This window comes from Zosterops lateralis (assembly GCF_965231275.1).
Source record: "Zosterops lateralis genome assembly, chromosome: 28".
Classification (NCBI taxonomy): domain Eukaryota; kingdom Metazoa; phylum Chordata; class Aves; order Passeriformes; family Zosteropidae; genus Zosterops; species Zosterops lateralis.
In genome coordinates this window covers 4,464,021-4,736,616 of record NC_139788.1, presented here as the reverse complement: position 1 = coordinate 4,736,616, position 272,596 = coordinate 4,464,021, and the positions used below count along the sequence as shown (strand labels likewise).

Genomic DNA, 272,596 nt, shown 5'->3' with positions numbered 1-272,596 from the left:
TGTCCCTCAGCAGAGGCCCAGGATCCCTTTCCGACACTGGGACCCAATGCTGTCCTCTCCCCTCAGAGACTGGTTTTGGAAACACTCAGCAAACTCAGCATCCAGGACAACAACGTGGATTTGATCCTGGCCACGCCCCCGTTCAGCCGCTTGGAGAAGCTGTACAGCACCATGGTGCGTTTCCTCAGTGACAGAAAGAACCCAGTGTGCCGGGAGATGGCCGTGGTGCTGCTGGCCAACCTGGCCCAGGGGGACAGCCTGGCTGCCAGAGCCATTGCTGTGCAGAAGGGCAGCATTGGCAACCTGCTGGGCTTCCTGGAGGACAGCCTGGCCGCCACGCAGTTCCAGCAGAGCCAGGCGGGGCTGATGCACATGCAGAGCCCTCCCTTCGAGGCCACCAGCGTGGACATGATGCGCCGCGCCGCCCGCGCGCTGCTGGCCCTGGCCAAGGTGGACGAGAACCACTCGGAGTTCACCTTGTACGAGTCGCGGCTCTTGGACATCTCCGTGTCGCCTTTGATGAACTCTTTGGTTTCACAAGTTATTTGTGATGTACTGTTTTTAATTGGCCAGTCATGACAGCTGTGGGATCCGAGCCCCCGTGTGCGTGTGCGTGAGTGGAGAACTTAGAAACTGACTGTTGCCCTTTATTTATGCAAAACCACCTCAGAATCCACTGTCTGCCCTGCGCTGTCCTGCTTCTCCCTCGGGGAAAGATGTCCCCGGCCCCTCTCCCCCTTCCCTGCCCTTCAAATTTGTCCTGAATCCCTTATTAAAGGAGACAAAGTTCTGTCTACATAGAAGACTTTTTTTATTTTAACCAAAGTTACTGTCGTTTACAGTGAGTTTGGGGAAAGACGACTTGCCGTGTTATCCCATTGACAGGCACCACTTTCATAACTGTTTTTAATGGTAAACTCTGAAGGACAAAAAGTGACTGCTGAACTCTGTGTGGTTTATCGTTGTACATTCACAATCTTGCAGGAACCAAGAAGTTACCAGTTGTGAACAGACCTTGTCCAAGGGAGGCCTGTGCAGTAGCGTGTAGAACTCCATGTACTGTACACCTTAAACTGTAAACATACTGTAATAATGTCTCACATGGATAAAAAAAAAATGAAAAAAACGCTGGATCAGCAGCAAGCTGTAGTTTTTAAAAATGTTTTTAGTTAATGTTGAGGAGAAAAAAAGGCTTTTCCCCCAAAGTATAATGTGTGAACCTACAACACCCTGACCTCTTTCTCTCTTCCTCCTTGATTGTATGAATAACCCTGAGATCACCTCTTAGAACTGGTTTTAACCTTTAGCTGCAGCCCAGCGCTGCCACGTGTGTATATATATATGACGTTGTACATTGCACATACCCTGAGACTCCTGCAGTTTTGTCCCCTCCCACCCCTTTATAGTATGACGAGTTAACGAGTTGATGACCTGCAAAAGCGAGACACAATTATTTAATCTCTTGCCAGACATCCCTCCCTGGAGGATGCTGTACAGGTCTCTGTGTATAAAGTCATTGCTGTCTCAGCAGCCAATCAACTTATAGTTTATTTTTTCCTGTTTTTGTTTTCTTTCTAATCGAGGTGTGAAAAAGTTCTAGGTTCAGTTGAAGTTCCTGATGAAGAAACACAATTGAGATTTTTCAGTGATGAATTCTGCATATTTGTATTTCAGACGATGTAGCTAAAAACTTGATGTAAATTCCTCCCTTTTTTCCTTTTTTGGCTTAATGAATATCATTTATTCAGTATGAAATCTTTATACTATATGTTCCACGTGTTAAGAATAAATGTACATTAAATCTTGGTAAGATGTTTGTAAGGGTTTTTTTTATTGGCAGGACAGAGAGGGCAGTTCAGTGCTGCCAGGTGATGCCCAAGGCCTGCCCTGCTCAGGAGCGCTGATGCTGCTTCCTCTGACTTTGCTTTCCCTGCTGGAATTTTTCCTTAGGAGCTGCCCAGGCTTGGGATTTGCAGCGCGAAGTGAAGCTGTGGCTGCCAGGGAGGGAAGGGAGGCAGCTCCCTCCCAGCTCTGTAAAATGGAAAATTTTCCTTCCCCTTGCATTTTTCACATTTTCTTGGGAGTGTGGTGTGCACTCTTGTCCTCCTCCCGAGGCCGGGGCTTCCCAGCAGACAGAGCTCCCAGGCCAAGCTCAGGCTCTCTGGATGAGGAGCTGCACGTTTTCAGGGCTGTGGAAGTGGGTATTTCATTTAGCCCGAGGCTTTGTCCTCAGTGGATACTGGAAGTAGGGTAGCTACAACTGCTCCCAGCTCATTAAAGAAAAAGCAGCTTTTTTTAAAGGCAAACGTCATTTTTGTTCAAAAATTCCCCTTGTTTTATCTTCCCAGTCCTCTCCTCGGGAGCTCTCAGTTCCCAGAGCCTTCATTCCTCAAACTTCAGATTCCTGGGAGTGATTGTGCCAAAATCAAAGAGTCTTTTTCCTGAAAAGTCTTGTCAGTCAGCAGGAATTGTGGGAGCTCTTCCTGGCAGGAGAGTCCTTCAAATGGATTGCTCAAAAGGCAGGAATGGTGCTGGGCTTCCTTGGCTTTAGAAAACGCTGGGAACCAAGTGTGGGACCAGGATTGTGCTGGACTCTGCCACACTCTCCGTGCAAACCCAACTTCCCTGATAATTCAGTTCTGTGTTCCAGGAGTTATGTTTAACCTGATGAAATGGATGTGGAAGTTCTGCTTCGTTTCCTGAACGGGAAGGAGGCATCAAAAGAAGTGGAAGCAGGTAAAATCAGCAGCTTTTCTTGTGTGGATTTAATCTGGAGTGAATGGCATGTTTGGGAGGGAGGGGAGAGAGGCAAGAGTGCTCCTAATTTGAATTACACATCCAGGTGATCCAAGTGGAGTTATTCTGCTCCTCCATCATTGTGTGTGCACAGACACAGCCCCTGTGCTCTTGTAAAACAGTGAAAATAAAGGGCAGAGAAATGAGAAGTGTTCCCAGTGTGGCACAGGGAGTGTTGGGGACCCACACCTGACCTCTGACCTTGGCTGCTTTGGGCCTCATTTATTCTCAAATCCTTCCATTCAAGGAATTCCTTGAAACACCTTTTGGACCCAAATCCCTCTGCTGTTCCCCATTTTGTTTTTGCCAGCAAAGAAAACGTGAGTTCTTCCAAGCCCGATGCCCGATGAGAAGCACTCGGGGATTCTCCTTGAGGGCCGAGCAGCCCGCGGTGGTTTCTCCTCCATCCCGGGCACGGCCAGACCCGGAGAGTTTTTAATCCGGGATCCGGCCTGCGGTGAACTCAAGTTTTCTCCTTTGCTGGCAGCAATGGGAACGGCAGAGAGGTCTGGTCACAGAGAGGCGTTTAACGAACTCCTCAGGAATGGAAAGATCGGGGTGCAAAGCAGGAAGGATTTGCATTCTGGCCGCCCTGCCCGCCGGCGGTGGGGAACGAGGGATGTGCGGGGGCAGGAGACGGCCGGGTCTGTGCCCTCCCGGCACCCCCATAGGGTGCAGGACCCGCCTCATGCCCGTGTGCAGCCCCTGCCGGGGGGCACAGCCCCGGGCCTGCCCCGCTCCGGCCCGCCTCCCCCGCCCGCCCTCAACAAAGATGGCGCCGCCCGCCCCTTCCCCACACACGCGCGCCGCCGCCGCCACGTGACGCCGGAAAGGGCGTGGCCGGAAGCTGCGCCCGCAGTGGGGCAGTCAGGGCAGTGGGCGGAGCCAGAGAGAGGCGCGCGAGGGAGCCGCGCGGGCCGCGCGCTCAGGTGGGGCGGGGGAAGGGGGGAGGGGGAGCGCGAGGGGGGCGGGGCCTCCTCCCCCCGGCCCTCCGCAAGGGGGCGCTGCGGCACCGGGACCGGGACCGGGATGGGGACGGGGACGGGGAGCGGGATCGGAGCCGGGGTGTCGGCCCGGCCCCGGCAGGAGCCGAGAGGCCTCGCCCCGGGGTCCCGCCCGGCCCAGGCGCGGGGTTTGTGCCCTCAGGCAGAGCCGCGCGGCCTCGCTGGCGGCGGGGACGATACCGGAGGGCTCGGTGACAGCCCCAGGCCAGCCCGGTGAGCTCAGGGCCCGTGTGCCCTCCCGGGTGCGGCCGCTCCTCAGCACACGGGCCGCAGCTGTGCCCAGTCCGGGAACAGCCCCGCTGTGCCCTTCAGGCCCCCCAGCCCCGGCCCGGCCCGGCCCATCACCGCCTTGGGGGGGACAGCGCCGTGTCCCTTCCCGCGGCCGCTGCGGGTGTGGCTCATAGAGAACAGCGGCGGGACCGGCCCGGGGGCGGCGGAGGGCGCTCCCTGCAGGTGCCGGGCACGGGAGGAGCTGTCCCGGCCCTGGGCCGTGGTGGAGCTGCAGCCCAGCCTCAAACAGGGCGGGCACAGCTGGGTCTGGTCCAGAGCAGGTTTAGTTCACCCCCGTGAGCTGTCCTGAGGGATAAAAACACTCCCGTTCGCGTCCAGACACACGGGCGGCACTGCTGGAGCTGAGCCGGGCAGGAGGGATGGCCCAGAGCTGCCGGGCCCGCAGAAACAGCCCCGGGCAAACAGGATTTCCAAACCCCTGCTGCGTTCCTTTGGCATCCTGGTTAGAAGAGGGTTTAAAACGTGTCTGGAGCGCCCGTTGAGTCTCGCAGGAGGCTGGAGAGGGGCGCCCAGGCTGTGCTGGGCTGCGGGCTGGAGCGGGGCTGCTCACCGCGCCGGGAGTGGGGAAACAACACCGGGAAAGGCCGGGAAAGGCGCTGCGGCGAGCGGCTGCTGCCACCGGCTGGTCCCGGCCCCGCACTGCGGCTCCCGGCCCGGCCCCTGCCCTGCCCCATCCCGGGCCCATTCACCGCCGAGAGCCCAGCGCGGAACCCGGAGAGAAAAGCAGCTTTGGTTCAGGCTGAGCATCTTTTTCTGCTGCAGTATTTTTAACGCCCTTCTGCCTCTCCCTCTCCTTTTTTTGTGTTGGTGCAGGTGCTCTTTCCCGCAGGATTTTTGGGGCAGAGCCATTCCCGATGCTGCGTTCCGGATCCAAACGGGGCTGGTGGGCTGCAGCTCTTTTGAAGGCTTTGCTCTGTCACAAGGTGTGCTGCGTCGTGACAGGAACAGGCTTTTTAAAGCTGTTTGCTTTGAGCTCTCTTGGCACATTCAGGCGAGGCTTTTTCTCTGCTTTTTGAAAAAAAACTATATTTAAAGTGCCGGGACAATTTTTGCCGCTGTGCTTTAATAGGATTTGCAGCTGTGAATGTGCTTTAAAAGAGTTTACAGCTGGGTTGAAGTGTCCCCTCGCTTAAAATAACGTCACAGCTTTGTGATGCAGGAGAATGTGCCTCCCACCAGTTGCTTTGTGAGTGCTGGGGAGCACAAGGGGAACAGGAGCAACCCCAAAACTTTTATTTCTGGTTAAATAGGAAGCATAACCCTGTGGTTGGGGATTGGAGTTGTCAGTGAGCCAGTTTGGATCTTGGTTTTTGCCTTACTGATGATTTGCTCTCTGCCCTCTCATGCACTTTCAACCTGGCAGGGTTTTTTCTCCACAATGGCAACGGGGAAATCTCAGTGACATTAGGCTGTGGAGTGATCAATTTGGGGATCTCTGTGTGTTACAAAGTGCTGGAGCAGAGAGAAGGGCAGGATGTGGTGTCACTGGGACCCGGCAAGAGCTGTGGGCCGTGTGTTTCTCAAAGTGAAAAGCAGTTGGTGGCCGGGGAACCAACGGAAGAAATGTTTTATCTTAAAGAGCTGCACAGCAGATCCTGCCTGCCTCCCATGGCTCGGGGCCAGGGCTTCAGAGCTGAGCCCCCACGGCCCCCAGGACATGTAGACAGTGAGCTGGGGAGGCTCCACAAAGAGGGTTAAATCCCTCAGGCGAGGTTTGCAGGGAGGAGGTGGATGGATGGACTCAGCCTGTGCAGTGTGCCCGGCAGGCAGTGCCAGGAGCTTTGCCAAAGTAATGGAAAATTGCAGGTGGTGAGGGTGGAGTGGCACAGAGTTTGTGTCCTGCTGGTGCTGCCGGTGCTGGGGGAAGCTGTGTGCCTGAGTTACCCCTGCTCTGGCAGAGCCATGGAGCCAGCTGAGTAAATCCATCCTTGGCTTCCCAGGGGTAAACAGGGAGCAGGAGAGAGGAGAGAGCTCCTGGCAGCCCCACTCAGCAACTGCTTACACAGGGGTTACGCTCAGAGTCCACATGAATTCTGTCTCCATTCCAAGAAAAAGAGGCTTAAATCCCATTCACTGCATTGGAGCTGGATGTGTGTGAGGATGCTTGGTGCAGGCCTGGCTCCAGCTGCTGGAGTTCCTGCTGAGGCAGCCGAGCAGCCTGTCTGCTCCAGGGATTTACTCCAGCCCCGTGAGGAGTGGGGTCAGAGAACACACCATGACCTCTCTCCCTCGGTGTCTTGGCCAAGGTTAAGAAGTCAGGGATTTTTTTTTTTTTTTAATAGGAACAATATTAAAGAGGTCTCTGCATCATCTCCAGATCCATGGTCTCTTCCATAGGCGACTTTCTTGTTCACAGAGACTTGCACCCTTTCAAGTGCCTGACAGTAAATAAAGGCACAAAATTCACAAATGAGGCTGAAGCCAGAAATCCCTTTCTTTGTCCTCTGTGTTTACCACCCCAGGTTTCCCAAACTGGGAGGAGAATTCCGCTGGCATCGGTGACCTCCTGAGGCAACTCCTGCGCCCACACATGGAGCTGTGGGGCAGGGCAGACCCCCAGCTCCGAGAGGTGCTTTGGTTCTCCTTGCGCTGCCGGGCCCTGGCGCTGCTGCTGCAGGCAAGTCTGTCCTCCAGCCAGAGAGGCTCTGCTGGGCTTTGCTGCCCCCAGGCTCCTCCCTTCAGTGCCCCTGAGATCCGTGAGCTGGTGCTGCACAATGGGGAAATCATCTTCTCTGGAGGGCCAACAGGCCGTCTGCACACAGGGGGTTTACTTTCAGGTTGTTGTTAAGGAAAATTGCATAGATTTCCTTGTAACTTGCTGTGTTTTCACGCTGCTGCTGCTGCAAGAGGCTGGTTTGGCTCAAAATGTGTTTATCTCAAAGAAAAGGAACAATAATCTCCTCCTGTGCGTTCCTCCCAAGTCTTACTGCCAGAGACACCCTGCTCTGGGCATGGGGAGCCTGGCTGTGACAGCCAGCACAGCGCCCAGCCACTGCCGTGAGCAGCTCTCCCTGGCCAGTTCTGCCGGGATTCGTGCTGCATCTGTCCCAGAGCGTTATTCTGTCCAGATGTAAACACCCGAAAAGGTTCGCACCTTTTCAGCACCTCTTGGGCATCTTCACACCAGCCCTGAGGGGCTCTGCCCTCGGAGGCACCCTCACCCCTTGCCTGAGCCGCAGGAGCTGTCCTGCCCGGTGCTCTCAGCATCTCCATCGCTGTCGTTGCTTTGCAGGCCGTGTTTAACCTGCTGATCCCGGACCACGCCGCCGACGCCTTCTCCCCTCCCCGGCCGGCGCCGCGGGGCGCGGGGGACGCGCTGCTGGAGCGGCTGCTGGGCGGGCTGGGCCGCTGGGACGCCGAGCATTTCCTCTTCATCGCCGAGCGCGGGTACCTGCTGGAGCACAACTGCGCCTTCCTGCCGCTGTTCCCGCTCAGCCTGCGGGCGCTGTGCTGGCTGCTGCCGTGCCCGGGCTCCCTGCAGCCCCGGGGCCGCCTGCTGCTCTGCGCCGCGCTGCTCAACGCGCTGCTCTCGGCGCTGGCGGCCGCGGCTCTGCTGGGGCTGGGCCGGGCCGTGCTCCGCCGGCCCCGACAGGCTTTCCTGGCCGCGCTGCTCTTCTCGCTCAGCCCCGCCGGCGTGTTCATGGCAGCCGCCTACTCGGAGAGCCTGTTCGCGCTGCTGGCCTTCAGCGCCATGTGGCGGCTGGAGCGCGGGCAGAGCTGGCTCGGGGCGCTGCTCTTCTCGCTGGCCTCGGGGGCGCGGGCCAACGGGCTGGTCAATGCGGGCTTCCTCCTCTACTCCCGCGCCAGGAGCTTCGCCCTCCAGCTGCAGGCGGGATCGGCTCCCCGAAGGCAGCTCCCCTTGTTGTGGAAGCGGGTCCCGAGCCTGGCGTTTTCAGCGGCCCTGATGTGTGCCGGGGTTTTTCTGCCTTTTGCTTTGTTTCAGTACTTTGCCTACCTGAGGTTCTGCGGCCCCGGCACGGGCCCGGCTCGGGACATTCCCGAGGCTCTGCTGCAGCTGGCACGGGACAAGGGCTACCGTGTGGCAGGCGTGGGGGGGGATAAACCCCCGTGGTGCTCCCAGCGCTTCCCTGTGGTCTATTCCTATATCCAAGACACTTACTGGAACGTGGGCTTTCTAAGGTACTTTGAGCTCAGGCAGATCCCAAATTTCTTGCTTGCTCTGCCTGTCACCCTTCTGGGCTCGTGGGCTGCCTGGACCTACGTCAGCACAAACCCCCGGCACTGCCTGACTCTTGGTCTAGAGAGGGGTAAGAGTGAAGAGAGGGGAAAGGCAAGAGATGGATTTTGTGGCCCTGCTGCCTTCGTGTACGTGGTCCACGCCACGGCCCTGCTGGTGTTTGGATTCTTCTGCATGCACGTGCAGGTAGGACAGAGGGGTCCCCTTGTGGCTGGGGCAGTGCCAGTCACAGCACTTTGGGTGATTTCTCCTCTGCTGGTCGTCTCCAGGTGCTGACCCGGTTCCTTGGCTCCTCCTCTCCCATCCTGTACTGGTTTGCAGCTCACCTGCTTCAGGAGCACGAGCCTTTACTCTGGAGCACAGGGACTGATAATCCAACCTCTGGGAAGCCTCTTCTGGGTAAATCTCCCAGTTCCTGTGGGAAAGGGAGCTCGGACAACCCCGTTGTGAGGCTGCTGCTGAACTGGCGATTGATGACCCCCCTCGGCAAGAGCATCCTGGGCTTCTTCCTGGGCTACTGGCTGCTGGGGCTGATCCTGCACTGCAACTTCCTCCCGTGGACGTAGCGGGCACAGACCAGCAGTGGGACAGGAGCTCTGCTCACACCTGAAACTCACCTGCTCTGAAAGCCTGAGGTGCCTGTGATGAGGCAGTTGTTGCAGTTACAAAGGTGTCACTCCTCGGTTACCATGTCCCAGACGGGGTGATCTCTGTGGTGTGATGCTGCAGCATCCTGCCCTGCTCAGCTGCTGGGATGGGGAATGCACCTCGGTTCCTGCATCTCCTGGGGGAGATTATGGCAGGCACTGACTTGTGGCAGGATCCTGTGATGGATTTGTGGATTCCCTGGGAGGTGTTGTGGGCACAGCAGGAGGGCAGGGAGGGTCCAGCTGCCCTGAGCTGCTCAGACTATTCTGGTTCCTCTTCCATGGTGCCGGTTCCGGGCTCCGAGCCAGGCCGGGCAGGGGGCACGGCGGGGGTGGCGGGCGCTGTGTGGGCACATGCACGACCCCAATAAACATGTGGAAGTTACCGGAGAGGCGACTCAGCCCGCTCCGCCGGGCCGGGACCGGGGAAGGGATCGGGATCACGGCTGGGGTTGGGGTCGGGGCCGAGGTCGGAGTCGGGGTCACGGTTTCCGGTGTCAGGATCGGGGGTCGGTGCCGGGACGACCCCGCTCCGCTCCCGGTGCGGCGGCGGGGCCGCCAGGGGGCGCTGTGCTGCCGGAGGGGGCGGGGCCAGTCCGGGGGGCGGGGTCGGAGATCGGGGGGGGCCGGGGCGGGGATCGGGGCGGGGCCAGGCCGGGGATCGGGGCGGGGCCGGGGCTCCGGGCCGGGGCGGGACCGGGTTCGGGGCCGGGCCGGGGATCGGGGCGGGACCGGCGGGGCCGGGCCGGGGATCGGGGCCGGGCCGGGGCTCCGGGCGCCGCGGCGGGGCCATGAAGGACTGCGAGTACCGGCAGATCCCGCCCGGGGCAGCGGCGACGCCAGGCCCGGGCCCGGCCGGCTCTCCGGTGCCGGCGGGCGCCGTTCCCCCGCGGGCCGGAGCGGCGCGGCGGCCCCGCAGGAAGTGGGAGGTGTTCCCGGGCCGCAACCGCTTCTACTGCGGCGGCCGCCTCATGCTGGCGCGGCATAGCGGCGTCTTCGCCCTCACGCTCGGCCTCATCCTGGCCACCAGCGGCCTCTTCTTCGCCTTCGAGTGAGTGTGGGCCCGGCGGGCCCGGGGCTGCGGGCTCCGTGCCTCGGGGCCTCCCCGCGGGGCCGCGGGCAGCGCCTGTCCCCTCAGTGAGGCCTGCCTTGGGGGAGCCGGGCTTGGCTGGCGCCCCACGCTGGGAGGGAGGTGGGCTGGGGGTCCCCGCTGTCCCCTCTCCCCACTGCCCCCCGAGCTCTTCCCCACGGTGCAGCCCCCAGACCCCCTTTGCAGGCAGTCACTGCCCCGTCACCTCTCCCCAGGTGTGTTTATGGGGAGCAGGGGTTGTTCTGCACCTTGTTTGCTCAGTCTGGCCGCAGGAAGGCGTTTAACATCCCCCGAGGACACCCCTCGGCCTCTAAGTACAGAGCACGAGTCTCCCCTTTTGCTCTCAAAAAGAAAACTGGGCCAAAATTGCACCCAGGAAGCACCCAAGGCTTATGGGCTTTGTCCACCACTGGGATCTAGGAAGACTGTTTATTCTAAATGGTGAAACCCTTCGGGGTCCCACCTCGGGGCTCTGCACTGGCTCAGCCCCCACTGTGCAGCCGAGTCTGGGGAAGAGGGAGCTGCCCTCCCCAGTCCCCTTTGCTTTGGAAAGCTGGTCCAGGGAATCTCCCTGCTCCTGCAGCCTGAGGGAAGGGAGAGCCAGGAGCATCCCGTTGTGTCCTGTGCTGCCCTGGGGCGCTGGGGAAGGAGCACCGTGGGTTCCTGACACCTTGCAGGGTTCTGATGTCCTTCCTGCCTCTGTTTCTGTCCCGGGAGGGATGGGAGCTGCTGTCCCCTGGAGCGGGGGCCACGCCTGCCTTTGGATCACGGTTATCCCCGCAAGTGTCTGAGGAAAGCTGCCCGAGCCCGCTGCGGGGGAGATGAAAGTACTTGATCGGATTAGAGGTTCTGAGAAGTCAGATGAGCTGAAAGGGACAGGCAGCTGCGGGAAGCAGGCACAGCATCCCGATGGAAAAACGCCTTTCTCAGCATCACCCGTGCCCTGACAGCTCTGCCGGCTCTGGGGCTGACGGGCAGCTCAGCACAGTGAGGGCTTTGTGTGGCCAGGCAGAGGATGCAGGACATCTGCTCTGCCTCCCTTCTTGCCGAGTCACTCTCTCGTGCTTGAGGATGCCCTGGGGCTCTCCAAGTTGTTATTTTAGCAGGATGCCGCTGTTGCACAGCCTCCAGTTTGCTGGGTGTACAGCAAATACATCCCGCCTGTGTCTGCACTTTATAGTTTCTGTGGGAAAACCTGGCACAGGGTGCCCAGAGCAGCTGTGGCTGCCCCTGGATCCCTGGCAGTGCCCAAGACCAGGCTGGACAGGGCTTGGAGCAACCTGGGACAGTGGGAGGTGTCCCTGCCCATGGCAGGGTGGAATGAGATGATCTTTAAGGTCCAAACCAAAACATCTGGGGATTCTATGATTTCTGTGATTTCTTGCTCCCTAGTGGGGCAGAGTGGGCTCTGGGTGTTCTCTTGACAACAAGCTCAGGTCTCTCCTTTCACAGACTTTTTTGTCAATGACTGAGGGGCTTCAGGCTTGGACTGAAGGGGTTTTGTTGCTTGGTGGGTGCTTTGTTCTGGACAGCTGAGCTGGGGAGGTGAAACAAAAGTTGCTTAATCCTCTCAGAGTGCTGCAGAGCCTGAGCACTGCCTGCAGCCATCAGGACTGGGGCAGCCCATCCTGTGCTGGCTCTGAGTGCTGATCAGTCCTCTGCAGGAGGGGACAGTGGCTCTGCGTGTGCAGGGCTGTGTCCTCTGCTGTCCCCAGCTGCCACCTGGGGTAATGGAGCTACCCGGGGGTGTGATCACACCAGTCCCCATTTCTGGAGAAACAGCCCCAGGTCACTGCTGAGCTCAGTACCCAGTGATAGTTGGTGGTGTGATGTCCCAGCTGACAGCGTGTCTGTGCAATAATTGATAACAATTCCATTTTATTTGTCTTTTAACAGCTGCCCCTTCCTTGCCAGTCACCTCACCCTGGCCATCCCCATCATCGCCGCCGTCCTCTTCTTCTTTGTCATCAGCTGCCTGCTCCAGACCAGCTTCAGAGACCCAGGAATCCTGCCCAGAGCCACCCCCAGTGAGGCTGCAGACCTGGAGAAGCGAATTGGTGAGAGCTCTGATCCCTCTCCTGTGTTTGGCTCTGTGCATGGCTCTGTGTGTGTGTCTGTGCACCCTCCAGGCTCAATGAGGCCCCTTTTCTGGGTATTGGCTACTTCAAATTTCTCCAGGGGAGAGAAAAATCCAGAATATCAGATTGTGAGGCTTGACAGTGTTTACCAGTCGTGATGAGAGATGCAATAAGCTCCTCTGGCACAGCAGGCAGTGCCTCAGAGAGGATCTGCAGAACAGCTCATGTGCTTTTTGTTCCTGCTCAGTCCCAGCACTTTCCCAGGCGTCGGAGTTGAAGGATAATTAATGCTTTTTGATAGTGTGATTTGCCATTGAGCCTGCTGTGCTGCAAGGTGTTCTTTAGAGCAAGCTAATGTTTGTCCTCTTCTAAAAACTGCTCTGTCACGCTGGTTTGGGGACAGCCAAGGAGGTGTTTGCATCCAGGAGCTCTGGACCACGTTGATGTGACAGGTTGGAACAAATGCTTTAGCAAAGCTGATGTGAGACAGCTTGAACCTGTCCTGCTGAAGACAGACGCAAGGCAGTAATTCTACATCTGACTTTAAAAAAGGTTTTTAAATATCCCCAGAGTGCTGATCCATGTTTCTATTTATAAGGGCCTAAAGCAGTAATCTGGCTGCAGATGCTGCCTGATGTGCCAGCTGTTACTGCTAATATAATCCACTTATTATCCTCTTAACATGCTCGCTGTTACATCACTATTTTCAAAGAATTCCTCACAGTTGGAAAGGTACTTTTTTGGGAGTGACTAAGAGGAATAACCCCCGAAACTGCAAACATGATGCTGGGGGTTTCCAGCTATTGCTGTGTACAGGAACAGTTTCCAGCCCCCAGGGAATAATGGACTGCCAGCACACAGAGATGTAACTTGCAGTGCCCCTAAAAATCCTCCATTCAAACCTGGAGGAGGAGGAGTGTGTGTGCCACGAGCACAAACATGTCAAATTCCAGGGAATCTGCTGGAGCACTTGAGACCTGCTGCTGTCCTTCCCCACAGTGATGGAGGCGAGTCCCTGCAGGCTGGCAGTGCTGCAGCTGTGGGGTGACAGGTTGTGTGCTGGTAGTGGCAGGGATGCTCCTGCTCCTGTGGCAGGGCCACCTGTGCCTTCACAGCCAGGCTGCCTGTTGTGACCCGCTGGGCACGCAGAGATGAGCTGGTGTCCCTGGGCTGCTGCTTTGCACTCACTGTTTGTAAATTACTTGACATTCCCACAGCGCTGGGCATTTATTGCTTCCTCTTGGCATCCCAGCAGCATTGCCACTGCACAGAGACAGGCCATAAATAATGTGAGGAGCTTACTGGAGCTCTTGGCTGCCCACCCTGCAACAAATCCTGTCTTGTGTTCTGTGGAAGCCAGGAGAGCATGTGCCAACCCCTGCCCCTGCGAGGAGGCAGCTGGGGGTGGCACAGGGGTGGCCCAGGGTGTTAGTGTCCCTCCCTGTCCCTGCAGACAGCATGGGCAGCTCCACATACCGTCCCCCAGCCCGCACCATGGAGGTGGTGATCAACAAGTACGTGGTGAAGCTCAAGTACTGCTACACCTGCAAGATGTTCCGGCCGCCGCGGACGTCGCACTGCAGCGTCTGCGACAACTGCGTGGGTGAGCAGGGCTGGGAGAGGGGGGCAACAAGTAACAGGGGACCCTGAGCTGGGGGGACCCACAGGGATCATGAATCCAGCCCCTGGCCCTGCACAGACACCCCAATAATCCCACCCTGGGCATCCCTGGAGCGTTGTCCAAGGGCTCCTGGAGCTCTGGCAGCTTCAGGGCCGTGCCCATTCCCTGGGGAGCCTGGGCAGTGCCCAGCACCCTCTTGGGGGAAGAACCTTTCCCTGATCTCCATCCTGACCCTCCCCTGACACAGCTCCAGCCGTTCCCTCTGGTCCTATCCTATGTGTTCCTGGACAGATTGCTGTTTGCTTCTTCTAAGGATTATAAAACAAGATACTGCATGGTCTGTCTCCTTTGCATTTAAATTGAATGCAGCACTAGTACAGTGGCTCAGGGCAAGGGCAGCACGTCCAAGACTCCATGGCTCTGTTTTCCCTGATTTTGGGAGGAGGGTTCTGTAAAATGCAATGCAGGCCTGCACAGACACAAGGATTGCTGCAGGTGCTGACTATGTGTGGCCTGGCTGTCCCCAGGCTGGTACAGACACCATGGAAACTTTGTGTCTCAGCACTGTGGCAGAGAGGTCCTGCCCTCAGGTGCAGGGGGAAGATGGGTTTGAAACTCCTCATTTTGGGGGGCTGAGCAGAGTCTACTCTGTATTGGGTGTGAGGTGCTGGGAGCCCCCTTCACCAGGAGCCTTTGTTCCAGAGAGATTCGACCACCACTGCCCCTGGGTGGGGAACTGCGTGGGCAAGCGCAACTACCGCTACTTCTACGCCTTCATCCTGTCCCTGTCCTTCCTCACCGCCTTCATCTTCGCCTGCGTGGTCACACACCTCACCCTGCGTAAGTTCTGCCCTGGGGCTGCCAGCACAGCTCAGGGTCCTGCTCCTGGGGACACACATGGGAAGGGTCAGAATCACAAGTTTGGAAGAGACATCGAGTCCAACCCAACCCTAACCTCAACCAAACCATGGCACCCAGTGCCACATCCAGTCTTTTCTTAGACACATCCAGAGATGGTGAATCCACCACCTCCCCAGGCAGACCATTCCAGTACTTTATTACCCTTTCTTGTAAAAACAGCGTTTTCCTGATATCCAGCCTACATGGATGAGTCTGGATGAGTTACACCAGGTGAGGATTCAAGGGTCTTTGCCTTGCTGCACATCCACAGCTGCTGTGGGAGCTGGGGATGGGATTTGTTTCCCCAGAGCAGCTGACCCTGGCAGGGAGGGTGACTTTCCCACCAGCCCCAAACCTCCAGGAGCTGTGGCAGTGCACTGACATTTCTGCAGGTGTTCCTCAGGCACACAAATCCACACGGCCCATAGGGGTGGAGTTCTGGCTGGAGGGTAGGGCTGCCTGCTGGGATGCCATTCCTTGTTCTCTTTTGCTTTGCAGGCTCTCAGAGGGATGGGTTCCTGGCCACTCTGAAGACAACCCCTGCGAGATATCCTTCTGCTGGTAGCAGCTGCCCAGGGTGCCCAGCACCACTAATCACTAACAGAGAGGGGCCAGGAGCTCTTGGCAGGTCACCCTGGTCTCCTTTCCCCAAATTAATTTAGTCCTCTGGCTACCTGGGACTAAGGGTGGATGACAGAGTTTTTTCCCAGTGCCTTGGTGGATCCCTGCAAACCAGTTCAGGGAATGGGAAGCTTGTCCAAACCTCCCCACATCAGTCCTCTGCCTCTCCTTGTGGGATTTTGTTCCTTGAGACTTCCTTGACTTTGGTTTCACCGTGCTGGAGCTGGTCATTTGTTTTTTCTCAGTCTGGTCTATTTTGGGCCTCTCAGGTTTCCACACTTATTTAGTCGCCTCCAACCTGACGACAAATGAAGACGTAAGTACCTGGAGGCTTGTCCTGCTGCCAGGCTGCCCAAGACCCATCCTGAGCAAGTTTTAAGGGGATTTTGGCTGCCTCAGTGCAGTGTTTCACTGCCTGTGATAACCCAGTGCAGAGCAAACAGCCTGTGCCCACAGCTGCACTTTCAGGTGGCTGAATTAGAACCATCACATGTGTGTTTTTTCCAGTCTGTTTGTGGCCTGGCTTAAAATTAGGAGGTGTGAGATTAAAAAAGGAAGGCTGGCCCAGAGGAGTATTTGGGTGTGAGCTTGGTGATCTGAATTCAGCATCCCGTGTAACCACAGGTTTCCTCTGAGACCCTGGGCCAGGCCCTTTGTGTCTGGCAGTTCCTCATCTCTAATTAGCAAACGATGTACAGACATCTGATGAGATTTACCTTCAAATCTGGGCTGTGCACAGACTCCAAGGACCAAAGGAGTGCCCTGAGTGGGGCAGATTGTATGGAAAAGCAGGATCTGTCTGATCCTCAGAATCAAAATTCTCCCTCCTGGCCAGAAGTACCTGTAATCCTTGCTGGGAGCTCCCAGCACTGCAGAAGGCGTGTTTGCATCCCTTTTGGTTTTGCTTTTTCCCCTTTCCCCTCCACCTCACATTCAGAGGTGTGGCAGAACTGCTCAGGGCTGTGAGAGTGAAGCTCACAGTCTGTAGCCCAGCACTGGGAGCACCAGTGGCCCCTGGCTCCAGCCTTGTGCTGCAGCTGGGGGGAGGAAGTAAAACAGGAGGGGGATTATGTGCTGGTGATGGCTCAGTGCAGCCTGAGGCAGATGTGGCAGCTGCCCACCCCCTGTGCCACCCCCGGGGCAGCTGCTGGGGTGGGGACAGAGCAGCCTCTGCCCTGGGAATCCCCTCACTGTTTGTTCAGCCTGAGGAGCTGCAGCCTTGGAGACCACGAGGGGAGGAGGAGGATGGGGCTGGTGTGGCAGTGGTGACAGTGACATTGCACAGCACAGGGAGGGCACAGCTCAGGAGCTCTGCAGCTGCAGGGCTGAACCTCAGCAGAGGCAGCACGAGGCTGCTTGTGCCTGCAGATGTCCTCCCTCTGCTCCAGGACAAACCTCCCATCCCTGCAAGGATCCATTATGGTGCCACTGTCTGCTCTCACATCCTTCCCCTCCTAATCTGTGTCCATCCCTTTCAGATCAAAGGGTCCTGGTCAAACAAGAGGGGCTCGGAGTTTGCCAATCCCTACAGCCATAAAAGCATCCTCACAAACTGCTGTGCAGTGCTGTGTGGACCATTCCACCCCAGGTAAGAGCCTGTGACCTCCAGGCACTGGGAATTGCATCCTGCGGTGGGAGAGGAGCCTTGGGAAGGACAGAGCTGTCATGGGCCATGTCAGCACAAACAGCTGCTCTGGTGGGGAGGAGGAAACTCCAGCCACTCTGCAGAGAAAGGCTGGAGGTGGATGAGTAGGACATGAACTGTGTTGGAACTGGGTGAATTTGGGTCAGTTGTAGTTGTTTCTTGGAACTTAAGAATAAGACTGATAAAAATGGAGGAAATCCTGCAGTTGGATAAGAGGAAGAACAGCACCAAAGAAAGGACTTGGCAGCAGCTGGTCAATCCAGCAGAGGCACTTGTCCCCATGGCAAGGGTTGCAGTGGGGTGATCTGGGCTTCACCAAGCCTGAGATCACCAGGAGTGCTCAGAATCCCCCCTAAAGGCTCCTCCCTGGGTGTCCCTGAGCACAGGACAGCTGCAGCTTCGTCACAAGATGGAGCAGTTGGGCAGAGTCAGGCCCTGCTCTGCTCCTCCCGAGCTGAGGACCTGCCTGGGGCTCCCAGCCTGTCCTGGGCATGTGGGAATCCCTGGAGGATCCAGTTTGGAGTGGTGAAGAGTTTGGTGGTGCTAACTCAGTGTAACAGCAGCAGTGTGGTTTATATTTTATATCAGGCTCTGCTCCCTCAAGTGTCCCCAGGCTTTTTAGTGGGTTCAGAGGTGCCAAAATGCAATGCTGCCCTTTAGAGCTGGTCAATCTGAGCACTCAGGGAGCCAGGCTGAGAACTTGTGGGGAGGGAGAACAGTGTTTTACTCCAGTTTGTTCCTCTTTCACATTGGTTTCATGTTGTGAAGCCCTTTGCCCGGTTCCCCTTTGGGCTTGTGGTGGCCCAGAGCTCCCTGTGGCTCATAGGAGGAATGGGACATTCCTGTCCATTTTGTGGCTCATGGGAAGGGGTCTGTGGCTCATGGGAGGGTTTTGTGGCTCATGGGACAGGGTCTGTGGCTCATGGGATGGGCAGGAGCCCTGTTCTCCAGCATCCTGCCTGTGCTGTGCTCAGCAGCTCCTGGGAGAGGAGCCTCCCCTGTGGCCTGCCAGCTCCCAGCTTCAGTCTTTGTTCCCTGAACTCCTCTTCCCTTCCTGTTTTCCAGTTTGATAGACAGAAGAGGATTTATCCAGCCAGATATCGGGACCCCGTCCAGTCCCAAGAGTGAAATCCCTTCCTTTGGAGCCAAAACTGACACCAGCATGGTAGGAGGCATTCCCTAGCAGTGCTGTGATGTTCCCAGTGCCTGCTGTGCCTGCACCTTGCTCCAGCCAGTACCTGCCCCTGTGTCATCCCCGGCCTCAGGGGGGACAGCCCTGGGACCCAGAGCTGCCAAAGACTCGAGCCATGTGTTGCCTTCTTTTTTTACATTTATTTATTACTTTTCGTTTATTTGTTTCACTGTGATGTGGCCTGTCAGGGGTTTTGCCTCACAGAGCCCAACAGCTTGTGGGAGCCTTGGACTCGTGCAGGGGGTCCCTGGGGAGTCCCAGAGCCCTGAGCTCCAGGGCATTGCTGTGATTCCTGCTGGGAAGGGGATGGGCCAAGGGTGGGAGGTCACAAATGATTCCCACTGGGGCTGGGCTGAGGAGGTGTTGTCTCCCTGGTGTCCCTGTTACCTCCAGGAGCACACCCTGTTCCCCTGGCCCACCTGTAAGGGCTGTTCTGTCCCTCAGAGGCTGCTGTGCCTTGGTAAGTTGGGCTGTTCAGCTGGGAGGACTCTGACCCCCAGCAGACCTGGAGCAAGTGAGGATGTCCTGGGTGATCCCTGCTGGTCCTGTTTTCTGGCTGGGGTTGTGTTTTGGCCCTGCCAGTTGGTCAGACACATTTTGCAGCAAAGACGTGAGTCAGGGGACCCTCCTGTGTTGGGGAAGAAGAGACACTCTGTGCTCTGTCATGAGATGCAGGTCACAGGGGGTCAGGTTTGGGAACTGGAGCTTCCCAGGATCGTGTCCTGTCTGTGGGAGACCAAAAGGCAACAGCAAAGTGTGAATTCCTGAGGGTCACAGCCTTCCCAGGTGGAGTTTCCCAGAGGAGGCAGTCAGGGGGTGCTGGTCTCTGATAAGCTCATCGTGTGCTCTTGGTTTGGGCTGCTGAACAGCAGAGAGTCCCCAGGGCTGTCCCCAGTGCCCGGGGAGCTGCTCATCCACAGGCACCACTCTGCACCCAGGCAGCCAGCTCTGTGTCCCTGGGGCAAGGGGAGAGTCACAAACCTTGTAGCAATACTTGAATCGTGTCATTACAAGCTGCTGGATATTTTTGCACAATTTGTGGGACTTTTTTCTACGTAGCACGTTTTGTGTCCTGTGCACGTTGGCACCAGGGCAGAGGCTCACGGTGCCGAGCTGCCTGTCAGGTTTCCTTGGATCAGACAGACCAGTTGCAACCTCGGGCAGGGGCAGCACATTTTGGGGGGCAGTCCAGCCCCTCTGAGTTCACCAGCATCGTGCTTTGTACTCTGCAAGTGCCTGTGCCAGGAGGATGGCAGAGGAGCAGTGAGGAGGGCGGTTACCAGGGGCCAGACTCCTTCTATTTTTATTTAAACCAGTTTCCTTTGTTACTCAATAAAAATCTATTTTTAAAGAGTTAACTGCTTGGATGATTATTTTCCTCCTTGAAGACAGAAGAGGGCAGGTGTGTCCCAGGGTTTGGCACCTCTCAGGTGCCAGTTGGACTCTGTTAGGCTCAGGCCTCACCTGGAAACTCCTGCTGTGACTTGCTGGAGTGAAGGGAATTTGCTGTCCCACATTTCCAGGCTGGACAGGGGCTCATCCCCTCCCCACTGCTGTTACCTCAGTGTCCTTTCCCGAGCTCCCCATCTGTGCCAGCCCCTCTGGCCCCGTGGCAGGTGTGAGGTACATAACCTCTGGTGTCTTCCCCAGGAGGATGCCTGCCAGGACTTTGCCATTTCCTGCACAGCCTGACGGGATTTGCCCCTCCTTGGACGTTTGCCCTGATTTCTGAGGGTTGGCTGGTAAGAAAGTGCTTCCTTCTCCCTCTCACCCACTCCAGCCACCCATCTCGTCTCCACTGCATGGCAGCTCTGCCCTCGGAGCCCATCACCCTCCAGCTGTGTGACATCCACATGTGCCCATCCATCCCACCAGAACCCCATCAGCATGGGAGCTGTGGGGGTGAGGGGTCACCTGAAGCCTTTTCCAGAAGAGGATGGGTTTGGTTTCCCCTGGCTCTGTGCTGGGGCTCAGCACGGGCTGGAGCCAGGCTCTGCATGGGGGACACGTGTGGGACATTATGGGACATCGTGGGACACTGTGGGACACGGGTGGCCGGGGGTGGCAGAGGGTCCTGCAGCCCGGGGCTGGCTGGAGCACAGCCTGCAGTGCTTGTGTGAGGAAACCCCAGCCCAGGAGAGGTTCGGTGTTTGGAGGGAGCTGTGGCCCCTGGGGCAGCTCTGTACCCCCAGCCCTGACCCGTTCTGTGGCTTAGGTGATCCCTCTGGCCCCTCTGCCCGTTTTCCTCTCTGCAACACGCGGTTCCTCCTCCTGTGACCAAGGTAAGTTCCTCCAGGGCACGTTGGGATGGCCCGTGTCACCCGTGGGCCGTGAGCTGCCCCTCTGCCCCTCCCTGCAGCCCCCGAGAGCTCCCTGAGCCTCGGGGCAGGGACGGAGCCCCTTCCTCCCTCCCTCCTCCCCTTCGCCCCAGCCCGGTCCCAGCGAGCCTGGCTGCTCCGCCCTGCTCCCGCTGCTCCTCAGCTCCTCCATTCCTCATTTCTGGCACTAACGCTCTCTTTTCTCTCTTCCTCCCGTCTCCTCTTCCTCTCTCGGGGCGGATCCAGCGCCGCCAGCCCGGCAGCCTGAGCCTCTCGTGGCGCATCCCGCGGGAGCCGAGCCCAGAGCCATGAACACCTCGAGTGCCTCCGCTCGGGGGCTGCGCCTCCCTCCCCTCCGCTCCGCTCCCCGCCCCGGGAGCTGCTCCAGCCCCGCCGGGAGCCGGGCCCGAGCCCAAAGCCATACAGCCACCCCCAGGAGGAGAAATAACTGCAATAACCGCGGCTCCCGCTCTCCCGCCGCCGGACGGACCCCGAGGCCACCAGCAGGACGCTCAGTGACGGTGTCCCCCCCGCCGCAGGTGCTGGAATGTCGTGGTTGGTGCCTCAAGGGGGTTTTGGAAGCAGCAGGATCACGCATTTACAGCCAAGCCGGGGGCACCAACCCCCGAGCACCCCCAGCCCCTCCAAGCCGTGTCCGTGTGCCAGAGGACTTTCCCGATGGGAATTCTCCCCGTGTCAGTCCATCCCTGCAGCCCCCCGGGGCAGCTCCCCCCGCCAGCCCCATCCCAGCTCGGCTCTGGTTTGGGGAAGGGGCTCCAGCCCTGCAGCACCTCGAGCAGCCCCCCCTGGGCTGAGCCGAGCGGAGCAGCCAGGCCTGCCCCGGCCCTGTAGGAGTCACCGTCCGTCTATGCCTTTTACTTTTGTAACAAAATGAAAGTTTCTCCTATTTCCTGTACTCCGGTGTCTGGCTCTGCTCCGCCGCTGGAGGGAAGGGCTCCTCCTGCCTGGGCAGGCCCGAGCAGGAGCCAAGGGAAGCCACCGAGGGCTGGCAGAGCTTTGCCATCAGCCGTGGGGACGGGAGCCAGGAGCTTCCCAAACTGGGCTGTGGCACCGCCCGGGGCCGTCTCTGCGCCCTCCTGTGCCGGGGAAGGGCCCAGCCAGGCCGGGAAGGAGCACGGGGCAGCGCCCGCAGGAGCCGGGGCGCTCTGAGCACCCCTCGGAAAAATGTCCGCTGGTGTTTTTTGGGAGGCGGCAGCGGCCCCACAGCCAGGGGGAGCAGCAGGGCTGGGCAGGGTGGCCAGACGGGCTCTGAGCATCCTTCCAGTGCCGCTGGGAACAGCCACGGGCATCCTCCGCCTCCTGCCGGCCCGGCCCACGCCCGCCCTGGGCTCAGGGGCTGGGGACGGGCACCGGCCTGGGCAGCGTCCCCAGGACTGGGTTAACCGGGTGTCCCTCCCCGGGGTGGGCACAGAACCACAGAATGGTTTGGGATGCACCCCAAGGTGCTGCCCTCGGGCATTCGGGGCACCCAGGGGTGCTCTGTGGGGTGATGGTGCAGCCGAGCTCCCCCACAGCCCTGGGATGGGATCTGGGGCTCCGCCCTTCACCCACCGCTGCTTTTCCACAGAACCCGGAGCAGAGCGGCCCTGCAGCCGCCTCGCAGCCAAAATTTGGCAGCAGCTCCGCCCCTCTGGCCGGGGCTGCCACAGACACTGAGCCATCCCCACCCCAGGCCTGTCCTCGCTGGGGAAGGGGATCCCACCGGGCTCTCCCCGCGGTGAAAGAGCCCAAATGTGGGGCAGGATCATCCTGGTCAGGCTCCGAGTCCTTCTCCAGGCCTGGGCACTGCAGACCCCAAACCCAAATCATGGTTTTGCTGCCCGAAGGAGTGTGAGCTCAGATTAACCCCCCCAGGGCCCCCTGCCTGTGGTTTGCCAAGGGAGGGGGTGGGTTTGGGCAGGCTGGGCACATTGGGGTGACCCGTTGGCCCCAATCCCTCTGTGCCCCATGGAAGTTCTTGGAGGTCTCTGTGTGTTTGCCGGGCAGAGGGGGAAGGACAGGCCGCGCTCTCCCGCTCAGCCGCTCCTTTGGGAATCGCCTTTTCCCGGCTCCGCGGGCGGGAGCGGCTCCCCGGGATGGGCTCACCTGGGGAAGGAGCTCCAATTGCTGCGGGAGCCTCTCGGGGGGGCCGTGGGGGGCCCTGGGGAGGTGGTGGGGCTGGACACCCTCAGGCTGTGGGGTGACACCCCAAACCCCAGCCCGTGTCTCGGCCTGAACGGTCCTGAATCCCTTTCCAGGGTGCACAGGGGGTGATGTGAAGGCTGGGGGCGCTTTCCTGGGCTCGAAGTGGTCGGGAAAATCATCCTCCCGTCTTTCCTGCCTCCTCCATCCCAGCAGGCTCCGCTGGGGCGGCGCGGGGGATCCCGGCCGGGTGTTGGCAGGAGGAACAGAGGAACAGAGCAGCGACTGCGGCTCTTTGAAGGAATCACCAGGCCCCTTTTCCCTCGGCCCGGAGCCGCCGCCCCGCCCCGCCCTGCCCTTCCCGCACGCTCCCGCACGGAGATAAGGCCGGGCCGGGCCCGCGCCAGCGCCCGGCGTGTGCCAACAGGCTCCCGGTGAAACTCAGCGCAAGGCGCAGCTCAGATCCCTATCAGCCCTGCGCCGCCACCGCCGCCAGCCCGGAACAGCCTCACACCGAGCAAAAAGCTCAAACTGCTCCTTTCCAGCCAAACGCCCCCGGTGGGACGGGAAAGGCGGGGTTGGGGTCTCCCCTCGCCCCTCCCGCCGCGGGCTCTTTGGGGGTCCAGGGGGTCCCACCGTGGGCGGTTCAAAGGCCAGGGCTGAGCGTGCCCCGCTCTTTGGGCCGGTCCCTCCCGCCCGGGAGCGCAGCGGAGCCTCTGCCTCGCTTTCCCACCTGTGGGAATAAATACCTGCCCGTTGAGCCCTCGCAATTACTGCCGAGTCAATCACCATGTTAAAAACGACAGCGATATGACTTTTTCAGGGGGGAGGAACCCGTTTTTAGGAGCGGCCACACCCCGTGGCCCATTTCTCCGTGGGGGGAAGAGCCGAGCGCTGCCGTGTGTCCCCGTCCCCCCAAAGGACAGCGCCCGTCGCCCTCCCGAGCCTTCTCACAGCGGGATGGGCGTTTCCCGGGTGCCGGGGTGGGCGTTGGCTCTGGGGAGAGCCTCGGGGCACCCAGGGGTGCCGCACCCACGGGGAGGGCAGGGCGTTGGCCGCCCCCCTCGCCCCCTCCCCAGCCCCGCCGCCCGCGGGCGATGATTCACCGCCAGTTTCCTTTTAAGGCCGCGCTCGGCGGGGAGGAAGCAGAGGAGGAGGAGGAGGAGGAGGACACTCCTTGGACCTGGCTGGCTCCTCCTGCTCTCGCTCGAGGCTCCGACGCCCAGCCAAAAGCGAATCCCGGCGGCCGCGCTCGGCAGAGGCTCCGACGGCTCCCGCTGCTCGCCCAAGCGTCCGCCCCGCGCCCCAGCCATGGCAAGAAACCAGCAGGTGCAGAAGGCCAAGCTGGCCGAGCAGGCCGAGCGCTACGAGGACATGGCAGACTTCATGAAGGCGGTGGTGGAGCACGGGGACGAGCTGTCCAACGAGGAGCGCAACCTGCTCTCCGTGGCCTACAAGAACGTGGTGGGCTGCCAGCGCTCGGCCTGGAGGGTCATCTCCAGCATCGAGCACAAAACCGAGGAGGGCGACGACAAGGCGCAGGTGGTGAACGAGTACAGGGAGAAGGTGGAGCAGGAGCTGAACGCCGTCTGCAACAACGTGCTGGGCTTGCTGGACAAGTATCTCATCAAGAAGGACAGCGACACCGAGAGCAAGGTCTTCTACCTGAAGATGAAGGGTGACTACTTCCGATACCTGGCCGAGGTGGCCAGCGGGGACGACCGCCTGTCGACGATAGAGAAGGCGCAGGAGGCCTACCAAGAGGCCATGGACATCAGCAAAAAGGAGATGCAGCCCACGAACCCCATCCGCCTGGGGCTGGCCCTCAACTTCTCCGTGTTCCACTACGAGATCGCCAACGCCCCCGAGCAGGCCATCTCCCTGGCCAAGACCACCTTCGACGAGGCCATGGGCGACCTGCACACGCTCAGCGAAGACTCCTACAAGGACAGCACCCTCATCATGCAGCTGCTCAGGGACAACCTCACGCTATGGACAGCTGAGTGTGCGGGTGAAGACGGCGGCGAGGCTGGCGAAGAGCCCAAGAACTGAACGTCCCCTGCCGAGCTGGGGACCGGCCCCACCTGCCCCTGCTCCAGACCCTTCGGCATCTCCTCGTGGTTTTTTTTTTTTCGGTTGTATTTTTTTTTTCTTTTTTTGGCTGGTTTTTTTTTTTTTTGGTTGGTTTGGGGGGAAGAAGTCTCAGCTCCCCCCAGCCTGGATACCAGGAGTGGGGGTGGTTTTGGCAGGGACCCTCCCTCCCTCTCCCCTGTCCTCTGCTCTGGGAAGGGGGAAAAGAAGGAGAGGAGGGTGCCTCCATTCCTGAGAGCTGCCAGACCCCAACTATTTAACAGTTTTTGTGGGGAGGGAGTGTCCAGTCTGGCTTGTGCCAGCTCCAAACCCCCCATCCCAGAGGGCTGGAGCAGCGACAGGAGGAGGTGAGGGGCTGGGCCAGGGCGAGGGGGGGCCGGGCAGCCCCCCCATTCCGGGAGGGGGTTGCATGTTGCCGAAGCCTCTGTGCGTCTCCAATAAACCTTCTCCTGCACCTCTGCTCTCGTCTGCCTCGTCTCTCCCCGCTCACATGTCCGGGCAGCTCCAGGCACCTCCCATCCCATCCCAGCCCGGGGTGGGGGCACCGGCTCCCCCAGCACCGGCTGCTCCCGGGGCCCCCCAGCCCCCAGCAGGGTCCTGGGGTGTCCTGCAGCCCGTGGGAGGGCTCAGGGCTCTGTGCATCCATGAGATGAGGCTTTGGGCAGCCCCACGCAGGGCTGGCTGCTCCATGAGGATACAAACCCACAGTTCCCCAAAACCTGCCACTGACACCCCTGTGTGCGAGCCCAGGTCCTCCCCCACGGCTCCTCTAAGTCCAGAGAGGAATATGCACAAAAGCTGCCTGGGCAGCGACACGGGGACAGCCCTGGGGTGTCAGCGGGGTGGGGACATCCCTCTCGAGGTCCCGACGCGCTGGGACAGGTGAAAGCTCAGCAATTCTGGCCCTGGCACGAGGCCAAGGGTGCAGCTCACCCCCCTCCCCCCACCAGCGCGTTTCAACATGAAAAATAATTACAATAAAATACAGTCACGGCACCCTGGGCTATGAGCTCAGCAGAGCCAGCAGGGCCGGGCAGGAGCCGGCCTTTGATGGCAGCTCTGGGGTGCCGGGAGGAAACGCGCCTGACTCAGGACGTGCTGCCCCAGTTCAGGGGGACAGGGGGGACACACCAGGCCTGAGCCAAATCCCAGCCCAGGGAGTGCCAGCAACACCTGGGCTTTGGGGAAAGTGAGGCACGAGCAGGGCCATGACCCCTTTGGTGCAGGAATTGTGGAGTACCCAGGGAGAGAGGGGCTGGCCTGGGATGTAACGAGGTTTGCCAGGGCTCTGCTGTGGGAACCTGGGCTGCACAACCCAGAACCTGCTCAGCCTGGTTGGGACACCTGGAGCAGGTGAGGGAATGAACCCCTGTGAGCCCCCTGGCCCTCGCCCACCCCCCAGTCCCTCCCCAGCCCCATCACAACATCCCCTGGTGCTGCCTTGGCCCCCCAGGCTGGGGACTGCAGCTCCCTGGGGATCCCCAGAGGTGCCAGGGCTGGTCCTGGGGAGAGCCCACTGAGCGACCCCAAAGCTTGGCCTCCTCCTGGCCCCAAGCACTGCCAGCCTGGGAACAGCCCCAGACCTGCAATTACCCAACCCGGGGCAGCCGATGGGAAATAGGAGCCGAAGGCTCGCGCTGGCCCCGGCCCGGGACACCTGGACTGGATAAACTGGGGAGTTAAACTGGCAGGGCTGGAGCTGAGAGTGCTGCTGCCCAGCACGGGGTAACTGGGGGTGTCTGTCCATCCCTGGGGCTCGGGGCTCTCCCTGGCTGCCCAGGAGTTAACTGATTTCAACAGCTCCCGAAATTGCAGCGTGGCTGGGCCGTGTAGGAGGATGGTGCTCCCCGGCTCCCAGCCGGTCCGGCAGCTTTTCCAGCCTGGGAAGGAGGAGAGGCCCTGAATCCACAGGACACTCCCATGAGAGGGTTGTGCTGCTGGGGAGTTCTCTGGGGTCCCTCTGTCCCCCTGCTTTACACAGGATGGTGGAAAGACCAGGGAGACATCGGGACCTCGATCCCCATCCTGGCCCTTGTCCAGTGGCTGTGGAATGGTCTCCGCATCCCTGAAGGGGCATCCAGAAAAGCTCCCAAATAAATTAGTTTTAGTGTCTCAAACACCGTTGGAGCAGAGGGACTGGGTGCCCCAGGGGCAAGGAGTGTTCCCCACCAAGGAGGGTCCTGCCACAGCCCCCGTACAGGGACTGGTATCCATGGGGAAAGGCCACCAAAACGGGTCACTGAGGGGGAGCAGGGATGTTCTGCTGCCTGCAAAAGGCTCTGCCCATCCTGAGTGGGAGCTGCAGGACCCACAGCCCGGCCTGTCCTTGTCACCAGCTCTCCCAGCCTCCCCCCAGGGCTCTGTCCCCAGGGCTGGGGCTGGTCGGCTCCTGGCTGGGGCACCCCCAGTCTGGGCACCCAGACATGGGCTGTCCATCGCCCCTGGCCCGGGGCAGTGACTGCCAGGCTGGCACCAGCACCTGCTCTGGGGCTTTTGGTGTTTTTGAGGAGAGTTTTTATCCCCATTAGAAAGAATCACTTGATGGGGGAACTCAGCTTTTGAGCAGGAGTTCTGTGATGGAGCCAGAAATTCGGGCTGGAGCCCGAGAAGGAACCCAGGAAAGGCCAGTTCTGTGCCTTTGATTGATGCCCAGATCCCGCCGTGCCCCAAATGCCGCCCTGCTGGGTTCAGCCTCACGGTCAGGGGGGCTCAGCAGGTAGGACCAGCCGGGCAGAAATCCCCTCCCAGGGATGTGCCTCGGTTGGGGTGACTCATCCTGGCCCTTGGCCCCGGCCGATTGCTCAACAGCGACAGGAGCCAAAGTGTCACCTCCCTCAGGGAGCCGGAGTGTCCCCTCCCAGCCTGGGATGGGTGATGCAGAGCAGGCTGCCTCTCACCCCTGCATTTCACACCAGGGGCTCCAGCCTTCCCTGCCTCCTCCTCACCCTGAGCAGCCGCAGAATTGTCCCCTCTGGGTTGTGGGTCTCAGTTCAGCCCCTGATTCATCTGTAAGTAGTTCTGGTGCAAAACCGCTGCAGTTTGGGGGTGAAGCTCTCTGAGACCTCAGCATTTCTTGGCTGGAACACAGCAGAGGATCCGTGACCTGAGCTGAGCCATTTCCCTGCCAAGGCTGAGGCTGCAGATGTCCAGGGCGTTCAAATAAAACAAGCCAAAAAACCACAAAAGCTTTGATGGCTCTTGCGTAGCTCAGCCTGACCTGACCATACCCTTTTAAGCTCCCAAATCTCTCAAAGCCATGAAAAAGCCACTATAAAATTAATATTTTTATGATCCCGTCTCCCACCCCTTCACAGAAACTACAGAGCTCCAAAACGACCAGGACAAGGCCACGAGCCACAGGGTGAGGGTGGAATTTCAGCTCAGTTATGGTTAGATGAGCTTCCAGATTTTCAGCACTGAAATGCAGCTGCTGGGTTCCAGCCAGGAATACCCAGGGAAATTCCTGGGCTCTCAGGAAGAGCTGAGGCACTGGCAGCACACTGGGATTTGACTTTGATACCTGAAATCTGTTTCATTGGGAAGGGTCTGGGTAAAGCACAAGCAGCAGTGTCTGCATCCTCCTCTCCCTGAGCTCCTCCTTGTCTCCCAGTCCTGGCCATGGAGCTGGGAGATGTGGGGAAAATTCATTTTAATTCCTTGCCCAGCTGCCCAAGACCCCATTCACATTTAGATCCATCGAGGATCTGGTCTCCGATCCCTCTGCCAAGGGCCAAACCATCCTGTGAGAAAATCCTGTTGTGTTTTATGCAAGATCTTGGGCAAGAGGCGATGCTGAGTCTGCAGAGAGTCGGGACTGGGAGTCGTGCCTGTTCCCATCCCGTGTGGAGCTGCCAGGAGGCACTTGGAGGCTCCCTGATGTGGCCACCCCACTTGTCACCCCCCAGCCCTCCTGACCCTCCTGGGTCCCAGGTGCTGCCTGAGCAGGGACCAGAGCAGGGGCACACACGGCTCAGAGTTGTGCCAGCACTGGGAGCTGCAGCAGGACAGAGAGAGGGAATTACGTGGGCAGGAGGGAAAGCCCCAGGATTTGGGATGTGGAGAAAGCAAGGCCAGAAAAAAAGGAAGGTGGATGAGGACACACAAGGCTCCTCCTGGGAAAGGCCCGAGATGCAAACCAAGGGCTGACTCACACAGGGGCTTTCTTAATCAAAACCTCCCAAAGCCTAGCTGGCATTCTGTGTGCTGTGCTGCACTCCAGCCTCTGGATCACCAGCAGTGACCTCCTTTCCTGTCCCATAGCCCTCCCTGCCTGCAGCCATGGCTGGGGCTGTCCCAGCACATCAGAGAGGGGCTGGCCCAGCGCAGGAGCTGCCGACGCTGCCCCCGGAGGCGCTTTGGCCTCGGGCTCTGGAGCTCTCTTGGGTTTATTTATTCAGGTTCAGCAAACTCCTAAGATGAAAGTGAGACAGAGGAGTGTTTTATTAAGAAAGAGTCCATCATTATTTCTAAGAAAAAGAAAAACAAACATCTTTCTGTCCTTGAGACGGCGCGGAGGCGTCTCGGCCTGGATTCTCCTGGGAGCCTGGGCCTGAGCACGCTCCTCCTGCAGCAAACCAGGACTGCTGCCTCAGCCCCCACTGCACAGCAGGCAGCTCCACCTGCTTCTTCTTTCCCTGGATCTGTCGTGGTCATGATGGAGGAGACTTTATCTCGCTTCTTTTCCTTCTCTCCCTGCCTTCCCTGGCTCAATCTCTCTGCTCCTAAAGGAAGACCCTCAGGCACTTCCCTTCTGCCCAACCCCTGCTCTGGGCAGCAGGACTGAAGCTCGGGAGGCCAAACCCACCCAGAGAAGGAGTCTAGACTCTGCCTGGAAAGGCTTTCAGTTGCTCTGAGTCACAGCTGAAGCTTCGGGTAGGAAAAGCAAAGGTGTCAAAACAGGGGAGCCGGGGAAGGGCGTGTCACAGATCCATCACCTCCTCTTCCACGGCTTTGTCCTGAGATTGCACATACTTCTCCTGCACTGCCAGGGTGCTGATAACGCAGTAATTAAGGAAAACGAGGGGCTGGGCTCAAACACTCCCTTGTGCAGGAGCTCTGAACGTTCCCAGCGAGGAGCCAGCCCAGCCTCACATTAGCCCGAAGGCCATCAGGAAGAGGCAGCATCACCTGAGTTACTTCAGGCTCTGCCTGATCCTAGACCTGACATGTTCAGGAGAATCAAATGTTTGGTTTGAAGGAAAAGGAAAGAACCAATCCAAGGGAGGGTGAGAGAGGGGAAAGTTAAAAGATTCCTGACAGGTTCAAGGTATCAATTAGCAACAACTTTGGTGGGTTTGGTGAGGACAAGTATCTGCCCCGGGCTGGGCTGGCCACACCCCACTCCTCACATGGGTATCACCCACCAGATGATGCCAGGAACAACCTGGGCCTGCAAAATCCAGCCTTTGTCCCCCTGGGAGAGAGAAATTACCAGCAGAGAGGATACGAAGAGAAGTGGAAATCGGCGCCCACAGCTGCCGACATCAGCGCCTCCAGGCTTCGGTGCTCCTGGTCCCCAAAGGAGTATCCATTGGCCTTGTCCACAGCCTGCATCACCTGCTTCATGCTCTGCTTGTCCTGGGAGGGGGGACAGCTCACTGGGAACCTGCCCCTTCCCCACGGGCAGCAGCTCACACTGGGCTGGGCCCTGGATGTTCTCTGGGGCTCTGGGTCACCCCGACAGTGCCCGAGGCCCTGGGGACACAGACAGGGACAAACAGGGACACTGGTTCTGGCCTGGTGACACCCTCCACCCTCTCCTTCCCTTTCATCACCTTCTCCCAGCCCATTTGCCTGCTGACACTTTTGCCAACTGCCTGATCAAGGACATTTCCAGCCCTCCCTCCCCAGTCCATTCCTCCCAGTCTTCTCATTATTTGCTGCTCCCTAATTTAACAAGGTTTTAGGTGATCCTCAGCCTGGATCTGAAATGCAGGCCAGAAGAGCTGAAGGAAGGGGGAGCCTGGATTCCCTACCCCAGGACACAAGGCCCAGGTAGCCCCAAGCAAATCAGCCTTTTTCTTTCCTTTGGCTGCCAGAGATAATTTACAAGTCTGGGTGTGTTTCCCTGTTTTCCAGCCCCGAGTCTCTTCACAGCTGGGGTTTGCAGCCCTGTGGCTCTGAGCAGACAAAAAGCAGCTGCTGCACATGCAGGGCTGGCTGTTCCCTGCAGCTGGGTCACCTGGACATTGAGTGGCACGAAGGACACCAGGCTGTAGTCCTCAATCACCTCCACCAGCTTCTCGTTGAGGCGGCGGAAATTCCTGAAGAAGGGATCGGAGGCCAGATGGTCAACGAGGTAAGAGAGGTCCAGGACCTCGGTGTAATAATCCAGGTTGAAAGCTGCAGGGAAAACAGGGAGCTCTGAGGGCAAGCTGGAGGCTGGAGCACAGTGGGACCTACAGCAGCCTCCCATTCTCACAGAGCTGATCTGCACCTGACACGGCCCAATTCCACATCCCTCCCCCTCAAATTTCTCCAGGTGTCCAAGGCCAGAACAGAGCTCTGAGCCACCCTGGGTAGTGGAAGGTGTCCCTGCCCACAGCAAGGAGGCAGAAGAGGTGGGGTTGAAGGTCTCTTGCCCCCCAGAGCACACTGAGGCTCCAGGGCACTCCCTTACCCAGCTTCCCATACTGCTCGATCAGGTCCATCTTGGAGAGGACGTTGACGTGGGGCAGCTCCACATGCAGCATGGTGGACAGGGAGGTGCAGAGCACGGAGATGAACTTCCCAGGATCTGTGCAGTAGTGGGAATCCACCAGGTGCACGGCAGCCAGCTGGGCACAGAGGGACACACAAGGTCAGAGCTGTGACAGGCCCATCCCCTGCTCGTGGGACAGTGTGAAAATGACCCCAGGACAGTGGCCTGACAGGGGTGCCCAGGCCCACTGAGGAGCAGTAACTGCAGCACACCACCTTCTGCTGGGAGAGTCAGCCGTGGTTTGCACTAATAATTAATAATTACACTAACGAGCAATTTGATTCCCTGGGTTTTGTGTGGCTGTAACAATGTGGTCTCAGAGCTGGGGAAGTCACTCCAAGCCAGGGCTCTGAGGCTGAGTCACAGCAGCAGAACCCAGCCAGTCTGGGGCTCTCAGGCAGGCGTGAGCATCTGGGAGAGCAGAAACCAGCCCCGTAAATGTCTTATTTTAGCAACTCCAATCCCATGTCCATTCATTCCAATGAAAATCAGCTCTAATGTGCAGATTCCCAGTGACATTCTCAAACAAATGAAGCTGCCCTTCTTGCTCAGAGCACCCAGGGTTTGCACATTCATGGTGTGGCAGAGCAAACGCAGCGTCAGCAGCTCCCGGGGCTGCCCTCACCTGCAGCTCCCGTTGTGCAAGAGCCCAGAGCACATCCCACGGGCTGCACGGGGCCCTGGCTGGGCTGCAGGAGGGGCTGGAACGTCCCCTGCATTCCTCAGGGCAGTGCCAAGGCTCCCAGCACACACAGAACCCCACTCTGGATGAAACTGTGAGGAGCATCCCAGAGCCCAGCAGGATGAACTCCTTGTCCCACCCCTGGAAGTGCTCAGGGACAGGCTGGAGTTACCTGGCCCAGTGGAAGGTGTCCCTGCCCATGGAATGGACTGGAATGAGATGGGCTTTGAGGTCCTTTCCAACCCAAGCCATTCCAGGAATTTGTGTGAAGTGTGAGGAAGGAATCTCTGTTCCTGCTCCCAATCTCACTGAAAGCCCTGACAGGCCATTCTTCTCCCAGCACAAAATAGGGCAAAATTCCCCTCCTTCCCTGACAAAACCACTTCACATGAAAGGCCCAAAAATCTCCAGAAGACAACAGCCACGAGTACCCTCAACCCCACCCTGTGCCCACGGGGCGTCAGCCTGGAGCTCCTGGGCTGCCCCAGCCCGTCCCTACCCTGAAATTCCACTTGGCCAGCTGGGCAAAGACGTTCTTCAGGGCGCCGTGGTGGGTGTAGAGCTCCACCTGCCCGGGGCAGTCGAAGAGCACGTAGTGTCCCCGGAGGGCCTGCAGCCTGTCCCGCAGCCAGTCGGCGTTGGCCTCCAGGTACTCCATGCAGTAGATGAGGCCCCCGTTGGGGCCCAGCCCCAGGCTGGCCATGACGTCGGGCAGAGTGACCAGCTCGGCGATGTCCAGGGCGCAGGGGCCGGGCAGGGACTCGTTGGCGGGGTCCAGGTTGACCACGGCCACGCTGCGGCCCAGGTGGCCCAGGAAGGCGCTCATGGCCTGGCAGTAGGTTGTTTTCCCCGAGCCCGGCGGCCCGATGACCACCTGGCCAAAGGCCAGCGGGCTGGCCCTGCTGCCCTCAGACATGCTGCCTCATCTCCCGCTCCTCCTGCGCGGGCTGACAGGGGACAGCAGCCCCCGCACCGTCCGAGCTGCGTTTACAGGGACGCGTTAGGGTTAGGGGGCAGAGGAAGGGACAGTGCCCCCATTTTTGACCAAACCCCTCCTTCCTTTCTCCAGGTCTCTCATCTCTGCTCACATCCCCCTTTCCCCTGCACCCCAACATCCCCACTTCACCACGTTTTCTCTTCCCCATCATTCCCTTTTCCCCGCACCCCTCCCTCTGCTTTCTCCTCATCCATGCCCATGTCCCCCATCGCCCCATCTGTCCCCATCGAGCTTCCCTCGTGTCCCCTCTTCTTCCTCACCCCCCCCTTCCCCAGTCCCGCTTTCTCCGCCATCTCCCCTCCCTGCCCAGGCCGCTTCACCCCCTGTTAACCCTCCCTGTCCCGGTAACTCCCCCCGGTCCCGGTAACTCCCCCTGTCCCGGTAATCCCCCTCCGGCCCCGCAGGCCGCTCACCGGGCCGGTGTCCCCACTGCGGGTCCGGGTGCCCTCGGGCTCCGAGCGCCGCGTTCCGGGCGCGGAGCGGCCGCCGTTCCCCCAGCGCCCCCTGGCGGCCGGGGGGACGCGCAGCCCCGCCCGGACCGGGACTCGAACCCGCGGCTCTGAAGCCGGGCAGGGGTCGCGGGTTCGAGTCCCGGCGCCGGCTCTTGTCCCTCCAGCATAGCCCCAGCCCCGCTTCTTTCCAAATCACAGAATCAATGGGATTGGAAAAGGCCTCTGCGACCATCGAGTCCTATCTCTGACCAAACATCACACTGAGTGCCACGCCCAGTTTTTCCTTAGACACCTCTGGGGACGGTGAGTCCACCACCTGCCTGGGCAGGCCATTCCCAATGTCTAATCCCCTTTTCTGTGAAGAAATTCTTCCTAATGTCCACCCTAAACCTTCCTGGAGTAGTTTAAGACAATGTCCTTTTTGTCTTGCCACTCACGACAAGAAGAGCTGGACTCCCACCTGGCTCCAGGCAGATGGAGGAATTCCTCCCTGCATTTTGCGCATTCACTCCTTTAGGAAGTCACACAGGGCCCAGCCTTCACCACTCACACTCAGCCCTCCAGCACTGGGTCAGTGGGACAGAACTCTCCCCTCTGCCTGGGCCAGGAGAACGGGGCAGAGCACCTTGGAAAGCACCCGCTACCCACAACCACAGGGCAACGCCTCCCGAGAGCTCCTGCAGGCTGCCAGGACAAGCCTTTCATCCTGACGAGTTTCTCCCAGCAGTGTGGGATGGCCACGCCCAAGGAACGCTGGCTCGGGCAGCAGCAGGACAGTTACTGCGCCCTGTCTGTACTTGTCCTGCCCTGGCTCTCAGGCCGCCCTCAGCTGCGAGTTCTGCTTTTTCAGCCTCACCAAAAACACACATTTGGTTGATACCAGCATGAATATAAGTTTTAACACCCACCCCCCCCCAAGTCTTTCCCCATTCACACAGAACACCATTTCCTTTCATCTGAAGAGTTCCATTAGCGGGGGAAAAAACACCCCACCATGGCAATTTTTATTACAAACCTGTATTTTTAGTAAAAATAAATATATAAACACCCTGCTTCACACTCAGACCAGGAGCCAGCCTGGACTGGGGAGCAGGACAAAGGCTGTGACAGTCCCTGGTCACTGTGGCTGGGCCCTGAGGCTCCCCAGGGCGGGGTGGGAGGCTCTGACAAAGGCCATGTCCTGTCTGTACTTCATGGCCGTGGGAGGCTGGCGCCGCAGCAGCTGGTCACCCGTGTCCTGGGGCTCAGGGTCATCGTAGACGGTGGAGATGACAACAGAGCTGTCCCCACGGGGCTTCTTCTTCCTGATAAAAGTTGGCAGCTTCTCCCCGTGGTACCTGGAGGGAAGCAGGAAAGGTTTGGTTGGAGGTTGCAGAGGCATCAGGGATCCCTGGGCTTCCCAGCTTGTTTCCTGGAATGGTTTGGGTTGGAAGGGACCTTAAACCCACCCAGTTCCACCTCCTGCCATGGGCAGACACCTTCCATAGACCTGCACATGGTTCTAGCCCTGCTCCACTGAGGAGCCTGGACTGTCAGGAAGAGCAGCCTGTTTGGCTGTGGAGTGCTGTGGAATTCCCCAGCTGTGCAGGGAAAGGCAGATCCCTGTCCCTGTAAGCTCCCTCTGCAGCCTCAGCTGCTGTGAGCCCAGAGACCCTGGGCAGAGGTGGGAACAGGGGCTGGGAGGGCACTTGGGTACTTACCCCAGCCCCCTCTTGCACCGGGGGTTCTGCCCCTCGTTATCCAGAGCTTCAGCCATCCCAGAGTTGCTGCTCCCCAGGCCCAGCCCCTCTGTCCAGCCCTGCTGCTCCAGGACCTTCCTGCCAAAGCCCTGGGAGAGGTGTAAAAACCATCACAGACTTGCTGGACAAATCCCACCCTCATCTTCCCAGAGCCCTCTTCCCACAGCCAAGAGCTCTCCTCCTCCTGACCCACCTCCTGTGGGCACCCCCTGGCACAGCCCTGCCCTGGGCAGGCACCCAGAGCTCACCTTGGTGTACCTCTCGAAGGTGCCAATGTGCTGCCCTGACACAGATCCATCCTCCAGCCCATCCCGGAGCCGCTGCTCCAGCCACATCTGCACCGAGTCCCGAGCGTCCTTATCCCCTCCATCTGGGGAGAGAGCAGCCAGAGTCAGCACAGCTCAGGGAGCCTGCTCACCACCATCATTCTCCCCAGAGCACCAGCAGAGGAGGCAGAACCTGTTCTTTTTGGCAACCCTTGCTGCCAGACCAGAAAAACGTTGTTTCAGGTTCAGCGAAACAGCGTGGATGCTTTCAAAGAATGACAAAGAGCTCCCAGATTCTGCATGGTCAGAATTTCCTGGTTTCCCTGGGCTGGGTGGCTCAGCTCTGATACCTTTGTCATAGTAGATGCTCATGTCCACGTCCCAGTCATCGGCTGTCTGCTCGTCAAAGTCTGCAAGAGAAGGGAAGCAGGACTTTGGTGAGGTCTGGCACAGGGGAGCTCTTTGATGGTGGCCCAGCTCCCTATTTCCTCTAAAAAAATGTGAAGGAATCACAGAATCATTGAGGTTGGAGATCTCCAAGACCATTCAGTCCAACTGTGACCAGTTCCCATCTTGTTACCAGCCCAGAGCACTGACTGCCATAGCCAGTCCTTCCCTGGACACCTCCAGGGATGGGGACTCCACCATTTCCCTGGGCCTGACCACCCTTTCCATGGGGAAATTCCTGCTGATGTCTCTCCTAACCCTCCCCTGGCCCACCCTGAGGTTGTTCCTTCTCCTCCTGTCCCTGTTCCCTGGGAGCAGATCCCAACCCCCTGGATGTCCCTTCCTGTCAGGGACTTGTGCAGAGCCACAAGATCCCCCCTGAACCTCCTTTTCTCCAGGCTGGGCACTCCCAGCTGCAGCCCTTGCCCTGGACACTCCCCAGCCCCTCCATGTCTCTGCTGCAGATCTGGACACAGCACTCGAGGTGGTGCCTCAGCAGTGCCAGCACAGAGGAAATGGCATTAGAGACTCCCCAAATCCCACTGTCCACCCCAGAGGCTGCCAGCAGCACCACAGGGGTCTCTGGTGACCAGCTCGGTGCCCAAGGGAAGGCTCAGAAGCCATGGCACAGTGCTGGCGGCTCCAGGTGACTGCACTCTATGAGCTGGTGGGCTCAGTGACACAAACACCAAGTCACCTCCATCCTGCTCCTGCCAGAACTGGGCGTCCGTGTAGAAGACGAGGCCAGAGCCGCCCTTCTCCCACTTGAGCTCGATCTCCTCCTCGAAGAGCCGCTCCTGTGCCCGCTCCTGCTGCGTCACGTCCTCGTGCAGCGCCTCGTGCCGCTCCCACTCCTCACACCGGTCATTGTCACTGTCCTGGGCCTGCGGGACAGACTGGGGTGGGGCTGGGGACACTGCACAGCTTCCTCCCCACTCCTCACACCAGTCATTGTCACTGTCCTGGGCCTGCAGGGACAGACTGGGGTGGGGGATAGCAGAACGGCCTCCTCCCCACTCCTCACACATGTCATTGTCACTGTCCTGCGCCTGCGGGACAGACAGGGGTGGGGCTGGGGACACAGAATGGCCCCCTCCCCACACCTGTCATTGTCCCTGTCCTTGTCCTGCGAGGACAGACTGGGGTAGGGCTGGGGGCACCACACGGCCTTCTTCCCACTGCTCACACATGTCACTGTCCTGGGCCTGCAGGGACAGACTGGGGTGGGGCTGGGGACACTGCACAGCCTCCTTCCCACTCCTCACACCGGTCATTGTCACTGTCCTGGGCCTGCGGGGACAGACTGGGGTGGCACTGGGGACACAGAATAGCCCCCTCCCCACATCTGTCATTGTCACTGTCCTTGTCCTGTGCGGACAGACTGGGGTGGGGCTGAGGGCACTACACGGCCTCCTTCCCACTGCTCACACCTGTCATTGTCACTGTCCTGGGCCAGCGAGGACAGACTGGGGTGGGGCTGGGACAGCAGAATGGCTCCCTCCCCACTCCTCACACCGGTCATTGTCACTGTCCTGGGCCTGCAGGGACAGACTGGAGTAGGGCTGGGGGCACCACACAGCCTCCTCTCCACTGTTCACACATGTCATTGTCACTGTCCTTGTCCAGCAGGGACAGACTGGGGTGGGTTGGGGATAGCAGAACGGCCTCCTCCCCATTGCTCACACATGTCATTGTCACTGTCCTGGGCCTGCAGGGACAGACTGGGGTAGGGCTAGGGACACTGGCACAGCCCCCTCCTCACATGTGTCATTGTCCTGCAGGGACAGGCTGGGACTGGCCTGGGGGACACTGGAACAGCCCCCTCCCCACTGCTCACACCTGTCATTGTCCTGCAGGGACAGGCTGGGGTGGGGGACACTGGCACAAATCCCTCCCCACTCCTCACACGTGTCACTGTCCTGCATGGACAGGCTGGGATGGAGCTGGGGGAAACTGGCACAGCCCCTCCCTGCTCCCTGACCCTTCCCAGGGCCATCCCCTGGAGCAGCTCTGCTGGCAGAGCCGGGCCCGCGGGGCTCAGGCCCCGACACGAGGGATGAGCTCATCCCTGACTAACAGCACTGCCAGAGTCAGCAGCAGAAATCCCACAGCACACCCACCCCACAGGCCCCACCTGCCCCACTCTGATGCCCATTTAAGGAGCAGGTGTGTTGGACCTGGAGTCAGCACTAGCAACGAATTAATTCCACTCCAGCTGATCCCTGAGGAGATTGCGTGGGCTCCCAGGAAGCAGCTCCCTGGCACAGACACAGAGCTGCCTGCCCAGCTCTGGGCACAGCCAGGGAACAGCCAAAAGAAACGGCTGCAGAGCCAGGAGACAGCCTGGGAGAAGCAGCTGGAGAAGTCTTGTTTAGTCTGGAGAAGAAAAGACTGAATAAAAAGCTGGAAAAAGGAGGGAACAAAGTGCTCTCAGTGTCCCACGTTGCCAGGAGAAACTAATGGGGTGGAATTGCAGCAGAGATTTGGCATCTGAGTTAATTCTGGTGGAGAAGAGAACGGGAATGGCTTGCCTGGGGATGTGTAATGACAGAGGTTTGGGAGAACAGGCCAGACAGGCGTCTGCCAGGGACAGGGCTGGGATGGCTCCTGCCCTGCCCAGTTCTCCACAAGTCTTTGTGACAAAAGCCATTTTCCTCAGAGTGACTAAACTCCAAGAGCAGGAGCATCCAAGGTCAGCCCTTTGTGCAGCTCTGCACGTCACTCCCAGCACAGACCTGGTCCCCAACCTCTGTCACCTCCTTTGCCAGCAGAGCAGAGCTGGGCCAGGCAGCAGGGCATGATCTGCTGGGCAGCACCAGCCTCCCCTCTGCTCCTCCTTGGGCCAGACCCTTTGGGATCAACCCCTGTGACCACCCTGAGCAGTTTTGGGGGGTTCAGCCACCCCGTGCCTGCCCTGAGGGGCTCAGCGCACCAAGGGGTGAACAATTGTATTTTAAAGCTGGTTTTAACATGCCACTTATCCAACTAAGAGATTAAAAATGAGCTCTGAGAGTGGGATCTGCCCTCACAGCTCCAACAGCCGAGCCTGGACAGTGCTGGAATATTCCACTTACATCATCTGGGTTCGACTCCTCTTCCTCCTTCTCCTGCCCCTCCTCATCCTCCTCAGGCCAGGCTGGCTGAGTCACCCCCGCGGGCTCCTCTCCCTCCATGAGCTCATCCCCTGCAGCCGTGTAAACTCTTTCTTCCTCAGCAACTGTCTCAGTGTCCTGGTATTTGAAGGGCACATTCCCATACCTGCGGGATGAGCCAGTCTTTGGGAAATCCAGCTGCAGTTTGCTGATGACGCGGGGGGGGAGCCTGCAGGCCCGGATCAGCTCCAGGAACACGCTCAGGGGGGTGCCCACGTTCCCAAAAGGCATGAAGGAAGGGGGGTTGAACTCGGGGAGCCGCCTCAGCTCCGCCTCGCTGACAGATTCCCCGGCAGCCGCCCTGTCCTCGCTGCTGGGGGGCGCCTCCGGGCCTGCGGGACACAAGGGATGGTTTTGGAGGGGGTCCCACAGGACAGAACGGATGGTTTGGGAGGTCCCACATCCCACCCGGGGCGGGTAAATCCCGGCACTCCCGAATGGGAGGGGGATAAGCAGAGTCCACACGGGCTCTTCCCGCCTCGGTGCGGATTTCAAGCGTTAAGGAAACTCCACGGGGAGTTTCGCCCCGGGGCCCCGCCCGCCCGTACCTGTCCCGGGGCTCAGGCGGACCCTGCGGATGAGGCAGCGGCCGGGCAGCGCGGCGCCGCCGGGCCCGACCCAGCGCTTGCCCGAGTACATGCGGACGAAGTGGCGGGCACGGCCGGGCCGCACGGACACCAGGCAGGAGCAGGTGCGCGCCGCCGAGGCCCCGCCGCCGCCGCCCGCGGGCGGGCGCTCGGGGCGGTGCCGGTAGTGGAAGCAGAGAAAACCGCCGGCCTCCAGGAACTGGCTGAAGTAGGCGCGGAGCTGCGCGGAGCGGAGAGAGGCCGGGATGCCGCTCACCAGGCAGTACCGGGCCGGGCCGCCATCGCCGCCGGTACCGCCGGGCGCCGCCATCTTGGCCCGCCGGTGCTGGCGCGCGGTGATGACGTAAGAAGAGTGGAGGGCGCCGCCTCGTGGCGGCACTGCGGGGCTGACGGGGCGGCCTGAGGGACACAGAGGGGCTGGGGGGACACAGAGGGGCTGGGAGTGACACAGAGACCCTGGGGGGGCACAGAGGGGCTGGGGGTGACACTGAGGGCCTGGGGACACAGACCCTGGGGGGGCACAGCGGGGCTGGGGGTGACACTGAGGGGCTAGGGACACAGACCCTGGGGGGGCACAGAGGGGTTGGGGACACAGACCCTGGGGGTGACACAGAGGGGCTGGGGACAGAGGCCCTGGGGGGTGACACAGGGGCTGGGGGGTGACGGGAACTGGGGGGTGGCAGGAGCTGGGGACAGAGACCCTGGGAGGGTCACAGAGGTGCTGGGGGGTGACAGGGGCTGGGGACAGAGACCCTGGGAGGATCACAGGGACTGGGGACAGACTCTGGGTTGCCACAGGCCTTGGGGACCAAGACACCCCATTATGGGGGGTTTAACAGGCCCTGGGGGCAGCAGGCCTTGGGCAGACCCCTGCAGGGGTCACAAACTCTGAGGGTCACAGCCCGCGGGGGTCTCAGGGCACTGTGGGTGTCCGGGTTGACCGTCCTCATGCCATGCTCTGGCCTTGTCCAGTCCCATTCAGTGCCAGGACCTGTGCTGCCAGCCCCCCTCCTCCCCTGTCCCTGGCATCCCTGTGGGCACCATTGGGTGAGTCAGGCATTCCCTCCCCATGGAAAAAGGCCATCACGGGCTGGGATCAGCTGGGCAGAGCTGCAGCCCAGGCTGACACAGCAGCTCCTCCTCGCACAGCGCTGCCAGCGCAGGTTCCGGGGGTTTCTGTGCAGCTTTAGCTGACACTTCACCTGTGCCAGCCACGGAAACGGGGCTTCTGCTGCTGCTGGGTGAGTCAGAGCAGCCGCCTCTGACATGGCCCACGGGAGAGGCCCAACACCTGCATCTCCACACCTGGAGAAAGGTGCCAGGTGGGGGTTTGCCCCTGGGAATTTCTGTGTGCTGGGAGCACCCAGGGGCAGTTCATCCAACAGCTCCCACTGTCTGCATTGCCAGATGGATTTTTGTGGAAAATCCCTTTTTATTCCACTCTATCTTTTCCATGCCTGCAGGTTTTTTCTGCCCACCCCAAATTCGACACCGTCGCTAAAAAGGCACCACCAGGTTCCAAAACGCCAAACATTTTATTAAAAAAAATAATTTATTGCATTTTATATACAAACCACACAAATGTTCACTCATAAAATACTGACACCTCACCTGTTGGAGGCAGGAGGAACGAGTTTTCCAGATGTGCACCTGGCTCTGACGCCAGGGAGGGAGGTTAGGGTCCCACTAAACCAGCTCTGCTCGGGTTTAACTTTTCACACAGATAGGAAAGCCCAGAGCCCCACATGAGGTGCAGCAGGTTTAGGTGCTCCTAAGAGCTCTTAATCCTGTTGTATTTCATGGAATTACAGAGGAAAGAGAGAATCTAAGGAAAAAGAGGGGTGAGTCTGTACACCCTGTAGAATTTAACATTCTGGCTTTTTCCCCTGAAGAAATTTCCTGAGTGTTTCTAAGATTCCAAGCATGGAAGCCAGACCCAGAGTAATTCCATAAAGTTTGCCCTCGGGCAGTGATCCCACTGAGGCCGTGAGACAACACGGGATCAAGCTGAGGACAACCCTCACTGCTTGGAGTTCACAGCAAAACCAGTAAAAACTGGGACCAGGGCAGGACACCCCTCACCCACACAACACTCCCTGGATTGGAGACGGCCCAGACAGAGCAGGGGCTGCTGTAAAATCTGCTGAGCCACAGCTGCTTCCCCTCCAGGGACCCTCCAGTGAAACACAGAGTTCTGCAGAGTCCGGAGCGTTTCTGTCCCAAATCCTGCTCAGCGGGGCAGGGGCAGCCACGGGGCCCGCGGCCAGCCCGGCACCTCCAGCAGCATCTCCACCAGCAGCTCGCCCATGTCGGCGTCCCCGATGACGGGCCGGAAGAACAGGTCGGTGACCAGCGCGGCGGGGATGGACCTCAGGGAGGACGTGACCCGCAGGATGCGGGAGAAGCGGCCGCGGTCCTCGGGGTGCAGCAGCTCCTGCAGCGCTCGCTGCGCCTCCCCCTGGAGGTTCTCGATGTAGCCGGGAGCCGTCAGCCCAGGGATGTCTGCAGGGAGAGACGGATGTGAAAGGTGGGAAACAGCTCCAGGTTATCCCACTCCTCCCCATTTTTCAGGAGGGATCTGTGAGGCCGCACTAAGGGGGTGCACACAGCGCGGCTGAGGCCTGGCTGTTCCAGGGATGCTGTGTGAAGGAGGGAAAGCACCTAACAGGGGAAATCGTGCTTTAAAAGTAAAGGAATCCAGGATTTATTGTCTGCAGGGCAGGCAAAGGTTTTGACATCCTTCCTTCCTGCTCCCCAGTGCATTTAAGAATGAGCAGAGTTCGGGAAAAGGTGACCAGCCCTCTCTGCTCTCACACCTGCCCATCTCTGAGCATCTCCAAGCCACGAGGTCTGCGTTCACCCGGGAAGGTGGTGGAGTCCCTATCCCCAGACGTGGCACTCAGTGCTCTGGGCTGGTGACAAGGTGGGGAGTGGCATGGGGTAGACCTGATGGTCGCGGAGACCTTTTCCACCCTCAGTGACTCTGGGATTCCATGATTCCAAGTCCAGCAGAGCCAGCAGGGCCTGGCACTCACCTGGATTGAAGAGGATGGCTCCCCTCAGGTAGGTGTATTCGTTGGGGCTCAGGTCCAGCCTCCAGAAGCTGTTGAGGCACCACTGCAGGCGCTGCACGGCCGCCAGCGTGGGCTGCGTCCCCTCGGGCTCCTGCCCTTTGCTCTGGCCGCTGAGGAGGATCTTCTTGAGCATGCTGGGTGCCGGGGCCTCCATCACCTCGAAGGTCACCATGCCCTGCACCAGCCCCAGCAGGAAGAGGGGCACCCAGCAGCTGTCCAGCAGCAGCAGCTGATCCTCCCGCGGCAGCAGGTGGAAGGCGGCCACGTTCTTCATGAAGCTGATGGTGCGGAGCAGCACGTCGGAGGCGGCACGGCAGGTGAGCTGAGGGGAGCGCAGGCACACGGTGCGGCGCTGCTGGCACAGGCAGCGCTGCCTGGCCCCGCCGGGACGCAGGTTCTGGCTCAGCAGGGTGTACAGGATGGCAGGCTGCTTGTCCTTGCCGTGGCACTGGCACCGCTCACACTCCGCGTCCACGCCGCTGTTCATGGCTCAGCCAGATCCTTCGAGAAACACAGCTGGGGGGAGAGAGAGATGAAAATATCTTCTGAAATGTGTCCCCGTCCTGCCAGCCCGTGGCTGCTCCAGGCAGCTCTTATAAAGCCAGGTCACAGTGAACACCCCTCGGCAGCCTTGACCGCCCTGATTAAGCGGCCCTCATTAAAACCAGCCGACCAACCCCGTTGTCGCTGGGCTCATTGGCCGGGCCAGGCGAGTTCCCGGCGCGGTCAACGGCCGTTTTCTCAATGAATCGGAGCGGGCGGGGCCGTGTGGCCTTATCAGGATTACCCAAACAGGATAAACAGAATCATTAGCCCAGGCTGTACCATGGCACCAAGGCCCCGCGGAGCAGGTGTCGCTGCCAGGGTTCACAGACAAACACGGGAGCTCGTCTGGGCCTGGCGTTCAACGGCCCTGGTGGCCCGGCCTTGGCAGCAGCAACCTGGAAGTTGTGTTATCAGCAGCTGTTTGCTCGGCCTTGCTCGAGAGCCTCTTGTTGTGGTGGAGGAAGAGGAGCCTGGCAAACGGGCAGGCTGTGATGGCCCAGGGGTCGTGTCTCTCAGAGAAAACACAGCGCTGGGAAAGGGAAAATGCTGCCATTTGCACAATGAGAGAAGATCAAGGGAAAAAAGGCCAAAATTCCCATATTTTCCCAATGGAAAGGACCCAGAGGTGCTGGTCGACAGCAGCTGAACATGAGCCAAAGTGGGCAATGATTGTTCAGTGGCACCGCTGAGGGAACCCTGGGACCAGCTCGGGCCCCCCCGCTGCAAGAGAGACACTGAGCGTGTCCAGGGCAGGGGACGGAGCTGGGGAAGGGGCTGGAGCGCCAGGAGGGAGCTCGGCCCGGAGAAAAGGAGGCTTGGGTGAACCTTCTCGCTCTCAGCCCCCACCAGGAGGGGCCGGGCCCGGGACCCGCGGCCCGTACCGCCCGTCGCCATAACAACCCCGCCGCGACGCGCGGCCCGCCCTTCCTCGAAAGATTGACAGCCCTTATGACCAATCAGCGAAGAGAGCGGCGCGGGGGCGCGCTGGGATTGGCGGGTGGGGAGGGGCTCGCGCTTCCGCGGACGCCAGTTCCGGTTCCGGCGGCGGCCCGGTGCGGCAGCGGCGGCGGGATGGGGCTGAGCGCGGAGGAGGCGGCGGAGCAGGAGGACCGCTTCGACGGGATGCTGCTCGCCATGGCCCAGCAGCACCAGGGCGGCGTGCGCGAGGTAGCGCCGCCGGCATCGGGAGCGGGGAGGGCGGGGCAGGAGCGGAGGAGCGAGCGAGGAGCGGCCCGGCCTCCTCGGGCCCCGCCCCGGCACGTGGAGCAGGGGCCGCACGTGCGCTGCTCCCGGAGCGGCGATAACGGCCCCCGGCAGCGCTGGGCCCCTCGTTAACTGCTGTGGTGTTAGTGAGGTGGCCTCCCCGTGGCCTCGCGGCCCGGCCCCGGTGCCCCCGGCCCGCCCGGAGGGCTCCCGGTGCGCGGGCACTGCCGGCGGTGGGTCACAGCGGGGCAAAGCACCACGGGGCAGCATCGAGGTCCCCCGGTCACCCTCCCAGCACAACCCCGTGAGGGCTGGCCGTGATTGTGGGGTCCCCTCGTGCTCGGGGATCTGCTCACCCACCCCGATCCCACCCAGATCCCTCTGCCCGGGGGCTCCGGGATCCACCTGCTGACCTGCAGCAAGGCTGGAGGGTGTGGGAACATCCCACCCACATCCCGTTCACAAATAACCTTTAAAAAACGCTCCTGTAACAGCCCCTCGTGTTGTGGCAAAGCCTCTTGACTGGAATCTCCATGGTCCAGGATTCCTGGGAAATAAAGATCAGCCAAGTTCAAGAGGAATGTGGGTTTCCAGAGGGGGTTTGGAGGTGCTGGTTCATTCACTGGTGATCCCTGGCAGCTGTAAAAATAAGGAGTTTGCATGCTTTTGGGTGTGCAGAGAAACGAAATATGCCATGTGTGTATATACATACATACGTATATATATATATGTATATATGTATATGGGGTATAGGTATGTGTGCATGCATAAATCCATTCCTACCTCAGATAACAACCTGGGGTGTGGGAGCAGGAGCTGAGGATGAGCTGCTGCCTTTCTGGAAGCAAAGCACACAACCTGCCCCTGCAGGCTGGAGTCCAGGGCTGGGTGTCCCCACGGTGCTCTCTGGGCACGGGGCTGAGCCCAGGGCAGTGCTGCCACAGCCACAGATAGGGAGGACAAAGGATAAAGGCTGCTCCAGAGACACGAGGTGACTCGGAGTGACCTGGGCTCACTGCTCCCTCTCTCTCCTCCCTCTCCCTGTTCCCCAGCTCGTCAACACCTTCTTCAGCTTCCTGAGGAGGAAGACGGATTTCTTCACCGGGGGAGAGGACGGAGTAGCAGAGAAGGTAAAAAGTGAATCCTCCAGGCCTTTAACTCCTGTCCCTTCCATCCCACCCGTGTCTGTGCCATGCCAAGGGTCCCCTGCTTGAACAGCTCCCAGCATCTGGGTGCACCTGGGCCCCAGCAGTTCCTGAGGGAAGGAAACCCAGAGCTGCCCCTGTCAGGGGTGAGGAGCACACAGTTCCCTGCTCAGTTGGTAGCTCAGTGCAGGTTTCTTGCCAGGCTCTGGCCAAAGGCTAGTTTGGAAAGCAAACCTGCCAGACACAGTGACTGAACGGTGACACAGCAGGTGATAACCCCCTATCACCTTGTTTGTTCAGCTCAGGAAAAGCACAAAGTCCACAGCTCTGCACATGCAGCTGCCCCTTGGCTGGGCTGCCTGGATGGAGCATCCCCTCCTCTGCAGGGAGTCCTTGGTGGAAATGGAGAGGCTTTAAAGTCCTTTCAATCCAAAACATCCTGTGATTCCCTAAAAGTAAGAAAGATGAACCCTACTGTCATTTTTCTCAGAGCAGAGAGCAAATCTCCCCCATTCCTGGAGGCTGTGTGGTCCCACCTGGGTGGTAATTCAGAGGTGCCTTGGCTGCTGTCCTTGGCAAATCTGTGCCTGTGAAAGAAAAGGGTCTGTGCCCTGGGGTGGTGGCATCTGTCACAATGCTTTATGGCCTCCTGGAAAAGTGCTCTGACACCATGGGAGCCACAACAAATGGGGAAAGAGCTGCTTCCCCAGTCCTGCTGAGCCCTTGGCATGAAAGAGAAAGGAGAGGGTGGGAAAGTCACTGGATTTTTTGGGTGCCATTTCAGCAGGCTGGTGGTGTGTGGTGAGGGAGGTGTGGGCAGTGACACGGACAAGGTCAGGCACTGAAGATAACTTCCTCACCATGGATCATCAGGTTGGGAACAGGCTGGGACATCCTGGGGGATGCACATCTTGTCTTCTGTACTCCAGGAGACACTGGAGTCCAGAGTGTAAACAAACCTTGGTTGTAGAGCAAAGCAGAAACACTCAGTGCTTGCTTACAAACTACAGTTTGCTTGGAAAAGGTTCTGGATTTCCTCCCCAACCTGAACCTCTGGGGAAATATAAATAAATAGATTTTCCCCCTCTGATTCCTTTCTGAGGATCTGTCTGTTGTTTTCTGGGGCAGACCTCAGCTCACCTACGTGCTACTCTGCACAGCACCCCATGCCTTATCGACCCTGGGGCAATCCTCTGGCTCCCTGCCTGTGTACTCATTTTTCCCGCTGAGCATGCAGCCCTTGACATCAGAGACCTTGGGATTTTGCCTCCCAGAGTCACAACAACCTCTGGAGAATTGGGAGCGAGGCTGAAACAAATTATTTACAGAGGAACTCACCCCTCAGTGTGAAAACACGGGAGTCTTTCGAGCATTTCTCCTCTAAATCATGGCACTGAGGCTCTATCTGGAAAAAAGCCCCAGGTGTGGGAAAGGTCAGAAGTAGGTAAAAAAGTTGAATCTGGTGTGTCCAGCTGTTCTGGAGGTATGGAGTATCTTCAGAGGGCTGGGTTGAGCATCAGCTCATCCTGCTGGAATTGCACAAAGGACAAAATAAGTGAAGGATTTTTATTTCATTGTTATCTCCTGGAAACATACTCCCTGTGTAACTAGGAAGGACTACATTTAAATATTTCCAATTTTCTCCTTTTCCTCTCCCTTTTCACTTCCTCCTCTTGTTTTTTTGAGTTGAAAAATCTCTGCATTTTCAGTCCGAAAAACCGAGTGAAGGTGACGGGAAAATTCCCAACACCCGAGTGACTCAACAGATTCTCCTGTGCTCCTCAGGAGATGGAGCTGGCGGGGTTTAGTTGTAAAATGGATGTTGTTTTGTCCCCCAGCTGATCACAGAGGCCTTCAGCCACCACAACAAGCTGGCGCAGAAGGAGCGCAAGGAGAAGAAGGCGCGGCTGGAGGCCGAGCGGCGCGAGAGGGCCGAGCGTGCCGCCCGCCTGGCCCGGGACAGGGACAGGGACCGGGACCAGGCCAGTGAGCCACGCATCAAAGAGCTCACAGATGAGGAGGCAGAGAGGCTGCAGCTCGAAATCAACCAGGTGAGAGGCGTGTCTGTCCGTCCTCCCTGGGGCTGTGAGGGGTTTGAAGGGCTCAGGCTTGTTCTTTGTCCAATTGGGAGCACAAAGGGAATCTTCCCCTTCAGTACCTCTTTCCTGGCACTTTCTAAGGGTTGAAAACTCCCTGTTTCCAAAGTGGGATGCAGTGAGTGGTGCTCTTCAGCTGGAGCTGAAAGGCTGAGGCCACCTAGTGCCAGCTCAGGAAGTGACACAAAGTGCCAGCTCTTGGCTGAGCATGTTCCTGCTCTTCTCTTTCCAAACAGAAAAAAGAGGCACAGGGGCAGGGTAACAGTGTCCCAGTGAAACCCTCGGAGGAGGAAGGTGAATCTTCAGATTCCAACAAACAGGTAAAACTCTCCTGGACATACTTCAGAATCATAAAATGGTTTGGGTTGGAAGGGACCTCAAAGCTCATCTCATTCCACCCTCTGCCATGGGCACCTTCCACTACACCAGGTTGCTCCAAGCCCTGTTCAAAATAAACACTCTGAAAATACAAATTAGAAAATTCGGCATTAAAAATACACAATTCCTAAATGTGCCAATAGAGAGGGCTTTTGGTTTTTTTTCTTGTAGTCATGTTTTATCAGAAGCAGCTAATAATTATGGAGCTGAATTTAAGTGGGTATAAAACACAATCAACTGACCTGCAATCCTTATAAAACCTAAGAGCTGTTGTTACAATGGAAACTGGAGAAGCTTCTTTTTTTACACTTGAATTGTTTAGGGAACAGATGATGAAGAAGAAGATGAGAAGGATAAAGGAAAACTTAAACCCAACTCTGGCAATGGAGCTGACCTTCCAAATTACAGATGGACACAGACTCTGTCAGAATTGGATGTAAGTAGTGCTCTATGACCAGGATCTGAGACAGGGAATAAGAGCAGGTGCTGGTAAGAGATGAAACCAATTCCCCGTGTCTCAGTTGCCTCTGGAAGTTTGTTGGAAACAGCAATGTGTCAATAGCTGGGAGAGAGCTTGGTAACCAAGTAACATTCACAGGAGCTGCAGTTTGCCAAATTTTGGTCTTGTTTTAACCAGGCACTAAAATCTGCTTCCGTTTTTATGGTCCCTTCCTTTCACATCCTGCTCACTCAGTACCTTAAGGAAGAGTCTCTGCTCTGTCTGGCTCTGGTGAAACCAAGGCAGAAAGGCTTGGGACAGCAGCATGGGAGGGGAAGGAGGAATTTCCCTGCCCAGCCCCTCAGATCTGATCCTTTTTGCTGCAGCTGGCTGTGCCCTTCAAGGTGAGCTTCAGGCTGAAGGGCAAGGACGTGGTGGTGGATATCCAGAGACGCCGCCTCAAGGTCGGCCTCAAGGGCCACCCCCCTGTCATTGATGGGGAGCTCTTCAACGAGGTCAAGGTGGAGGAGAGCTCCTGGCTCATTGAGGATGGCAAAACGGTCACCGTGCACCTGGAGAAGGTAAAGCAGGGTGGGCTGGGCAGGATTCAGGCCTGGCTGCCTCTTCTGGGCTCTCAGCTGGAGCAGCACCACCTTGGTTGTCCTGGGTACAGGGTCAGTGATGCCACTGCCAGTGGGGTATTTAAGTTCCCCCATCCTCAGCCTAATCCTCTTCCAGGATATTCAGTGTATTTCTCAGCAGGTCAGGGAAAGCTGGAAGGAAATCAGTCATTTTAATGTTGTCCTTTAGTGTGTTTGGGCATCTGTTAGTGACATGAAAATCCAGGGACAGACCACCTTATGTCCTTTCTTGTGTCCCCTCTGGGCCTCCCCAGGTGGTTTGTTGTAATCCCATTTATGTCATGCCAAACAGGACATCTGACATTTCCTCAGATCTCCCAGCTGTGAAAATTGAGTCTGCCTAAAAAGCTTGAAAACAAAAATAGCCTTTATCTAAGTTCAGATTTTACTGATATTTAGAAAACTGTCAAATAAAGCTTGATTCCATTTTTTTTTCTTCCCTGTGACTGAGATTTAAAAACCCTAGAACAAGTCCAAGAAAGATAAACTGGTTTTGCTTCCTTGTCCTCTAGATCAACAAAATGGAATGGTGGAACAAACTGGTCTCCACAGATCCAGAAATCAACACCAAGAAAATTAATCCAGAGAATTCAAAGGTAAGAATTCTTCTGTTTTATGGGATGGAGCCTGCTCAGAAATGATCTCAGTTGAGCCCAGAGTTGTTCCAATTGGGATCTTGCTTTCAGTTGTCAGACCTGGACAGTGAAACTCGCAGCATGGTGGAGAAGATGATGTATGACCAGCGACAGAAATCCATGGGCCTGCCCACCTCTGATGAGCAGAAGAAGCAGGATATCTTGAAAAAGTGGGTACAGCTCATTCCTTTGCATGGCTTTGCCTTCCCAAGTGCCTTCTCCTCCTCCTCTCTGGCACAAATAAGGGAACAGAGAGCAGCTTGGCTTTCAGTCCTGGCCATGCACAGGTCTGCACAGTCATTGCATTGTTGGCACCACCAGTATCTGTAAATGCCTGTGGGGGTAGAAAGCCTAGTGGGAAAAATCTGGGAATAACCTAGCTCTGGAATTGTCTTAATCTGCTGATTTCAGGTCCAGAAGGCACATTTAGATCTGGAGGTGCCATTTCTGCTGAACTTTTAACATGGTGTTGATTGGTTTACCTAATCTCCCTCAGTAGCCAGCTAATCACCCCTCCCTCCCTCCACCTGCCCCCAGACAGTTTTCCCCAAGCCACTTTTATGGCTTTTTTATTGCCCTGTTTGGCATAAAGGCACTGTGGCAGGGAAATGACTCCAGGAACTCCCAAGGCCATTTGGGAAGGTGTGGAGGCAATTCTGGGTCATGCAGCTTCTTCAGCAAGAGCACCTCACACCTTATCTCTGGGTGAAGGATTGCTGTGGCTGACCTGACTCCTCATTCCCCTTGGCTCTGTCTGTAGTGCCAGGAGCTTCTCTGTGGAGCTGAGTGGGGTTTGAGCAGAGCAGGGACCAGGCTTCCCTGGCAAATCTGTGGGATGGGAGGTACCCTCTGCTCCCGGGAGGCCACGTGCAGGACACCTCAGTGGCAGGGTCACCTGTTTGTGCCCTGGAAGTTTGGCTGGCAGAGGATGGAGAGAAGTTCAGACTTTGCCCTAGGAAGTCCAGGGCAAAGGAGACTCAGTGACACCCATGTGAGTGCTGCTGTCTGCCAGTGGAGCTCTCCTGGCTGCCAGACAAGGCTGTGATCCTCACAGCACAGATGGCCCTGGGAGGGGAAGGTGGGAACGCTGTGGGGGTGATCCAGGGGAAACCCTGAGATGGGAGCACAGAGGAGACCAAGCTGCCCTTACTTGCACCTGGTGTGATCCTCCACAGAGCTGTGATGTGTTGTGTCCCTTGGGGAGCAGAGCAGAGAAGCCTCTGTGTGCCCTGGGCACTCCTGGGCACAGAGCACTGCCCTCAGAACTTCCTGATGTGGCAACCTGAGTCCCGATAGTCCCTGGGAGGTGTCCCTGTGCATGGCAGGGGGTTGGAACAAGATGATCTTTAAGGTCTCTTCCAACCCATACCATTCTGTGATTCCCTCTGCCGGGGCTGCAGTACATTTGAAAATCAGACCTGGTTTGAAACCAGATGCCTCCCTGAGTTTCTCCTGTCAGAGCACTGGGGATATTCCCCATATTCCCAGTGAAGCTGTCAGGCTGGAGCTCCAGCCCTAATCTGCTTTCACCATCTCCCCTCTGCCCCAGAATCAATCGTGGCTGCTACGTGTCCAGCCCTGGGGTAACAGTGTGTTTGATCATTAACAACTCCCATGTGTCTGGACTTGCTGACCTGCTGGGCTGGCAGGAATGCTGCTCCCACTGACCTGAGGAAAAGGTGTTTGTAGGGGAAGTCCAGGGAATGTGTCCCAAGCTCAGCAGAACTCTCCCTGCTGTGCAGGCCATGGGGTCGCAGCAAAACCCCACAGTGCAGGAAGCAGAAATCCTTCCCTCCCCAAACAGAGCTGTTTGCCTCCTGCTGACTCACCCAAACTCTTGTCTTTGTTTTCCTTGCAGGTTCATGGAACAGCATCCAGAAATGGACTTTTCAAAGGCTAAATTCAACTGAGCTCTCCCCCTTCCCTCCCCCTCTTTCAGTCAGCCCTTTGAATGGGGCAGGATTTGTATGGTTGGATATTCCTCACCCTGGGCAAGTAAAACTTCAGCATCCCCCACCCGAGCTAGCTGTGGAGGCACCTGTGCAAAATCACCCTCAGTGTCCTGTGCAGCAGAAGGCAGGGCCCCAGAGCAGCTCCAGACAGAGCCATCTGCCACAATTCCCAAAGGCAGTGAGGAGAGAAGGAGGGCTTAGAGCAAAAAAGGCTGTTAGGGCTGAGAGAGCCAGACCTGAGAGGTTTTGGGATAAATCCTTAAGGTATTGCTTCACTTCTCTGGGCTGCTCGGAGCTGCTCACCTGCTCTCTGCCATGGGCACAGGAACTCCTGAGTTCTACTCCCTCCTGCTCTCCTGTGAAAACAAGGGTCAGTTTGTTTTGTAAAATAAATCTTCTGCCTTCCTAGGAAGGGAAAACAGCAGTTTAAAAGCACAGGTATTGCAGTGGAGACAGACCCTGCTTCTCCTTGCTGCTGCTCCTGTTTGTGCCAGCAGTGGGACAGCTGGAGCACTGCAGGGCTGCCAGCACAGCTGGAGAGCTCAGCCTGCTGTCCTAGAGCACGGAGAGGCTCCAGAGTCTGTGCCTGTGGGTGGGAGAGGATGAGGATGAGCAGGGGGGGCTTTGGGGATGCTGTTGTTGCTGGGAGTGTCTCCTGCCTTTCCCAGAGCCTCTCTCCCCTGGCGTTGTGTGAGCTCCTGCTGACGAGTGGCATCACTCTGCATGTTCATATCTTTGTTCAAACTGCAGTGCAACATAAAGGAGAACAAGTGGAACGTCTCAGGCAGAGCGTGTGGTTTCTCTGGCAAGAAGGGATGTGGGATCCAGGCTGGGAGCGAGAAGGGAAGGGAGCCAGGGGGTGCTGTGCTCTCTGCAGAGCTGCCTGTGAATACCCCTCCTGCTCCCAGTTCTGACCTGATGGTCTCTCCCTCCCTCAGGAACTGGCAGTGAGAGCTCTGTCTTGCTCAGGAGCTGCTGAGCTCATTCCCAGTTTAAACCCCTAGGACTGCCCCAGGGAGGCTGCTCCAGGCTCTGGTCTCCACAGAGCAGGACGTGACCACACCAGGAAGCCACCCTTGCCCCAGGTCTCCTTTATGCCGAGCTAACAAGGAGAGTGTCAGGAAATCCTGGGCTCTATCCAGATCCCTGCTGCTATGGCTCTTCCCTCTGCCTCTCCCAGACATTCCCACCTCCTCCCTGAGGGATGGGCACAAACGGCTGAAAATCCTCTTTGGGCAAAGTCCAGCCCGGCGCAGCACCTGGCCTGGTGGGGTTGTTTTTGGAGCAGCAGAGCTCTGTTTGCATGAAGTCTCTCAGTTTTACAGGCAGTGACCTTGAGGGTGAGCAAGGACTCAGATCAAGGCAGCTGCCTTTGGAGTGCTCTGGCCCGGATCTTCCTGGCTGTTTGTCTTACAAATCACCTGCACACACCTGCCTTCACCTGCACACACCTGCCTTTGCCCTGCACACACCTGCCTGTCCCTGCTTTGGTCCTGATAGAAGAGCAGCATCTCCTGTTTTCATAAAAAAAGCTGGACTGTGCTGGATTTGAAGGTTTTAGCCCCAAAATCAGCTGCCTGTCTGTGTGCACTGAGCCCTGGTTTGTGGGACACGTGAGCTGGGAGGGCAGAGCTGCTCTGGAGTGTGATGAGCTTCACCCCATTCTCAGCTCTGTCAGTGCTGCTGCTGCTCCCTGCAGGTGCTGGAGCTGGGACACCTGCAGCAGAATCCACATCCCACTGCCAGCCCCTCCTCAGGGACAAGCAAGGGCAGGCACCAGCCTGGCCACAAACCAGCAGAGTCCACAGCACCACCCCAAGCCCAACCTGTGGCTTTGTTTTTTTCCCCGTTTCCTCCTCAGCCCTGTATCCCATACCAGAACCTGAGCCTGGCCTGGTAGTTCCTGGGCCTGGCAGCAGGGTGGGAGCAGATCCCAGGGGGTCCTGGGGCTCTCCTGTCCTCAGCCACTGTGGGTTCAGTGCAGTGTGAGCCCTGCAGTGGTGTGAGCCACGCCAGTGTTTAGGGTAATAACTGGGACATCCCAAGTTTGCTGGTTCCCCTGGCAGCTGAAAGCAGATGGAGAACAGGAACCTCAGGGAAGCTAGGGGAGTGTTTTTGGAAGTGTCACTGGGAGAATGGGGCCATCCACCCCTGCTGCCCTGACCCCAGGAGGAGGTGAATGCCCGGGCTGTGTTTGTGAACCGTAGCTGATCCCAGAGCTGCCCCTGGACTTCACCCCCTGGGCCAGCGGAACAGAAGGTGTTTCACTGGTGGCCTTGTCCTCTGCAAACACCCCCAGCCACCACTGTCCCCAGGCCAAAGGGAATTGGGAGCAGCCTTGTGCTTCCTAAGGCAGCTTCCCCTGGGACAAACCCTGCTGGCTCCCAGCAGCTGCTCAAGGCTTAAGGAGAGCAAAGCCCCAGCTCAGTCTGAGCCCCTGCAGACCAGAGTGGGGCCTTGTCCTTGTGCCCACGGCAGGGACAGGCTGAGCACCCCCAGGGATCCAGACCCTGCAAACACATCCTGGTGGTGGTGGCCGAGCCCCAGCAGACCGGGAGGTCTGGGCAGGGACAGGTCACAAAGGTCCTTTTGTCATTCCACGCCTGTGTCGGGTCACCTGGAGAAGCCGTTTTGGTGCTGCCACCAGCTGGAGGGCAGAGCTGAGAGCTCCTCACCTGCCCAGGGGCCCTCCCCACCTGTAAAAGCAAGGCCTCTGCAGAGAGCTTTCTAGAGGGTAAAGCTTTCCCCAGTCATTTGGATTTTTTTCCTTAACACAGCTCCTGGCGTAGCTTTTATTAATCAATATTGCAGCTCAGAGCATTTGGGAAATATCCCAGACTCCAGGACTGCTTTGGGAAGAGCAATGGAACAGCAAAACACGAAGGAAGGGAACAGAACAGTGAGTATTGGATGTTACTGTGTAGTTTTAGGAGGAGCCTCAGCTGCTCTGTTACTGCAATGGCCAGGCTGTGAGGAATTAGGGTCCATCCATCTGCTTCCTAATGTCTAAGCCACACTGAAATAAATAATTCAGCAGCTCAGGATGTGGAGAGGAATTTCTCTAACACTCCTGCAGCCATTCCCTGCAGGGCTCCTGAGCTTCCTTAACTGGACCCCAGGTCTGTGGGCAGTGGGACAGCTCGGGCTGGGCAGGACAGGATCCCTCTGAGGTCACAGCACAGCAAGGACCCACAAAGTGGGAGTCTCTGGAGACTCCCCTGGCAAAACCAAGCCAAATAAAACCAAACAATGTCTTCTGGAGAAGCCAGGTGCTGAGTCAGGCTCCCAGGAGGAAACACCTGTGAGACAGAACACCTCCACAGCTGCATGGCCAGGTAAAGGCTCCCATGTTTGTGAGATCTCCACTTGGGCAACCTGCTGAGATCGCTCAGCAGAACACTCAACACTAATGCTCAGAGCAAAAACCACTCCAGCAAGAGCCAAGACAGCTCCATCCACAGCAAAAACTTCCTGCAGACAAAGCCCCCAGGGATTCATTCCATGTGTGGATGTGAGCAAGGAAACCCCAAAGGGAAGCTGCTGAACACAACTGGGCTGACAGGCCCCACCCTGCTGGTCTGAGGGCTCCAGACACACAAAAAACCCCCAGAGACCCTTCCCAGCTGAGAGGAGGCAGCATTTACCTGTTCATGGCCCTGAAATCCTCCCAAGAAACACATCCTGGTCCTGTGCACCAGAGGGAAACCCCCCCAGGCACCTGCCCTGAAATTGGAAAGTGCAGAACTGGTCCTTCAAGTCACAGGGTCAGAGGCTGGGCCACCCTCCATCCCTGAGCTGATCCTGCAGAGCAAACCCCACATTTGCTACCAAGAGCTGGTGACATCACAGGGACAACATGGGAATTCTCCCCCCAGGCTCAGCTTTTCCAGAGCTCAGTTCCAGCATCACCACCCAGGGAAGGTCCAGGTTTCCCTGCTGTCAACAAACACTTCCCCAGAGGCTCCTTCATTTGCATCCAGACACCAGCCTGGCATTCAGGATCCCTCTGCAGCTGCCAAATGGATGAAAATGTCTTCGTCCACCTGGGACAGCAGGAATCAGCCACCCTCTATGCAACCCCCAGCCCAGGATCCCCAAGCTGATGAAAACAGGAATGTAAAAGTCACAGCACAGGTAAAGAGCACAACTTTTACTTTATAAAAAAGATCAAACCAGAACATTTAAGGCCAATGAGTGTAAAAGAATCCCACAAGACACCACAGGTGAACCAGCTTCAGGGACCATCAAGTCGAGAGTCTTTGTCTTAGTGAGTTTTTGGGGGGCTTGGGGGTTTTATTGCTAGTTTAATCCATGCACAGTCACGCTCCATGCCCAGACTAGACACTAAAAATGTGTATTTGCTCAGAACCAGCGACTGCAGCTCATAGCAAGTGCAGCTCAGCCCTTGTCTCCAAAGCACAGCCCACAGAGCCGTGTCAGTGTGACCCATGGGACACCCCAGTGCACAGCTCGGAGGAAACTTCTCCAAGTAACAATGTACAAACTATGAGAAGCAGAAGCCAAGCGGGTCCCTCAGGATGGGCAGCACTGGGAAGGAGGTGACCTCACACAGCTCCCCTGGGAGTCCCAGCCTGGCCTTGCTTCAAGTCTTTTCCTTGTATAAATTCGATTTCTCGTAAACCAACAGCTTTAAACACAAAGCAGGGAGGGGAAGCCAAATGCAAGGCTCAGTCTCTTCCCTTTATCCTCGAAATCTCTCCCTCTGTCAGTGTCTTCAGGTGTGGTCTCAGTAATGGCCCTGATTTCTAAAAGCACAAACTGAAAAAAGCCAGTGGGTTAAAAAAACAGGGACTGGAACTGTCCATTTCAAAGAGTTTTGGCCTTTTAAAGAAGCCTGAGAGCTCTTGAGAGGAATTAAATCCTTCCTCCCTGCCCAAACCTCTGAAGAGCAATCCCAGGCTATAAAACAGAGGCACATTTCATTTCAACTAAGGCACATTTCATTTCAACTAAGGCACATTCCAGTCCAACTGAGGCACAAAACCCTGGTCCACACCAAAGCCCAGGGCCTATTTGGGCTTCCCTCTCCCCAAAATCCAGTGGGTGTGTTTATCCTATGGCTGGTAAATTCAATTAAGCCTTTTCTGTTCACGTCCAAGGGCACCCAAATCTCCAAACAAGTCCCACGGCTTGATGTGTTTACTTCGTGATAAACAACCAAGTGGCCACAGCACAGATGCAGCTTCCTCCTGCTGCAGCCCCCAAGGTCACCTGGCCCTGTGCCCTGGGGACAGCAGTGCCCTGGGGACAGCAGTGCCCATCTCCTGGCTCACTGCCTGCCCCAGGGGAGCAAAGGGAAGCCAAGGTGCTGACTGCCCCCAGGGCAAGGAAGGGACCAGCAGTGCCCCACAAACCCTCTGCAGACACTCTCAGGAGCCTTTCCTCTCACAGCAAACCACTTTTAAGGGATTTTCTAGTGGAACAGTCAAACAGCTCAGTTCTGAACCACAGAAAGTCAGGAGTGAATCAAGTGTTCCCCTCACCTGGCACAACCCTGCTCCAGGCTCTCCCAGGGGAAACAGAAAGGGCTTGGCAGAGGATCCACGGCAGGCTGGCAGAGCTGATCCCCATGGTCTGCTCATGCAGGGCAGCCCAGCAGCCATCCCAGCACTGGCACTGTCTCAGGAGTGAAGCCAAGAGGCCAAAAATTAAATGAACCCCATAAACCTGAACCTTCTCCTCACAAGGCAGCAGGAGATGACACCAAGGGTCAGAAGGGAAAGGCAGATCTGCCTACTGGAAACACCATGGGTAGAAGACTTTGGGTTTGTGGCACCAACACAGGCACTTTAAATAGGGATTTGGGTCCCCACAGAGAGATTTGGGTCCCCACAAAGCAAGATCTCAGCCTGCACCTCAACATCAGCACCAGCACAGAGACACCACATAGTTATTCCCCATCCAAGTTCACTTGGGCAACTCCAGGAAGCAGGAACTGTACAACAGGTCCTCAAAGCAGGGAAAGGGCTGAGCCACTGAGGCTGCTGGAGCTAAATGTGATTTACAGAAATCACACAGGCAAAAAGTTATCTGCTACTTCCTTGTCCATCTTCTCCTCCCTGGGCACACATTCCACCTCCCAAGTTCATTAGCTCTGCAGTTTGCTTCCTTGATTGTCCAAAGAAACCAAAATATCCAGTGAAATTCAGACAGCAGGAGGAATCTGGCTTCAATAAGGATCATGGTGGACTGGGAAAAAAAAAATCAAAGGTGGCACAGCACACTCCACATGGAAAGAGGAGGATTGTGGCTGCAGCAAAGCCTGGGAATGTCTCCCTGCTGTTGCTTGGGTCCTTTAACAGTACACCTGGAGCAGAGGTGCCCCAGATGAGTCAGTCTCTGTGTCCTGGAAAGAGGAATCTCTGCTGGTCGGAGAGCCTTGGGGAGGAAAGAGAAGAGCCATTAGCCCAGGGGGAGCACAGCAGCCTGGCAGTGGGGAAGGAGCTGCCACAGGAGCCTTTGTGTACCATGAGGGAGGAGAAAGCCACACAAAGCCACGACAGGGAACAGCCCTGCCTGCACTGCAGCCATCTCCCAAGACAGAGCTGTTGTGCAGGAGGAAACTTGTCTTTTAGCCCTGGGCTGCTCTTTGGGAGGATCAGAGCTCGGGGCAGCCCGTCACTCTTGCCTGCTTCCCTTTTGCACAGTTCCTTTTGTTCCCAGTCTCACCCAGCTGTGACCTCCGTCAGTCACACCCCAAACACAGCCCCAAACTTTGTCAAGGCAGAGAGACTGAAAGCTCTCTGGTCAGGCCCTGTGCAGGGACAGGGAACATGCCACTCTTGGATTTCACCCCTTTTCAAAAAGATCCACCACCCCAAGGAGTGTCCGAGCTCCATCACTCCCAAAGCCCAGGAGAACTGAGGGGAACCTGAGGAGTAGGGTCAGCCCAGCCCTTGTGGAGGGTGAGGACAGGAGGCAGGGGAGGCTCAGGGCACCCCTGTGGCCCAGGCAGGTGTGTTACCTGCACTGCTGTGCCTCCTCATGTTCCTGGCCATCACATCCGCCGGCGTCTCCTCCGATATCTGCACGGCCAGCTCTGCAAGGGAAAACAACAGGGCCTCAGACAGTGCAGGAGGATGTGAGGGATGACTCAGCATGAAGGGTCTCTGTCAGGAAGCACCCTCAGGGAACAGGAGAGGCACAGTCTGATTCTTCCCATTGCCTGGGTAGTCTGAGCTGTGTGTCCTCAAATCCCAGGAGCAGCCTTTCTCTGCTAATCTGGGAAGCACAACACCCACACGGTTTCCTCTGCTACTTCTGGATATCTCCTTGTCCCCCACACTCAGCTTTTCAAGGTTTTTCTACAACAAACTCTGTTAGAACTTGCTCTGGAGCTCAGACACTTGAGGCTGCTCCCACAAGGAGGATGAAGCAGGAGGCACTGGTGCTGTGGAACAGCCCTTCCCTCCTCTTTGCAGGAATATTCACTGTGTGGAGGAGGTGTGGGCTCTGAGGACACGCTGTCACTGGAGTCTAAGGGTGGCATTAGCCAGGCAGCACATGGGAGAGAGCCAGCTGAGTAACTGGACATCCTCTGGCACAAGCAGCTTGTCTGGTCCTACCAGTTCAGTTTGACTCACAGTTTTTCTGCCTCCCTTAGATGAGCACAGGCAGCAGCACCAGCAGCACAAACCCATCAATTACTCAGCAACAAACCTCATGGGCAAGGAAAGACAGGCTCAAGAAAGACACAGCACAGGGAGGGTGAGAAGTAGAGCTCTCCATAAGGACCTCCACTCACACCAATCCCAGGAGAACGAGCTCAACTGGGGACAGGAACTTCCAGGACAGGAGCTTCCAGCCCCACTCCAGCCCCACATCAATGTGCCTTTGGTAAAACAACCCAGGGATGCCCAGGGAGCCCCACGTACCATCCTGGCTGATGACCATGGACTCCAGCATGGTCTCGTTCCCACTGTCAGGCGCGTTGCCCCGGCTGGACTTGTCCTGGTGGCTCTGGCTGCCCGGGAGGGGGATGTGTGGCCGCACCCGGCTCTTGCGGGTGCTGATGCGGATGATGCCCCTCACCAGCCGGCACTCGGCGTCCTGCTCGTCCAGGTTGTAGTCCTGAGTGATGCTGTTGATGAGGTCCGAGATCTTGTTGGTCTTCTCCAGGAAGACGGTGTCCGAGGTGCACTTGGCCAGCTCGTCGATCTGGTGGACGCTGAAGAGCTCCGTGAGCTTCTTGAAGATGAGCACGTCGATCTGGCGGCTGGACATGGAGCCGTTCAGCTCGCTGATGTCCACGTCAGACTCGTGGAAGGAGTAATACTCCTCCGAGCTCCGGTGGCTGCTGGGGAGAGGTGGCTTCTCTATGCTGTTCCTGAAGGGCTTCTCCAGCAGCTCCTTGCAGCAGGAATCAGATTCCAGGTGGTGATTTGGGTTCCTGTTTGGATAGACAGGGATGCCCTTCAGCTTCACATCTGGGTAACTGAAACTGCTGCCCATGCTGGACTTTTTGATCTGGTTCCCGTTCTTCTCAGCAGGAGAGGAGTTGGTGGGGCTGTTTGGCAGCCGCCCGTTGTAGTCTCCATTCTTCCCGTCATCCGTGGAGGTCTCAGCAGGCCCCGGATAGGGAATGCAGACACTGCAGTCCTGGAAGCAGCCCCCACACGTCACTATGCAACAGAAAACGGCCTTGTACGTGTTCCAGGCCTGAGACAGCGAGGAGCAGCAAAAGCTCTGGTTTGGGGGAGCCTCTGCAGTCCCAGAGATGAAGGTGACGGTCTCTGCCTCGCGGCCGTTGGAGTCCTTGAGCTCGGCCTTGCGCCCTTTCCTGTCCCTCATCTGCTGGGCTCTGCTGCGGCCGGCCTTGACCTCGGGCGTGGAGCCACTGAGCACCTCCAGGCTGACATCCGTGTCCCTGGCCCGGGTCCGCAGGGGCACGGCCTCCCTCTGCCCGGGGCTGCTCCGGCCCAGCATGGCTCGGCTCTGCGGCACCTGCGGGACACACGGGGCTCAGATCACAGCCATCCACCCATCCCAGCCCCACCTCGGCCAGCACACAGGGATCTGACGGCCAGACATTCCCAAAGGCAACGTTCCAGTGATTTATGGGAATATCTGGCACCAGGACTCACGCTGTTCTCTCCCAGGGCCAGCGTTCCCGGGCTCTCCCACCACCCAGGCTTTGCCGCTTCCTTTGGGTCGATGCTCAAATCAGAAGAGAGATGCTTTAAAAGGGCTGTTTTCAGGCATCAGAATCCCTGTAACCTTCAGAAGAGTTTCCTCCACGCAGTTGGAAGAGGAGTCAGCTCCAGAGCAATAAAGGAGCAGCACAGCTGGAGGTGGAGCCACTGACAGGCTCCAAAGGGAAAGTATCTTTTTTTAAACAACTTCCCTTTGTCTTGCATTCCTTAGGATTAGGCTGGGCCCTGACAGCACTTATCCATTTCAAAACACATCGTGCCCAGGAGGAGATGACAAGCAATCCATCATTATGCAAGCTGCCAATTCCAACTCCACGTTATTTGCTGCTATTTCAATTTAAAGGATTTAGCAACGACAGCATTACCAACACTAATGATTTTTGCCAGTCATGCTAAGGTCGGGTGATGTCAAAGACTTCCCTATGAAAACCCAATGTCTTCATCTGGATTAAGGAAAAGATCTTGTCAACGAGCCAGTCTCAAATCCCTCCCCACGGGAACAAAACCTTTACAAACCCTGCTAGAGAAATGCCACGGCAGACCCTGCTCAGCTGTGCCAGCACAGCTCCTCCAGCCCTGCAGCAGGAGGGAAGTGCTGTTACAGTGTGCACTGTCACGTTCTATCTGCACAGAGCCAACCTTCACACTTCAGCACCTTCATTCTCCCCATTTTTAATCTCTTTATTATTAAAGCTCAGCACGGGGCGGTGTGAGGAAAGTCAGGTCAGGGCTGTCACTCTCCACTTGTGCTGCTCTGCCTTTATCCCAGGCTGTAGTGGGTCCCAAAATTCTCCATGGTTTCCAGGATTCTTGGCAAACACTGCTTTCACCTCCAAGAGATCCTTTTAAATACTAATTAGGGTAATTAATAAGCAGTGAGTGCCCAGCCATAGCTTAAGTGTTTTAGGGCTGTCGTTGTTGCCTTACTATAGACTTTCTATAGGGCACCTCAAGCATGAATAAATAAATCTGTCAGACCTCGTTAGAGCATTGCCTCTTTTCCCCTGGTTTTTAAACCAACAGTCACATTTTCCCCTCCAAGAAACAGGCCCTGACTGAAAGCCAGGCAGTTACACCACTGCTTTCCAGGAATATTCTGGCTCTGTTACCTTATGAAAATTCATCCCGGGAGCTCCCTTTGCACATTCAAAATAAAAAGGCCCAGATGCTCCAGTTTCAGAGCTGGGCAGGCAGAGCTCCCTCACCTCAGCATCACTGGAGAGTTTTGATTGTTTTCACTTCAGAACAAGTTGGGGTTTTTTCCCCTCAACTTCTTCATTTTTGTAATGCAGTTCAAAATTTAAAAACAGACTGAAAAAAAAAAACCCCATGAAATGAAATTAAAACATTTGAGCTGAACTGGGAACTGCTTACTGGGATGTTTCCATTCCAAGGCCTCAATGAGAGACCCAACATCTGCATTGCACAGCAACACTCCTTTATATAGAAATAGACAATATTCTGGAATTTCAGAGCATCTTGGACAGAGAGAGGAGCATTATCTCAGCTCTAAGGAAAGGACCAGCAGGTGTCAGAGAGACAGCTCACGTTTCTGGGGCCTCTGGACCACATGGAAAAGTTCCTCAGGAGCACAGACAGGACACAGCAGCTTCCCCAGCACAGGAACAGACTGGACCAAACCCCTCAGCCATAAATAAATGCTCAGACCAAAATCCACACCCAAGGGTTACTCACACAATGGTTGGGGCTCTCCTCTGCTCTCTCACAGGTGAGTGACTGCAGAAGGTCCCTCTAGAGAGCCTCAGCATCTGCTCCAGGGCAGCCAGGAAGGATGCACTAAGGCTCTGCACGACTGAGTTAGCCAGGGTCTAAGATCTTCATTGTTCAGAGGGTGGGATTTCCCTGCAAAGTTTTCAAAAAGCTCAGTTCAGTTGTGACTCTCCTGAACAATCTCACATCCATTTCCTATAACCACTCTGCTGCTGGTGGCAACAAGGGAACGTCTCCCAAATTCAGGGGACAGGATTTACACACTGATACAGCCTCTCCGAACTCTGTGGAAGCTCCTACAGCTCTGAACCGTCCTAAGGAGCCTTCCCAGGAGGTGGAATTCACCTGTTAAGCTCCTGTTCCCAACTGCTCTGCTGGCACTGGGTGCTGGCCCAGAGTAAATGTGGATCCAACACTCTCTGTGTGCATCCCTGGGGATCCAACATCCTCCCTGTGCATCCCTGGGGATCCAACACCCTCCCTGTGCATCCCTGGGGATCTAACACCCCCCCTGTGCACCCCTGGGGATCCAACACCTTCCTTGTGCATCCCTGGGGATCCAACATCCTCCCTGTGCATCCCTGGGGATCCAACACCCCCCCTGTGCACCCCTGGGGATCCAACACCCTCCCTGTGCATCCCTGGGGATCCAACACCCTCCCTGTGCACCCCTGGGGATCCAACACCTTCCTTGTGCATCCCTGGGGATCCAACATCCTCCCTGTGCACCCCTGGGGACCCAACACCTTCCTTGTGCATCCCTGGGGACCCAACACCTTCCTTGTGCATCCCTGGGGATCCAACACCTTCCTTGTGCATCCCTGGGGACCCAACACCTTCCTTATGCATCCCTGGGGACCCAACACCTTCCTTATGCATCCCTGGGGATCCAACACCTTCCTTGTGCATCCCTGGGGACCCAACACCTTCCTTGTGCATCCCTGTGCATCCAACATCCTCCCTGTGCATCCCTGGGGATCCAACATCCTCCCTGTGCACCCCTGGGGACCCAACACCTTCCTTGTGCATCCCTGGGGATCCAACACCCTCCCTGTGCACCCCTGGGGATCCAACACTCTCCCTGTGCACCCCTGGGGATCCAACATCTTCCCTCTCTCTCAGTCATTTGGGATATAAACAACCTGGCCAAGGAGCTGCCTCTTGCCAAACGCTCCCTGTGCCCCTGTTCCAGTTGACAGCCAGGGCTGCACCACGAACAAGGCTTGACCCAAATGAAAGGGAAGGAAAAGGGGAGACCCACCCGGGCACCAAAGAGTGCCCCCTCTGCCTACCTCGGGCCCCACCATGTCCTCCAGACGAGGGGTTTTTGGGGAGAGGAGAAGCTGGCAGCAGGAACAGCAGGGAACGGCCCCATCCCAGCCTGTCCCGCCCTGCACAGGCTCCCCCCGCGCCCCCCACTTCGTTTCCCAGCCCTGGGAATCAGAGCCGGGCCCAGCAGGGACCAGGGAGACCCGAAGCCCCCGGGAAAGCTCCGACCGCCACCAGCCGTGCCCAGGGCCAGGATCGGCGGGAAGGGACAGCGCGGGGACACGGAGAACAGCCGGTGGCGGGGGCAGCGCGGGGGTCCCTGTGCCGGGGGAGCCGGGAGCACGGGGAGGGAGAAGGGGCCGGGGCGGGGGGAGCCCGGAGCCCGAGGGGATCCCGGTGTGGGGACCCCGGTGTGGGGGTGACGGACCTCCTCCCCCTCCCTCCCTCCCTCCCTGCCCCCGGCCGCGGCCTGCGGCTGCCCCCGAGCCGGGCCGGGCCGGGCAGCGCCGGGAGGCGGCGGCGGGGCCGAGGCCGAGCCCCGGGCTGATGCCGGAGCTGATGCCGGCCCGGGGCTGTGCCCGGGGCTGGTGCCGGGCCGGGGTCGGGCCGGGCCGGGCTCTCGTTACCTGCGAGCCGGGAGCGCGTCCGGCCCCGCCTCACCTGGGCCAGGTGCGCCACGTGACCCCGACGGGCCGCGCCGAGGGACAGCAGAGCTCGGAGGGCGAAACTGCTCCGGGCCGGGGCCGGGAACGGGAACAGAGCCGGGAATGGACCAGGGGATAGACCAGGGAATAGACCCGGGAACGGACCCGGGAATAGACCAGGGAATAGACCAGGGAACAGACCAGGGAACAGACTCGGGAACAGACCCTGGGCACAGACCCGGCACAAACTCTGGGCCGGGCAGAGCAGCTGAGCGTTTGCCCCGGGGGTCTGTGTCCCAAAGCAGCCCTCGTTCCCCAGGCCCTGGTCCCAAGGATCCCTGCCAGGAAGGATCCCCTCCCCGAGGGTCCCTGTGCCCACCCCGAGTATTCCCATCCCCGAGGGTCCCTGTCCCGAAGTGTCCCTGTCCCAAAGAGTTGGTGATTCACTCCTGGGGGTCGGAGGTTTGGAGGAAAGGAAAGAAACCCCCTGGGAAGGAGCCTGGTGGAATGGCAGCTGTGCAGAGTCTGCTGCCATTTTCCAGGAGGAAAGAGGAGAGAGAAATCCGTTTAAAGGATGGTGCCAGTGCAAAGAAACTCATTCCTTCTCCAAAGGGCACAAAGACTGTTTTCATCACCCAGGCCTCTGGCACTGGAGTCCAGCTGGTGCTGTTTCCCCAACTGGTGGATAACTCACAGCACGGCTTGGAAATGTGTCATCTCCTCTGCCAGGTGCCTTGAGCACAGATCCAGCCCCAAAATCTCTCCTGGCACTGTCCCGTGGAGCCTGGCACTCCCAGGACGAGCTGAGCAGCACATCTGACCCTCTGAACCCAGAACTGCTCAGCCCCTGAGTTCCTCCCGTGCCCCATCACCTCCCAGCTGAGCTGTCACCGTGTCCCAAACCGCTGTGGCATTGCTGGGTCTGGGGTGGTGGGACAGGGAGCTGGGTCAGCCCACCAGTTCTGGGGCTTCAACTTGAAATCCTGATGCAGGATTCCTTCCCTAAAACTGTGCCAGGATGAAAGAGCAGCCCCCGAGTCCCTCCTGCCCTGGTAACTGGGACACCCGGGAAAAAAACAAACCTGGGGAGAGGCTGGGAGAGATGGCACCGACATTAATTATTGCTGCCTGTAATAAGGCTCCGTGTTTCTGGAGCACATCCCAGAGCGGGGCTTTACAGAGACCACTGCACATCCCTCAGCTCTGTCCTCCTGCATCCCTAATCCCCATGTCCCGGGGGAATCCCGCAGGACGCAGGGGGGGGGTCACATCCTGGTGTCCCATCCCCTGTCCCATCCCCGTGTCCCATCCCAGTGTCCCATCCCGGTGTCCCATCCCCGTGTCCCATCCCGGTGTCCCATCCCGGTGTCCCATCCCGGTGTCCCATCCCCATGTCCCATCCCGGTGTCCCATCCCGGTGTCCCATCCCGGTGTCCCATCCCCATGTCCCATCCCGGTGTCCCATCCCGGTGTCCCATCCCCTGTCCCATCCCCTGTCCCATCCCCATGTCCCATCCCCGTGTCCCATCCCGGTGTCCCATCCCCTGTTCCATCCTGGTGTCCCATCCCCGTGTCCCATCCCGGTGTCCCATCCCCGTGTCCCCTCCCGGTGTCCCATCCCGGTGTCCCATCCCCATGTCCCATCCCGGGCCCGGTGCCTCGGCGCGGGGGCGCTGCCAGGGAAGGGAGAACAAAGGGAGCACAAAGCTCTCACCGGGCTTTTGCATCACCGGAGTTTATTCTGAGCGCTGCTAATTGCAGCCTCCTCTGCTAAATCATTAATAGCTCCACAGCCCGAGCAGAAATCCCGCAGTGCCGGAGGGGTTTGGGGACTCAGGCTGTGCCTTGCCTCAGGGCAGGGGCATTTCTTGCCTTTTCCTACTATTTGCATTTACCAGGCGCTGTCTGCTCGCGGCTGGGATGTGCTGGGACAGCCTGGGGACACGGCTGCTCCGGGGCTCATCCTCAGCCTCACTGCCCCGTGTCCCCAGCTCACCTTCTTATTTCTTAAACTCATGTCCAGGCACAGCTGCTGCCCCTTCCTGTGTCCTTTTCTCACCCCGGAGCAGGGGCTGGAGCTGGGAAGGCGCCAAGCAGCGCAGACATGGGGGGTGACCCAAAAAAGCAATTATTTTCTGAGCAGGTAATGACGGAGCAGGCGCCTCCCGAGATCTCTCCAACCTCTGCAGTTCCGGGGTTTCATTTTGGGGGAACGGGGGAAGCTCAGGGCAGGACACGCCCCGGCCCTTTCCCCTTGGGGGTCCGGGTTCCGCCAAATCAGAGCAAAAAAAATGAGAGAGGAGGATGCTCTGTTTAATTACTGCCTGTCCCTACAGTTTCTTTGGGCTGGGGGCAGAGGGAGCATGAAAAGAGCTTTAACCCCACGGTGGAGCAGCGCCCCTCAACTTCCACACCTCATTTCAGAGCAGCATTTGTGTCAGATCACTCAAGGGGAACTTCAGCTTCTCCACAGGCTGGAAAACAGCCTGAGGAGCTTCAGGGGGTGTCGGGGGCGCGTTCCGAGCCCGGGCGGGGGGATGGGATGGGATGGGTTGGGATGGGATGGGATGGGGTGGGATGGGATGGGGTGGGATGGGGTGAGATGGGATGGGATGGGATGGGATGGGATGGGGTGGGATGGGATGGGATGGGATGGGATGGGATGGGGTGGGATGGGATGGGATGGGATGGGATGGGATGGGATGGGGTGGGATGGGATGGGATGGGGTGGGATGGGATGGGGTGGGATGGGAAGGGACGAGCCGGCAGCGGGGGCCGGGGCAGTGACGCAGCAGCCGCTGACGCTGCTCCGGTGCCTGGCAGACGTGTGGCAGCCTGGCAGGAGCAGGAATGTGATGCAAAGCACAAGAGATGAGTTTTTTTTTTTTCCTCCTAAGGTAAGGAAAGCGAAAATGTCACCAGCCCCGTGGGCGACATCCACCGAAGGCCTGGATGTGGCTCTGCCTGAAACAGATTTAGGCTGGGTTTTGTTTTTGGTTTAGGCTTTTATTCCAGTCCGGGGGTGGGATGAAACCTTGACACCTGGTTTCTGCCGTCTCTGCCGCTCCGCTGTGAGCCCCACGCACGCACACGGCGATGCAGCCGCCGAGGCTGACGCTCCCACCGGAGGAACCCCAAAACCCGGGCTCTGGGGGGCAGCGGCCCCTCCCGCTGCAGCCCCTCCCCTGCCAGCCCCCTCCCGGCTCTATCGGTACCTGGCAGCGATGGAATGCCAGCAGTGACGGCGGCAGCGACAGGCACAGAGCCACGGGCGCCCCTGTCCCCGGACAGCCCGGACACGGCCCCTCCCCGTCCAGCCTTTCCCGGCGACCGCCCGGTGACCTTCCCGGCGCTTCCCGGTGATCCCACCCGCGCCCAGCTCCGCATTTCCCACCGGCCCCTCCAAGGGAGGGCGCTTTTCCAGCACCACTGAAGTCACCGTGGCGGTGCCGGGCCGAGCAGTACCGAGCCCTGTGCCGGGTACCGGTACCGAGCCGGGCCCCCTGGCGGTGCCATACCGGGCCCGGGCTGTACCGGACCGGCACCGGGGCCGCACCGAGCCCGGTGCAGGATGGAGCCCGCAGCGGTGCCGTAGCGGGGCCCGGTGCCGGTGCGGTGTCGGCCCGTACCCGGCCCGGTGTCGGCCCATTCCCGGCCCGGTGCCGGTGCGGTGTCGGCCCATACCGGGCCCGGTGCCGGTGCGGTGTCGGCCCATTCCCGGCCCGGTGCCGCTCGCGTGTCCCCCACCCCCTTCCCCCGTGCCGGTGCGGAGCCCGTGCCGGAGCCGCCCCCGTCGGGGCCGAGCCGCCGCCGCCAGCACCGCCCCCGGGCTATATATCCCCGCCGCATCCTCCGCCGCCGCTCCCGCTCCCATCCATGGCTGCAGCGGCGGCGGCGGCACCGGCCCCTCCGAGCCCCACGGGCGGCGACGCGCAGCGCCCGTCCCGCGGCGGCGGCGGCGGCGGCGGCGGCGTCAGCTCGGACGGCAAGAGCGGCGGGCCGGGCCCGGTGGAGCTGGCGGCGGCGCGGCGGAGGCTGGTGGCGGCCGAGGGGCGGCGGAGGGCGGCGGCCGAGCTGGAGGGGCGGGTGCGGCAGGTTCACTGCGCGCTGCTGCACGCCGAGCTGCGCCTGGCCGCCCGAGCCGAGACCCTGGGCCGCCTCGGGGCCGGAGTGGCCCAGGCGCAGCTGGCGCTGGCGGCTCAGAGCCAGCGGCTGCAGAAGGGGCTGCGCCGCCGCCCGCGCCCCCGGCCCGGGGCTCTGCTGGCCGCCGCCCGCGCCCTCCGCAGCTGCGTGCCCTGGGCCCCCGCACGGAGCCGCGGGGCCGCCGCCGGGACCCCCGTGCGCCGCCTGCCCGCCGCCACACGCGGCTCCGCATAGCCACGGCCGCTCCCGGGGGGCTCAGGGGGGCCGGGCTGCTCGGGGAGGGGGGTTTGGTGGGTGGGCACTCAGGGGGTTCTGAAGGTGGGTCTGGGGGATGCTGCAAGATCTGGGGGAAGCCATGGTGGGAGGGATCCACTCCTATGAAGGGTTTTGGGGAGTCTGAATGGTGGGGACGTGGGAGGTTTGGGGAGCTGGAGGGGTCTGGGGTACTTGAGGGGGTTTGATCCGTGGGGTCCCGGGGAGTTTGGGGGCTCTGAAAGTGGAGGGACACTTTGTGGGGCTCACTGGTGGGATCCTTTGCTGTGGGGGGATCCAGTAGGGCCTGGGGTCATTCAGAGGGTCCTGGGGAGTCTGATGGGATGGCCCCTGCTGGGTTTGGGAGTCCTGGGGTCGGGGGAACCTTGGTGAGTGTGAGGGGCCTTGGGGACCCTGCAGGATCCGGGGACCACCTGGTGTGGGGTAACCCAGCGGGGTCTGGGGTCCTTTAGAGGAGTCTGCTGGGTTTGGAACTGGTGGACAGTTGAATTCTGCCAAATATGAGGGGTCCAGGGGACCCTACGAGGTGGGGGGCCCAGCAGCGTCTGGGGAATCCAGTGGGCTGGAACCCAATGGATCTGAGGGTCCCAGAGGGATCCTGCAGGGTGGGGGAGGTCTGGGGGACATGGCTGGGTCTGGGGACCTTGGAGGTGCCTGAGGGGTCCAGTGGGATGGGACCCAGTGGGCTGAAAGGGCTTAAGCATCCTTGAGTGTGCCTTGAGGGAGATCCTGCAGGGTCTCGGGGACTCCGTGGGGTGGGAGCACCCAGCAGGGTCTGGGGACCCCAGAGGGTTCTGATGAGGGGAGACTTTGGGGTATTTGGGGTTCCATAGGGGACCTTGTGGTATTGGGGCACTCCAGGGGACCCAGCAGGGTCTGGGGACCTTGGAGTGCCCTGAGGAATTTGGTGGGGAGGACATCCCTGAGGTTGTGGTGCCTGAAGGACCCTGCAGGGTCAGGGCCCAGGGGGTGCAGTGAACCAGCAGACTGGGGGCACACAATGATTTTGGGGGACCCAGCAGGTTCTGGGGACCTCCCTGGCATTGGGGGACCCTTCAGAGTCTGGGTTTTCTGGAGGATCTTGCCAGGTCTGGGGGTATTTATGGAGGAATGTGCTGCCAGCACCCCCAGCCCGGTCTGGGGTCTGGGGTCGCTCCCTCCTGAAGGCAGCAGGTTCAGGGCCTGGGCAGAGCCCCTTCCCCGTGTGAGCCCCCAGGAGGGGACCCCAGCCCTGGGGACAGCGGTGGGACTGTGACTGACACGGGGCAGCCCTGAGGTGCCCCCTGCAAACCCCGGCGGGAGCGGAGCGGGCTCGGGGCCGCCGCACCTGCCCCATCCCCGGGCAGCGGAGCGGGCTCCATCCCCGCGGGGACACAGCGGAGGGGACCGGGACTCCCGAGCCGCCGGCACCGCTCCCCTCCCACCCTGCCGGAGGTCGGGACTGCTCTGATGAGCGAGCAGGGACACTCGAAGGCTCCCGGTGCTTCCAGCGAGCGTCCTTGGGGACACCCAATGTCACCTGGCGGCAGAGGCGGGCGCTGCGGGCTGGCAGGAGGGCGCGGGCAGGCCCAGATGGGCTCGGGATGAAGGAGCATCTCTCTCCGGGATAAAGGATCCCTCTCCGGGATGAAGGAGCATCTCTCTCCGGGATGAAGGAGCATCTCTCTCCGGGATGAAGGAGCATCTCTCTCCGGGATGAAGCATCTTTCTCCAGGATGAAGGATCTGTCTCTGGACTGAAAGCCTGTGCAGGGCGCTGGTGCTGCTGTCCCCGTCGCTGTCCCCCAGCCCTGAGCCGGCCTCAGGACGATGGAACCAGGCCGTCCCCGCCGGGAATTGCAGAGGTTCGGCTGCCGAGGCCCCGCGGTCCCCCCGTCCCTGACCTGAGCCGTGCCGAGCTCCCGCAGTGGCGTCCCCAAAAGCTGCATGAACCCCCCCTAAGGGGAAAACCACTAAGTCCCCCCGCTATTTATTTATTTATTTATTTATAAATTTAAAAAACCCCAAAAGGCTGGGGATGGGCTGGGGTTGGGCTGGGGTTGGGCTGGGGTGGGGGGATCTCACTGACGCCCGAATGTGCCGCCCCTCCCCGCTGTGACAGCAGGTCTGTTGTGTAACCCTGGCCGCGCTGCCCGCACTGCGCTGCCCCTGCTCCCCAATAAACTTTGATATATATTTTATTCATTACACGCAGAGTCCTGAGGTGCTGGTTGTAACATAACCGGGAGGGTGATTAGAATGGGGATTAGCGAATAAGCCCCGGTAATGGCATGTAATTAATACCGGAGTGGATTTCACTGATTATCGACCTCTTCCCTTCTGTGAGTGTGTGGGGAGATGGGGAAAAATATGTTCATAATTCCTGCAGCAGGATGTCACTGTGTACACACACACACATATATATATACATATATACCTACAGACATGGGCTGTCCTGAAAAACTCACATAAGGTGACAGACAATGCACAACTTGCACATAAATATCTGCAGAAAACAGGTGGCAGAGAAATATTTAAGCTCCCATCCTGCTTTTGCAGCCCCACACTCAAGAACTCTCTTTTCCCCATTAATCCCAGTTTTCGAACAATTGACTGAACACTTGGTTTTGTGCTGCCCTGTGCAGAGCCGTGAGTGCTCTGACACCTCTCGGTGCTCCCCAGTTCCTGCCCTTTCACTCCTCAGCCCCAGGGGAGATTTTCCCGTGTGTAATCCCAGCCGGAAGGTGATTCCCGCAGCCTGGAGCCGAGTTTGCTGCTAAGAGCAGCTTAGGGGTCTCAGCCAGGGGAAGAGACACATTATCTCTCCTGGCTTTCAATTAATAGTATGGAATGCACAGCTTGAGCCTAAATCCCTCGATTTTCCCCCTTTCTATGGTGATTATTTGCAAATCAGCTTTTGACCTGATTAGAGCAAAACCGACTTAGAGGAAATGCAGGGTAAGACCTTAAATTTATAATGAATCAACTCCATTAAACCAGAAAGACCAAAATCATTAAAAATCCCTCTGTGTGATGGTTCCTCCCCATCCCTCAGTCTCAGTAAGGATACAGTCTCATCCCACTTTGTATTCCTGGAGTATCTTCAGCTGGAACATGACATCCATCACAATTCACACAGTTGTTCCCATTTTCCTCCAGCGTGGGGGAGGCTGATGCAGTCAGTGAGGACAGGAGGGTTGGTGGAAGGGCAAGGAGAGCCCAGGGCTCCTCAGCACCCTGCAAAGAGCTGAAATGAGGATTTCTGTCCACCCCAGGCAGGCAGGGAATGCCACACTCAGGGTTTCAAAGGATGGGGAAAGGCAGAGGCACATCCATCTCCATCTCCCGCGACACTGGGGTGTTCCCCTGCCCGGCAGGAGGAGCAGCAAGGACAGTTCAGTCAGGGAGGGCAGCTGTGGCCACACCTGGATTTGGGACTGGAGGGGTAACAGCAGCTCCCCAGGCTGGAGTGGGAAGTGATCACCGTCTCAGGAACAGGAATTAAAAGGAAATAGAAGCTGCCCCGAAGTTCCACTCCACGGTGGGAGCAGCCAGCACATCCTGCATCTCCACAGGAAGGGAGCTCCAGCTGACACCATCATTGCCAGGGGTCCTGGGCCCGTTTGGGGCACAGATCAGGGGAGAGCACACACGGAGCAGCTGCAGCACAAGGACAGGCAGGAGGCAGCTCCCTCATGGCCCCAGGACAGCCCCCAGGCTGGGGAGGGTTTTACATAACCCCGCTGCCTCCCTGCCCTCCTGCCAGCACCGTTACATAAACAGCAGCCACACTTGGTGGGTTTATGGGATTATTCTGTGACAGACTTTCTGGGAAAAATAAAATTAATGTGGCACGTTAATACCTAAGCCTGGCTTCTCCCCTTTCCACCGTTAATTCCTCTGGGCTGGGCCCGATGGAGTGAGTGAGTGAGTGTGAGGGGCAGATGGGCACAGGCACCCCCGGCAGGGACAGAAACTGCCCAGGGCTGAAAGGACCCTGAGAGGTTGATGGGAGAGAGGGGGGAAGGCAGGGAATGTGGGAGGCTGATGGAGAGGGGACAGGGAGGCTGAGGGAGTGATGGAGGGAACAGGGATAGTGCAGAGTGATGGGGAGGCCAGGGACAGTGGGAGAGAGATGGAGAGGTGACAGGGACAGTGGGAAGGTGACAGAAGAGGGACAGGGATGGTACAAGAGTGATGGAGAGGGGACAGGGTTGGTGCAAAAGTGATGAAGGGCAGTGAAGGGATGGGGAGATGGTGATTGGGATGGGAACAGGGAACAGGGGGCAGGAACAGGGACAGGGGACAGGAACAGGGGATGGGGACAGGAAACAAGGACTGGGGTTAGGGGACAGGGAACAGGGGACAGGGTCTGGGGTTAGGGGATAGGGGACGGGGACAGGGAACAGGGACAGGGGCTGGGAACAAAGGCAGGAGACAGGGACAGGGGACGGGGGACAGGGACAGTGGACAGGGAACCGGGACAGAGGACAGGAGACAGGGACAGTGGACAGGGAACAGGGACAGAGGACAGGAAACAGGGACACGGAACAGGGAACAGGGAACAGGGACAGGGGACAGGGACGGGGGACAGGGCCAGGGACAGTCCCGCAGGCGGAGCCGCCCCGGTGCGGCCACGAGGGGGCGCTGCCCCGGCACGGCGGGCCCGGTCCCGCTCCAGCCTTTCCTCCTTCGGGCGGCGATCGCAGCCCCAGCGGCCCCAGAGCGGGGAATTGCCCTCCTGCTCTGATTTATCCCTCCCAGCAGCTGAGCCCGGGCTCCTTCTGCGGGGGGCTGAAGTCCTGCACTGGGATTTTGATCTGGTTCCGTTCCTTGACCAGAGCAGTCGTGTCCGGAGGGGTCTGCGGGGGCCGGGGCTGTGGCCCGGAGCTGGGAACACACCTGCCCGTGTTTCTGGCTCCTTCTGAGCCGCGGTATTTCCATCTTCCCACCCTCACCCCCGGGACGAGCAGCCTTGTGCTTTACCCCAGTTCAGACGTGCTGAGGAATGTCCATAAATCCCCTGTTTTCTGTCCCCCTGTGCCTGCCAGGTGGGGGATGCTGCCCTGAAGGTGGGCACCTTGTCCTCACCACCTCATCAGCCCCTGCCCCAGAGCCCAGGGGTCCTGCTGTGGCCCTGGGGAGCTCCCAGAAGCCCATTGCCATGGCACCTGGGTGCTCTGTGCTCGTCTTAGTGTGTTAAGCTCCTCTTGGTCCACTTCTCTCTTCCCCACCAAAGCTCTTTAAGTCACTGATCTCGTTAAACCTCAGCAATCGGGTTGTTTTGCCCTGCCAGGTAACGTGCCTAATTCCTGCCCCGCTCACTGCTGTGGGATGTGCTCCCCCTGCTCCTGCCCGGCCTGGCTCTGCCCACGGGAGCCCCACGAGGGGTGGGATCCCAGGGAGACCCCTGGGGGACCATGGCAGGGTGGGGATGGTGCTGTGTCCCAGTCTGGAGCAGGATGAGGGCAGGGATGGGTCGGGGATGCTGCAGAGCTGGGCAGGGTTGGGCCAGAGTGCAAAGCTGTGCCACGGGCTCCATGTGAGGCCGGTGGGTGCCCCAATTCCAGGCTGATCTGCCACCTCTCCTGGGGTCCTGCCCGTGCCCTCCGTGGCCCAGCAGAGCTGGGATGAGGCTCAGCTGTGGTCCCCACCCTCCCTGGCATGGCTGCACCCCGGTGACCCCCACAGACCCTCTGATTTTGGGTGATGAATGGCAGAAAATGTCTTGGTAAGCCTCAGCCCCCTCCTCACACTCCTTATCCAAGCATTTGGGCGTTCAGAACAGATTTGTCCGGGCATTTGAGCCCTTTTTTAAAGGAATCCTTTAAGGAAAATGGGGTAATTAATGCTGCCTCAGGTGGGTTTGGGGACGTGGGTTCTTAAGGCCTTTCTCCCTCCAGGAAGGCTGGGCTGGAGCTGGGCACAGCCAGGACTGGCACAGCCAGGACTCCCCAGGGTTCAGGTATCCCTGCCTGTCACCGCCACCCCAGGGCTGGCTGGATCACCCCCGAGTCTCCCATCACAGAGTCTCTATTTTCAGTCCTGGCTGCCCTAATCCGATCACACGCCTCTGCCCGTGCCACAGCTGCTCCTTCCCAAGGCCCACAGGTGCTCCATGTCCCTGCCCTGGGCAGGATCCCACTCCTCCCCCAGGACTGTGTCCCCAGCAGAGGGGAATTATCCTCCTGCTCCTGCCCAGAGTGGATCCCCAGCACCCCGGGCCCTGCACTTGCCCCTTCCTCACAGCCCCAGGGTTTCCCTACACCCACAGCAGCCAAATCTGTGGATTGGCAAGTCCAGGGAAGGGCAGAGCAGTGAGGGATGGTCCCCAAAATAGCTCCATGACGTTTACAGCAAAGGGCAAGGTGCTGCTGAGAGGTTTTGCTTTGCTCGCTGTCCCATCTCATGCTGGGACAGATTCCCCCTGCAACCCTGAGATCTGTAATTTATAATAAATACATAAAATCGAATATATCAAATGGAGTAGGTAGATATTAAGCCCAACTCCCAAGCCTGCAGCAGGGATACCCCCTCCCCTGCCTGCTTCACTCCCTGCTCCTGCTAATCCCCGGCAATCTGAGATGACGAGCCCTGTAACCTGAACACGGTTCATTAAGAGGTTTAACGAGATTAATTGCCAAAAGCACCAGTTATTGCTCACAGCCCTTCCCTCGGGAGGATCCAGAGATCCCTGGGCTCTGTGTGCTGGGGTGCAGGGTGAGGATTTCCTAAAAACAGCAGCAGCATAATCCTCAAAACTGACAAATTTGGGGTTTGGGGGTTTCCCTTACAGACAGGCAGCTCCAGGTTCCCTCATGTCCCACTTCTATCGTGTGGTGCTCATCCTTCCCCGGCTACCTGTGGGTGTCCCCAGCCCCACCTTGCCCAGTGCTGTCACTGTGGGAGGAGAGGATTCAAGGCCAAAAAAAGCCCCGAGTCTTCCCAGGCCTCTGTTGTTTGCAGGTGGGTTTTGTTCAACCAGCAAAGTCCATTTGGAAGAGCTAAAAATGGGATGGTTTGAGCAACCCCAGTGCAAGGATCACACTGAGCACTGGGGAGGGAAGGGAAGGGAAGGGAAGGGAAGGGAAGGGAAGGGAAGGGAAGGGAAGGGAAGGGAAGGGAAGGGAAGGGAAGGGAAGGGAAGGGAAGGGAAGGGAAGGGAAGGGAAGGGAAGGGAAGGGAAGGGAAGGGAAGGGAAGGGAAGGGAAGGGAAGGAAAGGAAAGGAAAGGAAAGAATAACCACCACACTCTTTCTCTCTGCACCCCTCCAGCTGTGTCCCCCAGTGCCAGGGATGTTTCCCACCAGGACTCCCGGCCTGTTTGGTTGGAAACAACCCCGGGCACAGCCCCGTCACCCCCAGGGGACTCCCGGGCACCACGAGTGCCACCCCTGAGTGCCACCACCAGCCCCGCGCCCTCCCTCCAGCCCGGGCCGGTGACGCGCGGCCGGGCTGACGCTGGGGACTAAATCTGTCCGTGACGGGCAGGAAAGGAATCCAGGGAGCAGAGCCAGGCACGGGCTCCTCTCGGCTCTCCCCGTCTCGCCTCTTATGGAGAGGAGCAGGAGGAAGAGGGGCCGGGAGCAGCTCCCGTTATGGAGAAGCCCTGGGGAAACCCTGGCTCAGCCCCGGCCGGGCACGGGGGGAACAACGTGCTGGGGACACGCCACCGCCCACGGGGACAGCCCTGAGACACGGACCCCAGCCGGGGGGGCCTGCCCTGGCCGGGACAGGGGGGCCCGAGAGATGCACCAGGGTCCCCAGGTTTTGGCAGCTGAGACCCCCCTGCAGAGGCAGAGGGATGCACTGCAATAAAGGGATTGAAATCCCAGAGGGATCACGGCCACAGCCACACTTTGACCTCACAACTGATGCGCCTTGGAGAGGAAGAGGAGGAGGAGGAAGAGCTCAGCCCAGGCACTGGTGCCGTGGTGGGAGCAGCCAGGCCTCATCCCGGGGCTTTTTTTGCCTTAATTCCCGATTAGCACTGACCCTCCAGGCTGTTTGCCCTCTGCCAAGGCAGGAGCAGAAGGAGCTGGGGAGTTCAGGAGCTGTTGGGTGTCCCGAGGGTCAGTGGTGGTCCCTCCCCGTGTCCTCCAGCACTTCTGAGAAAACCTGGGCGGGTGGGGAACACTCCGAGCTGGGAGCAGCACCTGGTGTGTGTCACCGCCCTGAGGGGCACAGCGGGAGGGGTTTCCAGGGCAGGATGGTCTCACTTTAAAAGTGCTGAAAAAAGGAGCTTTAAGGTAGCAGGGACACAAGGAAAAGCCTCAGGATGTGACTCCTGGGGAAATGAAATGGTGGATGGGATCCCCCAAGCACAGCACTGTCATCGGGGGGTGGGGGGGACAGTGGCACCATTGAGGAAGGACATCCAGCATCCAAACAGCCCATCCCAACACCTCGGGGCTGCCAGGGCACAGCCCTGCTCAGCCTCACACACAGGAGGATTTGGGGTTGGTTTGGGGTCTCTGAGATTCTCTAGCACAGACACAAGGCAGAGCCAGGCACGGCCCAGTCCCGTCTCTCCCTCAACACCCCCTCCCTCATGTCCAGGCAGATTTCCTGAGTCCATCCAAGAGCGATTCCCCTTCTGGGCTGCAAATCAAACCCCGTTTTGTGCAAACCCACGGAGCATAGAGAGGTTCCAAACCTGAGCAGCTCAGCTCGGTGACAGGTCAGGGCACAGCTGAACCCCCAGGGCCTAGCCCGGCGCCCTGGGAACCTCCCCCTGGGGCCGGGAAGAGAATCCTCCTGCTCTTTCCCACGTGTTGTTGCGCTGGACAAATATTTGTTTTGGAAAGCGCTGCCTTGCCCCGGGCCCTGCAGCCAAGGCCGGCCCTGGCACCAAGGCTGCTCTGCAGGGACGGATCCTGCTCGGACCAAACCCTGCTCCTGATTGCGGGGAAACAACCGGCCCAGAGCTCATTCCAGGGGTGAATCTCTGCCCTCTGCACCTTCCTCGGAGCGGGAGGTGCCGCCACGGCCCGGGGGGTTTGTGCTCTGCTGAGGAGATCCCTCCTCAGTGAGAAATCACCCCGGGCAGGGGCACAGGGGGGTCAGGACCCACTGCACACCCCGGGAGTGGGGAGGGGACAGGCCCAGCCTGCTCAGGGCTCTGTCATGTCCACACCAGCCCCCCAGAATCCTGAGAGGATACACCTGCAGAGGAAAAAGCCCTGGGAAGCTGCTTGAAATAGTGGGAGGGAAATCCCAGCCTTTCTGTGCTGTTTTACAGCCTCTCCGCGCTTCTGGAAATGCCCTTTTGGCTGGCGGGAGCAGCAGAGGGGGTTGTGGTGGGAGCCGGGCCCGGGGGGCGCCGGGGGGTCCCCGCCCCCAATTCCCGTCCTGGACGGGAATTGGGGGCGGGGACCCCCCGGCGCCCCCCGGGCCCGGCCCGGACACTGCCCTTTGTTTCGGAGAATAAAGTTAGCGCTGTTACTCAGCCTGTCGCTATTCCAGCAATTCCTGCCTCCACTTTTGCTCGGCAGCGGGAAACATTCCTGCCCGGGGACTGCCAAGAAAAACACGCACCGGAGGGACGCGCGGGGCCGCGGATTCCCGGGATGGGCATCACAGCCGGGCCTGGGACAGCGCCTCTGCTGCATCCCACACACCCCATTGCCGGGGGAACAGCAGCATCCCAGCCATCCATCCACACAGCCTTGGGCTCTCGGGTGACCAAAGAGCAGCCAGAGGAGCCAGGCGTGTCCCCTCCCTGTGTCCCTTCCCTGTGTCCCCTCCCGGTGTCCCCTCCCGGTGTCCCCAGGTGAAGCTTTGCCCCCGAGTGCCGCCGATTTCCATGGAAAGTTTTGCTGATGCCAAGGGGAGCCCCGGGTTTATCTCCCCCGCCTGTTTTCAGCTCTTTGCCCTGCGATAGGCGAAGGCAGCAGCGTGTCCCCGAGGTGTCCCCAGGAGCCTGGAGTGTCCTTGTGCTATCGCCGCCAGGGGAGAGCGGCGGCGGCTCCGATAAACCCGCTCCGAGGGGGAGCTGTGCCCAAATCCCACACAGCAGCCGGTCCGTGTCCTGCTGGGGAAACCCTCATTGCAGAGCTCCCGGCTGGGGCTGTAGGACACACGGAGCCCTGTGAGAGCCGGGACTGGATCCTCCTCCATCCTTTTTTTATTGGGGAAGGTCCTCTCCCCTCTGCTGCCTGTCCCCCCAGGGAGATGCTGGCATGGCATCCTCAGCCCCTCCTGCCACGTTCACTCTCCTGAAGCCCCTTGAGATTCCCTGCGAGCACCAAAATCCAGCGGCTGCCAGAGGAAAGGGCTGAAAGGCCGGGGCAGCCCAGCCCCCGCTGGGGCTCCGCGCTACAGTGCCCAACCCGGGAACAAAGGGAGGACAGGACCCAGGCTGGGAACGTCCTTTCCCAGCCCCAGGGACATTAAACAAACCCCAAAAGTCCATTCTCCCTTTGTCAGCCCCGCAGGTCACCCGAGGTTTGATCTACAGCCCGGTGCAGCAGATGGAAAAATTCCCGACGAGGGTTTTGGATCAGGTCCTGCTGTTTCCTTTTGCTGCTGGGACACTCCGTGCCCTGGTGAGCCCCAAAGAGCCCCGCTCATCCTTCCAAAGGGGATCACAGGGATGTGTTCTCCCCACTCCCTTCTTCCTGAAAGCTGTAAAACCCTTCCTGAGACTGGGAGTCAAAGTCTGAAAGGCTGAGCCACAGATCTGCTCACCAGCCTGGAAACATCCTGAATTTAAACCTCAGCTGCACCATGAGCTCCCAGAATCTCAGCCCTCTGAGCTCTCATCACCTGCTCTGCTTTCAGCCCAGGATTTTAACCCAAATCCCCACTTTGTGCCAGAATTTCAGCCGAGATGAAGCTGTATTTCCACTCAAGAAGAGCTGCTGAGGGCTTTGCAGCAAAAGACAAGGACAAGTGGGAGAAGGGGGAATAGCTTTAAACTGAGTAGGTTTGGATCAGATTGTAGAAGGAATTCCTCCCTGTGAGGGTGGTGAGGCCCTGGCACAGGTTACCTATGGCAGGGGGTTGAATGAAAAGGTCTTTAAGGTCCCTTCCAACCCAAACCCTCCCATGACCCTGTGAAAACAACCCAGGCTGGACACACAGGGATCCATCTGAGGGGGAAACTGCCACATTGTTTTCCTCCTACTGGCCTGGCTTTTCAAAGCAGGCAGCAAAATGCTCCCAAAGTCAATTTAAAAGGTAAAAGCCTCACTGGGCTTGGTGGGGCCAACCTGACTAAAGCCCATCCTGAGCAAAGCTGAGCACAACATTCCCACCCACGGTGGCTCGTGTGCTTTAAGAACCCACCAATTTCCCCAGCTTGTAATTGCATTTTAACCCAAAGCCATTTTCATGTCACTCTGTCTCCTCCTGGGCCCTGATAACCCCAAAGCCGTGAACAGAAATAACCCCAAAGAGCTGCAGCCTCCTGCCCTGCACACAGAGCCTGCCTGGGAGAGCACAGCACGCAGAGGTTGATGTAATCCTGAAATACCTGAAGAACAGGGCATGACAAGGGGGATTTATTACCTGCTCCAGCTGGGGCCGTCCAAGCCATGGAGTCACTGGGAGAAATTCCAGCAGCATCTCTGCGAGCAAATATCCCATTCCTGCTTTGGCTTTGGGGCTGTTGGTGGTGCAGGGGGTGCTGGGCTGGGGCTCAGAGGGGTGGGAAGGGGAATTTTGGGGCTGACCTCACCCCGCCATGCAGCAGGGACAGGGATGGTGTGAGCCAGGATCCAAGTCCTCCATGAGCACCAAGATGTGCCAGCACAGGATGGACACAGGGGCTGTGACAGCGGGACCCAGCCGAGCCCTGGCACAGCTGGAAATGGGGAAAGGCTGGGTTAGACCCCTGTGCCTGGGGCGCAGCACAGGGACATCCGTGTCCTTATCTGGGCTGTCCTTATCAGCCCGGGGACACGTGTCAGGCGCTGTGCAGGGGACGGGCACACGCTGACCCTCGGGCCGAGCACAGCTGGGGCATCACAGAGCACCCGCTGCCCCCTCCCCTCCTCCCAGCCCGTGTCCTGTGAGGGGACAATTAAAAGGTCTTCCCTGGGTGTGACACACGGCGTGGGGACTCCTGGGGCTGCCCTGCCCGGTTCCCCAAACCCCTCTCCGGGGGTGGCCCTGTCCCGGCGGTGGCAGCTGCATCCCGCGGCCCCTCTGGCGGGGTGAGGAGGCAATTCCCCCTGGGATGGTGCGAGCTCCAGGAGGATGAAGAGGAGGGGACCCCCTGTGGATCCAGGAGTGCTGCTTGTGCCAGCCCCGGGGATGTGCTGAGCTCTGTCGGGCTCCACGTCCCTCCCCTGCCCAAAATCTCCTGCTGGATTTAGGCTCTGCCATGTGGCACCTCCTGACACCATTTTATACCAGAAAACATCCCCCAAGCTCCGCTGTGACCCAGAGCCAGCCCCGGGGCAGGGCAGAGCTGTCCCCCCTCCCTCTATCCCTGCCCAGCCGGGTCCCCTCAGCCTGAGGCTCCTCCTGCCCGGGCTGTGCTGCAGCTGCAGCCCCTCCTCACCCCGTCCCCGCACTGGGGCAGGGGATGTGCCAGTGCTGCCCGAGCTCCTCGGTCATCTCAGCCTCCTCCTCCTCCTCCTGAAGCATTGATTTAGAAGAATTAAATACTTTACTCAAAATAGATAGTGCTGAGATAATGTAGCTAAGGCTTCCCTTTTTGTTGACAGAAGCCAGACTGAAGGAACTGATAAATCATGGAAGGAACTGATAAATCAGGGAAGCTGTCAAACTAGGCTTTTGCATCCTGAATAATCAATAGACTCCATGACTTCATCATTTTAGGACCCCACCGTATAAAAAAGACCACCGACCCATTTCAAAGAACAAACTCCCCATGCTTAATGGCTTTTTGGGCTAATTACCATACAGAGCGGGGAATGGGATGTACCAGAGCTATGAATATGCATTTGTGTTTGGGGTATTCAATACTCCTGTACATAAAAGCCCCTGTGACCATCTGTGGATTGAGGTGTGTCTTTGGGAGCGATCCCGCACGTTGCCCGGCGTCGTAATAAACATGCACTTTCTAACTTTAAACTGTTAGAAAGTCTTTGTCCTTCATAGTTGGATATTGGTATTAGATTAATATCCATAGTTTTTAAATAAATCACTCCTCCTCTTCCTCCTCAGGGCGGTGATGGAGCCGGGGCAGGGCCAGGGGCAGGGCCAGGCTCGGCAGTGACCACAGGCTCCTGCCGGCAGCTCCACTGAGGAGAGAACCCGGTGCAGGAAATGGAGCTTCACCCGCAGCAGGCGGGAGCCAAACACAGGCAGCTCCTCCCTGAGAACACAGAGGGGAGAAAACCATCCCAACGCTTCTGATCCCGCTGCTCTCGGTGGCCTGAGCTGGGAGCAGCCCCGGGGTCACCCCGGAGGTTTTGGGTCCTTTGGAGCCTTTGGAGAGGTGCTGGGCGTGGGGGAGCAGAGGGACCCCCGGCCCGAGCAGGAAGGAGGGAAGAGCCACCAGCGGGGCTAATGAGAGGGGGGATATCCTCAATTACGGGCTAATGCCGGTAATCCCGGCTTTCCAAGGTTCAGGGAGCGCCAGCTGCGGGATGAGCCTTCCTCCCACCCACGTGAGAGTGAGTGAGGAGCAGCCGAGCTGGGGAGCAGAGCAGCTCCCTGCCTGCCCACAGACACAGCCCTGGCAGCCAAACCCCTGAGCAGCCTCCCCTAAAACCCACCAGCAGCTGCCATTCACCTGGCCTGGCGGCAGGGGCTGGCTCTTCCCAGCTGCCGGTGGGTTTGCACTTACCCGGGGCTGTGGGGAGCTGCTGGAGCTGCCAAGGGACCTTCACAGGAAAGAATTAATCCCACATTTCCAACCTAACCCTGCCCTCTGTCAGTTTGAAGCCATTTCCCCTTGTTCTGGCACTCCAGGCCCTTGTCCAGAGGGGCTCCAGCCCTTGGAGCATCTCTGTGGCCTCCTCTGGGCTGTGGGATGAGCCCAGGATTTCTGGGCTTCAAACGCACATTTCCAGGCCTTGCTGACCTTCTCATGCTCCAAGAGCCCCCAGTCCTCCCCCCGGGGCTGCTGTCCCTCCATCCCCAGTTTGTGTCCGTGCCATCCCCGTTTCTCTCCTGGCTCTCTACACCCCGGGATGGCCTCGGGGCCGATGGGGTAACTCAGCCTGCCTGGATAAAACAAATCATCAGCTCAATGAGCACCGGGCAATTAGCGCCATTAGCAATGCCGACCATCTCCAATTCCCGGGGCATTAGTGGGGCGGAGGGCCCGGCCCCTCCCGGGCTGAGCTCAGCCGTGACGTGGGGCCGTGCTGAGGATGCTCTTACTCACCGCACGAGCAGGAACAGCAGCACCGAGTGACCGGCTTGGCTTCAAAGGCTCCTTCTCCTCTGGAAGGGCACATTCCCCAGCCCCAGAGCTGCCTGTGCTGGGAGCAAACCCGGCTCTGCCATCCCTCCCTCTGTCCCCGCAGGGAAGGGCTGTGCCTGTCCTGCCTCCCCACCAGCCACAGTTTAGGGGTTTTTAGTCTCTGATCTCAGCTGAAACACCCCCACCAGCATCTTCTGAGGAACTGATTCCTCCCGAGTCCAGCTGGAAAACCCCTCTGGGCAGGGGGGTCACCCCGGGGTGCTCGGCCTGGCCATGGGAGCTGCCAGCACCATCCAGGGCCGTGGGGAAGGAGGAGCAGGGCAGAAACTGGCTGGACTCGTTACACTGGTGACATTCGGGAAGGGTGGCTGGTGAGTGGCACGTTAACCATTGTGTCCAGTCTTGGAGGAATGCACAGGATCCAGCAGGGAGCGGTGGTTAGGTGACTCACGGCACGGACACGCGGCTTTAGCCGGGATTTCAGCCCAAGCCACCTGTAATTGCACATTAGTAGAAGGGATGCTTCAGGTAATCAGCTGTTCCAGCCACGCCGGCTGGGGGGGAAGGGAGGAGGGCTGGAAGGGTGTCCGTACCTCCAACCCCTCCTTGGATTACAAGGCAAAAATATAGGCCAGGCAAACAGCCCGGGGAGCGCTGGCTTCCCCTTTGAAGGCAGGGTGACACTGCTCCCGGCGAGCCCGGGCTTTGATAGTGGCAAGATAAGGAGAGCAAACACACCGTGGTGGTGTAGAGGGCAAGGATCAACCACCCCGAGCCGTGGAGGCTGCGGCCCCATCCCGGCCCCCTCCGCCAGCCCCGGGGGAGGGGGAACCGAGCTGCTGGCACCGGGGATGGGAGCCCTGAGCTGGCAGAGAAAATGCGAGTTCTCACCTGCACCGAGAGAGATAACACATCTCACACCGCCCTGCGCCTCCCCGGGCGCCGCTCCAGCCGCTCCCCGGCTCCGGAGCCACCGGGCCGCCCCCGGCCCTGCTCCCTCCGGGAATGTCACCATCCCCCTGGCAGGGCCGGGGTACAGCAGGGCAAGGACAGCCCGTCCTTGGCCCCTCTCGCGGCTCCGTTGTGCAACACCCCGAGGCTGCGGTGACAGGGCAAATTGATTTCTTTTCCTCCTTTCCTCAGGAAACGCCTCTGCCGTGGCTGTCAATCATTCCTCCGAACACCTCGGGATGCCAGCGGAGGATTTCAATCAAATTTGTCAGAGCCGTGGTGTTTCTACAGGCTGGAATGTGTGTCCGGGCTCGGGGGCTCCACCCAGGTGAGGGAGCAGCAAAACCAGCAGCGACTCCCGGGCCAGCAGCACCTCGGCCACGTGCGGCTCACTCGGCTCATTCCTCCCAGGAAAAGGAACAGGGATGAGCAGGCACCCGGCACGTTGGGGGGTAGGGGGAAGCTGGAATGCTGCGGAGCAGGCAAGAGGCTCTGCAGGAGCTCATCTCCTCTTGCGATGGCTCAGGAGGGGTGGGAATGCCTGAGCTGCTCATTCCAGGCTGGATCCAAGAAGTCAGAGGTGAGAGAAGGTGGTTGTCAGGGAAATCAGGGAGCTGTTAGCCAAAAAGTCTGTGGCAACCTGTATTTGGAGCTGAACAGAGCAAATACCCCATGTACAGAGGAAAAAAAAAATAAATAGAAAAAAAAAGAAGCAGCTTTTCAAAGGTTCTACACCCAGAGGGTGGTTGGGCACTGGAACAGCCCCAGGGAAGTGGTCATGGCTCCGAGTCTGCCAGAGCTCAGGAAGAGTTTGGACAACTCTCAGAAGCACACTTGGGGCCGTCCTTGATGATCTGCGTGGTTCCCTTCCAAGCCAGGGTATTCCACAACTCCAACAGGAGCACAAACCCTGTTTGGAACAGAAAAGCCTGAGCCAGGCCCGACAGCAGGGCCGGGAGATAAGGCTGGAGGGTCAATGCCAGAGCTGAGTCCCCACACATTTCTCACCCTCAGCCTTCCCCGGGGCTCGGGGCAGGCAGGGAAGGGGCTGTGCCATCCCTGGGCAGCTCAGTCCCATCCCGGGAGCGAGGAGCCCTCGGGGCAGGGACAATCAATGGAGCGTTTGTGCCGTGCTTGGCAGCGGTGCCGGAGCACAAGGAGCCGGGCGCTGCAGCCCCGAACGCGGCTATAAATGGCAAGAGCAGCCACACACAGACAGGCTGTTCTCTGCTGCTGCAGCAGCTCCAGGAGCCGCCTTCACACCCGCGCTGCCCCACTGCTCCCGGGGACCAGCAGGAGGAGGAGGAGAAGGGCAGCCAGGGAGAAACACTGGCACGTCGCAAGGAAAAAAAAAGCTCAATAGAGAGATTAAAATAAAATTTAAATGCCATGCTGGGTCTAGCAAGCCGCCTGCACAGAGCTGGTGCCACCCTCGGCACCGGGCCAGCAGATTAGGGACGGCTGGAAGCTGTAGGGCTGGAGCAAGATGCTTCTTGCATGCTGGAGTCAAGACAAATTCCTGCCGTTTCAGTGAGCCTGGACCAGGGCCAGGTGTCCTGCCAGGAGAAAAAGCTGCAGCTGTAAAAGCCGCAGAGGCAGCCCCAGGAGAGATCCTGCTGCTGCAAGGCTGAGGGCTTCTGGATGCCTCTGCAGGTTCGGATGCCTCTGAGTGTTTTGGATGCATTTGAGGCAGGCAGCAGCCCTGTGCAGAGGTGCTGTGGGCACATGCAGCACTGTCTCACCCTCTCCCAGCACCACTCACGGAGCTGGACACTGCCCAGAGCACGGGGCTAAATATAGGGACTGTATTTATAGACAGCTGCTATAAAGGAACAGCCACCCCACACACGCCTGTCCTCAGAGCCAGGGCTGAGGGAAGCATTGCAGCAGCACCAGAGTCTGAATTTCACCCACCAGAGCCTCAGGCACAGGCTGACTTCTCCATCAGCCCCTCTGCTCACAGAGGAAAATAATGACAGACTACAGGCTGTGAGAAAATATATAGGGTTGTTTTTTTTTTATTTGACAATTAACAAAAGAGGGATCGGAATCTCGGCTGTAAACATTGATAGCTCCTTTCTGATCACAACGAGTACTTTCCACCAACATCCCTTTGTATGGCCTGATCCACTCCAACAATGCCCAGCCAACTCTGTCAGGGCTTTTGTTGCTCTGCTCAGGGTCACAAATCCAGAGGCAGCTTATTCACCACTCATCAACAGCAGGACCAGCCACCCACACAGAAGACAGCTGAGGGACTCAGGTACTTCAGAGCTGCTTCCATACATGAGACACACTTGGAAAAGGCAGGAGCTCGTGCTGACTTTGTGCCAGGAAGAGGGAAACAGCTCCAAAGCCAGCAGGGCTGGAGAGAAATGAGCCCTGCAAAAGGCAGAGCCTGCTCAAGGGGGACAGGGACCCTGACATTGCCAGCCCAGCAAAAGCATCCCAGCCCTGTTGTCAGAGGGAAGCTTTGGCCCAGGACTGTAAAGATTTGGAGCCAGCGAGCTTGTCCCAAAGAGGGACTGGCACATGGTCAGCTCCATTGTTGCAGTGGAACCAGAACTGCCTGGAGCTTGACAGGGGGAAGTGAAACTTCATCTTGGGCTGGAGGGCAGCCAGGGCTGGAGGAGCTGCACTCGGCTGCCAGGCATCCCACGGGAATCTGGCCTGGACACAGCTTCTCTGGGAGATAAACCCACCACAGCCTCTCCTTCTGCAGGGGGAACACTCTGCAGGTGGGGCAGCCACACACCAGAACCGAACCTCAGCTGCTTCAGGCACCTCCTGCTGCTCACAGCAGCAGGGAATGAAGCCCTGGAAAAGCAGCAGAGAGGGTGTCCCAGTGCCACCCCCACCACGGGCACCTCCAGCCACCCTCCCCCTCCAGCAACACGAGGAGCACCAGGGAGAGGGACAATGCACAACACCAGAGAACAGTGTCCAAAACAAACCTCCCCCAGCTGCAGCAGTGACCTGATAACAGCTGCAGAGCTGCCCTGGACTGAGGGAGCACCTGGGCAGATCCAGGAGCTCGGCTCACCCCTTTCCAGGGCCCCACTTGGTTCTGAGCCTGGTTTTTGGTGGGAACAGGGTCAGGTCATCTCCTCATCACGCTACCCAGATGGACAAGCAAACAAAAAATAATCCAACAAATCTGAATACACTGTATTTATTCGTAACAGATTCTAAAGAATCTAGTGAGTCTATGTCAAGCCCATTGCATGACAAGTGATACAGGTGTAGGAAAAAAAAGACATTTAAAACAAACAAAACAATGAAAAAAAAAAAAAAGAAATCAAGTGCCATTCAAGCTACTGGAATCTTCCAATTGCCCCCTCACAAGAGGCAGCACAGTATCACTGCAAGGTCTAGAAAAATTCAGGTTCAACCCATTCACAAGAGTCCCCCCACGCACACTCCATAAATCAAAAGTGCAATCTCAATGGTAGGTCGCCCTGTCAAGCTGTAGGGGATCTTTTTGAACATCTCAAAGGAGAGGAGGGAATCTCAGTTTAGTGTGTCTGTGGGTAGGAGCAGCCTGTAAAAAACATGCTACATGGCATCTATGCTCAGTCCAAAATGCAAGGGAAAAAAAATCTCACCTTCCTCGAAGCCACAGAAGTGGCACACTTAAGGCTCCCAAAAGCAGCCCTTAAACCAGTTTTACCTTGCACTGGGAAATCCCAAGCTCCCACCACAGGGGTGAGGCTCTGGGGGGTTTGGGGACTGGGCCTTGAAGGCAAAGCTGTGCTGCAGGGAGGCAGCTGAAACCTGCAACGAGCACAGGGGTCAGTGCCACTCCCCAGCCCCGGCTGGGCCAATTCCAGCTGGGTTAGTTCACATCAAATGGAAGAGCCACCCCCCCACCCTTTGCTCCCCGTCCCCTACCCCAAAAAAGGTACCAATCTGGCTATACACATTCCAAGGATCTAGTCTTTATTTCAATCTGCCCGGCTATTTATTACAGTTTTGTCACAAAAACAAAAACCCAAAAAACACAAGTTAGTAAAGACACTCGAGTACGTCAGGCTCGGAGGAAGCACCAGGAAGCCGCGGTGCTCCCGGAGCAGCATCCCTAGGGAAGGAATGCCTGCTGCGTGCCCGCCTCTCCCTCCCTGCACAGGGAAATCTGAGAATCCCGCGGGCACGGCAATTCAGGCACCTCCGTGAAAAACTTCTGTGCTCCGGACACTCAACAGCTTCAAAGCCACATGGGACTGAGAGAGCCAAACCCCCAAAACACGAGAGGGTTTGTTTAGAAGACATTTTTTTACCTAAGGCCAACTAACTTCACTTCCCCCCCCTTCCTTCCCCAGGCTCCATTTCTAGCTAGAGAATGAATTTCAAATGCTATCAGTGGCTCACACAGGGACTCAGAGCTGGGAATAGGCTGCTTTGGAGATAGGACCTGCCCAAGGGATGACCTCCAGCATGGAAGAGGTCTGTCCACCTCCCTGGAGGACACAGCAACAGCTGGAAATGACTGACCAGTGACCTGGATGGTTTGTGCTTCAAAGGACAAGCCTCACCTTCCCCTGATGCCCCAGCTGGCCTCTTTGTGCATTAAAATCACACTGCATGTTAAAAAAAAAAAAAAAATCGGAAGAGCAGCATTTCAAATTCCCCTAGAAAATACAGGATTAGGTATGGCAGCCTGGGGCGGGCTCCTGGACAAATCATCTGCCTCATCATTTAGGAACTCAACTATATTTTGGCACTGCAGACTTGGGAGCTTGAAGAAATCCATGTGTAGGTCCCTGCTGCCTTTTTTTCCAGCAAGCTCTGCACAGCATTTCCCACCATGCACTCCCCCCTCTCCAGTGTTCCTAGTTTCAGGATTTCCACGTAGCCATTCCAATCCCCCCTGGGTTATGCAGCCCCACGTTGCTCCAGCTGGTCCTTCACAGGCAGCAAGCCATGCCCAAACCCCTCAGACACAGAACCTGCTCTGGCCTCAGCCAGGATAAGAAATGATCTTGCGACCCTCCCCACCCACGACAGAAACATTTTCCTCTTCAGACAATCCCCACTCAAGATCTGGGCCGTCAGCCCCCGCAAAAAATAATAAAGGTTTACAGTACAGTTGTGTTTGTATTGTTACAGGCACTTAAACAGGATTCTTTGGTCCTTCAAAGGAATTAGCCACTCTGGCTTCTCTCGGCAGAAACCACAAGTTTGCACACCCATAACACCTCCTGCACTAAAAAAAAAAAAACAAAAACAAACCACAATTCAGATCCATTTCAGGGCAGTGCAGCTCTACCTTAGCGTAATTCTACAGTCTCCCCTCACACACCCCCACCCACCCCATTGCCTCCACAATTCCATCAGGAGTCATTCCCATAACACTGCACTTCCCATCACAGTGTACAGCAGACAAGCCTCGTCCCAACAATCCCCGGAACGAGACGCTCAAGCAAGAGTCCAGGAAGTTTCCTTTCGTTGAAGTTCTAGGAAGGTTGGTAGGTTTTATTCTGTTCCCCCTCCCCACCCTCCCAACCCCCCCCAAGGCAAGGAAATACCTTGGAGGACAGACCCTGGAGTTTGTCCTGGCTCAGTTACAGGGAAGCCACGTGGGGTAAGACTGATTGCAAGGCAGGAAGGGCTGCACGTGGGTCACGTAGTAGTTGAAGTTTATTTCACTGACATAAGGGGCTGGCTGGTAGTAGCAGGTAACGTTTGTGACGGTGGGGATGATGTTCTGCTCAGCCAGGACCCTCACGGCCAGCATGGCAATGAGGTTCAGGGTCTGCCTCCTCTCGTGTCCCATGAGGCAGACCGTGCTCTCATTGACCACCCTGTGCAGGGTCATCAAATAGTCATATCTGTTGCTCTCCATGCCCACAAAGTGGCTCTGGAGGTAACACTCCAGCTTCCTCAGCTGCTCGCCGATGTCAGAGAAGTCTATGAAAAACCTGGAGCACATGTACCTCTGTAGCGCCTTCATGTCCACCTCGGACTTGGGCTTGAAGCCCCTGACCAGGAGGTTGCAGTACTTGAGGAGGCCCCCGCCCCGGATCTCCTCGGGGTTCCTGGTGGCGATGACGCGGCTGCGCAGGTGCTCCATGGCCTCCTCAAAGTCCCCGTACATGCTCTCCCCGGTCACCGTGGGGTGGAAGCTCTCGGCCATGGGGGTCTCGGAGCACTCCCCGAAGAGCAGCAGCGAGTCCAGGATGATCTGGAAGGAGTCCACGCTGAACTCAAACTGGCGCCGCAGAGAGTCCACGAACTTGAGCTCCACGTTCTTGCCGCTGTTGTTGGAGAGCGAGATGAGGCTCCAGCGGTCGGTCTCGTTGCACACCTTCACCAGCTTCTGCACATAGGCCTCCTTCAGGGTCATGGGCGTGATCTTGTCCTTGTTGACACCCTCGGGGAGGAAGTCCAGCAGGCAGTCCATGACCACGTCTTTGACCAGCTGGAAAACGTCTTCAGTCTTCAGGTCCACCCCGAAGATGAGGTCCAGGTCCTTGTAGCCCAGGCCGCTGTCCTGGTGCAGGACGTGGCTGGCTGCTGAGCCATTCAGCCTGACGTTGTGCACTGGGATACCTTTCTTCTCCAGGCGGCTACGGACAACCTGAGACAGAGACAGAGTCAGTGAGAGGCCAGAAGGAATTCTTGGAGCAGCCTGGGGATGGCGGGATTCACTCCCAGTGCTTATATGGGTCACTCCAGTGCAAGACAGTAAAATAAAAAGCTAATCCACTGGAAATAGGTCACTTTGGAAAGGATCCCAAGTCCTGCCAGCAGCTGGGGGTGGCTCTCCTTTACTTATTCCCTGGCATTAGAGATCTGGCTGCACGGGATCAGCTGTTCTGCCACCAGTGCAGTGTCTGCTCTCCCTGCCTTCCCCACGCTGACCTGGAGAGGCTTCCAGACCGCATTTTTTGGGGTGGTTTCTGCCCTCTTCATCCCCTCCCAGCCGCAGTGACCAAGCCAAGACCAGCCGACCCCAAACTGACCCCAAACAGGAGGTGACAGCACAGTCTGCAGCAGTCCCTGTGGATTTAATCAGGGTGGCTCACTCCTTTTAGCCATCCCTTCGGCCTGTCAAGATTCATTAAAGGCAAATCAAGATGCCAGAGCAGCTCAAAAGCCCCAGCCAGGCGTATGCAAGTTCATGTCCCAACTAGTAAGTGTATCCTAACAATTTCCAGTGTGTCAGAGCTTCGTGCTGAGCTTGGCGTGCTATCAAGCACAAGAGGCAGCTTTCATCTTACGGGTGTTACTCCGGTGATTTTAATGCTGCCTGCTCACTCCTGGCACACCCAGCAGCCCCTCCAAAGCTTTGTTCATTTACAGGGAAGCTGAATCACCTGCCCAATTACTTAACAAGCAGGAGGCTAAAATAACCCCCAAGACCATAAAATAAACTATCTGGACACCAGCTTATAACTCAGCTCAAAGATCCCAGGGAGATTAGGTTTGCACCTTCCAGCAGAAGCTCTTCCCATCTCTCATCCTGCCTTTGTGCTCCCCTCCAGCCATTTCCCATTTTCCTGGGAGTCCCAACCAGCCAGCCTAGAGCAAGGTCATGGCTTGAAAGAGCCAAAGCTTGGGACACAAATGGACAAACTGGATCACCAAGAGCCAGTCTGACTGGGCCCTTCAGCCCTGTGAGCCTGCCTTGGTTTGAGAGGCCCCACAAACTCTGCATTTTGGCTGCCCAAAAAGTGAATTTCGATCCAAAGCTGTATCACAAGGGCCAAACCCCCTTGGTGGGTCTGAGCAGTTCTGGGACAGATCAGAAGAGTTGCAGTTCTGGTCTCAGCAGCAGTAAAACTGCCCTTTGTGGGTTTTGTTAGGAAGGAAGAACACACAAAAGGCCAGGGACTGCAGCACAAATCCCTCATCACATCCCAGACCCTCAGTGACCGCTCCAAGGGCCACCAGCAAGTTCTGCTGCCTCCACAAAAACATCCCAGAACAACCCCACTGATGCTCTCACACCTGGGAGGTTGTCAAGGCTCACGAGGCAGCTTCCCCTGGTGGTGCTTCCCCTCTGTCCCTGCCATGAGCCACCCCTGCAGCCGGGCTCCTGGCCAGGCCAGTGGTGACAGTCACATGGCAGGCAACAGTTAACCAGGGAACTATTCACTCTGCCAGCCTCAGCTCCCCACCAGCACAGCCAGCACAAGAAGCTGTTTTTTCCAAGGCAGACAGTTTGAAAAAATGAATCTGCTCCTAGAAGGCACCCAGGGTTATTCCCCCAAAGTGAACAAACCTCACCCAGGCGACCCCAGGGAGCTCCTGGGCTGTGCCTGCTGCCAGCTGGAGTCACTCACCGGGGCACGGCTCCAGCACAGCTCGTGGAGTCACAGAGCTCTGTGCTCCCAGGCTTGGGCAGACAGATATAGGTCACTAAGTGTTAGGACAGAGCTAGGCCCAGTGCTTGGAGAAGATCTCGTTCCAGATTAATTTCCTAACCCCAGAGAACATCTGCTTAGCTCCTTTCTGGGCACGGCTCAGGACCTGCTGCATTCCAGACCCATCAGCTCCAAGCTTACTCCTGTTCCCCACGTCTGTCTGTGTGAGATATATTCAGAAAACAGGGATAAAACCCAATTGGCTCAAGTCAGTGTGGTCCCAAATCATCCCAAAAATCTCCAACCTGCAGAGCACCAGGGAGCAGAGAGCACTTTGCCATTCCCTGGGAGCTTCCACCCGCCAACCCTCACCTGGAGCCCGTCCCTGCTGCCTGCAGGCAGTGGGTTCAGGGCTGCATTTTCCCCCAGAGGGTTGGATATTTGCAGGGTTAGGCAGCTGCTGACCTGCTTCCCAAAACAGCAGCTCACCTTCCATGTGGTTGGGATAATTGACTGTGACAAGCCAGGCAGGAGCAAATCCTGCTGCGTCCTGACCTGCCGCTTCCCACCTCCCACAACAACAACAACAGGATAAATAACTGCCTTTTGGGTTACTTGTTCCAGCTTAGTCAGCCCTAAACACAGGGTCTGCCAGCCCAGGGCACAATTACAGCCCTCAGTTATGCCCTGTTTGAAGCTGCTGCTGGCTGCATCCTTTTGGGCAGCCCCGACACGGGCTGGCCGCAGCTCCGCGGGGCCGGGCAGGAATATTTGGAATATAACTGCAGCAATATTTGATGCTGCTCAGGGCCATAGTGCTGCCCCAGCCCAGGGCACCGTGCTGCCTTGCAGCTCTCATCTGTCATTCAGCCAAAATCCAGCACTTCTGCCCCGACAGCTGCGGCAGGAACTCGAGGAATTACAAACCAGCCTTTCAAATGTCACCTTTCCATCTCCCAGGCTTAACTCTAACTTATTTCTCAAGCAGCTAAGGCTCCAAAATCCCGGTTATTGTGAAAGCCAGTTGGGTCTTAGCCCCGTGAATAGGCTTTTTAATTAGAAGCCAGCATGCCCGATTTTACATTTGATGAGTCATTACTGAGGAATGAAGTCGCCTCCCAAATATGAATATGCATCAGCTCATTCGAGCTACATTGTTAGTTTAATATTAATCACAGTTATTACTTGATGGTTAAGCTAAGAGGAGCTCGTGAACAAGCTGAAGTCTCGAGCAGGCTCTGGAGGATTCAGCCAGGGGTGCCCAGAAACCAAAGGACACGGACATTTGATCCGGCCTTTGAATTAATAACTCTGCCTCCTCCAACACGAGCCCAACATGTCCACCAGCACGAAGCCATTTCGTGGAAGCAGCTCCAAAAAAAGCCACTTTTGCCCCGGCCACACACATCTCACCGCTTTTTAGGGCAACAAATTAACTCAAAGAGAGGAGTAAACACGCAAAAGGGGAGGAAGCCGAGCAGGATCTATGGCACAAGCTGCAGCAGCTGCAGGGATGGGCTGAGCTCTCCAGGAGGGTCCCTCCAGCTTTGGGACCCCAGCCGGGCACACAACACCCCCGGGGTGAGGGGGACCACCCTCCTGAAACTTTTAACTCCCCCTGGAGCGGCCGGGCCAGGCCGGACAGGACTCGGAGCAGCCTGCTCTAGTGGAGGGTGTCCCTGCCCATCGCAGGGGGCTGGAACCAGCTGCTTTTCCCGAATTCCAAACCCGCCAGGAGTTCGGCAGCGTTTGGACAACGCTCTGAGACACCCACCGGGATCGCTGGGGGTGTCCTGTGCAGAGCCAGGGCCGGACAAGGGGATTCTTTAGGGTCGCTCCCAGCCCGAGCCGCTCCAGGCCCCGCGCCCCCCGGGCCCGCACCGGCCGCTGCTCCCGGGGCAGGCGGGGGAGGCCGAGGGTGCCCGGCCGGGCTGGCTCGGGGCCCGCCGGGCCGCTTATCGCCGCCTCAGCACTTTTATTTTCTCCCTGACCCCCCCGGGAGCGGGGCAGAGTCCAGCGGGGCCCTCACGGCCCAGGGCTCACCTGCACGATGGTGCGCGGCCGCACCGACAGCGTGGGGAAGTTGCCGCGGCCGTGGATGGGCACGGCCTCCCCCAGGATCTGGTCCAGGCGCTGCACCTGCTCCCACGTCAGGACGCTGAAGCGGCTCCCGCGCTGCTCCGCGCCGCCCGGAGCGGGCCCCGCCGCCGCCGCCTCCTCCAGCATCGCCCCCGCCGCCCGAGGAGCCGCTCGCCCGGAAACTGCCCGGAAACCAGCCGGAAGTGCCGGGCGCAGACGGGGAGCGGGAGGAAAATTTAAAAATAGGGGGGAAAGCAAAAAAAAAAAAAACCCAAAAGTGATCCCCCCCGAGTGGCGCCGGCGAGGGGCGGCTGCGCGGGGCGCGGCGGGAGCGCGGTCGGTGCCCGCAGGGACTCGCACAGATCCGGCCCCGGCCGCCCCCCGCCCGCCACCGGCTCCGCCGAGCGCTGCGCCCGCCCGCGCCCCGCCGCGCCTTATATAGCCCCGCGCCGCGCCCCATTGGCCCGGGCCCCCGCCAATCCCGGCCCGAGCCCGGGCCCAGAGGGAGGAGCGCGGCTGGACCGTGGCCAATGGAAGCGGCGATGAGGGAGAAGGGGCGGGGCGGTGGGCGGTGCGGTGTGGGCATAGCCCCGCCCCCGTGGCGCGCGGGAATCCCGGCCGTGATTGGCGGGGCCGGCGCGCGCCCGGGGGACACGGGTGACAGTGACAGCCCCGGGGGGGCCCGCCATACCCCAGGGCTGTCCTGGTGTCCCGCTGAGTCACACTCATGCCACACAGTGCCCTTGGACGTCCTGCTGGTGCCCCATGATGCCCTTTGATACGCTGTGGGTGCCCTTTGATGTCCCACTGACACCCCACGGATGGCCGCTGGTGCCCCAGCGATGCCCCGTTTATACCCCGGTGCCCCACACATCCCCTGTGATCTGATGTTCCATTCATGCCCATCCAGGCTCTACAGGCTGGCGCCCCATTGATTCTCCCTGGAGTGATGCCTCACGGTCTGACACCGCATAGACATCCCATGGCCTGTCACTGCACAGCTCAGTGTCCCCATCCCAACACCCCCAGCTCCCCCAGGCCTCAGTCCTTGCAGAGTCCCAGGGCCCCCATGTGCCAGCTCTGGCACCCAGGAGACACAGGGTCACGCCCTGGGCTGATGGAGCTCCAGGAGCTCAGCCCCAGCCCCTCAGTCCCAGTGCGTGGCCCAGCTCTCAGCTGAGCCACCGCCTCCTCCTGGGGCCAGACGTGTCCCCGGCCTCTGGCCACCCGCTTCCTTTCATCCCAACAATTCCCTCCCTTTGCAGTGCTCATTTCTCCGCAGCGTTTCACCCTGCAGACATTTCCAGCAGGGCCCTCCCTGCTGAGCTGGTGCCCCGGGGATGGACAGAACAGCTCCAGCTCCACACCTGCAGTGGCCACTCCCATTTCCCCGGTTCCTGCTTGGGGCTGGGATCCATCCTTATAAGCCATGGGCCTCACTGGGAGATGAGCCAGTGCTGATGTATTTTTACACCCCATCAGGGGTTTATTGCAAGAAGTCCCCTGAAAACTCCCGAACATCCACCTTGGGACTTTCCACCTCAGGGAAGGCACTGCAGAGCTGTTCCAAGATGCAAAGTCTGTCTGGGAAGCCAAGGCCTCTGCCTCATCCCAAGTGTTTGCTGCTGGAAGCTGGAGCTGGCTGCAGAAGGAGGAGCTGGGGGAATTGGGGTGCTCAGGAGCAGCCACAGCTGAGGTTGGAGGGACAAGAAGGAAAGGGATGTTCCAAGCTCTGATCCCTCTGAAATCCGCCCCATTCCCTGACAGCAGAGGGGCTGGAGTCCCCTGTGGGATGCTCCTCCTGCTGTGGTGTTTCTCTCCCTGGCTCCCACCCGTGTCACCGTGTGACTCCACCAGGCTTCTCCATCTGGGCTAAAAGCTGCTCCTGGGTACTCCCTGTGAGGCACAGGACAAGGGGAGCCCTGCTGGAAAGTGATTTTCCACGGAACTTTATCTAAAAATCAGGCAGCTGCCTCTCATTGCAAAACCGCTTTGATGTTCCCGACAAAAAAAGCTGGATCAGGAAGGGTTTCCCAAGAGGCTGAGAGGGGCCAGATGGCTTTAGGGATCAGGATCCATCGATCTGTTCAGGGGGATTCAGCAGGAGGAAAGGCTGATCGGGGGCTGAGCACCCACCCCATGGCCGGGGGGCCTGCGGGACCCCCTGGGATCCATCCCAGGGCGCCGGGGCAGGATCCGGACGTGGAGATCGCACGGACAAGGCGCTGCAGATCCGTCTGGGATGAGCTGGGATGGACTCTGGCGCTGCCCGGGCCCAAAGGGACAGAGGGGACAGAGGGGACAGAGGGGACAGGGGTGCTGCTGGCTCCGGAGAAAACCTCGGCCCACTGCGAAGAGCTGCCGCGCCCCGGCCGGACTGGCTGAGCCGCTCGTTAACATCCATCACCGAACGATTATCCCAGAGAGCCGCGGGCAGCGAACCCGGCGCTGGGAATGGCACCCGGGCCGTTTCCTTCCAGCTCAGCCAGGGCCAGCCCGGGCTTTATTCGTTTGTTGTGTTGGCAATTAAGGAACAATCATCGTCTTGGGGTGAAACGCGGGCGGATCCTGCCTCCCGGGGGTGGCACGGGGGTGGCACAGCCCCTCCGGAGACACGGGGGAGGGACAGGGGCTGGGCAGGGGGAAGGCGGCTCGGGACGCCGTGACCCCGGCTGCCCCACGGATCTGGGCTCGGCAGCATCCCGGGGCTGCCCGACGGTCACCGCCCCGTCCCCGGGGAGCTCGGCCCGGGTGGGGCCGGAACGCGCGTGGGGAGGAGCGGGGACACCCCCGGCCGGGGGAGGGGAAGGAGCGGGGCACGGAGGGAACCCCCCCCCAGCTGAGCTGAGCCCCTCGGGGCGCTGGGGACCTTTGGCAGCTCCTGGTGCCCGTGGTGGGCCGGTCAGCGGGGGAAGCGGGGCAAAGGAGCCGGGAGAGCCGCGGGAGTGGGGCAGTGGGTGAAAGTCCCTTCAGCCCGGAGCTGAACACACCTCGGGGACTCCGTGACCCGCGTGGGACCGGCCCCGTCCCACTCGGCATTAAGCAGGGCGTGTGCCAACTCCCTGAGCAAGCAGCAGGGACCAAGCCCTGCTCCCGGAGCCACCGACGTCACGGGTGGGGGCACCCCGGTCCCGCTCCCACGGCAGCGCCCTGGCAGCGCCGCCGCTCACGTCAGCCGTGTCCCGGGCTGTCCCCGCAGCAGCTGTCACCGTGCGGGCGCTGCCCGTGCCGTGCACGGCCGTGTGCGCCTGCCCCACGCAGGCCCGGAGCTGTCCCCACGCAGACACAGAGTGTCCCCGGGCACGTTCCAGGCGCCCCCATGCACCGGAGTCACCACTGTCCCATGCCCAGCTGCTGCTGGTCCCCACGCTCCCGTCACTGTCCCCACGCACATGCCCCTGTCCACGTGCCCACTGTGGGTTTAGGAGGTGGAGTCCGTCTCGATGGCCGTGTCCAAATCCTCCCTGGGCAAACACGGCTCCTGGACACCTCCCAGTCACTGGAGTTCCCTGTCCAGCCCCGCTCACTCCCACACAGCCCATCCCAGAGGTGCCACCACTGCTGGTGGTCACCCGTGTCCCTGGGGCAGTGCCCCCCGCTGCTGGGCTGGCTGCAGTTGTCCAAAGAGGTGTTTTCCCCGTGCTGGCCACAGCAAGGTTGGATTTGGTGTGAGGGACATTGTGAGCACCTACTGCATGGCATGAGGGGGTGTCACTGTGCTGTCACTCTCTGGGGCCTCAGCCTGTGTCACCACCAGGCCCGGCCACATCCCATCCTGGAAAGGATGATGAGCCATGTCGCAGGAGAGGGGACACCCAGGAGCCCTGAGATGAAAGGGAGCGCAGGGTGTCATTACTGCGGGTGACACAGAGCTGGGGAATGGCACCTGTCACCTCCCCTGGCTGCTGCAAAATGCTGCCCAGGGAGTTGGGGGACACAGCACGGCCAGGCTCTGGGGACAGGGACACAGCAACAATGTGGGCCCAGCACTGATGTGGTCCCCCTTGAATCTCCCCAGGGATGTCACTGGCTGGGGACATCCCTGTCCCCCGGTAGCATGACCTGTGTGTCCCCAGGCTCGGTGGCTTCAAGGTGACACCATGTGGAGTTTTTCTTGGCGTGACTTGTGCCTTGACAGCCGTGGCAGGGGATGACCCATCTCAGTGCCACTAATTTGGGCCTGGCAGGGAGCACAGCCGCTCCCTTTGCTTTGTGTTTTTGTGCCCCGGGTGACACCTGAGTGCAGCTGGGGGTGGTGGCAGCTCCAGGACACCCTGTCCCACTGCTGCTCCAGCCACTCCTCTTGGGAAAGCCGGGAGCTCTGCCTTGGAGGCTGCTGAGCCTGGAGTCGGTGACCTGGGGAGTGATTTCATGGGCTTTTCAAGGGCTCTCAGTCCTTGCCGGGGCCATGGGGACAGTCACTCTCCTCCTGCCACCTGCTGCACTCCACCTCCTGCTTTGTGCTGGACCATAGAGGAAAACTGAGGCATGGGAAAGCCCACCTCCTGGCCCGGGCAGTTTCCTGCTGCTGCAGATCTTTAACCCTCATGGATGGGGGCTGTGGAAGGGGCATAAACACCATGGCACACATGGAAGGACAAGGCCATCCTGCTCAGAGCCCTTTTTCTCTTTTCACTGTCCTGGGTGCACCACTAAGCTCCAAACATGCTTTGGGAGACAGAGGGGGATATGGGGCACAGGGGGCACACAGCAGGAGCAGACATCACTGCCAGGACTGCGGGGGACACGCTGGGGCCCATCCACCCCCGGCCTCAGCACTGCGTGTGCTTTGGCAGTGGCTCAGTGGTGACGGCCCAGGCCTGGGGGGATCATTAGTACTCCCTCATTAAAAGTTACTCACCCTTTGAGACAGAAACAAGAATATCCTGGAAATGCCTCGGTTTGGGGAGTTCTCGCTCTAAAGGCATGACTGAAATCAGGCTGCAGGTGATGCTCCCCAGCACGTGGGCAGGTGAGTTACCCGTGGGCAGGTGAGTTACCCGTGGGCAGGTGAGTTACCCGGGCACTGCCCGGGGCTGCTGTGCCCCTGCTGCTCCCTCGTGTCCGGGCTGGGCAGTGTCCGGCACCTCCTGTGCTTCCAGCCCTGGAACTGGGATGGCAAAGCTGTTGCTCTCCCCCAGTGAGTCATGGCCTGGCTTTGCCTGTTCCTGCCAAACCCTCCTGTTCTGGTGTCCCCCTGCCTTGGGGACAAACCAGCCAGACCCTTCCTGGGATAAGAGGGTGACACCCACCAAACTGGCACTGCCATGGGCCCCCCGGCACTGCCTGCCCCACATCTCTGGCCACCTCATCCTGCCCAGGGAGCCCTGGGGTCACCCCTGCAGTGAGGTGACCCAGCTGAGTCCCACCCCAGGCCAGGGAGACCCTGAGGTTCAGGTATTTTGGGCAGGTGAGCAACGCGAGTGCTGACGCGCTGCTGATGCCCGGGGGCTGTCCCGGCTCAGGGCTATAATTTGCATGGAACACATTCCCATTGCCATTGCAATTCCCCAAAGCGAGGGGCTCCGGCTGCCCCGGGACATCCCCGGCCCTGCAGGGGGAGTCCTGCTGAGCTGGAAGGTGGATCCTGGGGGATTTTCGGGTTGTGGTGCAGCTCCAGGGAAGGAATTGGGAGCCCGGGCTCTGCTGAGCCTCTGTCTTTGCCAAAGCTGGGAATGGCTTAAAATGTCCCCCTGGGATGGGGCTCCCTCGGTCCCTGAGCCACGGCAGGAGGGTGAGAGGCAAACTCTCCATCCCAGCAATGGGGACAAAATGTCACAATCACCTTGTTCCTCTGGGACAGCCGGGACCGTGTGGCAGCACTAGGAGTCCGAGCAGCTGGAAAAACCCCCACTAAAAATTAACATTAATTTATTAGAATATTTATGATAAAAACCAAGAATCTCTTTACATGTGGGTTTGGTTTGGTTGTTTTTTTTTTTTCCTTTTTATACAAGAGAATTTCCATTGCTTTTTTTTTTTTCCTCCTGGAAACAGAGCAGGGCAGCAGGCAGGCGCAGGCAGACGTGGGCGCTCGCCCCGGTGACGGAGCCCCGCGGACGCCGGACCTGGGGGTCCCAGCGGGATGTGGAGCGGGGAGATGTGGGACAGGTGCCCACCAAGGCAGCGGGGCAGAGCGTGGCAAGGCACGGCACAGGGAGGGGACAGCGGCCGGGGTCCCCGGGGAGGGGTGGGTGAGCACCCCGTGGTACCCATGGCAAAGGTGGCACACGGCAGGAGCTGGTGGGGGACAAGGTGGCAGATACAGGACGCCGCTGAGCCCGGGGAGGGCTGCAAGTCACCAAAACACCCAGTGATCCCTCCCGAGCTTTGGGGAAAGACGGGTCCTTCCAGGACCCCCGGCACCCACAGTGGTCCCTTGCTGCCAACCTTCCGGATCCAACGTGTCCTCACACTAGGGGAGCTGGCACTTGCTCTCCCCCAGCTCCTCTGGTTGCAGGGGGACAAATAACCCCCCCTGGCACACCCCGGGCCCCGTCTTTGGTTAAGGAGCAGCCGTTGCCGCGCTGGCACAGGGCGAGGGGCCGAGGCTGGCGGAGGGGACAGGGACAGCAGTTCCAGGAGGGATGGAGAGGCTGCTCAAAGCGAGGGGGGCCCCAGCTCCCCCCTGCATGGCTCTAAAATATTTGTTTGAAAAGACCTGGCATGAAATGTGAGGCCAGGAGGGAGGATCCCAGGCACAGCCCGTCCCGTGGGGAAGTTGCCAAGGTGAGGGAGCAGCAGCAGGAGCCCGAGGTGCCTGGGAGGGTGCAGGGGGAGTGTGTGTGTGCCAGCCCGGGTGACAGCTCCTGCTGTCCCATCTCTCCGCTCCGGAGCAAGGCCAGGGGGCAGTAAAGCACAGGTGGGGAGAGGGGAAGCTGTGCCATGGGCGAGTGACTGTGGACACCCCTGGTCAGAGCCGGCCGCAGGTCCTGAGTGGGTGGGCACCTCTGGGAGAGCCCCGCGGGGGCTGAGGCACCTGCAGATCCCAATCCCGGGCGGAAAACTGTCCATCACCCCCAGGCCACGCTGCCCAAGGAGCCTGAGGCATCCCAGGGCTCCTTCCCTGCTCATTGGGGCCAGCCCAGGGCTCGCTGGGCAGAGCTGTCCTGGCAATCCCAGTCCATCCAGGACAGTCTCCCCTTCCTGAACCCGGTGTGTAGTGACAAGAAACCAAAAAGGAGAGCAAAGAATGAACGAATGAAGAGAGAGAGAAACGATTTGGGGGCTTTGTGCCAGCAGCTACTGCCCCTTGGGGATGAAGGGCTCCCCCTCCTCAGGCTCCGGCCGCGGGCCGGGGTCGCTCAGGCACCGCAGCATCCGCTGGTTGCTGGGGCTGTCACTGGTCCCCGGGGTGAAAACGTCATCAGTCCCCGGGGAGGAAGGCTCCTTCACCCGCATCACCAGCCCCTCCTCATCCTCCTCGGGCGAGGGTGGGAGGCCACTGCAGCCCTTGGGCTCCTCGCTCATCAGGTCCACGGACTCGGGGGACTGCGGCGAGGCCGGGTCGATGGTGATGATGGGCAGGTTCTCCGAGTCCTCCTTGGGCTCGTAGGCCAGCGGGTCTGGGAGGCACAGAGGGGTCAGGCAGGGAGGGGGGGGGTCTCAGGGACCCCCGGTAACGCATCCCAGATGTTTGTTTGGGGCTGGGGTGCCTGGGCTGTCTCGCTGATCTCCAATTCAGCCGTGTAATTCCTTTTCCCGATTCCCACATCCCAGCTGGAGCTGCCGACAGCCCGGCTCCATTGGGAAGGGAGAAGCTGCCCTCTGCTGATGAACCGCCGGCTCCGCAGCCGCGACACACCCCGACACCCGACACCCTGTCCCCGGAGCGGGAGGGGACGCACAGGACAGAAGGAACCGAGGGCGTCAAAGCAAATGTGTGATGGACAAACTGGGAATCCAGTGCCAACAGGTCTTGGGGCTAAACTCTCCTGATCTCCGCCCCTGAGGAGGGCTGGGAGGGGCACGGACAGAGATGTGGCTGCGTGGATGGAGCAAGCTGAGCTCTGGAGACACCACCCAATCTGACTTCCCAGTGTGAATTGTGCTGGGAATCGAGGTGGGTGCTTCTGCTTGGAACAACAACCCCCTGGGGCTTGGCTGGATGGGTGTGGGATGGGGCTGGTCGGGGTTGGAGAGCCACAGGGAGCTGAGGAGGTGCAGGACAGCACAAGCTCCGAGTGCTCCGGGTGCCGGCAGTGCTGCTCCTGGGGCAGCTCCTTCCCACCTACCTGAGCCGATGCGAGCCCGGGACATGGTGGGCGAGTCCACCCTGTGCGCCGGCACCGTCAGGTAATTGTTCATCTGCAATGAAGCAGGGCATGGTCAGGTGGGGCCAGCAGGGCAGCTGGGGAAGGCAGGCAGAGAACTGGCCACAGGGATGAGCAGGGAGCAGCGGTGGCATGCAGAGGACATGGGCACAGATGTCCCCAGCCACGCTCCAGGGAATTCCTTGGAGCCTGGGGCAATCAGGGGACCCCCAAGACTTGGGGTCACTCTCTGTCATCCAAACCTCAGACCTTCCCTGTGCCTTCCCAGCCCCCCTGGCCCCCATCCTGCCCAGCCCTGGCAGCATCCCCACCCTGGTGTTGCCCCAGCACCTTCTGTTCCAGCTGCCGGGCCTTCTGCCTCCGCAGCAGCATCTGGTTCCAGGCCTCCTCGTAGGGGTCGGCCACCAGCGTGTGCCGGTTGTAGGATCGCAGCTGCAAAGAGATACCAAGAAAAGGAGATGGGTTAAAATCCCACACAGAAAGGGAAAGAAAGGTCACAGCCCCATTCTTCCTGGAGATGGATGAAAACAGCCACCAGTGGGCAGAGCAGGTCCAGGCAGGCTCGTGGCTCATCCCTCGTGTGCCACCACGGGGTTCCTCATCCTGACCCACCCTGGCCAAACAAGGGTTTAAAGGCTGGGCTCAGCCACTGACCAAATCAGCCTCCCCCTCAGACTATCCCAGCACCATCACAGGAGGAAAAGCGGCCTGAGGAAGAAGAGTCAGGCCAGGAGCATAAGGCACAGCAGGGACAGCAGGGGTGAAGGGCCCAGCTGAGGGCGTCTGCAGGGCAGTGTCCCTGCCACTCCCAGCAAGGCAAAGGGGAGACACACAGTGCCAGGGGACAGCTCACCCTCTGCCTGGTTTTCTGCAGGTTAGTGCGGAGGATTTTCCGGATCTCCTCCTCCTTGTCCTTGGACAGGGCTGGAATGACACGCTCCAAAGGCAGAGTCTGGGGGTTGATGTTCCTGCACGGACAGCCAGGATTCAGAGCCACACCAGGATGGCCACGCAGTAGCCAAGGGCTGCTTGCCCTGTGGTCACCAGCAGGGAGCACTCAGGGTGCTGTGGGAGGGTGCCCAGGGCAGGGAACTCACTGGATGGAGACAGTGGAGACGGCGGAGGGGATCTTGCCGATGCCCCCGCTCTCCACCAGCTCGATTGCCTGCTTCATCTCCATCTTGTGGTAGAAGGCGATGAGCTGGGGCTCCTTGGAGCGCTCCCCCGCGATCAGGCACTTCTTCACGTACTTCTTGTTGAAGCGGTTCAGCCTTCCCAGGAATGTGGGGGAGGAGGAGCAGCCATAGGTCAGCCCTGCCCTGCCTCAGTCCCCAGTCCCCAGTCCCCAGGACAGCACTGCTGGGTCAGTGCTGGGTCCACTTCAACCAGCATGGCTCAGGCCAAGCTTCCCTGAATCCCTCCCAAGCCAAGGTGTCTCCACAACACCCAGCACCTGCTGGTACCCACTAGGGATGGTCCTGAGCTCCTGCAGGGACTGGCCACAGGCAGCTCCCACCCTGCCAGAGACTTGCTGTGGGTGGTGTGGCCAAGGGGTGCAGCCCTGCAGCCCCACTTACTCCCAGTCCAGGGCCATAATTCCCCACAGCCAGTCTGCGTGTGGATATTAAAGCCCAGGGAAAAACCTGGCACAGAGCTGTGAAACCTTCAGGGTGGTGACCGAAACCCTTCCCTAGCCACCAAATCTCCCCACTCACTTGTCCTTCCAGTGGTGATGCCCGTAGTGACCACAGATATCCTCGATCCCTGTCAGAAGGTGATCCAGGAACTGGAAGAGATGGTCCAAGGCATGAACAGCTTGGAGGGCTCTTGCCCACCCTCTCCCTCCCCTGACAGCCACACTGACACATGGGGAGGGCACTCAGGGTGTGTAAAATCAGGGCTGTGGCTCCAGGATGGGCTTTGGGAGGGCAGGATGGACCCACACAACTGGGCTTGGCTCTACAGGCACTGGGGGGGTCTGGGTCAGAGCGGGCACTGGACGACACAGACAGGGGAGAGCCCTCGCTCTGCCCCCCTTACCTTGGGCACTGCTTTAGGGGCAGGTCCCAGTGACAGTGGTGGAGTGGCAGAAGCAGAGAGAGCAGAGGGCTAAGGCAGCGCGCGGGGCGGCCGGAGCAGCGCGTTACCTGCGTGTGGATCTCCTCGTTGATGGAGCGCTTCGTCTCCTGCTTCTTCTTCACAGCCAGCAGGTCCACCAAGGGCCGGATGGTCATGCCCTGGGGAGGGGGACAGGGGTTACATCTCTGCCACCACAGTGGTGGCAGTGGAATGGGCTCAGCAAAGCCAAACTGCTGCCGGTGTCACCATGCAGCGTTTTGGGGATGTGGGACAGTGAAAAGGTCAGGGCTGGAGGCTGGGCATGGACTCCTTGCTCTCCACAAGGGCATGAAGAGGCCCCTCTCCCTCTGAAAGTGCAGCCTGAGTGCCACCAACCTGCACGAAAACGGTGAAGAAGATGACTGTGATGATGGCAGTGAGGAACATGTCCCTCATGCTGAAGTGCTCGTAGTCCAGCAGGTACCCGAGGGAGAAGGCGATGGCTCCCCGCAGGCCCCCGTAGGCGATGATGAACTGGTCCTTCGGCGTCAGCTTCACGATTCGGAACTTGTTGATGAACCAGGTGAGGACAAGGACACCTGGGGGAGCAGCAGAGTCCTGTGTGTATGGTCAAGGATCCCCTCCAGTCCCAGAGAGCCCACCCTGCAGCCCCTCAGGGCCGTAGATGCAGGTGAAAGCTGTCTGCTCATCCCAACACCCCTGAGCAGCTTCCACCCCGTGTCTGGCACAACTACGGCCTCATCCCCATCTTCCCACAACACCAACCACAAATACAGTTTGGATGATGCCCACAGTGGAGCAGTGACACCTGGTCATCTCCAGCCTCCCCAGCAAGGCAAACTATCATAGTTCTGAGAGTTCACCATGACCCAGATGGCCACTCAAAGCCAGGCTGGACAGGGCTTGGAGCAACCTGGTATGGTGGAAGGTGTCCCTGCCCATGGCAGCTGGAACGAGATGGGCTTTAAGGTCCCTTCCAATCCAAAGCATGCCATGATTCTTTCACCACCCCCAGGACTTTGCCACCACACTGACACCTCACCCAACACTCTGGCGATGAGGCAGAAGAACAGCGTGCTGATGACGAAGGTCCAGTTCCAGTAGTGGTGACCAGCCACGGTGGAGACACCCAGGAAGATGAAGATGAGGGTCTCACTCACACTGCTCCACATCTTGAGGAAATACTTGATGGTGGTGTGGGACTTGTGGGAGATGTTGGCTTCCACATAAGGCCGCATGACCACGCCAGCAGCGATGAGCCTGGGAGTGAGGTCGGGGCCCTCAGCAGCCATGGGGACAGCCCCAAGCCCTGGCCCTGCAGCAGCATTTTGTGTTCTGACACCAAACTCCAGGGCAGGACAGGCCTTGTGAACCACCAACAAATATTCAAGGCCTCCAGATAGGGTAATACAAGGTTTCTCCCTCCCCTGGCAGGGCAGGAGTGAGCACTGGAGCACAAACCCGTGTCATCCTGAGTGCTCAGCAGGCCCTGCCTGCTCCTGTGTGCCTGGGAAAACGGGAACAGGCTGCCAGCACCCCAGGATCTGTGGGACAACTCCCAGGACTCAGCTCTCTCATGTCCCTCCTTGTTTACCCAGCCCAGACACACCACTGGGCCTCACTGGGCATGCACCGACCACACTGGGCCAGCCAGGACTGTGGTTACACCCCAGTAAATCCCCCCCAGGGGTCCTGGGGACAGGAGGGCAGCTCCTCCCCCATCCCAAACTCACGCCATGATCCCAGAGAGGTGGAAGAGCTCGGCAGACAGGTAGGCCATGTAGCTGTAGAGGAACACGAAGAGGGGCTCGATGACGCGGATGCGGGAGGTGAAGCGGGACGTGAAGGCGGCGATCACCCCGTAGATGACGCCCACCAGGACCCCGCCCAGGGACACCACGAAGAAGCTGAGGAAGCCAAGGATGATGTCGAGGATGGTCACCTGCTCGAAGTTGGCAAACTCCTCAAAGAGGTGGTAGAGGACCTGGCAAGGAGAAAAGAGAGCAGGGTTCAAACTGTCCCTCTGGTAAGGGACAGCCTCACCTCAGAGGAGACCTGCACAGGGATCTCCCTTGGGTGGGTGGCACAGCTGAGCTGAGCTGTGTCTGTGCTTGGTGACCCTGAGCAGGCTCCTGTGCTTGACCAAGGCTCACACCAACACCAGCTGCTGGTGCTTTGCTGTGCCAGACACAGAGCCAGGGGGACTGGCTCCATGTCCTCTGTGCCCACAGGGACACGGTGCCACCGAAGATGTGTCTGGGACAGCTCTGCTCTCCAGCTGTCCCCGGAGGCCTTTTGTCACCAGCCAGAAGTCGTTCTGTTTTCCTAACAAGCAGGTCAGGACAGATACAGACTGGGGGACCTCTGACAGATGAAAAGCCACCATCTGCCCTGCACAACCCATGAGAAGAGCCCAAACCCATGAGGCAGCTTCTGTAGCTGAGGGAAACCTGAGGGAAAGACTCTGGGCTGTGTTGCCTTCTCCCACCCCCAGACACTGCAGAGATGTTAAAGCACATGTCAGGATTTAGGGCATCCTGCAGGAATAGCAGCACTTGCAGGCAGGGAGAGGGCGAGGTGCCAGCTCCTGCCTGCCGGGGCCAGGCCCTGTGTGGGACAGGCAAAAGCCTTCCCCAGGGATGAGAGTGGGACACAGACCCTGTAGGCACTCCTCTGCTGAAAAATGGAGGAGAAGTGCCTGGGAAAAGCCTCGTGGTGGGACGGAGTGTTCTTTGTCACCAGGAACCTTGTCAGCAGGGGCTGAGCAGCCAGCTCCGAAATGGACAGCTGGGATATGGGAAAGGAGCCAGGAAAAAGCAGTGGGTTAGAAGTCAATTTAGAGGTCAGCTCTGCAGAGAGGAGAAGGCCACGCTGACAGCCAAGCCAGCACCTGCACAGTGATGTCCTTTGGAAAGGGAGCAGGCCTGGCTCCACCTCCCAAAGGTCCCTGCAAAGCTGCTGCTTGTAGTGGGGCTGAGAGCTGAGCCAGGTGGGATGCCAGCCTGGCTTCAGACCCTCCAGTTCTCCCTTTTGCCATGGCTGATGTCCTGCCCTTCTACCTCCTGGGAGCTGGAGGACAGCAGGGGTGACCATGTGAAAGGAGACACACAGAGCAGCAGCTACACAGCAGCACTGCCTGACCCAGCATCAGCCCCTCACGCTTCCCCTGGCAGAACAGGCACAGGCACAACAGCATCTCCAGCCAGGAGAGCACATTCCCAGAGCCCACGGCACCAAGAGGCTGACCAGGCACGTGCCCTCAGCCTTCCCAACCCACCAAAGTGAAACACTTCACTCAACCCACCTCTGCGGTGTTTTGGCCCTGCTTCAAAGCTGTTTGTCATTCCTGACCTGGCCCTGCCAGCTGCCACCCCCCTGGGACGCTCCTGCACCAAACCACACCCCGTTCCCCAGGCCAAGGACACTCACGACAGTGACGGCGTCGTTGAGCAGGGACTCCCCGAAGACCAGGATGTGCAGCAGCTCGTTGATGTGGATCTCCTCGAAGACGGCCAGCACGGCCACCGGGTCCACGGCCGAGATGATGCTGCCGAAGAGCAGGTTGGCCAGCAGGCCGATGTGGTTGAGGCCGGGCCCGCCCAGCTGGCACACGGCGTACATCAGCCCCCCCAGGAAAAAGGCATTCCACAGCGTCCCCACCACGGCGAAGATGAGGATGGTGCCCAGGTTCTCGGTGAACGGGCGCAGAGGCAGGAAGTAGCCGGCGTCCAGGATGATGGGGGGCAGCAGGAAGAGGAAGAAGATGTCGGATTTGAGGATAGGGGGCTTTTCGCCCACCCCTTTGATAAGCCCCCCGACGAGAAGGCCCACCACAATGAGCAGGCAGCTCTCGGGAACGATGTTGGATACCGACGGGATCACGTGGAAACCTGGAGAGGAGAGAGGAAAACACAGGTTGGCTGCAGGAATGGAGGATGCTGTCTGCAGGGGAACACCCCTGCCAGAGTCAGGGACCAGTTCCCAGCCCTCCCTGCACTCCTTGTGATCTGTCACTCCTGGTGTAGCTCAGTTTCCCCTCCTGCCCTGCTCTGTCAAGTGGAAACTGCAGCCTAACCAGACCCTGGTCCTGTTGGTCTCAGGCCAGAACCCTGGGAGTCCCAGCAGCAGGTGACAGCCACCTGTGGGACACCGCAGGGTCTCTCTGTGGCCCCCAGCCCTGCAGCATCAGGCAGTTCTCTGCATAGGAGCTGTCAATGGCTCCAGCTCTTCCCACTGCAGCACTGACCCCGAGCACACACAGGCAGGGGCATTTCCCTCCTGTCACACAGCAGCCTGCCCACCCAGTGCCAGGCACAGTGCCCATCCCTGGGCACCCCTGACACAGGGCACAGCGAGGGGAGCTGCTGCTTGGTGCATTTCAGGATGTAACTCTCCTTCCTGGAGATTTACATGGCTGGTGGCAGCAGGGACAGGATGCATCCTTGGGGTGCCAGGTAACAGGGAACACATTTCCCCCTTTCTCAATCACAGCACAACTCCAAATGCAGGTCTCTGAGCCAGCCATGACCCGCTGGGATGACATTCCCACCAAACATCCCCGGCCGGGCATCTGCCAGCACACCAACACCCACAGAAGGGTTTTGGGCTCCCTGGATCTTCTCCCAGGCTTTATAATTATTATTTTGAAGTGAGGCATATTTGTTCCTTGGCAAGGGAAGCAGTTTAAAATAAGGAACCCTGCCTTGGCATGCCGTGTTCCTCCGTTCCTTCCGGCCATGCCATCTGCAGCAATTCCACAACAGATTCAATCCCCTCCAGAAGGAGCCAGATCCCCCTGAGCCCGCAGGGGCCACATCTGTGCCATGGCTCATCCCCCCACTACCTGAACACAGCACAAATCCAGCTCTCCCAAGGGAAAGAGTCTTCCACAGTCCCTCCCCAAGGACTGGCAGCCCCCAGCAGGTCCTTATGGGGGAGGATTAGCCCCCAAATTCCACCCGAGCTGCAGGCACAGGCTCCAGCAGGGGTGAGCCCAGAGGATTCATCACACCCGAGGCTCCAGGAACCATTCCAGCTGCTCCAAAGGGTCCCTGGTGCTGGGGTGATGGTAGAAGGAGTCTGGTTCCTAAAGCAGTTGTAAGAGCCCCAGAAGCACCAATCCTGAGCAAACAGCTCGATGGCTTCGGCCACAGGCATGAGGGGAGGAGATGGGGACATCCAAACATCCCCAATGTGGCCCCAAAACCTAGACACCTGCATTCAGGGACTTCCCAGCCCTGATTTACTCCCATGGGATCTTTCTTCTTCCTCGCATCCCCTGGAGCCCACACAAGCTCTGAGCACCCCAGGGCAGCCCTGGCACGGAGCTCCCTGTGGGAGGGGAGGTGATAATCCCTTTTCCAGCACAGCTCATGCAAACACCAGGAACCACCGACCCTTCCAGCACACCGGGCAATTTCTGGCTGGAATAAGGCTTAAAGCCACACAAGCAGTGAGAAGCCAATAGCAGATCAGTTTTTGCTTGCTAAGTATGTTCAATCATGAATAAAACACAAACACTGACAATTAAGCATCCCTCACTTCTTCCCCACAGGCCCCAGGATTCCATTAAACTGGAACATTCGTGTGCTGATGGGAATCCAATGGTTTACAGCCTTTTTGCAAGGCCCTAAAAATACACTTACACGGGCTGCATTTTAATTATGCCTTTGATTTCACTGAATCTCAGCCATTTTTTGCTCCCTACTTGCTCCGCTCAGTATTTTTAGAGCATTCCAGAACTCACTGGTACCAATCTGTTGGTGGGATCCTGCTCCGAGTGCTGAGCCAGCATCCCACTGTGGGATGGGGGTGACTGGTGGGAAGGAATGCCCTCACTGTGGGGATGAGGCCAGGCAAGGGGGAACTGCTTTGATCCCAGCCCTGTGCCTGAACTTCCCCCCTGGAAGATGAGGAAGGCTGTGGCAGGATGCTGGGAGATGAGGATTCCCAGCCACGGGCACATCCAGAGGCAGAAGAAAGGGGAATAAGCCTTGATAATGGCCTTAAAGATGATGATGATGATAATAATAATGTGACCCCTGATCCCTAAACCCCCAGCACAGGGCACAGACAGTCACCCAGGCTTCCTCTTTTGGAAAACAAACTCCATAGGAGCAGTTCCCTCTCACCAGCACCAAACAATGACTCAATCATTAAGCAGGGCTAGGAGCTTTCCCAGCCCAGAGGATTCTGTTCTGAAAGGAGGTGGTAGATGAAGGGCCAGTCTGGGCCAGGGGGTGGTGGAGCCCCCCGGGTGATGCTCCCTGCAGCCCTGGGGAGCCTGGGCTGGGCTGCAGAGGGGGTGCGGAGCTGGGGAAGCCCTGGGAGGCCTGGGAAGGAGGCAGGAGAGGGAGCAGGCATGCTCAGAAGGGCTGCCCTTCTGAAGGACACTGCAGAGAGCAGGGCTGGAGGAGACACACGTGTCTGACAGCACCGGGGCCCCTCCAAAGGCCCCTTTAACCCTTTAGGACACCAGGCTGGCAGGGGCTGGGTGGGCCCTCGGGAGGGGCAGCAGCAGTCCCGGGGTGAGGGATGCAGGCAGGTGTGGATATCCTGTGGCCTCCCCACTTTCCCGTGTGACACAGGCTCCACCAAGAGTCCCCACACGTTGACACTTTGCTGGCTGAACCCCAAAATCTCGGATGTGTCACCAGCCCTGGGGACAAGTGATCCATAAAGCCGTGACTCAGCACCATCCCCTTCTTTCTCCCGTTGAAGAAGCAGCAGGGAGGGAAGGGAAAGAGGGCTGGGCTGGGCTCCAGGGTCTGCAGAGCTCCAGGTCCCTGGGATTTGGCTTTCCTATGCTGTGTTTTGGGCAGGTAGAAGGTCGAGGATGAGGGTAAGACCCCGGCAGGGTTAAAGCCCTGTGAGGATGGCGATGCAGTGACAGAACATTTTGCAACTGGCTCCCAGGGGAAATCCATCCCAGTCCTCCAGAGTTTGGCTGCAGCTTCTTTCCATTTGTCATTTGCCCTCAGAAAAACCCACACTGGATTTCTCTCTTCCCTGGCCTGATCAGCAGCTGCCCAAGGATCAGCCAGGCTCTGCTGACCGCTGGTGGCCTCCAGCAGAGCCACCGGGGGATGTGGGCATGTCTCAGTCCTGCTGTGCCTCTCCCTTGGAAAATGGAGCTGGATCCAGCAGCTCTCTGCAAAGACAGGGAACAAGGAGAACGGAGAGAGCTGCACCAGATGTAACGGGGAAACCTCGAGGGAAGGGGATGAAAATTGAACTTGCTCAAAAGGAATTAAAGAGCTGGTGATTTACACCTATAAATAGAGCGAGGCCACGGCTGGCTCGTGTCACCCTGCCAGGAGAGGGGGTAAAACGACTGTACTTAAATTACATTCACTGCCTCTCCCAAGCTCCAACGTCACCATGTGCCCTGAAATTCCAGCCTCACCGAGCTCCAACCTGGCTTATTCCCACAGCCATCCCACTAGGAGGGCACATGTGGGGCCATGACGCACTTTGGGCTTTGCCAAAAAGGTTTTTCTGTATCACCAGGGAGCAGGCAGGGTTTTAATGCAGGTCCAGGTCACCCCAGTGGCCCCCTGCAGCTCTTTTTGGGTTGGTTGCAGCTTGGGTTGATTTGGGCAATCTTTTACGCACCCAGTGGCTTCAATGTCCAGAACGGAAAAGCGTTGATTTTCCACCCCAAAATGCCATTTCCTGGTGAGAAGCTGACTTCTTGTTTTTTGCGTTAAGGCACAGGTACAGAAAGTGCTTCTAAGCAAAACAATTTCCTCCAGAACAAACCAAATGTTTCATTCAAGCCTCATTATTTTGTTGTCACTAATTACAAAGCAAAGCCAAGAACCAGGAAGGTAATTAATTTATGCTGCTTTTTGTGAGTCACTGAGTGAATGCAGATCCCACACGAGGGCCACAGAGCCACCCTCCAAACCTTGCTGTTGGCACAGTGTGCAAAGCCAGCACAGGGAGAAGGGAAAAGCAAAACATCCAGCCCTGATCTTGGGGTCACTCCTACATCCCAAACTCGGGTGGACAGGGGATGTAACCAGGCTGGTGCTCAGGACTGGGTTAAAAACCATCAGCATCCAGCACTGCCCCACAGTCTCCAGGCATTTTCAGGAGTCAGGATCAACTTTGTCCGTGTGGGATGGGCTGAAGCCCTGGGCTGGTGCTCCCAGGGTCTGCCTGCTCAAGGTGCCCAGCACAGCCTGGCTGTGACCCTGACCAGCTGGATTACACACAACACCCCCAAAGCCATGTCAATAGCCATTAGGACCCCTTGCCAGATGAGGAAGGGTCTGTTTTATTTTCCCTTGGTGTGACATTATCAACCCTGTGCCTACAGACTTTGCTCACCCAGTTCAGCCCCACCCCACAGCCGCCCAACTGCCCCTGGTTTTACCCCTCTTTCCCACCTAATGCAAACAACTCAGGGCAAACAGAAGGAGTGTCTGTGATAGGAGCCCGAAGGCTGCCTGGTACAGCCCCAGCTCCCCCAGTGCCCCGGATCCAGCCGCAATGCCTGAGGCGAGGCAGGTGTGTGGGAAGGTGACCCTGCTGGACCCTGCCTGCTTTTCAGAAGATAAGAACAGGTTTGATAGGATCGGGCCAGCCCTTGGGTGACTCAAATCCTGAAAGCCACAGGACAAAAAGCAGACACTGCCAGGTACCAGCCTTGCTGCAGCTCAGCCAAGCAGCCACAAGCCATAACTCGGCTGCACACAGGAAGACTGGTGAGAAATGGCTTGAGTCGAGCCCTCAAGGCACAGCCACATCAGCCAAAGCAGGAGGCCTGGCTAGTGCAGCACCTGCCCTTCCTCCCTGAGAAACAACAGCTGCTCCCCTGCATCACTGTGTGAGGAGGGGCTGGCGGGCAGGTGCAGCAGGGCTGTGATGTCTGACAGCTTCACTGTCCTCCCGCAGCAGCAGTTCCCAGGAAATTCCCACTGGCAGGCCCTGAATAAATCCTCTGATGGAAGGGGAGACAAGTGCAGACACCTCATCTGAGGCAGCTGGAGGGAGCAGCAGTGTACTTGCCTTTCCCAAATCTCACAATTCCCTGGGGACCTCTGGGAGCAAAGCCCACACTCCAGGGCAGGATAAACACAGAATAAGCTGCAACCAGAGCCTTTCTCCTCAGAAGGATGCTGAGAGCTTCCCATGCTCCATGCACAGAGGGCATGGATGCCAGGGCTCCAGCAGGAGCAATGCTGCTATGGCTCTCTGCAAGGTCAAGGTGCCAAGGACAGTTCAGAGATGGCCTGGGGGACAAGCCTGGGCTGCTCTGTGCATGGAGCCTGTTGGAGAGCAGCTATTCAGAGCCATTTCATGCACTGTGGCTGCTAATGGTGATAATGGCATGGGGTCTGGTGTGCTGTCAAAGCAGCTCTTGGCAGAGGGCATGGAGGGGAGAGTGAGCAGGGGAGGGGGTTCAGCTCCTTCCCACCCAGCAGCAGCCACTGGCATGCCACAGCTGGGAACAGAGGACAAGCAGCTGAGCCCTGGCATAGGCAGCAACAGCAGGGCAAGGGCAAAGCTTCTTCTGGCAACTGAGTGCAAGGACCAAGCCTCTTCTGGTCCCTCAGTGCCTGCAGTAACATCATGCAGGAATGTGCCTCTAACCCCATGGCAGGCACTGCCACGCTCCAGAGGGGTGCAGGGAGTGCCCAACTGCAAACCCTGGTGATGCAGCCCCCTCCCAGCCACAGGCACCTGCAGAGAAATACCCAAGGAGGACGATGATGATGGCACTACCAGGGTATCTCCATGTTGCCCTACCCATGCAGAGCTGGAGATGCAGAAAGGTCCCAAAAAAGCTGGGCAGCCTGGGGAGCATGACCAAGGGTGTCACTGCATCCTGCAGCAGCTGAGCCAGGAGCCGCATGCAGATGAGCCCAGCTCCCCACCTGCCCCAACACCCTCCAGGAGCAACACACTTCCCCGGAAAGGCAAATCCCATTTCCCTCCCCCAAGGCACTCCTGGAAGGGTGCAGGGGAGGCTGTGTGTGAGTGCTGCAGGTGTGCTGGGGCCCCGTGGCAGCACTGCAGTGCTGCAGGGAGGGAGAGGACGCAGCGATCCCGGCTCTGAATCATCCGCAGGCACCCTGGATTTCAGCCTGCCAGGATGGGCGGCCCCCCTGCCAGAACTGAGCTGTGTACACTCAGAACTGAGCTGTTTACACAGGGAATTAACGATAACACGGACATCTCCTCCCTGGGCCCGATCCAGGCTCTCCACCCACTCTTCCCTTCAGCACAGGGATGGGTTTGCTTCTCCTACTCCTTGGTTTGCTTCTCTCCCATCCAAAGGGGCTGCGTCCCTCTCTGTCCAAACACCGTGGGACAGCTCAGAATAGCCTGGTGAGCCTTTGTGTGATCCAACACTCGGCATTCCCTGCAGAGCAGAGCCTGCTGAGCCTACAGCCAAAGAGCATCAGCCATTCCTCCCAGTTAAACCTCATTGCCCCGACCCTGGGAAGATGTGGAGCAGCAGGGAGGAGAAGGTGCCCACACACAACCACAACGTGCCCTGAGAACAATCCACGGACAGACGTCTCTAGCAGAAACACTTGAACACATTTTTCTTTGAGAGCAGCAAGAGCACGTACCCTGGTTTTATCTTGAAGCACTCACAAGAAATTAACAGATCAATTGGGAGTCTTTTACAGAGCTGGTATTAATTTCCTCCCAGCTGTAAAGAGGAAATGAGAGACAAAAGACATTAAATGGACTTGCCCAAGTCCCCAAGTGAATGGTGTGAGAACCCAGCAGCTCCCAATTTCCAGTCCCGTGTTTAGATAACGCTTCTCCTTCACACCAGAAGGGAAGCCAAGGACACTCTGCAAGAAAAGCACATATTAAGAAAGACCTAATTGCCATTAAAGACTGAGAGACCCTTGGACTGTCACCCCATGGCTGCAGCATTCCAAGTAGGCAGGAGATCACAGAACCAATGAGCAGCGATGGCCTGGGAGGCTTCAAGGCTTGGTGCCACCACATCTTGAAAAATCCTCTTCCAGGCCCAGCTGTGCACAGCTGTGCATGGAGCAGTTCTCCTCCATGTCTCTCCAGGTCCAGAGCTGCCCCATGACAAGAGGCCAAAGCCACCCTTCCCCGCAGAGCTTTGGGAGAGCAGTGAAGGGTTTGGTGCTGCCATCAGCGGTGACTGCGGGTGCCGGGGTAACCCCAATCCCTGCTGACTGCATTCCTCTAACGGGCATGTTCCAGAGCCGCTCCCAAACCACAGCTGCCATCACCAAACCTGTTCAGAGCCTCGGGGCAGGCTCCACACAGCCTTTCTAGGGCGGGACCCTGAGTCTTTACCAACCCGTGGCATTCACCCAGCAGGAGTCAGGCAAGGAGGCACATGGGGACAAACTGCCACCCAGAGTTTCTGCTGTTCCTGTTTCAAGACTCATTCTGACTTTTCTCCACCAGCTCTGGATGAGTGCAGCTCATGGCCAGGCCTGCAAGGCTGGAATTCTCATGGCACAGCTCATTTACCCTGGAAAACAGAGTTTTATACAGGGCAACAGCATCCTCATCCAGGTTTATATCCTTCAAAACAGTGACAGCAGCTGGACTTGTGCATTTTGAGGAGGTTTAAGGTCTAGAAAAACTTCTTTAGCTCCGGGGAAAGGGACAAGGAGCTAAACATAACTCACTCTCCCCAGCCATAACTCACTCTTCCCAGATTCCTTCAGCTGCTACGAGGCACTGGATGCCACGAATAGCTGGGTTAGGAGGGGTCAGAGCCAGGGGATTTCTGGAATAGAATCCTCCCAGTTAACATCTGCGTGGTGCAAAGGGAACCTTCACACTGTTGGATGCAGATGGATGCTCTGGAGCAGAAGGGACTCAAGGTGATGCAGACAGACAGTGTCTTATTTGGACACCCAAAATAAGGCTCCAGTTGCTCTCCCAGCTCCTCACCCTCAACCACAGGACACAGCATTTAATTCCCAGTGCCTGCTGACCCTGGAAGCCTTGGGGAGAGTTAAACCTGAGCCAGCCTGAGGTGACCACAGACAAATTCCCCAGGCAGAACGATGCCAACCGCCCTTCCCAGGAAGGGCAGATTTCCTACCGGGAACACGGGCAGGAAAGACAAACAAAAGCTTTTCAGGAAATAACCTGTTGGTCCCCACTTGGACAGCAGGGAGGAGGTAATTGCAATTAGCACTGATTACCCAGACAAAGTGACACCGCTCTCAGCACACGCCAGCAGCGTCCGGAGCCAGCACAAGCACCCGGCCCCCGTCACCTCCTCCCCAGCACACACGGACACCATTCCCAGCCGGGATGCTTCTCACACCCAGCCGAGCTCCTGGGAGCAGCTGCTCTCCCCACACGCAGCAGCTGAGACAGGAGAGGAGCTGTTCCTTGCAAACTCACCCCCAGGGACTGAGGCTGCTGTGGGAAAAGTGTTCCCAAGGGAAACTGAGGGACTAACAGGGCTGGAAACACCAGCTCTTCTCTTTAAAGGCCTGCATGCACTTCGGTCTGTGCCCCTGGCGTGTCTGCTGTTCAATCTCCAGCAGTGGGGTGGGAAGCTGCCTTCTCTCCAAATCCATCATTAAGATTTAGCGTGTCGTGACTCCAAAACGCAGAATAATTCCAGGCACTGGAAATAAACTGCTGCCACGGGGTGTCTGCTCTGCAAATATGTGCCTTGCACAAGAGAGGGGAATTATTTCCCTAGCAGCACCCCCTCTTAAGTGGGATTTAAGTGCTGTCCCTGGAGGTCGATTGTATTGCAACTTTCTGGAGACAAAGATCTCAGATGCTGAGATGTTTGTGAGTCACTCCTGGGAAACTCAAGAAAATGCATGTTCTCTTCTGACTAAAGAAGCACTGTGCATTCTTCAACCTTCCACCCAAAACACCACCCCAACTTCAAATGAGCCTTAGTCGGGCCCTTCTTATGCAGGCAGGTTCTGGGAATGAACCCTGAGACATGGGGTGATGTAACACCAGATTTTTGCACCACCAGAGGTGACACACCACCAGATTCATTCTCACTGCTCCACTCCAAGCAAGGATCAGCCTTGGATCTTGCCTTTTCCTACAAACAGGCAGCAACGAGTGTGTGCACGCCTGTCTGCTGAGCTTTTAATTTGGTTTCTTCCTTCCCAAGCAGAAACATGCGAGTCCTGCTGCCCCAGGAAGGAGCCAAAGAACAGAACTTGACAAGATTTAACACACAACTGCGAGACATGGTAAAACCAGAGTGGTCAGATATCCAACACCACGGAGAATAGATAGTGGTATCTCAGTGGAGTGGGAGGATCAACCACCAACACTTGGTTCAACTCAAGCCACTCCCTGCTGCTCCCTTGGAAGATGTCTGGCCCTAATCTCAAAGCACTGAGGTTTTCATCAAACCTACACTGGCAGTTTTGAGCCCCAATGGGTGAGAAAAATCTGCTGCTGACTCAGGCAGCCCAGGGAAGATGGGAGGGATGAGGTGTAACCCAGCTCCAGCTCTACCCAGCAAGGCTGTGTTTCCACAGAGTATTCCGTGTGGATTTAGGATTTTATTTGAACGAATTAGGCCTTGGGGACCCAAAGCAGAAGAAAAAAAAATAAATAAAAGAAACCAAATGTTTACAAGGCAGCTGCAGTAATTCATCCCCAGTATTGCTCTTCCTCTGTTGGTGCCCATAGCTCCAGTGATGGGACCAAGCCCTGCATGACCAACAGGCTCAGAGCCCCCGTCACCTCTGCACCTACAGCCAAAGCCAGGGCTTGCAGGAGGGAAAAGGGGAAGGATTATGCTAAACAAATATTTATTTGCAAGCCTAACAAACCTCTGGTTTATACAGGTGCTACAGAGATTATCTGTGTCTCTCCTGCACAAGAGAGGCTGCAGTCCCTCTGTGCCACAGGATTATTGTCACCCCAAGAATGACCCTCTGCCCTCCACCAGCACTTGGTTTTCCCTTCTCTCATGTATAATTCTCAAACCCCAAAGGAGATTATTTAGCTACATTAATTGCAGACAAAAGACTTGTCCTCCACCCCACTAATTCCCAAGGGAACTCCAGCACCTCTGGGTATTGTGGACAAGCTGTGGTTGGGTGATTGGAAATTTGGAAGAAAGGATGTGAACCAAACACATCCTGCTGTTACCCCACAAACTACCACAGCTCACCTGGAGGTCTCAGGGGAGGAACAGCTCCATGGCATCTCCCTGAAAGCCAGGCCAGCACCAATCTGGGCTCTGGCTGCCACAGGACTTGCAACACCCACATCCCAAATTCCACCCGCAGCCTGTGTGGGAAGCCAGCCCATCCCTGACCCCAGCTACAGTTCTCCAAGCCTTTGTTGATAAATGGGATGAAACAAAAGCTTTGGTTCCTGAGGGCCTTGAGGTCCAGAAGCTGCCACAGGCAACAGGGTCCCTGCAGGGAGCAAAGCCATGGCTGCAATGGAGTGTAATCCTGCCTTAATGGACATCAGGGCTCACCAGGGAGGAATGGCTGTGATTACAGACCTGTTCTGCTTTTCCCACTCCATCACCATCCCGTATTTCACAGCAGGAACCTTTCACTCTTCCAGCCATAATTAAACTAATGGTTTTCTCAGATCCATGGAGGGAACAGTTTGGATGGTTTTTAGCTCAGACACCAGCAATGGGCAGATCAGAGAGGAAAAAATAAATGCTGTGGCTGTTTTTTTCTGAGATGGCAAAGCAGGCGAAAAGGGAGCCAGAGCATGTGTTTGGATCATCCCCCAATAAGGAAGTGGGAATGCAACAAGTCTGCATTGGAAGAGACTGTTTAAATTCATTGTCACGACAATTTACACTTCTATGGCACCAGCTGCAGCAGTACTTCAGAATCCTTTCCCAACAGTCATTCACCAAGACCCAGCTCCCCTGGAACAGCTCCCTCAGACAAGTGGGGACACTGAGGTGATGTCAGAGCTCTCACCACCACAGTCCCTGCAGTCAACACATGATAAGCCAGGTTGTAAGACAAATATTCCTGCCAAGAATAAGACAAACATTTCCCATCGGTTCAGTGAGGGAACCCCCATCAGCCAGCCCCAGGAGCCAGCAGGAACAGCCCTTTCCACCAGCCCAGCTCTGCCAATGGCCATCCCAGCACAGCCATCCTGGTGCCCAGAGAAGCCACCCTGGGGTGGCAGAAGGGCCACAGAGACAACCCCAGCACACTGGTCCCGATCAGACACACGTATGCCCAACACCGGCAAAGCACTTCTGGGAATGTTTCCTTGCTGTCCCATTCTCCCCCTCACAGGTGGCACTGGCAGAGGTGTCCCCACGCCAGTGGCTTTGCTCTGGGGTGTTTCTGCTGTGTCTGGTCTCAAGATCCAGTTGTTCCATCCAGTGCCATCACCACATCAGGTTTCCCACCCTGCTTATCAACCCTTGCCCAAAGGAATCCTCAAGTTCCTCAACTCACAGGGCTCTGTAAGACCTCAGGGTGGCCCCTCCAAAAGCCACTAGATTTCAGGGCCAGGATGTGAGGTGATAAAAACATTTGAAAGCACTCAAGTGTTTTAGCACCCAAGAGTTTTAGCACTCAAATCTCACAGCCAGCCAGCAGCCACCAGCTTCTACAAACGTTTCTCTGGCAATTTTCAAGTTGTCTTTTCTCCTCCAGGCGCAGGAGCCACCCCCACCCTGAGCCTCTGTGCGGCTCCACAACCTGCACCCACCATGTTCTGCCCTTCTTCTCCCAGCTGCTATCACCAGCTCACAGGCTACCAGGGCTTCTTTAATCTTGCTCCTCCCCAGGCACAGCAGTGCTGGGGACCATTGGTGCTCTCCAAAGGAGTGTCACCGAGCCCCGGCGCCGTGCTGGCACAGCGGGCTGAGATGTGACACCAAACCTGCCCAAGGCACCAGCGTGTCCCCACATAACCCACCCAGCCCAGCTCTGGGCTCTGTCTGCTCGCTGAGCACAGACTCTGTGCCCTGCTCATTTTACACCAGCCCAACAAGCACACAGAGGGGACACAGCGGGGAACAGTTCCACGAGTACCAGGCTGGCGCTGGCAGCCGCCACTCGGTCTGGAGGTGCAGGGAACCCCCCCAGACACAACAGAGCTGCCAGAGGGGAAGAGAAGACAGAGCAGTGACTCAGTGCCTGCAACAGGCTCCAACCCCAGCGTCTGGTGCACAGCAAGTGAAGGAGCTCAGGTCTGAAGCACTGCCTTGTGGGGACCCTCCAGCACTGTCACGGGCATGGACACTCAGGAATTATGTCCCCACACCCTGGGTCTGGCTGAGCTGGAGCTCATCTGCCCCACAGCAGCCCTCAGAGTGCAGAGCCTCCATCGTGGCTGGAAGGGCCTTGATAACACCCTGTGCTTTGGCTGGTGCTGAGCAGCACTCGCAGCATCAAAGCTGCCCCCAACATTCACCCCTCACCAGGAGCTGGGGGTGGGCAGGAAGGTGAGATGGGAAGGGACTCTGCTGGGACTGTCCCAAATTGGCCAAAGGGATATTCCACATCACATAAAACCAAAGAGTAAAGAGGAAGAGAGGGTGGGCAGCTCTAATTACGACATTTGCTTTCCGGAGCAGCCACTACGCTCCTGAAGGTACTTCCCAGGAAGTGGCTGGACATCATCTGCTGATGGGAAGTAGAGAATAAATCTTTTGTTTCCCTTTGTTTTCGCACATGACCTTTGCTTTTGCATTATTAAACTGCCTTTGTCTTGATCCATGAGGTTTTTTTCCATCCTAGTTTCTCCTGCAGAGAAGGGAAGTGATAGAGCAGCTTGGTGGGCACCAGGAGTCACAGAATCATGGAATGGTTTGGGTGGGAAGGGACCTTAAAGCCCATCCAGTGCCACACCCCACCCCAGGCAGGGACACCTTTCACTATCCCAGGGTGCTCCAAGCCCCATCCAACCTGGCCTTGGACACTTCCAGGGAAGGGGCAGCCACAGCTTCTCTGGGAACCCTGTGCTGGGGCTGCACCACCTTCTGAGTAAGTTATTTCCTTCTTATATCTAATCTAAACCTGCCTTCATAAAACCACCTCCCTTTGTCCTGTCACTACAGGCCCTGGTATGAAGCCTCTCTCCATCTGGGGGAGATGGGAAGAAGGAAAGCCACCATACAACTTTCAAACCTTGTGCTCAAGACATAAATTTTAGGTTACTTTCTAGCCAAGGCGAACCCACCGCACCCTGAGATTTCCTTCAGCTGTGGTGGAATGGCCAGGATGCTCCAGGGAGGCTGAGAAGCCATTTGGTGTAGACAGACAATAGGACATGCCTCAGTGGAAGGTGGCTAATGGAATGTGACTCTGCTTTCTGGCTTTAGAAGGAAGGGCCAGCATGGGCTCTGGAGACACAGGCAACCCCAGCTCCTCTCCAAGGTGGGTAAGAGCTGGTGCTCACCACAAAGCTTTGCCTGCTGGGCCCCAGCACAGCCAGCAAAGGCACTGCTGACCACAATCTGTTGTTTGCATTCCTGACTCACTCCTTCCCTTTCCCTTGAATCGAGGAAGTACTTACAGTTAAACTTGAATTTCCCTAAACGTCTCTGGGAGCCATGTGAGCTGAAAGGTCAATCCACAGAGTGAGGAAACCAGGTTGTCCTGCTGGGAAACTCCTCAGCTTCCCAACCACTACCTGGGCATAGTGTGAAGGAACCCTTACAACATCCCTGCAAAGCCTTGGAGAAGGCACAGAGAGCTCCTGACTGGGATGTTCTGTGAAAGTCTGACCTTCTGCAACAACACAACAGGTTGAGATAATGTCTACTTGTAACTTGCAGCTGCAAAGGTTTCTCCTGGCAAAGCCAGACATGATCTGCACACGGCTGTAGCTGCCCCTCGCTCCCTCTTCCCCTACACAGCCTTAAAATACCATGTGAGTATTGAGTAAAGCAGCCAGCACCAGCTTCCCCTTCTTCACTGGGATTAACAAAGCAGGAACAGTCCATGCCTGCAGGACATGCTGGGAGACACATCCCTCTGTGCCCTGTCAGGTGAGGAATCCTCCAGAAAACTTCTCTGAGGCAGCAAGAAGGAAAGGGCTTCTTCCTTCTACAGCCAGAAGGAAAGGGCTCAACTCACACCTTTGGTTCCCCAAACAAACTCACAGTGAGAGCTGCTGGAGAAAGGACAAATCCCCTGGATGGGACAGCAGGAGGATGCATTTAAGTCTGAAGAGCTGTCTAAAGCATCAAGAGCAACAGGGGGAAGCTGAGCAACAGGACAAGGTCAGGTTGCATCTCCTGGCCTGGAGCAGAGCCCTGTGAGCACTTCTGAGCTCCTCACCCTGAACTACCCCGGAGGATGACACCCTGAAGTGACTCATAGGGTTGAGACTCAGTTTTGTAGCAATCTGTGGCTCAATCACCAGCTTCAGCCCAGCAAAGAGGCCTGTGGAGCTGGGGAAGGGCAGTCAGGAGGTGCAGAGCTGCCATGCACAGCCCACATCGCAGGAATTCCTCTTCTTGGAAAAAGATGGTATTGGTGCCCTCAGAATTTTGCAGGATCACCCTGATGCATCAATAAATGCACACTGACAGGGTGGGGAGAAAGAGGAAGCACTGCAAACTCCTGTTCTATTTATTGCCCCCTTCCCCTGTTCCTGGAAATAGGATGCTGCAAACCCTGTCCAGTTTAGGGGGCGTGGAGCTGTGTGAGCCTCATCCTGCCATTCCAGGCTGTACTGCCAGCAATGCCCAGTTGTGTAAATGCTATCCTTGGGTGGAAAAAAAGTATTTTGCTGCTGCTGAACAACACTCTGTGATCCAGGGTAGGATAAACAAGTCTGGGATATGGACATGGAGCAGTGAGATGTTTTTTCCAGCTCACGAGCAGAGGGAGCTGTACCAGCAACTTGGGAACTACCTGCCAAGGCAGCATGAACAAGAAACACAAAACCCTGGAAAGGAGGCCAAAGGAAAAGGGTGTCCCAGGACCGCCCTGCTGTCAAGGCCCTGTCAGAGTAGTAGGTAAGCTAAGGTGTGGATTTTGGCACAATCAGCATCCCTGGAGCTCTGCAGAGCACCTTGCCACCTCCAAAGACCTTCGCCAAACTCGCAGGGCAGCCTCTACTAAAATACAGCCCTTAAAACACGCAGTCTTGCATAATATTTGTCAGCACCAAAGACCTGACAGCCGGCAGACAACTTTTCCTGCAGCACGACCGAGCCCTGACTCCAGGCAAGGGTGGCAGGAGCAGCTCCCCACGGCAGCAGTGACGGAGAGCTCTGTGGTGTGCCTGTCCCCCAGCACGGCCCTGCACCCCTGGAGCTGCTCCCCGCTGTCCCCGCTGTCCCCTCGGGCGTTTTCCAGCACGGGTTTCCCCCTGTGAGCCCCGGCAGGGCCGCAGGCCATTGGCCCCTCCTTTCTCCAGCAGCTTCCGCACAGATACTCCTGATTTCATCACTCCTCGCTCCCGAGCAGGGCTGAAGGCGCAGTGGAGCCCTGCGAAAGGAGACCTGCGCTCCCCAGGGAGAGGCACCTTCCAGCTAAACGTGCCCGAGGTCGTTTTGGGCAGCGCCAGGGAGGCACAAACCCCATGGTTCCCACCAGGTTCCACCCTGTCCTGTCTCCCAGACAAGCCTCCGGGTCTGAAGTGTTCTCACTCCTCCGCCGGCACGTAAATAAAACACTCAGGAGGGGTTGTGGAAATGGGGCTTCACCTGCCTACGCACGCTCACAGCGGCCTGAGAAGGGGATGGGATATTTTTAGAAGTAGCTGGGCAGGAAGGAACTGAGCTCCTGGGGGTCTCTCAGACCCTTCCAGACCAAGACAGAGCACAATTTACAAGAGGAACCAGCTTTAAGCTCCCAAAGCAAGATTTCCCTCAGCAAGCTGGAGCACCCCATAAGTGAGTTTTATAACACCACTGACGGGAATTGAGGAGCAAAATGAAGGAGTGCAGAGCTCCCATCCCTCCTCACCCATTCCAAGGCAAACATTTCACCTGTCCCCCTGGCTTTGTCACCAGGGGTGGGACCAGGGCCAGCTCAACCTCTGCACTGCCGGCAGCTGGGGACAGCCCAGCAGGGAGCGGTTACATCACGTCACAGGTCTGGGGTAATTCGGCCGCTATTGATCCAGCTGCAGAAGTTTGGAAAACACTTTGTCAACAACCCCCGCCCCGGCAGAGTGATGCTTTCCCGGAGCGGTGACTTTGGCAGCCCTGACGCCGTTCTCTTTAATGCGGGAATCTCCGGACGCTTTGCAGCAGAGGCAAACCCAGCCCGGTTTGCCGCGGAGGGGGAGGAAGGGGAGGCCGAAGCACCGGGAGGTTTTTGAGTGACTTCTCCAAGGTTACAAAAAGCATCTGTGGTTTGGAGAGGAAGTGAGCAAACTGGATGCTTCCTCCCTGAGTGTCAAAGGGAGGAAAGCAAACCTGGTCCAAGCAGGGGTCAGGAGCATCTCCAGGCCCGCTCCAGGCACGGAGATGAGAGGTCTGTGCGAGTGCAGGGACCGGGATGCCGCTGTCCGCCAGGCCCAGGACAGAGACCCAAGGTCGTGAGGCGAGCAGAGCCCACCCCGGCCTGGGAGCTTTGCAGAAGATGTGCAGGAGATTTTGCCCTGGGATGTTCGGGGTGGTCCCACCCTGGAATGTTCAGGGGTCTCTCCCTAGGATGCTCGACAGGCTCCCTCCTTGGGCTGTTCACAGGAGTCACTCCTTGGGATGACGGGGGGTGTCTGTCCCATCCGGCCGGGGGGTCCCGCCCCGGGATGCCCAGGGGGTCCCGCCCCGGGATGCTCGGCCGGTCCCTCACGGGGTGGACACTCCCGAGGGTCACTCCCGGTGATGCTTGGGGGTGTCTGTCCCATTTTTCCCGGGGGATCCCGGGGATCCCGCTCTTCGCCGCCCCGGGGGTCCCTCCTTCTCCAGGCCACCGGGGCCCTCCCCAGGCCCCTTCCCACAGACTCCCCCCGCCACGCCGCCCACCTACCCAGCTTCATGAGGCAGGCCAGCAGGATCCACAGGGAGATCTCGAAGGGGATGCGGACGTGCGTGTAGTCGATGCCGATGACCGGGAAGGCTTTGCGGGGCTTGGCGTGCCCCTCTCCCGAGCCGTTGGCCGGCTGCTCCTTGAGCGGGTGGATCTCCTCGGGGGCGGCGGGGGGCGCGGAGGTGAAGCCCGGCACGCTGTCGCCGGGCACGGGCACGGGCTGGCCCTCGGAGGTGAGCATGGGGTTGGCCTGCAGGACCTGGCCGGGCAGCAGCGGCCCCAGCAGCAGCAGCGCCCAGGGCAGGGCGCGCAGGGCCGCGGCGCCCATGGCGGCGGGCGGGGGGCGCGGGCGGGCGGGGGGCGGCGGGGCCGCCGCGGCGGCGGCGAGGGCTGGAGCGGCCCCGCCACTGCCCGAGCCGAGCTGGGGCGGCCGCGGCGCCGGGCTCGGCCCACAGAGCGGGCGGGAGGGAACCGGCGGGAGGGCCCGGCGGAGGCGGCGCCGGCGGGCGGGAGCGGGAGCGGAGCGGAGCGGGAGAGGCGGGGACGGCAGCGGGAGGGGAGGGGAGGGGAGGGGGCCGGAGCCGAGCCGGGCCGAGGCCGCGGCCGGGTGCGAGGGGAGCCCGGCCCGGGCACCGGGGAGAAGGGCGGAGAACGGGAACGGACTGGGGGGTGATGGGAGAGGGAGGGAAGGGGGTGCGGGGGAAGGGGTGTGGGGTGGGCGTGGGAGGGACGGAGGGAGGGAGGGGTGCGGGGGAAAAAGGGAATTTAGGGGAAAGGGGTGCAGGAGAAGGGGTGAGGGGTGTGTGTGTGAGGGGGGGGGGCTCCTGCTGAGAGAGGGGTGCGGGGGAAGGGAGGGTGCAGGGGAAAAAGGGGGTCTGGGGCAGAGGGTGCTCCTGCAAGGCCGGCCCGGGGGGAAACGCGAGAAGGGGCGCACAGAGAGAGGAGGAGCTGTGCAGGAACCAAAGGGCCCAAAGCAGAGGAGGAAAGCGGGTCTGGAGCTGTGCAGGAACCAAAGGGCCCAAAGCAGAGGAGGAAAGCGGGTCTGGAGCTGTGCAGGAACCAAAGGGCCCCACAGCAGAGGAGGAAAGCGGGTCTGGAGCTGTGCAGGAACCAATGGGCCCCAAAGCAGAGGAGGAAAGCGGGGTATGGAGCTGCCGCTGTCGAGGGGCAGAGGAGGGGTGAATCTGCGCTGTGCCCGGCATGGGGCCACAGGGACATGCGGGGTCACCCAGACACTCTGTGGGGACCCAGGCAGGACACGGCAGAGCGCCCTAGGCTCCTGGGAACACTCTGTGGGGACCAGGCAGGACACGGCAGAGCTCCCTGGGCTCCTGGGAAGTGCAGCTGAGCAGCCACGGCCTCCTCTGTGCAGGGGCGGCAGGGCCGTGCTCTGGTGGGCCTCAGTGCGGGGCGGGGGAGCTCTGGGCTCTGAGGGGACACAGGGGCCTGGCGGGCAGTGCCCGCTGTTCTGCACCACCGTGCAGCTGTAACCCCATCTCTGCCTGCTGCCGTGCCCTTCTCTCCGGTGACCGCTCACTCTGAGTCACCAGGAAATCTGATAAGGCTCCAATAAAACCACTGGAGTAGCGTGGGGGGGGGGGGTTGCTTGGCACTGAGGCCGGGCTCAGCCACCCTGATTTCTTGGTTCTCTTCCAACATCCTGACTGTCACATGCGTGTGCCCAGAGAAATCCAAATCCAGAGTTTTGACCTGGTTTACTGCCTAAACTTTAGGGGCCAAAGGGTGAAGATGCAGCCCCTAATTCTTGGGAGAGCTGCGTGTAGGGAAGGCATGGGCCCTTTCCATGACATGTGGCAGCTAAACCTCGAGCTTTGGAGGTGACGTTTGCTGGTTTGCATCAGTGACATTCTTGATTTAAGTCTCCCAAAGCGCTAGTGGCCAGAAGGCTGCAGGGAGTGTGGAGGGCAGGAGGGGAACCCAGCTGCCCTGTGCCAGCTGTGCTGTGGAAAATCATCCCCAAATGTGACCCATCAACTAAAGCAGATCATCAGCTTCAGCAGGAACCTGCTAGGTGTGTCGAGTCCTCTTTTCCGCTTGGCCGTGTGCTGGATAGTCAAATTAATCTGTTTTAGCAATTAAGCAAGAAATCCTGAGTGTTTCTCGTTCTGAAAGGGCTTAGTCATATCTGGGTGAGAAGCCTGAGCCGGTGCGATGCAGTTGGTGATGTTTGGGTTGAGGCAGGACTGTGCTCTGGCAGCGGGAGACTCCTCGAGGCAAAAACACGGGGGCTGCTTTGCTTTCAGAAGCAGTTCCTGGAAGCTAAAACAGGTACAATGTTCCTGTGAAGTAACTGAGTCAGGTTTTTCTCCTTCCTTGTGTCTGGGTCAGCCGGAGCTGTGGTGGGGTAGGACTGGTGGGTGTTTGTCAGGGAGGGACATGCAGCACCCAGGGAAGGCCTTGTGGCTTTGGCAGCAGGTTCCTGCTTCTCTTGGTTGGACAAGGGCCTGTCAGCCTGTTGAACCCTGAAAAGGACTTTGGTTGGGGCAGATTCTTGGCCAAGAGGAAATTCCCTTGCTCTGGCCTGACCGTTTTAACCTGCAAACAAATCCTAGTCCAGCTCCAGGTGTCTGCAGGGCAAACCACTTACAGTGTCTGTGAAACTGCATTTGCACCCTGGGACACCATAACTATGGCACATTGAACTTTATGTGCATGTTGTGGGGTTTTTTACACTGATTTTTTTTTTTTTTTTTTTTTTTTTTTTTTTTTTTTTTTTTTTTTTTTTTGTAGCATAGGTTGAGGATAGAAAAGGAAACAGGTATTTATTGAAAGTGTTAAAAATGCCTTTAGTATGACTTAAATTGTTTTTCCTTCAACATTGCAAGAAAGGGCAAGCTCTCAGGCAGATTTATTCCTTGCTCCCTGTCCCTCTCCTTGAACTGAAACACAGCCCTGTTCCATGAGGATACTCTGCAAGGTGTGGTTATCCTGCAGGAGCTGTGCTGCTGGGAGAACACCTTGTTTGCATTCCCCAACTTTGAGACTGTGTTAGGAAACTCCAGGTCTGACAGTCAGAACCAGCAAGTCCTCCTTGGCTCCAGCCCTGTTATTCCTGTCACCAGCTTGAGAAAAAAAAGTCAAGCTCCTGTGCCCCAATTTTCTCTCCATCAGTGAAAAAAACTTCCATGTCAAGGGCATCTGAAGCCTGCCTGGTTTTCTGTGAGGAGCTTTGGATCCCCATGGAGATGGCATCTGAGAAAAGAAGATAAAACCCTTTTGTGAGGATGGCTCCCGATTATTATTTGTTTAATTAAAGAGTCTGGACTGATGCAGAGGCAACAATTAACAATTACCTTCTGTAAAGGACTTTGACAACAGCTGAATAGGTTAATGACTTGCAAGATGGAGACAAATCATTGCAGCTGTCATTTATGATGCTGGAGGTGCAAGGAAGAGTCCTCAGGCTTCCACCTGATGTCTCAGATTTAAGGGGCTTTTCCTCCTTCTTTTGGAATAATCAAGTAGCAATTTTCTTCTGCCATGCAGCTGGGATTATCTGCGAGCCAGGGAATTAAGTTCCAAATGAAAATTTAAACTATTCATTACACTTTATGAACAGTCTTCAGGAATGTTTAATTGTGGAAATAAATTATAGGGAGGTGAATCGGTAAGTTTTGATTTCTTTTACACACATCCCCTCTTTGGGAGGGTTCATTAAGTTACTTGGGAGTGGAGGGGACGCCAGCCGTGCTTGTCCTCAGTGTCCCCAGGGCCAGTGGCCGCGGGAAGGACAGGAGAGGAGAAGGATTTTGCAAACACTGCCACCCCCTGGCTCTTCCCGGGCTCTTTCTGCGAGTTTTAATTTCCAGGCAGAGCCGGGCTCGGTGCTGCCGGGCGAGCAGCTGCTGACACACTTGGCTGGGGGGTTGTGCTGGGAGGGTTTCCTGCCATGAGCTTTTCTGCGGGGCTCGGGCACAGCCCGGCTTGGAGAGGCCGGAGAGTCACAGCGGGGCTGAGGAGGCACCCAGGGGTCCAGGAGAGGGGTCAGCACCTCTCCCGTCAGGAAAGGCTGCTTTGGAGGAGAGGAGCTTCAGGGTGACCCGATTGCAGCTTTCCAGTACCCAAAGGAGCCAACAAGAAAGAGGGAAAGGGATTATTTAAAAGGGTCTGTACTTGGCAGGACAAGAAGGAATAGCCTTAAGCTGGCTGAGTGTAAATTTAGATTAGATTTTGGGAAGGAGCTGTTCACTGTGAGGCTGGTGAGGCCCTGGCACAGGGTGCCCAGAGAAGCTGGGGCTGCCCGTGGATCCCTGGCAGTGTCCCAGCCTGGGACAGTGGAAGGTGTCTCTGTCCATGGCAGGGGTGGGACGGGATCCTTCCAGGGGCAGGGAAGCTCCACACCCTGACACGCTCTGCCCTCAGCCCCCTCTTCTCCAGGCTGGACAAACTGAGCGACCGCAGCCTATGCCTTCCTGCCCTCCCCTCCAGACCCTTCACCATGCTCGCCGCTGCGGGGCGGTCCGAGCGCAGGGGGCTGTAACCCCCACGTTTGGGGCAGGCGAGCCGGCGGCCATCACTCCTCCCTCCTTGACTACATCTCCCAGCAGCCCCTTCACGCCGCCGCGCTCCCGCCCCCTGAACGCCGATTGGCGGATCGCTCACGATCAGTGTCCTCCCTTGCCATTGGTCCCGCGAGCTGTCGGCTCCGGCGCGGCGGCGCGCAGGAAGGGGCGGAATTCACGAAGGGGATTTACGCCTTTTGCGCGGGGCGGGGCGCGGCGGCTGGCGGGGGGGGGGCGGTTGCGCAGTTGGCGTGGCGCATGCGCAGCGCGCGGCGGCGGCGGGGGGCGCAGCGCAGCCCCGGACAGCTGGCGGGGGTAAACAGGGCCGGGGGCGGGGGGCACGGCCGGGGCCCCGCCGCGGCCCCTGCGCTGCTCCCGCTCTGCCCCGGATGGATGGAGCCTCGCCGCCTCCCGTGCCCGCTGCGCTCGCGCCCGGGAGGCCTGACAGGTAACGGGCCCCCGCGGGCTGGCCGGGCCCCGCCGCCCCTCTGCCCTGACAGACACCCGACCCCCGGTCCCCTTCCCTGCCCGCTGCCCCTCGGTGCCGCCTTCCTGCCGGCTGCCCCCTGTACCCGCTTCGCTCGCGGTTACATCTGCCGGGCCCCTTCTCTGTCAGCCGGCTCCCGGTTCCCGTTCCCTGGCAGCTCTTCCCCCTGTGCCCCCTTCCCTGTCAGTCCCCATTCCCTCCCCGGTCAGGCACACCTCGGGCCCTTTCCCTGTCAGCCGTGTTCCCTTTCCTGTCAGCTGTGCCCCTGTACCCTATTCCCTGTCAGCTGCCTGCCCTGTACTCCCCAAAACCCTTCCCTGGCAGCTACATCTCCATGTGCCCCTTCCCGCTCAGCTATTCCCCCTCGCCTCCCTTTCCTGGCATTCCTCCCACCCCGGGCTCTGTCAGGTGTCCCCTTGTTCCCCCGAGGTGTCACCATTTTTCTGTACCAGGAGTCTGACTCCTTGTAAGGATCTCTCTTTTATCCATTCTCCCACCCCAGCCCCTCATCCCCGTTTTCCCCAGGCCCTGCATCATCTGCTGGTACCACCCCCTGCCAGGTACAGCTCCTGATCTTTGGCTTCCCTTTCTCCTTCCCACTCCTGGCACTGCCCTGTCCTCACATTCCTTTCCCCTTTCCTGGGTGTGATCCTGCCCTGCTCTGTCCTCTGCTCGCTGTCCCCTTGCTAAAGCCTTCACAGGAACTTTCCCTGCCCTGGTGGGTGTTGTGCAGCCCCTTTCCCTGGAGAGGGGATCAGCCTCTCCTCCTCTGCCAGTTAAACTCCCTCCTGGAGCTGCTGGGCCATGTGAGACTTGGCACTGGGATGTTGCTTGGGCTGGGCTGGGGGGTTTTCCTGGCATCTTCTCTTTTCCCCATGGATATGTCAGCTGGGGATCAAGGGAGAGGCAGGACTGCAGTGGGAGGGCTGAGCTGGGGGCACCGTGTGGCCTGAGTGTGTCAGAGTTTCCCTGACAGTCCCCTCGTGCAGCCTCTGTCAGGGCTCAGATCTCACCTCTTCTCCTGGCTCCCTGCTCCAGCCATCTGGGGAGCTGCTGCTGCTCCTTACAGCTCCTTCAGCTGGAGCAAAACCTTCTTTTAACAAGGTGTTTGCTGCTAACCAGGTCATTCCCTCTTGGTTTTTCAGGTTTCCTTAAAAAAAAAAAAAATGTATTCCTATGTACATTTACATATTTTAATTTGATCTGTGACCTCTTGGAAAGGCAAGGTAAAGAGGACAGGGAAATAAGTTCTGAGGATAAAGAAGCCTCTCGAGGCAGGTTCTGGGTGGTGTTTGGATGGATGAAATAATTTATAGATGCTGAAGGGAAGGGTCTAAGGAACCTTCCCTTGGGATGAGCTGTGGTGTGCAGAGTGCTGCTTTTTCCCAACGACCTTGAGTTTGGAGCCTGAGAAACTTGGGCCCATCCAAGCAGTTAGGAATGGGACTGCTTGTTTAAAACTGCTGATTTCAGGAGTCCTGCTGCTTTGTGGAGTTCCTTGGGGCGGATGGAGCTTTTCCAGAGGGTGCTGGTGCCAAGGTTGGGGCTCTGACCCCCCTGTGCAGAGCCCGTCACTCTCGTGGTGTTGCTGTGGGTACTCAGGTGGTTCCATGAGAGGGAAATGCAATCCCCCAAATCCAAGCTGTGTGTGGGGAGCGTTTGATGTTGAATTGATGGAATTATTTGTGTTATCAGTGTCGAGGTTTTGTTTCCAGACTTGGAGGGAGTGTTCCTCTCCATGCCCTGGAGTACCCTTTGGAAGTGTACTTTCCCAGGAGCTTAAGGGGCTTTTAAATGACTGTCAGTGTAAACAGAGCCTGCCAGATTTGGAGCCCACGGAAATGTGTGCCTTGTTAATTTTTGACTGTGGATTTAAAGGCCAAGTGTTGTGAAAGTTCTGTTTGTACCCCTGGAGTTGTGTGTGGCAGAGTCCAGGAGGAAAGTGCAGGGAGCTGCAGGTGGGCTGATCCTCTGTGTGCCCCAGGGAGCAGTTTGGGAAGAGGTTGTCGCTGGAGGAGGTGACAGTTACTGAATCCCAGTTTTTAGTCCTGGTCTGGGATGTTCCAGGCAGGTTTGGAGCAGTGAAGGATGAGGGAAAGTTGTCCTTGAAGGGCGATAGAGAAATGTGCCCTGGTGTCATCCAAGAGATAACCCCAAACAGGTCACGGAACCATGGAATGGTTTGGTTGGAAGGGATTTTAAAAATCATTTTGTGGCAGTGGCAGGAACACCTTCCCCAGCCCAGGTTGTTCCAAGCCCTGCCCTGGAACACCTGCAGAGATGGGGAGGGATGGGGTGATCTTTTATGTGCACCCAAAGTGAAGCTGCTTGTGGAGTCAGCCCTGGTCGTAACAGTGCAGATTTGTCCTAAATTGTCCCTCGCTCTGGGACTTAATCCCTCTTTCCACCAGGAGCCGGTTGTGCCGGGTTAGTTAAAAGCCACAAGCTGCAAGAATGGGTTAGAGCAGAATTTGCACGGTGGTATTGCCTAAAGAGGAACATTCTTTACCAATTTCCATGGTGGAAATTTCCAATTCCTTTGGTGGTGACAAAGACACCCTTTGGAGGGACTTCATGTTTGGAAGCCATTGTGTTCAAGAAATTGGGAGGCACAGTTTACTTTTGTCTGATTTTTATTATATATATTTTGTAGGAGATCTACAAATCTTGGGAGATTTTGTTTTATTCCAGGGTCAGTTTGAAACTGGAGGCTGGATCTATCTGTACAGTGGTGGGGTCAATAGTCTTTAGTGTTACAAACACTTAATATTTATTCTGTTTGTTTGTTTTTTATTTATTTAATATTTGAACGAGGTAACTGTCATATCCATGGGGACTGTGAGTCTGTGATTGTGATCAGTTCTGGCTAATGCTCAAAATGTGATTTGGAATGAGAATTTGGGCTTCTTAATCCTTTGTCTGTGATTCCATGATAATTGAAGGGTTGCCAGGGCCTTTGTAGCTGTAGAATACCTGTTGAGCAACAAAAAACAGCGAAGGGAAAGGAGGAAGGGCTCTTGGAGCCTTCTTGGCCAAGCAAAGGCAAAAGATCTGTGAGACCTTTGAGTATTTTGCAGCATCCAGTTGCCAAATCAAGCACTTTCCTGGAAAGAGACACCTTAGGCTCCTGAATTCCTGTTTGACTGGGTTTTATCCACGCCTGTTACCCAAGCTCTGATTTCGTGGATGATTTTCCTCGCCTGTATCTTTTAAGAAGTGAAGTTGTGTTGATCTCTGAGATCTGCACTACAATGTTCTGTTGGGGCCACCTGTGTGTTACCAGGGCTGGCAATGACTTGTCCAGAGAGCTGGGAAGTTCCACAACACATCAGTGATCCCAAAGCCACTCCCAGAAATAGCCAGATCCTGTGTATTGCTGCTCTCACCCGGCCAGACTGGGTGTCAGAGTTCCACAAGGTAGAAGATGCTGGCACAGACGAGTCTTTGTTGAAAAACCAGGGACTTTGGGTCTGTTAAGGAGTGGTGGGTTTGGAGGGTTTGGATATTCCTTCCCTCTGGGCATCCTGTTTATACAGAGGGGTTTTAGGGTATTAATGGTTTTGCAGTGACTTATTTAGCTCTAAATTGGCCTCTTGGTGTGGGTTATTTATGGCTGTATATGGGAGATCTGGATCTTTCCATGCACAAGCATTTTTCCATGTGTGTCCTTGAGGTTGCTGGGTGCTGTTGGAAGAGAAAGCAGCTGATTAGAAATTATCCATAACTAGAGGTAGGAAATGTGACAAAAAAGACTCCTGAAAGAGCACTGGGGTGTTGTCAGCCTGCCTGGCACTGGCATGGAGGGGTCCTAAGAGCCAAATTCAGTTGTTCTTGAAGAGGAAGACAAGAAATCTCCCTGGCAGGGAAGGAGAGGAGGGGAGGAAGCTGGATGTTGCTTTGGGAGGGGAGACTGTGGACAGAGCCTGGGAATGTTGTAGGGAAGCACTAAGAAGAGTGGAAGGCTGCAGACAAGAGTGAGGCACTGAGATGTGCTGGGATATTGTCCCTGTGTCTTTGAGGATGGACTTGGGAACAGCCTGAGGCCATTCCCTCTCCTCCTGTCCCTGTTCCTGGGAGCAGAGCCCGACCCCCCCGGCTGTCCCCTCCTGTCATGGACTTGTGCAGAGCCACAAGGTCCCCCCTGAGCCTCCTTTTCTCCAGGCTGAGCCCCTTCCCAGCTCCCTCAGCCCTTCCTGGGGCTCCAGCTCTTTCCTCAGCTCTGTTCCCTTCCCTGGACATGCTCCTGCTCCTGTCTCTCTCCTCAGGTTTGGGGAAGCAGCTCAGAAAACTGCTCAGGAGCTGCAGAATCAGCAGATCCACCTGCCCTTGTGCCCAGATGCTGCTGCTTCCTCCCCTTCCTGTCCCTGAGGGAAGTTGTTGTTGTGGCTGCCCCATCCCTGGCAGTGCCCAGGGCCAGGTTGGACAGGGCTTGGAGCAGCCTGGGACAGTGGAAGGTGTCCCTGCCCATGGCAGGGTGGCACAGGAGGGCCAGTGGAAGCCCTCCCGTGGCAGCAGAGAAACAGATGAGGTTTGCCAGGGCTCCTGTTTGTTGCAGCATTTCTGTGAAACGCTCTTGTTTCAATGAATCAGCATTTCCTCATTTGGAAGAGGAAAATTTTGGCTTGTTCTGCCTGGAAGTGTTTTTAAAGAGGATTTTAAACTAGAGGGTTACATAGGACAAATGAGTGTTTGAAATTTAATTTTTTTTTGTTATTTTAAAGAGAACTGTAGAAATGTCTAAATGGGCCCAGCTGTGGGATGGAAATTGAGGGAATTTGCAGCATTTTTCAGGGACTGACTGATCCCTTGCTAGGCAGCCTGTCCAGCTCAGGGTTGTGACCATCACTCTGCAATTTTAATGTTTTTTAGCAGGAGTAGCCAATTCCATGGGGTTTCAGTTATTTAGGTTAGTACGTTAAACTCCATTAAGAGTGTTCAAAACTCTTAATTTCTCCTGGAAATTCAATTTTACCTGTTCTCCCCTTTTCTCTTGCTGAGGTAATTAGGTGTTCAGTCATCACCTCATGGTTGGCTGTTGTGATTTCCAAGGAATGTTTATGCCCTTCTGGATATTTTAGGGGTGTTTTGCTGATAATCCAATGTAGTAAATGAGAGAGAAGAGGTGGCCAGAAGCATCAGTGCTGTGTTTATTCACAGTATAGCCTTTGTTGGTTGTAGAGTTTGGGACACATGACGCTGGACATGAGTGATCCTGGAATGATGGGAGGGAAGCCTGGGACAGGACACTGCTCCAGACTCACAGGATCTTTGCTGGGAGGGAAACATGGATTTTCCAGGCTGATACAGTCCTGGAATTGTGCTCATCATGAATTCCTTCACAAACTGGGAATGGCCTTGAGTCAGACAGACATTCATTCTCCCATTGTTCCTTCCTTGAGTGTCTTCAGGAGCCTTTATTCCAGATTTCTCAGTTCTTAGCCACCACTATCTCTGGGAAGCAGAGCTTGCCCCTGCCTGTGAGTGGCCTGATGTGTGATGTCCCTGCCCGTGTCCCCTGCTGTCCTGTCCTGCAGGTAACTGAACACCCTCAGTGAGGATCTGGCTCGGCTGGAATGCTTGGATGCACAGCAGCTCTTCCCACAGCTTCTCTTTGTCTGCCCCACTGCAAGAAGATGGCAAAAGCCAACATCACCAGGGACATCATCCACAGGCAGATCAAGGTAGGTGTGAGCCCTGTGTTTGCTGGTGCTGGGGGGGGAGAGGGGACTCAGTGCTGGAGTGGGAAAAACTCCTGGTGGTGCTTTTCCTTGGGAACCAGCTCTGTTACTCACATATTGATAAGCCCTTTAAGGAGCTTAAGAGAACAAACACACAGGACCTGTCACTGTCTTTAATGGAGAGCTGGGATGAAGTCTGGCATGACAGGAGCACAGTTCCTCTCCCTGGGCTGGTTTGCCATCAGCAGCTCTGTTCCTTCTGAGTTGAAGAGAGAAATAGAGCTGCTTGTGTTTGGGCACCACAAAGGCCCTTAGCCAGCTTCTCTCTCTGCTTTCTGTGTTCTCCCCGTGTGATCTTGCCATCAGAGGTATTTCTGACTGTAGTAAAGCTAATGATCTCTGTCACAGCCTCTCTGTCTCCTTTTCTTTAGAGAGTGCTGTGTTGCTTCCTTTGTGTAGGGAAAAAAAACTTGTGCGGTGGTGGGATCAGTCATCTGATGGCTGCATTTGTGGAATATCAACGTGAAAGGACTGGCTGCAGCAGACACAATGGGCAATTATTGCTGGGACTCAGAGGCCTGAAATCATTTGCAGCTTTGCTGATAATCAGCATTCAGGAAAGGGATCTGTGAGTAGCCAGAATAAGGAACTGGGAGCTCGAGTGCTCACTTTGCAGTTTGGTACCAAACTCTGTTTTAAGCTTGTAATTTAATCCATGTGCGAAGATTTGTTTTGCTGCCCTAACAAGGAAGGGCTGGTTCTGTGGTTTGAGCCTTAGCCTGGGACTGTCTCAGACTGTCTGCTCTGTCAGACTTTGATGTGTGACCTTGGGAAGATTGCTAAGTCAGGCAGTTCCTTGTAGGAAAAGCAATATCCTACCCCACAGCCCTCACAAAGCCATTGGGGTTGCAGTAGCTCAGAATTATACCTGCAGCACCTTGCATGGACCTTGCAATGCTTTAGGAATGCTCTCCACAAAAATACATCAAGGGGTTTGAAGTTTGTCATGGAAGCTCCTACAAAAAGCCTGGTTTGTTTTGCCTCCAATCCTTTCATGTCTGTCTCCATTTTGTCTTCAAATAGCTTTTGGTGTGTGGAGTTCATTACTGAACACTGGGCTGGGAAAGGAATTCAGCACTCTGTGTCTGCTCTGGGACTACTGATGTGCTCCAAGCACCATCAGGGTGAATTTTTGGGCACCACCAGAGTGAATTTTTGGGCACCACCAGGGTGATTTTGACATTGGTATTCCCATCTCCAAATGCTGATGACAAAGGATTAAGTTGACAAGTGTGGCATGGAATGGGACCACAGCTGGGTCAAGTCCTAGGGAAGAATCTCCATGGACGTTTAGATGTTCCAACCAAAATCTGACTTGCATTCTCTCTCCTTCATTCCTGCCTCTGCAGTTGGCCTTCTTTCATCAGAGCCATCTGCTGATGCATCTGTGAGCCCTGTGAGATCACAGGGGAAACAACTGTCCTGCTTTCCTTCACCTTCATTTGTACTGACGCAGTTCTGTGGCAGCTGTTCCCATCCCTCTGGAACAGCCTGTGCTGTGGCACTGCAGCTCTGCTCCCTGCCTGAGGAGGAGCCCATCCCTGCAGGAGCTGCCCAGTTTCACCCCCAGTTCTTCACCCCATGGTGCTGCTGCCTTGGGACAGGCTCTGCAATGGCTCAGTGCCCCTGAGCAGCTCTGCTCCACTGCTGCTGTCCCCAGGATTGAGGTCTTGCCTTGCCAAGGGATAATAACAGGCATTCCCAAGTCCTTCCATATCTCGTGTTTCAGGCCCAAAGTAGGGTCAGCTCACTCTGCCTCAGTGTGGGCCTCTCAGAGCTGGTTTTGGCTCCCCAGCTGGAGCCTGGCACTGAGGTACACAGCGTTTTAAATCAGGGGCAAAGATTATGATCTGCTCACCTGGAGATGTTCAAGGGATGGGAAGGCTGGAGAGGGACTTGTCACAAGGATGTGTAGTGATGGAACAAGGGGGAATGGCCTTGGGCTGAAGGAGAACAGGTTAGATGGGATATTGGGAAGAAATTCTTTCCTGTGAGAGTGGTGAGGCCCTGGCACAGGGTGCCCAGAGAAGCTGTGGCTGCCCCATCCCTGGAAGTGTCCCAGGCCAGGTTGGACATGGCTTGGAGCAGCCTGGGACAGTGGAAGGTGTGCCTACCCATGGCAGAGGTGGCACTGGATGGGCTTTAAGGTCCCTTCCCACCCAAACCATTCTGGGATCCTGTGACTCCCTGTTACAGTACAGCACCTGTGGACACCCCAATACCTGCTGTGATTTTTAAACTTCAAGAACCTTCTGTGAGAGGGCAGGAGGAGCATTGTTGTGCTTGCCATGGTCAGTGTGGTGCTTGTTTGCTCTGCAGGAGAGGGGAGCGCTGGGCTTCGAGCGCCACTACCATGTCACCGACCCCTTCATCCGCCGCCTGGGGCTGGAGGCTGAGCTGCAGGTGAGTGTCCAGAGAGCACTCCAGCTCCTTGCTGTGCTCCTTTCTGCAGGAGTGTGAGAACTTCTCTGTTTCATGAGGTAAATGCTGATTCCTTGTTCCCCCAAACTGCATTAGAGGCAGGAGTGGGTCAGTAAGGGCTTGTGTGAGCTTTCTGCACTACCTGGAGAACCTTTAACAGGGTGGGCACCACCTAATCTCAGCACTGATGCCTGGAAAAGGCAATTGTCAGCTGTTCAACGGTCACAGCTCTAATGGGATCCCCAAGGAACAGATTGTGGTGCACTCTGACATACCTTAGAAAAGATTTTAAGATTATACAGAATATTCTGAGTTGGAAGGGACCCACAGGGATCACTGAAGTCTGAAGTGAACAGCCCCATCTGGGGGTCAAACCCACAACCTTGGCATTATCAACACCCTGCTCTATCCAACTGAGCCAACCTCTAACACATCAATTATCTTGGTCTGGGAGAGAAAGGATTCTTTTGTCCCACTTTTTAGTCCCATCTCCCACATCCAATGCTGCTCAACACTCCCCCACTTCCTGGTGCAATTGTTGGTTAATGTGGATGAAGATGGATGATGTAGTCACCCAGCAGCAAGGTGCTTCTAACAGAGCTATCAAAAGTGCATTTTCCCTGTGTTCCCAGAGTGCCTGTACATGTAATTTGTCAGCCTAGCCAAGGGCTTTGGAAGCAAAGTCACCTTTCCGTTGTAGAGCAGGATTTCAGCTGTAGCCTCTGAGACTAAACTGCCATTTTATTCAACACTACCTTTTTTTATTTGTTTCATTTTGCCTTTTCTACCCCAGCTGCTCTAGCATGTCTATCTTTTCTGGAGGTGCTTATCTACCACACGTATGGAGTTCTTTGCGGGGTTGGAATAAAAAAAAACCCTGCTTTTATTGGAAGAAGCTGTTATTTGTGAGGAGTTTGCTGTGTCCTTGTCTTAGGACAGCTCTGTTTGATACATCTGAAGTTTGAGTAATACCATCTTCCCTTGCCTCCTTCCCTCAGGGTCACTCTGGGTGTGTCAACTGTCTGGAATGGAATGAAAAAGGAGAGTAAGTATGTGGCTTCATTTGGGGAATCAGCAAAGCCATAACCCCAGATTTTCCCAAGAGTAGGATGTAGGTCATGTTATCATAAGCAGCTGCTTCCCATTTCTAGTGAAGTGGAGCTCAAGCTCAAATTTTGAGCTGTAGTAGAGCTCACGCTTCTAAAGAAGCTTTATTTTGTTAAATATATCTGGATATTATTAGAAATGCCCCTTTAGTGAGTTCAGAAGGGAAATGGTCAAACTAAGAAGTGGAGATTGAAGGCTGCTCCTCTTTTCTTAAGTGGTATTATGGATTATAATGGATATTTAGGATTTGCCCAGCTGGTGGTGACATTTCCCCACCCCCTTCACCATGCTGTTAAAAGCTGCTGCTGGGGGACACATATCCAAGGGAAGGAGGTAGAGAATTCACCCCTCTGCAATTTTAGAGGGAAACTCTAAAAGAGTGAGAAATGAGTGGATTGGAGGAGAGTGGGTATTTCTGCACATGCCTCTTACAACATCCAAAGTCTGCCCTCTGATACTCTTCAGAATTATTTACCAGTGAAAGCTTCATGTGCTCGAAAGAGAATGGCTACAAGGAAATCTGAGTTTAAAAGACCTGAGGGTTGCAGATGTCAGATTCCTTTGGTTCAGATGCAGATGGATGGACAAGGCCAAGAGCACCTTGCAATGATTTTAAAAGCAGTTTGTGGTTCACCCCATGAGCCCTGGGACTGCCTGGGCATATCTGGAGCCTGGGAATGAGTGCCTTGGCTGGGCTTCAGAGATGGTGTGGAGCAGTTAACACAGCCAGGGTAATAAGGGAGGCAGAGGCCCTGCATTTCGTTGTTTTCCCCTTGTAGTCTGCATGAGATGTTTCAGTCTGCTGTGTTTTCTGGGGGATTGCTATTTGTCTGCTTTAGCTCCTAGACCTGGCTGAAGGGATGGTGAGCAGCAAGAACAGAGAGCTGAGGGAAGGAGAGGAAATGGGCTGGTTAGGGCTGAATTAACTTAATGGATGTCTGTGGTCAAACAGCTCCACAGACCAGGCACGGTGTGGAACGGAAGAATTCATGGTGCATATTTGTCTCCTGTTCCTTTTAGCTTGTTGGCCTCTGGCTCTGATGACCAGCATACCATTGTGTGGGATCCTCTGCACCACAAGAAACTCCTCTCTATGCACACAGGACACACTGCAAACATCTTTTCTGTCAAGGTATGTGCTTAGAAGGAATGAATAACTAACAGAAACAGCAACCTGATGAGTAAAAGGATAAATCCTTGCTGGGAAACGTTTTCCTGCAAACAGTTTCCCCCACAAAAAGTGTAATATTTCTAATTATGGGGGAAAGGATTGAATCTAATACAGCACTTAGTTTATACAGATCTCAGGCTTATTCTGTCTGTGAATTGGAAGGAAATGGTTGTAGCAAATTGGGATGTGTGATGTAGGCACTCTGGTGTGCCCTGCTGTAGCTGGTGACTCCTGACTGTGTAAAGGGAGTAACATGGGTTAGCCCACGCTCCTGAAGCAGAGCTCCTGCTCTGTGGCTGCCAGCGTGTCCAAGTGAGCAGCCTCAGGGCTTCTCCAGGTGAGTGTCCAACCCTGTCCCGCAGTTCCTGCCGCACTCGGGGGATCGGATCCTCATCACGGGAGCTGCGGATTCCAAGGTGCACGTCCATGACTTGACTGTCAAGGAGACTGTGCACATGTTTGGAGATCACACCAACAGAGTGAAGCGGATTGCCACGGCTCCCATGTGGCCAAACACCTTCTGGAGTGCAGCAGAAGATGGCTTAATCAGGTATTCCAGTCGGTTTGCTTTTGGGAACCATCACAATGTGTGCTGTGCACAGACCTGAAGAGAGGCTGTCTCTGTAAATGGCTAAGCTCATCTCTCCCTTTCCTAAAACTGAAAGATTTATCTTGTAGAGTCATAAATACTCTCCTCAGCTCCTCCATTTTCCTCACTGCTAGAGAGGGAGGAAAGGAACACGTCATGACTTGGGAGTTTAATTTGGAACTGGAATAAATCTGTGCACATTATAGATCTGCTTTTAATGATTAGCCTGGTGCTGAGGCCTAGTGTGTGTTGAACTGAGGTGCTTCCAGTACCTGTGGCACAAATGACCGTTGTCCATGTCCTTGATGTCATCTCTTTTAGCTGTGTCACAAGGGGTTTGGGCTGGGTGTTGGGAGAAGGTTCTGCCCCCAAAGGTGGTGGGGCACTGAACAGGCTCCCCAGGGAATGTCACAGCCCCAGGGCTGCCAGAGCTCCAAGAACGTGTGGACAACACTCTCAGGGACAGGGTGGGATTGTTGGGGTGTCTGTGCAGGGCCAGGAGCTGGACTGGCTGATCCTCGTGGGTCCCTCCCGGCTCAGGACATTGCATGAGTTCTTCCTGCTGCCTCTGTTACCCCGTGACCCGTGTGCCTCACTGCCATCCCTTCACAGGCAGTACGACCTGCGGGAGAACAGCAAACGTTCCGAGGTCCTGATTGACCTGACTGAGTACTGTGGGCAGCTGGTGGAGGCCAAGTGCCTGACAGTGAACCCCCAGGACAACAATTACCTGGCCGTGGGGGCCAGCGGGCCCTTTGTGCGGCTCTACGACATCCGCATGATCCACAACCACAGGTAACAGCACCCGCCTGCAGGAGCAGGTCTCTGCTACGGGGATCTGGCTCTGGTGGGAAGAGGGACTTGCAGGGATCCAGCCTGTTTCTGGGAAATTTTGCTTTGATTTTTCTGTCACCCAAAGTGGTTTTGATGAGTACACTGGGGTGGTGTGAGGCTAGTGACCCCATAGCTGTGTGGGCAGTGGGCCTTGTCCTCGTGGGTGCACAAGAAAAGCCAGTGTAGATGAGGCTTCCGGCAGCTGAATGCTGTGGTTATCATAAGCCTGTTCCTCTCTCTGGGTAGGAAAAGCATGAAGCAGAGTCCTTCAGCTGGAGTGCACACGTTCTGTGACCGGCAGAAGCCCCTCCCGGACGGGGCAGCTCAGTACTACGTGGCAGGTAAGGGCCCTGCACTGGGGCACTTCACTGCCTCAAGAAACAGAGCTCTACCCATCACACACAAACCCTCTGCTCAGAGGATCTCTGCCATGAGATGTTCCATGGAACTGCAGGTTATTTCACTGGGGTAGTGAACTAGTCTTGCTGCATTTTGTCCGGCATAAATGTGTTTTTGTCACTCCTGCTGGAAAGTGAGGCGTTGGATATAACCTGGGCTCTATAGGCTTTCCTGGAACTGGTCCCAGCAAAGCTGCTGTTCAAAATCTTTTTGGCACAGAAGTGACTTGTCCTCATCCTGCAGATGAAGAATCAGTGATGCAGTGTCTGAGCAATCTAGATGACATTTTTCTCCAGTGCTCATTATTTACTATCTTTTACCCCAAAATGTTTGGGTTTTTTGTTTTTCTTAAATATCTCAGGCCAGCATGTTCAGCAGACCAGTTCTGACAGTCCTGCTCCTGATGAGTCCCACTAGAGGATTCCTCAGGTCCCCTGAATTGGTCATGCAACACATCTGCTGTCTGAAGAACAGAACCTGTGTGTGAGCTGAATATTTAGGAGCTTTGGTTTCCTTGTGCTAAGGGCTTTATTAAGGAAACCTAATTAGGGGGTTGAGGATGGAGGTATTCGCAGATGGCTGCAAATCACAAAAGCCAAATCCTAGTGAATCCCTAAAACTGAGATTTGCTGGGTTCTGCAGGCTCATTGTTAACAAGGCAGTCATAATTCTTCTCTTCATGTGGAAGTGGCTGTGCAAAATTGGAATCATGGAATCACAGAATGGTTTGGGTTGGAAGGGACCTTAAAACACACCTTGTTCCACCCTGTGCCACCTTCCACTAGACCAGGTTGCTCCAAGCTCCATCCAGCCAGGCTTTGGATGCTTTCAGAGATGGGACATCCATACCCAGAACCTGTGAAGAGGCACCTGTGCATAGTTTTGGTTCCTCATGGAAGGATCCAGTAAACAGTGGGAAATGGAAAACCCTGTAGGTGCTTGTGCTCTTGTAAAAGGGAGCAGCTGGGGTAGGACAAAGACTACAGTTAAGAGTTAAACCAATAATTCTGGACTTGTCCTCTCCACAGGGCACCTCCCAGTGAAGCTTCCAGACTACAACAACAGGCTGAGGGTCCTGGTGGCCACCTACGTCACCTTCAGCCCTGATGGCACCGAGCTCTTGGTCAACATGGGAGGGGAGCAGGTAAGGAGGCAGGAAATCTTCACATTGGGTCACTGGACATTGTTGTGTGCTATTGAAAACAGGTACAGCAACTTCTCTGTGGGTAATGTGATTGATTTTAAACTGCTTTCTGATTAATTCAGACTAAAGACTTGGGATTAGGGGTATATTTGTTACGCTGTCAGTGATCAAAGTTAAACCACATTCTGTTGTGGTTTTCCGATTCACATTTCACTCTCTGGAAGAGGAGAAAGAAAATAAACAAAACCAGTTCTGGAACTGGCCTTTATTGACCTAGAAAGGATTTCATATCTCATTCTTGAAACATCAAACTTCTTCTGTAATAGAATGTAGTGAATGAGGAACTTGGAGAAGCACAGGCCTTCACCTGGAATATTGATTGCTTTAATTTTAATCTCTGGGGGATATTCATACACCTTTTGTAAAGCCTATCAATGGGATGAGAAAATCCTCTTGACAGCATTAATCAGCGTGGATTAAACAGGACCTTTGCTTGTGGGCAGGTTGCACTGTGCTTGTCCTCTACAGCTCTTTCTCACACTCACTTCCTTTAGGAGAAGGTGGGCCAGGGGTCTGGCCTAGGGTGTCCATTCCTGTCCCAGTGTAGCTGTAAATTAGGATTTCACAGAGCTGCCCTGGGAGTTTCTTGGGAAATACTGTTTTCATCTTAGAAAGACTTTTCCTCAGTGTCCCACCTCTTTTCTGTCAAATGGGTGTTTGGTTTCTTCATTATCATTGTGTTAACTGAAATTTCTTAGTTGTTTAATTGAAATATGAAGCTTTCTGAGCAGGTGGGTCAGTGGTCAGGTCATCTTTTAAATTCTGCAGGTGTGGAGTAAGAGCAGATTCCTGTTTCTCAGTGTTATTCTCTCTGAACTGGGCTGGACTGGGACACACCCCAATTACTGCTGCCATCCCTTGTGTATCCATTTATAAAAAAGATTCCAGTGAGAAAATTGGAAATAGCAGACACAAACACGGAACTGTCTACCTAGAGAGCTGTCTTTCATTTCTGACTTGAGCATCTCTGTTTTGCAGACTTGTCTCATGCTCTTTTTTCCTTTCCTCAGGTCTATTTGTTTGATCTGACATACAAACAGCGACCATACACTTTTCTCCTCCCAAAGAAGTGCCACACTTCAGGGGGTAAGTGTGATGCTGTCTTAAAGGGAGCAGCAGAGTGGAGTTCTGTACCGCACGACTCATTTTCAGGGTGCAGGAGGACAATGAAGCAGGGTGTGGGTGTTGCTGGGCTGTTTCTGCAGTGCAGTTCATACCCTGAGTTCCAAAATCCTTCTGCAGTGGGACAAAACATGAGGGCAAAAGTGACCTGTGGAGAAGGGGGTGTGTGTGAGTTGAGAGTGCCTAAAGCTGTGCTCAAGGATTAAGCAGACTTTTCAGTGGTTGAAGGTCCTGGTATCCTCCCAGACCATTCCAGGACTAGAGTCCAACTATGGCCTGAAATCAGTCAAAAGTAATTCCCTTCAAGCTCTCCTTGCTGTGTGTGAGCACTTAGTTCTGTGTGTGTCTGAGTTTCTGATCTAGAAATGTATTATAAAGGGCACTGCAGAGGTTTGTAAGTGTAAGAGGACAAATCAAATCCAGGTGGAATCATGGAAGTTTTGTTTCTGCTCTGAATGGGGCTGTCGTGGTGGGTTGGCCCTGCTGTAAAATAAACCCTGAGTTTGTATAATCTACATTGATACTTAGCATGGTTGTGTATATCTTTTTCTAACCTTCAGAAGTGCAGAATGGAAAAACCTCTACCAATGGAGTGTCCAATGGGATCCATCTCCACAGCAACGGCTTCCGCCTGGCCGAGGGAAGGGCACACGTGAGGTGAGGGCACAGCTGCCCCTCCAGGGGCTTCTCTGGCTTTGTCCTCGTCCTTTGCAGCTCCACAGGGTGAGGTGCTGCCAAAAAGGTGTGAAGTGCAAATCCCTTGCCCTGTTCCTGCATTGTCAGGTGGCCTCTGTCCTTGGGGCTGTGCTGGCCTCTGGTGCCTGGGCTGTGAACAGGAGTCAGACCAGGCAGGAGCATTCGGGGAGAAATTGTCCACGAGGCTTTTTCCTCTTATGATGAATTAAGGTGGACAAAACCAAGAAATGAATTTTCAGGCCTGGAAGCAGAGTGTCCTGAGTGGTGGTTGCTTCCTGGCTTGTAGGAACTGTGTGTTGATGGTGGCAGAGGCTGGCAGGTGAAGGAACCTTGTTTCCCTTTGCCATTTTTTGGGCACTTGCTGCTGCAAACTGAACTGAAGCAGCCAGAGTTGTTCTGTGACAACAGCACTGGAACACTACTGCCATTCCTAGCATGGGAGCTAGGGCTGGAGGGAGCCTCTTGAGTTGCTCCTGTTGATTTCTTTCTTTTAGGCCAAAATACAACTGGGGCAAAGGCGCAGCAGCACATCTTGGTGGCTGTTTTTCTTCCAGCTGATGAGACTTGGTTCGAAGTCAAGGCACTTATTTAATACCATATATGGATAGTCTGGGTTCCTCCAAAGTCACTTTGTGGACTGTTTCAGCTCCTCTCCTCTAGATGGCCCCTCCACCGCGGCAGCAGGAATGGGGCTGGAATTTTGGGTTGCAGAGCATGGGCCTGGTGAGCTCAGATGCTGCTGCATGTGCATTGTTGTGCATTGCTAAAAGAGGATTGGAAACGTTGTTTATGCAGTCGAAACAAAGACCTATTGGTGAAGTCTGATGCTTAAAATACCCACTGCTCAAATTGCAGTGTGTCTCTGTAGATGAAGGAAAAATGGAAACAGTCAAATGATGGTCACACTGATGTAGTGAGACTGCTAGAGGGTGGTGAGGCCCTGGCACAGGTTGCCCAGAGAAGCTGTGGCTGCCGTGGAAGTGTCCAAGGCCAGGCTGGATGGGGCTGGGAGCAGCCTGGGATTGTGGAAGGTGTCCCTGCCCATGGCAGGGAGTGGAATGAGATGGGCTTTAAAGTCTCTTCCAGCCCAGACTGTTCTGGGATTCTATGGTCAAAACCTAACTTTCCTCTTAAACTCTGGTTCTTCAGGTCCAGAGTCCCTTCTGGCTTCTCCTGAATCTTTTATTAGGAAGTCTAGCAAGCATTAGCTAAGCTGGAACTAAACCCTGCAGACGCTGACCTGGAGTGAAGGACATACAACTGACCTGTGCTGCTCCCTTCTTCCCCTGCAGCCCCCAGGTGGAGTTGCCCCCGTACTTGGAGAGGATCAAGCAACAAGCCAACGAGGCCTTTGCCTGCCAGCTGTGGACCCAGGCCATCCAGCTGTACAGCAAAGCTGTGCAGAAGGCCCCCAACAATGCCATGCTCTATGGGAACAGAGCTGCTGCCTACATGAAGCGCAAGTGGTAAGGGGGAGTGTCACTGCAGGGGACTCCCAAGGCCACCCTGGGGCAGGGCCTGCTGTCCCTATGTCAGGTGGGCTTGGGGTTATCAGATTGAGACATAATTGGGCACCTCTGGCACAAAGGGGTGGAGCTGCAGTCTGTGCTGGACAAATCCTGGGGAGGCACAGCTGGTAGGCAGCCCATTGTTTCACCTACTGATGTGCTGTGTGAAATCCTGATCCTTTTCTGTTTAAAAAGAAACCCAAAGTCCACATCTGATTCACAGCATCTGGGTGTCTCCAAGGGTATCTGTGTTTATTTGGGTGGTTCTGATTTGCATTAAAGAAGGGCTCTCAAATCTGCTGTCAACACATGACGTAATGGTGACTGTGCTTTATAACAGCTCATGACAGAAGGTTGTTTTAGGGCTGCTGGGGTGACTTTGGTTGCTGCTTTATTCAAGTTCCTCACACTGCAGACACTCGGACCTGGTGGTTCCTGTGTTACCCCAGTTAACCCACACTCCTTTGACTGGAAACAAACCTCTAGGAGGGATCTGGGGAGCTGGCAGTCTGGAGGGGATTCTGCCCTGCTGGTTGCAAAACACCCTGTCAGCCTCTGCAGTAGGTAATGTCTGCTCTGACCAGTGGCCAGAGCTGCATCTGCAAGATACAGCTGAGTTATTTTAGTGCCTGTCCCCTTGAGCAGAGTGAGACTGAGTACCATGACTTGCCATTAACATATTTAAAATAGCTATGGTCCTTCATCTCCATTTGCTTTGTGAGGATATCCTTCTCCTCTCCCTGCTGAAATCCCCACTATGAATTCTCCTCTCTTCTTGCCAAGATAAAGAGCAGCCAGCAGTTGTTGTGACTGTTGGTAACTGGCCTACTGGCTGTTTTGCAATAGCAGAGATTTAGGAGCTGCCTCAAAAAGACCTCAGTGTTCCAAAGGAGAAGAACAATAGGTTGGGATTAAGGGATGGAACACAGAAGCTGAGTGCTGATCTCATGCATGACATTTTTCTTATAGGAATCGTTTTTCCCGAAGGGTGTTGGCACATCTGAACCTTTCAGTGTGTCAGCTACTGCTTTGCCACAGTTTTGGGTAGCAGGAAGATGTGAAAAACATACACACAGTAGGTTTCTGTGGCATGCAGGGGTAGGATTTAAATAGCACTGAGGTGATGCCTTCCAGGTGCAGAAAAGGGGCACTTTTCTGCTCAGAACAGTTTGTGGAGTGCGGAGAAGGTGGCTGGGCTGAGGAGAGGCCGACAGTGACCCAGGCTGAACCACCATGTGTCTCTGAGATGTTCTTGATGTCTGGAGCAGGAACAGGTACAGGCCACCCTCAGAACCCTGCAGGTCCTGCTTTGGCCTCATTCTCTGAGTAACAGAGAGAGCAAGAAAAAAGGAAGGTCTGTAATTTCCTAACCTCCCCTTGTTCATCTCCCTTAAGATGCTGCTCATATTTTCCAGTACTTTCAAGGCTGTCCTTTGAAATTTTGCTCCTAAAAGCCAACTGCATCCCCCTCTGGCTTGCCTTCAGCAGTCCATGTTGGCAGTACTGAGCTGATTTCTAGTTTTGCACAAGCTGAGTCAATCCTGTAACAAAGGGAGAAGCCAGAGCCTGCTTTCCATCTCACCATGTCCATTTTCACACCAGCCTGTTGGGCTGCCAACGCTGGTAGTTGAGCTTGAAGGATGTTTGAGGGTGGCAAAGCAGTTTAAAAGCCCAGTCAGGTGTGCAAATGTGAGACATCTGTCTGTCATCTTAACAGGTAACTTGCATTCCCTCTTTCTCTGACTAAAAGTGGCCTGTTGCTGTGTGTCCTGAATTAACCCTGGCAGTGCTGCAAAGAGCCCTGGAGAGCCCTGTTCCTGCTGCAGATCTCACGGGCAGGGCTGTGCTGGGGAGCGGCCAGTGCCCCCCTGGACAGGAGGGAGCTGCAGGGTGAATGGTGTGCAAAACATGCTCCTGCAAGATTTGGAGCTCCCCTTAATAAGTCCAGACACTGGGACAGCTCTTCCCTGTTCCACCTGCACATGAGGAGGAGCTTTTTTACTGTGAGGGTGACAGAGCACAGGGACAGGCTGCCCACAGAGGGTGTGGAGTCTCCTTTACTGGAGCTATTCAAAAACAATCTTGAGGAATGTGCTGTAGGGAGCCGTGTTTGTACAGGGATGGTGTCCTGCATGACCTCCAGAGGTCCCTTCCAACCTGAGCCTTCCTGTGGTTCCCTGACAAAGGTTTCACGTGGTCTAAAATGGTTGCTCTGTGAATTCATCATGTCCTTGGGAGTGTTTTGGACCTTGGTAAGTGCAGTGCACAGAATCCTGGAATGGTTTGGGTTGGAAGGGGCCTTAGAGCCCATCTCATTCCATTCCCTGCTGTGGACAGCGACACCTTCCACTATCCCAGGCTGCTCCAAGTACTGTCCAGCCTGCCCTTGGACACTTCCAGGGATGGGGCAATCACAGTGGGGCATGTAGGTTGCAGGTATGAAACATTATCATTATTACTATTATTAACCATCAAATGGAGCCTTGGCACTCTGTTCAGGCAGCTTGTGGGTCTGAGCAGTTGAGGCTCAGTGCAGGTACCCCAGGTGTGTCTGCCCTGCCAGCCTGAGCTGGGCACCACACAAGGCTCAACAAGTCCCTCCTGCTTCCAGAGCACAGCCAGGGACAGCCTCACTCCCACAGCCCCGTGCTCAGGGAAATCAGGCTGCAGACAGAATACAAATACCCCGTGCAGTCCATCTGCTGAAAGGCTCACTTCTAAAACTCCAAGGTTTTTCCTATAAAGGTGAGAAAAGGCTCCTGCTTGAGGTATTTGTCCCTTAGTGGTGGGAGGTGGTGCAGCTGCTGTCCGGGGGCTCCTGGGCCGGAGCTGTGCCGTGTGTCCACACAGGGGCACGATTGAGCTGTGACAGGGAGCCCGCCTGGCACGGGAGGGCTGTGCTGCCTGGCCAGAGGGCTGCTGCATCCTCCATCTTCAAAGGACTTCCCGAAATGTGCTGCAGCAGGGAGCTCTGCTCTCTTGGATTTAAAATGGCAGGTCAGGGCTGGCGGGGCAGCCTGGTGTGGTCACATCCCAGAGCTGCCTGTGGGTGTCTGCAGAGGCCTTGGGGAGGCTGGGCTGGGTCAGGTGGTGCCCCCGAGTCACAGCAAATGCTGTTAGTGAGCTCTTGGGGTGTGGGATTGTGTAGAGAGCTGGAAACAACAAGCTGTGGAGTGAAATGAGAGCTGGGAAACAGCAGTGGAAAATGTTTGCTGTTGCTGCTTGGGCTGGCTAATCCACTGCTCTGTTTTCCTCAGGGATGGGGACCATTACGATGCTCTGAGGGACTGCTTGAAGGCTATATCCCTAAATCCCTGCCACCTGAAGGCCCATTTCCGCCTCGCCCGCTGTCTCTTTGAACTCAAGTACGTGGCAGAAGCACTGGAGTGTCTGGATGACTTTAAAGGGAAGTTTCCAGAACAAGCACACAGCAGTGCCTGCGATGCACTAGACAGGGACATCAATGCTGCCCTCTTCTCCAAGAGTGATAACGGTGAGTGCTGCTGCTCCTGGGCTTCTCCAAGGTTACACTGAACCTAATGAGCACACAAGGACTTTCCTCCTTAAACTGCCCCTCTAAAGTAAAGCTCCAACTTCTGAGGGAGATTGATTGTTGCTGTGCACAAAAACTGGCCTGAGCCTGTTCTCTCCTTGTGCCTGGTCCTGGTTTGCTCTTGAGTGAGAGAGTGATAAAAGGAGTCTGATGTAGCCAGGAGATAATCTGGAAGGAAGGAAGCTTCATCCCCTGAGCCCTGCTCCCTGCTGGAATCATTCTTAACTCTTCTCTAAGGCTGCTGGGGTCTCCTGGGGTGCATTTTGCTTAGAACTCCCCTAGTGGTGCTGAGGGAAACGTGTTGTCCTTGCAGCTGAAGACAAGAAGGGGGGTGGCCCCATCCGGCTGCGGGCCACAGGCCGCAAGGACTCCATCTCTGAGGACGAGATGGTGCTGAGGGAGCGCAGCTACGACTACAAATTCCGATACTGCGGCCACTGCAACACCACCACGGACATCAAAGAGGCCAATTTCTTTGGCAGGTACGCTGGCACATGGTAGCAGGGCTGCAGGATAGGAGTGAGCAGCAGCAGGATGATGTGTTCTGTGGAAGCCTCACATGTAGCCCCATGTTGCTGTTCATGAAATGACATGGACACTGGTTTGGAGGGTTGGGACAAGCTGACAGGAACCCTCCTCCCATGTTGCTGCATGAGCAGCTGATGAGCAGATCCACAGAGGACCTGGTTGGGCTAGCATTTCAGAAATCCATTTGGGATTGAAAACAGGGCTCCTGGGGGTAGCATGGGGAACTTTGTCTGGATGTGTAAGTGTGAGGGGTGTCAGCCTGCTGATGATAGAAATTCTCAGCCTTCTGGAGCCTGGCTCTTGAGTGACCCCAGGCTCTACTCCTCTGCCCTAGCAATGCCCAGTACATCGTCAGTGGCTCGGACGACGGCTCCTTCTTCATCTGGGAGAAGGAAACCACCAACCTGGTGCGTGTGCTGCAGGGAGATGAGTCCATTGTGAACTGTCTCCAGCCTCACCCCAGCTACTGCTTCCTGGCCACCAGCGGCATCGACCCAGTTGTGCGACTCTGGAACCCCAGGCCGGAGGTAAGGGCTGCAGTCAAAGCCCCCCTTGTTGTCTTTCCTGCTGTCTTTTCCCTCTAGGATCTCCCATTGCAGCAGTAGGAACAGCCCCTCCTTGCTCCTGAAGGCTGTCCCTTGGTATCTTGCAGAGCGAGACCCTCAATGGGCGCGTGGTGGTGGACATGGAAGGTGCTTCCCAGGCCAACCAGCGGCGGATGAACGCGGACCCGCTGGAGGTGATGTTGCTCAACATGGGGTACCGGATCACAGGACTGACCAGCGGTGGGGCCGGAGGCTCGGATGATGAAGACAGCTCAGAGGGGCAAGTCCAGTGCCGGCCCAGCTAAAACAGAACTGCCTCTCCTTCCTCTAGATGTTTGGCTGAAAGGGAACCGAGTTTCCTTGGTCCTGAACTTTCTCTGGTGAATGACTGCACTGTTTCGCACTATGCACAGGGTAGGACAAGCTGGCAGGGGCAGGAGCGGCCGTCTCTAAACCATCACCTCCTCCTCCTCCATGGCAGTGCAGTCCGGGATTTGCCTTTAGTGGAATTTAGTCCCAACAGGGGTCTTTGAGTGTCTGTGAGCAGTGTAACTGGTGATTATTTTTCCAGAGCTGCTGTATGATCTGGTACAGGGGCTGTTGCCTGCATTGCAGGGGGGATGTTAAATTCCTGAATAAAATACAAACCTAGGGCAGGGGTTATGGAATGAATTTACTGCAGTGATTTTGAAAGCTTGACTGTGCTACCAGCCTGTCTAGAGGCCCCCGGTTTACGGTTGTTGGCCATGAAACACCTGTTTTGTCCCATAACATCTTTCTTCTGGCTTCCATCTCAGACACGTCAGCAGATGTAGCTGTGCTCTATTGAGGACTGGAGGTTGCCTGTCTTGTCCCCCTGTCTTAGCTGAGGGATCAGTGAAGGCACTGGGTGTGTGCAGCTCCACGAGGCAGAATGAGCTTGCCGGGTTCTGATACTCCCTCCTGTGGTCCCTGAGCCCTTGGAGGGAGGTGACAGTGATGGGCACAGGTTGGATCAGAGGCCTAGGACTTGTGTAGCTAAAGCTGCTGAGAAAAGGGGCAGGTGACAGCCCCTCTCCATTGCCCAAGGTGTATAGCTGTGTTCACTTTCTCCTCTCCACGTCACCTGTGCAGGAGCTGAGGATGTTGTCACCGTGTGAATGGTACAGCTACAGTCTGGAGTTGTCAGAAGCAGCATTTTTGTGCAGCCAGCTGCTCTGTCTTGGCCAAGGTGGGCCTTCCCTGCCTCTGTTGGTGTAACATCAGATGGATTCGTGGTCCTCTCAGGAACTCTCCTTCCTCTTCCCACTCCCCATGCCCTGACTGGCTGCAAAGCCAGGAGCACACCTGGAAACAGCACTGTACTTCCATTCCTTCCCCCTCCTGTAACACAGCCCTGTTTTTCCCTCTTGCAGTTGCCAAACACTAAATACCCCACAGATCTTACACAGCTGTGCTACAACCACCTCTGGAGGTTGTTTTTTCTAGGACTATCAACTAAGACCAAAGAGCCCCTGGAGATCTGAACCGCTCTGCGCTGTCTCGTGTCTCTTCCTGCCGAAGGTCTGAACATGTTAGCCTTGGTCCCAGGGGTGTGAGGTGTGTGTCTGGGAGTGTGTGTGCGCATGTGTGTGTGCTGTTCTTCCATGTGGTGCAATCCCTGGTCTTCCTGTTGCTGCCGTGGAAAGATGAGAGGCCTCCCTTTCCTCCCCTGGCTGCCTGTGGCTGCCTCTGGCTGCCAGGCACTGCTGAGCGCAGCTGCACGGGGCTGCCTGAGCCAGGGCTGCCTCTGCCTTCCAGAACAGTCCTGCAGATGAGGAGGGAGAGAGGTCAGCTGGCAGCATCTCTCCAAGGACACTGTTCCCTGCAGAGAGAGAGGACTGGGAGCTGAGGGTGCCCCTCAGACAGAGACTCTGCTCTGTCCCAGGGTGAAGCCCAAGCTCGCCCTGGTGCTGTGGGAGCTCCTCAAAGGGACCAGCTCCCCGTGTGCTCTGCCCAGCTGCGGTGGCAGGATCAGCCTCCCCTCTCCTGCTGAGGCAGAGCTCACCTGGGCCAGGTGTCCCTCAGCTCCCGGGGCAGGTTGGTTTGTTTCCACGCAGTACCTGTGACTGTTGAGTTCACCTGGCTGGGGGCGTAGCCACGTGCACCCCCGGCATTTGCTGCTCTTCCAACCCCAGAGGCAGCAGAAAATTCTCCTCACTTGGGTGGCTTTCTGACATGATCTGCCCTTTTCTTTTTTTTGCTTAAGGCTTCCTACTAGACGCATCCTCTTCTTTCTTTTTTTTTTTTTTTTTTTTCCCCTCCTCCCACTCAAACTTTTTTTCAGCTTTCGGTAGACAACGTCTGCAGACTTTGATTTTTAAACTGAGAGACTGAGATGGAAAGCTCTGAAGAGAACAGACCTCTCCCTCCCCATTCACCTTTTGCTGTGGCAGCTATTTTTTGGGTTTTTTTACCTTTGTGAGACAGTGCAGCTCTTTTACCTGCCAGTTGCAGTGTGAAAGCAACCAGATTCCCTGCCTCTGCAGTGGGTTGCTGTTTTTAATGGCTGCTTTGGTTAAAAAAAAGAAGATTAATAATAATAGGAGAGAAGGGGAGAGAAAAATCTTTCTGCCTCTAGCCCCTTTTCCCCTTGCTGTGGGCAGATTACTTGCTTGTCGCTTGTTAACAAGGAATTTGTATTTATTGGTGAAGGAAAAAAAAAACATGCTGGGGAAGTCAGGAGAAGATGTTGCTTTATTGACCTCTGCTGTTTACTTCAACCCCCTCTTTGGGAAAGCTTCTTCCTGCTCTTTCTGGTTAACTCTTTCTAGCCTGGGATATGCAGGGATGCCTCCTTTATTTTTGTATTCTAGCAATGGGCTCTCCGTTAGGAGACTCTAGGATTCTCTTAGTGTTGCAGTGACCATTGCTTCTCGCTTTTTTGAGTACTAAAGACGATCATCTCGTAAACTTTGCCCCTGCAGTTGTAGAGGTAACACACGAGCCTTACTGCCCTCATTAGAAGGGGCAGAAAACTTGTTTCTCTGGTCCCTGGAAGAGAAAGGGTTAAGCGATTAAACAATTCTTTGTTCTAGTTCTTTCCTGGTGTCGTTTTGTTTGGGGGATCGTTGTGGCTTTGTTCTACCTTTCTCCTCTGTCAGGGTGGGAGGAGGGTGGCCCTGTTGAGGCCAGGTGCTGTCTGTTCTTCAGAGGCTCCAAAAACTTGTGTGGGAAGGGGGCTGGGGAGCCCAAAACGTGGCCCATAAACTGTGGTGGTCAGCGCTGAGTTAATTTATCCAGGTTTGGGAACTCAGAGCTGTCGGTGGAGCGAGTTTGGAGCTGCCAGCATTGGGGTGGGGATGGGAGCAGCTGCCGGGGAGGAGGGGAGGGAAGCACATCCTGCAGAGCTGCTGCAGCAGTCCCTGTGTCTGAGGGGCTTTCTCAGAGACAGCAACACGGTAGAACCCTGGTGAGGGCCCCGCTGAGCCCGGGGCCAGAGGGGCAGCAGGAGGCACAGAGCTGCAGGAGCCCTCCTGCCTTGTGGCTGCTCTGCAGGAGTCCCTTGGCCGGGGCTGCAGAGCCCTGGGGCAGACCCGGGGTCACCTGCCTGAGCCACCCCCCGAGAGGTCCCTGTGGCAGCAGAGCACATTCCCTGCCTTACATGGTGTGTCCAACACCGACCTTTGCACCCAGAGATGTTCCTTTGCTAAAGGATTTCACAAACTCACTTTTTCCTCCAGGTTCCTGCTGCAAAATCTCCCAAATATTTCCTTGCTCTCCAAGCTGCAGGCCTTAAGGGAGAGTTGGAAACCCAGGCTGTTATTTTCAGAATCCATTTGAACTCTTAAAATTCCTGTTGGACACCTTTCAGCCGAAGGTCTTTTGAGGCCTCTTCATTTCAAATCCTGTCTGATATAAATTATTGCTTTAAAAGGCAGCTCTGCTGTAACAAAGCAATGAGCATCCATAGCTGGAATTGGCAATCAGCTAATTGGGTCAGCTCTTGGAGTGAGTGGTTGGAAGCTGAGTGTTTGAATTGTGGGTGGAAATGGGTAGAAGGACCCAGAAAATTAGTTTTATTTGTCATTTGGATGAGAGGATTGGGTTGAGGAGGCAGAGGAGGGATGTGCTCTGGGATGTGGAGGGAGGAACAGTTGCAGCCTGACTGACAAATTCACTTTTCTCTGACGGAACCGTTGGCAGTGCCAGCAACAAAACTGCGAAGGGCTCAAGATGGGTCCTGTGTGTGAGCAAAATGGGAGCAAGGCGTTGGGAATGTGCCTGCTCTGGGTGCTGGGAGCAGCTCAGCCCTTGCTGCTGCAGGAGAGGAGACTGCCGGGGACCCCTTTTAGGGCTGGCCTGGAGAGGAGCTGGATTTTGTCCTGGATTTCATGGCTGAGAAATCCCCCTGACCAGCACTTGGCAATGGGAGCGCTTCCACTTGTGCCCCTTATCCCTGAGAAACCGGTGCCTTTTCCTTTAGCCGTGGAAGTGCCCTGTGGATCGGCCGTGTCAGAGAGGGAGGAAATGCAGCTTCCCAGTGACAGGGAGAGAGAACACCCTGAAGGTCGGAGCTGAGGGGGCTCAGGGCCACTTTGGTGAGGGTGGCCGAGCCTGGCGTGTCCCCTGGGGGGTGTGATGGCACCAGCAGAGCGCCCAGGGATCCTTGGCTCACACCGAGCCAGGAGAGGCGCAGAGCAGAGCAGGGGAACAACACAAACCCAGGCCAGCCTCCCCTGCGGGGCCGGGGAAGGACACGGGGCTGGTGTCCTCCATCAGCCCGAGCCTCGGTGACATTTCCAGTCAGCTCCTGCTGCCGCCTCGGCTGTCAATGTCAGGAGGGGGAGGGGATCTCCTCCTGGAGTGCTTTGGTTCTGGCAGTCCCTCTAATGTTGGAGCTGTCACAACAGGGAAGGTTCCCAAGGAAGCGCTGCTGAACAGGAGCTGGCTGGGCGCCTGCTGCTTCCAGCTCTGCCCTGAGCCAGCCTGGGAACGGGAGGTACCCGAATCCTGCCCGGGCTGGGCTCCAGGCCGGGCTGGGACCAACCCCCGGCGCTCCATCCGCTCCCCTCGGGCCGGCTCGGGGTCACCGGGGTCCGGGGAGGGCTCTGGCACCTCCTGGAGCGGGGCCCGGCCCTGCTGTACCGAGCGGGGCTGCCCGAGGGGAGCAGAGGAGCCATCGGTGGCAAAGTCCCTGGCAAAGCCTTTTGTTTCTCCTCAAATGAGAGCTTGCACAAACAATGATGGCACCATTCCTGCTCGGCACATCGATCCGGTGCTGTAGTCAGGCAAGAGAGCTGCAATAAAACCCCGGCCTTTAATTTTATGCATGGAGAACTTCTTACCTGCTCTCCCCTCCCTTGTCCTCCCCCCCACAGTTCCTTTCCCAACTGCAGCTATTTTTCCCTGCTGACTTCAGGTGTTTTGTATTCTGCTTAGATCAATAGCAGCACAACAGCAGCAGCTTTCCAGTTGTCACCAGGAAGACCCTGCTGTCAGCTCCAGCTCAGCCGTGCTCTGCCGGGGCTGGAGAGCCCTTGTGCTTCCCTGGCAGACACAAAGAGCTGCACAGCAAACCAGGGCTCTATTGATTTGGGATTCAATTATTTCATTTATTTATTTATTTTTTTAATCCAGCCTGGGGAAAGCTGTGCTCTTCCCCAGCTCCAGCAGCTGGGTTTGCCTTCCTGCACTCGGTTTAGGAGGGAGAGAAGTGTCTGAAGCGCCCCGTGCCCGGGCGGGAGGTGGCACTGCGGGGACACGTCCTGCGGAGGAGGCTGTCACTGCTGTCCCCGCTGTGTGCCTCTGCCAAGGAGCTGCTCCCCGGTGATATCCTGCTTAGCAGCCTCCCAGCCATCAGCAGGAAGAGCAAATCCATTGCCTAATCCGACAAACGTGCCAGGGCCACATGAGCTGATGTGAACATTGGCCCCTCATTCGTGGCTTTTTCACAATCTCTGATATTTATGTTGGCCTGGAGCAAATCAATGCCAGGGTTTTTTTTTTTTTCTTTGTCGAACAAAAAGTGTTCACTGAAACACAACCTTTGTGTGCATCTTCCACCCCACGTGCCAAAATGGAATCATAGAGTGTTGAGGGTTGGGAGGGACTTTAAAGAGCATCTCATCCCACCCTGCCATGGGCAGGGACACCTTCCACCACCCCAGGCTGCTCCCAGCCCTGTCCAGCCTGGCCTTGGGCACTGCCAGGGATCCAGGGGCAGCCACAGCTGCTCTGGGCACCCTGTGCCAGGGCCTCACCCTCACAGGGAAGGATTTTTTCCTCTTATCCAATCTAATTTCCCTTCTTTCAGTTTGTACCCGTTACTTTGTCCTAAAAGAGGAAAGCAGAAGTAAAAGTAGCAGCCATGGCTTCGCTCTCAAGTGTTTGATTTCCTCAGCTTTCTCTCTTTTTGGAGACTATTTTGTGGATTCCCTTTCCATCAGCTCAGTGCTCAAAGGGAGTTGCTGTGGCTTGTTCCTTGACAGGAAACTTTAGTGCCATTTTCTGCTGCCCCAGTGGCCCCTCCAAATGGTGGCAGAGGTCTCCCATCTCCTGGGCTTTCCCTGGAGGCCTCAGGAGTCCAAAGCTCGGTGTGTGAGTGCTGCTCTGTCCTGGAACAGAGAGAATCCATGGGCAGAGGCAGGGAAGGGAAAGCAGGACACAAAGCAGGGAGAAGCCTTTTGGTGAAGGAATGTTGGTAAAAAGTGGGAGCTGTAAGTTTGTGTTGGGAACGGGGTTTTCCTATCCCCAAGTCCAGCTCTGCCTTGTCTCTGTGGCACATGCAGGAAGGGGCCAGGAGTGTTTGTTTCTATTCCCGGTGCCCTGGCAGAGCAGTGTGACTGCAGAGGTCTCCTGCAGAGCCTTGGCTGCTCCGTGCCCTGACGGGAAGCCCGGCCTCGGCCTCTGTGTGAGGAGGAAATGAGCAGCTGCCAAGGAAAAGGTGGAAGGATGCAGAGGTGGGAGGTGGGCCCGGCAGTGACCCTGCACAGCCCCTCCCTGTGCTCCCCCCCAGCCCCGCGGATCCCACTCTGTGTCCCCAGCGTGCCGTGGAGGGTGGAAATCTGCATTAAACACATTTCCCCAGCCGCCTTGTGTAGTTTGAGTTTAACTTCTCAATAAAGCGATTGTTATTTTCCTAACCCTTTGTCTTCCCTCTGCAAACGCTGTTGCTGCTCTGGCAGTCCCTGCCCTGTCCCGGGAGGCTCCGTGGGATGATGGTTTCTGCTTTCCGGGGCCTTGGGGACAGCCACGGGGCTGTGCTGGCCCCGCACAGGGGACCGGGACCGGGGCCAGACCGGGGGCTCCGGGACTGGGATGGGGCTCCAGGGGGCTCCGGACTGGGGTCTGCTCCCAGGCTTGGGGCCCCGGCCCTGTCCCTTCCCCGCCCCCCAAACCCTTCCCGGCCCGTTCCCGTTCCCGGTCTCCGCTCCCGGCCCCGTTTCCCGGCCCGTTCCCGGTTCCCGTTCCCGGTTCCCGGAAGCGCGCGCGGCCCGCCGGAAGTGACGCGCTGCGGGCGCGCCCCGGGCATGGCGGCGGCGGAGCCCGGCATGAAGCAGTTCAATGGCGGCGGCGGCGCCGCGCCGGACGCGGAGCGCGGCCGCTTCCCGCACTGCGTGGTGTGGACCCCGATCCCCGTCCTGACGTGAGCGAGGCGCCGGGGGCGCACCGGGGACAGGCGGCGCGGCGGGGGCCGGGCCCGGGACGGGACCCCCTCCCCTCCCCGGGGCCTCCCGTGCCCTGTCCCGAAGGCCCCTCGCCCCTCCCGGGTCCCCCTCGCTGCTCCCGGGCCCCCCTCGCCTCTGTCGGGACCTTCTCCCGCCTTCCCCCCGTTGCCCTTCCCGAGTTCTCCCCTCGCCCGTCCCGAGTCCCCCTTTGCCCTTCCCGCGGGGCCCGTCCCGGGCAGGGCCCGTTCCCGCGGTCTGGGGGAGGGTCTGTGCCCGCCGGGCCCGTCCCTGCGGGAGCGGAGCGATGCGAGGGAACGTGGGAAGCCTTTTTGGGAGCGGAGGTTTGGCCGCCGGGATGCGAGACCAGCCCGCGCCCCGGGGGGAGTCTCGCCGCGCCGCTTTTCGTGAGTCGGGACTGGATTTGCCTTCCCAGGCTCGCCAGCCAAGTGTGGGCAGGCTCCGGGGAGAACTTGGGAGTTTTGCTCTGTTCGTGGGAACGGGGAAAGCTGTGGCGGTGGGGGTTGTCTGCACACAGCGAGGCTTGTTTTTCCACCTTCCCCTTCCCCTCGGGTTCCCATCAGGTGATGTTTGCTGAGCTCCAGGTCAGGTAGAAGATGTGGCGTGGGGTGTGCCGGGATCGGGAACGGCCCGGAGCTCTCCTCGCCCGGGAGAGGCTGCACTTCCCCTTTTATCTCTTTTGTCTCTTTTATCTCTTTCATCTCTTTTTTTTTTTTTCTTTTTTTTTTTTTTTTTTTTTTTTTTCTTTCTTAAAATTTTCACCTCAGCCTTTTCCCGGAGGATTTTGCAGAGCTTTTTAACATTCCTAACCCCAGCTGGGAGTGCTGAAGGGAGCTGCCAGAGCCACTCAGTCCCTCAGGGAGAGAGGAATCAGGGAGATCAGCAAAGCCTGGAATATTTACTCCTATGTGCTAGTGATGGCTTATAGGTCTGATCCGGGAAAGGCTTTGGGATGGAGATCTGAGCATGGAAAAGGGTTGGGATATAGGTCTGCTGCTCCCTGGGGCTGTAAATATCCATCAGGGAGAAGGTCTGTGAAGCAATAGGATCATGTAGGGGAGGGAATGCTCTTCCTAGAGCCAGGAACTCTGTTCTCTGTCTGGAGAGCTCAAATCTGGGTTGCTGTGGAAAGGTGGGCAGGGTGACCTGATTTTTGGTCACTGGAGTGGAAAGTCCGGTTTTATCTCAAGGCAGCAGCTCCTCCAGGATCTGATCTCTGTGCTTGGCTGCACAAAGGGGTTTGTGGGTGGATGGGGCTGTTCCTGCCCTGCCTGGGCTGTGTGCAGGGCGCTGTGGGGTGCACTGTTCTCTCCCCTCCCTCCAGCCAGTGCAGCCGGGGCTGTTCCCTGTGTCCTTTCCAGCCCTTCCCTGGCTGTGGCTCCCACAGTCCCCCATCCCAGCCGTGTGTCCCGGGCTCCCCGTGGGCTGGGCAGGGACAAACCCCGTGTTGCTTTGCAGGTGGCTGTTCCCCATCATCGGCCACATGGGCATCTGCACCTCGGCCGGCGTCATCCGCGACTTCGCGGGGCCCTACTTCGTCTCTGTAAGTGCCTCCTGCACCCAGCAATGCCTGCTTCCCCTGCTGCTCCCTGCCCTGGGGGCTTCTGAGCCACCCTGGGGGCTTCTGAGCCTTGGGGGTTTCTGAGCCACCCTGGGGCCTTCTGACCCTGCCTTGAGGGGTTCTGACCCTGCCCTGGGGGCTTCTGAGCCACCCTGGGGCCTTCTGACCCTGCCTTGAGGGGTTCTGACCCTGCCTTGAGGGGTTCTGACCCTGCCCTGGGGGTTTCTGAGCCACCCTGGGGGCTTCTGACCCTGCCTTGGGGGGTTCTGACCCTGCCCTGGGGGCTTCTGAGCCTTGGGGGCTTCTGAGCCACCCTGGGGGCTTCTGACCCTGCCCTGGGGGCTTCTTAGCCACCCTGGGGGCTTCTGAGCCCGTCCTGAGGGATTCTGAGCCTGTCCTGGGGAGTTCTGACCCTGCCCTGGGGGGTTCTGAGCCCACCCTGGGGGGTTCTGAGCCCGTCCTGGGGGCTTCTGAGCCCATCCTGGGGGGTTCTGAGCCTGTCCTGGGGGGCTCTGAACCAGCCCTGGGGAGTTCTGAGCCTGCCCTGGGGGGTTCTGAGCCCACCCTGCCCTTTCCAGTTCAGCTGGAAAGCTTCAGGTGTTTTGGAAGATCTGTTGCTGTTGGGGGTCATTTGGGGGTGTGATAAATAATGGCTGGTTTGGTGAGGAGAAGGGGAAAAAAAATCTTGTATTCCAGGCTCTAAATTAGGTGTTTAGGGCTTAAAATCTCTTAATTCTCAGTAGCAGAAGGGCCTTCAGCTGCCTCAGCGTGGTTGTTTGTGTCATGCTGCTCACCATGGGGTGTGTGCCAGGCCTCTTAAGCTGCTGAGGGTCTGGGAGATTCTGAAAGTAAAAAGAGTTTCAATTTGGGATAATTAATGCTCCTAATAGACTGAGACATTTGTAACTAAGAGCTAACAAAATATTAACACTATGAAAAGAAAAAAAGAGGGGGAACAAGGCAGTTGTAGGTAAGTGATGTCACTGTGTGTGGAGTGTAAATGTGCCCATGGCCAGACCAGAGGATGGGAAAAATGGGAATCCAGACCCAGGGAATCCACACCCAGGACTGGTGTCTGGGGCAGTTGGATCACTCAGTCTGTGAGACCTCCAGCACCATCCATGCCCTGAGTATTGGCTTCATCCTCCTGAATTTTCCTTTTTTTTTTTTTTTAGGAAGACAACATGGCATTTGGGAAACCTGTGAAGTAAGTGCTGCCTGTTTGTGTTAAACTGACAACTGCCCTGCAATTCCTGGGGACAGACGTGCTGTGACATTCCTTTTCCTGGTGCTCAGCTGCCCTCATTCACCTCCGTGGCCACTGTGTCTCTGCTTTTGAGGAAACCACATTAAATTAAATCTTGTTAGCAGCATGACAACAACGTGGTGGTGTTCATAAGCAGAGCTGTGTGCAGCCTTTGTTAGAGAAAAGGAAAAGAAAAGGCTAAACCTTCCCAGATGAAGATAAAACCTTTAGATAAAACCATTCCAAGATGATGTTAACAGGTGCTCTGAGTAAACACTGCCTGGCTGTGCTGGGGAGCTGATGTCCCTCACATCCTGTCAGTGCTCTGGGGTTGTGTCTCTCAGCTCAGGCTTGTGTTCAGAATAGCCAGGAGGCACCTTTGGGGTGTGGGAGCAGGTCAGGGCTGTCCCCCTGAGCTCTGTGGTTTCTCTCTCTGGGGTGCTGAGCAGCCTTTCTGCTGCCTCCAAGAGCTGGAGTGCATTCCAGAGGCTCTGGATTTATCCAAGTCTTTTAAGCATGTGCAGGGCAGGGAGCTGGACTCGATGATCCTCGTGGGTCCTTTGCAGCTCAGGAGGCTGTGATTCCACATCTCCCTACTGGGAGGAGCCAGCACTGGGGGGGGGTGCAGCAGGAGAACAATGCAAAGGAAACTCTTCTCATCCTTCCAGGTACTGGAAACTGGATCCCAGCAAAGTCTACGCCACTGGTCCCAACGCCTGGGACACGGCCGTGCACGACGCGTCCGAGGAGTACAAGCACCGCATGGTACAGCTCCTGTCCTACAGCTCCTGTCCCCCTGGGAGGGAGCCAGGGAGGGAGGGAGGGTCCCCCAGAGCCTCCAGGGACTTCCCAGAGACATTCTGGGTACCCCATCCCTGAAAATACTGGAGCAAGGAGCTTTAAAGTCCATCCAGCCCAAACCATTCCCCGATTCCGTATCTCTGCGGTGCTTTGAAGGGATCCCTCCCCAGCAGTTGGCTCCTTGCCACAGGACCGAGACCTGTGGCTCTCCACCAGGACTGGGAAACCGCAGGGACAGGATTTCTAATCCCTTTTTTGTGTTCCAGCACAACCTTTGCTGTGACAACTGCCATTCCCACGTGGCTCTGGCCTTAAACTTGATGAGATACGATAACAGCACGTCCTGGAACATGGTGAAACTGTGCTTCTTCACACTCCTCTATGGGAAATACGTCAGGTGAGCTGAGGGACAGCCTGGATTCAGCAGCAGAAGGGGCTCTTTTCCTTCTCCTGAGCCCTCTGAGGCGTCATCTGGCCCATGGAAAAGGGAGAAACATCCCCCTAAGCCGAGGGTGTGTTGCTGGTGGGTGGTGCTGTCACTGCCTGTGCTCAGCAAGAGAAGCAGGAGTGCTTGCTGGGTTGCACTAGATGCTGCTCCCAAAATACTGTTTCTGGCTGCTAATTTGGAGTGCCTGGAATTTGGGAAATGCTGGCTAAAGCAAATCTTGCTCTGTGTTGTCTTCTGGCTGGGTTAGGTCAGAACATAAGGTCACAGGATGGCTTCTCTCCAAGGATTACTGGTTTCCCTCTCCTCTCTTGAATCTTGTTTACATAAAAACTGGTCTGATTTCCAGCTGCTGTGGAGCTTCCAACTGGAGTGGGAAGGGAAACCCTGAGCTTTCCTTAAGGAAAGGGTTTTGAATCTCCATTTCTGCTCCTTGTGCCTGAAGAGGAGATTCTGTGAGGGCTGCCCTGCATGGAGCTCCACTTCTGTGGAGTCTTCCCTGTTCTGGAAGAGCTTCTTCACCTGCCTTTGGGCAAGGATAGCTCCAGCTGCCTTGCTTAAATCCACAACAGTCAGAGTAACAAGCCCTGTGGTAATGGAGTTTCATTTTTTGTGGCCTCCTGTCACCATTCCTGTCTGTGGAAGTATGAAATGTCTTTGACTTCATTTAAGCTTGAAGGAGACTCCAGCCCTTTTGTTTATGATATATTTATTGTGGTCCTGATTGAGTCTCAGTTTTTAACTCTGAATTTCCAGGATGGGGTGTGTGGCAGTGCCAGCAACAGGTGACAGGCATCTGTCTCCCTCTGATTTCTCCTGTCAGTTCTCCCATCCTTTTGTCTCTGCTGATTTCTCACATTTCAACCTTCCCTCCTTTCCCTCCTGCAGCATAGGGGGGTTTGTGAAGACCTGGCTGCCCTTTGTCCTCTTCCTGGGGGTGATTGTGACCGTGGTTCTCACCCTGCACCTGCGGTGATGGCAGCCCTGACCCCCCCAGTGCCTGAGCACACAAAGGAAGAAACTGTGACTGATCCAGCAGGATGGAGGCCTGGGACTCTGGGAGCCTTTTCCAGGGAAGGTGGCAACCCTACCCCATCGTGACAGCCCATCTCCTGGAGTTGGCTTCTTTTCCTCCTGTGTCTGTTGTGTCGATGGTGTCTCCCACTGTCAGGGGTCTGGAAGCTTCTGCTCTCTCTCTTTCTGCAGCTGGGGAGGTGGGAATGGGATCAGGAAAGGAGAGGGGTGGGCACCTTTGCTTTCAGTGCCAAGAAAAGCCTCAGGGCAAACTCTGCCCCCTGCAGTGGCACAAGCAGATACACCTTGGGAAGGTCTCTCTGATCACCTGCTTTCCTCCTCCTCATCAGACGCTCCCTCAGATTCCCTGGGTCTCCAGTTAGGAGCTGCTGTTTTCCCTGTGGCACATCTCTCCAGTAGCACACATTCCAAAGGGGAAGTGTGGGGTTCTCCCTGGGAGTTTGGGGTGCCCCAGCCCTCAGTGATGGCCCCCGGCAGTGGCAGGAGGGGGCTGAGGTGGGACACTCTGAGGAACGCTCTGTGGCAGGGCCACCTCCCCTGGTCCTGCTGGTGAGCCTGGAAAGGCAGGAAAGCCCAGGGCTGGCTTGGGAAGGGCTCATGGCAGGGTGCACCCCTTCAGGAGCCTGCTGCAGCATTGGGAGGCAGCCCTTTATCCCTTTTAGCTTGTGCCAGAGAAAATATCACTTCTCGGCTTCTCCTTGGGCTCTCAGTTGCTAAATCTGGCGCTGCAATGCTCACAAGCCACTTGTTTCCCTTTGATCCCCGTGCTCTGTGTGTCACAGGCAGCAGCTGGGACAGAGAGGCTCAGCCTGGGGCTGGAAAACCTCTGTGGGAGCAGCACCTGAGCCTAGAGCTGAAAGGAGGAGGTGAAGGGACTGGAAGTTGCCTGTCTGGCCGGGCTTTGCAGCAGCGAACTGGGTTTTTTTCCTGGCTAGTCCTGTGTGGTGATGGAGGAATGGTTCAGGAGCTTTGGAGAGCTCACCTGGGCACAGGTGCTGTGCAGGGCTTGGTGTGAGGAGCTCAGCTTGGGCAGGATGGGCTGTGGGAGGGGGGCTGTCCCCGAGTCCCAGGTAGGAGGTAGTTTGGATGTGACCTGGAGCTCTTTCTACAGCTGGGTCTGCTCTGCAGGTGCTGATTTTAGGGGCTCTGAGCCAGGGGGAATTTTAAAGCCAAGCCTGGCTGAAGGGTGATGTGCAGCTGAGCAGTCCCTGCTGGCTGCAGAGGGGGGAGAAGAGCTTTTCCACTCACACCTGAAAAACCAGCTCATTATTCCAGTACCTGGCAGATTCCAAGAAATCCATTTCACGAGTGCTTGTGGCCAGCAGGAAAGCTTTTCTGGGGGTCCCTGCCCTGTCTGCAGCTTCCTCTGTCCCTGGAGCCCAGTCACTGTCAGTCTGCTGGTTTCCAGACCCCTCCCCATGTGCCTCTCACACTTCCCTGACTCCTCCAGCCAGGTGGGACGGTTGGACTCTCCTCTTGAGCTTGTTTTTGTGTCTTCCCCTTTTCCTCAGCCAGTTTTAAGTCACCCCTTATGCCTCCTGCTCATTATTGTCCCTCTGTCACCTCACTGTGGCCTTCCCCATCAGCCTGGAGCTGACACACTGCAGGGGCTGCTCTGTCCAGGCCTTCCCTTCCTGTGTGGAGAGCACGGGATGGAGAGTGCTGGGCCTGGGGCTGCTGCAACGCTGAAATCCTCATAAAAGAGAAGCTGGATGAAAGGACGGAGTGTTCCGAGCTCTGTTCTCCGCCCAGGAGCCACTGCCCAGCCTGGCCCGGGCCAGCCGGGTGGGAGAGGGGAGCGCTTTCCCTGTGTGCTGATTTCAGTGAGATTCCTTGGAGTGCCCGGCCCCGGGGCTGGATCCTCCCTCAGCAATAACCTCGAGCCCCTCGGCCCATCCCGTCCATGTTTTATCCACGAGCTCTACAAGAATTGCCAAAGCTGAGACTTTGGGGTGTCAGGGGGGCCCCCTGGACTTCCAAAACCCCCACTGTAGAATTCCCTCTCGTTTGCTCCTGATGCTTTTGACCAGAGCGGAGTTTGGAATGGCGAGGGCGAGCCCCCATCCCTCATCCTTTGTTCCCTTCATCTCTGCGGGGCGCTGGATTTCTTTGTAAATATTTAAACTCTGCTTCTGTGGTTTCATAATCCCGACGGCAGGGAAATAAACTGATTTCTGTGGATATCTCCAAGTGCTGTGTCTGTTCCCTCAGCCGAGAGCGGGGTTGGGATCGGGATCTCCCCTGCCCTGCTGAGCCCTGGCCCCTCTCCTGCCCAAAGGAGCCGGACCCTGAGGCCCCCACACCTTTGGTTTTATGGACTCGCCCTTTTCCCTGCTCCAGGGAGAACTCGCAGCCCTGCTGCTGGGGGCAGGAGAATTCCCCATCCCTGCAGTGCAGGGAAGAGTTTGTGGGATTTAATGCCAGGTCTTGACGCCTGGGCAGGGGCAGCCAAGTGTTCTGGGGTGGGAGATGCTTTTTTTCCAAGATTGATTCCCTTCAGCTGTGAGCAGCTTCCCTTTTGTCTCTCCTGTGTCCTTTTTTTCCGGGAGGCGCTGCTTTCCCAGCTCCTTTCCCTTCCCAGCCCGGAGTCCCCCACCTTCCCAGGGGAGGAGGCGCCTGGCCTGGCCCTGGGGCTGCTGGAAGCAAGAGCCAGACTCATTTTCCCCTCTCCCAGCAGGATCTGCTGCCTGAACTGGGAGCAGGGGAAGCTGTGCCTGCTGACTGCAGATGCAGCCACTGATTTTCTGTTCCATCTGATATCCAGAGGCTGGAGCTGTGGCGGGGAGGGGGGAGTACATCAGCCTTAAAATCAGGTTGTGTCCAAGGCCAGGGGATTTCACGGTGCAGCCATTTTATGGAAAACCACCTGGATCCTCCCGCTCAGCCCCTCCAGGCAGGCAGGCTCAGCTCCTGCAGGATGCCAGGCGGCTCCGGGGGTTTATCCCACACACATCTGTCGCTGCAAGGTGAGCTGAGGATGCCAAGGGCCCGCAGGGCTCCCGGCCCGCCTCCCAGGCCTGGCAGGGTTTTCCCCACAATCTCCTTCTGCTGGGACTCCGAGTGGGGTGTGCGGGAGCTGGGCCGCGGGTCGGGACACGGAATGTGGGGACAGGGGGGACAGCGGGGTCCGAGTGTCCCCGCACGGTGCCATCAGATCCCCGCCGGGGCTGAGGCTGCAGTGCCAGCCCCGCTCCCTCCTCCTCCTCTCCGGGCTCTGGCGGGGCCAGCGCAGCCCCGGGAGCCAGGAATGCTGCGGAATGGAATGTCAGGATCCATCCCGGCTGCCGCACGGCCTGAGCGCCCATCCCGGAGTGACCCCGCTCCCCATCCCCGCCTGGGGCGGCCGAGAGTCACCGGGCCCGGCCGGGAGCGGGGCCGGGGGTCCCCGACCTCTGTCCCCGCGGGGAGCCGGGAATGTCACCGCCCTGGGGCCGGGAGTGTCACCGCCAGGGAGCCGCCTTTGAAGTGGGGTCACTTTTCTGCAGCTGGCCGGAGGGGAGGGGTCCCAGGGGTCACCCCCTTTGGGAGGGGGGGACATCAAAGGCTCCCCCAGGATCAATAGCCCTGGGGGCTGCACTGGGGCGCACTGGGAGCTCTGGGAGCTGCCGGGGCTGTGGTGCCCCCCCGGCTGTGGGTACCCCGCATCCTCAGGGGCTGTTTCCCAGGCAGGGGAGGGGAGGGGAGGGGAGGGGGGTAAGACCCATCTCTGGCCTCCCAGCCAGGCCTTGAATGTCATTCCCAGCCAGAGCCGCAGCTGCAAACGCTCGAGGTTCCTGCTCTGCTGTGGGGATTTGAAATAAAAAAATTAAAAGTGGGTGCAAAGCAAAGGGTCCCCAGCCCGAGGGATTGGGGTCCATCCCTGCGGGAGCTGGGGGCTGTCCCAGGGGGATGGGGCACCACTCCCGTGTGTCCCGGGAGCGCTCGAGTGCCGCAGCAAAGGCTCTGGGAGGGCAGAGGGCACGGACAGCTGAGATCCCGGGGGAGGAGCGGGGCCGGGTGGCTCCACGCCCTTGCGGGGTGCTGTGCTGCAAGGGCTTCCCCACCGCCCAAAAATCCACTGCTGGGGCCCCGCCCGTGCTCCAGCTCCTGCTCCTGCCTCAGTTTCCCCGGAGGAGAACCAGACTTGCCTGTACCTCCCGGACCCGAGGAGCAAGTCCTGGAGGGAGCAGGGCTGGGACAGGCCGGGACTCGCTCCCTCGTGGGCTCGGGGCTGCCCAGGTGGGGCTGAAATGAGGCAGAACCTGCCCCGGCACTGGGGGCTGCCCTCTGATGCTGCTCCAGGAGCTGCCTGCAAGGAAAATCATCCCCAAGGGCTGGCCCAGCACCTGCCTCAGGTGTGCTGCTGGCCAGGGTGTCCCCGGGTGTCACCAGCTGTCACTGGGCTGCTGCAGCCCCGTCCCCGAGGCCCAGCAAACTCACTGCACCTTTGGGTCACCAGGGACAGGGTGGGACACACTGCAGGACGTGTCCCACTGCTCCTCACGCCCTTCTCCATCCCATAAGTGTTCCTCACTCTGGGTGCTGCAGGAACAAAGGGTCCAGGACGCCCAGAAAGGGCTTGGGGTGATCCAGAGTGCAGCCCCGGCCCACGAGAAGCCATGTGGGGATTCAAGTGTCCTCACGTCATTGTCCCCTGCAGAGGCCTGGCTGCATCCCCAGGACACCCAGGCAGGATCCCACTGCTCTGGGACCCCCCAGCAGAGCTGGGCAGCGAGCAGCCTGCAAGGGGAGGAAGAGGAGAGTGGCCCACAGACAGACACATGAAGCCACTGCTGAAGTCTCATTTCCTGAGAAACCAGGCTAAAAATAATCCCCTTTTATTGCCGTCCTGTGCTCGGTAAGTGCTGCCATCTCACATTAAAGCTGGGGGGGAGCTGAGCCCCATCCCCAGCCAGCTGCTCTCCCTCTGGCATTGAGGGAAACTGAGGCACAGGTCCCGCTGTGGTGCCCCTGCCCGGGGTTTGTCCCTGCCTGGCACTGCTGGCCCCATCCTGCGTGGGGCTGAGCATCAGGACGGTCCTGGGTGCTCAGGACCCCCGGGCCATTGAGAGCAGGATGGGCTGTACCCGTGGGATAGGGAATGTGGGGCTGGGGTAAAGGGGGGACCATGGTTTGGGGAGGGGCTGGGCCGTCCCGTGGGCTGGGATTGCATTATGGGATGGGGGTCGTGGAGCCGAGGACACCCCGGGGGATGGGGGTCCTGCAAAGCCCCAGGGACCTGATGTTGCTCCACGCTGGGTTTTTGGGGTGGGTGCTGCAGGGGGGCAGATGTTCTGCTCCCCCCGTGCCCAGCACAGACCAATCCCCCCAGTTCCCCCAGGAGCCCCAGAGCCACATCCTGCCCCCAGCCCCCCGTGTGACACCGGGCTGGGACATCTCCCACCCCCATCCCCTTTTCCACCACCTCCAGTCCCCACCGGCCTTGGGGTCCCCCCTGTCCCGGGGCTCATCCCCACTGCACCACCCCTTCCCGGGCGCCTGACGCCTCCCAGTTCAGCCCAGTTCAGCCCAGTTCAGTCCCGTCCGGCGGGTGCTGCCGGCTCCAGTCCCTGCTTTCGTGCCGCCGGGCGCGGAGGCGCTCGCAGGGCTGCGGTTGAGTCACCCCGGGCGCAGCACCCAGCCGGGGGTGGGGACCGGGGACACCGCGGGCACCGAGCCACGGAGACCCCACACCGGGCAGGTAAGGGGGGCCTGGGGCTGATCCCTCCCCGGGGGAGCTGCACAGGCCCCTGGGGGGTGCAGGGGCCGGCCCGGCTCCTCCCGCCCCACCTGGGGCTGCACAAACCCCGCTCTGCTCCCCGGGACAGGGACGGGCTGGGAGCTCCGGGTCCCGCATTTCGGGGTGACTTTTCCCGTCCCCACGCTGTGACAGAGGCCTGGGCTGGCCCCGGCTCTGAGGGCCCTGCTGGGGTCCCTGGGGCCGGGAGGAGGCGAGCCTGTCCCGGCTGTCGGGCCACCTGCGCTGGGCTGGGGGCGACCGGGACCTGCGGGTTCCTGGGGGGCTGCGGGGGTCACCCAGGAGGGGCTGGGCCTGGGGGCATTTTGGGGAGGGCTGTGGGGGCCGTTTCACGCCGTCCAGACCCGCCCCACCCGGATTTTTTGGGCTGCCCGCAAGGAAAAAAGGGGGGCGTGCGAGCCCCAGTCGTGTCTGGCTGGGGAGGTCGGACTGGTTTGACTGGTCCCTGTGCAGGACCCGGAGCCCGGCACCCCCTGTGCCCTGCCGGGGCTGGGGGCTCCTTCCCGCCCGGGTTTGGGGCCCCCGCAGGGAACTGGGCACCGCAGCAGCGCCCGGCTGAGACTGAGGTGACATTTCTAGGTGGTGGCTCTGTTCCGGGGTGGGGGGACCCCCCCGCCCGCCGGCAGTAAACAGGATACGGGCGGCTGCGGCGGGGAGACAGCGACAGCATCACCGCAGCCCGGGGAGAGCCGGTCAGTGCCCCCCGAGACCCCTCCTGACCCGGGGAGAGCCGGTCAGTGCCTCCCGAGACCCCTCCCAGCCCCGGGGAGAGCCGGTCAGTGCCCCCCGAGACCCCTCCCAGCCCCGGGAGAGCCGGTCAGTGCCCCCCGAGACCCCTCCCAGGCCCGGGAGAGCCGGTCAGTGCCCCCCGAGACCCCTCCCAGCCCCGGGAGAGCCGGTCAGTGCCCCCCGAGACCCCTCCCAGCCCGATGTCGGGGTCTGGTGGGTGTTATGGTTCTCCCGAGGGGGCCGGAGGGTGTTTTGGGGTTCCCTGTGTGTGATGGGGGGTCCCTGGTGCTGCTTTGCTGTGGCTGTGCTCAGTGCTGGGCTGGGGTCCCCAAGGCTGGGGGATGTCTGACACCCCCCGGGGCTGGGCCAGGGGCACTGTGGGGCAGGGAGAGGACCCTCCGAGGGGCTGGGGACAGGCTGGGACCTGGGGGGTGGTCAGAGTCACCTTTGGGGCTGGGGACAGGGCCACTGGTGGGGGTGGCACACCCCAGCCGTGCCGGGGCTTGGCTCTGTGGGGGGTATCCGGGGGTTACCCGGGGGGTGCCCGGGGGGTCCAGGCCGATCTGCCCCACGGCTGCTGCAATTTCCTGCCCTCGGTGACACCCGGCAGCGCTTTCCCAACGCCGGGGACAGGAAGGGCCGTGGTGAGGCAACGCCGGGCGTGGGGCAAGACCCCCTGGGGGTGTGATGAGCTGAGAACGGTCTCAGCCAGGTCAGGTCTCAGCCGAGCCCCTTCTGCCATCTGTCCCTGTGCCCGGAGGATCCCCGGGAAGGCGGCAGGGGCAGAGCCGGCCCTGAGCAAACACGCCGGGCAAACACGGGCCGGGCTGGCGCGGGGCCGGCAGCGGGAGGAGCCCAACCCGGCCCTGCTCCTGGCACCCCGGGCATCCTCCCCGTGTGCCGCCGGGGCCGCTGAGCTCCCCCGCCTTGTCCTTCCAGCAGGATGAGCGGGGGGCGCCCCGTCCGGCCGCCCCGAGGTGCCCGTCCCCATGTTGGCCTCGCTGGTGCACGCCCGGCACGCTGAGCCCCCCCGGGCTGTGTCCCCAGGCCCCGCCATGGCGCTGCAGCCCGAGGCGCTGCTGGACCTGAGTTTCCTGACGGAGGAGGAGCGGAGCTGCATCGCCCGGGTGCTGCAGCGGGACTGGCAGCTCCGCCGGCGGGAGGAGGGCCGCATCAGGTGGGCTGGGGTGACCCTCGGTGACCCTTAGGGACCCCCGGGAGCGCTCAGCCCGGGCTCCTCATCCCCCGGGGACAGAGCGGCCAGGCTGGGGGGCTCCTTTCCATCACCCGCTGAGCCGGGTGAAGCCTCTGCTTTGTCACGGCAGCACCGGGGGTCCCAAAGGCCCGGGAGGTGGCGGCTGCTGCCCCCCGGGGCTTGGAAAGGCTCTGGGGTAGGGCACGGGGGCCGATGGCGGTGCCGGGTGGGGTCCCCATGTCCCTTCCCTCCCTGCCACCAGCAAACTCCGCAAGTCGGTGTCGGACCCGGCGCGGCTGCGGAGCCTCACCGGGGACTGGTTCTGCGACGCGCGGGCCCAGCGCCACCAGCACCAGCTGGGCTCCGACCTCGTCCGGGCCTCCATCCGCCGCAGGAGGCGCCCCCGGGGTAGGCCAGGGATGGGCCTGGGGGACAGGGAGCCTGGGGACCGCGGCTCGGCCCGCTGAGCCCCCCCATGTCCCCCCAGGAACGGGGGACCCGGAGCGTGGCCCCGGCCTGGGAGAGCTGGATGCCATTGACGAGCCGCTGGCGGAGAAGGAGGATGAGGATGGTGCCGTGGAGACGGATGAGAGGTGAGGGAGGGAAGGGGCTGGTGGCATCTCGCTGGTTCACACTGGGGGTGGCACGAGGGGCTGCAGGGGGAGCAGAGCCCCCGGTGCACGCAGGGCTGGTGTCTGCCCATCGTTCCATCTGCTCTTACACCATCTGTCCACCACTGTCTGTCCACCATCCCCGTGTCCATCTGTCCATCATCCCCGTGTCCATCTGTCCATCACCCCAGTGTCTCCCATTGTCCCCCTGTCTGTCTGTCCACCATCCCCGTGTTCATCTGTCCATCATCCCGGTGTCTCCCCCTGTCTGTCTGTCCACCACCTTGACCAAATTAACGTCGGTCTCTTCCCACAGTTCCCCCCCAGAGGAGGTGCAGGAGGCCACTGAGCCCCAGGTGGGTCCCTGCTGAGGGGGCTGAGCAGTACCTGACACCCCAGAGATGGGTGGGGGTCACCCTGCAGCACTCCCAGGGCCATCCCAAGATTGTGCTGCGCTTGGAGAGATCCTGAGCCCTGGGGAGTGGTGGGAAATGTCCCACACAATGTCCCATGGGGTGTCCCATGGGTCATCCCTCACCCTGTGCCCAGGAACAGAGGGCTGGGGAGGAGAGTGTGCCCAGGGTCCTGTTCTCACCCTTTCCTCACAGCCCAGCCCCCCCACCCCGGCCGTGGAGAGGACCCCGATGTCACAGCCCCTGCTGCAGGGTGACATCCCGGCCAAGGAGCAGGACAGCCCGGCCCAGACAGGTACTGGGGATGGGGGGTGGCTGCTGTGGGGGTTTGGGGGGCTGGACCCCCCAGCACTGCTCAGCAGCCTCCTCCTGCCCCCACTGTGACCTCTCATCTCACTGCTCTGGCCAAAAAAGGGATCCCCCCTCCTTCCCCCACTTGTCCCTGCAGGTGACACAGGAGGTGGGAACTCCTTTGGCTCATCCAGCACGGAGGAGGATGAGGAGGGGCCGGACTCAGCACACAGCAGCCACGATGCTGGGCAGGTGGGGCTGGGGGCTGAATGGAATTGGGGGGCTGTATGGGACTGGGGGGGGTGGAGAGGGTTGGAAGGAGTTTTGGAGGGGGAGTGGGGGGTTTTATTGGGCTGTAGGGTCTTGAGGGGGCTTTAAGGGGCTCTATGGGTTTGGAGGGTTGGAGGGGCCTGTACAAGGTTGGGGGGGGCTGTATGGGATTTTGGGGGTCTGGAGGCTGCTATATGGGGTTTGGGGGTCTGGGGGGACCGAACAAAACCAGCACAGCATGGCCTGTACCCAAGCAGCAGGCACTGCTGGGAGCTGGGTGTCCTCAGTGGGTCTGGGGCCCTGAGTGGGGGGTGCTGACCCTGATTTGCATTTCCAGAGACCAGAGACCCCCCAGACGGATCAGCCCCCTCCCACCCCGCTGTCCCCACAGAACGGCCACACCCCCCCGAGCCTGCTGAGCACCAGCTCCTCCGTGTCCAGCCTCAGCTCCTCTACGGTACGGGACCAGGGCTGGGCTGGGCTGGGCTGGGTGTGTGTGGGGCACCTCCCGAGCCCCCCTGACCTCGTCCCTTCCTCCCCACAGCTGAGTGGGAGCCTGATGAGCCTGTACAGCGAGGGGGAGCTGGGCAGGGTGGCCGTGAGGGGCTGTGTGCAGTTCTCCCTGCGCTATGACCCGGCCAAGAAGGAGCTGCAGGTGCACGTCCTGCGCTGCCGGGAGCTGGCCGAGGCCAAGAGGCAGCGCTCGGACCCGTGAGTGCCCCAGCCCTGCTGGCCCTGCCCAGGGGATGCCCCCTCTGCCCCCCACTGCCCCCAGCTCCTTTTGTGGCCCCAGGTACATCAAGACCTACCTGCTGCCAGACAAGTCCAACCGCAGCAAGCGCAAGACCGCGGTGAGGAAGAGGAGTTTGGATCCCGTCTTCAACGAGACCCTCAAGGTTTCTAACCCTCCTTTGGGGTGGGATTGGAGGGTCCCCGTGGTTCAGATTGGATGGGTGGGGGATGATCTCACCCTGTGTCCCCTTCCCACCAGTACAAGCTGGAGAAGAGGGACCTGCAGGGCCGGACCCTGAACCTCTCCGTGTGGCACCACGACAGCCTGGGCAGGAACCTCTTCCTGGGGGAGGTGGAGGTGGCCCTGGGCGCCTGGGACTGGGCCAACACACGTCCTGAGTGGTTCAGCCTCCAGCCACGGGTGAGCTCTTTGTGTCCCCGGCCCCCCTGTCCACGCAGTGCCCCTGTAACCCCCCGTCCTCCCCAGATGCCCATCCCCTCGGACGGCCTGGCCAGCCGGGGCAGCCTCAACCTGGCGCTGAAGTTCATCCCCGTGGGCTCAGAAGGTGAGAGGGGCCTGTGGGCAGCCGGGGGGTCTGGCCTGGCAGGGTGCCCCTGACCCTTCTGCCCACAGGAGGGGGGATGCCACCCACGGGCGAGCTGCACATCTGGGTGAAGGACGCTCAGGGCCTCATCCCACTGCAGAGCGGCTCCGTGGACGCCTTTGTGCAGTGGTAAGGCTGGGGGTGACACCCTGGGGACACCCCGAGGGGCTGCTGGGGTGTCCCCCCCTCACCCCAGTGTCACCCCAGCTACGTGCTGCCAGATGACAGCAAGGCCAGCCGGCAGAAGACACGGGTGGTGAAGAGGAGCCTGAACCCCCTCTTCAACCACACCATGGTGTACGACGGCTTCCAGGCCAAGGACTTGGCCGAGGCGTGTGCCGAGTTCACCCTCTGGCACCACGAAGCCTTTTCCAAGCGCCAGCTGGGCGGGATCCGGCTCAGCCTGGGCACCGGTGAGCAGCAGGGCCCCCCCGGCCCCTCGGGGTGTCCCCAGTGTCACGGCTCGGGGGTGACAGGGTGGTGTCTCCGCAGGGAGCAGCTACGGGCTGCCCGTGGGCTGGATGGACTCGACGCCGGAGGAGCAGGGGGTGTGGAGGCAGCTGCTGCAGCAGCCCGGGCGCTGGGTGGAGGCGCTGCTGCCCCTGCGGACCAACCTGGTCCCCCGGGCGTAGCCCCCGAGGACCAGCCGGGACTGTGGGACTCGAGGGGTGGAGACCTGTGCGGGCTGCGGTCTGTGCCCTCCCCTCCCGGCAGCAATGAAGTGACACCAGAGGGCACATCTGGCAGATTTTACTGCTGTGAAAACATCTGGTGGCTGTTTATTGCACTGGCCACCATATCCTGACTTCTTCTGCTGTGGGGCTGGAGCTGCTGCATCCCACTGCTTCCAGTGTGGGGCTGTGCCCTCCATCAGGGTCCTTCCAGCCCCTTGGGGTGGCAGCCCTGGGGCTCCAGTGGCCTTGTCACAGCTCTGGGTGGGGTGGAGGGGGTCACTGCTCTACCAGGATGTCCCTTTTCTTACTGGGGTACTGCACCCTGGGGTGCCCTGTCCCACTGGGACACCCACACTGGTTCCTTTCTCTGGGAAAGACTCGAGTCACTTGGGGCCACCCACCAACACCCCCCTGTGGGCAGGAACAGCCAAATCCCCAAGGGTTTTTTGGCAACCAGAATCTCCCAGGACAGCACCCACTGCTGGGGCTTCGGGGTGATGGGAGGTGGGTGACAATGACACAGACACCAGAAATTACAGGAAAATCTTTTATTGGTTTCTGTCTGCCCTGTTCCAGCTCGGGCTCTGCCCAGTGTGGGGCTGGGGCCACCCACGGCCATGTGTCCTCTGATCCCTGGAGGCCCTGGGTCCCCTGGGTGTCTGGCAAGTGCAGAGTGGGTGGAATTCAGGGCTGGATGGGCCCCCCCTGCCCACCTGCATCCCCTGGGAGCAGCCGCAGGGTGCAAACCCCCGGGGCATCCCCGGGCACCGCGGGGGATGGGGATGTCCTGTCCCACCCTGGTGTCCCCAGCTTTGCATAGTCGTGGTGGGGGGGCCTGTGCGGGGGGGACAGTCCAGCTGCAGGCAGGGTGACACCAGTGGTGGCCTCTTCACCTGGGGAGGACGGGGACAGCGACCCCCCCCAGCCTGGAGGCGCGGGGACCTCAGATCCTGGTGCATTGGACAGAGAGGAGATGTAGCAGGAAAGGTCCTGGGTGGCTTCACCCTGGGGGTCCCAGCCCCTCGCAGCCCCCCAGGCACAGCCACCCCCGGACACAACACAGACACCACCTCGCAGAGTTTAATGGGGGCAGCCCGAGCTACAAGTGTCACCCCACAGCACACGACACGCAGCCCCCTCCCCAAAACAGCACACAGAAAGAGGGTGGGGGAGAGGGAACCCCCCCAAGCCCCCCCCAGAGCACACAGAGGCACAGCAAAAGCACACAGCAAGGCCCTGGCTCCGCTCCCCTGGCGGGCATGGGGGGTCAGGGGGCTCGGGGGGCACGGGGGGTGTCAGGGCATGGCTGGGTGCTCCAGCCAGAACGCTGCAGGGAAAAGCACCCGAGAGTCCACGGAGAGAAGAGGGGAGCCCCCAGCCCCACAAGCCTTAAGGCTGTGGGGAGGCAGTGGGGCAGGGGGTGCCGAGGCCAAGGGGGCTGCTGGGTGCCAGCTGGGGTCAAACTGGGGCCAGACTGGGAGCCCTGCAGTTCCCGTGCTGTCAGGGAGGCTCAGGGGGAGGGGGCTGCACCCCCCCGCTGCGGTGAGGCTGGGGGCACTGGGGACACCTCACCCGGGGGGCAGAAGGGGCTCTGTGGGGCTGCACCCCTGAGGGGCTCCATGCCAGGAAGGGGGCGGGGGGAACCCCCTTCCCTTCCATCCCTGACAGGAAAGAGCAAAACCAGCTGGGAAACACCCGTCATGCAAACCAGGAGGGGGGTCCACGCCCCCGCTCTGCCCGCGGAGGTGCAAGGGAAGGGTGAAGCTCTGGGGGTGCGGGGGGACGCCCCCTCCCCACTGCCGCCGGCACCCAGAACCTACTGATTGTCCTCTCTGGCAGCGTGGAAGGAAAGAGAGAGGGGGCACAGCCCCCCACGTTAGACACAGAGATCCCCAGGGAGAGCACGGAGCACCCCTTGACTCAGCTCTGAGGGACAGATCTGGGGCCCTCCCGCTCCTTATGGGGCTCAGAGCCAGGATCCAGCAGGACAGGGACAGACAGAAGGTGGCAGGACAGCCAGACAGTGGCAAGGGGACAGGCAGGGGGACAGGAACCTCTCCATCTCCCAAATTGTCCCCTGCAGGGTGGGGATGGACTGGCACAATGAGCCACGGGACACAACACAGCGGGGAGACAGGACACACCCCAGGGTGACCCCAGCCTTGGCTTTAGGGTGGGCTTGGTCCCCCCCAACCCCCCAAGGGAGCACAGGGCCCTTACAGTGTTTGGTAGGTGCTGTCCTTGGACTTGATGAACTTGATGACGAAGAAGGCGACGGCCTGGACACACAGCACCAGCACCATGCCCCCGATGAAACTGGCCGTGTCGAAGCCAGGAGGGTGAAACTCAGGGCTGTCCGTCAGTGGGGCACTGGTGGTGGTGGTCCCTGGTGGCCAGGGAAAATGGGAGAGTTATGGGTTCTGTTGGCATCCCTGAGTACAGATGTGTCCACCAAAGAGAGGAGATTTGGGCTCCACGAAGAAACCAGTGGCTGCACAGGGAGGACTGGTGGCTCCCAGCTTGGGGCTGGGATGTCTCTACCAGTATGTGGATGCTGGGACATCAGCCCCTTCCCATGCCAGAGCAGCTGGAGCTGCGGGAAAGGAGCCAGTGGCAAAAGGATCCCAGTGGGATCAATAATTCAGCAGCTCCAGGCTCGGGTTACCTGCTGTAATTAGCCCAGAGCTCTCCAGTTCCCGCTTTGCTGGAAGAGGCTCCTTCTCCACTCCCAGCCAGGCTGGAGGTGGCAATTCCCAGCAAGGATGGATGGAATCAGGCCTGTTCTTGGAGGGCTGATGGGCATCATGAGTCACTGCATTGCCCAGTGCAGAGAGAGGGGACAGGGACAGAGCTGTGACCTGGGACAGCGGCACATCCATTGACCCAACCCTGCGGGCAGCTCCGCTCATCCCTCCCAAAGGGATGTGAAATAGAGAGGGCAGTGCCTTGTTGGGGTCACTGATCCCTGGGGCACCCAGGACCCCCATCCCACTGCCTCCCGCCCCTCCCCAGCCCCACTCACTTGTGGAGTGTGTCACTGGCTCCTTGCTGTGGGATCGTGGAGGCTCTTCCGTGTGCGACTTCAGTGCTAGAGACGGCGGGACAGAGGGAAGGGGGTAAAAGGTGACAGGGGGCATTGCTGCACACCCCTGTCCCTGTCCCTGTCCCTGTCCCTGTCCCTGTGGTGGGATCTCATCCCCATGGCCCTGGCACCCACAGCAGCACCTCTGTCCCGAAGCTCAGAGGGTCTGGGGGGTTTGGGGCTTGGGGTTACCTCTGCACAGGGCGCTGCTGTTGTAGAGTGCACAGGTCTCCCTCACGGCCGCCCCTCTCTGCACGCAGCTCCCTGTCTCTGCGGGAAGAGGGAGCAGAGTTTTCCTGAGGATCCCAAACCGATGCAGCCAGTGGTGTTCAGGCCCTGCCCTGGGCACCTTTGGGATGAGGAGGCTTCACGCCCAGGGGGGGCATCCATCTGAGGGCCTGGCAGTCCCAACCCCACCCAGGCACGGCCCCAGTGCAGTGAGGGCTGATGAGAGCCCCTCTCTGTGCCCTCCCAGCCCAGCCCAGCCCAGCCCCTCACCTGGCTCCTCGGGGGTCCCGCAGCCCACCCAGACGCAGCCGGTGCCGTTGTGGGAGTGGCTGCTGGCCGTGCACACCTCGCAGGACCTCAGCTTGCCACACTCTCCTGCCAAAGCCAGGGAGGAGCCGTGAGGGCAGGGCCAGCCCGTCCCTCCGGCAGTGGGGTGGGGGCTGCACCCCCCGGCTCCGTGGAGGGGGAATTCTGGTGATGCAGCAGGAGGAATGAAGGCACATCCCATGGCACCAAACCCAACAGCCCTGTCACCGTGGGGCGTTCGAGGGGACACCCCAGAGCTCCCAGCACCCGCCCAGCTCACACAGGGCTCAGGAAACACCCCCAGCCCCGGCGCTCGGAGCTCCTGGTGGGGGCTGAAATGAGATGAGGCGGCAGCGCCCACCTGGTGGGGGTTACCTGGGCAGTGCCAGCCCTCTGCCCACCCCGGACCCCCGTTCCCACCGGCCCGGTGAGGCGGTGAGTCACTCTGGTGCTGCCGGAGCTGCTCTTCCCCCACACACGCTCATCATTAATTTACAGCGCTGACTGTCGGCGAGGGAGGCTGCGATGAGCCGCGGCCGGGCCCTGCCTGCTCCTCGCCCGTCCCACGTTTGCACCATCCCGGGAAAGAGCCGGGAGCCGTTCCCCACGCTGGGTGTGTTTCCAGGCTCCCAGGGGCAAACCCTCCTCCCGGGGCTCTCGGGAGGCCTTTGGGGCCGGCCTTCCCCGGGTTGGCTGCCCAGGGGACGGAACTGGCACTTCCCACAGCACCACTTCCCTTCGGAGAGAGCAGCCGGAGCCCCCCAGCTTTTAGAGTTCCCTGGAAACCACGCGCTGCTGCTAGAAAAGCCCTTTTCCTGCATCGCCAGGAAAAGCCGAGGGGGCAAGGGGCGGCACAAGGCAGGAAGCGGGGATGCTGCGGGCCCATTGCCATGGCTACGGGAGGGGGAGGTGGGCACGCCGCTGGCCCCCCCTCCAGCATTTGGAGACCTGCCGGGAGCCAATGGGAAAGTAGGACTTTGTTCGCAAGGGTTTAGGCAGGTTTATAATTTATTTTTATCGCGGCAGGCGCAGGAACAGACGTTTGAGCCCAACGCTGTCAACTCCCGCTCCTGCCGTCAGGTGTGGGCAGGGAGGGAGGGAGGGGGATACAGGGGGCAGCGGGGCCGGCCCAGGGCAGCCCCACTCCCAGGGGAGCTCTGAGAACACGCCCGGGCCCCGCCGGGATAAGTCAGCGTGGAAACGTCTCCCCGCAGCAGCAGCGGGGGATGGGAGAGGGGGAGCAGAAGGAAGCCTGGGCTTTGCATAATTAATGCCCGGAGTTGCAGCACCTCGGGAAGGAGCTGCCGGCTCCGCTCCCCTCTCCCCACCGCGGCCCACGAGACCCCTACACTTTTTGGGGAGGAGTTTGGAGCCCGCACGGCGCTCATCCCGCTGCAGCCCCCGGCCCCTGGGGGTCCCGGCCCCCCGAGCACGGCCGGGAGCGGGGCAGGGGTCCCTCTCCCCCAAACCAAGGCCGGGCCACCGAGTCCCCAGGGGGCGAGAGGAACCCCTGGGAAAAACCCGACCCCCACACAAAAAGTTGAGCTGCCCCAAAGCTGCAAAGCCCCGAGCCGCCCTCCCGCGCCCCCGGCCCCCCGTACCTGCGCGGGCGGGAGCGGGGCCCTGCGCGCACAGCAGCGCGCACAGGAGCGCGCACAGGAGCGCGCAGCGCAGCGCCCCGGGACCCGGCGGGGCCATGGCCCGGCCCGGCTCGGCTCGGCCCGGCTCGGCGCGGTCCCGGCGGGAGGTGTGTCCGCGGATCTCCCGGGAGAGCGGAGCGGAGCAGATGCGCGCCCGCGGGAGGCGGCCCCGGCGGGGGAGGGAGGGAGAGGGGGGGGCGGCCCCGCCTCGTCCCGCCCCGCCCCGCCCCGCCAGGCCCGGCCCGGGAGTGGGGGTCCCTCCGGGGTGCGGCCCCCCTCACACACACATCACACACACACACACACACACCCCGCGGGCCGTGGGAGGCCGGACTGCAGCCCCTGTGCACACCTGTACACACCTGTGCACACCTGTACGCACACCCGTACACACCTGTACGCCCTGCACACACCTGCACTCACCTGTACACACCTGCACACACCTGCACATACCTGTACACACCGGCACTCCCTGTACACACCTGTACACACCTGTACGCCCTGCACACACCTGCACTCACCTGTACACACCTGCACATACCTGTACACATCTGTACACACCTGTACCCACCTGTACCCACCTGTACACACCTGCACTGCCTGTACACACCTGTACACACCTGCACACACCTGCACTCCCTGCACACACCTGCACACACCTGTACACACCTGCACACACCTGCACTCCCTGCACACACCTGCACACACCTGCACACACCTGCACTCCTTGTGCACACTTGTACCCACCTGTACACATCTGTACGCCCTGCACACACCTGCACACACCTGTACACACCTGCACGCACCTGCACATCCTGTACGCCCTGCACACACCTGCACACACCTGCACTCCTTGTGCACACTTGTACCCACCTGTACACATCTGTACGCCCTGCACACACCTGCACACACCTGTACACACCTGCACGCACCTGCACATCCTGTACGCCCTGCACACACCTGCACACACCTGCACACACCTGTACACACCTGCACACACTTGCACACACCTGTACACATCTGCACGGCCCGTGTGCGCTCCTCAGGCCCGTGCCCAGCACACCCCGCGCTCCCCGCCCGCTCCCCCCGGGCCGGTCCTGCCCTTCAGCACCGCGAACAGCTCCAGCCGGGCCGAACCGAACCGAACCGAACCGAACCGAACCGAACCGAACCGAACCGAACCGAACCGAGCCCCCCAGCCCGGTCCCTGCCCGGGCCCCGCGGGGGCGGCCGCAGCCGAGCCCGGGATAACCGGGGGGTCCCGCCCCCCGCGGGGTCCCCGCGGAGCCGCCGCCCGGCCCGGGCTCTCCGGGCTCCCTCTCTGCGGGGACAGACCGCCGAGCTTCGAGGAACCGGCGCGGGGAGAGTCCCGAGGAGCGCAGATTCTCCTTCCTCCTCTCGGGGGGAGGGCTCCCCCAGCCCTTCCCGCAGCTCCCCGGCCGGGCATTCCCGCTCCTCCTGCCCATCAATTATTCACCCCGGGGTGGGAAAGCCGGCCCGCGGGGCCCCGGCAGGAAAGGGGAGGGGGCTGCGCGGCCCCGGCCGTGCGGGGGGCGGGAGGGGACCCATCCTCGACCACCCCGCGTCCCCCCAAGCTGCGGGCCGCCCCCTCCGGAGCGGAGCCCCCCGGTGTCCGCACTGCGGGGCGAGGGGCCGGGCCAGCCCCGCTCCCCCGCAGCCGGTGACCGATGACCGCGGCCCGGGGGGCTCCGGGGGGCTCCGGGGGGCTCCGGGGGTGGCGGGGGCGCTCCGGGGGGCGCGGGCTGGGGGGGGGGGGTGGGGGGGGCTGTTTTTATGAATGAGCCGCGATTACTATGCGGCGCGCGCGCTCCCGCGCTGCCCGCCCGCGCGCTGATTGGCTCCGGCGCGCCATTGACGTCACAGCGGGGCGAGCGGGCCGGGGGGGGCCGTGAGTCACCCCCGAACCCCCGGACCCCCCCGGCCCCGCTCGGGCTCTATAACTCGGCGGCGCCCATGGCAGCGGGGCCCCAGCCGGGCAGCCCAGCGCAGCCCGGGCCCGCCGTCCCGGCAGGTGAGTGCCCGGCTCCGGGGGGCACCGCTGGGGAGGGGGGGGGCCCGCTCGGGCAGAGCGCCGCGCTATGGGGAGGGTGGCGAGGGGCGGCCGTGCCCCCCCCAGGCCCGTCCAGGGTCTGTGCTGCCCGCCTGGGGACAGGCAGAGCCCCAAGGTGAGGAGGGATGCCACGGTGGGGACAGGAGGGTGTCTGCTCCCGCCGGGAGGCTGATCGGGGGGCGGCAGGGTCACCCCCTTTACCTGCTGATGGGATCCCCTCACTGTGGCCCCAACTCCTCGCGGGGGAGGGTGTTTTCCACTGCCAGTCCCTCTCCCCTGGATTTATCCATCAAAATCATGCAGTGCCCAACCCCCAGCAACCAAGGCAGGCGAGAGCAGGGGTGGTGTGTGTGTGTGTGTGTGTGTGTGTGTGTGTGTGTGTGTGTGTGTGTGTGTGTGTGTTCCTTCCCCTGTATTCACCTATTTATTTTAAACTAAACCATCTCATCCAGAAAAAGCCCCTGGGAGCAAACAGCGAGCCCACCCTCGGCCGACACTGCTCTGCCCACCCTGCTGAAGAGAACTTTTGGGGGAGGCAGTGCTGTCCCAGCACAGGGGCAGCTCGTGGACAGCGGGAGCCCAGGGGCTGCTCCTGCAGGTCACCCTCTGCCACCATGATGGAGAAAGGGCCCCCCAACTCCAGCGAAGGCCAGCAAGGCTGGTTCTCAGCCAGGAACGGCAGCGGCAGCTCCTTGGATCTGGAGTCTGTGGTGCAACCCCTGGCCTTGAACCCGTGGGACGTCGTCCTCTGCATCTCGGGGACCATCATCTCCTGCGAGAACGCCATCGTGGTGGTGGTCATCTTCTACACCCCGGCCTTCCGCGCCCCCATGTTCCTCCTGATCGGCAGCTTGGCCACGGCCGACCTCCTGGCGGGTTTGGGGCTGATCCTGCACTTCGCCTTTGTGTACTTCATCCCGTCGGAGGCGGTCAGCCTGCTCACCGTGGGGCTGCTGGTCACCTCCTTCACGGCCAGCGTCTGCAGCCTGCTGACCATCACCATCGACCGCTACCTGTCCCTCTACAACGCCCTCACCTACTACTCGGAGAGGACGGTCACCAGGACTTACATCATGCTGATCCTCACCTGGGGAGCCTCCATCTGCTACGGGCTGCTGCCCGTCATGGGCTGGAACTGCCTGGAGGAGCCCTCCGCCTGCAGCATCGTCAAGCCGCTGACCAAGAACCACCTGATGGTGCTGTCCGTGTCCTTCCTGGCGGTGTTCGCGGCGATGCTCCAGCTGTACGTGCAGATCTGTCGGATCGTGTGCCGGCACGCCCAGCAGATCGCCGTGCAGAGGCATTTCCTGGCCAGCTCGCACTATGTCACCACCCGCAAGGGCATCGCCACCCTGGCCGTCATCCTGGGCACCTTCGCGTCCTGCTGGCTGCCCTTCGCCGTCTACGGGCTGCTGGGGGATTCCAGCTCCCCGGGCCTCTACACCTACGCCACCCTGCTGCCCGCCACCTACAACTCCATGCTCAACCCCGTCATCTACGCCTTCAGGAACCAGGAGATCCAGAAAGTGCTGTGGGCCGTGTGCTGCGGGTGCTTCTCCTCCGCGCTGCCTTTCCGCTCCCGCTCCCCCAGTGACGTGTGATGTCCCCCCGCCCCTCCCGCACCTCTCACTCACCGGCTGCGCTCGGGGATTTGCTTTGATTTTCCCCTTTCCGTTCCCAGAGGCGCATGGCAGGAGCTCTTGGAATCGAGCAGCTCTTCCCAGCCTCATCCTTTTTGGGCACAACCCCCTTCTTTTCCTCTATTTTTCCACTTTTTTGGATAGAGAGAAAAAAGCGTATTTTTTATTCATGATATAATCTATATTTATGCCTGAGAGAGAGGGGGGTGATCCTCATATTTTCTTTAAAACTATTTATGATGCTTTATTTTTTTAAGGGTGGGGAAACACCGGGAACGTTCATCCCCCTCTTGTTTTTTTTTTTTTTTTTTTTTTACAACTTTGTTATTTACCTCAGATAGTCAAAATATATTTTATACATTTGGGAAAGGGGAGGAGAGACTCGTTTCCAGAGAAGGAGGGACTCAACCTCCTCCCGCCCCCTCCCCCCTCCTTTTCTCCCAGCCGTCCATCCATTTATTTATTTATTGATATTTGAATTATTATTTAATTTGATTTCCATGCCTCCCTCCCGCCGCCCAGCGCTGGGCCCTGCTGCCCTCTAGTGCTCGCTGCCTTCAGGAGGGGAGGGGGGCTGCCGGAGGCTCTGCACCCCCAAACCCACAAGCTCTGGGGTCCCCTGTGTGCTGCCGCCCCCCTGGCGGCACCCGGGGCTCCCCCTGCCAAAGCCTTTCTTTGCACTGGGATTGGATTTGCACATTTCTGGGCTGGGGAGGCGCGTGTGAAAGGCCCCCCCGTGAAGGGAACCCCCGGGATGGGGAACCCCCAGAACAGGGACCCCTCTCGGTGGGTCAGGGTGGGGGGGGCTCCTTCTTGTTTACAACCCTGCTAGGGGAATAAATTAATTTGTGGTATGAGGTGCGGCTGTTTGATGCTGGGGAGGGGCGGGCTGGTGTTTCCCGAGGGGGCAGAGAAGGCTGAGGCTCCCGAGTCCCAGCAGGGCCACCCCCCTGCTCCGTGTCCCTGCTCCCGGGTAAGAGATGCCGAGTGACAGCGCTTCCCCCACCCATCACATCCTGTTAGCAGGAGCTGGCCCGGGGGGAGCAGCACGGAGGCCCCTGCCCATCCTCATCCTCAGAGCCCCAGCAGGCTCAGGGGCTGCATCCAGCTCTGCCGGTGACATCTGACACTCCCCCCGGCCAGGGCCGGCCAGGACTCATCCCTGCCTTGGGCGTCCATTGCAGGGGCTGCAGCCGGAACGGGGTCTGTGTTCCATCTCCGCCCCCAGGCACAGGGGGCCCAGGGGGGCACAGGGGGCACAGGGGGGCCGTGCCCGGCACCCCACACTGGGATCCCCACGCTCCCAAAGCCACTGCTCACACAGGATCCGCAACACCCCTCCCCGCCGGTGGAGGGAAGGCGGGGTTAATGATGGCACAGCTAATTAGGGCAGCTCAGCCCCTCCGGAGCCGCCTCTGCAGCCCCCCGTGCCCCCTGCCCGCCCCGTCAGGGTCGTTTGTGCATCCGCAGAGGCGCCGGGAGCCCGGGCTGGGCACAGCCGGGGCCGCTCCACCCCGGGCTCGGGGAGCTGGTGCAGCCCCGGGGGCTGGGGCTGTTTATTGCAAAGGAAATGAGGATTTCCCTCGGCTGAGCGCTGACGAGGAGCCCCTTGTTAGCCCAGTGTTAGCAAGTGATGAGGGGAGATGGGGCTGGGAGGGCTGGAGGACCCACAGATTGTCTCCAGCTCTCCCAGGGCTGGGCTCAGCGCTGGGAATGGCCAATTTCGGGCTCCCCTCGTCCCCACCGAGGTTAAGGCAGAGGCTAGAGGTGTTAATTTTACCCCAGGGCTCAGCTGACCACCCTCAGGAGATAATTCCTGAGCCTCTCCCCCCCAGCAGTGAAAAATCCCGTAATTCCCAGCTCTGCTGTATGCAAGGGCAGTTTTTACCTGGTGATTCTTATGTCAACATCACATGGCAGCAGAAACAGCTTTTCTCTCCCTCGCCTCCCTGCTGATGTCTTCAGAGGGAGCTTCTTCACGCTGTGCAAGCCCATCCAGTTCCTCCCACTCCCTGGGGTCCCTGTCACTTCCCCTGGGGACAGGGTGACACACCAGGGTGTGCACGGCACAAAGGCAGCACCGTTCAGGTCTGCTGAAGCCCCTCCTCATGCTCCCACCCACCACGGCTGGTGCTGGGAGTGGGCACAGGGCTGCAGCCCCCCTTCCCAGCTCCTGGCAGGGCTGTGCCCTTGCTGATGAGGTCCCAGATTGATCAGGGGCGTGCAGAGGGCTCAGGGGCTGCGGTGACCCCAAGTGACAACGTGGCATCAAAAGCCATCACAACCCAGGCCAAGGCGTTTCCCCAGAACCAGAAATTCGGGAGCCTGTGGGAGCTGAGCCCTCACTGAATCCTTGTCACCACCACCCCGAGAATGTCACCCTCACAGCCCTGTCCCCTGCTGCCACCACGGTGGCCATGGCCCAGCTCCATGTGTCCCCTTCCCAGGTGGGAATGCACCCCTGGCTCCTACCTGTGTCCTGTCTCTGCTCTCAGGGTGGATGAAGGAAGCTCAGGTGCAGCACGGGCTGGAGGAAACCATCACCCCAGCCCTGCCAGTGCTGGCTGCTCTCCCAGCACTCCAGCGACTCCAGAGACATTCCCAGCTGCTCCAGGCCTTTGGGGGATGATGGATCAGGCGGCACCGGGCGGGGAGATACAGCAGGGCCCAGCCTGCTCCCTTTTTTGGTGGAGAAAAATGCAGAAAGTGAAGCTATAAAAAAAGAGTCAAATCCATCCAAGAAGCGCCAGAGGGCTGAGCAGCCATCCCCACGCCAGGGAGGTGCAGGAGAGACTAGTGGGGGACCAACAGCCCAAATTTGGGGTTAAAATATGAGCTAAGAGACATGGGCACAGCCTCACTCCAGCTGTGCTCGCACATCTGGCAGGGCCAGCCCTTCCCAGGCTCCCAGCAGATGCTGCAAGCACAGGCAGCTCTCTCCTCCAAGGCCTGCCCGTGCTGCAGTGCAGGCAGGGAGGGCGGGTTGGGGTTTGCTCCCTTCTCCAGTGTGAGCAGCTCTAGTCCTGCTGGCAGCAGAGGAGCCCAGATCTGGCTCCAAGCACTTGCCCTTGGCCACCGTGCAGGTGAGAGAGCTGGCAGCACCCACAGCAGAACCAGGGCTGGTCCCAAACCACCCACTCTGGAGCCCCTGCTCCAGCCCTGGTGCCAAAACCACCGAGGTTTTGCCAGATGGGAGGAGGGAAGGAGGTTGCTGCAGCCCCAAAACATCCCCTTGGCATCCTGAACCCCAAGTGCCCTGCCTGGGGCACAGCTGAGAGCTCACATTCCCTACACCCATCCCAGGGATGGCTCTCTGCTCTCAATGCCTTACTGGAGTGCCCATGATGGGACCACGAGTCCTGACCTATCTCCTCCTGCACCACCCCGGGACCACCGGGCCATGGGAAGGGCTGGCAGCTCCAGTTATGGGCCTGGGTTACATTTAAATGAGAAACCTCAGCCCTGGCTTGGGGGATTTTGTTTCCTTGGAAGCGGGAGCAGGCAGGAAATGAAGAAAACACGGCCCTGCTGTAAGTGTTTTACCAAATGCCGGAGGCAGCGGGAGGCATTTCCCGGCACAGCTCGGCCTTGAGCATCATCCCCGGCCACCACCTCAGCCATGGCTCTGGAGGCTTGGGATGGTGCTTCCCAGGGAGGGAAGTCTGTCTTAAAGGGTGGGAAACAGCAAAGTTCAAGGAGAGAGGGTCAGCAGCCTCCCATTTTATCCCTGTTGCCGCACATGATGCAGAAGGCGGCTTCGTGCCACAAGCCCACGGCTGTGCAGGGACCTGGGGCCAGCAGGACCCTCTGCTCTCCACAGGAAGCTCCCAGAGGACCAGGCTGCCATGCTGGCTCAGGGCTGGGGCTTTGTCTGACTGGATGGGGCCAATAATTCAGCCCTGGCCACATCCCCAGCTCCTGCCTTAAGCCCTGGCCATGCCGGCGCTGGCCTTTGCAGAGCGGCTGAGCCCGGCGCAGAGCTGCTGCCCTGCCAGACTGCAGAAACTTGAGCTCCAAATAACATAATTCCTCTGGCACCCCGTGGTTATTTGTGAGCTGCTGTGAGCAGATGGAAGAGTTACAGATAAAGCCATCCGCAGCACGGGAGCCGATTGCCTTCCCCACACAACCGCGTAGGCAACGGCAAAGGCAGGGAGGAGGAGAGAAAAAACCCACCAGGCAGCAAGAGAGCGAGAGAGAGGAGTCAGCCATTTCTGAGGGGCTGAGCTGCCATCTCAGCACACCTACGTGCGAGGAATGGGGACTTTCTGCTGGCACCGGGCCCTTCCCAGGATGCTGGAAGAGGGTAGTGCTCTCCCACCACCCATGGCTGCTTGGCCAGGGACAGCAGCGGAGTCGGGGGTGACATTGGCACGGCGGAGCGCTGCCACACACTGGGAGAGCAGGCTGTTAACGCTGATCCGAGCTGGCAGCGCCTGCACTTGCTTCGGTCCCAGAGGGGGAATTAAGGGAGAGAAGCTGACGTCAGTGGTGGAAAGGACACGCAGCCCACTCGTCCAAGGCAGCCGGCAGCATCTTCTGGGTGTTGCTAACACCACCTTGAAGGAGAGAATTAAATAGGTCTTTGGAGACGGGGGCTCCTGTGAAGCCGCAGCCCGGCCAGCTGTGATCCTGTGCCGAGTCATGTGGAACAGACAGACGGGCACGGAGAGGGATCAAAGGCCGGGGCCAGGGTCGGTGTGCCAAGGCTGCGGAGCTGAGGTGACACTGCCCCAGCTGTGGCAGCAAAGTGCTGCTCATGGACGGGGCTGGGACTCACACAGTCATCACACAGTCAATCCCTCCTGGGCTTCTCCTCCCTGCACCGAGCTGAAACTCAGCCTCCAGGAGCTTCCTGGCTCTGCAGTGGGTGGAAGCATGGAGCCCTGCGGGTTACCCAGGAAGGCAGATCTGGGACTAAGATCTCCCTGTTGTTCAGGGGGTTAAACCAGCACAGAACTCATCAATACCCCCCAAACTCTGACGATGACTTCTAAGGGCTGTCGCTCCAAAAGCACAAGGCTACGTGTTGTCCTGAGCCCCTGAACAGCAGAGGCACCACCTGGCCACAGCCGCACCCATCCAAAGGCAGCCAGGAGCTCCAGTTGCTCCTCCCAGGCTCCAGCTGGAGCCAAGAGCTGGGACATGCAGCTCGAGGGAGTGAGGAAGCCCCAGAGCTCCCTCCTTCCCCTGCCCTCTGTGCCCCAGCACGACTAAAGGCCTTGCTTGTTCAGGAGCTGGCAAGGCCAATTAATCTAATGAGGTTTTGCAGCCAGGGACCATTGTCAGCCAAGAAAGGCACAGTGCTGCGGAGCGAGGCACCGGTGTCTCCTAAAGCCAAGGGAATTTGGCAGAGCAAAGCCTGTGGTAAAAGCAGGCACGAGAAGCAGCAGGGACAGAGCCTATTGTTGCTTTTCACCAACCAGCAAGAAAACAGAGCCCCACGGAGCGAGGCCAGACAAGGCACCTGAGCTCAGGGCCAGCAGCCACCGCTGCCAGGCACATTCACTGCACCAGGGACCTGGAGCTATGAAATGGAGGCAAAAAGCTGCTGCAGCCCCTTCCCAGCCCAGCTGCAGCGACTCTGCTCTGTAAGATGGAGCCTGGATTCATTTCCTATGGCAGGGAATGCTGGAGGGAGGCTGGAGGCTGCTCCTGGGTGGGGCTTCCTTGGTGCTGTGATCCTCAAATTCCCACTGTTAATAGCCCTCAGCCCACTTTGGCATGGAAAAGGTGCCTATGCTGATGGTGTTTGCCAGACAGCTCAGGATGCACCAGCTTTCCTCAGCCTCCATCTGGGCACCTCCACGGACACTGGGCTCCCCCAGGGACACCCTGGTGGCTGCACTAAGCACACAAAGGACAGGCACGACTGGCTCAGGTGGCCCCACACCTCCCGTGCTCCCAGGAATGAGCCAGGTTTGCCCAGAGAAGCTGTGGCTGCCTATCCCTGGAGTGTCCAAGACCAGGCTGGACAGGGCTTGGAGCAGCCTGGGATAGTGGGAGGTGTCCCTGCCCATGGAATGAGATGAGCTTTAAGGTCCCTTCCAGCCCAAACCTTTCCATGACTCCAAGTCACACACAAAGCCACTGCAGCCCCTGTGCCAGGCCCAGGCTCACACTCCCCACAGTAACACACACAGGCACTGAATGGATAGAAAGATTTTATAAAGTTTTAAAAAAGAATCAAAAAAATTATTATTCTTTTTATACATGTACATTACAAAATATTTGCAGTTGGGAATCTTCATCCAGGGGTTACTGAGCTGATTATTAAAAACAACAAAACAAAGCAGCAGGAAATCTGGCTTATACAGCAACCGACAGGGAAAAGCACAGACATTACATGGGAATACAGAAGGCAGGGAGTCTGCACTGGGATGTGCAAGCATGGACCAGGGGCGGGCTCTGCTCCCCCACACCCACTGCCTCCCTGCAGAGTCCGGCCATCAGTGTTTATTTTGCAGGGGTTAAAAAACAACCTGACAAATCTACAGTATTTTGCTCACAAGTTTGGGGTTTTTCGTCCTTATTTTCTTCTTTCTAAGCAGAGTTTCACTGCTGAAACTCCTTTGGTCTGAAGTGAGGAACCCCCTGCACCCTGAGAGTATCCATCAAACGTGGCCCTTCTGACCCCCAGCCTGGCTGGGCTCATGGAGGGCACTTCCCGTCCCTCCTCTCCCACCTCATCTCCTGCTCAGCAATAAACCCCTAAGATACAAGTGGAATAATTACTCTTATAAATATATTTATATTATGTAGGAAAATAAGGCACTTCAGGAGGGGTTACAGCTTGTCTAATTCTATGACATTCTAATCAGGAAGAAAAATGGGTTAGTTTCTGAAGTGAATTAAAATGAATGTTAATACAGTAATAAAAACATCGGATCCACTTCCACTTCAAGGCTTTGTTTAAAAAGGAAGAGAAGAAAGCACCCCCGAAATCCAACAGCAGTGAAACCTGACCCGGGGCAGCTGCATCTGCCCTGCCAGGCAGCTCTGTCCCAGAGTCCCTCCAGGGCAGGGACTTCCAAAAGAAACACGTTTAAATAAGTTCATGTTCTGAAAAAAAAAAAAAAAAAAAAAAAAAAAAAAAAAAAAAAAAAAAAAAATCCAATCTACCCTTTCCCTGAAATGACACTCTGCACGATTCCTCAGCCATCTGGGACCTCCGGGAGCCCCTTGCCTGGCTCTGGCCTGGTGCTCTGGCTCTGATAAGGAGAGGAGAAGCAGTGAAGGTCACCGGCTGCGGCGGCTCCGGGCTGAGCGCGGGGAGCCGGGCCGAGGCTTTCCCAGCGAGGGGAAGGGGGGCGGCGGGGGGGAGCGAGGCTGCCGGGAGCAGCAGCCAAGCACTGCGGGCGAGGACACCGGGAGAATGTTTAACCAGGGAAGGGAAGGGAAGGCGGCAGTGCCTGCCCGGACTTGCAGCCCCGAGCCGGCGGCTCCCAGGATGGGTGAAATGGCTGCAAGGGGAGGCTGCTCCTGCCCTTGGTGGGGAGCACCAGCTCCTGCCCTGGCCTTTGGGAAATGCTCGAGGTTCACCCCACGAGAGGGGAGGAAGGAATAAGAGCCCACGACATGAGGGCAGAGGTGGCAGGGCAGCCTTGCACTTCCAGCACAGCTGCTCTGTCTTGCAAAGGTTGGTTTTGGCACCTCTCCTCCTCCCCTACTGCTTTCAAAAACATTGAGCTCACTTGGTGGCCCAGAGCTCTGTGATTTTGCAACCATACTCAGAGATGGCCCCTGTCTGGAGCAGCTGTTTCTCAGGGATCCCCCCACACAGGCTAAGCCCGCTTGGCAATCAAAGATTTAGAGAAAAAAAAAAAAAAGGCAGGGATCAAAGGAGATTTAAAGAACATTCCACCAACCAACCTCCCCTACCTGTCCACAACCCTTCTGTTTAGGATCCTGCAGTTTTGATTCCCGCCCTGGGAAGGGATTTGGGAGCAGAGGGCGTTTCCAGCAGGCTTGCAGGGATAAATAAGGCAGTGTCCCTCCTGCTGCTTGGAGGCCAGAGGAGCCACCTCCACCCGAGGCCGTGCCCACACAGCAGCAATCCTTGTGCAATAAGCAGCATGAGGGATGTGTCCCAGCACCCCGGGCACGGCCCTGCCTGACACACCATCCATCGGGGCTCGGGGAATATGGCACTTTGTGGTATTTCAGCAACAGGAAGACTCACTCCCTTTTCTCAACAAGGGCTAAGTCTAGTTAAGGCAATCTCAAATATAGCCAGGTTTGGCATTTGTAGGCTCCTTGCTCCCCTGTGTGATCCTGCTGTCAGCCTGGGTTAGCTCAGGGCCCGTTTTTCCCGGGAACTTGTCTCTGGAACTTGTCGGCTGGAGGAGGATGCTCTCAGAAAGAGCAGCAGAACGAGGCAGTGCCCCTCTCATCCCCTCATCCAGCTTGTAGCAACCATCCCTTTGCATTTCCAAGTCTCTCTACTGCACCACGGCTCGCCTGCACTCCAGGGGTTTGTTCCCTCTTCCAGAACCTGGCAGCCCAGCCCATGGGGATGCCTGGCTGCCCACGCCCCCTGCATCCTGCCTGCAGACACAACCCCTGGTGCAGCCATCCAGCGAATCTCTGGGGTCTCACTGGGTTCAGCTTGATGTGCACGCCTGAGCCCATCCTCCAGGCCATCTCTGCCCTGGCCAAGATACACACACACACACACACACACACACACACACACAAGGAATCAGTAAGAACTCGATGGCACAAGCTGAAGCCATCAATCAACTCCCAAGCAGGATTTCCAGCAAGCCTCGGGCAGGGCCCAGTGTTCCAGGTATCAGCAACATCATTAAAGGAGGCGAGGCAGAGGAGAGAGACAGGCACAGGCTGGTGAAATACTTTAGGAAAGGCAAAAAGGTGGGAGAGTTGGTCTTAGTGGGACACACATCCCACAACAGCTGGACCCATAACCTCAAAAAGGCTTTGGAATTGCTTTTTGCATGACCCTTACTGAGTCATGTCCAAATTAAAATACACATCAGGGGTATCTGGGTTAGATTTCCAAGATATGCTCATATTCTATGTAAGGTAACATAAAACAGCGATAAAACCGAGGTCAGCTAGTTCAAATTCCCCACTTTCCCCTGCCAGTATTGGATCTACAGTGAGCAGCCTGGGAATTAATTCACAGGGTTAGTGAGGAGAAAAAAACCATTCTCTTAAAATTAACTAATGAATTATAATAACAAAATTAGGGTAGGTTAGGTCTGATGTAACTGATGGGCAACTCAGTTCACACACACAATGTTTTTAGGCACACAAACTCCACTCCCTAGGGGGATGGGAGAAGAAGCAAAGGCAATACCAGCATTTAAGTCCCTGTGTTAAAAGTATGGTCACCCTGCAAAAAAAAGCACCTCTCAAACTGCCCTGGCAGGCCAAAGACCACCACAGTGCCTGGTGTTCAGAAAACCCCTCCCCACCCCATCTCCCTGTCTTAGGCACTGGATTTGGAATTTTAAAACAAGATCTCAGCATGAATTGGAGAAAATCAGCCCAGCGAGGTCTGGCCACCGCTCAGAGCTGACCACAGATGTGTCTCAGTGGGGCAGTAGCTCTGCTTTCCCAAGAGTGGGAAGCTGAGCAAGCATCCTGCCCTGGTTTTACATCCCTCTGTGCAAGTCTCCTCTTGGCAAAGCAGTCCAGGAGATTTGAGGAAAGTAAAGGCAGCTTCTAAAATAAAAAAAAAGACCCTCCTTACACTGCACCCAAGGCACTCAGCAGCCTCGGAGCTGGGAAGTGCACCCCACACAGGGTGATCTGGAATTAACACTCAGGGGTCAGGGGGGAAAGAATTGTGCACTATTGCCAAAAACCTGATTATTTGACAGTGGGATGCAGCAGAGAACTGACATTTAAAGCCCATTTTCTTGCAGCACTACCAGTATTCACTGGCAAGGAAGAGCCATCAGATCAACTGTCTGCTGTTGCACTGAGAAAACCAGCTGAAAATGTCCTTCATCCAAAAGGCCACACGGCCACAACAGGATCATCCATCTTTACTTTAAAAATCCCTCAGGATGGAGGGTTTATATGTGCTCTGCCTGGTGGCATCAAAAATCTGGAGGTTTAGCTCTCTTTTAAATAAGCAACCGTTACACCCCCTCCAGCTAAATCCCAACGCCGCATCCTCGGTGTCTGTGAGGAGACCTTTTGGAAAGGCAGAGCACAGAGTCCTGCCAAAGCTGGAGGGGGAGGGAGAGGGGAGATATGCTGCTGGTTGTCTGAAAACCCTTGGCACATCTTTGGTTACAGGATGAAAGGGATGTGGTGCGAGGTTTGGCCACCTGATTCTGGTAAGAAGCGAACCCAGGAGAGGAGGGAAGGAGGGGATGGGAGCGCGGCTAATCCGACCACTCGTCCTCGTCGAACTCGGAGGAGTCGTCCTCGGAGTCGCTGTACTCCACCGCGATGCGGCGCGACAGGATGGTGGCCACGTCGTTGCCCACCACGTCCCGCTTCTCCTGCTCCCGCTGCTCCTCCACCTTGCGCAGCTGGAAGCCTGTTGGGAAAGAGGGAACCGAGGGGATCGTGCGATGTCTTGGTCACGTTGAGATCTCCCTTTGTCACAGGGCTCTGAGCGAGTCTGGCTGGGAGTGTTGGGGTAACACTGATGGTGACAGCCAGGACAGGCTGGGTGGGGAGGTGGAATGGGAAGCAAATCCCTTCTGTGCCCCTGCACAGGGTAACACCACTGCTGTACACTCCCCAACAAACCTGGATCACACCAATTCTGGCACTGCCATCTCCAAAAGTGTGGGGGAAGCATAAAAGCCAGCAAGGTGCTCATGAGGGTGGGCAGACAAGGAGGGACAACAAGGGACAAGCCTTGAGCAGCAAGGCAGTCACACCACTCCCAGGAGAAGCTCCCAAGGGTTTTTCCAGAGGCAAAGGAGAGCGCTGGCATGGAAACACAACCTTACCTTGCCGAATAGCTGAAAGCAGGTCGCTCCTGGCATCGCTAACTGCAGGCAAGGATGACTTGGGCTTGGATGTGGAGGTGTCTGAGGGCGGAGGAGGGGGCGGGGGCCCATCCAGGCCGCTGGAGGCCAGGGGCGGAGGGCCCGGAGGAGGCGGGGGCGGCGGCGGGGGCGGTGCAATCCCAGTGCCCGGCTGCGGGGCTGGGAGAACACTGCTGTAGTCGACTGCTGGGGGAGGTGGGGGAGGTGGAGGGGCAGCAAACTCGGGGTGAGGGGGGAAAGAAGGGGGCGAGGGTGGTGGGGGAGTTCCCGGGGAGGGGAATCCCATGGGGGGTGGTGGAGGGGGGTTGTTTTCCATCAGTGGTGGTGGTGGAGGAGGAGCTGGAGGGGGAGCAAAGCCCGGCCTGGCTGCCGAGGGGGATCCGATCGGAGGAGCTGGTGGCGGGTGGCTCGGGCTAACCAGGCTGGATCGTTTGGGCCCTCCAGAACCAGAACCTCTTTGGTTGTCTACAGGATAGCTGTGGCAACAGAATGAGAGAGACAGGGAATTAGCCCTGAGGCCAGATCAGACTGTACAGTCTCTGTGTTAATGCAAATCATGTGTGTTTGCTGCAGCCCAGACAAAAAAAATCCAAGTTCCAGCTTTAACTGATGTTTCCATGAGACCTCACTCCTTGGTTTTAGTTCCCTCACACTGTTTCTTTTGGCCTACACCTCCAGAACAAAGGAAAGCTTCTAGGGATGGCAGGAATGCTGTCCTCCATCCCATCTCCAGGCTGACGATAACATGAGCCACCTCACCTCTGCCAGAGGCCAGGTGAGCCCGTCTGAGCTCGGAGCAGCCTCCTGGCTCCAGAGCTCCTGCCATCACCCCTCCTCGCTGAGGTCAGGCCTGTGACACGCCAGGCAGGGAGCAGGGGTGTCTGCAGGGACAAACTGCACTGGGAGGGAGGGAGGGGCTGCCAGGTCAGCAGCATATGCTCTGAACACCTGCTGGGAATGGATCTGCCCCCTGGATTCCATGGCTCGGAGCTGGAGTGTGCAGCCATGTCTCAGAGCTTGCCGTGGGGAGTGAAGGGAAGGACATGGAAACCCAACGTGCTCATATGGAAAACACCAGTCCATGAGGGACTGAGTCTCCCATTGTGGAGGCTCTGTTCATCCCACAGGACTCCACTGCCCACTGACAGTGTGACATCCTGTGCAAGGGAAGCCCCAAACTGACATCTCCTTCCATGGCAAGACAGAAAAATTTGCCACAAAAACATCACCATTTTTAACAGTGCTGATCCAAAACAGACTCCTGAAGATCAAATCTACCTCCCAGGGTTCCTTAAAAACAACCATCAAAACAAAACCAGAGAGGGGAGACCTGTGGGGTTGGGCAAAGATCTAAGCAACTGCATAAGGCGGTGAGAGCTTTATCTGAGAGCTCGTGTCTGCTCTGCCCGAGAGGCACAGGCTGCAGAGTGCAGTGCTGGGTCTCTCTGACACATCAGAAGAGCTTTTGCTGCAGCATTGTTGCCTTTGGTTAAGATGGAGAGAAGCCAAGCAGCCCTGTCTATCAGACAAACTTTCTCTTGTTCCTCTTGACTCTGTTTTAATGCCTTTAAAAAAAAGAAGTCCACTCCTGTTTTGTCCTTTGCGTCTTGAGCCACTGCTGGACCACAACTCATCTCTGGAGGTGCCTGGGAGTCACCATTTCATTCAATCTGAAGTAAATGACCTGAACTTGCACCCAAGTCTCTGGGAAGGAGGCAGCTGCTGTGCTCAGGTCCTTGAAATTTAAATACATCTCCATCTCCAGTGCCCACATCGTGTGTTTCTCACACATCAGGGCAAGAGGTTAAAGAAGTTGTTCTTTGCAAAGCTCTGTCATGGAATATCAATATCCTGAGTAGGAAGGGACTCACAAGGATAATCGTGTTCAACCCCTGGCCCTGCACAGGACACCCCCAAGAATTCCGTGATGTGCCTGAGAGCATTGTCCAAATGGAACATAAGGAACAGAAGCCCATGCATTGGAAAATGAGCCAAACAGTTCCCTGGGACACCGCTGTGGAATAAATCTGCTCTAGTTCTCCCCTTCTGCCTGGGAGTCATGGAGAGCTGTGCTGCCTGAGCCTCTGCCCCTGCCTGCAGTTGCACTGCCTTTCCAGACAGGAGCATTCTGGTTCCCATACAACACCCATTAGGAAGTTCTGCTGAACTATCTCAGCCTGTCTCATGTCATCCTTTTACACCACCTACTACTCCTTGGTGACAGAAGGGATCCCGTAGGCTTACCTAAATTCCACCGGGGGTGGAGGCAGGCTGTCATCTGGGAATGAGGGAGGTGGTGGCACAATAGAGTCAGTCTGTGGCGGTGGCGGGTAGCAGTTCCCATCCATGCTCTCGCTGGAGCCGATGCTGCCGTTCTGGTACACCATGTTGGAGGGGTACCTGGGAAAAGCAAGATGAACAGTTAAAGAGCTCACGGCAATGTCTAAAGCTTGTTTTTTTTTTTCCTCAGAGAGTTGTCCAGAGAGATTGGCTGCCTCATCCCTGGAAGTGTCCAAGGCCAGGTTGGATGGGGCTTGGAGCTATCTGGTCTAGTGGAAGGCATCCCTGCCCATGGCAGGGGGTGGAACTGGATGGACTTTAAGGCCCTTTCCAACCCAAATCAGTCCATGATTTTACATAATTAAAAAAGCCCCTTTATTTCTCAAAGACTCCTATATGGAGAACCACATACACCTGTATGTGTTTGCTCTATGTAATTCTCTGGCTAAAATTTGCTCAGGTGTGCCCTGTTTATGGCTACTGCACACCACAACAGCAGGAGTATATATCTTAATAAACAAGCAAACACCTGAATAAATGCATTTTTCTTAACACTTGATTTTGTAAAAACATTTAAGAGTGTTTTGACCAACTTGGACTTAAAGAACCTGCAGTTACACTGAGTATCATCAGTGGTAAAAACAGGAAATACTCAAAGAGGCAAAAAAATAAGCTTGAGAATATCAAAATTGAAACTGCAATGCCATTACAACAAGTATTCAAAGCTGGAATAGTACTGAAAAGAGACTCTCACACTTTCAGTGGACTCATTTCACTGCGGGGAGGGGGAACCACCCTATTTTTGGGGGCTCTGGACCCCAAGTGAATCCAAATGCAAGAACACACTCACATGAGAAAAGAGAGGAGCAAGAAAATGGTGCTGTTGTGCTGCTCGATTCCCCTGCTAGAAACCAAACCTGTTCTCTTATTAAACTAAAAGCAAGTTTTATTTTTAGCTGGAGAGTGTGATTTAAAGAGAGATTTTTTTCTTATATGAAAGGAAGCTGCAAGGAAGAAGAGCATTGTGGGGAATTCGGTCTGCTTCCAGCCTTGCTGGTGTCAAAAGTTAAATGAATTCCCAAGCCAGAAGTGCTAAAGAGAGATCTGTAGCTTGAAATACTTGGATGGGGACAGCCCCCGCCTCAACTTTAGGGTGTGAAGAGCCATTTGTGAAATGTAACAAAGCCATCACACAATGGCACCGAGATGCCACCCTCTGCTGGCTGTGAGGGAAGGGCACTGCCGTGGGGCAGAGCCAAAGCTCCCAACACCTCTGTGCCCACAGGCAGTGAGAGCAGCCAGAGCCGTTCCTGCCACCTTGTTCCAACCATGCAGTTCCCTGATTTATTTGGCAAATTTTAGATCAGCAGACGGATTTACTTTGGAGAATCTGATTAGTGGCAGTATCGATCTGTGGATCTGGAGGAGCTGCAGCGCAGGGTGAACTGCATCCCAATCACCCAGCCCCAGAGCTGCTTACCCAGCAGGACCATGCTTGTCCTTTGACTCGACAAATTCCTGTCCCATTTTCAGCTTCTCCCACTCCTCTTTCCGGGTTTTGATCTTCCGCGGATTCACATTTCCTCGGTTCGGATTCTCCTTTTTCTCTTTCTAAGAGAGGAGGAATCAAACACAAGCTTTATTTTGCTTTAAATTCACTGGGAATAGTGAGGGACAGGACAGACCTGGAGCAGTTACAAGAAGATACATTCTCAAAGAGGATTTTTAGTTTACTTTCCTGATTGCTGCACTCTCCAAAGATCTTCATATAAAAAAGCTGGAGCATAGACAACACAAAAAATGCCAGACAACATCAGGTTGCCCAGTGCAGCCCAGACACAATGCCATCACCACTCCCTGGCATAAGCAGCTTGAGGGCAGAGTAAAAGCTCTGGTTTCCCACATCAATTTAGGTTTTGGCCTCTGTGCCAAGATGCCCAAATCTCACCTTCACCCTGATGGTGTTCAGTGCTCTGGGGTGCAATATGGACATTTGCCCACAGAGAACTGGGCTTTAGATGGCCTCACTCAGAATTCTAACACACCCTGAATCTCTCCTTTGTTATCTTTCATTGAAGAATCACAATCTGTTTTCATGCTTAATACTCAAGTTGCTCAAAAGCTAAATAAAGTATGTTAAGACTACATCTCTTATGCTATTATATAATATAACGTTAAGGCTCAAAGACAGTGACATTTGGAAAAAACAATTAGAAGTATCTTTGTTCTCTTTTTTTAATTAACAAGGATGTGGGTAAACCAGATAAAAACTTCACTGAATTGATCCCACAGGAGTCCAAAAGTGCAAACCTGAATTTTGGATAGCAAATTTGGAGTGCAAAATTTATTAACAATTCCCACTTCCTATTCTTCCCTTCCTCACCCTATGTTTCCGCTTTTCCTTCATGATATCCTTGGTGTCCTGAAGCATTTTCTCCTTCCAAAGGTCGAAGAAATATGAAGGATTTGTGTAGAATTTAAGCGCCTCTTTGCCATCATCCCTGGAACAGGGAGAGGAAAAAAAACACACAGACAAGGATCAAGTCAGACATTTCTTTGAAGGAAACGCAAGGCACTGTCTCAGACAACAGTTTAAAAGTGCAGTGAGATGGTCACAAGTGCTGTTCTTGCCCCTGCCCCCCATTTCAGAACAGGAAGAGACCCCATTTCAGTCATCCCAGCTCTCCCACACCCCATTCCTTTTGCCCTCACACAAACCCTCCATTACTCAGCACCTGAAGAGCTCAACTGCTCTGAACAATCACCAGGAGAGCACCAGGTCTTTCCCACTTCAACTCCCTTTTGTTTGTGCTGTATTTTGGTGTGAAAAAACCTCCTCCTCCAGCTCAGGAACCCTAAATCAGACCAGCAGCGTCCTTGAAGCTCCTGAGTGAGCGCACACAGACTCCCTCTCCTCCCACTTTGCAGTGCAGCCGCGTCTGGCAGGAGACAGCTGCCTCCAGCTATCTGTAATTACTTTTTACCTGCTCAGAAGGTATTTATGGATGTGGGATAAGTCTCTGGATTCTGACCCCCTTTATTTCTACTACCTACAAGATGGAATCAGAGTGGGACTGCTCAGAACTGGTTACACAGCCAGTGTAGGTCCCACCAGATGTCTCAGAGCAGGCACTAGAGACCACAAGAAGCAGCACCAGGTGCCTGCTGTGCCCACCTGGGTGAGAGCCACCTCCAGGTGACTGCTCTGCATCTCGCACTGCGGCTCTTTGGAAAGGAGCCACTGGGCTATGGAGGAGCACAAGAAAAATGCCTCATCTGCAGCACACCCAGCATGGTTCTGCAGTGCCAGCCACGCCTGGCCCCAAGGCACTCACAGAAGTGACAGCACAACACCAAAGAGATAATTTTCTAGCTACGTTCATTTGTATGACCTCAAAAGCAAAGTTTCACATAATCCAAAGGACAGAGATCTCCTGGTGGATTTGTTTAGCAGCCCAATTTCCCAGTGGAAACAGCTACTTCAGCCCAGCACAGGACAGGAAAGGATCTCCCCAGCAGGTTGGGAGGAAGAGGTTCTTCTCTCCAAGGAAGAGGAAGATACTGCACCCCTACCTGTAAGGTGAGAGGAAGTTGAGAGGTGGTGGGGTATTGCAGGTCCTGTAGGTTTCGAGGACAGGCACAGGGAGAGAATCTCTGTCAAAGAGCTTCTGGTCCTGAGTGGTGGAGCTTTTGAAGGCCTTCCTGCTGTTAATGCCTTGCAAGGAGACTGTAAGGAAGAGGAGAGAACAAGTGAAGAACAACTTGACCCAGGCCAATGACACTGAAGCCCAAGCAGTGAACATCTGATGACAGTCGGAGTTCTTGGCATGCTTTACAGTTCCTAAGGTCAGGTTCCTTTTCCCACAGATTCCTTGGGAAACCCATCAAATCGCCAGTGTGCTGCCAAGATCCACTGCTCCATCAACACAGCTCTCCCTCGAGGGCCCATGGGCTTTGGAACCCCTGTGACCAAGCTCAAGCAGCTCATCCATTGCCACCCAACTGCTGGAGAGCAAGTTCTCACATGGAGAGTCACTGAAGAGCAAAGCCAAAAAGGCTGTCCACAAGTGCTCGACCGGGAGGCAGGGAAACAGTTGCTCAGCTCCAGAGAACACATTCCAACACCCATGGCAGTGTCATGCTGGGCTTATGGTGCTGAACCAACCGTGCTGACTCAATGAGAACCTTCACCATGCTCGAGCTGTGCTCCACTCCATTACCTTCCTCCTCTTTGGGATCCAGCTGAGTGACTTTGACTTGCAAGCGGTCAACTCTCTCGACGAGACTGCTCACCCGGGAGGCAAAGGTGTTGGCTTGAGTAAACAACTCTCCAAATATGTCTTCTGCAGATTTACCTGCAATATTGAAGTGTCCACATTACCCTTATGAACCACATCAGACCATACTCAGTCTCCCAGATGAATGAAAGAAAGAAAGAAAGAAAGAAAGAAAGAAAGAAAGAAAGAGAAAGAAGCAACCACTCTTCTTTTCAAGTTTATCAGGGCTGAGTTTAACACCCAGGAAGAAAGCGCTTTGTTCCACCAAAACCTGACATTTCAAGGGATCTTCAAGCAATAAGGAAACAATTGAGACATACTTTAAAGTCTGGTAAAGTAACAAACTAAAGAGGGCTGACAACACTACACTGGACTGAATGTGGATGGATCTGAAGGTCCTTTAAGATTCTCTGCTGTTCTGTTTATTAGACAAGAAAATACAGTTAGATTTTTATTGCTCTGGAGAATCTCAAAGGCTCCCAGTCTCCAGCAGGCCTGCCTCCAGGGGAGCTGGGATATATTTACAAGCTCAAAGCACTCTGGAAGTAGAGAGCAGACCCAGTCCTGGATCCCAAAGCTGGAGCTGAAACCGCAGCTGACAGCACTGACCCTGCTGTTCCTTCAGGTGGCAGTGTCTGAAAAATTGATGCGTTCACATTGATTCTAAATCAAAACCAAAGGGGAACTTCTCAATCAGGGACATTCTCTCTGGAACGGTGTGGACTACCCAGTGGGGTGCTATGACAAGAACCATCCATGGTTTGGGCCATTTGAGTGCCCGGGGCTCAAATGAGGAGCTGCATCACTTACAGGAGTAACAAAAACATGGCCCCATCTTTAGGAGTTGAAAACCTACAGTGCAACAAGAGATGGCCACAGGTAGACAGAGATGGGAGACCTGGAAGAAACCCAAGAACTTCCAGTGAGTCCTGTCTTTTTGTTCTGCTCCTGGGCACAACCCAAGACAGGGAGCCCCAAGCACGCTGAGGACAGTGTGGAGCAGAGCAGACTTGGCACTGACCGCAGACATGGGCCCGTGGTGTTCCCACTGATGGGAAACATTTCCAGCCACGGCTGCTGAGTACAAGGCTGCTCCCAATAAGCAGTCTGGTTTTGAAGTGCATCATCATATGGTCAACAGTTTGTTCTGGAATCCGTTACTCCCAAAGATCCTCTCCGACATTCAGGAAAGAAAAAACAGTTGGAAGTCTAATTGCAACAGTAATTTTGGAAAACGTGGTTGTCTGCAGAGTCAGGGAGACAAAGCACCCCCTGCACAAGGCAAGGTGAGGGCATCCCCCAAAGCCCAGCTGCACAAACACTCCCAGCTATCTAACCCAACATATCAACTCCTCGTTCCCGCTCCCAGGAGATCTCCTTACACTGCCAAGCACAGGGAACAAGGCAGGTTACAATTCAACCTTCTCAACCCCTTTTGGTGGCAATGTCAGGTCTGAGTGTTTGTAGAAAGCAAATGCTGAAGGTTAACTTAAACTGACCTCTTCCTTTCACCCTCCCAGACAATGCAGACTCCACATATGCTCAATTAATAAACCCAAACTCATAAGAAGAATTTTATGTTTGGAGATCTAAGGGCCAGGTAGCTCTTCTTGTAGCCATGTTTCATGAAGCAATCTCCATTTTCAACATCAGCACAGACCAGTTCTCCTATTTGACCAAAGAAAGTAACAATTTATCTGTGGGAAAATGTGAAACCTTTCAGCAACAGCTCAAAAAAAAAAAAAAGTTGCAATTTCGTTTCTACTTTTACAAGAAGTAAAAAAACATTTCTGAATTTCACAAGGAACTGCAACAAGCACTAAGGGAAAAATTAAGTCTTTGGTTTGCAAAGTATATTCCAAGTATAAACTAATATGTAACAGCATTTTCTATATTGATTTGACTCTTAAGAGGGAAAAGATGGTCTGTGTTCCCTTGCCTGTGTAAGTGCACCTGGAATTATCACCCAGCATCTCACACATCACCTGAGCCTCACAAACACTTTTAGATGGGGTAAGACAGAGATTAATTTTTTAGTTTAGTTACTTTGACTGCAAAAGTGCAGCTTACAATCAGAATTATCTTTGTCATGCACTGGCAGGAAGACAGACGGCATGATTTAATAGGTCCTTCCATCTTTAGCTTGTGGATTCTGTAAAATCACACAAAACTGCGCAGTCGACTTATACAAAGTGCTCCCAGCTGTGATAGTAACGAAGGGTAAACTCACTGGAATATGGAAGTTTGACAAGATTTATGTTTGCATCTTTGTAAAGAGACCGTGGTGCACCAGGCATGGCTGATTATTCACTTGACAGGGCTGTCACAGCCTAGTGAACCTGCTCTACGTTCCTGTAATAGCAAAGGTACAAGGAGAGAGAGAATTTGTTTTTCGGAGGAGAGAGGAGAGGGCAGAGGGCAGGAGTTTGGTCATTTGGGTGTGAGCATAGTCTAAACAATGCTTTATTTAAAATACTGCTGACCCTGGGGAAGTGGATGGTGCTCAGCATTTCCCTCCCACCCGCCTTGCTCTCCTCTCACACCAAGTGTCAGCAGGAGGCACCTCTCCTCAGTTGCCTCCCCAGGTACCTGTGACTGGTGGAGCAGCTCACACCTTCTCCTCTCATCCCCACATCTCTGCTCCCAGAGCACCTTCCCCAAGAAGAAATCAGGCTGTGATATGGCTCCCAGTGCTTCAGAAGGAGAGAAGCTTTGAATATCTGTGCAAAGAAGGTCTTAAACCTGTGGGATCTGGCCAGGGCTGTCACACTAACCCACAGCATGTCTCTGAACAGGGATGAGCTTTCCCTGCAGCTGGGCTTTGCACAGCTTTACTGCCTCCTTCCTCACCATTTCACATGCACGAGATGGATTTCACTCACACTCTACAACTATCTTGGCTACCAGACCTAACAAATGAACAACGAGGGCCAGTTGAACACGAGCAGAGAGCCTGGTCTCGCCTGTGCAGTGACATTTCTCCAACCCAACAGAATGTGACACCGACTGGCAGCAAACATGGGCCCAGATTTCAGTGACAGCCATGCTTTGCACTGCTGGAAAGAGGCTGCACCCAAACTTTGCCTGCCACATGGCGGAAGACAAGGGCTTGCTTTGCAGAGCAAGCAGAAGGGCTTGCAAACACCCCAGAGGAGCTAAACAATAGATTAATTTGATTATCAAAGTCTCCCTTCAAGGACAAAGGTGGTTAATCAGAACCCAGAGCGTTTCAACAGAGTATGGAGTGATCCCGGAGAGATCACAATTAACTCTTCCTTTCTCCTATGGCATGTAGGCCTGTGTTTTCCCTCCAGCTTTTCCAAGGCTACGGGTCAGCCCACTGGAGAGCTGAGCCAGGCATTGCTCCAGCTCACGCTGCCATTTGAGTGAGCAGCCCAAACCACTGACACTCTGGAGGCACCACTTGGCTCAGACGGGTCTTTGGGTCTCACAACACAACAAACAGCAGCGGGGGCAAACAGGAGCTTCTGCGTGGGGGCTTTAATTATCTTTCATTAAAAATAAGAGTACTGACATGGTGTAGATTCAACAGAGTCAAGCTCCATTTAGTAGCGCATGCAATTACAGGCACGTTCTCTGACACAAGATCCTGCCTGCTCCGAGAGCCTCCCATTTTACAAGCCTGAGTTGTGCTCCATCCTTCCATCTGCAGTTTCACTGCAGCCTCTCACATGCACACACACATACACACACCCCCCTCCCCATTTTCTCTTAGATAGGAAGGCAGTGGGACCAGGGATATGAAATTAGCATCAGATTTCTTTAGGAAAACATTTTAGCATTACCCAGGGAAGGCAGATGGGGGAGAAATAGGAACACGAGAGTAGAAAGGGAGCTAAATAAAGAGCAGTAGCGACTCCTGAGGGCAACGCGCAGGCTCGCCATGGTACTCACTCAGGCTGCCCAGCTGTCGAATGACATTTGCCAGGGTGATGTTGGTCACGCATTCCAGCTCGCTCGGAACGCTAGGCAACGTCTGACGGCACAGGTGCCTTGGCTCAATGTTCCTCGTTACTAACGGCATGGTGGACCTGCTTCAGGCACTGTTCTGAAAGATGAAAAACAACCCAAAAAAGAAACAGGAAAGGATTACTCAACCGCAAATTCCAGGCACACCAGAGCCATGGTGTTCGTTTTTCCTGCTCTCAAATGGCTTTACTTATAAGCCTTCTTTCCCCCGCTCCCCACCCTGAGAAAACTGGTGCATCAGAAATAAAGATCCTCCTGTTCTCTGACTTGCAGTGACAGCAGAGCCTCACCAGCCCAGGTACAGAGGCAGAGATGGAGAACTCCACATCCTCGCCCACATTCCCAGTGCTGCTGGCGACGCCGCAGCCGTTATTCCCTCCCTGCCCACCCGCTGCCCCGACAGGGCTCCTGCCTCCCGCTCACTCAGTGCCTGGCGTGACTCTTACGAGTTCCTCTTCAGAAACATTTCGAACTTGCAATCAATAGTTGCTTAAACCACGGAGATGAAGACAGGAGATGTTATTATACAAAAAAAGAAGGAACAAAAACAGCACGCCAAAGCGCGCCGTGGTGCCTCCCTCCTGGAGCAGCACACGGGGCTCTCCTGGAACAACAGGAAGCGCTTGCAGCTGACCAGGAAACTTTCTGGTGACTGTTCCTTATCCTGCAGGCTGCACTCCTCTTCCCTTGGGAAATCCCCCAGGGATGAGGTTTACACTGGACCATTGTTTTCGTGCTAGAGCAGTTGAAGGCTGAGGGAGCTCTAATCAGGATGCAGGACTGGAGTGTGCTCAGAAATAAGTCAGGATTGATTGTACAACAGACAGGACAAACTTCCAGTTCTCTAAAAAAACTAATAAAATAAAACACTTGAAGAAAACCCAAGTGTCCGGAAGTTACGCTTTGGACAAAAAAACACTTTTACGTGCAGGTCAGTGCCATAAAGTAACAAAAATCCCCTTTGCTAACAGGCCCAAATGTTGAAGCATCAAACAGCTCCCTCCCAGATCATCCAGCTCCAAGAGGGAGAAGGAAGCCTGTGTGATCAGCTCACTACAAGGAGCATCATACATGCCTGAAATCTTTAGGACTAAGTGAAAGCAAATACATCCCAAGTTCTTGATTAATTTAGAAGGGGAAAGAATCACTTTTCTAGGTCAGCTGAGGAACAACCCAAGAGAAGCAGGCAGCTCCCATGTGATAGGCATGCGGATCTGCTCGGGCTGGGTGTAAAAATAAAACAGGAAGCGAACAGCTTGGGGAACATGGCTTCCTGTCACCACCAGCAAAAACCCAAGAACCATAAAAAATCAGCTGTTTGCTCTTGACTTTGAGCCACCCTTTGATAGTCTCTGTGGCAGCTGGCAGCTTATCTTTGAGGTCCAGGAGTCCTTCCTGGATGCTTTTCTATCAGGGTGTTAAGAGGAAGAAGTGGGCATTATCCCTCCTAATTACCTCAGAAGCCAGATTTTGAATTGCTAAATTTGACCCATTAAGGCAGAGGAGTTCAAGAGCCGCAGCACCGGGCGCTGGGATATCTCCCAGACAAGCAGATGTAGGTTGCTACCATTTTGCAACGCCTCTACACGAGGGATTTCACAACATCTCAGGATGCCAGGATGATTTGGGTTGGAAGGGACCTTAAAGCTCATCCTGTTCCAACCTCCTGCCATGAGACCAGGCTGCACAGAAAGAGTCCCCAAAACCCAACACCTTATGGGAGAGGGGAGCCAGATCTGCATCCAAACAAATAAAAGCAAGACCCTCGGAGGATTGAGCCTGTGTTGTTTTTCCCCGTGTCCACTGCAGCCATCAGTAACTGCTGGGATATTTAAAGAACAGGGTGAACTAAGGAAGGGCTCTGACCTTCCCTTCCCAACACCTCGTGTTTTATCGATTCCAGCCCAAGCCCTACAATCTTTTGTCAGCTTTAGTGCTTCATGCCAGACAAACTTTCCCAGCTCCCCCCAGACTGCAGTCTGCACCAACAAGCAGCTCTCATAAACAAGGCAGCATTTGCAGGCTGCCTGCATCCAGCTTCTCCCCTGTGCTTCCCCAGGGCTCGGCCAGGGAGCACACATGGTGGGATCTGCAGAGCTGGAGTGGACAGCCTGGCTGGAAACCTTCCAAGGTGGAGGACAGAAAGAAGGAAAACAGCAAGAGGAAAAATAAGCCTGGAAGTGGGGGATGAGATGTGAGCCTACTGTATAAGAAGAGACAAAAAGCCCCCAAGATGATGGGTAGCATGGCTGGATAAATGCAGGTCACTGATCTCTGCAAGGATGGGGAAAACAGGGCAGGAAATGGGAGCGGTGCCTCAAATATCAACAAAAAAGGGTTCTGAATACATTGCCTGTATGCAGACACCCCAATAGTGTTTGTCTTCAAAGCATGTTTTGAAAGTAAAAGCAAGGAGTAGTGGTGAGAACTGCTTTTCTTAAAAGAAAAAAACAAAGGTAGAGCACATGTACAGCACAAATTTGCACTGGAGCTAGACAGCAGAGATAAAGGCTAAGAAAAAGACTCCCTTTATAGCCCAGCTCATCCTGGCAGCCACCCCCACCCTCCCAGCCACACTCCACGCTGCAGAAGGAGAGTTTTGCCCTCATGATCACAGCAGCGCTTCCCAAGGCCATGAGGACAGCTCTGCTGCCCCTAAACCCAGCCTGGCTCCAGCAAACCAAGGGATTAAATTAACCCTGTGGAGCACCAGAGCTGATCAAGGCAGGAAGGGCAGGATGGGCTGTGCACAATCACTCTGCTCTCCCCAGCAGCTTTTGGATAAGAGGTATTTTAAAGCAAAAATTCCTCTCTTCCGAGCAGAAGGATGAGAAGCATCAAGATTTTATGAAGGAAATCTGGAAGAAGAGCAGGTGGTGCCCCCACAAGAATACTGTAAGACCTTGTTTTTCTCCTGGAGTGTTTGGAGAGTAGGGATAGAGATAACAGCTAATGGGCTCCTGTAAAACCTTCATGCCTCGTGAGTAGGTGGGACAAAGATTAATAGTGTGGATTGGAAAGTAAGTGGTGTATTTCAAAAGCAGGAGTCAGGTAGGGCAGAAAACCAGGTGTGGAGAAGGGACAAGGTATGAGAGCAAAAGGGGAAGGGGGAAGAGGAAGCAAAACATGGGAGGCAACAGGAGGCATGAGCTGGGGGCAGGGAGGAGACACAGTAAATGAAAGAAGGGAGAGAGCTAAAGAAGGTTTCTGGGAGGCTTGTGCTGTTATTCTTTAACAGAGTCATTAAGGAGGCCACTGACAGTGCAGTGCCAAGCACGGGCCATCCAGGACTGCTTCCCTTTCCGTGCTCAGGGCACGACAGCACAGCAGAACCCCACCTGCCTGGGCAGCCTGGTCATCAGGCATTAGTCACTGTCACACAGTGATCGCAGGCCATATATCATAACTAAATCCTACCATTCAGATGCAACTTAAATGAATTGCAAGGCCAAAATTCCTTATCTTTGGGGCAAAGATAAGCGTTTCCATTTGCTTATGAATGCTGGAGATTAGATTTGTTTCGGGAGTGTAGAGTTTTGGGGTGCAAACACTGTTTTTAAAGAAGGTGCAAGAATGACATGGGCACAGAGGAGGTGCCCTGATCCCAGTGTAACAGGAGAGGAGATCAAGTATGTTAGAAGTAAAGGGAAACCGCCTCTAGAAACAGAAAACTCTGCAACAGATTTCTAATGAATATGGAAAACAAAGAAAGGCATCAAATTGAAACACAGTGCGAGGAAAGAAGTTCAGTGATCTCTGCTGGCTGGAAGAGCCGAAAGGAAAATCCACAAACCCTGCTGCATCAATCCACGTTCAAAAGACTCATCCTCCCAACCACTGTGCTTCATACCTTCTTAAAAACAAGGAAACAAATGATTTTCCTCTCCCACTTGAACCAGACCCTTCCCACCTGCTCTCAAGCACCTCCTCTGAAGCCTCCAAGTCATGACTTGAATCACAGAAGGCTCCAAGAGCCTTGATGATGTTGTGATGGCAGTGACTAAAAGCCAAACCATCTGAAAAGCCCAGCTTTGCCCTGCAGCTCCTTTCTCCTTGCTGCCCCACCTACAGCCGGGCATTGCCAGGATGCCTCATCATTTCCCCTCTCCCAAAATGCTTACGCAGGCGCTGCCGAGCCCTGGCCTGCTCCAGCCCAGAAAAAAAGTTTGCTGAGCACAAAAAAACTGGAAGCTGAACTCACTGCTCCTCCATTCCTACTGATCTTCCAGCCTCAACTAGTGCACCTTGTTTCCAGGATTCACCAGGATTTTGCTCCCTGTTATCCTTCCTGACAACTCCTGCCCTCTCACTGTGCACATCGTGGTCTTGGATGCTTCATGTTTTTCCAAGGAAGCAGGATCCATGAGTAGAGCTTCTTCCCGTGGCTCTGGTCTGACACCCTGCTCCCACCACAATGAGTTCTCACCTTGAACGTCCTGCTCACCAGCTTTTAAGAGGATTCTGACTTTGGCAATTAGTTCTGCAAATACTCTTGGGCACTGGGGAAAAAGCGTGGCCCAACACAGGCTCGAAAAGGGGGGAAAAAATGTGTGACTTGCAATTCTTGCCTTTTGGAATCCAGCACTTTAAGCGAAGCCGAGGTAAATCCAAGATAAGCGTGCTGCTCCAAGATTTCTTATCAGCAAGCCATCGACCGCTCTCCCCATGAGCTCTGCTGCAGCAGATCACTCAGGAATCCCAGTTCTGGATTAGAATCAAGTACAATTGGTTTGTTTCAAACAAGAACTGCCAGTCCATAAACCCCTCGCACAAAGCTGCGTCTTATTGACTATTTTTAATAAATAGGGCTGGCACAGTAAAATTGAACAATTGTTAGGAACAATAAAGGAGACAGACTTTGATTACAACTATTGAGAAGCAATACAGGGGTGTTTTAGGATTGAGTATTTGCTTTCCAAGGCGAGCTCTGTCAACTGAAAACAGCAACTCGGAGCAAATACTCCTTAACAAGTGGTTTGGAGCAGAGCAGAAAACAGCACTGCACAGCAAGAGAGGAACCAGAGCTGTTTTTTTGGGGTTTTTTTTTTGTAGAGCAGGCAGATAGCACAGTCACTGTGGTGGTGCAGAGAAGGCAGGCAGGACTCCAAGGCGAGCCCTGCGGATGCAACGCACACAAAGAGCTGTAAATAACAGGTGAGTTGGAGGGAGAGATCTGGCAAGGCTCTCCTCACTGGTATTTGACCAGTTAGCATAGCGTTACTGGGAGTCACCTGGGTAATTCCCCGCTCAATGTGACACACAACCTCTTAGATCAGGGACCATCTGCAAATAAATCTGGACCCCAGCAGTGAGATCATCTGTCATAGTGTCTGGTGTAGCACAAAGCACCTAAGGAGGGCAGAGCGCTTTTTTTGGGGAAGGGAATTTAGGCTTGATTTCCAAGTACGTCAGGGTGACCAACCACCTTGCCCTCGGCAGGGCTTACAAAATCCTCTGCCTGGACACAAACAGGCAGCACAGCCAAGGAGACCAAGCCTTCAGCTAAGCACTTTGGAGAGCCGCCTCTAGGAGTGCCCATCGGGGGACCAGACACACCAGCAGGTTTGGGAATGAGGGGGAAAGGAGATAATCAGATCTGAAATTCCCATCAGTATGAAATAAGACTTAACTCAGTAGCTTGCCAACGCAGACCGACTGTTCTTTCTAATGTCTGTGACAACTCTGCTTCAAATTTCAAGCTTCTCTCAGCAGTAACTACTCCCCCATGTAGCTGTAATGGCCAGAAAGAGACTGGCTTTTATGTAACCCCAAAAGACTTGCAGAAAGGGAAGCAGCAGCCACACACACACACACAGGGAGAACTGAGGGGGAAAAAAAATCAGCAGAAGGCTCTGCTGAGTGCTCAGGGCTATATCCAAGCTCACAATGCAGCCACAGAGAAGTGGGATGCGGCAATCAGAAATGCTCCAGTTCCACGCTCAGAGAGAGACCCAGCAATCAGTGCTGCATCCGAGCAATAGGGAGCGAAATTATAGAGCAAACTGCCATGTGATGCCACAAACTACTCCATCCCGCCAGCTGTAACAAGTATTCATTCCCAAAAATGCATCACAGGCTCATCTGTCATTACCAGCCCAGCCTGCCAGCAGCTGAGCAGGAGTCAGCAGTGAAGGGCAGCTGCAGGGCTGCTTCCTTTCACAGTGGTCTATTCTCCCAAAAAACCACGGGGGAGATGGATGGGTAAACCCCCCCCGGGCACAGCGGAAAACAGTGCCCACCATCTCTCAGCAGCCGGTGGGATGGGAAGCACACGCTGTGTTTTCCCCCACCATCACGTAAAAGCTCTCCTAAAGCAGGATCTACTGAAAATCCAGGACCTTTGGGAGAACACTGATCACAGAAATCCACATGCACAACCCCTGTGTATTAATAATGCACTTCAGTCACCGAGTGGAGAACTCTGCAGGCTCGATCTGCTGGCGTTACGAAAGAGGATGTTTGGGCAATAATGTGGGGCAAGAGCAGCACTGCCCTTTTCCACAGCAATGTTCCAACACTGGGAATGTCAGCCCTGATCCCGCAGCACAACGAGGATTGTACAGCGTGGAGTCCTTGAGACAACAAACATCCAGCCTGCTCCAATCCCAGAGTAAAAATACACCTTTTTTTTTTCCTCCTCTGCCTTTTTCTTCCCCCCCCTCCAGTCTGCTGGCTCTGAAAAATGCAAAAGAGGCTCAGAAAGCCATTTTCTGCGGGTTTTTTTGTCTGGCTCATGCATTATCATCATCATTTACTGCCCTCAAGGGGATTGCACAGGTGTGACTGAAAATTTGGCTCTTCCTTTTAAACTTTTTGTTATCAGCTTTGCTGAAGATGATCTTGCTGGAATAAATACCAGGCTGCTCTCCTGGAGAGGGACTCACTCAGAGCTGTTGTCAGAAATCTGTCTGGGGGAGGAAGGATGGGGGTGTCACTAATGGGGAACATACAGATCCTCCTGGCTTCTGCTGGAGTGCTAACAGAACCAGCAGTTTGACCTAGACTTTTATTTTTTTAATTCCTACAAAACAAACCATCGCGCTAATTAATGTTTCCATTTATTTAGCTGAAAAACAAGTTAAACAAAGAGGGTCACCTGGTGTTCCTATCAATACCTGACTAGGATACAGGCAGAACAAATGCATTTAAATAAAACTCTAGAAGAGACGTGACAAGAGAAAGCCAGTTTAGCTCAATTAAAGAGAGCTGTCACTGGGATTTGATTCTCAGAATACAGAACTATTGATTAAACAGGAATTAAAGCTCCAGAACAGAAAGGTTTCAAGGTCTTTGCTGTGAGGGTATACATCAGGAGAGAGAGGCAGAACTCCTTCAGCACCACAAGAGCTCTGGCTTTGTTGCTTCCTAGGAAACAGGAGCAGCAAAGGGAGCAGAATGCTCTCTACTAAACCTATGAAGAATTTGGGCAAGGATACAAGGTCAGTGACAACACAGAGTGGCATCACGAGCATGAATCAACAGGTAGCTCTGGCGTACTTGGGTACTGAACACCCACAATAGGTTCAAAAACATTTCAGGAGTACGTAGGGAGAGGGCTGGGCAGGCTTCAGTCCTAGAATCCCACAATCCTAGAATGGTTTGGGTTGGAAAGTACCTTAAAAACCACCTCATGCCACCTCCTGCCATAAGCACGGACATCTTCCACTGTCCCAGGTTGCTCCAAGCCCTGTCCAGCCTGGCCTTGGACACTGCCAGGGATCCAGGGGCAACCACAGCTTCTCTGGGCACCCTGTGCCAGGGCATCACCACCCTCACAGGGAAAGATTCCTTCCCGATTTCCCACCTAACCCTGCCCTCTGGCAGTGGGAAGCCATTCCCCTCTGTCCAAAGTCCCCCTTCAGCTCTCTTGGAGCCCCTCTAGGCACTGGAATGGGCTTTGTCTCCCTGGAGGCTTCTCCAGGCTGGACATTCCCATCTCCCCCAGCCTGTCCCCAGAGCAGAGGGGCTCCAGCTTTGGAGCATCTCTGGACTTGCTCCAACAGGTCCACACCCCTCCTGTGTGAGCACCCCGGGGCAGGAGGCAGCACTGGAGGTCACCAGGGTGCTACAGAGGGGCAGAATTTTCCATCCCTCAGCCTGTAACAGCACTGAATTCACTTCAAAGGGTCTTGACTAGAAGAGACACAATGTAGGAGGGAAGGCAAGCAGTACCCCTGCCCAGAGCTCCCCGTGGAGGTCCTGCAGGAGCCTCTGGCTGCGGGGATGCTGCAGAAGCCCAGCCCCGCTGCCAGCACGGCGCTGCCTCCCTCCATCCCGGCCTGAATTCCCGCTAATGAGCACAGCGGCTTTGCTTCCTCTGCTTCCCACCAGCCTCCCCAGCCAGAGGAAAGGCTTGTGTCTGTCGCACTAACAAAGCCCAGCTCACAATACAGCAGCACATTCTCATTCCTGGGCAGCGCTCGGTAATTAATATGGAAAGAGAGGGTGTGCTTTTTTCCCCCTAAATGACTTATTCGTTAAGTTCGAGCATATTTTAACCTTCCCTTTCAGCAGATAAACTCTGTCTCATTTGCAGCTAAGCTCAGCCTTCCCTTCTTTGCCACACACTAAACTATTTTGATTAATGAAAGAGTAGGAACAAACCAGTTCCAAGTGTTTTCTATAGAGCTCAACTGCTCTTTCAGTTTCAACTCACGCCTAGATAATTATATCACAGCTCTGAGTGCCCCCACCCTTCTGCTGCACTTGGGGAATACTGGAAAGATAAGTCTTTTCTTAATTATTAAATGTAAATAGCTCATTAAATATAATCCAATTACTTTAATTGTAAGAAAAAGGAAGTAATTACAATATGTACATGTATTCTTGCCTGAACAGTTTTAATATCTTAAATGAATCTTTGCAGCATTAATATTTTAAGTCGACCTTTGACATGAGGGGAGAAAAAAAAAAAAAAAAAAAAGACATTGACTCCATGATATTTTCCAGAAGTGTTGTATCTGCTGGGATTTGGTCACAAAAAGCCAAGAGAATGGCCTTGAGCGTCTAAATCAAAATGGTTTATAAACAGCATCTTAATAAATCAAAATAATACACAGGCTTTCCATTGTGGAGGGAAAAAATAAATATATAAACATGATGCCACATGAAGAGCCTGAATATGCTTTTGGGATCTCAGGAGCCCAGCAAGATGGGCATTTCTGTGAACTCGGGAGAACAGGCAGGATCCCATCACACCAGCACCAAAAGCCATCACATATCTGGGACTTTCCAGGCAGTTTTTCCCCACACCTACGGTTTGTTCTGTTCAAGGGTGGGGAGAGGAACCAGGGCTGGGGGAGAAGGGGCCCTGCTCCACATCTGGGATTACCCAGCTCTTCCATGGCAGTGTCTAGTTGATCCCACAGAAAGGCTGAATGCAGCGTTTGTGTGTGCACAAGCCATCTGTGCAATGCACAGGCACGGCCCAGGATCCCAGGCTGCCATTTGGGATTTGCAGGCAGAGCTGCAGGAAGCTGTGAGGAGCAGTCCTCTGGTTTTGCTCAACAGCATGACAATCCCTGGACTCACTTTCTCCATCCCTGCAGCCAGCGGGACCGAACAACCTTCCAGCAGACTCCAGCAAGGCCCCACTGTTTCAATCAGCCCCCCTGGTCTGACAGAGCAGGGTCAGGTTTCAGCTTGGCTGTGGTGACAGATGCCTGTGAAATCTCCTTGGGACAGGCAGAAAAATATTCAGTTTAAACTGTAGTTGTTTCCATCTTGCATGTTCTGAGCCCAGCAGTGATCTCACCTTATGTAATCTCCAGTGCAAACTCCAGGCTCTGGACCATCCAAAACTATTCAAGGGTGTTTGAAACCATAAAATCCCAGAATGGTTTGGCTTGGAAAGGGCCTTAAAAACCATCTCATGCCACCCCCTGCCATGAGCAGGGACACCTTCCACCAGACCAGGTTGCTCCAAGCCCTGTCCAGCCTGGCCTTGGACACTTTCACAGATGGGGCAGCCCCAGCTGCTCTGGACAGCCTGTGCCAGGGCATCATCACCCTCACAGGAAAGGATTTCTTCCCAAAATCTATCTTAAACCTGCTCTTTCAGTTTGAAGCCATTCCCCCACGTACCAACCTCCAGGCCCTTGCCCAAAGTCCCTCTATAGCCTTCCCTTTAGGCTTTGGAAGGGGCTCTAAGGTTCCCCTGGGAGCCTCCTCTTCTCCAGGTGAGCATCCCCAGCTCTCCTAGCCTGTCTCCAGGGCAGAGGGGCTCCATGGCCTCCTCTGGGCCTGCTCCAGCAGCTCCACGTCCTTCTTGTGTTGGGAGCCTAGAGCTGGATGCAGTGCACGAGGTACTGGAGTACAGGGGGAATCATCACTTTATTGAACCGATCTTTTTGGGAAAAGAGAGATTAGACTGTATTAGGGATGCTAAGGATGCAGGCCTTTATAGCCAAGCTTACCACAAGGTCTATAATAAGCTGCTTTATGGAAACCTCTCATGTGAAGCCAGCCCCTAGATGTAACCTCCTTGATACAATATTGAATTCTCAATAGCAACCAAAAGGCTATTTTGTATAAGTTAATTACAGCCGTTTTTAATTTAGCTTGCAGAAGGGAAGCGGCCAGTGATTTCATGCTGCCCTAGACAGAAGGTAAAGGTTTTCCACAAGCTGTGTTTATAGCTCTGTGCTTTCCTCCAGCAAAGCACCGGCTCCACAGCTGCTGGTATTGAAAGAACAGGATCTGGGTGTGTGCATGGTTCTCTCTCGCCTGGTTGGGTTTTTTTTTGCAGCTGCAAGGCCAAACCCATACGAGTGCGTGTGTGCTTTTTCTTACGGTGACAAAGGCAGGGTGCCTGAAAGGGAACTCGCTTCCGCTCTGGCAAGCACTCAACCAACTATTTGCTGGGCTAAGGGGTGGTCGGGGAACTTTCACCCATCCATTCAGCCAAGGCCGCTATTCCCCCTCCCTCCCAATTAAATCCCATTTTTTGCACTCCATGCATGAACTGCAGCCACACCAATACATCAGATATTGTGGCTGATAGCCTCCTCTGAATGCCACTTAAAGCCCTCCAGTGCAGAGCACTCTGAAAGCAAAGCATCGTTCATTCTTTGAGCCACAGAAAGAGACTTTTGCTACAGAGAGACCTGAAGTAAGACTCTAAGTAGTAGGAAAAGGGCATCCAGAGAAAGAGGAAATGAGAAATTAAAACCACATTCAATCTTATTAGTGGTAATACAATAGGTCAACAAGAGTACTTTGCACAACTCCACAGCATGGGAACAATTTATGCAGAACTTGGAGCAGTGACACCAGCGAGTTTCGCCTCTACCAAAACCAGCAAATTTTGTCAGCATTATTTTAAAGTGCCCAGCTAGGAGGGAAGAGGGCTGAGGGGGGATAGTGCCTCCATGCCTTGCAGGAGAGTACACTCAGGAAAAGAGAATGTGAGGAATACTCCAGCTCCTCTTTTTCCATCTGAAACATTTTCTCTCTCAAGGGACTTCCAGCATCTTATGAGCACAGCCTCTTTGAAGTGCTGCAAAGTGGCATTGCTCATCATTTCAGTAATGATAGTAAATAAGCTCCAGTATTTTGTTGATCCTTTTGCTTTTGCTTTACAAACAAAAGGTCAGAGTCATTAGCCCAGTTTGATGAGCGGGGAGAAATGGAGGCTTGGAAAAGGCAGGTCGCTCTAGAACATCATTGGGAACATCAGTGAATGAAGAGAAGTCACAGGACTTTGGAACAGCCACGCTGGACCACCCAGCCTCCAGACACCCCCTGTACTCTCTCCACCATGGCCAGGTACCAGATGCAGCAAGAGAAGAACGTGGGAACACAGCAAGCACAGAGTAAGAGCCCTCACTGCTTTTCCCCATGGTGCCTGAAGACCATGTAGAAACAAGCAGTATCATTTAACACTCCTTTATGGATTTCACTTCCATAAACTGATCTGATCAGCTCCTTAACTCATCTGAACACATCCATGAGATCCTGGGGCAGCAAATCCCATATTTAGATGGTGAAGACACTTCCTTTTATGCCCTTCACTTCACAATTAGGGGATTTTTTAATCTCAAATCTATTTGTGGCTTTGCTTCACAAAAGAGTTGTCCAAATAAATTCATCATCATTCATGTAAAACAAGCCCTTTCCGAGTAGAGGGTTTGCAGGCTGCATCTTCAAGGCCAGGCTGAGCAGGCCTTGGAGCAGCCTGATCTGTGGAAGCTGTCCCTGCCCATGGCACAGGAATGAGATGAGCTTTAAGGTCTCTTCCAACCCAAATTGTTTTGGGTTCTATGATCAAGCACAAGAGAATAACTCAGTTCTTACGGAGCACTTTCAGTATAAACCAAACTAGTAACTCATGGTTTAGGTTTGATTTACAGCAGCAGTGAGAACAAACCATGTTTAGTGGCTGGCTCTGTGTCTGACCCATTCTGGACTGTGCACTGCTTCCAACAGTAACACAGGAGAACCCAAACCTCACAAACCAGTGACTGGGAACAGCTCACCTGAAGCACTGACACAGCAACAGCCTCCCAGGCAGAACTTCCAGCCCTCAAGAACCAACACAAACTGCTGCTGCCTCACAGGCATCCCCAGCCTTTCTCTCTCAGCATCACAGCATCCCTTAAAGCACCACTTCTCCCCAAAAAGTCTGGGATGCTGCAGTGGGAGAGGAGTTGACAGAGAAGGTGCTGAAGGAACAGAGCAGGTCACCACTGACCCATTTGTGAGACATCCATCGAGCTCCCTGGTGCTTTAAATTCCTTCATCACAGCCCCTGGCAGATGCATACTTTAGATATCTGAGCTCCACCACTTCTCCAGCAGCAACCTAACACCAGAGAGCTTTCCCACAATTTCAGGAATTAGGGTAGGATCTAGATGAACTATTTCTCAGGCCCATTACTGTGGGGAAGGAGCTGGCATGGAGAATGTGATTAACAGCTCACATTGCTTACTCAAAGAAATAATGTGGAAGTTCACATTTAGGTTCTTCTGGGAAGAGACTTCCCCTCCTACTGCCTCCCAGGAAGGGAAAAAAATACCCTGCAAACCTTCAGATGGAAAAAGAAATGTCATATAAATGAGAATTAGGCCTGACTCTGATCACCTTCTACCAAGCTCTCCCTTCACAGTGAAGCCTGATCTGCCTCCCGTCCTCAGAAAAGAGCCAACACGTCTTTTTATTACACAGAGTTGCAAAAATACAAAAGGAAGTAAATGTCACCAGGGTGGTTCTGTTCTGAGCAGTCATTTGCTTATTACCCAGAAGCCACTGCCACACGCCTTTTTTAATCCTGTGTTTATAAATACCTAAAGTATTTAAATAAATGTTAATCTGCGGTAACTAAGGCCCTGATCTCACAAATATTTATCCTTGCACAGTGAGAATAAACACCCAAATACACAAATTTCTTACTAGAGATCCCATTTCAGCTAGAGTGTTGTTGAAAACAGTAACACACCAGAAGACAGGCTGGGAAAATAGCTGCATTTTGCCTTCCTGGGTTTTCACAGCATGTCACTTTTCGGTTGTTTCCTGTGCATTTCTTGTAGAAACTGTACAAAGGAGCAAGGGCAGAGCTGAGCCACTGGACAGGGCCCGCTGTGGCTGTTGAAACCCTCAGAAGGAGCTTTTGGCAGTGTTTTTTCCTGGTGTCCCATTCTGCATGAGGACAGCAGGAACTTTATCCACAGCACAAGGAAACACAATCGCTATTCAGTCCCTTTCCTGGTTTGTGACTGACTCATGAGCAACGTATTTTGCTCAGCTGAATGACCAAGGGCTCAGTATTATCACTAAACCAAGCAGACACAAACCCAAAACCTTGCACTTTAAAGTTATTAAACATTTTGAGTCCAGAAAACCCACAGAGAGAAATTATGAAGAAGGATTAAAGCCAAGTCTTAACACTTGCTGAAATCTTCTTTATTACAATCTGTCAAAGAAAACTGGATTTTTTGAAAAACATTAATCCTACCAACCTTTGTTCTTCTATCACCACGAAAATATAACAAAATAAACCCAGGAGAGGGATTTCTTGCTGTAACTTAATGCACATGAGGCAATCACTTTAGTTTTAACCCCTCCACCCACACACCGTGATTATCTAACCTTGGTGAATGAAATCAACTTTTCCTAGACCAGCCCTAAAGAATGAGATATATTCAAAGCACGCTGAGAAACTGGGTTGGGACTGATCAGAAGGGTTGTATTCCTTGTCATGAATCACTGTCTGCAAATATCTTCTGAGTTGTAACTCACAAAAATACACCATTTCTGTGTGGTGTGTCACATTAGTCATAGGGAAACCAGGTTTATACTGGCGTGAGCCAACAGAACGGTTTTATTTCTTTAAATTAAAATAATGGAATTTGCAACATTTACTTTTTGATCTCATCACCGGACAAGACAAAAAAAAAAAATCACAGTTCTTTTTAGAACCAGTGGAAAATATACAGTTTAGGAAAAATTTTACACTGAGCTCACCCCTAGAATTATATCCTCTTACAATCCACACTTGGAAAGCACAGCAAGGCTCATGTCAGGTGGGCTACAAGGGAGCTGCTATACCCACTCCTCCAGGCTTTAAATTGTGTATAAATCAAGGCTTTGAAAAGTAAATCCCAGAAAGTCTGATCCCACCATCACCAACACACCCAGGGATAACAGTGACAACTGCAGCTTGAGCCGAGATCAGCGTTGGGTGGCTCCTGCAAGCTCAGGTCACGCTCTGTCACTCAAACTTCACATTTTTAGCACATTCCTAAAAAAGAAATAAAACCCCCAAAGAGCCCAGGAGTTTGTGCCTGATGTGCTCTGCCCCACTGCTGGGATAAAGCTCCTGCTTGGCTCTGGACACGAGAGGGATCCAGAGTCACTCTCTGGACACACTGGCTGTGGGGAGTTGTTGGCTCTGGTTTGTTTTTAACTCAGTTTGGGATTAAACCAGGAATTGGTTTCTATGGCAAAACTCCACTCAAGGTCAGGGAGGGACAAATCAGAACGAAAAGTGTCGCAACGCAGCGTTTTGAATTCCTGCAGTGTTTAGCAGCAACTGATTCTGCAGATGTTGAAAATGGGTGGAAAACATAACTACTGCCCTTCCTCACGTGACCGAGTGCACAAAGCTCAGTACTTCCCATAAAATGGGACTTCCCAGGTCTGTGGAAGGTGTCCCTGCCCATGGCAGGGGTGGAATGAGAGTCTTTAAGGTCTCTTAGAATCCAAACCATTCCATGATTCTATAAAAGCAACATTTTTGCGTCAGTTTTGTCTCAGGGAAGCACATCCGTACTCTTCAATTTGCTTTCAGCCTCTTTTAATTTCAACTTCTCCCTCTCACAAGTCTTCAGGAAGGACACAAAAGTCTGAGGGTTACAGAGGGCTCTATCAATTATGACTCTGCCTGCAGCTGATGTATTTAACAGAAGTTTTTTTAATCATTATAAACAGAATTTCACATCCACCAACATCTGCAGTGCTGAAAGATTTAAGACTTTCTGTGTTCCCTAGTGCTGAACTCCCAGGATTAGCACATCCCTCAGCCCCACCAGTGCTCTGACCTATGGAGAGGTGCCCAATTCTGTTGTTGCATCTAAAGAAAGAGAAACAGCAAGGCCAAATGTGAAACTCTGACAGGGAATTTAAAAATCCTACCATAGGAAGGTCCTTGAAGTCAAGTGACAGCTAACAGGGAGAAGCTGCAATCCTCACCTTTCTCCAGACTGCATGTATCCCAAAGTAACCCCAACGCTAACCTAAATGCTGGTGAGGTACAACCACAAGGACATTCCCTAATAACTTATTTCTCCTCTAGAAGAAATACAGTCTGAGGCCACCAGGAGGTCAGTGCACTAAACCGAAGTATCCAACCATACCCCAAAGCATTTTTTTTTGGAAAAACCCCAAACACTGCCCTAAGCACACTACAGCACCCACAGGGGGTCGCATCAAGTAGTTCTGGATGTTTTGTGCTGTGGATGGTTCATAGACAAGGGGGTGACACACACACACACACACTCAGAAGTGTTCCCAGACAGATGGAGGGGTGCACCCAGCAGTGGGGCTGGAGCACGGGCAGGACAGAGAGGCTTCCTCCAGTGAGGGCACCCAGCTCCCACCCGGACACACTCTGGACACGATTTCACAAGTCCCGGTGTCAAACTCAGGCAGCAAATGTCAGCAAAGAGAGGGTTCCCCTGTGGCCCCCCAGCAGAGCCCCACTGCCCCCCCTCCAAAGTGACCCTGCAGCCCCCCCTTGTTTCCTGAACCCCCAGCGCTCCCCGCCAGACCCCCGGGACAGCCCAGGACAGCAGACCAGGCCAGGCCTCGGGACAGCCCCGCAGGCGGCATTTCCTTCACCCAGCTCGGGGCCCTGAGCGCCGCCGGGCAGCTACAGCCGCCCCTACAGCCCAATTCCCCACGGGCCAGCCCGGCCCGGGAACACACCCCGCACCAAACCGCGGCCTCCGGGAGGGGCTGGGGAAGTGTCAGGCCGGGGATGGAACCCCAGGCCGGGACAGACCCCCCCAAAACCCCCGCCCGGGACCACAGCAGCAGTGGCTCACTATGTGGCAGGAAACACCGCCCGCTTCCACCTTCACACTCACTATTTGGCAAGGGCCTTGCGGCCCACTCCAGCGCCTCTGCCTCTTTCCCCCGGGAAGAGACGGCCCGGGGGGGCTGGGGAGGCCCGCTCGCCCCTCTCGCACTCACCCTGTCCGCGGCTGTCCCCTCCGCGCCCCCGGTCTCACTATCACCAGGGCGGGCCGGCCCGCCCGTCCGCCATTCCACGACTCCCCCTCCCTGCCCTGGCGGACCCTCGCCCCGCCTCCCCCGGCCGCCGGGCCGCCGCGCCATTGGCTGTCCGCCAGCAGCTGCTGCCGCACCATTGGCTGCGGCTCTGTGTCAATCAAAGCCGTCCTACGCCGCTTTCGTACGGAGCCGGCGCAGCGGAAGAACCGCACCCAAGCCGGCCGCGCAAAGAGAGTAAATAAGGAGGAGAGTACCATGAGGAGAGATAGACGGGGGGAGCCTTGGGGACAGATTACGGGGACAGAGGGGAGAACCGTGCCACCGATCACAATTACGGCATCTTAAAAATATTTCTGTTTGTTTATGAAAGCCAGAATTTGATATCCTTCCAAGTGGCATTAGAGGAAAGGAGTCTCTGTCACTTCCGCACCTCCTCCGGAGAGCTCCGCCTTGGTGCTCCCGTTCGCCTCTATGGTCTCCCGCCCTGCCAGGAAAGTTCCACCTGGGGGAGCGGGGGTGTCACACCAGGGCGGGGCGGGGTCCGGGGTTTGGGGTCGGGGCTGGAGTTACGGGCCAGGGCGTGTGGGGTGCAGGGTTAGGGGACAGGACTGCAGGGGAACGGGTGGGGGCACGGGGGGCCTTGGGGAGATGGCAGTGGGGCGGGGGCTGCAGGTGACAGGGACAGTGTCGGGCTGGCCACCGGTACCGAGCAGGGCCCTGCCAGTCCTGCCGCGACTCCCCGGAGCCCGGCCCGCCCCAGCCCCCTGAGGGGAGGGTGTGCCCAGCCCAGAGCAGGGGCCCGAGCGGGGCCGGGGGGACAGCTGTGGGGACAGCCATGGGATAGCCAGGGGACATCCATGGGGACAGCCACGGGGACAGCCAGGGGACCGCCGTGGGGACAGCCATGGGACAGCCATGGGGACAGCTGTGGGACAGCCATGGGGACAGCTGTGGGACAGCCATGGGGACAGCCATGGGACAGCCATGGGACAGCCATGGGGACAGCTGTGGGACAGCCATGGGGACAGCTGTGGGACAGCCATGGGGACAGCCATGGGACAGCCATGGGACAGCCATGGGGACAGCTGTGGGACAGCCATGGGGACAGCTGTGGGACATCCATGAGCACAGCCAGGGGACAGCCGTGGGGACAGCCATGGGGATATCCATGAGCAAAGCCAGGGCACAGCCATGGGGGCAGCCAGGGGACAGCCATGGGGACAGCTAGGGGACAGCCATGGGGACAGCCCCCGCCCTCCCGGCCGGCCACGCAGGGGCGATGGCCGCTGGAACCCGCCGGATGATGCTGACTTTGGCTCCCGCCTGCATTTTCTCCCCGTGACTGGATGAAGCTGGGAACGGAGTCAGGGATTAAAGGAGCCTGTCGGGGACAAGGGGACAGGCCCTGCTGGGTGGGCACTGTCCTGCATCCCAGTCCCACAGGGACGTGGCAGCGCGTGGGGGTCACACCAGGGCTGAGAAAAGCCCTGTTTCCTGCCCGGTGTCCAGTGCAGGATAGAAACAGAGTCCTGGCATGGCTTGGGTTGGAAGGGATCTTAAAGCTCATCTTAAAACTCATGGGCAGGGACACCTTGGACTAGACCAGGTTGCTGCAAGTGACATTGAACACTTCCAGTTCCATCCTGCAACTCATCCTGGTCCTCGGCAGAGCCGGGGTGATGCTGATGCTCTCCAGAAACTGCAGGGCAGAGATCTGATGAGAAATTCCACCACATGGCATGCCATGTTTCTGCTGGTGCACCTGGATATTAAATCCTCCCTCCCTGCCTGATGATCAAACTGAGCCTGTGGGCTTGATGGGGAAGAGGGAGCGGGATGAAGGGCACTGGCACAGACATCCATCTCTTCCCTGCTCTGTGCTTCTGCTTTAAACCAAACCACAGGGAGTAAATCACCGGCGCTCCCGCCAGGAAGCAAACAAATCCCTGTCGGATCTGTGATGGCAGAGCCAACATCCCAGGGTCACTGACTGTGCCTCCTGTGCCCTGTGACACAGGCTGCCCCTGCCCCAAGGGCTCTCTGGCACCGCTGCCATCCCTCTGGATCCTGCTGGGAGGGATGGGCACACAGACATACTGAAACAGCCATTTCTTGCCTGGTTTTTGCAGCTCTTCCCTTCATGAGTTCCCACCTTTGTAGGATGGTCAGCACTTCCTGCTGCCCCGTGCTGCCTCCTGGCAGGATGGAATGGGGCACACGGGCTGGGTGGGGTGCCCAGGGCCTGGCATGCACAGACACCTGGGCTACACGGGGTGCCCGTGGGGTTCACACGGGGTGTCCAGGGTACCTGGGATCAGTGGGGCACATGGAGTGGGTGGGGTACAGTACCCCCCTGCTGCCCTGGCACCCCCACTCTCCCCTGTGGGCGTGGAGCAGGGGCTGAGGTGCTGCTGGAGGCCGCTCAGCTCCGTGTTTTCCAGGCTGCCAGCGAGCCTTTCCCTTGAAGAAGATCTGCCTCTATCTCAAGGTGTCACAGCCTCAAGGGACCTACCTAATCTGTATCTGCACTGCAACCTTTATCTCTCCTGCTCTGTTTATAGCTGCTGAATAAAACCTGCTAAACTGCAGGATCCAGCCCCCCCTCCCTGCTGCCATGCCCCCAGACACTTTTTTCCCTGATGCTCTTGCCTGCCAAGTGCTTTCCTGTGTTCTGCTGGCAGTAAATGATGCTCCAGGGGATGGGGAAGGGCAGCCAGGCTGCTCCTGCCTCCCACCTCCCTCCCAGGTGGGCTCCAGCCATGTCCAAGTCCGTGATAACCCCAGACAGACCCTGGCACATATCAGTGCCTCATCCCAGTCCTGATTCCCTCAGCCTGGGCTTGGATTCTGCTGAAAACCAGGTGGGATCCAGCAGGTCCAGCCTCATCCTTTCTCTGCATGCTTCAGGGATTGGGAAAGGGGACATTCTCCGCGGGAGGGAGGAGATGGCAGCTTGTTGAAGCCTTGGATGTCTCTTCCCTGGCCAACTGCCCCTATCCCAGCAGGCACAGCTGCATCCCTGCTCCCTGCGGGAAAGGAGCCAGGGCTGTCAGCACCAGAGCTGTGAGGATGCTTTGGAAACATGCTCCCAAGGCTCCTTCTGCATCCCTGATTCCCTGGGATGCACAAGGACACCTGGGATACCGGGGGCGGAACAGGCTCACACGATGAGCAGGGTACTCGGCGTGCAGAGGACACCTGGGATGCACAGGGTGCCTCGGATGCACGGAATGAGCAGGATGAGACGCTGCAGACGGGGTGGGTGCGCTGCTCGGGGTGCCTGGGATGGGGGACACAGGGCAGGGTCCCCGTGGTGCACAGGACACCCGGGCTGCAGTGGGGCACAGGGGTGGGAGGGCTGCCTGGGGCACACGGGACGGACGGGAGGCGGGGGGTGCTCGGGATGTCCGGGAGGTGCCCGCGGGGCCCGGGAGGTGCCCGGTGCGGGGGTGCCCGGCGCGTCCCCGCGCCAGCGTGGCGCGGGCAGTGGCTGTGCCGCTGACATTTACTAATCAGCTCTCACCCAGCGCACACCCGCTCCCTTCTCTTGCTGTCTTGTCTCCATGGAGACTCCGCAACCTTTGCTCACTCGTTAATGGTATCTCAGCAAAAGAAACTCCAACGCCACCCAGCCTTCCCCTCCCGGCCCCGGGAGAAATCCTCGCCTCTCACCTCCATCCCCATCCCCTCCTGCCGCTGGGGATAAAAGGAACGAGTCCTTGTTAGCGAAGGACCCAGCCACGGGGGCAAGTTCTGACGGTGGCGCAGGGAGGAGGGAGAGCCACCATCATCCTCCTCGCCGCCAAAAAAACAAGGCCGGGGGATTTTATTGCTGTGGCAGCAAGGACAGGCTCCAGCCATGCGGGATTCCGGCCAGCAGCCCCTTTCCTGGCTGATTTATTGAGCCACGAGGCTTGGCACGTGGTTCTGCCTGGGTTTCTGTGTTCCCCCATCCCAAACCCACACCCCAACATCCACGGAGCCACCCAAAAACCGTCCAAAGGGAGTGGCTGCTGCTGGGAACATGCTCCGTCCCCGGTGTCCTGCTCTCGCTGATTCTGTTTTCAAATTAACATGGGAAAGATGCCCATTACCTGCTTCCAGATAATGACTATGATTAGGCAGAGCTCTGCTGCCAGCCGAGATCTGAAGGATTTCTGTGCTCTCCAGCAGCGCTTTGCCAGTGCAAAAACAAGAGCAATAAAGTGTAAATAAAAGACTAAAGGAAATCGTGGGTCCATCAGCGGATGGGGTGTGTGGAAGGGGCTCTAATGATGGGCTCTCTGCAGTGGGGTGGTGGCTTCAGCCTTGCTCCAGGCAAGGGAAAATCAGAGAGAGGCTGTCCCAGTGCCTGCACCCCATGTGTGAACCTGGCTCGGCCTCTGCTTGCTGGGAACTGGGGTTTGGGGAAGGAAAATTCAAGATGTGCATGTGTAAGGCTGTTCTCGGGGGACTCCTGTCCCTGCAGATAGAGATGGGGGCTTAAAGAGGGGGGAAGAAATTGCTGGATCTCCTGAGATGACTGCTCCAGCTCCCAGAGCAGCCACTCTGCACCCACAGAGCAGTACAAGTTCCAGGTGTCCAGGGGCATCTCCATCCCAGGCCACCGGAGGCCCCTGGGCAGTGGATGCTCAGGGAGCAGCACAGGACCCATCAGGACTGAGCTTGTCCCCATCCTCTGGGGATGTTGGGATCTCACCCTCATCCCTCTGCTGAGGGAGGCACAAATCCCCTGCCTGTGCTGCCAAGCTGAGCTCCAGCTCCCTGTGAGCCTGACAAGATCCCCCCAAACAGTCAAAGATCCCCCCACCATGGCCAGAGGAGATGGAAAACCTTGGCCACAGCCATGAGCTCACCTCACTGAGAGCCTTGGAGGTGGCTCTCACCATCCCTGGGGCAGAGTGTCTCTCCTGCCTGGCCCTGCACTGATCCATGGGATGATCTCCCAGGATGGGTGTCACCATGTCTGGATGGGGGTGACGATCCCCACAGTCCTGGGGGAAGCTGGAGGGAGCTGCCATTCCCTCTGACAGCTGCTTTGGGCAGTAACTAGCATGTCCAAAAACTGGTCCCACACGTGGCTCGCAGGCCAGGTGGATCCCTGTGACCCCGTGTCACCCCACTGGCTCCCACTGCCAGCGGGACAGGCACAGGGGAGCCCGTCCTGGTTGGTTGGAGGCAGGAAGCTAATCTGTGCTCCGATTAGGCAGAGTTCCCAGCAATGGAGGTTTCTTCTTTTTTCCTCCCCCCCTCAGTGATAACAAATAATAATATAATCCCCTTAATCCCTCCCCGAGGAGCCGGCGTGCACTCCCGGCCGGGAAGCACCGCGCTTCTGCCGCTGCTGATAACTCACACCCGGGGCCCCCAGAAAAACAAACGCTTTGGCTCACACATTGCCCCCCAAAACTCCATGTGCTGCCCTGCAGCTCCCTCTCCCTACATCCCAGACCCCCCATCCAGCTCCTCTGCCATCCTGGGAGGATCCAGCATCACTCCTGGTTCCTTCCCCCTTGGCAAGGCCATCGTGACCCTGCAGAGCCCCAGACTCAGCCAAAGGGGGCCCATTCCAGACCCCCGTGGAGGCTCTGCCCTCTCAGCTCCTACTTCCTTTGCAGCAGGGAAGTGGCAAAGCCCCAGGAAGCTTGGCACCCCAGGTGCCCCTGTGCCTTCTGCTGCCCAGGGACAATGCCGTGGGTGTCCCCCCTGCACCCTCCTTGTCCTCCAGGGAGACACCAGGGAGACATCCAGGACACCCCAGCCGAGCCCCAGTGCTTTGTTTTGGGGATGTTGGTGTGGGAAGCATCCCCTCTGCCCCAGCTGAGTCCCCAGGAGTGCTGGCACAGATCCTGCACCCCCCACCCATCACTGGGGTGCTGGGAAGGAACCCATTCATCCACCTGCCAAATCCCACTGCCTTCCCAGGGACCCCAGCCTGCTACTTCCCCCCTGGTGCCGAGCCCTCCCTCCATCACCATCCAGCAAATATTAATAACAACCCTGCAGCCGCCTGTGCTTTTATTCCCTGGCTTTGCTGGCCCTGGCTCTGCTGAGCTCAGCTCCTCTGGCTCCAAAATGCCTTTTAAAATTACCGGAGAGTGGAGACCCCTGCGAGCACCCTGCCCCCGGCTGCCCCCTCCTCCCTGGCACCCACCCCGGGGCCAGCAGCACCCATGTGCCATGTGAGGAGCTGGGTGCCATCCGCCCCCCTTATTTAAGAGGCGCCAGGCTGGGCTTGATTAAAACCCAAGCGAAAGCCAGAGCCAGGGCAGAGAGGGGGATTAGATCGCTCCGGGGAATGTTAATGGACTCCAGAGCTTTCTGCCCGGCTGGCGGCTGGGATGGATCCAGCCCTGGATGGACAGGCGGGTGCAGTGAGTGCGTCAGGGCTCAGCTGGGCCCTGGAGCGCACGGCAGAGCGGGAGGAGGATGGGGGGACAGACACACGGGGGGCCGGGAGTATCTTCCAAAGGCCTGGCCGCTCCTCTGGGAAAAGCAGGGCTGGTCTGGTGCTCCAGCTGGGCACTGCCGCCCCCGCTGCCGGGGCAGGGGCCGCTCCTGGCACCCACACACCCACCCCGGCTGTCGCGGCCTGGGGGACAAGAGCAGTCTGTGATGGCAGCAGCCATGGGGGGCTCCAGCGGGGCTGGAGGGGCTGTTCCCGGCGGGAAGGGCCGGCAGAGGAGCCGCTGTTGGGGCGCGGTGCCCCCGACACGGAGCCGCTCCCCACCCGGCTGCGCTGGATTGCAGGTCTGACGTGGGAAATCGCCTCCCTCCCTCGTTAGCTGTGATTAGCATGTCAAGTGGTTGAAGTTGGTGGGTATAAAGGATGCGAGCGAAGAATAATGGCTTCAATTTTCTTCACGGCACAGCCATTAATTTGAAGGAGAAGGGGGTGTCCAAAGCTCCCGGCAGCTCCCGGCGGATCCGCCGGCCCCAGCACTGCGGGGTGAGGGCGGCTCCTGCTGCCGCCCTGCCTGGGCTGGGGGACACCACCCTCGCCGGGAGCCCGGCACCGGCACAGGCGTCCCGTGTGCTTCCCGTGGCAGGGTGATGGTGCACATGGCTGTGCAACATGTGTGATCCATGCACACCGTCCTGTGCCCCGGCACATCCCCCGGGGAATGAGGAATTGCCCCTGCTCCAGCCCCAGGTGATGGGCGGCAGGGGAAGGCAGGGGCAGGAGGGCAAATTCCTGCTGTGTTTGCAAGGGGATGGGGAAAAGTGGGAATGGGGCACAGCTGCCTTTGCCAGGATCCCTCCGTGCATCCCCACACCCGTCTGCCCTATGGATGGAGGGGTCAGTGCTCTGGCTCCCTGCTGGCCCAGCCCTGGGCCGCTCTGATGAGGAGCATCCCTCATCCCGTGGTCCTGCAGCATCCCTGCTCTCCAAGCTCCAGCATCCTGAGAGGCCAGAAGCCTCCTCCCAGCAGAGCTGCTTAATTAAAATCATCATTTCCATCCCGAAGTGCAGCCAGGCACCAGGAGCTGGCTCACCCCACATCCCTGCTCACCACGTGGCCATGCTGGAGGTGCTCCCAAAAGCAGCTCCCTGAAACCTTCAAAAAAATCCATGCTAAACAAATAAAAACACATCAAACAATCATTTCCCCCCCAAATTTTGAGCTTTTTCCTCCTTTCCCCCAGCAAACCCAACTGGGCTGTGCTGATCAATCCCCAACAATCAGCTCCATCACGAGGTTTTTCGGGCTCCAGAGTGGCTCATGCTGCTTGAGAGATATAATTGAGGCTTTAAAACAAGAAAAAAAAATTAAAATAATAAAATAAGTGAAACCAGCTGTGGTCCAAGCAGCCGGTCACACCCAGCGAGGCTCTGGCTGAGCCAGGTGATGCTTCCTGGTGGGATTTACCTACTGGGGGAAAATTTCATCATCTTTCTGTGCTGCTTGTTGTCATCTGAAATGGGAGAGAGGAAAAACAGGGCGGGAAAGAATAAATGTGATGCTTGTGGGAAGCATCGTATTGGAGCCAGGCTGGAGATGAAGGGTCAGGGTTCCCAAAAGCCCTGGCAGAAGGGGGGGTTCAGCACCTTGGGATGGGTGCTGGGTGCAGGCACAGCACCAGACAGGGATGGCTGGACCCCACACCTTGCTCCCATGCCTCAGTTCCCCTCTATGTCGTGTCACACTCAGGGGACATTTGGTGCCCACCAGGGTGGAAGCACCACATCGGGGTGGCCCCTGATGGGTCCCATTTCCCCCCAGCCCTGTCACTCTGTGAGGATGGTGGGAAGGAGGGGCTACAACCCTCATCCCATCCTCACCAGCAGCCTGCAGTGCTGTGCCCACCCTGAGGTGGGGGTGTCAGGCCCCCTTAGGACCCCGGGGTGGAGGGACAGCACCCAGCCCTCCCCCACCACCCCCCAGCTCACCCTGAGGGGCTCCTGGTGAGGGGGACAGAGGAGCAAAGCCCCGCAGTTTGTGGTTGTACTGAGGGTCCCATCTCCCCCTATCCCCACACATGGCCACATGCAGCACCCCCAGCCAGGCTCGGGGGGTCTGGAGCCCCCTGAGCCCCCACCCTGCCTGCCTTGGACTGGGGGGCTGGAAATAAACTCCCCCCAAATGCCACCTTCACCCAGGAAACTGGGACTGGCAGGTGCTCCCCGTTCCCTCCCAGCACCCCGAGGTTGGGTGGGGTGTCCTGTGAGCCCACCCGGGTGCTCACAGCGCCCCTCGCCCCCTAAAATGAGGGAGCCGCATTGGGCCGGGCTCCTCCCAGCCGGGGGCAGCTTTGTCGCCTCCCCAGCCCAGCAAAGAGGGGGTCCCTCAGCATCCCCCCCACCCCCTTCAGCATCTCCGCGGGCTGCGGTGGCGCTGGCAGCCCCGACACCCCCCCGCCCTCCCCATCCATCAGTATGCGCCGAGTGTTCCTCTCCATAGCAACCCCCCTGCTCCCCCCGGCCCCCCCAGACCCTCCCCTGGCGCAGCCCTGACCCCGCCGGCATCGCTCACCTCTCCCTCCCACCCACAGGTAGCTGCGCCCCCCGCCCCGCGCCCCCCTCTCCTCCCCTCGCCCGGAGCACGCTGCCGCCTTCATCTTCCCAGGCTGGAAGTTGGTGGATTTCTGAATTTTATTTGTTTTTGTCCTTATTTTCCTTTTTTTTTTTCTCCTTTCTGGCGGTGACGCTTCTCCCATCCATCACCGGGAAGTCGCCTGTGTTCCCGTGTCCCCTTTGCCCCCCAAGTGGTGCCAGGGAGGGACGGGCACCCCTCCTGCCTGCAAAGTCCCCACAGTGCCACCAAGCCCGCTGGCACTGTCCCCCAGTGCCACCCATCGCCAGGGCAGCAGCAGTGGGGATCACACTACATCCCGATTTGTACCAAAATTCAGCTTTCTTGATGCAATTCCCACCTGGAGGCAGATCCTGGCATCCCTCCCCCTAAACCCAGGGAGGGTCAACATCCCTCCAACCCCCGCCCCCGGCACAGCCAGGCCGTGCTCCCCCAAAAAAGAGAAGCAAGAAAGCAGCGGGCATCGCTCAATATATAGGTTTCTTTTTAATATAAAAAAAGTGCCTATTAAAAATTCCTTCCTAAATAACACAAAAAGACCGTTTGAGGGGCAAAGCGGGGGCCGGGGGGGCTCACGGGGGGCCCCTCTGGCCAGGGCAGCACAAGCACTGCACAGGGCAGCTGGGGGGGCGGGGGAAGGAGGGGGGATTTTGACCAAATTTGGGTATTTTTCCCCTTTTTTTCTTTTTGTGAATTTTGCCTTTTTTAAAATCCATTTCAGGGTGGTTTTCCTCTCTTTGTGTGTGTGTGTGTGTGTTTTTTATCTTTTTTTTTCTTTTTTTTTTTGCACAACCCACAAAGCTGAACAGAGATTGCCAAACTCTTGAGGAGGGAGGGGGGACACACAGGGAATTTGTGGGAGGAGAGGACCCCAAAGCCCACCTGGCACCCACACACGCCCCCACACCCTGAGCTCGTCACCGCCACCGCCTCAGGGACCCTGGGAAAGGGACCCCCCTTTACCCCAGCCCCCCCACTCCCCCTCCCCACCAAGAGGGTCTATGATTGATTTATTCCTTTTTTTTTTTTTCTTTTTTAAAATTTTTTTTCTTCCTTTTTTTTTTTTTTTTTTTTTTTTTTAATTCCTTTTTGTTTTTATACAAATTTGGATCTTTGGGTGTGTACTGCCAAAAAAACCAACCAAAAAAAAACCCAACAAAAAAACCAAAAACCTGCCTTCGTTCTTCAGAATAATAATAAAAAATAAAACTCAAATCATCATTGAATCATTAAAAAAAAGGCAACGGAAACCCAAGGAACCCATGCGGAAGTTGCACACCACAAAACCACAGCAGATGTACAGAATGCAATATACAAGACACGATTTATAATAAAACATTATATACAATAAATAGGTTATTGTTACTTTTTTCTTTTTTTTCTCTTTTTTTTTTTTTTTTTTTTTTTGTTGCTCGATCTGTAAATAAATTTTTTCTCAGTGCATACTGGGGGGATTTTTGCTCTTTTCTGCTGCATATTCACCTCTTGGATGCTTTAGGCCTGTTCTCCATCATTTTTGGATTCTCCCTCCGGTGCGTGATTCTCTCTCCTCTTTTTTTTATTTTTTTTTTTTTGGTGATTTTTCAGCTTTTAAATTTTTTTTTATTTTTTTTATCCTTAAACATTTTTTTTTTTAACTTCTTTTCTTCAAAAGTATTTACAATTGCTGGTTTTGTGCAGGAAATGAAAATTAATCAAATAAAAAATAAAACTTAAAGAGTCCCTCTGCTTCTGGCTGGGAGGAGAGAGAGAGAAAACGCGGCGCCGGCGCCACGGCCGAGGCGGGGGCCGGGGGCGAAGCGGGGGCGGCAGGGGCGGGGTCCCCTCCGGAGGTGCCCCCTCCTCTCCTCTGCTCTGCTCTGCTCTGCTCTGCTCTGCTCTGCTCTCCTCTCTGCTCCGGCGGCCGGGAGGGCTGGGGGGCGCAGGGCTGGGGGTGCTGTGCCTGCGGAGAGAGGGAGAGAAGAGTGAGGCACCTTGGGGTGCCCGCCCACCCCGGCACCCACGGGCCCGCATACCCGGGGGTCTCCACCCGCGTACCCGGGGGTCCTGTTCCCCCCAATCTGGTACCCAGGGGGCCGGGGTCCTGTTCCCCCAATCAGGTACCCAGGGGGCCGGGGGTCCTGTTCCCCCCAATCTGGCACTCACATACCCAGGGGGCCGGGGTCCTGTTCTCCCAATCAGGTACCCACATACCCGGAGGGACAGGGTCCTGTTCACCCTAATCTGGCACCCACATACCCAGGGGGCTGGGGTCCTGTTCCCCCCAATCTGGCACCCAGGGGGCTGGGGGTCCTGTTCCCCCCAATCTGGCACCCAGGGGGCTGGGGGTCCTGTTCCCCCAGTCTGGTATTCACATACCCAGGGGGCCGAGGTCCTGTCCCCCCAGTCTGGCACCCAGGGGGCCGGGGTCCTGTTCCCCTAGTCAGGTACCCACACACCCCCACACACCCACATATCTGGCACCCAGGTGTTTGGGGTCCTCTCATCCTCATCTGGCACCCACATACCCAGGGCCTGGGGTCCTGCCCGCCTCCTTCATCTGGCACCCAAATACTCAGGGGTCTGAGGGCCTGTTCAGCCCTAATCTGGCACCCACGGACGGGGGTATCTGAGCTCCTTCCCATCTACATCCAGCAGTCTGGGGTCCTGCTCGTTCTTGCCTGGCACCCACATCTCCGGGGGTCTTGCTCCCCCCATCTGGCACCCAAACAGGGGTCTGGGGATCCCACACCCCCTCTGCCCTTGGCACACCCGGGGTGGGGTCCTGCACCCCACAGCCGCCCCCAGACACTGGAGCCGACAGGGTCCCCAGTTTGATGCCTGGAGGGACAACACCAAGGGCAGCCGCTGAGAGCCCAGAAGGGGCGGGGGGCACCCAGAGGGGGGGTGCAGGTGGGCCAGGGCACCCACCGAGCATGGAGCACCCAGCACACCCTGCTGGGGGCCGGTACCGGTGGGGAGCACAGCCGGCACTTACCTGGTGATGGTGGCGTCTCCGAGCCCCGCTGGCGACGCTGCCAGAGCCTGGTGGGGGTCAGCGCTTCACCAACACCCATCGGTGTCCATGGGGCAGGAGCAGCCCCCGCGGCGAGCGAGCGGACGGGGAGGGACGAGGAAAAGAAAAGAATCCCCAGACAGCCTCCCCCGGGGCGGGGCCGGGCCGTGGGCAGGGGGCACCCAGCGCTGACCCCCACATCTCCTCCTGCCCTCCCTGCCCGTGCCCCTGCGCCGGGCCTGGCGGGGCCCGCGCTGTCTGTCCGTCCATCCGTCCGTCCGTCGGTCTGTCCGATTGTCCTGCTGCGGGGCGGGGAGGCCGGCAGTCCAGAAAGCAGAGCCGGAGGTTGGCAGGCGGAGCGGGTTTGAGTGCGGAGGGGGAAAAACGGGGGGTTTCTCTCTTCATCCATTATTATTAATTTTTTTTCCTTTTGTTTCACTTATTTTTTTATCTCTTTTTTTTTCTCCTTTTTTTCTTTTTTCTCCTTTTTTCTTTCTTTTTTTTTTTTTTTTTTTTTTTTTTTTTTTTTTTTTTAGAAAACAAACAAACAGTTCCAATCCCAGTTAAATACAGAACTTGAAAAGTGTTCCAGAAAAAAGTGCTGGCTAAATTACCTCTGAAAGAGAAACACAACATGGAGAGAGAGAGGGGGACATGATGAGAAGGGCCCTGAGGGTCCCCTGTGTCCCCCTCTGCCACCCTCACCCCCAGGTTTTCCCCCACCTACCCTGTAACAAAACCTCGTTGTCCGGTTGGCACGTCAGCAGACACTACAATGAGGTGACCGTAAAAGTGTCCTCAGGGTGTTGTTGCTCTACCATGGGTCCCAAAAACCCGCTCTTCTGGGTGGGGGCCATGACGGGGTGCCCTTGGGGTGCAAAACTGGGGTACCTGTAGTTGTCCTGCAGCTGCAACATTGAGTCTCTTGGTACGGGGGAGATGTTCAAGTCATTGATCAAGGGGCAAGCGTAGGGTCCTCGGTGGTGAGCCCGGGACATCTCCAAGGGCTCCTTCTCACCCTTGGAGGGGTGGGTGCCGCTCGGGCTGCTCAAGTGGGGGTTCAGACACGGGGGGTCCGTCCTGCCCATGAAGTCTACCAGCATCCCGGCCCCCGCCTTGCCGTCGTAGGAAGGGCTGCGGGTGCTGGCATTGGGGGAATACCAGTACGGGGGATTTTTGCAACTGGGGGAGTCGTAGTGTGGTTGAGGCATGGGGAGGTCGCGGCAAGCCAGGTGTGGGGCGTGTGGCAGGGCCCCCCCCTGCATGCTGTGTTTGAGCGAGTCGCAGGCGGGCAACTTTCGGATGCTGCCTGCCCGGAGGTCCTCCTTGAAGGCCAAGGTCGGGGAGCAGTTGGGCGAGAAGGCTTTCTGCAAACCAGCCTCGAACACAGTCTGCTGGCTGGGGGCTGCCAGCTGGTGTGGGAGGGCAGGGAAGTGCTTGCTCTCCAAATCTGGCTGCCCCAGACCGGGGGAGTCGCTCTGGAACCCCTGGACAAAGGTCCCGTCCGAGGGGGTGGAGGGGTTCATGGAGTAGGGGCCAGAGTAGTCACAGGGGTCCCGCTCCCCTACCCCGAAGCCCCGGGACTGAGAGGGCAGGGGGGACATGCTGCTGTCCCCGCTGTAGTAGTCCAAGCCCAGGTCCGTGCTCTCCTGGAAGAGGGGGTTCACCGCCTGTGACTTGGTGGGGAACTTTGCTTTGCCCGTCCCCCTCTCCTTCTTGGAGGCACAGGCTCCTCGGGACCCCCGGGGCTGCCGGGGTCCCGTGTTCCTCTTGGAGGGGTACACGGAGGAAGAAGAGGAAGAGGAGGAGAAGCTCAGGTGGGAAGTGTCGAACATATCCACCTTCTTCCGTCGGCCTCGACCGGGCTTGGAGTTACTCTGGAAGAGGACGCTCTGGTTCCAGTTGTAGCCAGGGGCAGAGGATGCCTCATTCCAGTCCATCATCAGCTTCTCCAGGCTGGAGAGGCTGGACTGGCCCTCACTGGAGGACGCCTCGCTGTTGGCGCGCCGGTAACCAGCCGGCTGATTGAACTGGGTGCTGTCGGAGGAGGACTCAGAGAAGGTCTCAGAGACCGTCTGCTGCTTGGCTTTCTGAGGGGTGTAGTTGGAGATGTCCAGGATGACATTGGGTTCGTTGAGGTGGCACTCAAAGCCCGGGTTGTAGAGCTGGCTGAAGGCTTCCGAGCTCCAATCCAACCCACCGTAGCCTTGCCGGAAGGCCCAGGACGCAGCGCTGGGGAACTGCCGGCAGTTTTCAGGTGAGGGCTGGAAGGATGCTGACCCCTTGGGCACCATGTAGCCGCCGGGCGAGACGGTGCTGGCCCGGCTGTCACAGCGCAGGGGGGTGTGCGCGGCGCTGGAGAACTGCCCCCCCTGCTCGGCACTGTTGAAGAAGGCGGCTTTTCCCAGCGGCAAACTGGGACCAGCTGTCGGTGGCGCGTAGCCGGCACTGTGGGCACTGCTGGGCGAGGATGGGAGGCTGCTGCCACTGCCGTAGGCGAAGCTGCAGTCCTTGCTGTTGGGACAGTCCTGTGCTGATGGGTACTGCTTTCCTGGTGGGAACACGCTGGCGGGTGCCACGCTCTGCCCGGTGCTGCCGTAGCTGCCGTATGGGGAGTAACCGGGGGTGCCGCTGGCCGCAGGGTGGGCCGTGGGTGATCGGGACACGGCCGACGGTGGAGCCAGTTTGGGGAAGGACTCGGTGCCCCGGCACTCTGACGAGCCTTGGGTCACCCCATAGCCACTGGAGGCACGGCCAGGAGGGAACGCCGGCCGACCCTGCATGGCCGCGTGGAAGGCTTCGGCACCGGGGTTGGCCGCCGGCACTTTGCCGCCGCGGGCCGAATAGGCAGCCATGCCCCGCTGGCCGGGCAGCGCGGCCGGGGGAGCCGTGTAGGCGGCCGCTGATTTACGGGACTCGGAGCGGGACGCGGAGAGGGCAAAGTCCAGCAGGTCGGAGGAGTCATCTGAGTCCAGCAAGGAGCGGAAGTACCCGGTGAAGAGGCTGTGCCGCTCCGGACCGGTCTCTGTCTGCGAGGATGGTGCATTGCTGGCATAGAAACCAGCGCGGCCGGAGGAGCCCGACTCCAGGCCTGCAGCATGGAAAGGCCTCGCCTCGGCCCCTTGGTAGCCACCGTTGCGTCCAGCCTGGCTGCCGGGGTGGCCGTGGTGGGGGGCCCAGGGGCTGCCCTTCTCCCCCCCACCCCACTCTGCGGCGGGGCCGTCCCCAAAGCTCTGCCCGGAGTTGGGTTCGGGGAAAAGCGCCCCGTTCTTGCGCGCCCGTCGCTTCCGCTTGGGTTTTCCCACGGGATCGGGCTCCAGGCGGCCGCGCTTGCGAGGGTGCACGGGGTCAGTGTGCAGGGCAGTGGGGGCTTTCTTCTTCTTCCCGATGCCCTCAAAGAAATCGCTGAAGGAGCAGCGTGCAGCGCGGGCGGCGTGGCTGCCCCCGCGCCCACCGAAGCCCCCGGCCTTGCCACCGCGCCGGCGGAAACCCTGGACACGGTGCAGGAAGTGGGAGATGCTCTGGGTGTCCGGGGCTTGGTGAATGGACTCGGGCTCGCTGGGGGTCCAGCAGCGGGGTGGTGAGCAGCGCCCCGAGCACTGGCTCTGCCGGTTGAGGAAAGCCAACTTGGCCAACACGTCCGAGTAGTCGGCTTTGCTGTCATTGGTGTCGGCGATGTAGGAGGGCTGGGGCGAGGCCAGCTTCTGCTTCCTCCTCCTCCTCTTCTTCACTTCTGGGGTGGGCTCCTTGGGCTTGGCTTGGCCCAGCAGCAGGTTTTTGGGAGGCCGGCCCCGCTTGCGCTTCAGGATAATGGGCATCTCGCCAGGGGGGAACACCACGACCACGTTGCGCCCATTGTTCTTCATCTTGAGCAGCGGCGTGGGCTCCATGGAGCTGCTGGCTGCCAGCTCCTTCCCCTCCAGGTTCAAGTTGCTGCTGAGCGATGACACCTTGTAGGTGGTCTTGTTCCTCCTCCCCAGGGACACGGGGATCTTGGCCATCTTCACCACCATCTTCCTCACCCCTCGGCACTTGCTCTTCTTCCCCGCCGTGGGGGCTTTGGGCATCTCGTTGGGGTCCAGCGTGGTGGGGGTCGGTGGCGGTGGGGGGCTCAGCACTGGGGTGTCGGGCTCCTCGGGCCCGGGGGGCATCTCAGTGGGCAGGGCCAGGGGGGACAGGACACGGCTCTCGGGGGTGACGTCCACCCGGCGCCCCCGGCCCGCCCTCCTCCGGCGGCACAGCATCTTTGGCTTATCTGTCCGGCGCAGGGCGTACTTGCGGTGGTCTTCGCCACACCGCCCGGCCCCCCGGCCCCCGCAGGGGCCTCGCTTCACCATAGCGCTCAGGGGACACCCCCCGAGCCGGGGCTGCAGCCCGTGGGGCCGCAGAGGGTCCCCGGCGCCCGGCTGTGCCTCCAGCAGCTCCGAGACAGCTCCCAGCGGCTGCGGCTCCAGCAGCGAGGGCTCAGTGGGCAGCAGTGGCGGCTCCAGGGCTCCGGGCAGAGGCTCCAGGGTCTGCAGCCCCAGAGGCTCTGCCAGCGGCTCCAGCGACTGCAGCTCCAGGGACTCGGACAGAGGCTCCAGCGACTGCAGCTCCAGTGACTCAGAGAGCGGCTCCAGTGACTGCAGCCCCAACGGCTCCAGGTTTTGCAGCTCCAGCGACTCCGGCAGCGGCTCCAGGCTCTGTGAATCGAGCAGCTGGGGCTGTGACTCCAGGGACTGGGAATCCAACAGCCGGGATTGGGAGTCCAGCTCTTGGGCTGGCAGCAACTGGGGCTGCGGCTCCATCGCCTGCGGCTCCAGCAGCTGCGTCCCCGGGCAAGCCAGGGAGGCCAGCTCGTTCAGGATGTCCGCCTCGGCCAGCTCCGAGTAATCGCCGGCGTCAGGCTGGGAGCAGCCGGCTTCATCCACCGGAGCTTTGGAGACATCCCCCACACCCACACTGTGTCCTGGGGGCTGCGGGGTGCTCCCCCCACCTCCCTCAGCTTCTCCATCGCGGGCCGGGGGCCGGGGGTGCCGCGACGGGTCGGATTTGAGGAGCACCCCCCGCTCCTCGGGGCTGCGGATGCTGTTGGCCAGGGAGGGCGAGGAGAAGAAGCTGTACTGGAGGTCGCGGTCAGCGGGCAGGAGGCGGCTGTCCTCATGGGCCCCACCGCCGCCACGAAGGCTGCCACAGTCCAGGTGCACCCCACTGTTCTTGAGGTCCTCGGAGAGGCGGTTGAGGTCCTTCATGATGTCGATGAGCTGCACCACGGGGTGGAGGTTGATGTGCCCGTTGCCGCACTTGCTCCGGAGCAAGGCGAGGATGCTGTCTACGTTGCAGCGGCCCGAGGCCAGCGTCGCGTTGGGGAAGGTTTTGGGCGCCCGGTCGCGGGCGGATGCCTCCTCCGCGCTGCCCCCCAGGATCCGGGGCTCCCCGGCACAGCCCAGCAGCTCCTCGGCCGCCTTGGTGCCCCCGTGGACGCTCTGGCAGCGGTCGGCCGGGTCGCCGTGCAGCAGCGAGCCTGCCTGGTGCTCCCGGCCGAGCGCGGGGCACGACCCCTCAGGGAAGCTGAGCACACTGCAGGACAGCGCCTTCTCGGCCGGGCAGGCTGGGGGGCGCTGCACCGGGTGTCCCGGCGGGTAGAATTTGGGCTCTCGGACGTAGTCGGGCGAGCCACGCACAACGCTGGTCGTTACCACTGGGCCCGGGGGCTTCACGCGCATCCTGACCTCCTCCTCCCCCGCGTGCCGCTTGGCCGAGCAGTTGCTGACATGGGGGTCAGGGAAGGTGACACCAGGACCTGTGGGCGGCAGAGAGGGGGACAGTGAGGCTCCGCAGGCGCTGCCAGCCAGACACAGCCAGCAGAGCCTCGCTCCATCCCCCCGTTCCCAGGGATGAGGTCCCCATATCCATCCCCCCGTTCCCAGGGATGAGGTCCCCATATCCATCCCCCCGTTCCCAGGGATGAGGTTCCCATATCCATCCCCTCGTTCCCAGGGATGAGGTCCCCATATCCATCCCCCCGTTCCCAGGGATGAGGTCCCCATATCCATCCCCCCGTTCCCAGGGATGAGGTCCCCATATCCATCCCCCCGTTCCCAGGGATGAGGTCCCCATATCCATCCCCCAGCTCCCTCTGCCCTGCCACCAGCAAAGACCCAACTGGCACCGCAGGAATGTGACAGCCCCGCTCGCGGCTGCGGAAATGGGAACCTGGGGGACCTGGATGCCTTCCCCAGCCCAGGAGCAGGGGGCTGGATGTCCTCCCCACAGCAGCACCGCTCGTGCCAGACTGCAGCACACAGCCCCCTCCCGGGTGAACAGGGGTAGTCTGGGTTTTCCCACCCCACCCCAGGGGCGGAGTTTGGGTGTCTGTAGGGAGCTCTGAGGGCTGGGGCTGGAACTTACCCTCGGCTTTGCTGCTGCTCCTGCTATTACACTTGAGCTCTCTGCAAAGGAAGGGGTGTGCAGGGTCAGCCCCACAGCGGGGGGGACTCACTCCAGCGCCCCCCACCCCTGTGCCGGTCCCTCCCCGGGACATACCGGGGGCTGATCCTCCCGAGCTCCCACGGCCGCCCATCGCCGGGGCTGCGGGGGATGGGCAAAGAGGGGGAAGCTGCCTCTGATCTGGGGGACAGAGGGGACAGGTTTACGCCCCCCTCCCGTCCCCACCGCCACCACCACCCCCTCCGTGGGGCGGGGGGTGGCGGGGGTCCTTTGGTGGCGCTGCCACTAGGTGTCCCCGGCGAGCCGCGCTCCGGACACACGGGGGGGTCTTCGCCCGAGGAGGTGGCTCAGCACATCCCACCCCCCGCATCCCCCCGGCTCCCACCCACCCGCGGACACCCCACGCGCGGCTACAACCCCCACCCGCGGCGACACCGCCCGGCGCCACCCTCCCCTCGCCGGGACGCCCCTCTGTGGCGCCTGCCTCAGTTTCCCCTCGCTGGAATGGGGTACAGCGAGGGAGGCGGTGGGGTGGCTCAGGAACTCACGGGTGGGTGCTGGGCACCACGCGGCCCCTGCACGGCCCACCCTGCACTCCGTGGGGGCTGCACCCCCCCCGTTCACCCCAAATCCCAGGCCAGGAGGCTGAGCAGGGCCGGGGAGCTCTCGCCCCGTGTCGCCCCACAGGCCGGACAGGGCCGGACACGACACCGGCAGCGGGATGTGCCAACCAGCGTCCCCTTGGTGCCGCACCCTCTGCTCGGGGTGAGGCCCGCAGGTACCTGTTCCGGGGGTGTTTGCAGTGCAGGTTCACTCGGAAGCTCCTGCTGTCGCCGTCGCTGCCGGGCTGGCGGGGGCCGGAGCCCTGGGCACGCGGGAACCACTCGGCTGGCGGGCTGGCACCGTTCTCCAGTGCGAGGGGCTGGCAGGCCACTGAGCTCCCATCTGCTCGAGAGAGACCCCCGCACATCAGCCCGGCGCCCCCTCCCCCGGGAGCACCACCCGCCCCTGGGTGCCCGCGGGGCTGGGGACACCGTGGGCCACCCCTTGACGCCTCCCCCTGGGAGCCACAGCCCACGGGGACACCCCCGCCGTGCCCTTCGCCCCATCACGGGATGCCCGGGGTGGCGTTTTGAGGCAGGACAACCTTTTCCTCCCCACCGTGAACCGGGGGCTGCCCATACGAGGGGGAGCATCTCCCCAGCAGGCCGTGTGTATGTATGTGTATCCACAGGGATGTGCACACCGCACACGTGTGTGCAGAAAGCTTTGGCCCCCGCAGCCTCCTGCAGGAGCTCCAGGCACCCACAGGCGCTGCCCGTGTGGCCCAGGGGTGCACGGTGGAGCCCCTGAGCCCCCGGCAATCCCCCGGTGCCAGCACGCCCGCCTGCTTTCCCTCCCCAGCGCCGCGTGTGAATCCCTGCCGCTCGGCTCCCTCCCCCAGCACACACCCGCAGACACACACACGCAGCCGCTCGGCGTGATCCAGGCTCTTCCCGGTGTCTGGATTAGCGTGACAACTTATCAACAAGGCAGGGAAAGAGAATTCAAACCTGTCAGTCCATCCGCATCCCCCCCTTTCCCCGTCTCCCCGGCAGCCTTTGGGCGCAGCGCTGGCACCGCGGAGATGCGGGCACTCGGTGTAAAGTTACACCCAGGGCTATGTGGAGCAGGAAAATATGTGCTAGAAAGACCGGTCTCGTCTCTGCTGAGGCTGCTGGTGCGCCCAGGGAGCTGTCGGAGGGGAGGTAGGCAGGAAGGAAACAAACGGGAGTTTTTCCAGAGCAGCCGCCGGGAGCTGGTCCCCGCTGCACACGCGGCCCCGGGGGAGGTTCGGGCTGTCGGGGGGTGTCGGGGTGCGGCCCCCCCCAGCCCTGAGCCCACCGTCCCCCGCTGTGCCCGTGGCGCACGGAGCTGCGGATGCTTTGGCAAACACTGCGGGACGGCCGTGGGGTCCCCACGGGGTGTGCGGGGTCTCTGGACACCCATCTGCCGCCTTCTGCGCGTCCTTCACGGCCACGTCCATCCCGGTGTGCGCCCCCGGTGCGGCGGGGACCCCACGGCACCGGTGTCCTGCCCTCGCTCCCCGGGGGGGACACGCGTCCCGTGACAGGCGGAGGACACTCCCTGCGCCGGGACTCCGCCCTCGCCCCGTCCGGACCCCGGCGGGGACCACCTGCAGCTCCCCCAGACCCCTCCTCAGGGCGCCCACCTTCCCCACGGTGTGCCCGGGCCGGTGTGAGCGCAGGTGGGAGGCCGTGGGGAGGGGGCCGTGGGGAGGGGCCGTGGGGAGGGGGCCGTGGGGAGGGGGCCGTGGGGAGGGGGCGCGGGGAGGGGGCCGTGGGGAGGGGGCCGTGGGGAGGGGGCCGTGGGGAGGGGGCGCGGGGAGGGGGCCGTGGGGAGGGGGCCGCGGTGCGGAGGGAGCTGCGGGGGGCGCACTGGGATGTTCACCGCGCCGCCGCGCTCACTTTCACCTCCCCGCTCAGCCCCAGGCAGCCGCCACATGTTTCCCATTAGGCTCTCCGGACCTCGCCATTCCTGGCTTCCTCGCCAGGGGTAGGGCCTTTTTTTTTTTTTTTTTTTTTTTTTTTTTTAATTTTATTTTTTTATTTATTTTATTTTATTTTCCCCCTTTAAAAAAAAAAAAAAAATTCTTTTAATTTTTTTTTTCTCCTCGCTGGTTACAAAACACCAGCCGAGACCACACAGGCGAGGAGGGACGGAGGGAGAAGGAGAGATAGAGATGGGCGCCGCGGGCGGGGGAGAGCCGGCCAGAGCGGGCGCTGCGGCGGGGCCGGGGGGGTGAGGATGAAGAGCGGGGGGATGAAGCGGGCGAGATTGCAGTCACCTCCGCTTCCCACCTCCTGACCCCACAGCCCTGCAAAGATAACAGCCCCCGAAGACTGCTGACTCGCCTCGCAGAAATCCAATATCCTCGCCTGGTGAACTAATCGACTACCTGGGCTCCCACCTCCCCTGCCCGGGCTTAATCCTGCTGCTGCAAAGCTTTAATTAGTTTAACGGTTTCAGGCTTGACGGAGGTTGGCGGCGAGAGGAATCAGAATCATAGAATGGTTTGGGTTGGAAGGGACCTTAAAGCTCATCTCCTCCCAGCCCCCTGCCGTGGGCAGGGACACCTTCCACTGGACCAGGCTGCCCCAAGCCCCGTCCAGCCCGGCAGGATGTGCCCCCGCCTCCCCCACTCCATCCACACGGGGTCCCTCTCTGGTGCAAAGGGTTCCGTGGGGTGGCAGCACGAGTGTGCAGGGGGCTGCAGGCGCCCCCCAGCCCCCCCAGCTCCCCGAGGCTGCTGGCGCCCAGCCCCGATCCGCAGCGCTGGCACAGGGCGGGCACGGAGGGGCGGCCTTGGCACCGGGGAGGCAGCGGGGGGATGGAGGGACGGCCCCGCAGGACACGGACGTGGTTTGGTGCCCGGCTCCGAGGCCACCCAGACGTCAGGGTGGGGCCGGAGATGCCACCGGGAGACAGGGAGGCGGCGGGGACACAGCCGCCACACAGATGGGGACACGCTGGCCCGACGCCTCCCACCCCGCCGGGGCGCCGTGCCCAGCAGCCCGCGGCGGCAGCGGCGGGGACGGGGTGTCCCCCTATTGCCCCCCCATCGCCTCGGGGGTCCTCGGGGTTTGGGGTGGCCCTAAGTGCCCCCGCATGGGCGCAGGGGTGCCTCTGGGTCCCGCGGACACCCGTGTCCTCTGTGCACAGCCGGCCTTCCACTGCAGGGGTGCCCTGCTTGCCCCCCCGAGTGGCATCGGGGCTGTCCCACGCGTGTGGCACACGGGGACGCGGTGGCGGAGCCTGTCCCTCGCACACTCACACCCTCACCCCACCCCCGGTGGTTTTCCTCCCCTGTTCCCGCACATCTGGGGACACCACGGGGGTGCCACTCCCCTGCGCACCCCCCCTCACACACCCCTGGGGCATCGGGGGGCTTTTCCTCTCTGCACCCCCTCCCTCGCACCCCCCTGGTCCCCTCCCAGGCGCCCCCAACCCCCGCCCCACCAGTTCCCCCCAGCCCGTCCTGCGCCTGCTGACACCAATGGAAAATCCCCTCCAGTGACAGCTTCCTGGCAGGCGCTCGCCGAGGGTTTCCGTGTTCCCCAGCCAGCCCCCAGTGGCCACCTCCTCCCTGAGCCACGCGGGGGGTCCCTCCACCTTCACTCCCTTCACGCCGACCTCCACATCCCCTCTAATTCAGCATCACAGACCCCAAAGCACCCGGCTCCTGCTCCCTCCTCCTCCTCCCCACACCTCATCCCCTGCCAGCACCCTGCCCTCCTCTGAAGTGGGGCACCCATCAGTGCCAGGGGTGTTTGGGGTCCTCTCTGGGTACTGCTGGCAGCTCCCAGAGCACCCACCCACCCTGGGGACCCACCAGCCTGTGACTGGGAGCAGGGCAAGAGCTGGGGGGTCAGAGGGGTGGGCACAGATGGGTGCTGGGGCACACAGCGCCTTGCAGGCAGCCCTGACCCTTCCTTCAGTTGTCACCCCATGGTTGGAACCCCGCTGTCACATCCCCCCTGCTGTCACCACGTCCCCCCGCTGCCCTGACTCCTCTGCCATGCTCTTAATTAGGAGATGGAGCAGATGGCGCCTGGGTTTCATCTTAGGTAACGGGTCCAGGCGAGCTGCTTGGCCACCAGTTCCCTTTGTGGGGCTATCAGAGGTTTTTGGGGTGCCCCCCAAGCAGGGAGCTGGTGAGGGGACACGTCTCTCCAACACGCTGCAGGGACAGCAGTGGCAGGAAGGGTTTGGCTGGCATGTGGGGCAGACACATCTGGGGTCTGCCCTCTCACATCATCCCGGGGTGCCACACCCCCAGGGCAGGCTCGGACACCCGCACTGGGAGGGAGGGTCTAGGACCACTGGGCAGAAAACAAGGGCTGCCAAAGGTCTTGACATCTCCTCATAGCCCAGAGCTGCAGGAAGGTGGCTGGGGAGCTCATTTCCCTGCAACCCCCTGGCCCTGGCAACAGGGACCCCAGGGACACCCCCACGCTGCTGGGGATGGTGCTGAGTCAGGGGACATGGCCCTTCTCCAGGGCCTGGCTCTGGATGTGCCACTGCCACTGTCACTTTTAGCACAGCCCCCACCTGGCTGGCAGCATCCTCCAGGCCTGGGGCTCCTGGAGCCAGTGGAACCCTTGACAGGTTCAGCCCCCAGCACCAGAGTGTGGCACAGTGCCCCTGAGGTGGGCAGGGCTGGGGATGCCTGGTCAGGCCCCGATTGCTGCTGCTGCACGGAACCATCTCCATCCCCCTCAGGAGGAACCACCTCCCCTGCAAGGACCATCTTCCCCAGGAGAAATAATCCATCCTGAAACCACCACCTTCCATGCAATGACCATCTTCCCTGCATGAAACCATCTCCCCTAAACAGCCACCTCACCTGTAACGGCCACTGACCATCTCCCCTGCAAAGACCATCTCTCTTGCAATGACCATTTCCCCCATAAGAAGCCATCTCCCCCGTAAGAACCACTTTGCCTGCAAGCACCATCTTCCCCACAAGGACCATTTCTCCTGCCATGACCATCTCCCCTGCAATGATCATCTCCTCCACAAGAAACTGTGTCCCCTGCAACGCCCCCTTAATGACCATTTCCCCTTCAATGGCTATTACCTCTCAAAGACCATCTCCCTGTAACGCCCATCAACAGCCAACCCATTTCTCCCCGCAATCATCCCCTCAGTCAAGAGCCCCTTCTCTCGGGCACAGACCCTCCCCTCCCACCCCACAAACATGGGCACCCCGCTGCCCCCGGATGTTGGGGGGCGCCCTGTGACCCCAGTGGCATCGCCCAGCAAGGATGCAGCTCCCAACCCCCTTGGTCGTGGAGGGGTCTGACCCCCCTCCCTGGCTCGGGAGGGGCTCGAGAGGGCTGGGGAACGGCTCGACAGATGGACCGCAGCGATGGTGGCACCTCGGCCGGCTGGAGCCCAGCGCCGCAGTTCAGAGCTAGCAGGGAAACCGGCTAAATTTAGCTCTTCCCTCGGTGCCAGCTTTGTTCCCCCGCCCCGTCGAGCCGGCGCGGGAGGCGAGCAGCCTCCGGGCCCCCTCCTCTGCCCTCTCCCTGCCTGCGGGAGGATACGGGACACAGCAGCACCCCTCCCTGGGGGTGCCAGCTCGGGGTACCAGGCGCTCCCCGCGGTGCCGGCTGTGTTTGTTCCCGGCGGTGCCAGGGGTGCTGAGCCGGGCCGTGCCGTGCCCCGGCGTGGGGAGCGCACCCCAGGGCCCCCGCAGTGTGCTGGCAGCCCCGAGGCTGCGCAGATGGTCGCGGCCCCCCTCCCCGGGCTCCCTGTTATAGCCACAGCATGAGTCACAGCCCCGGTGTGTCCCTGCCCAGCGCCGGCCACGCCGGGTCATGTAACACCCGCGGCCGCGCTGGCGCGGAGGGGGCTCCGCGGGCTGCCCCCGCCACCGCCCACCCCCGGCCCCGGCCCCCTGGGCAGCTGCACGGCCCCCCGGCACCCTGCTGGAGGCCCCCGGGGGGGTGACAGCGGCCGTGCCCAGCTCCCCCCGCTCCCCACCGGTGCGCTGCGGGTTAACGCCAAGCCGAGCCGGGATCCTGCGAGGCCAGTAACATTTGGAAGGCGCCAGATGGACGCGTGCCCATGCCGAAGGCTCGCTCGGCACAGCCATGCTCCCCCGGCGCTGGGGCTGGGGGGCTGCCCAGGGCGGCAAAGGGGCGCCCGCCGGGATGGGAGGATGCTGACACTGCGCCCACCGGGGCTCCGGGGCCGCTGGTGCCCGCACACGCTCCATGCCGGGCACCGGCCCCAGCACAGGCAATGGGGTGACGGGGTCCAGGTGCTGACACCGCGCCGGGGCGACCAGGTGGGGACCGAGGGGGGGGGTCTGGGCTGGGGGGGAGAGCAGCCAGTTGCCTCCCTTGGCCAATTTTAGAAACTGGCTAGACAAGAAAAGCAGAATGAGCCGGGCAGGATTAACGGCCGTGCTGGTGTCAGGGTGGGTTTTCTCTCTCTCTCTCTCTCTCTCTTTTTTTTTTTTTTTTTTTTTTTTTTTTTTTTTTTTTTTTTTGTGGGAGGCATACACGAGTTGAGCGGAAACTCCTGGCTGTGGATCCTGTTTCCTGGGAGATGCGGCCGGTTGGGGCCGAGCTGGGGTGTGGGAGCCACTGGGGACAATGCCAACGGCAGCACCGTGGGGCAGGGCTGTGGGCAGGCGGGGGCAGCCCCTGCCCCATCACACCGGCAGCCTGGCACCCCCAGATCTGTGGGCATGGAGGAGGTGCAGCCAGTAACAGGCCTGACTGTGCACAAGATGGTTGTGCGCATACAGGTGTGTGCACAGGTACACGCACGGGGGGAGGATTGTGCAGGCACACACACCTGCAGTGCTGTGGGTGCACACACAGGTACAGGAACACGTGTGGCCACCAAGGGGTGGGTCACACATGTACAGGTACACACAGGTACAGGAACACGTGTGGCCACCAAGGGGTGGGTCACACATGTACAGGTACACACAGGTACAGGAACACGTGTGGCCACCAAGGGGTGGGTCACACATGTACAGGTACACACAGGTACAGGAACACGCACAGGCACTGGGGAGGGCACTGATGGATGCACACCTGTGTCACAGGTACACAGACAGGTGTGCCAGCACCTGGAGGTGTGGCACCGACCTCTGTGGACACATAGGATCGCACCTGTGTGGAGGTACAGGGCCCCTCATGGCAGCACACACGAGCTCCAGGGACCCCCAGGCACCCAAAACACCAGGACAGCACTGCAGACCCCCAAACCATACCCTGGTGGTGGCAGTAGGAGCTGCTGGGGTTTGACCCCAAAACAAAATTCACCCTCCCCCTTGAGAGGCCACAGTGGTCCACCAAAAACTGGGGGTGTGAAAGAGTCTGACAGTGCCATGCAGTGGGGACGTGGATAGCGACAGGGAAACTGAGGCAGGAGCAGGGCAGGCAGCGCTCAGGGTGCTGATGGAAATAGGGAGCTGCAGCCAACTATTCCACAGGATCCAGACGTCCTGTAATGCCCCAGCCCCAGGCTCAGCTCCCACCCTGCTGCCGCCCATCTCTGGTTACACCGTGGCCCAGGCTCCCCAGGGATGGGGATTGGAGCACTCAGGTCTCTCTGCACCCACCCACGCCGCCCTGGCAGGGCCGACCGCCAGGAGCACACACACCTATAGACACACCAGTGTTGGCTCTCCCCCCTCGCCGAGGAGCTTTCCATTAAAATTGGAAGAACACAACTTGCCGGCAGAGCCCCGGCGCGGATCGTACACAGCCTGTCACTCACACATCACTTTGTAGATGCCCATAAATTGCTTCATTACCTCTTCTAATTGAGGAGAACGCAGCTGCTGTGGGGCGGTGACGGAGCGCCTTCCCTTTGAAGGATGCCTCGCTCGCCAAAGACGGGTCCGGCAGAGCTGCAGAGCCCCACCAACATCCCAATAATAATAATAATAGTAATAATAACCATAATGACAGTATCCAAGCAAAATCCCCCGGAAAAGGGCAGTGGGGCTCACATGTGATGGAGCCTGCTTGAGGGAGGGAGCTGAGGGGCTTGGTGGCCCTATCCTGGTGGGGAAACTGAGGCACGAGGAAGGATGAACCATGCACAGGGAAAGGGTGGGTGTGGAAACCCCCGCATCACACTGGGACCCTGAAAGGGGAACACGGTGGTGACAACATTTAGGGAAAACCCAAACGTAGAGGACTGAGCATCTCCCTACCCGCAGATTTGGGGGGCCAGGAGAATGCACAGCACCACCCGAAACTCCCTGGAGAACTTCCCACCCTGCTCAAGGGCTCCATTCTCCCATCTTGGCCGGCACGAGGCCAGGGGTCCTGCCACCCTCTGGTGCCCTGGTCCCCTGTGCCCCATCCCTGCGGGGGCCCCCCGTCTTTGTCTGGCGGCAGCGGGCGGCTGCGGCTGGGCTCGGTCCCCTTGCAGGATACTGCAGAAGGATTTACTGTATTGCAGCTTGTGCTGGCTGCAGCCCAGCGCACAATAGATTAGCTGTAGCCCAGGGCAGCACGTTGCGGGGGAAGGAAGGTGGGATTCATCCGGCTGCAGATTGCAGGGCATTTGCTGCAGTATCCTGCAGGATCCAGACACTCGCCCTGGACACCCCATTGCCCTGCTCCAGCCTGGCAGAGGGACCTCGAGGGACTCGTGCAGCCCCCTCCTCATCCCCTCCACCAAATTTCATGGCAGGGATGTTTCTCATGGCCACATGGGCTGGGGGACACCCTGCTCGTTCCCTGTCCCCATTTGGAGGTGCGGAGGGGCTGCAGTCCCCGATGGCACACAGGTGCTGCAGGGGACACCAGGGCCCCCCTCGCTGGGTGTGACGGCACAAAGCTGGTGCAGGGAGGGAACCAGGGACTGCAAGCAGCACTAATTGATCGCGATTAATTCAGCTCCTACCTCCTCGGGTGGCAGGAGAGATGCTGAGACACAAGCGCAGCCCACAGAGCTCCCCAAACAGGCTCTGCTCTCCCCTGTGCCCACCCCTTCCCCCCCGGGGACCCACGCTGCCAGTCCCTGTGCCTGTGGGGGTCTCTGGTGGGTGTCCAGCTCCTTCTTCTGCCTCAGAGGTGCTGGGGAGGGGTCCTTGGTGTGTACCCCCGTTCCCGAGGTGGTGTTTGAGGGTGAGGGTCCTGCTGGCACAGCACCCTCTCCCCCTGAGATGCAGGGATGGCGCACAGGGAGACGATACTCAGGCGATGGCACAAGGGAGCAGATGGGCCAGGGGTCACTGATGGCCTCGTGGTGACACGGGGACATCTTCAGCAGTGTCACCAGCCAGCGGGTGAAAACCAGGGGACGCAGGAGTGCTGCTGCCACCTCCTCCAGCATCCAGATGCCACCCCAGTGGGGACAGCAGGCACCCTGTGGGCACCCCGCAGGCGCCGCGGGCAGGGGGGGCTGCTGCGGGCGGGGGGACCCCGGTGACCGTCTGGATTTGGAGGGGAGTTTGGAGCCTGCGGATTCCGGCTCCATAATCCTACGTGGGATGCAGTTTCCACAGCAACAGCGGGTCAGAGGGCAGCGAGGGGAGCCGGCTGCTCCGCTTGGGATTGCAATCCTGCCGCCGCTGCCGAACGCCGCCGGGCGCGGTGTCGGGGCGCGGTGCCGGCTGGACCACGGCAGGGCCACGGTGGCGAAGGCGGGCGGCGGAGAGGGGGCCGCGTGGGGCGCGGGGGCGGCCGGGCTGGTGCTGCCGGGGAGGCGGCAGAGGCTCAGTGTGGCGTTGTCAGCAAAGATGTCACTAATTGTCTGCAGGAGCAGCAAACTCTGGTTAACCCTTGGGCAGCCGGCGGCGGGAGCGCTGGCGGGGCCGGGGGCACCCGAGGAGCCACTGCCGAGTGCCCTGGGGCTGTCCCACCTCTGCCACCGCCCCGCCTGCACGGCCCTGGGCGAGTCACCGCACCCACCCTCCCGCAGTGCGGCTGCTGGGACACCAGCACGTCCCAGTTGGTGACCGTGGGCAGCCCACTTGTCCCATGGGCTCTGTGGGTGTGCCAGCACTTGGGAAAGCAGGAGCACAAAGGCAAATGCTGTGCCAGGGTCACCTCCATCCCTGGCCACTTCCATCCGCAGCCGCCTCCACCCCTGGTCACCTGCACCTCTGGCCACCTCCATCCCTGGTCACTTCCTCCACCTCCATCCCTGGTCACTTCCTCCACCTCCATCCCTGGCCACCTCTACCCATCTCTATTCCCCGCACTGTCCCCACAGGCACACCCAGTGAACGCGGTGGGACACAGAGGAGCAACCAGCACCCACAGCAGGGCCACCACCCACCCAACTCCCAGCACACTCCACACCTCAGCACGGCTCCATCCTCTCGGGAGAAGGACACATGGCCCCACGGTGACGCTTGGGCACAAGGCATGAGCACCCACCCTGCCCCAGGAGCCTTTGGCCAGGGCTGGCAGAGGCTTAGGCAGCGGGGCAGAGACAGAAATGGCTTTTCCACCTCTTAGGCAGCTCCAGGTACACCTGGGAGCGCTGCCGGGAAGCGCTGACGTCGGCAGGGGCGGGTGGGGGCGGCGGGAGGAGGCCGGGGCCGGGGCCGCCGGAGCGGGGTCAGCAGAAAGCCTCCGGCTCCGCTCGGCCCTGCCAGCCGCCCCGCGGACCTTTTGTTCCCATTCAGCACCTTTCCCAGCACCCCCTGACTGCCGGGCCTCCTATCCGGGGGGCCGGGGCAGGGGCGCCCTCCAATACTGTGGGATTTGGTGAGCAGGACGTGCCCGGAGTGGCTCATGGCACAGAAACCCAAACGATGATGGGGACGCGGGCACGTCCAGCTCCAAGGTGAGGTGACTGGAGGAAGTTGTGGGGGCTCTGTTTGGGAGATCTGAACCCAAACCTAAAAACCTGACCCCTTACCTCCCTGACAGCCCTGGGAAGGGTTAAGGGTAGGAAGGCAGCATGGCTCAGCCTCCCAGTCTCCCAGAGCATCCCCCGGATGCCCACTGCCCTCCCAAAGTACAGCCAGGCCGGTGAGCCCAGTGGAGAGGATGGATCTTGCATGGCACTAGAAAACGGGCAGAAAACCAGTCCTCCCACCGCAGGCGGCCACTGGGACTGGAGGAATGCAGGGCACAGCCCTCTGCCCCCATTCCTGGTATCCCAACACCCCGGCAGCACACAGGGACACAGAAGTGCTGGCTGAGGCCCATCCTGCACGGTGACAGCACCACGGTCCCCAGGAGGGACCCCAGCTCTGGCCGTCCCCCCGCAGCTGCCGCTGGGGCCTGGGAGGAGCCGGGCTGGGCAGGTCGGGACACGTCCAAGGACTCTCCCAGCCTCCAAGGACTTTCGGCTGGGATTTCCTGTGAGGGATGCAGGTTTGCAGATGTCACAACACTCCAGGATCTCTGCTCCACGAGCTCCTTGGGCCCACGCTCGCCTCGTGGGTGCCCACTGGTGGGTAATGCTTTCACCAAAGCTCCCAGGGTAGCACAGTCAGACTGGGACAGCAGCACCCTGCCCAGGATGGTTTACTGCTCCTGCGGGGCATCCTGCAGCTGCCACTGGCTGCAAACAGCTCCTCAGTGCAGCACTGCCTGGGGGCCTCCTGGTCCCTGACATCTCTTCCCTCCCTTCCAGCTGGGGTGCAAACACTCCCTTGGATGCAAATTCATCCCACTGCAGGGTGCAAACCCAGAGTTGGGTGAACTCCTCCCCTGGATACAAACCGGTCCCCGGATACAAACCCACCCCTAGATACAAACCCATCCCTGGATGACTGTTCATCCCTGGATGCAAACCCATCCCACGGTGCAAATTCATCCCACAACAGGGTGCAAATGCACACCTGGGTGAAAATCCATCCCGGAATGATAATTTATCCCTAGATGCAAACTCATCCCTGGGCCCAAATCCACCCTGGATACAAATCCAGCCGCAGGGTGCTGCACCCCATTCCACTGCCTTTCCATCAGCACCCCTCTCGTTCCGCAGCTGCCCCAGCCCAGCCCGGTGCAGCCCCGTCCCCCCAGCGCTGCCACCAGTATCCTGCTGCCAGCCGCGCCCTCTGGATCCGGCAGACAGGTCTCTCCCCCCCAGGCTCCCTGCTCGGTGTCTGGCTGAGCTAAGCGTATTTAGCGCTTTTAATTGTTCTTAATAAATCAATCCCGCCAGCCCCTTAAATCATTTTTGTGGCTTCCCTCGCAGCCGTCCCCGCGGCCGTGCCGGTGTGGAGCCTGCTGTCTGCAGCGCTGCCGGGGGAAGGTGCCTGGGATGGGGGAGTGGGGATGGACCCTGCCCGCCCCAGCAGCCGCCCCGCTGCTCCTCCCCCCTCGGAGCTGGCGGAGGGGGCTCTGCCTGTCGGGGTAGGGGCCCCATGCCTCCTTTTCCCTCCCTTCGTGGGCTGTTTTGGGGATGCAGCAGCTGCTCGCCCTCTCCCTGCTGTGTGGGTTCGGTCACCCCAATATTGCACATTTTCTGGGGACACCGACAAGTCCCTTCCCTCACTTGCTCCTCCCCTCAGGGCCAGGTGCTGTGGGGACAGAGATGGTGACAGTGGGTGTCACCCATGTGGCACTGCTGTCCCAGCCTGGAGAGGGCTGGTGCCTGGACAGATGTGTCCTGTCCTCCCAGCCCCTGGTGCCACTGTGGACCCCAGGGACCCACACCATCCCCTGCCCGTGCCAAGACAAGTCCTGAGCCCCTGAGGGCACAGGATGAGGCTAATCCAGCTTGTGACACCCAAGTGGGATCAGTGCAGGCCCCAGTCCCCTCTGGGTGACTTGCCCAGGCTGGCATGATGCTGACACTCAGGTGGATGACAAGACTCCTATTTTTGGGGACACTCAGTGCACCCACACCATCCCCAACACCCCGCAGCATTCCCCAGCATGCTGAGCTCCACCATCCCATCCATCCCACCACCCCACCCCACATCTCATCTATCATTTTTCCATGTCAGGGATGAACACCCAACACTCAGGACAGTTGCTGGGGGAATGTCACCAAACAGCCCATGCTGGCTTTGGGTGAAAAGCAAACCTGGCAGGGTGACACCCCAAGCAGGATCAGTGCAGCCCCCAACCCCCTCCAGTGAGCCCCTTTCTGGGGCTCGGTGCTGCACAGGGGTGACAGTGACCCCCAGCTGGATGACAACACTCCTATTTTGGGGGTTGCATTACATACCCCACACCACTCTGAACACCTGCAGAATCTCCCAGCACACCCAGCCCCACCTCCTGCACCATCCCACCATCCAGCAGAGCATCCTCATCCATCCTACCAGCCAAGGTGCATCGCACTCCCTCACACTACCCAGCCCTGCATCCTTCCACATCCCACCACCTAATCCTGCATCCTGCACCATCCCACCACACAACTCCACATCCCATCCATCAGCATCCTGCCAGCCACTTCAGCCTTGCTGACACTTTTCATGGAAAGGATGAACACCCAGCACCCAAATGGGATCAGCACAGCCCCCAACCCTCTCCAGGTTCTCAGGGATCAGAGTTGCACAGGGGTGACAGTGACACCCAACCAGATGGCAACAGTCCTATTTTTGGGGACACACTATGCACTCCACCCCATCCCCAACACCCTACAGCATCTCCCAGCACACCCTACCCCGCATCCTGCTCCATCCCACCACCCAAACGCACATCCTGAACCATCCTATCGCCTAAACCCTCATCCCATCCATCACCTACCCATCCCAACCATCCCACCAACCACCTCAGCCCTGCTGGCATTTTCCATGGCAGAGATGAACACCCAACACCCAGGATGGTTGCCGGGGGACATGTCACCGAACAGACTGTGCTGGCTTTGGGCAAAAAACAAACCCGGCAGGGCTTGGAGGGAGAGAGCTAACCTTGACACAGTTGCAGCAGTCACTAATAGCAGGCAATATGCCTGTTCTTGGGGGACTGTTGCAGTTGCTAAGATACTGGCAGCCCTGTGAATGGAAATGGGTCAGTAAACCTGTGGAGAGATAGTGTGACACTGTAACCGGCACAGCTGTTGCAGCCTACATCGAAATCCCACCCTTTCAATATTTATCACTCTCCGCCTTCGGTTCCTTCCTCCCAGCAATTTTTTCCACGTTGGTTTTGCCCGGGGTTGGTGAAATCACCCCGAAGACTTTAATGAGATGAGAGGTGGTGGAGCGATGGGATGGGGTGGAAAAGGCGTGGTGCAGGGCGATGAGGAGGGAAATTAAAGCCCCCACATTTGGGTGGGTGTCTGTCCCCCCCTTCCCCGCCCCACTCCATGAGCAGGATGGAGCCAGTTCTTGGAGAGATTTAACAGGAAACAGGCTATAATCCCCCTGGTAGGAAAACGGGTGAAAAGGTCAATTTACTTCTGTCCCTCGTTTAGGCACTGTGGTGAAATTACACACTTGCAGGAGCCGCTGCGCATGGTTGGGAGAGGAGGGAGCGGTGCTTGTGTCCATCCTCGGCTGTCTGTGTGTCTGCCCCGCCTGCTGCTTGCCCTGAGCCTTCCCGAGGCGCCCTGACCGTGAGCAGCATTCCTGTGGCCCAGGAGCAGCACCCACAAGCCCCACAGCAGCACCCACGGGCCCTACGAGTGACATCCACACATCCCAGCATCCCATCCCATGCCTCGGCACCCGCGAGGGCTCTGCACGCCCACAGCTGCCCAATCCTGACCTCAGTGCTCCAGCATCTCCCCACAGCCTCCAACACCTCCCCAAACTCCCCAGCACCCACTAAATGCTCCAAATGCCCCCATGCTCCAAATGTTCCAGCAGTCTCCTTAATGCTCCAGCATTTCTCCAAGTCCTCCAGCATCCATCCAGTACTTCAGTAGTTCACCCCAAGTACTCCAACATCTCTCCAGTGTTCCAGCATCCCCCCAAATACTCCAGCACACCCACAACAAATGCTCCAGTGTCTCTGTAAACACTCTAGCATCTGCCCAAACATTCCAGCATCCTCACCCCAAAAGGTGCAGCATCCCCCCAAATACTCCAAAATCTCTCCAGATGCTCCAGCATCTCCCCAAACATTGCAGCACCCCCCAAAAGGCTCCAGCATCTCCTCAAGGCCCAGCCCTGATGCCACCACCCCTTGCCCCACACACTGCCCCACACTGGGCTCGGCTTCCCGCTGCTTTTGGCGCTGCCACGACTCAACTGGGGCGGGAAGGATTGATAAGAAGGACCTCTGGGAGCTGGGACACGGCCACGGGAGGACGCTATGAAGTGTCCCTTGTCCCCTGCCCCCAGCGGCTGTCCAGGTGCGGGGCAGGCGGCTGCTGTCCCGCCTCTGGCCGGGACCCTGCCGCAGGGAGGAGGGTGAGAACATCTGGTCGCAGGGAAGAGGGACAAGTCCAGGGAAAAATGCCGAGCTCTTGGAAGAGGCCCTCACCGCTGCGGCTGGGGTGGAACAAGCCCCAGCATCCCTTCTGCGCCACAGCTGCACCGGGGAGGGGAAACTGAGGCACGGTGGAGCCAGACAGGGCGACGTGGGGTCATGAAGCCGTGAGCACCGGGGTCACCCCCAGCTCCCAGACTGCAGGAGCATCGCTCACGATTTATAGCCCAGGGTCTGGCATCCGGGGGGCAGCAGGGAAGGGAAGGGAGGGGAGGGGAGGCTGCAGGGAGTGAGGGGAGCAGCGAGATCTCCTCCTCCCAAAGACGCTCCCTGCCACCCCCCCGCAGGTGGCTGGAGCAGAACGGTTGATATGGAGACAGGGAAGCACAGACTGTCTGGGTAAGGTGACATTCGACAGATGCCAGGTTCAGACTCGCTCCAGCCAGTATTCCCACCCCCCCTCAGTGCCTGCCTCCAGCCCCCACGCAATGGCATGTGCAGGGAGTGGGGGGCAGGCTGGGGAGGGGCAGATGGGGAGTGGAGCACCCTGAGATCTGCTGGGAGGTGAAATGCCACCTTGTCCCCATCCTGAGGTACCAGCACCCTGAGTGTCCCTGTCATGGCAGACCTGGAGCCCCTGGACTCCAACCCTGGACCCTGTGGTGCAAACAAAGGTGCCATGACCCCTGTCAGCACCCACCCAAAATGATGGGGGACCCTGCCCTGTGCCAGGCAGGCACAACTGGAACATTTGGGGGTCACATCCGGAGAAAGGATTACCCCTCACCCCTACCCCCCTGAGTGCAGAGAGGGCTGATGCCTAAGAAGAAATGGCCCAACTTTGGGGGAGCACAGGCTTTGCATCTCCCGCAGAGGCAGCCCCTTATCTCCAGGTTCAATTCCCAGGGAGGGGTCCCGGGTGCCAGACCCCCTCCCCAGGCTGCAGTCTTGTCTCTCTGCACCTCAGCAGGGTCCCCTCTCACCCCTCCAGGCTGGAGATCAAAGGGATGCTGGAGGGATTCCTGGCACAACCCTGCTCCATGTGGGCAGGGAGGGACAGGGCAGGGGCACGGCACAGAAACCCCCCCTGCGCCCAGAACAAGGCTCGTGGTCTGCAGCCAAGGCAATGGAGAGGGGAAGGAACAAACACAGTGGGTGCAGCAGTGGGTGGGGGGAGCCCCCCTGCGCTCTCCTGTCAGATCCCCTTCTGGCAATTCCCAGACGCCCAGGAACTGGAATGGCTCCCGGGGCCCATTGAGCGGGATGATGGGGGCCACCAGCCCACACAAAGCCCCTCCAGTGCCCCCGGCTGCTGCTCCCTGACCCCCTGTGCGAGGAGGTTGGAAACTGCTAATGAGCTCGGCCCTTTCCCAGCATCCCGGTCCCGGGTGGCCCTGGCAGGTGTGGGTCACCGCTCACCCCGGGACGGCAGGGACTCCGTGGTCTGGATCGGTGGAAACGGGAGGTGAAGGGCTGCAAAGCCTTCGGCGTCGGCGGGGTGGGCTCCAGGCTCTCCCGTCTCCTCTTCATCACCCTCAGTCTCCCAAATATCCCCAATCTACTCCGCGGTGATGCTCGGCACAGCCCCGGCTGGGACACGGCACTAACCTGGGGACACCCCGCGCCCCAAGGTGGGGGGACACAGCCCCTCTCCTCCTGACCCCCTTCCCTGCATCTTCCTCCTCCTCCTCTCTGCCCTAAAGCCAGGCGGATTTCACCGCTCTGCTGAGCTCCAAACTCCACTTCCAGATTTTCAGTGCGACCTTCTGGCTACCTGGATCCGGCTCTGCAAGATGCCCCCTCTGATCCCCCCTCCCCTCCGGCCCCCCAGCATCCCCGGGGGAGCCGGGGCTGGATGCAGCCAGGAGCGGGATGCAGGGGGAAGCCAGGGGTGGCCGGGGAGGAGGAGGAGGAGGAGGAGGAGGAGGGAGAGGTCGGGCTGCACCTGGATGCAAGACCAGCCTCAGGAGGCTTGGGTTGTGTTTAACCCAGCCTGGCCCAGGGAAAAGCCGGAGCATGGTCAGATAGAGAGCTTGGCAAACTCGTTGTACGTGTGGGAGGTGCTGCCGTGGTTCCTGGGGCAGCCTTTGACCTCGCTGCCTACACGGAGGGTCCCCTCAAAGGGCCCCCGCTCTCCAGGGACACTGTTCTGCAGGGATGTGCTCACTCCCCAGGCTGCTCTTGGCTCGCTGAGCCAGGATCTGCCTCAGGGGGCAGGCAGGGGTCTATGAGAGCCCCGTGTCTGGCTATCACTGATCACAGATAACCAGGGAGAAGAAGTGGGGAAAGAAGGGAGGAGCACATAAAACCCCCAATACCCCAACCCCTCGTTCGGGCGCATGAGGCACCATGAGGTGCAGAAAAGCAGAAAAAAAAAATCTACAAAAACATCTGGGAAAAACCCCAAAGCCCCAGGTCCCCCCCACACATTGCCCCCTGCCCTCACTGCTCTCCCCGCCGGTTATTTCCAGCCCTCTGCATCCTCCCTCCTCCTCCCCATTCCCTCCCGGCACCCTGCTCTCCTCCGCTCGCTCTTGCATTCTGGTATTTGGTGTGTTCCTCAGCTGCAGGAAATTCCTGATGCTCTCCATCATGCAGCCTGCGCTCGCATCCCCCGCCCTGCCCGGCTCCCCTCCAAAGGACAGCCATGTGCCGGACAGCCAGCGCCGCCGCCATCGCTCCCCTCCCAGGAACGGGATTCACTTCTCCCTCTTCGCCCTCTCCTTCTCCTTTGTTTTTCTTTTCCCCCTTCAATTATTTTCAACTCTAACCCTGCAAAACACCCCCTCTCCATCTGCGCCAAGGGCTGAAGCCGCCCAGCTCCGGCCATTCCCCTGCCTGGCTTTTCCCTCTTCGTCTTCCTCTCTTCGCGAGACCGCTCCTGATCTTATTTTAATTCGTCTCAGACGGTGTTGGAGTGTTATTTTAAGAGAGAGGATATGCACAGACATTGTGTTTTCTGCTTTTTCCTGGCCCCAAGCCAGGCTCTCTGGGCTGTCAGCTACCCACTGTGTTGCAGTCACGTGTGGGAAGAGGCAGCCAGAGCCAGCCTCACAACTCCTGGTAGCAACATGGAAATCAAGTGTGCACTTTCTTCCCTCTGTATGTGTCTGTATTATTAATAGCGTCTCTCTCTGTGAGTTATCCATAATGTATCTTAATACCTGTCCGTCGGTAAATGATGTATTGCGGAGCACTCGCGCCCCTGGCTCTGCGCCACCGAGGGGGGACAGGCGTTGTGGCAGTGCCACCATCGCCCCCGAGGTGTGGCACGGGGATGGGGATGGAATCTGGTAGCCACGAGCTGCTCCAGTGCCTGCTGGCACCTCGGTGAAATGGGCATGTGGGGAGCAGCGGGGCGCTGCGGGCAGGATGGGGCCAGCTGGCACTGGGATGGCACCGAGCAATCCCTGTCACTGGCCAGGAGGTGCCGGGGGACACCCATGTCCCACACTGTGGACACTGACGCTGGCTGCTGCAAGCTCACAAAGGGATGGGACATGTCAGTGCACACCCGAGGGACTACAGGAGGCCAGGGGAAGGTGCAGGATAGATCAGCATGACATGGCATGGGTTGGATGGATGGACACAGCACAGCACAGACCTCAGAGATTGATTTTGCAGGACACGGATGTGTCCCATGAGGCTCCATTTTGGCAAGAGCTGCCCAGAGGAGTCTAGGGGGCTCCCAGACCCAGGGCTCCTCCTGAGTCATATACCCAGAACTGGGGCAGCACCCAGACCCCTGCATGCAATGGTGCTGCCCCTCTCCAGGCTGTGGGGTCCCCTGTCCCCTCTGCATCCTGGGGATGGAGGCACCAGGACAGGTAAACAATGCAGCACTGGGGTCTTCCCAGTGCTAACCAGTAATACAGAGACTATATACTGATCCATACTGTGCCTATACCCCCATTACACCTATAAAGCACACCTGCATGCAAGAGCATCTCGCCCACCCCTGTGCAGCACCTTGACCCACAGATGTGTGCAGGTGTTGCTTGAACTGGTCAGTACATGCGGCTGCCAGCAACATCCCCTGGCAGCAATGTCCCTGCCTGCAGTGTCCCATTCCCACAGAACCCCCTGCACATCCCTGCTGGGACACCATGCCCATCCCCACACACCATGCCCATGGATGCTGCAGTGTGCAGGGACAGAGGAGCCCCCCAACCCCGGGGGTGCCCAGGCGGGGCAGCCCTGCACCCCAACACACGGTGGGAGCAGTGTGGGTGCCAGCACCCAGCTGGGGTCATGGGGAGCAGGAATCCAGGAAGGCGAACTGGAGCTCAAAGCTTCACATTTCTGGATTCTGGTTCCCGTTTCTGCTCCTGGCTGTTTCCATGGAAACTGGCGTCGGACCTGGGAAAATAAGGTTAGGGTTTGCAGCGGAGGCCCACTGCCAGCCTGCCCGCCTCTGTGCCCCTCTGGCCTCGCTGCCTCACCAGGGCAATGCCTGGGTACCCCCCACGCCTGCACCCCTGTGGTGCTCAGCTCTGGGGGCTGAGCTGCACCAGCACCCCCTGGCATCTTCCAGCACTCTCCATCCTTCTACCTGGTGACCCCTGGGAGCCCAGCACACAGTGGCTAATTTGGGAACTGGGACCACCACGCTGGTCCCTGGCATGCTGGTGAGGGCGGTGAGTTGGCAGTGGCACCCACTGGACCCACAGCCCTTCCCTGCTACCCCACTCTCTTCCCTGGTGCTCTGACCATGGCACGGCTCAGCCTCCATAGAAACTTCCCAACAATGCACATGTGGCCACGACACCCCAGCAGCCCCCACTGGGACAGGGGGCACTGAGACCGTCCCCACTACTGAGGCCCCATTTGTGGGTTTTACAAGGACCCAGCCTCGACAGCAACATCATCCTCCCCTTCCCCAGCTCAGGATCCCCAATTGCTCCAGGGAAGGTGGGGAGTTGGAGGGGGGAAGAGAACCAGGACACGACACCTCGGGGGAGCCGTGAAGACTAATGAATGGAGGCTTTTAAAAAGCACTTTGACTGAGAAGTGCTATAGTAGGAACTAATTATCCCTCCCGCCTGCGCGCACCCTCGCACGCCGGCGCAGCCGCATCCTGCTCCCTCCCGGAGCCACAGCTGCAAAATCGCAGCCAACCCCAGCACCAGGGCGGCCACGCCAACCAGCACTGCCCTGGCGTGGCACAAGATTCCCTCTGAGACTCAGCTACCCCTCCTGTGCCCCCCCCCGTGTGCCTGTGCCCCCCCACTTTGCTGCCACGGCCCCCCTGGCAAAGCTGGCAGCAGCCGGCTGGGGGCACAGGGTGGTGCTCACCCCCCTCCTTGCACTGGGGTTTTGGGGGATGTTTCCTTTTTAATTGAAATCCGCCATTTTACAGTGGTGGCAGGTAGGGCGGGTAGCCGGTCCCTGTGGATGCTCAGGGATGGACACGGCACGGTGGGGTGGCACAGGGGGGTGGGCGGCACAGATCCCCATCCCCGTGCAGCTGTGACCCTGCGGCCCAAGCAGAGGAACCAGCCCTTCTCCCTGCTGCCCAGCCCTCGGCAGCAGCCACGGGCAGCGGGGAGACGCAGGGAGACGCCCCAAATGCTCACCCCCTGCTCAACCGAGCGGGTCCCCACGCTGCCAACCTACAGCAGCCACAGTTTTGGGGCGGTGCCAGCGGTGCTCCCTGTCCCTCCGCACCCCCGGAGTGGGATCTGGCGCAATCCCATCCTGCCGTCCCAGCACTGCTCGCTGCCCCATTTCGCATTCCAGTGTGGGCCGGCCCCACTGCCCTCTCACTCCCACCCCCACCCCGGGCTGCGTTTCAGCTGTTGTTGAATGCTGTCCAGGCTGGATTCATCACAAGAGCCCTCAAGCGGCTGCAAACAAACAGAAAAAACAGGGAGCAGGAGCGCGCAGAGCGATCGATCGGCGCTGGGGGGGCCTGAGGCCCTTTGGCAACGCCAGACCAGCCTCGAATTCCTCACTTCCAAGAGAAAAGGAGCTGGGGATGAGCGGCAGGAAGAGGGGGATGGAAAGCACAACAGGCACCAGCCGCTGGACCATGGCGGCGAAGCCCCCCGGGCACGGGGCTGCGGTGACGGGCACACAGTGCTGGTGGCTCTCCCTTCCTCGCAGAGACGGGCTTGTACTGCTCTGAAACTTCCCTCTTGTGGTTACTGCAGTTAAAAAAGCAAACAGGAGACTTGGGTGCGTTAAAAAAGAAATAGGAAACTGCACAAAGGGTGGGACCACCCGCAGGGAGGGGGCTCGTCCAGCAGCCTGGCACTGGAGGGGGTGTTGGGTCAGGGCGCTGGTCCCTGGGGCGGGAGGAAGGAGAGCCCCCTGATCCTGACACTGCAGAGGGGGCCGGGCGTTGGGAACATGTGGCCTGTGATGGGCAGCTGTGGCCCCAGAGCCCAGGGATGGATGGTAATGGCAGGGGAAGCAAACACCACTCGGGTGGGAATTGCCACCACTGGAGCTGTGGGGTCAGATTGCTGCGCCTGGGTTTTTAAGAGGGGCTGGATAATTTTTACCACCACTAACGATCCCATCTGTGCCTGACACGCTCCAGCTCCGAGCCCAGTGTTCCGGCAGGGCTCCCACACCTCCCTGCCAAGCCTCTCCAACTCGCCTCCCCCTGCCTCAACTGCTGACAGCACAGGGCACAGATATGGCCTGTGCACGGTGCTGCTGGCACAGGGGACAGCCACGCTCCTGGTGTCTCCTGGTGCCACCACTGTACCCACTCACGATGTTCTGGAGGACTGGGGGTGACAACCATGGGGTGGCCAATTGGGAGAGGCAGCAGTGATGGGGATGCTGCACAGCCTGGGGTCACAGAGGAGCCTCTCCAGCTTCAAGGAGAAATTAGCAGGGGTTTTTTGTTGGTGGTCCCTTGCAGGATGACACTTGCTGTCCTTCCTGTGTGGGGATGAGGACCCTGGGATGTGCTGGCACCATTCGCCCACTTCCAGGCTCCAAACAAAGCCCTGCTGGAGGATGCTGCTTTTTGGGAAGGGGGTTTGCAGCATCCTGCCTGCAGAACTCCCTGCCAAATCCCATCCAGCAGGAGCTGAGGGGCACAGCACCAGTGCCTGCAGCACAAGGATCCTCTCCCTGCAATGTCAACCTGCTGCTCCACATCCAAGGCTGCCCTTGGAAAAGCTGTCGGCTGCACTGGCTGGTTTGCCAAGCCCAGGACAAGCTCTTTAGCTCGACTCTGCCAGAACAGATGCCTGGGCGACTGTAATTCTTCCTAGCATGGATGGAGGGGGGGATGTGTGGAAAAAAACCCAACCTCATTTAAGCATTGCAGTGGCTGCTCCTCCCTTCCCCAGCATCCACAGTGTCGTAGCCCCACAGAAGGTCCCCCAAAACCTGAGAGGTGAAGCAGGGAGAGGCTGGGTGACGCCAGGGGGGAAGGCAATGCCCGTGGGGAGGATGGCGTGGCACAGCACATGCTGGAGCTGAACATGGCTCTGCTGCCAGCTGGGGAGGAGAGAGCGACCCGCTGCAAGGACAAGTGGGAAGCGCGAGCTCGGCGTGCCACCGGTGTCCTTGCAAACGCTCGCCTGCTCTGTCTCGATGCTCCCCACAAAACAACAAGCCTGTTCTCATGGCAATGTCCTCTCCAAAGAGCACAGGGAAGGGAGCACAGTGACACGCTCTGGAGGGGCCATGCTCCTTCTCCCCCCAACACAGCACGGCTGTGGGGCCGGAGCTCCAGCCCGGCCATTGCACTGCTGGAGGAGGCCGGCAGCGTTTCCACATGGATATTTTCTTCCACTGGCTGCAGTTTGGGGCTGCCAAAAGCCAAAACAAGAATGGAAACATCCCATTTTGTTGGCAAAAATTCAAGGCAGGGTTGGGTTTTTTTCTTTGGTTTCAGCTTTTTCCTTTTTTTTGTTCTTGTCTTTGGTTACGAACGGAAATTCCCTGCCATGAAATCATGACGAAACCCCAAACCAAAACACAGCTTCGACAGAAACCTTCACCCAATTCCCCGTGGATCCCATGTGGGGCTGGTCCCAGGGCTGGGGTTCACTCCCCCCCCACAGCCCTGGGACACGGGACCAAGCCCAGACCCCACTGCCAGCCCCAGCCCTGTGTGAGGTGAGGGGATGTCGTGCTTTGGAGACCCCTCCAGAGACCTGATATAATTCCGGCCTTGGAATGTGCCACTTCCCAGCCCTGCTCTACACCACCCTGCCTTGGTGATGGCAGCTGGGAGCCGGCACCAGGCCTGACAAAGCACAGATTTGTCCAAAGGGAAACTGGTCTCCCTATGGATGGGGCCAAGCAGGGACCAGGACTGGGGTGCCAGCGGCTCCAAGTGTGTCATTAGAGCAGTGCTCTCTCCCAGGAAGGTGCTTTGCAAGAGCAGTTGCTGGGAATGGCCTCATCCAGCCCATCCCAGGGAGTCCGGATGTGGCCAAGCCCTGGGGCTCACCCCTGCAGCCTGCCCAGCATTCTCTCCTCCCATCCCCTCTTTCCACCAGATGTTGGGGCTGGAGGATGAAACAGCTCTTCCCACCCCAGTCTCCGCCACATCTCTCTCCAGCTCCCGTTCCGGAGCCTGGATCCAGCCACGCAGGCTGAATGAGGCTGAGCCTTTGTCCGGCTCCCCCCGCCGCCCTTCCCTTATCTGGTCCAGCCGCCTTGCCAAGAGCAGGCAGACGATGGCGGCAGCCCCGGGCTTCTGGGGCCCTTCTCTTCTCCTCCTCCTGCCCCAAAGCCCCTGTGGCTGTGCCACCCCCTGCTAAGGGCTGCCAGCACCTCTCCTCCATCCCTGCCTGCTCCCCAAAACCGGGAGACTCCCCCTTCACTGCTCAATGCTGCACCCCAAACCACCCGCTGGGCACAGCATGGCAGTGTCACCCCCTCTGCAGCCCCAGTCTGCTCCTCCCTGGGGGTGTGGGATGCCTTGGGGACTGTGGCCAAGGCGGGGCTGGTGAGGCAGGGGTCCGGGGGCAGCCTGGAGCCGGGTTATCTGTCTGCAGAGCTCCGTGCGCAGCAATTAACCTCAAGAGAGCAGCCGCGGCTCCTGCCAAGAACCACATTAGGTGTGTGTGGCAGCGTCTAGACATGTGAGAGACCAGAGGCCTTGATCTGGAGGAAGGCGGCTCCATCCCTTCCCCCACTCGTTGCCCGCCTGCCCCACAGGGACCCCCTGGCTGGGGTCTGGCCAGCAGCGAGGATGGAGCACCGGCAGGGATGCGGGGACGGGAGCGGGAGGCTGGGCTCAGCCCGCGTCCCTCTGTGTGGGTGTGGCTCCAAAGAGCTCCATCCTGGGCTGTTAAACCAGGACTCTCGTGCTCGGCACAGGGCACGGCACAGCACGCACGGTGTCCTCATGGATGCACACCCTCAGGTCCCCAGCCACTGGTGGGAGGAGGAGGAGAAAGGTGCTTGCAAGCACTACCCGAGCTACATCCCACAGGAGATGTGACAAACATCCCATGGAGCCAGCAGCAAACCCTGTGATGAGCCCTGGAGCAGGGATGGAGCTGAGGAGACCCAGCTTGCTGCTTCCCCAAGCCAACCCTGTCACCTGGGGCAGGTGGAATGGAGCCAGGTGGGCACTATGGGGGCTGGGCACCCTCCCTGTCAGTGCCCCTCACACCCATGACACCCCCTTGCTCTCACCTCCCGGGTGCAGCCACCCCAGACGGCTGCAGGATGCTGGGGAGAAGAGATTTTCCCAACGTTAATTAATTAAAATAAACAGCAAATTAAATACAGCAAAATTAAAATAGCTCCGGAAATTAATTTTCAACAAAACCCACCTGGAAAGGCTGGATATTTAAAGAATTAATGGAGCCCTCTGAGACCATAAAGAACCACTGAGCTCCCAGCATCCGCCAGCCCCCTCCGAGCCCGCCCGGGGACCCAGTGCTGTGGGGAAACTGGATGGGACCCTGGGATGGGGCCTTGGGAAGGGGCCCAGGATGGGACCCGCACCTCCCAGCAGCTCTTGCCTTGCAGCTGCCCGCACATGCCTGCTGCTGCCACGCCGGGAGGAGAGGATGCTGGAGAAGGATGCAGGGGTGCTCCACATCATCCCAGTGGGAAGCAGCAGCCCCAGCTCTGGCTTGGCTTGACACAGGGCTCTGCGAGGACACCGAGCTCCTGCTGGTTTGGCCGGGTGGCTGGGGGCAAACGCTGTGGTCCCTGTGTGACTCGCTCAAGCACAAGGATCTCCCCATTGCCCTCCTGGCCAGAACCCACAGCGCTGAGGAAAACCTTGACCTCCATACCCCATCTGCCTGGGCGCTCCCCACAGCTCTCCCCACGCATAATCCCCCGGCCAAGGCGGGATTACTGTGCAGACCGGCCGCGCGGCCGGACAAAGCTCCTTACCAGGCACGGCGGGCGGGTCGATGGGCTCCCGAGGGGCCCGGCGGGGCGCGGGCCCGGCTCCGGGCGGGCAGCGGACGGGCCCAGGTGCCGGGGAGCATCCCCGCGCCCGGCCGGGCTCCGGCCCGACACCAGGCACAACTCGTCACACGGTTGGGGAGTGCCAAACCGCCCGGGGCTGGGAGGCCCATCCGGCGCCAGCCCTCCCACGGCCGAGGCGGCGTTTCCTCTCCCTGCGCCCAGCGTGCGCACAGGCGCAGCGGCACAGACACCGGCGGGCGAGAAAAGGCTCCGGAAGGAAATGGAGAAAGCAAGACGAGGCTGGCAGGTGGAGAGCAGGAGGGGCCGCGGTCACCTCCGCCCCGGTGCGGGGTGCCAAGGGGCATCTGGGGGCGCCCGCCTCGCCGGGGTGCCCGGCCGCGCTGCCGCCGCTCTGCTTCACCATCCGGGGAAACTGAGGCATGGCAGCCGCGGCTCCACGCGGAGCCCCTCGCTCTCCCGGGGAGGGAAACGCTCCCCCCCGCCGCGGCCGGGATGACACCGGCTCCCCATCCTCCTCCCGCTCCACCCTGTTCCTGCAGGAACCCAGGAGTCCGGGCTCCGGGCAGGCAGCCAGGGCCTCCCTCCAGCCCGCACCTCCCGCCCTGCCGGCCCCGGCCCCGCATCCCTGCCCGGTTCACGCCGGCACACACCTTCCCACACCGCGGGTCAGGGCGACCTTGGAGCGCTGCCGCGGCCGCTCCGTGCCAAACCTCCCGGCGATGCCCAGGGCACGGCCGGGGCCGACGGATCGGCGGGAAGGGGGATGTTTTTTCTCCCCATTTGTTTATTCGTTGGGTGGGTTTTTTCCCTTGCTGGAGACAAAGGCAGGCCGTGTGCCCGGGCTCGGGGGCCGGGGGGTGCCGGGACCCCGTGGCGGTGCCGGCCCAGCCGCGCCGGGGGCTCTGGGTGGCCGGTTTCCTCCGCACACAGATGGCTGTTTCGACTCAGTCGAGCGCTTGACCTAAATCTCCTCCTGATCCACGGGAGCTGCAGTCCCTCAGCAGCACAGCTCAAGGCAAGGAGGAGGAGGAGGAGGAGGAGGAGGATGAAGGGGGGACCGCGGCCAGCTGCGGACTGGCGGGAGGGTCGTGCCGGAGGGCCCCCACCCCACCCCGGCTTTGGCAGCAGGGCCGGCGGAGGCGGCAGTGGAGGGAAGGAGGGAGGGAAAGAGGGGGGTGGAAAAAAAAAAAAAAAAAAAAAAAAAAGTCTCCCACGCTTCGAGCTCCAGCGCTGGCCGCCCGCGCCTGCGTGCTGCACCCACCGGGACCGGGCAACCGCCCCGCCGGGCTCGACGCCCCGGCAGACCACTTCCTCGGAGAGGGGCCCGCCGGAGGAAGCTCCAACGGCTCGAAAGTTTCGCCTGTGACTCAACCGCTGGCTGGGGTGACGGGGCAGACCCCCGCCAAGGGGGGCCCTGGGATCCCAGGGGTTCGGGGCCATCGGGGTGGGGGAATTTTTTGGGTTCCCCAGACGAGGGTTGTCTGCGAGGCACGGCGCTCCACCCCCAGTGTCGGAGCAGCCCAAACCGGCTTCCCAGCGACAGCAGAAAGCTTTTAAAATCCCCTACGCGCGGCATGACTCACTCCAGAGCCAGTGCCCAAAACAAGCTCCGACACGGAGAGGAATGGCGAGAGCAGGGATGCTGGGGGCGGGCAGGAGGGGCTGGGGAGGGCCGGGGAGGGGGAAAGGGGGAGACAGAAGGAGGGAGAGAAAAGAGAAGAGGCAGAAATAACAGCATCTGAAACTCTGCCTGCTGGAGGCTAATTGGTTCCGGCACAGCCTGGTTTGTTTGGCAATGTTTCCTCTAATCCTTCAGGCTCCGCGCTCCCGGCCCCAGGGACGTGGGGACATCTCGACACCCGGCCAGCGCCACTGCGGCACTCCCAGCTTGGACCCCCTCCCACTCGGGGATGCAGAAGGATGATGCTGCGACCGGCTCTGCTCACCCTGGGGTGCCCCTGAATCCTTCAGGCTCTGCAGGAGGGACACGGAGACATCTCAACGCCCAGCCAATGCCTCTGTGGCACTGCTGCCTGGGATCCCTCTCCCGCTCAGAGGGGTGATGCTGGGACCACCCTGAAGTCCTCCTGGGGCTGCACCCTGCCGTGGTGACATCCCGGGGATGGGATCCGTGGTGACACCCTGGAGATGGGGATGCTCAGAGGGCCGGGCAGGCAATGGGAAGGGACGGGAAGGGACGGGAAGGGAGGGGAAGGGAAGGGGGGCCCCCACGGCCCAGCATGGCCGAGCCAGAGCACTCGCCAAGAGTCGGCAGCTTTGTTCCAGGTGCTGGCTCCCTTTTTTTCATTAGGCTAATGGGATGCGGATGCATTATTCCATTCCACATGCTGCTAATGAACCACTCAGGCCAGTGCATTTGCATTAATGTGCAAAGCACTGGAGGAGGGTGGAGTGGCTGCATCTGGCCAAGGCTGACCTTCCCTGCACCGCCCAGCCTCCCCAAGCCGCGCTGCGCTCCCACCCCTCTCCCACCACCCCACCGGGCCCAGGAACTCCTCAGGATGGCTCCGACGCACATTCCAGGACACCACAACCAGCCCTGAGCCACCTCATACTTGCTGCCCACGTTGTCCTCTTGCCTGGACCGTGCCTGGCCAACTCCACCTCCCCTTCCCATGTGGATCACGGATGACGCCCCTCTGCCGATGCCCCGCTCTGCACCCCGTCCCCAATGCAAAACTGACCACGGCGTTCCTCCTGCGCCCTCCTCTGCTCCCCCAAAAGCGGTCACTCCCACCTCCTGCAGGGAAGCCTGCTGGGCATGTCCCTCCTCCCCGGTTACTCGTAACTGGGACCTCCCAGCAGCACCCCAGAGCTCCCTTGCAGCACCCCAGGGGAGCAGGGGGCCCTCTCCCAAGCCCCCCGACCCCAGAGCTGGCAGGCAGTGCCGGGCGCGGGCGTCACTGGAGCCCTTGGGTTGTTTGTTACGGCTCCCAACTGCCTCTGTCCCCGGAGAGGTTTCGAAGGCGAGTGACCCACGAACTGGAATGCGCAAAGCCTCCAGCAAACAGAGCCAGCTGCCTGCGCCCGCGCGGGGGGGGCGGTGAGGGGAGAGCAGCCGGGCCCTCTCCTCGGCACGGCACAGCACTGCATGGCACAGCACAGCATGGCCCGGCACCGCTGCACCGCCCCCAGCGCCTCCCAAAGCGGGCAAACACCTGCCTGAGGTGAGATAAGAGCAGCCCGTTGGTCTTGTCAAGTCCCCAGTGTCATCAGCTATCGTGAAGGCCCCAAGCCACCATGTCCCACTTCCTTCCTTCCTCCCAGCCTGTTATTTGGCAGCACATGGCCTCCCAGAGCTGCGCTGGGATCAGACCCTCACCTGGCTGCAAGACATGAGTCCTTGGGCGGCTGAAGGACCTTTAGGACATAGGACAGCACAGGGGCAGTGCCAGGCCCCTGGCATTGGTCTTTGCCACCTCCCCAGGTGCAGGAGGGCTCCCAGCTGGAATCAGTGTGGATGGGTATGGCTCTGCTTGCCCTGGGTGGGCACGGCAGGGTCTCAGCAGCTCCGTGCCCGGGCAGTGTGTGAAGCCCCTGCACTGGAGTGCGCGCACGCGGGTGTCTGGGTTTGTCACAGCCCGGTGAGCAAGTTAATCTCAGGCTCCCTGACACGTGGAATAAAATCGCGATCCCATAATGGAATTCATTCATCTTCCTGTCCAGGCAAAGAACAAGCCCCCCACTGCCCGCTGGGGCTGGGGCTGGGCCAGGCCAAGGTGGCCAGTGCTCAGCTCCCAGCCGGGGGTCCCTGCCTACGCCCACCCTCCTCCTGCCACAGGACCAGACTGGCACTGGAGCGAGGTTCCTGTGAGAGGAAACCCAGGGAGATGCCAAACGCTGGGTGCCACAAAGTGTTCCCTTCCCAGGGGACACCAGCCGTGTCTGCGGGGGCAGCCGGGGTCAGCCAGGAGGGTTGAACTCCCTCGGGGTGATCCGGGGTCCTGTCATGCAGGTATAGGACTCATGAGGGGGGAAAGGGAAACTGAGGCAGGCAACGGTTTTGGGAAAGAGCAAACCAGGTGGCATGAAAGGGACGGGAAGATGTCCCTCTGTCCTTGTGTCTTTCTGTCCTTGCAGCTCCTTCTCCACTGCCAGTGCCTTGGCCAGCCCTGGTACAGAGGACCCATCCCAGGGACTCTGCAGGGATAGCACCATTTAGGGCACACATGGGGGAGCCCAGCGCATCCCCAGGGACTGCCTCACTCACAGCCATGGGTACAAGTAATGGGGAAAATCTCAGGAGTCTGGGCAGGGCAGGAGGCCACAGGGTTGCCATGCTACTCTGTGCCTCATTTTCCCTCTGGCACCCACGTTTAGGCCACCCCCAGGCAGGAAAGTGGCCCTGTGGCCAGAAGAGGAGGAGGCAGAGGAGGA

At 57.9% G+C, this 272,596-nt stretch overlaps 19 protein-coding genes across 29 annotated transcripts in view; 10 read left to right on the top strand and 9 right to left on the bottom strand.

The window, feature by feature from the left end:
• The window catches only part of ARID1A (AT-rich interaction domain 1A), a 53,152-nt gene extending 51,346 nt beyond the window's left edge, over positions 1 to 1,806 (top strand). Inside the window, exon 20 of the mRNA XM_083879586.1 lies at positions 1 to 1,806. This exon is cut by the window's left edge and continues 1,146 nt beyond it. Within this exon, the coding sequence (XP_083735712.1) occupies positions 1 to 579 (579 nt within the window). The 3' untranslated portion in view covers positions 580 to 1,806.
• Positions 1,807 to 3,680: 1,874 nt separating this feature from the next.
• PIGV (phosphatidylinositol glycan anchor biosynthesis class V) lies at positions 3,681 to 9,270 on the top strand. 3 transcript variants are annotated; one of them, XM_083879710.1, is made up of 5 exons: positions 3,681 to 3,725; positions 4,905 to 5,014; positions 6,554 to 6,708; positions 7,324 to 8,475; positions 8,559 to 9,270. In XM_083879710.1, exons 3-5 carry the CDS (start codon positions 6,622 to 6,624, stop codon positions 8,853 to 8,855), a joined length of 1,536 nt encoding a protein of 511 aa, XP_083735836.1. In that variant the 5' UTR covers positions 3,681 to 3,725; positions 4,905 to 5,014; positions 6,554 to 6,621; the 3' UTR covers positions 8,856 to 9,270. The 3 variants fall into 3 exon arrangements, with proteins under 3 accessions (XP_083735836.1, XP_083735838.1, XP_083735837.1); XM_083879711.1 differs by lacking the exon at positions 3,681 to 3,725 and adding an exon at positions 3,943 to 4,013; XM_083879712.1 differs by lacking the exon at positions 4,905 to 5,014.
• A 411-nt stretch (positions 9,271 to 9,681) lies between these two features.
• Positions 9,682 to 19,478, top strand: ZDHHC18 (zDHHC palmitoyltransferase 18). Its single transcript, XM_083879488.1, has 8 exons — positions 9,682 to 9,987; positions 11,923 to 12,083; positions 13,558 to 13,707; positions 14,428 to 14,565; positions 15,124 to 15,186; positions 15,438 to 15,562; positions 16,725 to 16,834; positions 17,957 to 19,478. Exons 1-8 carry the CDS (start codon positions 9,728 to 9,730, stop codon positions 18,072 to 18,074), a joined length of 1,125 nt encoding a protein of 374 aa, XP_083735614.1. The 5' UTR covers positions 9,682 to 9,727; the 3' UTR covers positions 18,075 to 19,478.
• A 4,226-nt stretch (positions 19,479 to 23,704) lies between these two features.
• Positions 23,705 to 25,047, top strand: SFN (stratifin). Its single transcript, XM_083879644.1, has one exon. The coding sequence runs from the start codon at positions 23,855 to 23,857 to the stop codon at positions 24,593 to 24,595; it is 741 nt and encodes a 246-aa protein (XP_083735770.1). The 5' UTR covers positions 23,705 to 23,854; the 3' UTR covers positions 24,596 to 25,047.
• A 4,012-nt stretch (positions 25,048 to 29,059) lies between these two features.
• On the bottom strand, positions 29,060 to 33,483 carry GPN2 (GPN-loop GTPase 2). Its single transcript, XM_083879634.1, has 6 exons — positions 33,427 to 33,483; positions 32,516 to 32,997; positions 31,254 to 31,410; positions 30,816 to 30,976; positions 30,081 to 30,211; positions 29,060 to 29,626 (listed from the first exon to the last, which is right to left on the bottom strand). The coding sequence occupies exons 2-6, from the start codon at positions 32,930 to 32,932 to the stop codon at positions 29,554 to 29,556; spliced, it is 939 nt and encodes a 312-aa protein (XP_083735760.1). The 5' UTR covers positions 32,933 to 32,997; positions 33,427 to 33,483; the 3' UTR covers positions 29,060 to 29,553.
• Positions 33,484 to 34,422: 939 nt separating this feature from the next.
• Positions 34,423 to 39,966, bottom strand: GPATCH3 (G-patch domain containing 3; the record flags this gene model as incomplete). Its single annotated transcript, XM_083879564.1, has 7 exons — positions 34,423 to 34,802; positions 35,166 to 35,293; positions 35,453 to 35,574; positions 35,821 to 35,880; positions 36,615 to 36,801; positions 38,992 to 39,401; positions 39,618 to 39,966. The coding sequence occupies 7 exons, from the start codon at positions 39,964 to 39,966 to the stop codon at positions 34,583 to 34,585; spliced, it is 1,476 nt and encodes a 491-aa protein (XP_083735690.1). The 3' UTR covers positions 34,423 to 34,582.
• Positions 39,967 to 41,248: 1,282 nt separating this feature from the next.
• Positions 41,249 to 43,346, bottom strand: NR0B2 (nuclear receptor subfamily 0 group B member 2). Its single transcript, XM_083879431.1, has 2 exons — positions 42,692 to 43,346; positions 41,249 to 42,158 (listed from the first exon to the last, which is right to left on the bottom strand). The coding sequence occupies exons 1-2, from the start codon at positions 43,215 to 43,217 to the stop codon at positions 41,887 to 41,889; spliced, it is 798 nt and encodes a 265-aa protein (XP_083735557.1). The 5' UTR covers positions 43,218 to 43,346; the 3' UTR covers positions 41,249 to 41,886.
• Positions 43,347 to 44,308: 962 nt separating this feature from the next.
• NUDC (nuclear distribution C, dynein complex regulator) lies at positions 44,309 to 52,545 on the top strand. Its single transcript, XM_083879335.1, has 9 exons — positions 44,309 to 44,443; positions 45,532 to 45,609; positions 47,463 to 47,675; positions 47,957 to 48,040; positions 48,421 to 48,534; positions 48,924 to 49,118; positions 49,691 to 49,774; positions 49,865 to 49,983; positions 51,672 to 52,545. The coding sequence occupies exons 1-9, from the start codon at positions 44,348 to 44,350 to the stop codon at positions 51,721 to 51,723; spliced, it is 1,035 nt and encodes a 344-aa protein (XP_083735461.1). The 5' UTR covers positions 44,309 to 44,347; the 3' UTR covers positions 51,724 to 52,545.
• Positions 52,546 to 55,913: 3,368 nt separating this feature from the next.
• KDF1 (keratinocyte differentiation factor 1) lies at positions 55,914 to 64,628 on the bottom strand. 3 transcript variants are annotated; one of them, XM_083879515.1, is made up of 5 exons: positions 64,599 to 64,628; positions 62,634 to 62,801; positions 59,661 to 60,729; positions 58,751 to 58,825; positions 55,914 to 58,164 (listed from the first exon to the last, which is right to left on the bottom strand). In XM_083879515.1, exons 3-5 carry the CDS (start codon positions 60,709 to 60,711, stop codon positions 58,082 to 58,084), a joined length of 1,209 nt encoding a protein of 402 aa, XP_083735641.1. In that variant the 5' UTR covers positions 60,712 to 60,729; positions 62,634 to 62,801; positions 64,599 to 64,628; the 3' UTR covers positions 55,914 to 58,081. The 3 variants fall into 3 exon arrangements, with proteins under 3 accessions (XP_083735641.1, XP_083735639.1, XP_083735640.1); XM_083879513.1 differs by having other exon boundaries at positions 64,565 to 64,617; XM_083879514.1 differs by lacking the exon at positions 64,599 to 64,628 and adding an exon at positions 63,962 to 64,075.
• A 3,830-nt stretch (positions 64,629 to 68,458) lies between these two features.
• On the top strand, positions 68,459 to 70,273 carry TRNP1 (TMF1 regulated nuclear protein 1; the record flags this gene model as incomplete). Its single annotated transcript, XM_083879354.1, has 1 exon — positions 68,459 to 70,273. One exon carries the CDS (start codon positions 68,459 to 68,461, stop codon positions 68,957 to 68,959), a length of 501 nt encoding a protein of 166 aa, XP_083735480.1. The 3' UTR covers positions 68,960 to 70,273.
• Positions 70,274 to 87,426: 17,153 nt separating this feature from the next.
• Positions 87,427 to 95,363, bottom strand: TENT5B (terminal nucleotidyltransferase 5B). The gene is made up of 2 exons (XM_083879574.1): positions 94,620 to 95,363; positions 87,427 to 90,847 (listed from the first exon to the last, which is right to left on the bottom strand). Exons 1-2 carry the CDS (start codon positions 94,800 to 94,802, stop codon positions 89,828 to 89,830), a joined length of 1,203 nt encoding a protein of 400 aa, XP_083735700.1. The 5' UTR covers positions 94,803 to 95,363; the 3' UTR covers positions 87,427 to 89,827.
• A 4,903-nt stretch (positions 95,364 to 100,266) lies between these two features.
• SLC9A1 (solute carrier family 9 member A1) lies at positions 100,267 to 126,226 on the bottom strand (the record flags this gene model as incomplete). The annotated part of the gene is made up of 12 exons (XM_083879275.1): positions 100,267 to 102,220; positions 102,890 to 102,962; positions 103,259 to 103,360; positions 103,782 to 103,896; positions 104,026 to 104,199; positions 104,644 to 104,714; positions 105,076 to 105,165; positions 105,383 to 105,585; positions 106,050 to 106,267; positions 106,741 to 106,991; positions 108,437 to 108,897; positions 125,899 to 126,226. 12 exons carry the CDS (start codon positions 126,224 to 126,226, stop codon positions 101,898 to 101,900), a joined length of 2,409 nt encoding a protein of 802 aa, XP_083735401.1. The 3' UTR covers positions 100,267 to 101,897.
• Positions 126,227 to 130,714: 4,488 nt separating this feature from the next.
• Positions 130,715 to 155,370, top strand: WDTC1 (WD and tetratricopeptide repeats 1). Its single transcript, XM_083879420.1, has 16 exons — positions 130,715 to 130,869; positions 136,443 to 136,589; positions 138,966 to 139,049; positions 140,066 to 140,112; positions 141,195 to 141,306; positions 141,708 to 141,895; positions 142,547 to 142,729; positions 143,015 to 143,109; positions 144,196 to 144,311; positions 145,382 to 145,457; positions 146,054 to 146,150; positions 147,482 to 147,655; positions 150,955 to 151,190; positions 151,564 to 151,732; positions 152,113 to 152,305; positions 152,431 to 155,370. The coding sequence occupies exons 2-16, from the start codon at positions 136,482 to 136,484 to the stop codon at positions 152,626 to 152,628; spliced, it is 2,076 nt and encodes a 691-aa protein (XP_083735546.1). The 5' UTR covers positions 130,715 to 130,869; positions 136,443 to 136,481; the 3' UTR covers positions 152,629 to 155,370.
• A 4,443-nt stretch (positions 155,371 to 159,813) lies between these two features.
• Positions 159,814 to 167,238, top strand: TMEM222 (transmembrane protein 222; the record flags this gene model as incomplete). Its single annotated transcript, XM_083879396.1, has 6 exons — positions 159,814 to 159,929; positions 161,428 to 161,512; positions 162,706 to 162,737; positions 163,445 to 163,541; positions 163,844 to 163,974; positions 164,911 to 167,238. 6 exons carry the CDS (start codon positions 159,814 to 159,816, stop codon positions 164,996 to 164,998), a joined length of 549 nt encoding a protein of 182 aa, XP_083735522.1. The 3' UTR covers positions 164,999 to 167,238.
• Positions 167,239 to 170,648: 3,410 nt separating this feature from the next.
• Positions 170,649 to 176,272, top strand: SYTL1 (synaptotagmin like 1; the record flags this gene model as incomplete). Of its 4 annotated transcripts, none has more annotated exons than XM_083879640.1 (16): positions 170,649 to 170,737; positions 171,374 to 171,486; positions 172,463 to 172,700; positions 172,981 to 173,126; positions 173,206 to 173,311; positions 173,646 to 173,685; positions 173,938 to 174,037; positions 174,191 to 174,285; positions 174,641 to 174,760; positions 174,848 to 175,014; positions 175,097 to 175,199; positions 175,295 to 175,456; positions 175,523 to 175,601; positions 175,670 to 175,769; positions 175,848 to 176,053; positions 176,133 to 176,272. In XM_083879640.1, exons 3-16 carry the CDS (start codon positions 172,513 to 172,515, stop codon positions 176,270 to 176,272), a joined length of 1,752 nt encoding a protein of 583 aa, XP_083735766.1. In that variant the 5' UTR covers positions 170,649 to 170,737; positions 171,374 to 171,486; positions 172,463 to 172,512. The 4 variants fall into 4 exon arrangements, with proteins under 4 accessions (XP_083735766.1, XP_083735768.1, XP_083735767.1 ...); XM_083879642.1 differs by adding an exon at positions 172,134 to 172,235 and having other exon boundaries at positions 175,295 to 175,601; XM_083879641.1 differs by having other exon boundaries at positions 175,295 to 175,601.
• An 855-nt stretch (positions 176,273 to 177,127) lies between these two features.
• Positions 177,128 to 181,628, bottom strand: CD164L2 (CD164 molecule like 2; the record flags this gene model as incomplete). Its single annotated transcript, XM_083879353.1, has 6 exons — positions 177,128 to 177,264; positions 178,535 to 178,700; positions 179,337 to 179,402; positions 179,589 to 179,666; positions 179,895 to 179,999; positions 181,532 to 181,628. 6 exons carry the CDS (start codon positions 181,626 to 181,628, stop codon positions 177,258 to 177,260), a joined length of 519 nt encoding a protein of 172 aa, XP_083735479.1. The 3' UTR covers positions 177,128 to 177,257.
• Positions 181,629 to 184,255: 2,627 nt separating this feature from the next.
• On the top strand, positions 184,256 to 185,242 carry GPR3 (G protein-coupled receptor 3; the record flags this gene model as incomplete). The annotated part of the gene is made up of 1 exon (XM_083879380.1): positions 184,256 to 185,242. One exon carries the CDS (start codon positions 184,256 to 184,258, stop codon positions 185,240 to 185,242), a length of 987 nt encoding a protein of 328 aa, XP_083735506.1.
• Positions 185,243 to 191,432: 6,190 nt separating this feature from the next.
• Positions 191,433 to 223,745, bottom strand: WASF2 (WASP family member 2; the record flags this gene model as incomplete). Of its 4 annotated transcripts, none has more annotated exons than XM_083879699.1 (9): positions 223,670 to 223,745; positions 206,733 to 206,886; positions 202,761 to 202,895; positions 202,114 to 202,267; positions 200,924 to 201,041; positions 200,021 to 200,151; positions 198,505 to 198,660; positions 196,222 to 196,736; positions 191,433 to 195,800 (listed from the first exon to the last, which is right to left on the bottom strand). In XM_083879699.1, exons 2-9 carry the CDS (start codon positions 206,860 to 206,862, stop codon positions 195,643 to 195,645), a joined length of 1,497 nt encoding a protein of 498 aa, XP_083735825.1. In that variant the 5' UTR covers positions 206,863 to 206,886; positions 223,670 to 223,745. The 4 variants fall into 4 exon arrangements, with proteins under 4 accessions (XP_083735825.1, XP_083735824.1, XP_083735826.1 ...); XM_083879698.1 differs by lacking the exon at positions 223,670 to 223,745 and adding an exon at positions 223,497 to 223,608; XM_083879700.1 differs by lacking the exon at positions 223,670 to 223,745 and adding an exon at positions 223,497 to 223,601 and having other exon boundaries at positions 206,733 to 206,881.
• A 12,228-nt stretch (positions 223,746 to 235,973) lies between these two features.
• On the bottom strand, positions 235,974 to 242,880 carry AHDC1 (AT-hook DNA binding motif containing 1). Its single transcript, XM_083879512.1, has 4 exons — positions 242,777 to 242,880; positions 241,956 to 241,996; positions 236,293 to 241,347; positions 235,974 to 236,181 (listed from the first exon to the last, which is right to left on the bottom strand). Exon 3 carries the CDS (start codon positions 241,268 to 241,270, stop codon positions 236,336 to 236,338), a length of 4,935 nt encoding a protein of 1,644 aa, XP_083735638.1. The 5' UTR covers positions 241,271 to 241,347; positions 241,956 to 241,996; positions 242,777 to 242,880; the 3' UTR covers positions 235,974 to 236,181; positions 236,293 to 236,335.
• Between the last annotated feature and the right edge of the window lie 29,716 nt (positions 242,881 to 272,596).

Excerpts from the sequence above, each read along its gene's own strand:
- PIGV (XM_083879712.1), top strand. The coding sequence starts at position 6,622 with ATGGAGCTGTGGGGCAGGGCAGACCCCCAGCTCCGAGAGGTGCTTTGG. Across the intron at positions 6,709-7,323 it reads CCCTGGCGCTGCTGCTGCAG|GCCGTGTTTAACCTGCTGAT; the intron begins GCAAGTCTGTCC and ends GTTGCTTTGCAG. Across the intron at positions 8,476-8,558 it reads TCTTCTGCATGCACGTGCAG|GTGCTGACCCGGTTCCTTGG; the intron begins GTAGGACAGAGG and ends GGTCGTCTCCAG.
- ZDHHC18 (XM_083879488.1), top strand. The coding sequence starts at position 9,728 with ATGAAGGACTGCGAGTACCGGCAGATCCCGCCCGGGGCAGCGGCGACG. Across the intron at positions 13,708-14,427 it reads CGTCTGCGACAACTGCGTGG|AGAGATTCGACCACCACTGC; the intron begins GTGAGCAGGGCT and ends CCTTTGTTCCAG. Across the intron at positions 14,566-15,123 it reads GGTCACACACCTCACCCTGC|GCTCTCAGAGGGATGGGTTC; the intron begins GTAAGTTCTGCC and ends TTTGCTTTGCAG.
- SFN (XM_083879644.1), top strand. The coding sequence starts at position 23,855 with ATGGCAAGAAACCAGCAGGTGCAGAAGGCCAAGCTGGCCGAGCAGGCC.
- GPN2 (XM_083879634.1), bottom strand. The coding sequence starts at position 32,932 with ATGTCTGAGGGCAGCAGGGCCAGCCCGCTGGCCTTTGGCCAGGTGGTC. Across the intron at positions 31,411-32,515 it reads TGGCCAAGTGGAATTTCAGG|CTGGCTGCCGTGCACCTGGT; the intron begins GTAGGGACGGGC and ends CTCTGTGCCCAG. Across the intron at positions 30,977-31,253 it reads CGAGCAGTATGGGAAGCTGG|CTTTCAACCTGGATTATTAC; the intron begins GTAAGGGAGTGC and ends TTTTCCCTGCAG.
- NR0B2 (XM_083879431.1), bottom strand. The coding sequence starts at position 43,217 with ATGAACAGCGGCGTGGACGCGGAGTGTGAGCGGTGCCAGTGCCACGGC. Across the intron at positions 42,159-42,691 it reads AGCCATCCTCTTCAATCCAG|ACATCCCTGGGCTGACGGCT; the intron begins GTGAGTGCCAGG and ends CTCTCCCTGCAG.
- NUDC (XM_083879335.1), top strand. The coding sequence starts at position 44,348 with ATGGGGCTGAGCGCGGAGGAGGCGGCGGAGCAGGAGGACCGCTTCGAC. Across the intron at positions 45,610-47,462 it reads AGGACGGAGTAGCAGAGAAG|CTGATCACAGAGGCCTTCAG; the intron begins GTAAAAAGTGAA and ends TTTGTCCCCCAG. Across the intron at positions 48,041-48,420 it reads CTTCAGATTCCAACAAACAG|GGAACAGATGATGAAGAAGA; the intron begins GTAAAACTCTCC and ends TGAATTGTTTAG.
- KDF1 (XM_083879515.1), bottom strand. The coding sequence starts at position 60,711 with ATGCTGGGCCGGAGCAGCCCCGGGCAGAGGGAGGCCGTGCCCCTGCGG. Across the intron at positions 58,826-59,660 it reads CATGGTCATCAGCCAGGATG|AGCTGGCCGTGCAGATATCG; the intron begins GTACGTGGGGCT and ends TTTCCCTTGCAG. Across the intron at positions 58,165-58,750 it reads GAGGAGGCACAGCAGTGCAG|GCTCTCCGACCAGCAGAGAT; the intron begins GTAACACACCTG and ends TTCCTCCCCAAG.
- TENT5B (XM_083879574.1), bottom strand. The coding sequence starts at position 94,802 with ATGCTGGAGGAGGCGGCGGCGGCGGGGCCCGCTCCGGGCGGCGCGGAG. Across the intron at positions 90,848-94,619 it reads GGCCGCGCACCATCGTGCAG|GTTGTCCGTAGCCGCCTGGA; the intron begins GTGAGCCCTGGG and ends TCTCTGTCTCAG.
- WDTC1 (XM_083879420.1), top strand. The coding sequence starts at position 136,482 with ATGCTTGGATGCACAGCAGCTCTTCCCACAGCTTCTCTTTGTCTGCCC. Across the intron at positions 142,730-143,014 it reads CGCATGATCCACAACCACAG|GAAAAGCATGAAGCAGAGTC; the intron begins GTAACAGCACCC and ends CTCTCTGGGTAG. Across the intron at positions 143,110-144,195 it reads AGCTCAGTACTACGTGGCAG|GGCACCTCCCAGTGAAGCTT; the intron begins GTAAGGGCCCTG and ends TCCTCTCCACAG.
- AHDC1 (XM_083879512.1), bottom strand. The coding sequence starts at position 241,270 with ATGCGCGTGAAGCCCCCGGGCCCAGTGGTAACGACCAGCGTTGTGCGT.